Source organism: Antechinus flavipes, chromosome 2 (assembly GCF_016432865.1).
Source record: "Antechinus flavipes isolate AdamAnt ecotype Samford, QLD, Australia chromosome 2, AdamAnt_v2, whole genome shotgun sequence".
NCBI classification, from domain to species: Eukaryota; Metazoa; Chordata; class Mammalia; order Dasyuromorphia; family Dasyuridae; genus Antechinus; species Antechinus flavipes.
The window spans coordinates 85,702,318-85,990,675 of record NC_067399.1 but is presented as its reverse complement, the minus strand read 5'-3'; the positions used below and the strand labels follow the sequence as shown (position 1 = coordinate 85,990,675).

The 288,358-nt window shown below is 33.4% G+C and overlaps 1 pseudogene; it reads right to left on the bottom strand.

Moving 5' to 3' along the window:
* Nucleotides 1–64,701: 64,701 nt before the first annotated feature.
* On the bottom strand, nucleotides 64,702–65,064 carry LOC127548016 (tubulin beta chain-like; annotated as a pseudogene).
* Between the last annotated feature and the right edge of the window lie 223,294 nt (nucleotides 65,065–288,358).

The window sequence follows — 288,358 nt, the reverse complement described above, 5'->3', positions numbered from 1 at the left end:
AGATGAAGGGCCATCGCCATAACAATGTGAGCAGCTGTGTTAAGACGCCAGCCAGCAGTCTCTCCTTCTGCTTCCTTTCCCACTCCCCTGCCTCCACCCACCAAAAACGTCATTTCCTATACAACACATAAGGACTTGCACAAAGAGTGGGCAGGGCCATTCTTTCTCCAAGCATATATATTAATAGAGTATGGTCCAATTACTATTTAGCCTCACGTGCTTGGGAGCTCAGTGCATCAACTTAAGCTTCAGCCCATTATAGAGTGTGAATCACAACATAGCATTTTCACTCTTTTTATTGTTTTTTCCTTGGATTTAGTTTTCTTTCTCATTTTTTTTTTCCTTTTTGATCTGATTTTTCTGGTGCAGCATAATAATTGTGGAAATATTAATGGAAGAATTGCACATATTTAACATATATTGGATTACTTGCCAGGAGGTGGGGAGGGGGGGAAGGGAAAATTTTAGAACATTTTAGAATGCAAGGGTGAATACTGAAAATTATCCATGCATATATTTTGAAAATAAAAAGCTTTAATAAAAAGAAAAACAAAATAAAATATCATCTTGAATATTGCAGAACTTTCTGATCAAAAATAATATCTTTTCAATTTCCTTAATATAACCCAGGCCAATTTTTACTACTAGCAATGAGCATATCAGTTCAAAGAATAAATAGATAGTTAATTAAATACCAGAGCAAAATAAATGGCAAGGAAATCCTTCCTTATGCATGAAGGTTACTGTGATCCAAAGATTCCAATAGCAATGATAGGAGAGAAAACATGTATAAGAAGAAGACATGGTCAGGGAACCTATTCCTGAATAAGATTGAGTGCTGCTCTGGTCTGTCTTCCAAGGGATGGGAAGTCATGATAAATATGTTTAAGGTAAGAGATAGAAGAATAGGAGAAGATAGACTGTGCATAGTATTTCAAAATTTGAGAACTCAGGGATGCCATAATGCTGAGAAACTGTAAAATCTAGATTGTGGAAGGGCTAATTTATACTTGAAGCTAGGTGGGAAAAGCAATCCTTGAAGCAAAGAGGCATAGGCTGGATATTAAATGGGCTGTTATCATGTATTAACATACCCAAGATAAAGCATTGAAGGGATGAAGAGGAAGGTTATACATTAAATACTGAAGTGGTTGAAAACATTGTATGAATATCTTAAAGATTAATAGATGACAATAATAAAAAAAAAGGATTGTTGGGATGGGAAGAGGGTGATGCAGGATGGTATAGAAGATTTCTTTCCTCTCTTGGTTGGTAGAATGGTTTAATCTTGAATTAATTTCAGTCATCCATTCAGATGTTCATCATAAAAATCCTTTTTAGGAGGATTTTGCAAAGTAAAACTAATAATTTTACTGTCTCATTTACAATATGGTATTTATTAAAGAATTTCCTTCAAATTGTTGCTGAGTATCAATTAAGTTGAAACAAGTTTCTTCCACTAGTAGCCACTTGTTCATCTAATAACTAAAATGTACTTTATATATCAAGAGGCAAAATGACAAATTTAGACTATTATGATGTTATTTACCATGATATTAATGCAAATTTAAAATTTCATTAGAAAGCTTGGAAACTCTGTTCAATTTTTGACCTTTATAACAAATCAGGTAGTAAAGATAGAGTATGCAATCTATCTTTAAAATTAGACTAAAGTATTATGGTTAGCATTGACTATTGGATGGGTATATTTTTGCACAAGTAAACAAATTCACTAATGTGTCTAAAAGTAAAATGAAAATAATAGTCCCCTTCCTAATGCAGTGGACTTATTAGGAAAGCTTATCCTTTTTTCAAGAAATTAGATGTCTCAAATGCAAATTGAAAAAAAAGTCATTCATTCATCGAGATCTAATTTATTTAAACTTCTAATTCAGTTAAACAATTTTTTAAAAACACTTTCTCTTCTCCAAGGCATGTTTGGCACTAGGAATGCAAAAAGAAAAAGAAATTATGGCTTATGCTCAAATACTTAATCTGCTAGGGATATATAACATCTAAGAGACATAAATGATCCATGATAATTTGATGAAAATGTTGGGATATTTCCTTGGAAATCAAGAAACTAATTAACATGTAAAAATCTAATTTATTATCAGAATTAGTCAGACAAAGTAATACTACCAATTACAAATAGCTATCACCATTGCAACTGGAACTTTTCATGATTAATAGAAATGGATGGAGGCAAAAGAAGAGAAGACTAGGGTGACCAATGGCTAAGTTGGATGAAATAAAATGTGTGGCATTATATTAATGATCTATTTTCTAGGTCATTTATTTTTCCAATCACAAATATCATGTACTCCATTTATGTACTTTTAAAATTTTATTTTATCGTATTTGATGTCTCATAAAGTCATTAGCTTCTACTCGCTTAATTATAATTTTAAGGGATTATTATTTTTTTTTTTCAGTGAGCTCTTGCACATCCTTTTCTAGTTGGCTAATTCTATTTTCATGGAGTTATTTTCCTCAGTAAATTTTTTTGTATTTTTGTATATCTCTCCACATGTTATTGACTCTTTTTTCATGATTCTCTTGCATTAATTTTGGTTCTTTTCCCAATTTTTCTTTTACTTCTCTAAGCTGCATTTTAAAATTTTTCTTAAGCTCTTCCAGGAATTCTTTTTGGGCCTGAAACCAAGTTACATTTGTTTTTGAGGCTTCACATGTAGTCATTTTGACACAGTTATCATCTTCTAAGTATATGCTTTGATTCTGCTTACCACCATAATAACTTTCTATAGTCCAGTTGTTGTTCTTTTTTTCTTTTTTATGTTTTGTTTTGTGACTTGGTATTTTTATATGAGAGTTGGGCTCTGGTTCTTTACTGTCCCAAGCTTTTTGTGCTGGGAGATTAGAGTCTTACTGTTGGCTTTCACTAGGCTTCTTAATTGCTTTAACTGGAGGACAGACTTTCCTTTTGATTTGTACTGATGGAGTGGGCTTCCCTACTGATTTACCCTGAATGTGGGATTTAGTTTCTGGGTGTATTACCTTAAGCTTGGAGCCTTATTTTGGGGAGGGAAGACTCCTGCTGCTGCTGCTGCTTTTGGATTTCATTCCTCTCCCACCTATCCCAGTGAAACAGACCTTTCCTGATCTATTAGTAAAGATACTTCCTTGAGCAGTTTTCTAGTTGTTGAGAATGGCATTTGGGAGGATTTCAGAGGGTTCCTTCTTTACTCATTATTTTGGCAGTGGAAATCAATTCCCAAATTTATAACAGTTAATTTTATGCAGATGTTGTTGTTGACAAAAAAAAAAAATCAAAGGAATGCTGAAGTAAATTGGTTTATTCTGAAAAAAAAAATTGTTTCTTCAATAGAAAAAGTTGAATAGATTAGTAGGAGTTACCTTGAATTGTTCACAGTTTTAAACCATAGTTTTACTTGAACCACAGTACAGCAGATCTGGGACAGCTTAATAAACAGGGCCAATAAACAGTTTGGATAAGAATCCCACATAATAACTTTAAAAAATCATTTCCTAACTTAATAGATGTTATGCTTTCACACTATTTCAATTCTCTTCTCTTTTCTGAATGCTTATATCCTCATTGATATTTATGGTCTTAGGAAAGCCATATACTGATTCTCAATGATATAGTGCCATCATAACTAAGTAAATAAGTACCCAAATAATGAGGTAAAATACATATATAACCCTACTGCTCTGGCTTTGGTATGATCCTTTATTCCATGGAGTCCAATGAAAGCTTGTTATTTATTTATTTATTTTTTTCACTGAACAACTTACAGAATTATAGGGCTTCTTTGCACATGATTAGGCCTTGAAATTTGAAGAATTGTTAAATTTCATTGGGTTTCTGTAATAGGCTGAGGCTTGAGTTGATGCACTGTGGTCCCAAGCACGTGAGGCTAAATAGTAATTGGACCATAATCTATTAATATATTATCTTGGAGAAAGAATGGCTCCCGCCCACTCTTTGTGCAAGTTCTGATGTGTTGTATAGGAAATGACGATTTTGGTGGGTAGAGGCAGGGGAATGGAAAGGGAAGGGGAAGGAGAGACTGCTGGGTGGCGTCTTGACACAGCTACTCGCATTGTTATCACAACGGCCCTTCACCTCCAATCCCCCTCTGCTAGCTGGCTTCCTGTTGCAGCTGCCCATATTGCTATTGCAATCCTTCTTCACCTCTACTGAGAATAAAGATTGAAGACTTTTCCCTTAACCTGAATTCCTGACTCCGGCTGATTTTAAATACGTGGTCAATCATAGGTTTCAAAAAGTTTTTCTAGGAATTTTGCCTTGGCCCAACAAGACCATTTGATTCATTGTGTTTTCTTGCCAAGAGAAAAAAATCTTATTTTGAAGATCCCACTGGCACCATTAGTCATCTTTTTATCTCTCCCATAGAAGAAAATAATTAAATTATTGGTGTTTGTTGGCCCTCATGGACAACTGGTTTTTCATTGGACCAAAGGTCTGTGGACCAAAGGTAAATACTGTAGACTCCAAGTAAGTCAGTGACTGAGGATTGAAAATATATAGTCTTGTTAGCAATGCCAGCATTTTGATTCTCAAAGAAAAATCATATGAAGTGATTATGTTAACAGTATCATTCTCAGTGTGACAAAATTAGGAATATTAATCACTTAATTATCTTATGATAATTCAACTACTTATGAAAACTTGTGTTTATTGGACCACATTTTAGTCTTTTGATGAACATCAAGTGGTAACATTAAAAATTTAAATTTAAATAAAACTTTTCTTCCTTTAATTACTGAACCACCCATCTCTAAAGGACCAGCAAATGGGTTTAAGTGTCAGGACAAAAATATGATAAACTGAAAGAATAAAAAAGCATATTTTAAGTTTCTTGATCTGTGTATGGAAAATGGGAGTGGGGAGATGAAGGTCAGACTGATGTAGAAGGAAAGAGACAGGACAGAGTTTACTAAGAGTTTTTTCTTCCTATAATGTAACTTTGGACTTGACAGACTATACCTTATATTTACTCTGCATCCATGCAAAATTTTCAAGAGTATAAAATTGTCACTAATTCTAGAGAAAAATAGGTTGCTTTGGGAGGGAACAGGTTCCTCTCCCTTAGAAAGCTTACAACAAAGCCTGGATATTCACTTCTCAGGCATATTACAAAGATAATTTTGGGGAGATGAGGAGGAAATGGATTAATTGGTCAGTTGATGTCCTTTGTTCAAGAAGAGAAGCAAAATGAAATTACTGTATTGGGCTCATTAATCAGTCCATTATGATTTTATGGGGGTACAATGATTGTTAATAATTATTCATTAGTAATACTTATCTAGTCACTTATCTAATAGTAAGTTTAAGAATAAGTAATTCATATTTTTATAAGTCATATAGAAATATAGATTTTGAAAGCCTTTTTGCAGCCTCATGTTTATATAATAGAAATTACTTGTATACCAAACATGAGGCCTATTCACGAAACTATAGTATCATGAGAATGCTGACCAAAGCATTGCTATCCTGTTTCCTAATGGAAAGCCCCTAAGTTCCCTCCCTGAAATATTCTTGGGGATGTGCTTTTTCCACTTATGCAACCCAATGAATGGCACATCCATCTCATGATCAGCAAAATGTGCCATCTCCCTTTGCCCAATCCAAAGGGTAGATAATCCTTTTTATGACCATCTGGTCAGTGGAAATATTTCCTACAGAGCCCATCTTGAAACCTTGTGACCCTGATGGAATTCATATTTTAACTTATGTATTATATGGAAACCAATGAAATGTTCCATTTTTAGCGTAATTGTAATGCTGCATCTCTGAGGGAAAATGGCACCTTGGATTGAAAGGAAGGTCCGGGATCCACTTGTTTGGAGGGGAACTGGATTCAACTAATAAGGTGTGTTAGTGTTTCAGAACTCTGCTTCAGTTTCTCTTTTGGAATCTGGGGTGATTCCATCCTTCCCCAATTCTCATTTTTACCTAGACAGGTGATACAGGAATTAATGTCTCTAAGATTTGAGTGACACATGTCATGTATCCCAAGATAACCCACCTCCATCATTTGATTAACCAATCAGAGTTGAGAAGGCACCCCTTGGGAACATTTCTTAGACAGATATATCAATTAGGATATTACCCCAAACACCATTAAATGTTCTTTGTTGGAAGAGAGGCCATTAAATGTTAGAATTCTTACAAGGTGCTAAGTCAGTGGAATTGAGGAGACAATGGTTAAATCTAATTTAGCATTGATTTAATCCTACAACAAATAATGGTTTCCTAGTGATGTAATGGTTGGAGTATACTCAGTATGCAGCTTATAAGAAAGAAGCTCTCAGGGCCAAAAAGCACTCTGGGAGATTGAGAAGCCAGGATTCAGTTGGGCAGAATGCAGAAAGACAGAGAAGAGGTGGCAGGCTGTCCTGTGGAGGCACTGAAACCAAGCTCCAGAAGGCCTCCAGAAAGCTAACCGAGCTCCAAGTGAAGGAAAGGGAAAATAAAGGATCTGGACTTTAACAGCTGGCTGCATTTGAGGTGATTATTGAACTGAACTGAAACTAAGGCTGCCTCCAGAAGTCCCCCAAGAACAATTGCAATTGAATAACCATCATTTTATTAATAATTTGCTGGCCTTTTTAAGGAAATGATAAAAATACTCCAACTTTTTAAATATCATAAAGTGCTCTATTCATGGTGAGCCTGAGTGGTTGATGGTTTCATTAGTGGAGAGTAGAACAGTCCAGCCTGCTTTGGTCCATGGGATCATGAAAAGTCAGACTAGACTGAGGGATTTAACATATTCCTTTGAAGAAATAAACTTTTTTTTTTCTCTCTTAGATTTCTTTGCTTTGCTATTTCAATCTGGATTAGCTAAAACTGCTTTAAAAAGCCCAGCTATATAAATGAACAGGAAGAGCTCTTTGTAAAGGAAACTGCTAGCAATAGAAATTCAGGACTTTTGTATCTAACTGTTGAATATTTTCAGTAATTTCAAACAACCTTCAGAGATTTTACAATTTACCCACAAACTAGAGAAATGGGATCTACTGAATTAGTTTCTCCTGTAGATTTGATTCCTTAAACTGGCTTTATTTTTACCATCTGAAAAGAAATTTTGAAAAAATGTATCAATTTACAGTACTCCTGAAAAAAAAAAAATTTCTCAGTAGACATACTAGCTTATTATATTAAAATGCCAGCAGGTGGCAGCAAGATGAAAGCGTGGAGGACTGGGCAAGAAGAAGACTTCTCATAGAGCTGTGACATTGCCCAGCAGTCAGAAGAGGTGAGGGGCTCTGTAGAGAAGCATCAAGGATGGCATTAGTGGAAGAGAAAGGTTTTAGTTGGGGTACAGCTCTAGGAACATAAATCTTCCTGGCAATTTATATTCCCTGTGTGTATTTCTTCTCCCAAACGCATTTGTTGGTAACAAGTATCCTCATCCATTCTTCTTCTAAAAGTGTCATTGGAATCTATGGATAAGTATAAAGGTAGGGTTTTAATTGTCATTCTTGGTTCTTCTATTTAATTAAATGTCTTTTGTTTTGAATTAGTGAATCCCAACTATGGAGGCTCTTGAACTGATCTTTTCAATGGATGATGATTCAAAACTTTATCTTTTGATAAGGTCCATAATTTGGGATGGAGCACTATCTGCATCCAGAGAAAGAATTGATAAATAGAAATATGTATAAAATGATTTTATATACACACACATTTATGTCTAATGATAGCTCTTTCTAGGGTGCTGGAAGGGCCTTGGAGTGGGGAGAAAAAATAATTTAAATAAATTTATTTTATATTTCAAAGGAATAGCAAGTTGTACCCAATAGATTTGCTGTTTCATGAGTAATCTTTTGATTAGTTGATTGTTGTAGAAAGCTTGTTTTATTTCATAGATAAACAAAATAAATTTTAAAAAGCAACTAAAAATAATAATTTGGAGATAAGGTGAGAGAAGCTGTATATAGGTAAAAGCAAAGCCAGATTTTTGAGCTCTCCAAAAATAACTGGAGAAAATGAAATTTTTTTTATCTCAATTGTCTACTTATGTGAAATAACAAATTTGAGTTTGGATCAGCCCTAGATATTCATTCATTAGGAAATCACCATGTCAGTGAAATCATATGGCATGTTTCAAAACAGTGTATTCATCTAAAGAATCAAGGTTGGATTTCAGTCCTTTATCTTTTCTGTTATCTCAAGCACATTCACCTTCTTTCCTTTTAAAAACATATTTATTTTTAATCTTGAAGTTCTCTGAGGGAAACTTGGGCATTGAGGTTTAGTCAAAGGGCTTTAATATATCCCAGACTCAAACCTACTAGCATTGGTTCAGATTCTTTTCCCTATAAAATAAACATTCCAAGCCCTGAAACATCCTTAATATAGATTTAAAAACGATATTTGTGACTTTTTTTTTCCTTAGTACCAATTTGGCTCTAGATCTTAACATTTAAGTCTGAGCACAATGGAACAAATAGCTTTAGTTGGGCCTCAATCAATCAAAGGTTACATGAGGCAAAATGTGAACAATTTGCACAATTAGACGTTTTATAGAGCTGATCTCTATCTGATGTGAACGTTTATAAGGGTGGGAAGGAGAATTCATCTGTTCTCTAAAAAGTGCTACATAACTAAAAATGTAACACTTCATAAGGGAAGATCCTTGGATGCTCAGCTGGACTTTGAAGAACTTTGAGTGAAAAACATTAATCATTTTAGTACTTTATAAAATTTCAATAACTGAGACTGCAGGTTTCTATAGTTACACTTTATATTTACTAAATTGAACAAAAGCAAAGCTCTTTAGCAAGAAGTAGAATAAATGATTTTTATTAATATTCACATAATATTACCTCCCACTCACAATAAAGTATATTAAACTTTAATCAATTAGTTAACAAATCAAATGCACCTAATGGCAATTCCCCAATCGTGCTGTTCATATTTGGATATAGAATTTGACTGGAAAATGTTACCTTGGTTACATGGAGAGTAAAAGGCATTACATTGATAATTGAGTTGATGAGTCCTTTTCCAAAATCAAGATAGTAACAGATTAGGCCTTAGAGGTTTTGGGGAGATCATATTATAAAGTATCTCTCTAATATGCAAAATAACTTTCAGGAAATCTAACAACAACAATCTTATTGCCTTAAAGAAGAAGCAAACTTTTAGATGTTCAAATCTCTAGTCCATAGTTTCTTACTTATAAAGCTCTGTAAAATATATTGTAATTAATGAGCAAACAGATGCTAATTTAAAACGATGCTCATCAAACTGCATTTGCAGACGAGTTGGCACAAATTAGTTAAGCAACTTAAGTAGCTGAAGAGACATGTCAATTATTTCCCTGACTTTCAGAAATTGAAAAGTCTATTGCCCAGAGTATTAAAACATTAATTTAACATCTGCTTGAGGGTGGGGAGTGGGAATAAAAGGAGAACATTTGCGTGGAAGGAAAAATGAAGTAAAACAGCAAGAACATTGTAATTTCATTGTGAGGTTGAAATTTTTTTTTTTTAATAATTTGGCACATTTCTAGAACATTCTCCCCTGTTCCCAAACACATACCAAGGTCCTACCAGCTAGTTTGAAGAGATTGGGGAGAGAGAGGGAAAATGTCACTGTGATTATAAGTGACAAGCCTTCTTGAGATTCTTTAAGGGAAATAACTAGAAAATACATTGAGGTACCTTGTTGTACAGTGGGAGAACTTGTCAAGTCTGAAAAGGTTATTTGATTCAATTATATTAATTCCCAAACTATTTTCAAAGGCTTTTTCCTGCAATTGAATGGATGTACTCTTTTCTTTAGAGATTGTAAGAAAATGATATATTCTATTCAGCTTATTGACTTCTTCATTCATCAAAAGTGTCTGTTTAGAAATTGAAAATAGCACAATTAAAAGTTTTGTTCAATTATCAAACATTTATTATATAGCTAATATATGCCAGGTATTATGTTGAACACTGCAGATTCAAAGAAATAAAACACAGTCTCTGTTCTCAGAGAGATCACTTTCTAAAGGGGAGAAATAATTTGTAATTAATTATGTACAAGCAAGATGTTGGTTGGTTGTTATCTTTCATTCTTGAACAGGATTGAAAAGATACCACTATGTTGGAGTCAAGTTGATATATTCTCTACTTCAATCTGCCCAGTCCAAAACAATCTGCTTTGATTTCCCTCAAGTGTCTTTTTTCATTTGTTATAGCAAAGGAGCATTTCATTGCATTTACACATTTTAATTTGTTCAGCCATTCCCAAATAATGAGCATCCCCTTGATTTCTAGTACTTTGCCACCACAAAAAAAGTTATAAATAATTGTGTTCATATAGAATCTTCTTCTTTCTTTGTTTTCTTTGGAGTACAGGCCTATTAATAATATTACTGTTTGAAAGTCAATGCATAATTTAGTAATATTTTCTTAATAGCTCCAAATTTCTTTCCATTATGGCTAGATCTGTTCACAGTCGTATGAATGGTACATGAACTTGCTATTTTTTTTTTTTTTTTTTTTTTACAGCTTTGACTGCATTGGTTATTTTCCTTTTAGGGGTGTGTGGGATAATTGTTACCTATCATATATGAGGTCAAAACTCAAGAGTTTGTTTAATTTGCATTTTTCTAATTTTCACTTATTTGGAGAGTTTTTAAAATGTTACTATTGACATCTTGTATTTCTTCCCCTAAGAACTATCTTTTTAATACCCTCTTACCAATTATAAATTGAAGGATGACTTATTTTTGTAAATTTTTAATAAGTACCTTATGAATCTTAGAAATGAAACCTTTATCAAAAAAAGTTTACTAAAATGATTCCCCCTACCTCTTCATTTACCTACTTCTCTTCAAATGTTGACTACAAAGAATATGCATGCATCAAACTTCTTTAGGTTTCTGTAATCAAAATTGTCTATTTTATCTTCTTGTTTGGTGATGTCTTCTCTCCATAATCATGACTCTCAAAGATAATTTCTTGCTTGTTCCTTGAATTAGTTTATGATTTGACCTTTTATGTCTAGGTTATGATTCCATTTGGAATGTATCTTATTATAAGGTGTGAGGTATTTGTTTAAATCTAATTTCTGCCAGATTGCTGTTCATTTGTCCCAACATTTTTTGTCACAATGAGTAATAATAGATAGTTACTTTTGCATATTATATACTTTCCCACTGATCAAGGTCCTATTTTTATTTTTTTATTTTTTTTTTAATTTTATTTTATTTAATAATAACTTTGTATTGACAGAATCCATGCCAGGATAATTTTTACAACACGACATTATCCCTTGCAATCACTTATGTTTCGTTTTTTCCCCTCCCTCCCTCCCCCCCCCCCCCAAGATGGCAAGCAGTCCTATATATGTTAAATATGTTGCAGTATATCCTAGATACAATACATATTTGCAGAACTGAACAGTTCTCCCGCTGCACAGGGAGAATTGGATTCAGAAGGTAAAAATAACTCGGGAAGAAAATCAAAAATGCAAATAGTTCACATTCATTTCCCAGTATTCCTTCTTTGGGTGTAGCTGTTTCTGTCGATCATTTCTCCAATGAAACTCAGTTGAGTCTCTTTGTCAGAGAAATCCACTTCCATCAGAATACATCCTCATACAATATCGTTGTCGAAGTGTATAATGATCTCCTGGTTCTGCTCATCTCACTTAGCATCAGTCCATGTAGGTCTCTCCAAGCCTCTCTGTATTCATCCTGCTGGTCATTCCTTACAGAGCAATAATATTCCATAACATTCATATACCACAGTTTACCCAGCCATTCTCCAATTGATGGGCATCCATTCATTTTCCAGTTTCTAGCCACTACAAACAGATCGTTCTCCAGAATGGCTGGATTCGTTCACAACTCCACCAACAATGCATCAGTGTCCCCGTTTTCCCGCATCCCCTCCAACATTCATCATTATTTTTTCCTGTCATCTTAGCCAATCTGACAGGTGTGTAGTGATATCTCAGAGTTGTCTTAATTTGCATTTCTCTGATCAATAGTGATTTGGAACACTCTTTCATGTGAGTGGTAATAGTTTCAATTTCTTCATCTGAAAATTGTCTGTTCATATCCTTTGACCATTTATCAATTGGAGAATGGCTTGATTTTTTATAAATTTGAGTCAGTTCTCTATATATTTTGGAAATGAGGCCTTTATCAGAACCTTTAATTGTAAAGATGTTTTCCCAGTTTGTTACTTCCCTACTAATCTTGTTTGCATTCGTTCTGTTTGTACAAAGGCTTTTTAATTTGATATAATCAAAATTTTCTATTTTGTGATCGGTAATGGTCTCTAGTTCATCTTTGGTCACAAATTTCTTTCTCCTCCACAGGTCTGAGAGATAAACTATCCTATGTTCCTCTAATTTATTTATAATCTCGTTCTTTATGCCTAGGTCATGGACCCATTTTGATCTTATCTTGGTATGTGGTGTTAAGTGTGGGTCCTTGCCTAATTCAAGGTCCTATTTTTAAAACAAGTAATATGTTGGTTTAATGATTCCTGTTTTAGTAATACTTAAAGTCTGCTACTGGATCTATATTACTAGACTTACTTTCTCTTATAAGTTTTTTTTTTCATTATTTTCCTTGAGATGTTTGAGTTTTTGTTTATCTGAATACATTTCAGAGTTATTTTTCTTAAAAATATAAAGTAACCCTTCAATAGTTTGATTGGTAAGCATTGAATAAGTGGATGAATTTAGGTAGTATTGTAATGCCAGAGAAACTGAGGCAGCAGAGAGATTAGAGAGTTTTTAATATTTTATTAATGGGAGAGTAAGATTGACTGGACAGGACTCTTGTCTCAAATTATCCAGTCAGACAGAGATAAAGATATACTGGGACCAAGGAATCCATGTTGGTCCCAGGGCTGGAGGAGATTGTCATCCCAAAGAATCCAGTGTCCAGAATCCAGCATCCAGCCACCAGCCTCCAGCTGCCAGCCTCCCGCCATGAACGGAGGAATCCCAACTTCTTAAATACCTTTTCTCTAAACAAAGGAAGGGGTAAGAAGTGAGGGAAAACCTCTATCAGGATAGGGAGGCCATAAATCCTAGAAAACCCAGAGACAGGATGTCTGAATACAAAGAAGTAAAGATATCAGTGAGGTATCTTGGAATATTTTAGAGGGATATTGTAAATTCTTGAGGACACAAAAGAGTCAAGAGGTCTACTCTCTTGTTTATCTTGCTAATTTATAACCTTAGAGCAAATAATCCTCAGCCTTACTGGGTCAGAGGGAGATTTACAACTAAAGAGATTGAGACAGAACAGTTAAGGAAACTGAGACAAGGGAAACTCATACAGGGAAACTGAGTCAGGACAGTTAAAGAGGACCGTGGCATAACAGTATCATCATTTTATTATCTTGGTTTAGGCTATATTTCCTTGATCATTTAGGTTTATTTTCATTTCCATAACTAGGAGTTTATAATTATATTTATATTATTCTTATTTGAGTCTGGTAGGTAGACTCTCTTTTCATACACTCTATCCCTATTTTAAATAATTTTCTCTTTTTAGTTCTTCTTGTTGTATTTTGTTGATAATACACAGAAATGCTGAGGACTTATTTGGATCTACTTGTATACTACAACTTTCTCAACTAATGTTTCAATTATTTTTGGGGTTGATTTTGTGGAATTTTTGGAATAAGCCTTTATATTAGCTCTAAAAAGTAGTAATTGTGCTTCCTTTTGCAACTATTTCTCTATTTATTTTTATACTTAGCATATCTAACACTATATCTAATAGTAAGATGATAATGGATATTTCTGCTAAAATCCATTTCTTTTTGGAAAAGTCTCTAGTTTATCCCTCCCACACACTAGCTCTTTGTTTTAGATGTCTATTAATCATGTTGATGGAAGGTCAAGTTTTCCTTGGGTTTTCTAAAATGTTTAGCAGCAGAATTTTAGGCATAAATCTGCTAGAAACAATTTTATTTTAACTTAATATAATTCTAATAGCTAATCATTTCTAGGTTAGAAGGAGAAGTGGCTAAACTGGAATAGTGCCCCTTTCCTCTTGGACATTTCTCCTACAACAAGATGATTTGAGGAAGCATTTATAGGAATCTTGAACAAGGGAAAGAACATAGTATATTAAAATATGGTTTAGAGTTAAAATTCCAAATCATCTCTACTCAGTTATTTCCTTGATCATACTCCTCACAGAATGAAAAGAATTTCTTCCTTGTGATCAATATTAAAATCCCTTCTGCTCTGTTGTTTGGTTCTTAAGCATAGCCCATTTCCCTAAGGAAGAACTTTGTTTTTGTGCTGCTTTCCTAAGAAGAAAAATCTACAGATTTTTAGATTAGCAAAATAGTATTTTCAGTTGAACAAAAAGGAAAGATTTTTGATATGTTTCCAAAATGTTCACTAGAGTATATTGGTCTTTAGTTTTCTGCCTGTTTGGCTTTCCTCTGTTTAGGTAACATGATAGTGTTTGCATCATAAAAAAATGTTGGTAGGATCTTGTCTTTTGCATTTTTTTTTTTTGGTAAAATGTGTGATATTGGAATTATTTTTTCTTTGAATGGAAGAATTTGCTTATAAATCCATTTGATTCAGTCTTATTCCACTTTGGGAATTCACTTATATCTTGTTCATTTTTTTTTTTTTCTGAGAGTGATTTGTTTTAAAATTTTTATTCTGTTATTTCAGAATATTTTTATTTTTTACATTTCTCTTACATCTTATATTTCTATAAATGTTTATTTACTTCATTTAAGTTGCTGATTTCATTGGCATGCAACTGAGCAATATAACTTCTACTAATATCATTTATTTCTTCTTTACTAGTGAATTCTTTTTCATTTAATTCTGGTTAATTGATTTTCTTTCTTTTAAAACATCAGCTAATTTTTTTTTTTACATATTTTACTTTTTAAAACAACTCATCTTTATTTGTTAATCAATTTTATTTCAAATTTAGTACAATCTCAATTGAGTTTCAGGACTTCTAATTTGGTTATTAATTAGAATTTTCAAATTTTATTTTTTATTTTTTTGGTTTTTTAAATTGTATAGTAAAATTTATTGATTTATTTCTCTTTATTGTTTTATTGAAAGTGATTAGAGATACAAATTTTTCCCATTAATTTGCTTGTGTCTTCAAAATTTTGATGTATTGTCTTATTTTCATCATTTTGTTTAAATAAATTCTCAACAATTTTTATGGTTTTTTCTTTGACAAACAATTTTGGGGATTAAATTATTTAGTCTCCAGTTAATTTTAAGCTTTTTTAATGACTCTGTTTTGAATATAATTTTATTGCATCCTGATCAATAAAATGCAATATGCTAAATATGGATTAAATTAAATACAAACATGTGCCAGGAATTGTATTACTGGGGAAACAAATAAGAAAAAGAAAAACAGTCCTTACCCTAAGGGAGATTATAATCTAATGGAGGAAGACAAGACACATAAAGAAAGATGAAAAGATGAATGAAGGAGCACATGAATTGGTAGACTTAGATATATAATGATGATGATGATGGAATTAAATTCAAGGGGTGAATTGTTGGAAATAGAAGAGTGTGCTATGTTTCTGACTCCCTGATAAATGAAGACTGAGAGAAATTTTTCTTTGCCTTCCAGCAATCAATAAAGACTTATAAAGTACATACATAGTATGTACCAAGCATTGTGCTATGTGCTGGAAATTCAAATATGAAATAAAGACAATGCTAGGTATTTTATAGAAGTTAAAAGTAAGAAGAGCTGATTTCTCCTATGTATTTAGTAACTCAAATTTTGGCTACTTCCTATAAAAACAAACTAACAAAATTGTGCCTCTTCCATTTGCTCACTATACTTTTATATGTATTCTATTGCCCTCTAAATAAAGAGAATCTGGTTGTTGCTAATTCTTGTTGAATACTTTTTTTATTTAAAAAATTAAATTATCATCTTTCATTTTGATTTACTTACTCTTGCCAATATAATCACCTCCCATAGTGACATTCCCAATGAACACAAAAAAGAGAGAGGGAATATATATATATATGTGTGTGTGTATATATATGTATATATTTATATTTCTATATATTTATTTATTTTGTTTTTAGTTCCTAATTCTATCTTTCTCATCCCTCTTCCAGCACTACCTCCTGAATCACACACCACTATCCCCTACTCCATAGAGAAAGTAAGAAAAACAAAGCCTATTACAAATGTGTATAAAAATATTCCTGCATTAGTAATATATATATTAAAAAATCCTTCAGTAGTCTAAATTCATTTCATCTCTATCTTGAGGTGAGCAGGCTGCATCTTGAGTGCTTTGAAATTGTGATTGGTAATTTTGTTGATCAGAATTCCTAAGGCTTTCAGAATTGTTTATCTTTATAATATTGTTATTGTAAAAAAGTGTTCTAGTTTTATGCATGAATTAATACTTCTCAGATTTTTCTGAAACCATCCCATCACTTCCTAGAGTACAGTGGAATTCTACTTTCATATATTGTAACTTGTTAAGTCATTCACCAATTGTGGGTATTCCTTTAGTTTCTAGTTCTTTGCCAAGAGAGAAAGAGCTGCTTGCTATAAATAGTTAATACATATAGGACCATTCCTTTTTCTTTGATATCTTTTGGGTATAGACCCACTAATGTTATCACTGGGTCAAAGAGTATGTACAGCTTAATATCTTTGGCAACATAGTTCTAAATTGTTTCTGGAATGGCTGTATAACTTCATATTTCTACTGTACCAATGTATCTACTTTCCTACAATCCCTCCAATATTTGTGCTTTTCATTTCTTATAAATTTGTTCAAACTGAGAACTAAGATGGTAACTCAAAATTGATTTAATTTGAAATTCTCTAATTATTAGTGAGCAAGAGATAGAAAGAGAAATTCCATTTAAAATCACTGTGGACAAAATAAAATACTTGAGGGTCTGTCTGTCAAGATAAACCTGAGAACTTTGTGAATATAGTTACAAAACACTTTTCACACAAATAAAGTCAGATCTAAATAATTGGAAAAATATCAATTGTTCATGAGTAGGGCAAGCTAAATAATAAAAATGATAATTCTGCCTAAATTGGTCTACTTATTGCCATACCAATCAAAGTGCCAAAACATTACTTTTTAGAACTGTTAAGGACCATGCCTAAGTGAAGTTAAAGGTCAATTCTCCAAGAGCCTCCACAGCTATGAATCATAATACTAAAAGGAGTTGCAAAGCAGCCTTTGCAGATTTTTTTTTTTTTTTTTTTTGGTGGATTGAGAATGAAATAAATTGGAGGTAGAGGGAAGAGGAGAGAGATCAGAGAATGCAACTGCCTCTTAGTCTCCTTCTATTATTATCATCCTCTCACATGAAGAGATCCATTCTAAAGGTCTGAGTTAGACCTCCAGCAGCCATTGGCAGATGGCTCCCATATCACAACATAGAACTATTAAAAAAAATTACAAGCTTCATCTGGAAGAACAAAAAGTCAAGAATATCAAGGGAATTTATGAAAAAAAAAATACAAAGGATGGTAGCTTAGCAGTACCAAATCTAATATTATATTATAAAGCAGCAGTAATCAAAACCATTTGGTACAATGTAAGAAATTGAATGGTAGATCAGTGAAATAGATTAGATACACATGACCCAATAATCAAAGCCTATAATAATCTAGTGTTTGACAAACACCAAACTCCAGCTTCTGGAATAAGAACATACTCCTTGACAAAAATTCCTGGAAAAACTATCAAATAAAATGTAAGAAATTCAGTGTACATGTACATTTCACACCCCATACCAAACTAAGTTCAAAATGGATACATGATTTGAGCATAAAGGAGGATACCATAAACAAATCAGGAGAACCAAAGATAATTTACCTATCTGATCTTTGGAGAAGGGAGAAATTTATGACCCCAAAACTAGAGAACATTGTGAAAGGCAAAATGTACAACTCTAATTACCTTAAATCAAAAAGTCTTTACACAAACAAAATCAAGGTTTAAAGGAAACAAGATTAAAAGGAAAGCACAAAAGTGGGAAAAAATATATACAGGCAATATTTCTGATAAAGGTCTTATTTCTAAAATATATAAAGAACTGTGTCAAATTTATAAGAATACAACTCATTGCCCAATTGATAAATTGTCAAAGGATGTGAATGGACAATTTTCAGATGACAAAATTAAAATTATTTATAGTTATATGAAAAAATGTCTAAATTGCTATTAATTAGAGATATAGAAATTAAAATAATTCTGATATACTATAGGAAAAGATGATGATAAATGTTGGAGGGGATGTGGGAAAACTGGGACACTAAGGCATTGTTGGTGGAGTTGTGAAATGATCCAATCATTCTGGAGAGCAATAGGGAGCTATGCCCAAAGGGCTATAAAACTATGCATATCCTGTGACCCAGCAGTGCCATAACTGCTGTATCCCAAGGAACTTATAAAGGAGGGAAAAGGACGCACATGTACAAAAATAAGACCTTTGTAGCAGCTCTTTTTTTGATAGCAAAGATTTAGAAAATGAGTAGATGCCCCTCAATTGAGAAATAACTGAATAAGCTGTGGGATATGAAGTTAATGGAATATTATTGTTTTTTAAAACATGATGAACAAGCTGATTTTAGAAAGGCCTGGAAAGATTTACATGAATTGATGCTGAGGAAAACAGGCAGAACCAAGCAGGACCAGGTATACCAGGTATAACAACAAGAATGTAGGCTGTTCAACTATGAATGGCTTGATTCTTTTCACTAGTTCAGTGATAGAAAGTAATCCCAATAGACTTTGGACAGAAAATGACATCTGCATCCAGAAAAAGAACTAAGGAGACTGAATTTAAATCACCACATGCTATATTCACTTCTTTTCTCTGTTTTTTATCTTTCTCATAGTTTTTCCCCTTTGCTCTGATTTTTCTCTCCCAACATGATTGATAAAGCAATGTGTATTAAAAATAAATAAAATTACTACAATAAAAAGTAAAATGAAAAAAAAGTGCTCTAAATTCTGCCAATTAGAGAAATGCAAAGAAAAATAGCTGTGAGGTAGCACCTCACAACTATTAGATTAGCTAATATGACAAAAAAGTAAAATTATGGCTATTGGAGAGAATATGGGAAAGCTGAAACCTTAATCCATTGTTGTGAACCAATTGAACCATTCTGAAGAACAATTTGAAATTATGTCCAAAAGGCTACAAAACTTTGTATACCCTCTGATCCAGCAATATCAGTGCTAAGTATATATCCCAAAGACATTAAAAATAAAGGGGAGGGCAAGGCCTACATGGACAAAAATATTTTAGCAGCTGTTTTTGTTGTTGAGAATTAGAAATCAAAGGGATGCCCATCAGTTAAGGAATGGCTAAACAATACATGGTTTACGATGGTAATATAATACTATTGTGCTCTAAGAAATAGTGAGCAGGCAGATTTCAGAAAAACCTGAAAAGACTTATATGAACTGATGCAAACTTAGGAGAACAGAACCAAGAGAATGTTATACATATCAAAAACAATATTATTCCATTAAGAATTGTGGGTGACTTAGCTATTTTCAGCAATATAAAAGATCTAAGAAAATCTCGAAGGTAAAGCATACTATTCACCTCTAGAGAAATAACTTACATTGTTTAAATACTTAAACATGCGATTTTCTTTTTCAATCTTTTTCTTTTGAGTCTTATACAAAATTATTAAGATAGGAAAATTTTATAAGATTGCACATATATATCTCATTGTTTGCCTTCTCACAGAAGAGTAAGTGGAGGGAGTGATAAAATTTGAAAATCAAAACTTTTAAGAATATTAAAACTTGTTTTAATAAGCAATTGGGGACAATTAAATATACATATGTGTGTATATTTAATTATCCCGTTTACTTCCTATGACCTCTTGTTAGGTCATGAAATCTTACTCTATTCATATATATGAAAGATGCTTTCTTCCACATTCCTATATTTTTAAAAATGTTTTCACTATTTCTAAATTTTATACCTATTTAAAGTTTGCTTTGGTAAATGGTATGAGTTGCTTCTCTCTTATTGCATTTCTACTTTTCTTTCCAGTTTTTCCAACAGTTGTTGAGTATTAAGTTCTTGATCTAATAGCTGAAATCTTTGTTTTTTTCAAATGCTTGGCCTATTGAGTTTGTTTACTTTTGAGTATTGTAGATCTAATTCTTCTGCTAGTATTGCTCTCTTATCCAGAACCAAATTGTTTGGATGATTATGACTTTGCAGTATAGTCTGAGATCTGATACTTTGAGGCTCTCTTCCTTCCTACTTTATTCACTAATTTTCTCAATATTCTTGGCCCTTTATTATTTCAGTTGGATTTTTAAATTATTTTTTCTAATCTTATGAAGTAATTTTTGGTAGTTTGGTATAGTGTTAAATAAATAAATTTAGGTGGTATTGTAATTTGTACTATATAGGCTAATGTTTATATGAACAGTTACTATTTCTCCAATGATTAAGATATTTATTTGTATAAAGAGTGTTTTAATTTCATTAATTTCATTTCTGTCTTTGTCTTGACTGGTAGGTTCTCAAATATTTAATGCTATTTATGGTCATTTTATATGTAATTTCTTTTTCTATCTCTTCCTGTTCAATTTATTTGATAATATGCAGAAATGCTGATGTTTTTGTTTGTTTTATATTTTGCAGGTTTGCAGATGTTGATTGTTTTAATTGTTTTTTTGTTGATGCTCAGGATTTATAAATAAACCATATTATCTTCAAAAGGTACTTTTGTTTTCCCATTGTCTATATTTACATCTTCATTTTCTTACCATCTTATTAATACAGCTAGCATTTCTACCACTTTATTGAATAGTGACAATAATCATAGACATCCTTGTTTTATCTCTGATCTTTCTGAAAAGGCTTCTCATTTATCTCCATTAGAGATAATGTAGGTTAGGAAAGTTTTGTTTCTTTTTTTGTTTTCTAGTTTCCTTAACAAAAAGGATCACTTTATCTTGTCAAAGGCTTTTTATGCATGTGTTAGTTTAATTATGTGATTTTATCATTAGTGTTGTCATTTATTGTTAAGGATCATGCCTAGGTGAAGGGGCAGGTCAATACTCCAAGAGCCTCCACAGCTGTGAATCATAACATCTGAAGGAGTTGCAAAGCAGCCTTTACTGACATAGGTGTTCCTTGTGGACTGGGAATGAAATAAATTGGAGGCAGAGGGAAGAGGAGAGAGGTCAGATAACACTGCCTCTCAGGAGAGAGGTCAGAGAACAGCAGCTGCCTCTCAGTCTCTTTGTATCATCATCATCTATTTACATGAAGAGATCCATTCTATAGGTCTGAATTAAACCTCCACCAGCCACTGGCAGGTGCCTCCCATATCATTTATTCTTCTATTTTTTCTTATAATTTTCCTACTATTGAAGAAATCCAACATTTCTGGCATCAAATCAGCCTCATAGAATACATAATCTTTATGTGTTACTGTAGTTTCCTTTTTAACATTTCATCTAAAATTTTTGCATTAATATGTATTAGAATCATTGTTCTATAATTTTTTTTTCTCTTTGTTGCCTTTACTTTGTTTAGGCATCAAAATCATAGTTGCATCATAGAACAAATTTAACACGACCCTTTCTTTTTTATTTTTCTTTCTCATTACTCCTATCCAACAGCTTATATAGTATTGGAATTTATTGTTCTTTAAATGTTTGGTAGAATTTACTTATGTATGCTCATTCATCTTTTCTTGATGTTTTTTTTTTTTCCTTGTGAATTCATTTGACTTGTTTATTTTTTATTTTTTTCAAAGATAGGCTTATTTAAGTACTCTGTCTCTTGCTGGTCTGGACAATTTATGTATTTGCAAATATACATCAATTTCATTTTGAGTATCATTTTATTGCTAATATTTTAGGGTAAAATAACTCCTAAAATACAGGAGTATGGAAGAAATCATCTTTCATATATATGGATAGAGTGATAATTTTTTTTTTTTAATTTCTTCTTCCTTTGTTGTTAATTCATTTTTAACACTGGTACTATATATTTTTTTAAATCTTTAGCTAATACTTTATCTATTTTATTTTATTTTTTTTAATGTTTGTTGTTTCATTTCTTTCAGTGTGGGTTAGGTTTGTCTTTGTTTTTCAGGGTATTTCTTTATTTGTTAGTCTTTTTTAAATTTTAGTTCTATGCTCAATTTATTTATTTACTGTTTCTTTTATTGATGAAGGTGTTTAGTTATAAATTTTTACCCAAGTATCACTGTAACTGAAGTTCATGATTTTTGTACATTGTTGCATTGTTATCACTTTTTTTTGACTCTAGGCCCATTATTCTAAAAACAACTAGATGGTTCAGAGAATCATTCGGTTAGGAGTTAGGAATTCAAGTCAAGCTTCAAACACTTATTAACCACCTGCCCCTGGGAAAATGTTATCTCAGGTTCATTAACTATAAGATGAGGATAACAAAAATACCTACCTCCCAGTGTTAATGTAAGAATCAAATTATATGATAATGATAATGTTCTTGTTTCCTATCCATTGTACTATCTGGCATTTTGTGAGCCACAATAGTAATTAATTGTCCTTCCCATTCAGGTGATTTGTCCCAATTACTTTTTGTATTATTTTCACATCAAAAATTACAAAATTGACCTGAAGGTTTGTCTAGTCTTGCTGACTCCTGGCATACTGGAAATCTTTGCAAGTCCTATTGTTTGTCACTGTTGTCAAAACCATGCATTATGGCTTGAAATGGAGGAAACTCTTCAATACAATGCAAAGCTAAATCTCATTTAGGGGAAATCAAACCTAAATTTTGTGACCTCGCAATATTAACTTCTTCCTTAAACAATTTATGGATAAGAAAGTTGAATAAATTATCCTTATAAACCCAACATTTAGTTTAGGCTACTTCTAAGAATGTAAAACTAGTAGAAAGAAAGGAAGTATCTGAGTAATTCAAGTGTGAAAACAATTTTTTTCCTGAATCATTCAGATAATTACCTCAATTCTAGTTATGCTGTGGAAAATTTTAGAAGATATAGATTTGTAAGTAGAATGGTATTTTTGTAGAGTTTTGCCAATTTTGGGGTTGTTTTTAAGAAGCTGAAAAAAAAATGAAAATAGATGAACACAAATGGCAGCTAATGACCAATGAGAATTGTTTATTATGGCTGTGCTCACTCTATAGCCATTTCTAATTATGCCAGTCTGTGCTATGGGAAATGAAGCAATAATGACTGGGATACCAAAACACCATAACTAAGTGCCAGTTTCCTAAACACAATAAGTACATTTTTGCTTTTCATTTGGGAAAGCATAGTCAACTACTGAAATGTAGTTAAAGGAAATACAAATAAAATCAACATTCATATGAAGTGCTGGATATGAATCAAACATTATACTACATACTGGTGGTGATCTGAAGTTTAAAGCAAAATAGTGCTTGCTTTTAAAGAGTATACATTTAAAAACAAGAAAAATATGCACAAAATTGATATATGTTGATATTGATTCATATTGCTATATGAAAATACAATTTTGATGGAAGAAAAGACATTGGATTTTTTTTTTTTTTTTTTGGTATCCGGGAAAAGCCTCATATGGAAGATGCTGTCTTGAAGGAAAACAGGGATTAAATTCATGAGTTTGGAGCCAGAAGGGATCATAGAAGTCATTTGGCCAACTCCCTCATTTTACAAATGACTTTATGTTGGGAGATGAGAGAAGGTGCATGATGGGGGAAGAAAGGAGGATGTGATTCATCACAGATAAAAACAATAGTTAGTAAACAAGGATTTAAATTCTGATCCTGGTACTCTGAATTCACAGATGCTTTTATTACACTAGGGGAAAGACATGGAGTAAGACCATTAAGAAAAGGGACTTTACTTATGGCCACATATTCACATTTGTGAATGACAGCCACAAGAAAACCCCAGACCCTTAGGTATTAGTTGCAAAGGCACAAGAACCTATGTATGCATTCATAGTGGGCCATTTGTCTTATTAACAAATAAGAAATGACTCTATGTTCTCATTCATATGGATATTTCCTTAAATAATATAGCCTACCTATCCTAGGTCACTCTTGGGCATATACTCTTTAAATTTACCGAAGGGGTCTACCTTCATTATTTTCTTTTGAAAATATGATGTAGCAATAAAGCATATGAACTTCCCATAGATAATTCCTCACTTTCTTCCTCTGACCAGCCCGTTTTCTTTTTCAATTATATATATTTTTTGAATGTATTTTAACAGACAAGCAAGAAATGGCTCATTACTGATGAGGGAGTCATTTCTGAATCAGTTATCTGTGTACAGTTTGACAACCAATTAGTTAGAGAAATGATTTTAAAGAAAAGTAATATGAAAATCATAGAATAAGGGATTTGTAACTAGAAAATAAAACTTTAAAAAAGAGAAAAAGATAATGTGCAATTAAAGTTATTTCAACTTTATCTCTGAAATGGAATTTCTGATTTAAAAACTCATGTGAGGGAATAAGATTGATAGCAATTACAATAGACTTATAGAAATTTATCCAATATAAATTAATGAGCAATTGGCTTACTTGCCATTGTAGAGATACAATAGTCATTGACAACACAAATTTAAAATATAAACTAATTTGTAAAATCTTGTGGAGAAAAGTAGTGGGAAAACTATGGGTAGTATTTTTCATATAAAAGAGAATCAGTGGAAATAAGGCCAGTGAATCTTCCTGAAAGTCTTAAGTAAGCAAAATTCTTCTGATAAAAATTGCAAAAATTGTTTGTTAAAATATTTGCTACCAATACAGTACCAAAGAAAGCTAGGCTATCACAGTTGAAACCTAACATTGCAGTTTTGTGTAAGTCAACATAACACTAAAGAAAACAAATATGGGAATATTAGAAGGAATAAGCAAAGTATACACAATGTGGATATTTAAGGTGATACAATTATGAAGTAATTAAAGAATTATTTCTGAAGACATCTGAAAGAAGTGATGCTAAATGTGTGTGTGTGTGTGTGTGTCTAAGAGAGAGAGACATAGAGAGACAGAGATAAAGAGACAAAGTGAGAGAAAAGAGAGACAGAGAGAGAGAGTACCTTATTACTAATAATAAAAATGATGGAGAGAGATTTAGTAGCTATTTGCTTATATTCTTGTTTTCATAATTACATATTTATGTATAAATATTCATGCATATATGTACAATACACATGTATATTGTGTGCACACATTCAAATATATGCACACACATATATATATATATTTCAAAATAAACTTCAGAAATAGATTAGTTTATTAATAGGGTATAGGTAGGGGCTTAAAATTATAACCCATCTTTATCATTTATCTGATACCTTGTCTTAACTCCTTACAATGACCAGATTCCTGGATTGAATTCAAGTTAGCAAGCATTATTAAGCAGTTACTATGTTACAAGAGCTGTGCTAAGAGCAGGGTATGGAAATAAATAAAAAAAAAAAAGCAAAGGTCTCTGAAAAGCAAAAGAGTAAGGGAAAAAGAAAATCTTCATGGTGGAAAAATCAAAGAAAAGAAGTCAAAAATATGTGCTGCTAGAATAGTTGAAGAACTCTAAAATGAGCACACACAGATAACAAATAAAGTGATGTGTGAGTAGTTGTTTGTCCGGTTTCCCCTCTTTAAATGGAGGAGTTATATATGGTTCCTCTCTCTAATCAGAAGGGCACAGGGTTACTCAGTCTTGAATAACAAGGCTATTTGCATTTCACATGATGATGACATTTCCCAGGATTAACTTAAAAGGGGAGTAGAGTTAAAGAAGGCCAAAATAAATATAACTAGGTGGAGTAAATATATAGCTAAAAAAATATAGCTAGGTGGATAACTGAATTCATCCCATTAACATTAAAAGACATAATTACTATTTATGTGTTTTCCTCCATCTTATTTTTCCTTATTATTATCCTTCTCAGGCTCTCTTTTTACTGTATTCTTCCTCACTCATCTAGCTTATTTTTAGCCACTACCTCCCTAATCCACAACCTTTTAAAGAATCTTTTTTTTATACTCTTCTTATTCTCCATTTCCTAATTCTATCCATTTTTTATTCTTTCTCTGATCCTCCTAAATATCAATCTATTCACTCTTCTAAAAGTTCCTCTTTTATCTTGTCCCTTCCTCTTATTATTTCATTTTAAGGTTAGCAGATTTTCATACCTTTTTAGATATATATGTTGTTACCTCTTTACTGCAGATTCAATGAGAATAAGGTTCTAGTGCTATCAGCCCTCCATCCCAATCTACTTCCTGTGTGTGGTATTCTTTTTCTTCTTTTAAAATATAGTATGATGATTCTCTCTGGGAGAGAGCAGGTTTCTGGGGGAGGTTTTCTGATTGCAATCTTAGTATCAGTTCAGATCAGTAATCACTCCAAATGCAGCCAGATGATAAAAGTTGAGATCTTTTATTGTCTCCAATATAACCCGGTTAGCTGAGAGGCTTATCTCTCTGCTTGATTCCAAGAGCTACCTCCAAATGTCTCCAAATCCAAAGGTTTGTTTTTCAGTCCTTCAGCTAGCCAAGTGGAAAATGAAATGGATCTCTCTTGCCTCGGAGAGAGGGCTTCTGGCTCTTAATCTCCCAGAGTGCTCCTCTCTGACCTCAGTCAATATTCCACAGTAAAACCCCTCATTCAGAGAGGGCTTCTGGCTGAATTCACTTGACGCTCTGCTCTCAATCTAAATTCAATTCTACTCCCCGTGTAATTCAGCTCAATTCTCTTCTACCACTAGCCAGCCAGGTGGAAAATAGAATGAATCTCTCTCCGAGAGCCTCTGTCTGTTTCTTATATATGAGAGAGGGGAACTGTGGGATATGAGAGAGAGGGATTATGGGTTTCTTCCCAGAGTGCTCTCTGGCCCTAAGAGCTTCAAGGGAGGTATGAATTCGGATATCTCATACTAAATCCTGAAATCTCCCAAATGTGTGAACTCCAATGAGTAAAGGTGTGAACACAAGCATTCTATCAATTAGTTCTACTTAGTACCTTGTTTCAGGTTCTGGCCCAAAACATCTTCTTGTAAAATCAGATCAATAATCTATCAACTCTAATGAGTTAGCAGTTTGTAAAGATTCCAGTACCTGTGTATCAGTATTTCCTTTCATGCTCCATTTGAATGAGATAATTGCTCCTTTTTGTCTTTTCTTACTCAATTTTGTTTTTTAGAATTACTCTATGATACCAGTTAAGAAATGCTCTTTTTTTCTAGTGGGAAAATACTTATTTTAAATTACACAATTTATAACATTTCTCTGAACATTTCTTTCAAATTATCCAAGTAACAATGATAATATTAAGGATAATGATAACATTGTTATATAAAAAAAAAAAATCCCTATACTATTTTCTATGATTAGGAATTCAAGTTAATAATTTATATAGAAGGTATTTTTGTGTGTGCATATGCTATTCTTACTGGTGGTCTTTTAAAAGTTGTTCTGTGTTTAGTGCAGTTATATTTTAACATTTTTTTTTCTATAAAAAATGTGACTAAGTTGGCTTTAACAGAGGTATGTGTTTAACATAACACAGAAAGTCGGCCTGTATGTACTCAAAGATTGTTGTATAGAGAAAAAAAAAATGCCATAAAAATACATCAAAGCTGTCATGGTATCTTTAATTTTTTATTAGAAACTTAATTGAAGTTTTAAAGACTATAGTAGTGAGTCTTAAAAATTATCAATTATTACATGTTTGACACACAAATTTCATTTTCTCTCATCTATGCCAATGTTAAAATATGGAAGAAAACAAAAAGCATCAAAGCTGATTTTTTTTTTTTAGACAGCTATGACATTTCTTTAAACTGTTTTAGTGCAAAAATATTTCCCATAGAATAAAATAATTTCATGTGTTAATTGATTTTTAAAATAAAAATTAATTTTTATATAAAATAAATTATACGTCACGAATTCTGCTAAAATGTGTTCATGGAATGATCAATATTTTAGAAGAGAAGGATATAGCACAATAGAAAGAGAGAAATGGATAAGGAACATCAATAGAGAAAAACAGGCAATTCCTGTGGTGATACTGAAAGAGAGATAAATTGGGGTGTGCTTGGTGGTAGTAGAAAGCTTTCACTAGGTGATGAAAGAAGAAGGCAGTCAGGTCTATGGTGGTTTTGACATTATGGTCTTTTTTTTTTTTTTTTTTGTTTGTTTGTTTAATCCAATAAATTTTCTTACAACTGTCCCCAAGGTCAGAGAAAAATGCAAGTTATCCAGCCAAATTTCTCAAATTTCTAGCTCATTTTGTTAGAACCTAGGGGAAACTATACTTTTAATCAAAAAGCTAAAAACTTTCAAAGCTTTTTCTGAAGAATCCATCATCTCCAGTAACTGAACCCAATCTTATAACCAACTGAGTAAATATCAGATCATGATGGTAAGCATGAGAATTTTCATTTTTCAAATTTGTTAGCAGATTCACAATTTCTTCCTTATTTACAATGCTTGAAAAAATGGGAAAAAAAGAAAGGAAGGATGCAATGATGAAAAGAAGGAAAAAGGAAGGAAGATAAAAGAGAGGAAATGAGAAAACAAAAGAAATAAGAAAGAGAAAAAAAGAAAGAAAAAGAAAGGAATAAAGAAAGGAAGAAACAAAATGGTAATAATTTATCCAAGGCAATTGTTACAGAATTTTCTTCTTTATAATGTTTTAATTAAAGAGGGATTTGGGTGAAAGAAAGTTATTGTTGCCTTTCTAAGCTGGTTCAAATTAGTTTTGCAAATATTTTTCATTAGATTCACAAAATTTCACTACATCCATAGCAATACTGTTTTCTCTCATCTGTATTTGCCTCTTTACTGTTCCACCAGACTAAGAGAACACAGGGTCAATTAGCTCTCACTGCACAAATAGCACTGTATCATTTCTGAGGTTTCTAGAAGAAGCAAATAAAATCCTGTGTGGATTACCTTTATCAATGAAGGTAAACTTAATATTGTAAAAATTATACTCTCACAGACTTCAACATGCTCTCATCATCCTGCGAATGTGCCTGGTAAGGAGTCAGATAGAGATGATATTGTGGACATAAAAAGGACAGGATTTGTTACTGATTCCATATTTGATGAGAAAGAGTGGGGAGCAAAATGATAATATGCACATCATGAAACTAAGACTGGTGAAAATAAACTCAACAATTTATTCAGTGTTACAAGTCTATCAGTGATCAATCTGAAGCTTTAAACCAGATTAATGTTTACTATGCCATATTGTCTTCTACAGAGAAATATACTGAACGAGATGAGGTGAGATGTTTCAGGACAGTTGTGAAAATCGAGTAAGGCTTCATCTATTTCAAAGTTTGAGTAGGCCTGAAGGACTTAAGCATTAAGTCAAGGGCATACTCCCTTCTATTCTCCTAAGGGCATACTCAAGTCCCCTTGTTTTCCTCCTATGACATCAGTGTCTTTCTGTTTAGGTCAAATATGGGCAACTATGTACTTATTGGTCAAGTTCAATTTCTTGGATAGTTCCCCAGTTTACAATGTAAGATCCTCAGCCAATAAGGATGACGGTCAGTGGTGGGAGGGGGTATTTGCGTTAGGGATTAAAAGTGTTGACCCTGCCCCCTACTGTGTCTCCTCCCTTCCATTATCTGCTCGTTGGGTGGGATTTCCAATTCTCGGGAAAATGTATAATAAACTTTGCTTTGCTTTTAGAGATCTCTCCAGCTTTTTTTTATAAAATGTTGTCTGAACCACACAATACCAACCATAAGAGAATTGCTCTTTTTTTTCTAGTGGGAAAATACTTATTTTAAATTACATAATTCATTGACCTAATGAAACATTGTGTCTAATAAAACATAAGTACCCAATGAGATATTAAGCTTAAAATAATCATCTAAATAATAAAAATTCTTCTTCTTTTTTGGCTAATTATCAGAAAGTTGCCAAAATAATTGCTGCTTCTCTTTGTTCAGTCCAAAAGGGAAATTTTCATGTTAACAAGTAAAACATACATTTCTTCAGAAATTATTTCCCCCAATATTTTGTTTAAGAGCTAAGCATAAAATCATTCTCAGTACACAATTGATATATTTATTATTATTATTTGTAAAATGGTGGTCAATAAAAGTCCTTTTTTTTTTTTACTGTTTTGCTTTGGTGTTCTTTTTAAATTTTCACTGTGATTGTATATATGTCCCAGAAAGGGACAAAAGTGCTATGTTATGTATGGATTTCCTTGTGGTACATTGTTTCTTTGGTAGTATTGCTATGCTTCATTCAAATCTGGGCATATCATTTGTATATATTGTCTCTGGACAATTGGTTCATCATGAAAATATACCACAAAATCAGCAAAGACCTTGTTTTACAAGTCTGGAAAATGATATGATCCTTATGCCTCCTCAATTTAGAAATTCAAGATCCTTCTACCACTCAATGGATCATCTTTGAGGCTTACCATGGAAAAAAAATTGATCACTCTGCAGTTAACTTGATATTGTAACTTCATTGCTACTAAAGAAAATTTCCTAACTTTTGAACACTAGTTATTTTAGGTGGAATGCAATTCTTAATAAATTATTTTTGATTTTGTGGAAAGATGAGCTTTAAAGTTAATCACATTTGAAACTATGTTTTTTATAAATATAGGTATATAAAATGAGGTATATAATATACCTCAACAACGATACTGTTGAAGGATATATTCTGATGGAAGTGGATCTCTTCAATAAAGAGAGCTAATTCAGTTTCAGTTGATCAAGGATGGACAGAAGCAGCTACACTCAAAGAAAGAACACTGGGAAATGAATATAAACTGCTTGCATTTCTGTTTTTCTTCTGGGGTTATTTATACCTTCTCAATACAATTCTCCCTGTGCAACAAGAGAACTGTTCAGTTCTGCACATGTAAAGGACTGCTTGCCATCTGGGGGAGGAGGTAGAGGGAGGGAGGGGAAAAATGGGAACAGAAGTGAATGCAAGGGATAATGTTGTAAAAAAATTACCCTGACATGGGTTCTGTCAATAAAAAGTTTAAAAAATAAAAAAAAAATAAATATAGGGTATATCTAAAAGTCTACATGTATATTTGTACTCATAAGTGTATTGGCCATTTAGATTATATGTGTTATTATGGCTCTAATAGAGTTAGCTCACAGAAGTATGAATAGGCTGATGAATTAGGTCTTTTCTCAGAGAGAGGGGGTTTCTGACTAGAATTTGGCCTATATCTCCCACCCCCCAAATATTTGTATCCTATGGGAAATAATTTTCATGTTCATGCTATGCTCCTAATTTTTATCCTTTAATGGGGAAAGATTTTACTACTTTTATAGTCAAGATTTGACTTCCTGTTCACTGAATGACATTTGCCCAAAGACACTTCAGTGAATAGCAAATAAATCCATTTATTCAAATCAATAGCAAATGGAAATCAAATAACAGATATTAATATATTAAACAACATATAAAGTGAATCAACTCTCCTCAACTGGGAGAGACCTATCTTAAAGAAACAGAAAAGGAGAGGGAAAAAGTGAAGAGAGAGAGAGAGAAAGAGAAAGACAGAGAGAGAGAGAGACAGAGAGAGAAAGAGAGAGAGAGAGAGACACAGAGAGAGAGAAAGACAGAGAGAGACAGAGAGAGAGAAAGAGAAAGAGAGACAGAGACAGAGAGACAGAGACAGAGAGAGAGAGAGAGAGAGAGAGAGAGAGAGAAAGACAGAGAGAGAGAGAGAAAGACAGACAGAGAGAGAGAGAGAAAGAGAAGTATTCCCCAATGAAAAATTCCATGTAATTTATAGTGTAAGAAACTGGGGATGGGAACATGATCAAGGTATTGGCTACTCTACATGTCATCTTTTTCCTAGAGTTGTTCTCCCTTTTAGAGACTTCTCCTTGAAGAGAATCTAGACCATATATCAATTCTCTGGAAGCAGGAAGTCACAAGATCCAAGCTTTCACCAAGTCTGCTATTCACATAATCTTATTGTATTGAGTAATCTCTCTCCATTAATGAGAATGATTTTATACAAATACACTTTGAGCCCCTAGATAAGTGAGCCTAGATAAGTGTGTGTACAAGGGCAGCACACACCTGCACACACACACACACACACACACACACACACACACACAAAAGCATGGAGTAATTTTCATGCAAAGAAAATACATATATATGTCCATTTTCATCCATTATTTAAATAATCACTTAATAAGCATTTGCTATGTCCTAGACATTCATAGTTCTGATGATAGGTGAGCCACAAACTAGTAAAAAGAGATGAGTATAACTATCTGCAATTCAAAATGGAATTTGACAGTCTAAGTACAAAAAAATAAATTTTTTATGGTTTCAGAGGAAAGAAGGAACCCATCTGGCTGGGAGAATAAGGTGAATCATCTTATAAGAGATATAATTTGATCACCTCTGTCTCAAAAAGCAAGAAGTCTAGTTCTTGTCCTTCAGGAAACCTAAATTTAGATTGTTTCAATTCACTTTATATAAGCTACATTAACATATAAGCAAAACAACAACAACAACAACAACATATAATCCATTTTATATCATATTCAGTCTGTGGTGAGTTTTGCTAAATAGAGTTGGGCACACTCAAGCTAAGTGAGATCTGGAAAAAAAGGTAGCAGGTATGGAAAACTGGTACCATTTTCCCAACTGGAAAACTTCTGCCAGAAGGACATAAAAATCTCTTTTTGTACCTACACTGTAAAATTCTATCTATCTATAGATAAACATGTATAGATAAAATAAAATGATAGAGATATGTTAGTGAGAGTACCTGATAATGAAGGCCTAATTCTTAGAACAAGAATAGATAGATAGACATTCCAATTCAATCACAAGGAAACTTTAGTGTGCTTTTAAGACTTTGAGAAAGGAGAATTGCTTTGATGCAATAATGTAACTCATATGGATAAGTCTTAGTGAGGTTGAGGCTGTTTTAAATCTCACAGCTTGCTATATGGAAAACTTCTAACTTTAACTGGAACAATGTATTTGTATTCAAATTCCACCTCTTTAACTAGCTTTTTAACTCTGGACAGATCACTCTATCTTTGTACTAGAGTTTGAGAGTCCCTTCAAAATCCAAATTATATGATAGAAGGCCAAATTTAATTATTGTTCCATTAAAGTAACTTTCTCTGTCTCTCTGTTGAACTCTGTCTCTCTCTTTCTCTATCTCTGATTCTCTTCCCTCTCTCCTCATATTCCCTCTCACCCACATTTGCTGAGTGTGAAGAGGCTTGGGAGAATGTGAGTCAGTGTTTACAGAAGAAAGGAGTTTAGAGCCTCTAGAGAGCCTGCAATATTCTTAATTACTCCTATTTAATTCTCCCTGTGGTCTCCCAGATGTTTAAGTAGTCTCTCTGAAGACATTATGGGCAAATGATTGAAGATCCATTAATACTGTTAATTATTTAAATCAGCACATACATTTGATACTATGAAGGAATAGCCTTCATTATTTAAAAAAAATCACACTCCCTTCTATATAGGTTACTAAATTTGAATAGTATTATATTTCTCTCGAATGACCCATTTCCTGCCATTCTCCTTCCCCTCCTACAACAAGAAACACAATATACATGTAGATTAATTAGCCTGCCTCACAAATAAACAATAACAAAAGAAGTCATCTTTTTGAGTTAAAGAACCAATATGACCTTTTTAAACAAGGAAATTGAGGTGTATCATAATGGATTTATTTTGTTTATCCCCTTTAGAAGATCATTTTGTTAAGTTATTCTGCACTTATAGACTTATTTCAAAACACAAATACATTTTACAGAATTCTCATTTCCCTCTGTTAATAAAAGACTGGTTTGGATCTGTTGGTCATGGTCCATATTTTTTATAGATCCCTGACTCAGAAACTGGAAATTAAAAACCAAAACTTCTTTCTGGAAAACAAGAATCTTAAAGGCAGCAGGATTGGTGGTTTTCCATTTGCAAAACACTCAATGGTCTTTTTTGTTCATTATATCTCACACCTTTATTTTGAAGTGATGTAGTATCATTCCTATTTGGCAAATAGAATTTTAATGACTTTCTCAGAATTATTCTGCCAAATCAGTTGCAGAGATATCTTCAGGGCTATCATTTAGGCCACTAAAAAGAGATTTGAAGTGATCTCAGATTTTTCAACCCATCTAATAGACTTTGAAAGGTCTATTGTTTCATCGGTAAAATAAGGGAGGGGAGGAAAGGGGGCAGAGCTGGATTAGACAGGAAGGTGGTATGATGGACAGAGCCAGGAGGGTTGGAACCAAGAAGATCTGAGTTGGTATCTTGATTCAGATACTTACTCTGCAATACTGGGTAAATCAGTTAATTCCTTCATCCTGTTTTTTGGTTCTGTAAAATGGGGGAAATAGGATGTAATATAATAGGATTGTTATAAAGATCACATGAGTAAACAGATATAAAGTGCTTTTTGTATAGCTAACTATATAAATGCTAGCTGATGAAGTCTTTGGTCCTTGGTAGCCAGGTGGGGTTTGACAGAGAGAGCCTGAATTACTTTATATAATCTGGAAGCCAAACTACTCCCAGAGGCAAGCAAGGAGGAGCACTAATAGGATTAATCTGGCCTTTGTGGGTCTTTTGTTCTTTTTTTTTTATACTTTGTAAATTCCTTGCATAGACAAAATCTTTATGACTCCACAGTTTACTGTATCCAATAAGAAAGCCTAGTTATGTTGTGAATCTTAGAAGTTATTTTTCCCTTATAAAAGATCTATTCTACTATAATTCCTGCACTAAAGTTCTTTAGTCCACCAGTTAGGTTCATTAGGGACTTGCCATGCCTTAATGGCATCTTTCTTTCCTCCTGATTAATTAAAAGTTTCCTTAGGGAAGTTGGTTTTTTGCATTGTTATTTGCTAATAGTCCCATATGAATTTAGCCCACTGTTAGTAGCATGATAAAATCTTTGCCTCGAGCTGGAGAAGGTCTAAACCTACAAGCCTCTTTTGAAATAACCATGATATCATCTGAGATCCCAATATATTTTTGGGGTCCAGCACTTCCTCTACCTAACATTTGATGGCAAACCCCAATACTAGTTATTATTAGTAAGTCTAAAGCCCATTCCAGTTCTAAAATTTCTTACTTCTATGCTTTAGATAATTATAGGCTGGTTGCTAAACCTGTCCCTGCTCCAATCCCTATTCTTTTGTCTTAAATTCTATAGTTATAAAATTCAGTGGAAAATTTAAAGTGATATAAAAATACTGCTATGGCTATTATATATATTGCTGCATTTATTAACATAATTACCAATGTGTGATGACTAAATTTACTTTATCAGTTAAGGAAGTAAGAAGATGAAGTTACTAGTGTTGTGCCACAGTTCCCTTTTAATGTCCTGACCCAGTTTTTCCAATTGTCCTATTTAATTACTCTGCCTCAGGTTATAACCTTTCCCTCTTAATGTTCCATGAGATAAAGGTTTTATATCTTTAGACTATAATCATTCCTTCTTAATGTTTGACAGGATAAAGATCTATCCATTTTAGACATCATTAGAATATCAGTAACCTCTCTAGTACTTCCCTCCATTATGTCATCCTAGGTGCCTCCCCCCATTAGGTTATCCCCATCCAGATACCTCCCCCATTATGTCATTGTTCTTGTTATTCTATAAAAATCTTGCTGTGCGACATTCAGGGCTGAATTCTTTGAGACAATAGGCTCGTTCAGCCCTGGGACCAACCATGGATCATTTGGTCCCAGTGAATCTTTCCATTTAATAAACTATTAGATTGTTCTCTAATCTCTGTCTTGCTCAGTTTCTCCAGCATTACACTAGTATACACTTGGTTAACCATAAAATTCAGCAAATGATAATTCAAACTGATCTCCATGAGTGTTTTCCATTTAACACTGCTCATCCAACAGAATGATTTCAGAGAGGCCTGGAGACACTTACATGAACTGATGCTAAGTGAAATGAGCAGAACCAGGAGATCATTATACACAGCAAAAACAAGATTATATGATTAATTTTGATGGACCCATTGGCTCTCTTCAATAATGAGATTATTCAAACCAGTTCTAATTGTTCAGTGATGAAGAAAGCCATCTACATCCAGAGAGTGGACTATGGGAATGGAGTGTGGACCACAACATAGCATTTTCACTCTTTTTGTGGTTGTTTGCTTGCATTTTATGTTGCTTCTCTTATTTTTTTCTTGTGCTTCATGATAAGGGTATAAATATGTATTCAAATATTGGATTTAACATATATTTTTGCCATGTTTAACATATATTGGACTACTTGCCATTTAGGGGATGGCATGGGGGAAGGGCAGGAAAATTGTTACACAGGCTTTTGCAAGGACTTATGTTGAAGAATTGTCCATGCATATATTTTGAAAAATAAAAAAGCTTTAATAAAAAAAGAAAATATTAAGGAGAAATTAAGGACTTTGAGTCTTTCAGAACAGAGTTTCACATAAATCCCAGTTCATTTGTGCATCTCAAGACACTACTGGTATGTTATAAAGTAAGTACTATGGTATGTAGAGAAACTCTGACTAATTGTATCACCATTGATAAGTCTTTTACTTCATCTTAGTTTCCTCATCTGTGAAATGAAGGGACTGTACTAGATAATTTTTAGGGTCCTTTCTTACTTTAAATCTTCTGATCCTATGACTCCCAATAATAGTTTCTTCCCTTCATTATTGAAGAAATTGTGAATAATTATTTTAAGAAGAAATTCTTCACAGAACATAAGAAAGCCAAATATACATTAATGTTAATGAGATATTCAGAATTGTCACTCAGAAGCCCAATTGACACCTGGAAAACTAGCTCAGAAAGCTGACTAGGGCTAGAAATTTTCTAATTCTTATTGAACAAATGATATTCATGTTGTATATGCTGCTGAAGAAAGACAACAATATTTACAGTGTGCTAAGTGCAGAACTTGGTACATAGCATAGGCACTTAAGAAATTCTTGTTAACTGACTAACTTGTTGATGAGGAAATTGCAAATGTAACAGCTGTTACCAGATAACAGTACAGCTGTGCCCCATTTTCACAAAACCTGATATACAAAATCCAAGCTTATAAAAATAGATGAGAAATTATTTACATTTTTAATATGTTCCTTACTTCATTAAAGATTGACCGTGGAGTTTTTTAAGTGACTACCTTTGATGTTTTATTTAAGGTGTTGTAAGTAGTATAGTGACACAGTGTCGGGTCTGAGGTCAGAATGATTCATCTTTATGAATTCTAATTTGGCTTCAGATATTTACTAGGTAGGTGAACCTGGGCAAATCACTTAACCCTGTTTGCCTATACTTCATCATCTGTAAAATGAGCTAGAGAAGGAAATGGTACACCAATTCAGTATCTTTGCCAAGAAAGCCCCAAATTGTGTCATTGAAAATCAGACATGACTGAAAATGACTAAAAGCAAATAACTTTTCAGAAAAACCTATTTCTTAAAGTGAATTGTGTGTGTTCCTTAAAGATAAAAGGAAAAATGACTCTATATCCCACTGGTGTCTTTAGGGGAAAAGAACTTTTATTTTATTCCTGCTGGGACATCCTATTGATACTAGTTGTCACATAAATTAATAATTATGTGCTGGACTGGAACTTCAGTCTACTTTGCAGGGGTGAGTGATATCCATATGCTACAGTATTAGCCACTAGATCAGTCAAAGCTTCCACTTGTTTAGTTATTGGTGCCCACTATTCAACTAAAGAAATGTGAAAAAAAAAGTTTAGACAGAATAGTGAGTGTTGAATGAAATTTTAGGACTCCAGAGTCAACAAAATCTATTCCTACATCTGCCATAACCTTGCTGTACAGACCTTAAATTTTCTATTGGTCAAATGGGAATGACAATATTGCTACTTTGACTACTCAGAAGCCAGGAAATATTAAAACTATGTCTGAAACACTAGTGGTATTTGGCGTTCTAAAAGACATTTTGGCTAAGAGAGTTTCCATTATCCCGAATGTCAGCAATTTGGCTGATGTTCTAAGAGTGGTGTCCAATAGTGCTAAACCAGTGATGGGGCCTTGTCCATTCCACTGAATGATCAGCCAACTACAAGTGATGTCTTGGCATCTTTATTCTAAAAAAGCTGGCAAAATCATTATTTATAGGACTGTCACAGTAACTGGCCACTCACTTTGCTCCTGATAAGATGTTCTCAATTTGGACAGCCTTGACATCAACATATGTTGTAGTTTCCCTCATCAGCAAGCCTCCTCCTTTTCAGAAGTTGTGCATCAAACATATCCTTTATTGCTATTGAACCAGATTTGCTTTTATGCAGAAAGAGCAAGATTCCTATCAGTTCCATTTCTTTTTCTATATCAGGAAAACTATTGAATTGATGTACTGCAAAGTTTCTTAAACCGTGAGATACAACCCCATATAGTATCATGTAATTCAATGTAGGGGGTCATGAAATTATGATTTATTGTAGTATTTATTGTATATGTAGTATATACATAGCATATATATTAATTTACTATTAGTAAACTTTTAGTAAATTATATAGCAAATTTTGGGGCTGTATATCTATTTTATATATTTTTATACAGCATAAAAATTTATCAGGTGAAAGTGGGACCTGAGTGAAAAAAAGTTTAAGAAACCCTAATCTATTGAAGTCCTTAATTACAGAGTAACCTAGAACAGGTAGTTGATCATAACTTGTAACTTGATGACAAGAAGAAGAGCTGTTAACTCCATTGTGCTCCCCTGGGATACTATGATCTTCTTTTCCAAGTAGTGAACCATTTTGATTTGTCTTCAATTCTCCAAAGCTGACTTAAGGGAAGTTATTCTTTTTATTTTTTAAACCTTTTTATTTTCAAAACATATGCATGGAATAACTTGACAACATTGACCCTTGCATAGCCTTGTGTTTCACATTTTCTCCTCCTTTCCCCCACCCCTTCCCTTAGAAGGCAAGCAATCCAATATATGTTAAACATGGAAGATATCCTTTCCACCTCTTTTCTAGAAGTACAAACACAATTTCAATGTAATTGAGAGGTGAAATGTACTGGTACATTTGCCAGCTGATAGTATGGAATTAAGCTAAAAATGTAATGAACTCCACATCTCTTTTTAGATAAAGTTGATAACTATGTCAAGCAGATGGGCTGGATATGCAGAAATTAACCTTGAATTAGTTAGGAAGATGAGTGTATAATGCGAGTTGCATCTAGAATTTTAATTCTCTGCATTCTTGCTCTTTTCTCTTCTGAAATTTTCATGTCCAGTCCTACCCTAAATTGGTAAATCTACCAACTCAGAGGATTGTACCATGGTGTTTTTCCTATTCCTTAAGACTCATCTCTCAAGGCAATGACCTTGTTTTTATCATCCTAACACTGAACTCCTGTATTCCTAATTTGTTGGAATAACCTGATTTAGGCCTTCAGTATTTCTGATTTTTCAGTCCCCATTTGTTGTATCTGTCCTAGCCTCTACTGTTTTTTGAATTCCCAAACCTAATTCCATAGTCAAATGATTCTAACTGATCCCTTTGCTTGATAATTCAGCTAGATTTTTTCCTCCTTAATCCCTAATTGATTTGTACTACTGAACCAGCCTTTCTTGGAAGGTTCAGTTTTTTCCCTTGCTGGCAAGGCTTGAACAATACAAAAGCATTTAAATTTCTATTTTTGGAAGTAGAGTAAGAGTTATCTACAATAACAAAAATATATCCTAAAAGCATAGCATAATGAAAGCTTTTTTGTGTTTTGAAAAAAAAAGCATTTATTTCTCTCTCTCTCTCTCTCTCTCTCTCTCTCTCTCTCTCTTTCTCTCTCTTATTTTCATTTTAAGTTAAAGAAAACAGACAACCATTTTACTAATCAGAACTTATTGACAACAGTAAGTACTCTGGGATAAGAAGCAATGCTGGTTTTGAAAAGAATATTTTTCATTGTGAAGAAATTTAAATAAATCTCTTTTATGATGCAGATGAATATATTCGGTTTTATCACCTGCAGCTTTTTATTTTCCAAAATAATTCCAAGGAGGAATTTATTTCTATTTCCTTTGGTAGTGGAAGACATTGTAACAAAAATAGTTCAACTAAAATGCATTCGTCAGTGTTGGATAAGTTCTATTTTGAGAAAATAAAAATAAGGCAATTTGACAACCCCCAATACAGAAAATAAAGAATGTAAACATAAATAGGACACTGGGCACAACTTTTAAATATGGAGCACCTATCTCATTTTCCCAAAGACTTTTTTCTTCCTTTCTAAATATAATATAGGTGCAAGGTGGAAGAGAAAATAATGGTTGCTTCAAATGAAAAGTATGACATCCAGAGAAGAAAATCTGGAAAAGGATAATCAAAGCAATCAGGAAGATAGAGACAGTTGTACTAGCATGTCAAAATAGATTGATAAAATGAGATTCTCACCTGAGTAAAAGAAGAATGAAATGGAACACATTACAGTAGAAAGAACATTGACTCTGGAGGCAGAAAATATCCTGATTTAGATGTTTACTATTTGCTTGATCTTGGGTAAATCCACTTAACTCCCAGGGATTAGTTTTCTCATCTGTGAAATAATGGGGTTAGAGTAGGTTTCCTGTGAGGTCCCTCCCAATTCTAAATTATTTATCCTGAAATTAAAATTCATTATTGACATTACTAGGGTAAATAAGAAGGTCTTGTTCCCCAGATTAATAATTTTTTTTTGGTAGTGGGTTGGGGGAAGTAGTTAATAATATAATAATATAACTAGGATGGTTAAAATTAAATAATCACTTGGTAGTTTTGGAAAGCTTCTTAAATGGCATTTGTCTCTTGTGGGGTGACCATAACTATATTAAGTTCAGCTATGCAATTTCAAAAATTCTATCTCAATAAGTTTACTAAGCTAGATCAGTTTTCATCACATGAATCAAGTTTGCAATAGAATATTTTATAAACTAGAATGGAAATTTATTAATTCATATTAAGTGATATAGCTTTTGGTAAATGGAATTATCATACCTATAATACACAGGGCTCTATAAGTCATCCTATAATGCCATATACTAGTAGAGAGGTTACTACAAGAAAAGAGAATAAGCTCTGTCAGAGTCTTCTAAGCTGGAAAGAATGCATATAGGAACTTAATCATGGACTTTGTGCCTATTACACTGTTAGCAAACTGGCTTTCAGTTTTATATGTCTTATAACATATTAATCATCTCATTAAAGTTTTCAGTTTTGTTGAAGTATAATTAAAAATAATTTTCCTAATAATTTCATTTATTTACTTATTTGTTATAAATGTCGTTTTTTCTTTTTTTTTCTTTTTCTTTTCCTTTTTTTTTTTTTTTTTTTAAGCTGAGGCAATTGTAGTTAAGTGATTGGCCCAGGGTCATACAACTAGGAAGTGTTAATTATCTGAGACCAGATTTGAACTCAGGTCATCCTAATTTTAGGGCTGGTGCTCCATCTACTGCACCACCTAGTTGCTCTATGTCATCTTTTCATTTTTTTTTTTTTTTTGGTTGTTATTATAGTTTTTTTTTTTTTTTATTTGCAAGATATATGCATGGTTAATTTTTCAGCATTGACAGTTGCAAAACCTTTTGTTCCAACTTTTCCCCTCCTTCACCCCACCCTCTCCCCCAGATGGTAGATTGACCAATACGTGTTAAATATGTTAAAGTATAAGTTAAATACAATATACATATACATGTCCATACAATTATTTTGCTGTACAAAAAAAAAAATTGGACTTTGAAATAGTGTACTATTAGCCTGTGAAGGAAATCAAAAATGCAGGCAGACAAAAATAGAGGGATTGGGAATTCTATGTCGTGGTTCATAGTCATTTCCCAGAGTTCTTTTGCTGAGTATAGCTCATTCAATTCATTACTGCTCTGTTGGAACTGATTTGATTCATCTCATTGTTGAAGATGGCCAGGTCCATCAGAATTGATCATCTCATAGTATTGTTGTTGAAGTATATAATGATCTCCTCGTCCTGCTCATTTCACTCAGCATCAGTTCATGTAAGTCTCTCCAGGCCTTTGTGAAATCATCCTGCTGGTCATTTCTTACAGAACAATAATATTCCATAATATTCATATACCACAATTTATTCAGCCATTCTCCAACTGATGGGCATTTACTCAGTTTCCAGTTTCTGGCCACTACAAAGAGGGCTGCCACAAACATTCTTGCAATATACAGGTCCCTTTTCCTTCTTTAAAATCTCTTTGGGATATAAGCCCAGTAATAACACTGTGCATATATTGGGTATGCACAACTTGGTAACTTTTTGAGCATAGTTCCAAATCGCTCTCCAGAATGGCTGGATGCATTCACAATTCCACCAACAATGTATTAGTATCCCAGTTTTCCCACATCCCACTTAATATTCCATGTTATGTTTCCCTGTCATTCTTGCCAATATGACAGGTGTGTAGTGGTATCTCAGAATTGTCTTAATTTGCATTTCTCTGAACAATAGTGATTTGGAACATTCTTTCATATGAGTGGAAATAGTTTCAATTTCGTCATCTGAAAAGTGTTTGTTCATATTCTTTGACCATTTATCAATTGGAGAATGGCTTGATTTCTTATAAATTAGAGTCAATTCTCTATATATTTTGGAAATAAAGCCTTAATCAGAACCTTTGACTGTAAAAATGTTTTCCCAGTTTATTGCTTCCCTTCTAATTTTGTCTGTATTGGTTTTGTTTGTATAAAAACTTTTCAATTTGATATAATCAAAATTTTTTATTTTGTGATCAGTAATGATCTCTAGTTCTTCTTTAGTCATAAATTCCTTCCTCTTCCACAAGTCTGAGAGATAAACTATCCTATGTTCTTCTACCTTATTTATAATCTCATTCTTTATGCCTAGGTCATGAACCCATTTTGACCTTATCTTGGTGTACAGTGTTAATTGTGGGTCAATGCCTAGTTTCTGCCATACTAATTTCCAATTTTCCCAGCAATTTTTGTCAAACAGTAAGTTCTTATTGAAAAAGCTGGGGTCTTTGGGTGTGTCAAAAACTAGATTATTAAAGTTATTGACGATTTTGTCCTTTGAACCTAACTTATTCCATTGATCAACTAGTCTATTTCTTAGCCAATACCAAATGATTTTGGTAACTGCTGTTTTATCATATAATTTTAGATCTGGTACAGCTAGGCCACCTTCATTTTATTTTATTTTATATTAATTCCCTTGAAATTCTTGACCTTTTGTTTTTCCATATAAACTTTGTTGTTATTTTTTCTAGGTCAATAAAATAGTTTTTTGGGAGTCTGATTGGTATAGTGCTAAATAAATAGATTATTTTAGGTAGTATTGTCATCTTTATTATATTTGCTCACCCAATCCCTGAGCATTTAATATTTCTCCAATTGGTTAGATCTGACTTTATTTGTGTGGAAAGTGTTTTGTAGTTTTACTCATATAGTTCCTGATTTTCCCTTGGCAGATAGATTCCTAAATATTTTATACTATTGGTATTTACTTCATATGGAATTTCTCTTTGTAACTCTAAGTGTTGGATTTTTTTAGTGATATATAAGAATGCTGATTATTTATGTGGGTTTATTTTGTATTCTGCAACTTTGCTAAAGGTTTGGATTATTTCTAATAGCTTTTTAGTAGAATCTCTGGAGTTCTCTAAGTATACCATCATATCATCAGCAAAGAGTGATAATTTGATTTCCTCATTGCCTACTCTAATCCCTTTAATCTCTTTTTCAACTCTTATTGCTCAAGCTAGCATTTCTAATACAATATTGAATAATAATGGTGATAGTGGGCAACCTTGTTTCACTTCTGATCTTATTGGGAATGGTTCCAGTTTATCCACATTACAGATGAAGCTTACTGATAGTTTTAAATAGATGCTCCTGATTATTTTAAGGAAAAGTCCATTTATTCCTATACTCTCTAGTGTTTTTAATAGGAATGGGTGTTGGATTTTATCATGGGCTTTTTCTGCATCTATTGAGATGATAATATGGTTTTTGTTAATTTGATTCTTGACATGGTCAATTATACTAATAATTTTCCTAATATGGAACCAGCCTGGTATAAATCCTATTTGATCATAGTATGTTATCCAGGGGATGATTTTCTGTACTCTTTTTGCTAATATCTTAATTAAGATTTTAGCATCAATATTTATTAGAAGATTGGTCTCTAATTTTCTTTCTCTATTTTCAACCTATCTGGGTTAGGTATCAGTATGTTTGTGTCATAAAAGGAATTTGGTAAGACTCCTCCTTCATTCCCTATTTTTTCCAATAGTTTATATAGCATTGGGGCTAATTGATTTTTAAATGTTTAGTAGAATTCACACGTAAATCCATCTTGTCCTGGGGATTTTTTTCTTAGGGAGTTGATTAATAGCTTGTTCTATTTCTTTTTCTGAAATGGGAATATTTAAGCAATTTACTTCTCCTTTGTTAATCTGGTAAGCCTATATTTTTGGAGGGAGTTATCTTTTTCACTTAGGTTATCACATTTATTGGCATAAAGTTGGGCAAAGTTACTCCTTATCATTGCTCTGATTTCCTCTTCATTGGTCGAAAGTTCTCCCTTTTCATTTTTAAGACTAAGAATTTGATTTTCTTCTTTCCTTTTTCTAATCAGATTTACCAAAGGTTTATATATTTCATTGTTTTTTTTTTTTCATAAAACTCAGTCTTAGTTTTATTTATTAGTTATATATATATATATATATATATATAACTTTCAATATTATTAATTTCTCCTTTTAATTTTAGAATTTCAATATCTTGGATGAAATTATTGTGTCTATAATTTGCTGTTTCACCCAATCATTCATTAAGATGAGATTATTTAGTTTCCAATTACTTTTTGGTCTATTTACCCCTAACTTTTTGTTGAATGTAGTTTTTATTGTATCAAGATCTGAAAAGAGAGCATTTACTATTTTTGCCTTCCTGCATTTAATTTTGAGGTCTTTATATCTTAATATAAGGTCAATTTTTGTATAAGTTCCATGAACTGCTGAGAAGAAAGTATACTCCTTTCTGTCATTCAGTTTTCTCCAAAGATATATCATACCTAATTTTTCTAATATTTTATTTACCTCTTTAATTTCTTTCTTATTTGTTTTGTGGTTTGATTTATCTAATTCTGAGAGTGCAAGTTTGAGATCTCCCACTATTATAGTTTTGTTGTCTATTTCTTTTTGCAACTCTCTTAACTTCTCCTTTAGGAAGTTAGATGCTATACCACTTGGTGCATATATGCTACCCTTTAACAAGATAATTTCCTTCTGTATCTCTTATAATTTTTGCTTTTGCTTGATCTGAGGTAAGAATGGCTATCCCTGTTGTTTTGATTTCACCTGAAGCATAATAGATTCTGCTCCAGCCCTTTACCTTTACTCTGTATGTATCTTCCTGCTTTAAATGTGTTTCCTATAAACAGCATATTGTAGGGTTCTGACTTTTGATTCAATCTGCTATCTGCCTTCGCTTTATGGGAGAGTTTATCCCATTCACATTTGTGGTTAAAATGACTAATTCTGTATTTCATGCAATCTTATTATCCCCAGATTATGCTTTTCTTTTTCTTGCCTCCCTCCCCCCCACCCCTTTCCTGCTTTCACAGTATTTAACTTATGGGCACCACTTGTATCACGCAGCTCTCCCTCTTTAGTATCCTCCAACCCACTTTGAATCCCTTTTCCTTTCTTGCACCCTTCCCTTAGTACTCTTTTCCTTTTCCTTTTTCCTCTCCCACTTTTTAATGAGGTGAGAGAAGTTTCTCTGTTAACCAAATATGTCAATTATTTTCTCTTTGAGACAACTTTGATGAGAGTAAGATTCACACAATATTCCTCCCTCTCTCTAAATTGCCTCAGATATGATACGTTTCCTTTGCCTCATTGTGGGATGTAGTTTCCCTGTTTTTATATATCCTTTTCCCTTTTTCTGACATTATTCCCTTTCCATTTCTACTTCCCTTTCTTATGTCATATCAGTAAAATCAAATTATACATGCAGTCTTTATGTATATCCACAAGATAAATACAGTTCTCAAGAGTTCCTTTTACTTTTTTCTGCTTTTCTTGAGTCCTATGGTTGGAGATTAAATTTTTTTGTTTAGATTTGCTTTTTTCTTTAGAAACAAAAGGAATTCATCTGTTTCATTAAATGTCCATCTTCTTCCCTGGAAGAAAATGCTTAACTTAGCTGGGTAGTTTATTCTTGGCTGTATTCCCAGTTCTTTTGCTTTTTGGAATATCTGATTCCAGACCCTTTGATCCTTTAATGTGGAGGCAGCCAGATCTTGAGTGATCCTTATTATGGCACCTCAGTATTTGAATTTTTTTTCCTGGCTGCTTGTAATATTTTTTCCTTAGTCTGATAGTTTTGAAATTTGGTCACAATATTTCTTGGAGTTTTTATTTTAGGGTCTTTTTCAGAAGGGGTTTGATGAATTCTTTCAATGTCTATTTTACCTTCTGATTCTATTACATATGGGCAGTTTTCTTTGATGATTTCCTGTAAAATAGTATCTAGGATCTTTTTTTCATAATAATTTTTGGGAAGTCCAATAATCCTCAGATTATCATGCCTAAATCTATTTTCCAGGTCTATTGTTTTTCCAAGTAGGTATTTAACATTTTTTCCTAATTTTTCATATTTTTTTGGTTTTGCTTGACTGATTCTTGATGTCTCAATGAATCATTCATTTCCATTTGTTCAGTTCTGATTTTTAATGAGTTATTTTCTTCATTAGCTTTTTTTTAAACTTCTTTTTGTATATGTCCAATTGAGTTTTTAAATAAGTTGTTTTGTTCTATGAATTTTTTCCCATTTTATTATTATTATTATTTTTTTACTGAATTATTTTCTTTTCCCAATTCACAAATCCTACTTTCCTGGGAGTACTTTACCTTTTCCAATTTACAAATTCTGTTTCCCTGCACTTCCTGGGAGTTATTTACCTTTTCCAATTCACATTTCAGGAAGTTGTTACTCTCTTGCATATCTTCTCTTTCCTTTCCCCATTTTTCTTCTAGATCTCTTTTAAAATTTTTTATAGTTTTTTCTAGGAGAGCCTTGTGTGATGGTGACCACGTTACATCCCCTTTGCAGTTTTCTTTGGACACTGTCTACTATTAGTCTCCTCAGGGTTGAAAACCTGCTGTCTTTCTGTATAGAAGCTTTCAATTATCTTTTTGCTTTTTTTACTCATTTTTTAAAAAGCCTTTAGGATCTGCCTTTAGGGCAAGGAGGTTATTATCTCCTTCAAAGTCCTATCTCCTTCACTTGGAGCTCTGCTAGTTTTCTTAGAGGCCTACCTCTCTCCTTGGTTCCGAGAGCTTGATCTCCTGCTGCCAGTCGTTTGTCTTCTGAATCTCTCCAAATCCAAAGGTTTGTGCTTCAGCCTTCAGCCACTACAAAGGTGGATGATGGAATGAATTTGTCTCAGCCTCTGAGAGCATCTAGTGTGCTTGTCCTTTCTGCCCTGAGAGCTTCTAGCTTATATGCACCACATTGAATATAAACCAATCATTATATCAGTGCTGAACTAGATTTAACCATTGTCTCCTCAATTCCACTTAGTACCTTGTTTCAAGTTCTGGCCCATAACATATCCTGCTTTCTTTTGTTTTCAGAATGTAGGTGGTTATATCCTCCCTGATTTCTCAGGGAGGTGAGAATCCCAAAAATGATGTGATCATGCCTTCCCTGATTGCTCAAAAAAGGGGGTGAAAACCCCATAAAAGTAGGTCATCACACCCTCCCTGACATCTCAGGAAGGGAGATGAAAACCGAAGGAAAATGGGGAATCAAATCAGATTAGCAAGTCTCTGAAGGATCTCACTCTTAAAACAGGGATACATAAATCCATCATTATGGGAAGTATTACACATAATTACATAAGCACATAGTAACACAAGCTAGTAGTGATATGACAAATGACATTAATTAACATGAGGAATTATACATGTCCATAAGTCCTAGAAATATTCCAAAAGGAATCTATTGTCCATTACTTCATGTGTGTAGGGAATCCAATGATTCTTGCAAGTTTTGAAGTCCTGCAATAGTCTTATCAAAATTTTTTCATCTTAGGGAATCCTATGATTCCTGCTGGTTTTAAAATTCTTTAACAGTCTCATTATCAGCCATGCTCTTTCAGTGTCAGCTATTTCTTAGGTCTTCTCCTTTGTTTTGAGGTTTCTCTCTTTTTCTTTCTCTCTCCAGGTGCTCGTTGGCACCCATCTGATTCCTTATTCATCTGTAGAAATACAAGCAAACCCTTTCTCCTAAGCAGTTAATCTATCTAGTCCCTTCTATTTACCACTTTCTCTGGAATGTGGTACATAGATGTGGAATAATAATCCACATCACCTGGGGATTATATTGAAGCTGCTTGCACTGGACACTGCCCTTCTGTTAGGTTAAAAAAGCCTGTATTTTCCCCAATTGTAACCCCTTTCTGGTATCTGATTGCTTTTCTGCTGATTGATCATGTAATCCCTTTCTCCCATTTGATTGCTTTTTTGCTGATTGATCACATCAGAGTCCTGAACTTCTAAAGGTGTATCCTCAGCTGCCATCATGCCCCACTTTTCTTTTGTTGATATCTTGGGGCTGGGCCCTGCCTCTCATTTCCCTGGGTCAATCTACAATCTGAGGCCCAGTGGAAGCCTTTGTTGCATTTTGGATATAGGGGTTTGGGACTTATTCTCTCACCCTGTCTTCTCACTTTATCTTTATACCTACATTGGGCTCTCAAATGTCCTATTTTTCCACACTGAAAATATCGGTGAGTTTCTCTAGAATTCCCTTCCTAAGAGGGCCCCTGTCTTTCCATGTTCATTGTAGTCTGGATATAATAAGCACTTGTGCCCACTGTGGCACAGCATCTTTTGATCTCCTCTAAATGAGCATCTTTGTGCAGTCCCATATAATTTTTCTGCAAGTCTCATTAGCATTTTCCTTAGCCAGTTATCTTATCATAATTCTTATAGCTGCATTTTCTCTAATGGTTCTTGTAACAGCTGTTTGCAGATGTCCCACAAAATCAGCAAAAGGTTCATTGGGACCTTGATCTATTTTTGGGAAGGCTTTCCCTCAATCTTTTCCTGAAAAATAATTCCATGCTATTTTTTTTTAATAATTATAATTTTTTATTGACAGAACTCATGCCTGGATAATTTTTTACAACATCATACCTTGCACTCGTTTCTGTTCCGATTTTTCCCCTCCCTCCCTCCCTCCACCCCCTCCCATAGATGGCAAGCAGTCCTATACATGTTAAATATGTCACAGTATATCCTAGATACAATATATGTGTGCAGAGCTGAACAGTTCTCTTGTTGTACAGGAAGAGTTGGATTAAGAAACTAAAAATAACCTGTAATCCCATGCTTTTATGGCAGTAGTAGCAATTTGCTCATATGCTGCTATGGAGTAATTAATCTGTGCTGAAGTGTCTCCATTCTGATCTTCACCTGCTAGTTGGTCAAAGGTGATTGGGCTTAAATCCTACATAATTCACTATACTCTGAAAGCCACAACAAGTTTTGTCCAGGTTCTAAACATGTCCTTACTAAGGATTTCCAATCACTCGGGGTTAAGATTTCATAAGCCAAATTCTCTAGTAACATCTTAACATAAGACGATGTAGCCCCATAAAGAGTGCAACCCTTTTTCAAATCCTCATTTTTTTTCCAGATCAAAAGGAGTGTATCTTTTCCTTTGTTGACCTGAAGAGTCAAGCTCTTCAATCACAGGATATGCATTTATTAAATCAGATATATCATGTCCTTCTCTTTCAGCCTCAACTAGTGCCTTTTGTAATCTAGTCATAGGTTGCTTCATAGGTGGTACTGATTGTGTTACTGCCTCTCCCCCTCCTCCTTCTCCCTCCACCCATGAAGGGTTAATTGAGGGATGTAGGTCAGGGTATGGGGCCTGCCCTAATTTCTTCTGCTATGAAGCACCACACTCAGAATTGTACTTAACTCTATTCTGATCTGATTCTATATCCTTTTCACCTAGGTTATCTGGTTCCTCCCTCTCCTGCACTTTCTTCTTTTTCCTTATTCTATATAACTTATATAATTTCCTAAAGCCAATTTTATTAAGTTATATTATAAAGTGTTTGGAAGTTGAGTTAGGTCCATTATCATTATAATTGTATTATTCACATAGTTGTTCTCCTATTAATTTCCACTTGTCTGGATTTAATTCTTTTTCCTTAGAGAACCAAGGAGATGTGTGCTGCACTGTTTCTAAAAGTTCAAAGATCTGCTCCCAAGTTACAATCAAACCTTGGCTTTTAATGAATTTAACCAAGCTTTCAACACATTTTTCTTTTGGTGGAGAAATCTCCTTTCTAAACATTTATCCCATTTTACCTGGAATACTACTTTATCTCTTTACAAAGTTTCCTTTTTGTACTCCCCCTAATTTCTGGGTCAGGGAGACTTTTCCACTGAAATCAGGATCATGTCAGCCCCACATTTGGACACCAAAATGTAATATTCTCTGTTTCTGTTTCCTTGGGGTCTCTGGAAGCAGCCTTTGTTTCAATTCAGTAATCATGACAAGTGCAGCCAGGGGTTAAAGTCCAAATCCTTTATTATTTCCTTCAAAGTCCTGTCTCCTTCACTTGGGGCTCAGCTAGTTTTCTTAGCGGCTTATCTCTCTCCTTGGTTCTGAGAGCTTGAGCTTCTTCTGCCAGTTTTTTGTTTTCTGAATCTCTCCAAATCCAAAGGTTTGCTTCAGCCTTCAGCCACCACAAAAGTGGATGATGGAATGAATCTGTCTCAGCCTCCAAGAGCTTCTAGTGTTGTCTTTTTTGGCCCTGAGAGCTTCTAACTTATATGCTCTATACTGAGTATAAACCAATCATTATATCACTAGAAAACTATTATTTGTTGTAAGATTAAATCAATGCTAAACTAGATTGAACCATTGTTTCCTCAATCCACTTAGTACCTTGTTTCAAATTCTGGCCTATAGCATTAATATACTTGTCCAGGGATAGAAAATATCCTTTAAGAACTACTTCAGTGGCATCACACAAATATTTTATTTATTAGGTCAATTTTTTTTTTTTTTTTGTTTTGTTTGTTTGTTTTATTTTGTTTTGTTTTGTTTTTGTTTGTTTTTACTTTCAATTTTATTATTCTGTCCTTTGATTTTCAGAATTTCCAATTTGGCATTTAATTGATGATTTTAAGATTGATCTTTTAGCCAGTTTTTTTTTTTTAAGATGTATTCCTAATTCACTGATTTATTTTTCTTTATGTTATTGATATAAAAAATTCAGAGATATAACTTTCCCCCTAAATATTGCTCTGGCTGCATCCCAATGAATTTTATTATGTTTTCTCATTGCTGACATTCACTTTAATGAAATTAATGATTGTCTCTATGATTGTTTTTTAATCCACTCATTCTTTAGAATTAGATTATTTGGTTTCCAATTAATTTCAACCTATCTTGGTCCTTTTGTGAATAAAACTTTTATTGCATTAATACTTTCACTTTTGATTGTGAGGTTTTTGTATTCTAATACCTAACATATTTTTGTGTAGGTGCCATGTACAATTGAAAAAAAAATATTCCTTCTATTCCTCTTCAATTCTTTCAGAGGTCTATCATATTCAACTTTTTAAAACTTCTATTCACTTCCCTTATTTCTTTCTTGTTTATATTTTAGTTATATTTATCTAGTTCAGAGAAGGAAAAGTTGAGGTCCTCTACTAGTATAACAATAGTGTCTATTTTCTCCTATAACTCATTTAGTTTTTCCTTTAAGAATTTGGATATTAAACCATTTGGTAATATAATATATTATTTCATTGACTGGTATATTCTAGTAAAGTACACTTTTCTTGTTTCTCACATTAAATTAGATCTGATTTTGCTTTTACTTCATCTAAGAGCATGATTTCTCCATCTTTTCTTTTTTTTTTTTATTATATGTCAGCTGAAGCCTAATGAGATTTACTCCATCCTTCTTTACTCTGTTTCTCTCTGCTTGAAATGTACAATATATTATAGGATCTTGGTTTTTAATTCGCTTTGTTAAATATTTCATTTTTTGGGGAGAGTGAATTTATCTGTTTAACATTCATAATTATGGTTACTAACTCATATTTTTTTTCCTCTTCTTCATCTTCAATGATTCAATGTTGCCATCATCACTGTCTTCCTCCTTCCCATCTTCCTTCTGTTCCTCCTCCCCCCTCTTTTCCTTATTCATAAAATATGATTTACTTTTGAGTACCCTTTCTCCAATTTGTTGTTCCTTCTATTAGTGTCCTCTGCCCCTTTCCTTTCTTTTCCCCTTCTCTTTGTACTTCTTTGTAGAATGAATTAGATTTCTATGCCCGAGTTTATTTTATTCCTCTTTCAGCCATATGATAAAAATAAGATTCATGCATTTCCCATCTATCCCCTATCTTTTCCTTTATTCTAAAAGTTATTTTATACCTTTTTTATGTGAAATAGTTTATTCTATTATATCTCTCCATTCCTCCTCCCAGTGAATTCATGCATTTTCCTTTCTCATTCTTAAATTTAAAAAAATAAGATATCTCATCATAGTTAATACATATTCATGCCTTCTATTTATATTCCTTCTAACTACTCTAATAATGATAAGGTCTTAGGAATTAGAAATATAATTTTTTCCATGTTAGAATATAAACAGTTCAATCTTCTTGAAACTTTCTTTCCTTTTATCTTTTTGTATTTCTTTTAAGCCATATTTGAAAATAAAAATTTCTGTTTAGCTCTCATTTTTAAATCAGGAAAGCGTGAAAGTTCTCTATTTGATTAAATATATATCACCCCTCTCAAGAATTATCCTTACTATCACCTGTAGTATCAACCTGTTGTTGGGCTTGGGTCTAATGTTCTCTGTTGGTTCGGTTTCTTGGGGTTTCTGGGAGCAGCTTTCATGTCAGTTCAGTAATTACTACACAAGTAGTCAGGATTTAAAGTCTAAATCCTTTATTATCTCTTTCAAAGTCTTGTATCCTTTCCTGGGGCCCAGTTAGCTTTCTTAGAGGCCTATCTCTCTCCTTGGTCCTGAGAGCTTGAGCTCCTGCCATAAATCCTTTGCCTCTGCCAGCTTCTCTGAATTTCTCTCAATCTCCCTGACTGAGGCTTCTAATTTATATGACCCACACTGAGTACAAACCAATCATTATATCACTAGGAAATCATTATTTGTTGTAGGATTAAATCAATCATACTGAACCATGCTAAATTAGATACCCATTGTCTCTGTCAATTCCACTGACTTAGTACCTTGTAAGAATCCTTTGTTTCAAGTTCAGAATTCTGGCCCATAACACTTGGGAACTCTGGAATTTGATTACCATATTCCTGGGAATTCTCATTTAGGGATCTCTTTCAGGAAGTGCTTGATGGATTTTTAAATTTTTATTTTTTACCTGGTTCTAGGATATGAGAAAAGTTTTCCTTAATAATTTCTTGAATTATGATATCTGAACTGATTTATTTTTATTGTTTATGTGAATTGTTTTTAGGCAGTCCAGTAATTCTGAACTGCCTAATTTAATTACCTTTTCTTGATCTATTTTCCAAGTCAGTTATTTTTTGCAGTGAAATATTTCACATTTTCTTTTATCTTTTCATTCTCTTGATTTTGCTTTAAGGTGTTTCATGGAGTCATTAGCTTCCAATTTCTTAATTTAATTTTTGAGATATTTTCTTCAGTGAACTTTTTTTACCTGCTTTTCAATTTAGTCAATTCTGCTTTCTCTGGAGTTGCTTTCTTAATTGAGGTTTTGCATATCATTTTTTTATTTTTGTTCTTCCTTTATCATTCTCTTGACCATTTTTTCATTTTTCTCTCATGCCACTCTCATTTATTTTTCTATTTCCCCCCTCTACTTATCTTAATTAGTTTTTAAGATCTTTTTCCATTTATGTTGCTATTATCCTTGCATATATGCTTTATTTCTCTTGTTCCACTCATGTCATAATGTATCTGTTTCATAGAAATCGGCTCACTCTTAGTTTCCTAGGAATGATGTGGAGCCTTTACTTCATGAACTTTACATGAAGCAAACCTAAAAGATAAAATCAAACTGGAGTAGAAATAATGCTTCTTTACTTGCAAGTTAGTATTTTGTTTTTATAAGTTAAATATTTTCCTTCTTATAAGACTAACATTTCTTTCTTCTAAAACATGCAACTCATATTAATGACAATGAGGGGGCAACCATGTGGTATACTGAATAGAATACTGATCCTGGAGTCAGGATGATTTGAATTCTAATGTAGTTTAGACACTTACTGACTATGACCCTGACTAAGTCACTTAACTTTATTGCTACTCCTTATAATATAGGTAAAGAGAATAAATACATATATATCTATATATGTATATATACATATATACACATATATAAACACACACACACATATAAATATATATATATATATATATATATATGCATGCATCTTTTCTGGCTCACTGTTACCCCTGTCCCTCCTCCCCATTTCAATGACAATATTGAAATAACCTTGAAAATAATATTCTAAATTTTATTATATTGTTGAAGTTTAACACATGCATTTCCCACCCAAAGGAGCTAGCTGTGTAATAAGAACACAATCCTACAAAGTGTCTCCTAGGTTGGGTAGGGCTCAAAAAAAGAGGTGCTGAAAAAATATATAACATTAAAAAATTAAGAAGTAACTTAAACATCCTGGAAAACTAGTCCAAAAGTTTGTTTCATATTTTAGATCCCAATTTAGAAAATGTTGTTAACTCAAACCAAGACTTGGATTTATTAGGCTTTTTCTTACTCTTACTCATGTCTTGCTCCTGATGGAAAAGAGCCATCAGGCTTCACTGTAAGAGCAGATGGTAAAGTTGAACCAGGTAATGTACCATTCTTTTGTGCTAAGTGTTTGCCTTAGATTTGTTGTCAGGAGAGGTCCCAAATCTAATTGTCAGATCTAGGGAGAAAATGAAGTAGTTTGTTTGGAAATGAGGTTTAAGGAAAACAACTCACTGTTAGATTTGAGGGCAATAGCTTGTTTGGACAATTCTGTGTCAGCAAATTAATTGTGAATGAGTTTGAGGATTTCATCCCCTGAGAGAGGAAGCTTTCCCATCTCAGTAATATCCTTGTGAAATGAAATGAGTCAATAAAACTCTGTTGATTGTCATTGTGACTGTAAGTGAAAAGAAAATGGATTTCCTTCTAAAGCTTAAAGGGGAAGGGAAACATGGATATCAAATATTCAGACCCAATTTGTTTTTATTCTTCTTGTTGAGTTGTTTGAGTCAAGTCTCTTTCTATGAGACCCCATTTGAGGTTTACTATGGAAAGATAACGGAGTCATTTGCCAATTCCTTTGACAGCTCATTTTGTAGATGAGGAACAGAAAGTAAACTGGGCTAAGGGACTTGTTCAGTCACATAGGTATTATGTGTCTGAAGTCAGATTTGAAATCAGGACAATGAGCATTCTATTCATTATTTCAGCCAACTGCCCCTAACTCAAGTTATACAAAGTTACATTCAATTTCTAACAAAATTTTTCTTGGATCTTTTCTTTGCATTGGGTGAACTATTTTTGTAACATAATTAGGTGGACTGCAAACTCCTTAAAATTAGGGTCTGTGTCAGAACTAGCTTAGTCACTAGCTAATAGCACCATGAAATATACAACCTTATATAATTATAATTAATTTCATTTAATTGAATTTTAAATTTTATTCATCCTGCATCCTAGTTCCTTTGAAAACTATGAAGACAATTATGTGCATTGACAATTATGTGCAATTTGTATTTTATAAAGCTTCACTCTATTTTAATTCCATTCCCATGCCCTAAGAGCTATTTACACAAGTTAAGGATAGGAAGAACAATCTTCTTCTTAGAAGATGTTGCCACACTATTAGTTAGGTTGTGTCAGTAAGTCTATTGAAATTACCATCTGGCTTGAGGTGTATATTCTTGTCTAACATAAAAGCATTTAAAAAAGTTTGCAGCAATATAATGTGCATTGCTATAATGTTAAACTAACATAGTATTTTAACTACTACATACAAGGCACAAACTTTCTCATCATTGTCACTTTATTTTATTTTTATTTTTATTGAAGCTTTTCATTTTCAAAATATATGCAAAAATAATTTTTCAACATTGATCCTTGCAAAAGCTTGGGTTCAAATTTCCTTCCTTCCCCCCTACCCCCACTTCTCCTAGATGGCAAGTAATCCAATATTTGTTAAACATGGTAAAATATATGTAAATCTAATTATAGACATACATATTAATGCAATTATCGTATTGTACAAGAAAAATCAAATCACAAAGGAAAAAAAATTAAAAAGAAAATAAAATTCAAGCAAACAACAACAAAAGAAGTGAAAATTCTATGTTGAGAATCACATTCAGTTCCCACAGTCCTCTCTCTGCGTTTAGATGGCTCTCATCATCACAAGATCATTGGAACTGTTCTGAAACATCTCATCATTGAGAAGAACCACATCCATCAGAGTTGATCATTATAGAATATTGTTGTTGCCATGTACAATGATCTCCTGGTTCTGCTCATTTCACTTAGCATTAATTCATGTAAGTCTCTCCAGGCCTCTCTGAAAAAATCCTGTTGGTAATTTTTTACAGAACAATAATTTTCCATAACATTCATATACTATAATTTATTCAATTATTCTCCAATTGATGGGAATCCACTCAGTTTCCAATTTCTTATCACTCCAAAATGGGCTGCCATAAACATTTTTGCACATGTTGGTCCCTTCCCCTCCTTTAAGATCTCTTTGGGATATGAGACCAATAGAAACATTGCTGGATCAAAGGATGTGAACAGTTTGATAACCCTTTGAACATAGTTCCAAATTGCTCTTCAGAACTGTTGATTCTGATCACAATTTCACCAACAATGTATTAGTGTCCCAGTTTTCCCACATCCCCTCCAAAATTCACCATTATTTTTTCCTGTCATTTTAGCCAATCTGGGAAGTGTGTAGTGGTACCTTAGAGTTGTTTTAATTTGCATTTCTCTGATCAATACTAATATAGAGCTCCTTTCCATAAGACTAGAAATGGTTTCAATTTCTTCATCTGAAAACTGTCTGTTCATATCCTTTGACCATTAATCAATTGGAGAATGGCTTGAACTCTTATAAATTTGATTCAATTCTCTATGTATTTTAGAAATATTGTCTTTATCAGAAACTTTAATTGTAAAAATGTTTTCTCAATTTATTGCTTAGTCTTATCTGCATTGATTTTATTTGTACAAAAACTTTTAAACTTAATATAATCAAAATTATGTTTTGTGTTCAACAATGAGTTCCAGTTCTTCCTTGATCACAAATTCCTTCCTTCTCCAAAGATCTGAGAAGTAAAGTATCCCATGTTCTTTTAATTTGCTTATAATATTACTCTTTATGTATAAATCATGAACCAATTCTGACTTTACCTTGGTATTTGGTGTTAGGTGTGGGTCAATGCTAATTTCTGCCATTATAATTTCCAATTTTCCCAGCAGTTTTTATAAATAGTGAGTTCTTATCCCAAAAGCTGGGATCTTTGGGTTTGTCAAACTCTAGATTAGTATGGTCATTGATTATTTTGTTGTGAACCTAACCTGTTTCCCTGATTGATTACTTTATTTCTTAGTCAGTACCAAGTGGTTTTGATGACCACTGCTATATAATATAGTTTTAAGTCTTTTAGATTTAGGCCACTTTCTTCTTCTTTCTTTCTTTCTTTTTTTTTTTTAATCAACTCCCTTGATATTCTTGACCCTTTGTTCTTCCAGATAAGTTTTGTTATATTTTTTTCTAAAATTGTAAAATAAGTTCTTGAGAGTTTGATTAGTAAGGCACTAAATTAATAGAGTAATTTAGGTAGTATTTCATTTTTATTATATTCACTCAGCCTCCCGATAAGCACTTGGTATTTTTCCAATTAATTAGATCTGACTTTATTTGTGTAAAAAGTATTTTGTACTTGTATTATTATAGTTCTTGAATTTGCCTTGGCAGATAGATTTCCACATATTTTATATTGTCAACAACTATTTTATTTTCTGTTATTTTTTGCTGAGGCAATTGGAGTTAACTAACTTTTCCAGGGCCACACAACTAGGAAGTGGTTAAGTGTCTGAGATCAGATTTGAACTCAGATCCTCCTGACTTTGGGGCTGCTGGTCTATCTACTATACCACCAAGCTGGCCCTTGACAACTATTTTAAATAGAATTTCTCTTTCTGTCTCTTACTCCTGTACTTTGTTGTAATATATAAAAAATGCTGATGATTTGTGTGCATTTATATTGTATCCTACAACTTTGATAAAGTTGTGAATTATATCTAGTAGTTTTTTAGTTGATTCTCTAAGGTTCTCTAAGTATACCATCATATAATCTACAAAGAGTGATAATTTGGTTTCCTCAATTTCTACTCTAATTACTTTAATCTTTTTTCTTATCTTATTGTCAAAGCTAGCATTTCTAATACAATATTGAATAGTAATGGTGATAGTGGGTAACCTTGTTTTACCCCTGATGTTATTGGGAATTTTTCTAGCATGTCTCCATTACATGTGATGCTTGTGAATGGTTTTAAATAAATGCTACTGATCATTTTAAAGAAAACTTCACTTATTCCTATACTCTCTATTGTTTTTAATAGGAATGGGTGTTGGATTTTGTCAAATGCTTATTCTTCATCTATTGAGATAATCATATAATTTTTGTTAGTTTAGTTATTGATATAATCATTTATGCTAATAGTTTTCCCAATGTTGAACCAGCTATGCATTCCTGGTGTAAATTCTAATTGGTCATAGTGTATTACCCTGGAGAAGACTTTCGATAATTTCTTTGCTAATATTTTATTTTACATGTTTACATCAATATTCATTAGGGAAATTGGCCTATACCTTTCTTTCTCTGTTTTCACCCTAAATGGTTTATATATCAGCACCATATCTGTGTCATAAAAGGAATTCAGTAGGATTCCAGCTTTCCTTATTTTTCCAAATAATTTGCATAGTATTGTAATTAATCGTTCTTTAAATGTTTAGTAGAATCCACATGCAAATCCATCTGGCCCTGGAGATTTTTTCTTAGGGAGTTGATGAATAACTTTCTTTTCTAAGCTTTTTCTTTTTCTTTTTCTAAAATAGAATTTTTAAATAATTTATTTCCCCTTCTGTTAATATGGGCAATCTATATATTTTTTGGTATTCTTCCACTTCACTTAAACTATCATGTTTATTAACCTATAGTTGGACAAAATAACTTCTAATTATTGCTCTAATTTCCTCTTCATTTCTTTTCATTTTTGAGACTAACCATTTGCTTTTCTTTATTTTTTCTTTTTCTAATCAAATTATTTTTCATAAAATCAACTCAGTTTTATTAATTAATTAATAGTTTTCTTTAAATTTCACTAATCTCCCCTTTTATTTTCAGAATTTCAAATTTGGCATTTAATTGGGGGATTTAATTTGTTCTTTCCCTAGCTTTTTTAATTATAACCCCAATTTATTGATTTTCACTTTCTCTATTTTATGCAAGTTAGTATCTAGAGATATAAAATTTTTTACTTATTACCATTTTGGCTGCATTCCAAAAAAATCGGAATGTTGTCTCATTATTATTCTCTTGGATGAAAATTATTATTTGTGTCTATGATTTGTGTTTCACCCATTTATTCTTTAGGATTAGATTGTGTCCAATTAATTTTTGTTCTATTTTTCCCTAGCCTTTTATTCCCATGTAATTTTTATTGCATAATGATCTGAAAATATTTATCTATAAAATGGGATTAACAAATTTCCCTATCTCCTAAGGTCTCTGTAATTATAAAGTAAGATAACATAGGTAAAGCACTTGGCAAACCTTGTTACTGAGTCATTTCAGTTTAAACTAGTCCTATTTGGGGTTTTCTTGACAAAGATATTGACTTAATTTCCACTACTCATTTTACAGATGAGAAAATTGAGGCAAAAGGGGATTAAGTGACCTATTCATAGCTAACAAGTGTCTGAGGCCAAATTTGAACTCATGAGTCTTCTCGACTCCACAGCAGGTACTCTATCTACTGTATCACCTAGCTGCCCCAGAAGAGTTATATACATAATCATTCTAGTGAGCTCAAGGACTTTTTGGAAAGGCATGCCTATTCATGGTCTAGGCCATTTGATCCAATTTTTTTTGTGTATTGAAAACTCCTTTGGATTTAGAATCAGAGAATCTATTCTGATTCAGCTACTTCTTATTTGTTTAAGTTTCCTCATGTCTCTGGAACCTAGTTTCTTCATCTTTAAAATGAAGGTGTTTGACCATATGATCTCTAAGTTCCATCTAACACTAAATTCTTTAAACTCGAGGAGTCTTGAAATTGTTCTGTCTGCCCTGTGGCACTCAGGGATAAAGATTACTCAAAAAACAAACCACTTTCTGTGCCTTCATTAATTCAGGGCTGCATCCTCAGGGTTGGAGCTCAATTAAATTAACCTGTGTAGAAATGACTTCTGAAAATGCTTTTCTATGATGGCTTCCCTCTGGCCTTTTTTCTTGACTTCCTTATTTCTAATTCTTCAACTACTATTAACTTGTCTTTCAATCACCTTAAAATTATCCACAGTTTCCCATTATGATTCATTTAATATGATGACATACTTTTTTTTTGGCATTATCTTTGTAGCCTTTGTTGTTTACAAGTAACTCACAACACATGGTGGGAACTTATATATTTTATATAACTAAATTAATGTCTTTTTATTTACCTATTAGTAATCACCAAGAATCCACCAATTTTTTTGTTGGTAGTTGCAAGAGAGGAAGCACTTGTAAGCACATCCATCTTCATTCACTATTTGTAGGTTAAAGCATAAATGTTCAGCTAGCAAAGATTCAGTTTGGCACCAAGTCTTATTTGTGAAATTATTATACTATTAGATATCCATAAAAATTATTTCTCTCTCCTCCCCACTCTGAGGTCTTTTTAAAAACGTTATCTAGAACTTTCAAGCTGGAGTTTGGAAATGAATGCCATTAAGTACCAAGGAACCCTGAGCCAAATTCACAGGTACTTTCAAGTTCTAATTAAGGCTTTAAAGACAATAGTTCATTTCACAGCAATTACAGATTGACAATGTTCCTAACCCCTTTGCATCTGTTTATTGGAGCTTGGCCATACTTTTTAAAGACTTGTTTTCTCATTTAAATACCATACATGCCAATTAGAAGATATTCATCCAGGTATTCCCATTAGCAGCACACTGGATCTTTCACTGTAGTAGTCAATTAAATTACTATAGTGCCCATGTTTAAAAATATTAATGTTTCATTCAATGATCTTAAAAGTACAAATCCATAGACATCACAGGGTATGCAGAGGCTCCAGTGTCTCACTAGCTTTCCAGAGACAATGACTAACCTTTGAAATATGAATTAAATCCCTAATTATTTTTTTTTTAGGTTCTAACTTTATACAAAAATTACTTTTGTTGATTTTGAGACTGTCTGCTAAATCTGTTCACAGGACCAAAAAAAGTTTTTTTGTTTTTTTTTCTCAGAATTTAGCACTACATTTCTGGCACTCTCTTAATTCCATCTAGTTAATAAAAATTTTTTTGAAATGGAATGAGAGGCTTTTTTATAGGGGCAAGTGTTATGCCATGGTTTCCTTTAATTGTTTTGCCTCAGTTTCCCTAAATTATTCTACTTCAGTTTCCCTGAAGTGTTCTGCCTCAGTAGCAACCCCCCTTCTTGACCATTAGAACTGATATAAATTAGGAAAGAGATAACTAGTCCTGACTACTAGCATTCCATAGAGCCATAAAATGCAGATGGCAGGATCCTTTGAACCAGACATTCTGGCTCCTAGACTTCCAACTTATCAGGATTTATGATACTTACCCCCAAGCTGTCAGAAACAAATTATGGTCCTTTCCTGGAAGTTCCTGCTCACAAGAGCTCTAACCCCACCCTGCTTTGTTCCCCTGATTGCTGGAACCCTATAAGAATCATTGGAATTCTTCATTCAATGTTGGATGTTTTGAGACATGAGTCCAATCCATCCCTGGGGGCAACATGTATCCTGTTTTGTCCCCAGCACAATTTCTCTTTCTTAAATAAAATATTAAAAACTCTATAATTTCTATTTTGTCTCAGTTTCTCCAGCATTACACAAAGAATTGAGAAGTGAGTGGATGCCCATCATTTGGGGAATGGTTGAATAAGTTATGATATATGAATGTAATGGAATATTATTGTTCTGTAAGAAATGATAAACAGGCTGATTTCAGAAAAGTCTGAAAATATTGCTGAGTCAAGCAAGCAAGTTACACATTAACAGCAAGATTGTGTGGTGATTAACAATGATATACTTGGATTTTCTCAGCAATAAGGTGATTCAAGAAAATTCTAACAGATTTGAGATGGAAAATACTATTTACTTTCAGTGATTGAACAATGGAGACTGGATGCATATCAAAGTCTAGTATATTTCCATTTGCTTGCTTTTTCTTTCTGATGGTTTTTCTCTCTTGGTCTGATTTTTCTTGCACAACATGACAAATAGGAAAATATATTTTAAAGGATTGTATATCATTAACATATATTGGATTGCTTGCTGTCTTGGGCAGGGGAGAAATAAAGGAGAAAGAAAAATTTTGAATACAAAATCTAAAAAAAAAAACCTGTTTATTTGGAAAAATATAATATTTATTGGTAACATAAAAAAAGAAAGAGAATGAGATGGAGAGAAGCATTTTAAACTTACAAAAATTTCCAATGATTTATGTGATTTTCATGTAGAAATCAATAACAATTATTCACAAGTCTTAGAAAGAAAGATTAGAAAGAAGATTAATAAAGCATTTTACATTAAGAAAACAAAAGGAAGTCCTCTGGTAAGCTGTATAAAAGTGGATGAAATTTTTATAGAAAGATGTAAATAGACATGAAATTTGTAGGATAAGAAAATTTGTAGAGGTTCAATTCATATAAGTGGAGGAAATGTTTATTCTCAAGAAATCATCAAAGAATATGTTTTGGGTCTTTCCCCTTTCCCCCTCCTCCCAAAACTACAGCTGTGGGGATAAAGTAACGTATACTATCTTCTTGACAGAAGTGCTAGAAGAAAAACAAGATCAGATTACTTTTTTTACAGTAAAATCACTCACTTTAAATGTAAGTAGCTCCTTTCCTGGTACCCTAATCTGCAAACTAAGAAGGTTTATTAATATGGAAAAATAGCTAAACAAATCATGACATATGGTTGTGATGGAATATTATTGGGCTATAAGAAGTGATGAATGAATTATTTGAAAGGAAATTTGTGAGGAAACAGTCTTCATGAACAGACTCAGAGGAAAATAGATAGAACTAGGAGACAATGAATATTATAAGATCATCATAGAGAAAAATAATTTTGAAAGACTTTGGAACTTTGATCAATGAAACAATAAACAAGTCCAAAAGAATAAAGATAAAATATACCACCCTTCTCCTGAGAGAAAAGTAATGAACTTAAAATGAAGAAAGAGATATACATTTTCTGTCATGGCTAATGTGGGAATTTATTTTGCTAGACTATGTAGAAATGCATTGAAGAGTTTATTTTTGAAGTTTCTTTTTCTCCATTAAGGGAGGTAATTGGAAGGATAGATGTATTTAAAAATACTTGTACTTGAAAAATAAAAATAATTAAAAAACAAATAAAGAATAGAAAAAAGAAGGAAATGTGAAACCTAGAGAAGTTTGGAGAAATTTCTAGTTAAGGGCAAAATGCATCAATATTTAGAAATGATGCCCTAAGAGTATTTTTTTTTTCTTTTTTGAATCTCGACTGAACTTTCCTTTGGGGAATGATTCAGATCCTCAATAATGATTGTCCTCTCTCTGGATTTTCTTTTTTAGAGCAAGGAACAGGACAAATAATTATTTCATATTTCAACTGGTTTCTCTTTGCCTAAAGTCAAATGTCTTGTCAGCAGCATTTTCAAACCCACTAAACTACTTACTTTGGCACTCAAATGAAATTAGGACAAAATATCCTTAGAATTATTATACAGTTAGATACATGACAGTTAAAGAAAACATTCTCTCTATAAGAAATAATATTTCTAACCTTGTGTCAACTGAAAACCAATAGCTTTTTTTTGTGTGTGTGTTTGTGTTTTGTGTGTGTGTGTGTGTGTGTGTGTGTGATTGTGAGATAATAATTTTATTGTGTAAAGATGGATATTCATTGCCTTGCAGTTTCTAAAATTTCTTCTAGGTCTAAATTATTCTCTCTTATTCCCCTCCCCCTTTCAAGAGTAGTTTCAGAGAGATAGTAGGAAAACCACAGTTTGGATGGATAGAGAAGCTGAGGGAGAACTGGAATAAAATCAGGGGGAAAGTGTCAGGGAAATTGGGGTAACAGGATTGGGTGGGATCAGAGAAGCTGGATGTGGATGGCCTGCAGACAAATTATGGAGATCATATAATGGAATTAGAGAAAATAAAGGTTTAATACGGTCAGAAAACAATATGAAGTCAGGTGAAGAGCAGAAAAATTGAGGGATCTCAAGGTCATTGCTGAATTCAGGGGGAATAGTATCAAACAAGAAGGAGGGTGATGTCGGGTCAGAACTGGGCAGGATAATATGGAGGCCTGTGTGGTTGGCAGAGCCAGAGGAAGGCACTCTAAGCCACTTCTTCCTCTTCAGCTTCTTCAATTCCCCTCTTCTGCCGTGTCATCTTCATATGGTTGGTACTCGGAGCCTGCGTCATTTATATTGTTCTTAGTCTCATTGAGCTCCGTCTCATCCATGCCCTCATCTGTGTACCAGTGAAGGAAGGTCTTCTGGCAGAACATGGCCAAGAACTGCTCAGAGATGCCCTTGAAGAGCTCCTAGATAGTGGTGCCATTGCCCATGAAGGTGGCTGCCATGTTGACACCTAGAGTGGGATGACACACACTGCTGTCTTGATGTCGGGGATCCATTCCACAAAGTAGCTACTATTATTGTTCTGCACATTGAGCATCTGCTCATCTACCTTCTTCATTGGCACATGATCACAGAAGATGGTAGCCCATGGCACTCTCTTTCCCTCTCTCCCTCTTTCTCTCACTCTCTCTCTCTCTCTCTCTCTCGTTCTCTCCCTCCCTCTCTCTCTCTCTGTCTCTATCTTTCTCTGTCTCTGAGTGTCTCTCTCTCTGTCTCTCTGTTCCTTGCTGTGTCTGTCTCTCTCTTTGTCTCTGTCCCTCTCTGTTTCTCTCTGTCTCTGTCTCTGTCTCTCTCCATATCCAAAATGATATTATTCAGGCAGATTTCCATAGACTTAAGATGGAGAGAGCAGTCTATATCCAGAAAGAGAATAATGGGGACTGAATGTGGATTGCAACATAATATTTTCAACTTTTTTTATTTGTTACCTTGGTTTTTTTTCTTAGTTTTTTTTTTTTCTCTTTTTGATCTGGTTTTTCTTGTGCAGCATGATAAATGTGGAATATGTTTAGAAGAATTACACATTTAACCTACATTGCATTACTTACTGTCTAGGGCATGAGGGGTAAGGGGAAGTGAAGGAGAAAATTTTGGAACATGAAGTTTTGCAAGGATGAATGTTGAAAACTATTTTTGCATGTATTTTGAAAATAAAAAAATTATATATATTTTTAAAAAGCTATTTTTTCATTACTGAACCTTATCAAGGTTTCATTTTTGTTTTTGTTTTTTTCATTGCTGAACCCTATCAAGAGCCAGTTTATTGGCTAGATTTCTTTCTTAAGGACCATAATCTAAACCCAAATTTCTCTGACTCTCAATGATTGGCGAATTACCCAGGCCAACCCCTAACTGGTTGTTGCTTGGTCCTATTTGACTCAGAGTAAATATAAATAGCAATCATTTCTTTTTTTGAAGAGAAAACCTAGGAGTCTTTCCTTCCCAGATTTATTTATATTTATTATACCTTTTTTTCTTTATTAGTGGCCTCAGTCAATTTGAGACATGTTAAAGACTTTTGCTTACAAAGATCAAAGTCTCCCACTGCATCCAAGACCACCTTCAGTCATTCTGATCTATATCTGGCCACTGAACCCAGATGGCTCTGGAGGAGAAAGTGAGACAGGTAATTTTACATACTCTTCCATCATTTAAGTACAATTCTTGTGCATGTCTTGGTCCTCTGCAAGAATGAAGGATAAACAACAACTTCTTTGAGTAGAGTTGCATCACTGGATGTTATGTTCTGGTATTACAATTAAATCCATTCATCCAACTGAGTGAGTATAAGCCAACCATTATATCACTAGGGAACCATTATTTGTTATAATATTAATTCAATCATACTGAACTAGAGAACTATTAATCACCATGCTAAACTAGATAATCATTGTTTTTATCAATTTCACTGAGTTAACATCATGTTATAAGAATCTTTGTTTCAAGTACACTTCTCCAGAGTTCTGGCCCATTACAACTGGGAACTAATTGGAACTGGTAAATTGGGAAACTTTTTCCTTCTTTCTCTCCTTTCTTCCCTTCCTCTCTGTCATCTTCTCTCCCTTTCTCCTTCTCTCCCTTTCTCCTTCTCTCCCTCCCTCCCTTTTTCCTTCCTTCCTCCTTCCTTTCTTCCTTCATTCCTTTCTCCCTCCCCATTCTCTCTTTCATTTCCTCCCTCCCTCCCTCAATCCCTCCATTCTTTCTTTCTTTCCTTTCTTCTTTTCTTCCTTTCTTCCTTCTTTCCTTCCTTTCTTCCTTCCTTCCTTCCTTCCTTCCTTCCTTCCTTCCTTCCTTCCTTCCTTCCTTTACTTTCCTTCTTTTCACATAGGATTTCAACAATAACATCAATTTTTAGTATACCATTTTCAAAAAACTCCCAAATAAATTTATTTTATTTTTATAAGGGAAATAAGGATTGTGTAGAGATAATAGAGAAAATAATTTTAAAAATTAAATGTGTGGTACATAATTGAGTGAAAACTCAATAATGGGTGGTATCCCGTTCCTTCTAAGAAGATTTTAAAGGAGGAAAATTGAGATTTTAAGGGAGATGATCTTGAATGCTTCAAGTTGAAAAAATCTAAAAAGTTATCTCAAGAAATGAGAAAAAACATAGCAAGCAAATTTGCTTATAAATCCAGAATTAGTAAAGCCAAGCTATTCATTCATGGAAGAAGCCACAGGCAGATCAGAAAGCCTGATCCAGAACCAGAACTGCAATAGGCTGTGACCTCTAGTACCTAGTCAATGGAGAATTATGGGAGGAGCTTGCTTTTTGGCTGACAGGCTATAAAAAGACATATCTCTTCATTCTAAGAGTGCCTATTGGGTTGGGTTTGCTCTTGCAAAAACATAAAGTAAAATCTTTTCATCAATTCACTAGCAAGTCAGTGGAGTTCTTGGAAAGGTATTTTGTTTCTTATAGTAACAGAGTAGACTTTATTCTCAGAGCAACTTGTTTGTGTTATATAGTTGATAAACCAGTAACATTAGAAAAAAATACATCATTGTTATGTTGACTGTAAATAGAAATATAAATTCATTTTATGATCCAAGTAATTCAGAGAGGCCAATAACAGTGACTGACCATCATCACCAGACAAATAATAGTTCCATTCTCTGGGGTAGAAATACCTCAAGGAAGCTTACTATCCCTCTAGATACTCACCACTCCTTAAATAAGCCTTGATTTTTTTCCTTTATGTTTTTAAGGTTGCAGAATTTCTCCTTACCTTCAAAGTTCTTTTATTTAAAAAACAAAAACAAAAAACAGAGTCTTATTCCTCCTTTGAAATTAATTTGAAATAATCACCTCTTCCCTGATCACTCTAGTCCACTTTGCTCTTTCCTTCTACTCCACTTATATTTATTATCTCTATTACTCACTTGTCTTTTTGTTTCCTCTGAAGAAAATTGTCATAGTCCTTCAATTTTATGTATTCCTAAAAAGGGCTTTTAATGAAACTATTTTGATTTCAGATCTTAGCAATGTCATTGAATTAATCATAGCTTTATGACTGGGAAATTTAGGAGACTTTGCAATTCACAGATGATTTGCATAGTCAATGAGCTATAAGTGATAATCTATTTCTTTGTCAAGAGGTATTGAATGACACGTTCAATCTATTGCCATTCATTTGGCACTGTCTGGACTTTGTTGCCTGAGAGGATGACAAAATAATGTCATGTCATCTCAGGCAGTGAAATGCTCTTCTTCACTTCAATTAGGACAAGTTCTACTGTCACATTAAGTATTTCCTTTTTATTTTGTGTTTCTATTTAATGTATTTTTAAAATATTTAAGTTTGCATTTTAAGTCTGCATAATCAAAATGAATAAATTAATGAACTTTTAACAAAATGGTTCACCTATCTATCACAAACAGTGCACTCCTTAACCATTCCTTTATTTGAGGGTGTGCAAAATAAGTGTGGTTCTTATAGATAATTTACTTGGAAATTGGGATAATGCATCATCTATACCTTGGTTACACAGGTTGAGAGGAGTATCTGTGGCATAGCTGATTGTTTCTAATTCCTTCCTTCCTTAGGTAGAGTAGAGGCTAGAAATGTAAGGGATGGTAGGTTCAGGTGACCTTTGAGAAGAATGAGATGATGGTGGGATCCTCAGAGATAGTGGCCTAGGGGGAAAAAAAAAGAGTGGAGTGATAATTCTATAGTGCAAAAGACTGTGATGTGGAATCAGTGGAATATGCTGTGGATTATGGTTCCCTTCTCCCATATCTGCTTTCTAGGGCAAAGCTCCAATCTCACTGCCTTTGCTATAGCTCTCAAAGCTTGAATGAGCATGACTGTTCAAAGATGTCATACTCCAATCCTCTCAGGAGAAGAAATGAAAGTTTTGAAGATAATTGATCAAGACTATATTGTTGTCAATTCATGTTTATGCTTATGTTTTTTGTTTGTTTATTTTTTCAGTTGAACAAGTGGCGATGGTTACTGGGTTAAATCCATGTGACTTTAATCAAAATATCAGTAAAAAACACTTCCAAGACTTCCAAAGTTATGTATCTACATTACTAGCTAGGTAAAAGTAGTTCATAGTTAGAATCTGGCATATATCAAGTACACCATTGATAGGTTACAATAGTCTCTTTTTTTGTACTTCATGAACTTTCTATAGGATGCATTATAATAATCTAACTTTGGCTTTACTGAAATGTTACTATTACAATTTGGAAGACATCATCTAGATCTGATTGAAAAAGATGGTGTTTCTCCTCCTCCTCTCCTCCTTCTTCTCATCCCTTTCTTTTCCTGCTGTTCCTTGTCCTCCTCTTTCTTTTATTCCTCCTCCTTCTCCAAATATTAATTGATATACTCAGGGTCACATAGCTAGTAAATGACTGAAACCATTTTGAACTCAGGACTTCCTGATTTCTTGACTAAGTCAGGATTTTCTGACATAGTGTTCTATGCACTTTGCCAAGTAGCTGCATCCTCTCTTAATTCTGAGGACCCATGCCTTTATTCCACTTCTTGTTCTAAATCATGCCATGCTGTATTTCTATGCCTCTCTTTTCCTCCCCGTTCTAGTTTCCTATTATATATTATCTGTCCCTTTAGCATATAAACTGTTTATATTATCCCCAGCACTAACAAAGTGCCTGGTACATAGTAAGTACTTAATAATTTTTTTATTTATCAAACCAACTATTCATCACCTGTTTACTACTGCCCTTAAGCTTTATCAATCATTGAATGAATTTATATTTTTACCTAAATATGGTAGCAATAAATCTTCAAATTATTCTTTTTAAAGTGGTTTTGAGTGGTTGATGTTATGTAATAGCTTTTGTTGCCACCCTCTTGATTGAGAGCTCAAAGTATATGAGCCCTTTGATCTCAGAGGCAAGATGAATGAGGCAGGGGACTCATAGAGTGTGAAAAGAAGTCCAATTTATTATGCCTTTCAGCCTTGTTGATATACATTTTTGCAAGCTTGATCAGCCTGTGAACAGTAGACAATCCCCAATCATTATTCAGAAAAGCAACTCATGGACTTTGTGTATACCTGGTATCTGCCTATGGGAAGAAAGCCATTCCAGCAATTTAGCAACCCCCTCATAGGCAAGAGGCCCTGTTAAAACATCCCTGCTCACAACTATGCTGTGACCCTAAGACTGAACCCTTTCCCATGTCACACATTACTGCTCCTTGCTCAAAAAGAGCTTTTCTGCAACATGACAGAAAACTTATTGTGCACCAAAGGTTCAGGTGGCCTCTGTATTCCCTCTTGGTCCCATACCCTAGCAAATCATCTTTATGTCCAATTCAAATTTACCATATCATTTATTCTTTTTTAAAATTTGTATTATGTAGATTATGCCAAAGAATACTATTAATATTTTCATTATAAGCACATCAGTTTTTTTCTTGATCCTTTTCCTTCTCAAGAAGGACTGATCCTAAAATGGTAAAGAATTTATTGCATTTTATTGAAAAGTAAATTGCAATAATGATAACTCATTATCATTACTATATATAGTAACTTTCTATTTTGTGTCACTATAAATAGTGACAGTGTTTATTTTGTGTCAGAATAGAAGACTATTGTAAGACCAACCTGATCAATTTGATTGCCATACATAGTATACTTTTGCCATCTCAAGATGATATTCAGATTGAATATTTAGTGATATAATTAATTCAGATAGAGTATTTAGTGATATAATTAAGAGTGAGAATATCAAAATGTGCTGTTCCATCAGAACATCAATGAGCCACATATCAAGTTCACTAAAATCTTTTGCTTTAATAATGCATTAGGTATAGTGACATTTGGTATTGGAAAAATCATCTTTCTTCTCTGAGTCTCAGTTTTCTCACCTATTAAACAAGAGGATTAGGCTCCAGGATCTTAAGGTCCTCTAAGATAAGACAATCCATAATTCTATGACTTTCAAACAGTTTGAATCATGCCTTTCAAATGGACAGTCCAGATGTTATCTTCTATTTAGGAGGAAAATGAGCTACTTCCCAATTTTGTTGTATTTTCATGTCAATAGCTGAAAATACCTGAAAGGCATTATTGACAATGTAGTCTTCCTCTTTCACTCCTAAACCTAATTTGCCTGCAATTAAAGATGGTTCTTAGCTTGCTCCATATTAGTTCACTTATGAAAGAACCTAGACCTCTAACCTCCCACACAGACTTTTTAAACTGAGAGAAATAAAAAATTACTTGCAATTACACATCCAGCAGTTCAGACATTCTAAAGGTGCAGAAAAATAGGTACTAGATTTCTATTTCCACATTTTGGATGACCTCTGTATCTTAGTCTCATCCTTAAAATTTATGTCTGTGACAAGTATGTAAAAAATTTAATGGAATAGAGAAAAAGAAATTGCTAGGACTTAAGACCAGTTGGCAAGAAAAAGACTGATTGGTTAAGGTACTATTTATTGAATGCAATAATGGATACCATTATATAGAGAGACAATTGCTGTGCTTTTATGGAGGATACATTGCTAACTATGAATAAGTAATTAAGATGTGGAAAAGATGAATAAATGACTATACAAAAATGTTCCTTCAAATGATAAAATTATTTTGTTGGGTGAATGATATTTAAGGATTTCTCAACTGACTGCTGGTCTTGGAAACATAAAAATGTGACAAGTGCATTCTAAAGTTCTGAATAATCTTTCCTTACAATGTGTAATGAGGTATTTTCATTATGAATATAGAACAAAAGTGGCTCCCTTATTCTGATGCTGTTTTTCATCCTTCTTATCTCCTTGGCTGGTATAATGTTACAATACAATGTAATGGTGCTTTTGAAGTTGTACAGAAAGTTAGGTTGTTATGGCCAAAAAGTGTATGACTACGCGATCCACTATAAAGCTGTGTGAAACATCTCATGCCTCGCATTTAGGAAGAGGCTTAAAAACCATCCAGGAACCATGTCATTGACAAAAAAAAATAATGGGACAAACTTGTAGACAAATCAAGGATTAAGAGATAGCTTAAATATAGTTTTAGTCATTAACATTTTTAAAAAAGGGAATCAGGGGCAGTTGGTGGTGCAATGGACAGAGCACTAGCCCTGGAGTCAGGAGGACCTGAGTTCAAATCTGACCTCAGACACTTTAACCAATTGCCTCAGGAAAAAATAGAATCAAAGGAATGTCTTCATTCTATAGTACCCAAAATTATTCTTTGGTTTAACTGTGTTGAAACAAGCAAATCACAATGTAAAATTTAAAGCATGACACAAATGTCAATTATCACGATGGTGATCATCTGTAATTCTGTGAAATGTTGTCATTTTCATTGTTGAATTATCTCTTATACAAATTTCTTTTTCTGAACTGATGCAGCTACTACCCTGGTTCAGGCCCTCATCAGCTTAGGCCTATATTATTGGATTAATAACTTTGCTGTCCCCTCACTGCAATTCATACTTCACTCAGCTGCCAAAGTGATCTTCCTAAAGCACTGGTATGACAATCTGATTCTTCTCCAACTCAACTCAATAAATTAAAATGACTTTCCATTACCTTCAGCATCAGTCAGACAGTCACCTAGCTTTTACTATGTGTCAGGTATTTTCTAAAATACTGACACTGGGAGTAAAAATCAAGTATAGAATCCTCTCTTTGGCATTTAATTTAAAGCTCTTCACAATCTGATACTTTCCCAACTTTCCAAGATTCTTTGACTTTATCTCCCTTCCCATATCCTGAATCAACTATGTTGGTCTATATCCCACACAGATTTTGCCTCTAGACTTTGCACATTTTTACTGGCTATCTCTTATGTTTGGAATGTTCTCCATTGCCATTTCTACTTATCGGATTCATTGACTTGCTTTAAGGTTCAGCTTAAATCTCATATTCTTAAGGAAATCAGGGGTCTACCCTTTTGTGAATATACTCCTTCTAAGATTACCTTGGATTTCATATCTTGTAAGTGCATGGGTATTTGCTTATTATCTAACTTGCTAAAACATGAACTTTCTCCTTCCTTTGACTCTCCAATGCTTAACATGATGCCATACTTATTGACCAACTGCATATACTTTTTAGAGATAGGAGTAATAATGGCATTATTATTATTATATTGTGGCATATTCTAATAATAATAACCAAAATAAAAATAATTTATGTAACAAGATTATAAATAGGCTTAAGAAATGCTTTATACATGATATAAATATATAGCTAGTAAAAACTGATGTAAATATATAGATGATATATATGTATATATATATATATATTATTGACAAAAATATAAATATATAATTGAAATAAATGTTAGATGTTAGAAATACAAGCATATGTTGTTAGAATCCTAGTGATAACTCACTGGAATTGGTAGAAACAATGCTTGAGTTTGCACCTTTGAAAATTCGCACATTGGCTCACACATAGGAGTTCACAAGTATGGGAGATACACAAAACTCTGTATCTTTGTGAATTCACACCTCCCATAATCCCACTCTCAGAGGAGGAGTCAACCTTTGGGTTCATACCTTTAAGAGATCATATATAAGAAGCTCTTAGAGCTTCAGTCAGTCAGTCAGTCAGTTGAAAAGATTGAGAGGGGAACGTCAGTTGGAGATTGAGAAGCACGAGTTGGAGTTGAGCTAGAGACAGAAACTGGAAGAGCTAAAAGACAAACTGTAAGAGCTCTTGGAACCAAGGAGGAAGAGAGGCCTCTAAGAAAGCTAACTGGGCCCAAGGAAAGAGATAAGACTTGGAAGGGGAAAATAAAAGTTTGGATTTTATCAGCTGGCTGTATTTGAAGTGATTATTACTTGGAACTGAAACTAAGGCTGCCTCCAGAAAACCTCCCCAAGAAACCTGCTCCCACAGAGAACCATCATATATTATACAAAAGAAGAGAACACTATAATATATGATATAACACATCTGATCCTCAAAACAACCTTGTGAAGTAGTTTTTATTACCCCATTTTACAGATGAAGAAACTGAACCTGAAAGAGTCACAGAGCTAGTAAGTCTCTGAGGTGGGATTTGAACTCAAGATTTTCTTACTCGAAATCCAAGACTATCTCTATGGTTATAAATCTGTTAGGATAAAAGAGTTTGTACCTTGTAGTGACAGAAGTATATTTACATTGACTGATGAATTTAAGTTAAACTCAATCCACTGAATTTTTGAGTTTCATAGAAAATAAGGCTTATGAATATTTGTTTTGAACCACTGGCCATGGTGATAATAGGGGTAAATTTTCACCAAATCTGATTTTATCCATTCAGTTTGACCAAGAACTAATAATGTGGTTGGACTGACTTTGGTGGTTAAAGGCTCTTTAGGTGATCTCTCAATATAGACTCTGATGTTTTTCCCTCTTGAATATAAATACCAATTGAACTTCTAGCTTTGAGAGTAATTAGCTGCAAGATATTGGGCAAGTCACTTAACTTCTCTATCTGATATTTCCTCATCTGCAAGATGAGGGTACTTGGGTTCCCGAGAACCTCCCTCTAGCTCTAACATTCTGTAATTCTGTGATTTCTCCAAACATAATAAGTAGAAACTTTATCTCCAGATTAGATTGTTATAGATGAAGTCTCTGAAGGAAGAGTAGGAAGATTGGATGTGTATCAGCAGAGAATAATTTTTTAAACTTTTCATTCAGTCAACTATTTTGCTGATAATTTTAAATGAATCTGTGAATTTTAGGATATTCTCGACAGTGCAAAGTAATATGGATTTCTGCCTATGCTCAGCTGGACATAGTTATTCACAATTTTTAACAGAGAATCCTGTCAGAGCTCCAAGAAAACATCATAAAATGTGTTGTCAGCTGCTTGTTGAATGTAATAAATTTCACCAACATGTCGACTATGCTTCTGAATTCCATTTCAATGGACACAATTATGCTCCTGGTGGTTATAAATGATGCTGATAAACTGACAGCAGCTCACAGATTTGAGGAAATGCTACTGAGCTCAGTGAGTATTTCTAAAAAGCTGTTACCTTCCTTTCTTCTCTTAAATGTGTTGGCAAGATAATAAAGGAGTTTACCATAACCATCAAAAGCCTATCAGTATGTAAGCTGAGGTTTTACATTGTTTTCATGTGTAAACATACTCTTAACTGTTTTTAACAGTGATTCACCATTTTATATACAAATAATGGAACCCATAGGGATATGTCCATTGTTTGCCATTTACCAAGCTTCTTTCATCCCTCTGGTAATATTATTTGCTTTCAAAGTGGCTGCTGAAAATAGACATTCAGACTTAGTCTATTGAAATGCAATTTTTTCTTTCTGAACATTATTTCACTAGTCAATATAGTAATTGTCTTCCTATCAAAACTATATGAAAAAGGAAAGTAACAAAATCAATTTTTGCATTTTAAAATAAAAATGTATTTTATTATTTAATTTTTAAAAGTGAGGAAAATTTAAGTAAAAATATTCTAAAAACTGAGAGTAAATATTTGGTGCTTAAATAAGTAATATATTATGAATATAATGGTAATATTGTCTTTTCTTATAGTGGAAAATAATTTGCTCTTTATAAGAAAATCTATAAATATGAATTCCCTTCAACTAATTTTTCATTTGCTGTCCTTTCTTTGAACACATTAAAAAGGAATTTCTAGATATTGTACTCATTCACATTTTTCAGGTCGTCCCTATACTCCAACATGTCATCTCTGTTTTTAAGTTTTCAGAATCTGATCTGGGATATGCAAGCAGATTGTGTTGTTGTTGTTTTTTTTTCTTTGAATTTTTGAGATATCTCAATGGTCACAGTTTACAAACTTGTATATTTCCTGTCACATAATTATACATATCAATTTCCCAGTGCTCTCCAGTCCACTCAAATAACCTGGATCACCTACATAAATTATTCATCTTTCCTGTTCTCCTGAATCAGACTCCTTGGACTTTGACCATAGATTATCACTTCAACCTACCACTCTTTAATAGACCCTAAGACCCTAAAATCTAAACTTGGTCTTTAACCTTTTTACTCACCATAGCCAAATACTTCCTTTTATATTTGAATAATACACCATACCATAGCATGCCTGAGAATTTTACCTTTCCTTTAGTTTAGGTTCCTGCTGGTCTAACTTGTCTCACTGAAATTTAAAACATGATACTAGTGGCAATACTGTATTTTTCCATTATTTTCTTTACCTCAAAAAGCTCATCATTTTTATTGTTCTTTTTTTAAAAGGAAAGTAATAATTCACCCATATTTGCCCACTATATTTGACACTCATGCATGTTCTTTCAAAAGTTTTCTAAAGGGCCAAAGGTCAACTCAATGTATTACCATCCTTTCTTGCCTTTTTTTTTTTTTTTTTTTTTTGACAATGTGAGACTATGAGTACTGGTATCATCTATCTGCCATTCCTTGTCCATATTACATAATCAATTGATCTTGATCTTTTCTTGCACATTTACCTTATATTCTTATTCTTTGAAGATGCTCATTAGTTACACATTTTAGTGCATTTACATTCTCTTTTTCCTGTACTCCCAATAGAATTAACTCATGGCTAACCACTTTGATGAGATTATGACTTTCATCCAGCAGGTTTTGCCATTTGATTCAAGGAGCACAATGTCTTCTGCAAATAGGAGTTTGCAAGACCTAATCAGCTCTAGATAATTGCTTTTCATCTTGAACTCTGTATTAAATCTGCTCTACTACAGTGGCTAGTATTTTTGGCCAATGTATTTCCAAATTTTATGCTTTGTTTTGATATCCTCAAAAGGTAATTAAACAGGATTAATTTTGTTGTTACATATTTCAAGGAACATTGAATGATTGTCTCTTAAAATTAAAACAAAATCACAAAGGTAAATGAACAAAATATTTAAAAGGATATAAAATTTTAACGAGATTTAAAAGAACTCCAACACCAAAGAGCATTTAGGTATTTTAATATCTCTTAACTTTTGAAAATCAGTGTGTAATCATATCCAGGTTTGCCCAGAATTGAACAGAGGTAAGTTTCAGATAAATATTATAACTCATAAAGAAATGTCTATCAGGAATAAAGACCCATGAATTATTTTTATGCTTAAGGATTATAGATTACTTAATGTAACCATTATTTCATTATTATTTTTAATACCCCTAGTAAGAAAATTCTAACAATTTAGCATTACTCTTCCTCATTCCCTAATCTTAGCTTCAGAAAAGTTGAATTTTTTTCTTTTCTATAGCTAAATTTTGTTTCAAACATCACCCGTTTTCTGATTAATGGTTTGAATTTGCTTAGAATATAGAAGGTTGGTCACCAAATTTTCAAATGGATTTGTGATCTTGTCAATTTGTTAGTTCCCTCTAATAATGAAGATTGCTAACATTCATGCCTGCCCATCCCATGTTACTCTTGTCTATTTTCTCTTAAAAATAATCTCTGGTGGTTCAGTGAACATGCTTGTTTTCTTTTAACATAGAGAAGGTTTCATTGGATTTTTCTGGCCATCTTTTAGCTCTCATATCATATCAACTTATCTTCTCTTTCCATCATACAATTGTTTGACAATACACTTTATTCCTATTCTTATTTAGTTTCTATATTTTGCAGGTGAAACATGTCTGATATATTTCTTTCTACTGTTGCTTATATTTTACTTGATGCTTATATTTTGTCCTTCAGAGATATTGATATTCCCCTGAACCGGAAGGATCATTGTTTACTTTCCTTTAATAGTTATATCCTGGCTCCTGAAAGATTGTCTAATGTGAAAAGAATATTATACAACTTTACCAATAAGGTAACATTGTGTCAATCACTTTAATTAAAAGACAACAAGGTTTTTAAATATCTAATCACATAGGCACTCAGGTCTCCTTGTTCTTTTTCACTTATAATATCTATCTCTGCTCCAGTCATGTTTTGCTAGCTGTCCCCCATGGTTGAACTGTTTTTCTTCCTCTCTGCTTTCAGAGTTTCCTGAATGCCTTCAAGTCTCAGATAAATTATTATTTTTTTCAAGAAGACTTTCCCAATTTTCTTCCATCACAGTGTGCCTCTATGAGACCATCAGTCCTGTGTGTGTGTGTGTGTGTGTGTGTGTGTGTGTGTGTGTGTATTAACACCTTGTTTTTCAGTTATTTTCAGTCATGTCCAACTCTTTGTGTTTTTATCAGTAAGGATCCTGGAGGGGTTTTCCTTTTTTTCCCCCAAATATTTTGTAGCTAGGGAAATTGGGCAAGCAGGGTTAAATGACTTGTTCAGGGTTACACAACTTGTAAGTGTCTGAGGTCAGAAGCTGATCTCAGGAAGATGAGTTTTCCTGAATCCAACTTAGCATACTATCCACTGGATAGTCTAGTTGCTATATTTGGACCTAGTTATTTGCAATAACGTTTTTCCCATAAGATTATGAGTTCCTTGAAGGAAGGATTTTTTTTTTTGGTCTTTCTTTCTATCCTTAGCACTTAATGCAATGCCTGTTAGTTTAGTAGATGCTTTATAAATGTCTATTAACTAAATGAATATAGTTAACACCTAAGCTAGAAAGGCCTATATTTTAAGGGAGACAAAAACCAATGATTTATACCTGACTTTTATGAATATATGCTATTTCTTTTACTTCTTGAATGACCTGGGGTAAGCCATTTAATTTTTTGGGGGGGCCTTAATTTCATCATTTAGAAAATGGGCACTGGGTTAGAGGACCACTGAAATCCCTTTAAATGATCCCACAAAGCTATTGTGGCTGTGTATACTAATGCTTTCCCCAGTACCTCTTGGGTAGAAAAGCGGGGGGAAAACTTTTTTCAAGGACTTTGTTTTTATTAAATTCCAATGTGAAGAGGGTTATTTTCCCAGCTCCAGTGACCTGCTGAGAGAAATACTGTAGAAAGTGCCATTTAAAATAATCATTTCTTTTTTTTTTTTTAAAAAGCACTAGCTCAGCTATAAATCAGAACAAAACTTCAAAGCCAGCTATTGTTTTTAATATATTCTTCTAAATGATAGAAAATGATTCCTTTTGTATTTTATATAATAGAAGAAAAGTAGCATGGATTTCATATCTAAAGGATACATATTTATATATGTATATATTTTTTTTCTTTAATACATTGGCAATATATAGTGTCATGGAACAATTATCTACCCAGTGGTAGCTTTATGTTTCTGTATATTTATCCCTACCTATTTTTCACATTGCTCATATTAACAAAAAAAGGTAGCTATTATAGATTATTTCTGGTCTAAACTGTTATATGATTAAAATACATTATATATCCTTGAAGTATACTATTCAAACATATCAAACCTACATACAGTAATAAGTTGAGCTATTTTGGGCTTTTTTTTTTTTTTGCCATTTATAGCCTATGTGCAAAGAACAGGTTGGTGCTTTAATTGTAAGAGAGAGTTCATTTCTTCTTTTGTCTGGAACTAACTTTGATTAATTTGGGCATAATTTTTATTACTTATTAAATATGAACTCCTTCATTGACTAAGCTGCAAGAGTTCTTAACCTGGCATCTGTGAACATTTTTTAAATTGTCATTTAAAATCTGATTGATATCTGAATTTCAATTTAATTTGTTTCTTTGCAAGCCTATATATTTTATCTTAGGCATTAAAAGTTGTCCTGAGAAATCCATAGGTTTCATCAGACTATGAAACTAGAAGTACAACAATGACACAGCCCTTGATCTCTGCATATAGTCCAGTAGGGTAACATAAATCTGTTAAGCAGTCCACTTACCTTGTCTTTTTGAGTTGCCATAATTTACAGAAACCTTGTATCAGAGTATGCAGAAAGCCCTGAACATATCAAGCACGAGGTCCCTCCCCTTCTCCCCTCTAACATAATTTGTTATGTACACTTCAAGTTTGTGTCCTTGGCATTTGTTGCTCTGTAACAGGCTGAGAAGCAGGCTGAGGTACCTGGGATTATTGGAGACAAGTAATAACTTCATAATAGAGAAATTCCCAAGGGAAAAGAAAATGACTTTTTACAATTTTATAACGATGTCTCCTTCCCTTTTGGGAGGGAATATTCTTTCCCCACCTCTTTTGCTTTTTTTCTCTTCTGCAAAGCCACTTCTATTTAGAGGGGATTATTGTTTGTTTTTGCTTCTTTGTTGTAACCTCAGAAATATGCAAGTTTTGGTTTGGATTGTAACCTCTGTATATATTCACAGTGTGCCACATGTGTGTTCATTTCTCTTATAATAAATCCAGTTGTGATGCATATCTCATGAACTTGTGATTTTTTTTTTTGTTAACAAAATTTGGTTAAATCATTCATAAATAATCATAATATAAACAATGATTTGAAAAAGAGATAGTATGGAAGAGATAGTGTATGGAAGGCAGTCTTTGTCGTCAAGAAGACCTGCGCTCAAATCCTGATTTTTGACATAATAGTTTTGTTGTCATGGGCAAATCATTTAACTTTTTGTTGTTCCAGGTTGTTGGAATACACGGGAGCCACCTGGCAGTGGCTGCTGGAGATCCAACCCAGACCTGTGGAATGGATCTCCTTGTTTGAAAGGATGTTACAAGGAAGCAGTTGTTCTCTGACCTCTCTGATTGAAAGGCCATTGCATTGTCTGATCTCTCTTCTTAGCTCTGCCTCCAATTTATCTCATTCCCAGTCTGCAATACCTGAGTCAGCAAAGGCTGCCCTGCAACTCCTTCAGATGCTAAGATCCTCAGCTTTGGAGGCTCTTGGAGAATTGACCTGCCCCTTAATACCAGGTGATTCTCCAAACTGTGAAAGATTGACTACTTAGCAGTCTCCATCATATAGGGAGTTTCAATGTTGTAAATGATCCACAGTGAGAAACAATTCTGACCTCTCATTATTTTTCCATATTCCAAATCTTCTAATAGTTAAAGACTAATAGAAGATATTTTATATATATATATATATACATACATATATGTGTGTATATATATATATATATATATATACATATAACATAGTTAATTCAGAAAAATCAATTCTGGTTGAGGTTATTTTTGTTAAGGTGTAGTCCCATTTGTTTATAAAGCATTGGAAACATGAAGAGAAATAAAGGGAAATATATTGATGTAGTATTGTGGAGGGCTTTGTATCTCCATCTAAGTAGATTGCAACTTATTCAGCACTTGAAGGTTTCTGATCAAGAAGGCAACTTAACAGGAGCCATGCTTTAGGAAAATTAATATACCAACAAATATGTAAAAGTGAAATAATTTTGCATAAAATAGACTAAAAAAAACTAATCTAATTCAGACCAAACCAAAGTAATTATATGATATAGTGGATAGAATGGTAAGCCTGCAGTCAGGAAGGCTTATCTTCCAGAGTTTAACTTTGTCCTCAGACCTTTACTAGAGTCATGGCAGTAGGCAAGTCAATTAACCCTATTTACTTCAGCTTCTTATTTGCAAAATGATCTGAAGAAGAAAATGGGAAACTGTCTGAATATCTTTGCTAAGAAAATCCCAAATAAGGTCAAAAAGAGTCAGATGGAGTTGAAAATAATTAGACAATGGCAATAACAATATTTAGCCAGAATAAGTTCATGATGAATGAGCATTAAAAACTCAATTCCTCATGAACATATATGGGTGTGATATTAGATTATTTTGAAAAATATTAATTAAATACCAGGTAATATGATACATACTTTTGATTAAAAAAAAGATAAAAGTAAAATACTACCTTCTTTCAAGGAGTATCCATTCTCATTGGAGGTTGGAATAGCATTTATACAGTTAAGTCAAATATTTTTGAAGAATACAGTAATAATAATAATTAGAAAATCTAGGGAAAAAAACACTTCTAAGTAGAAGGTGATACTAGAGATGAGGTTTGAGAGGAGCTGGAGAAGATTGACAAGAGTAGAGAACAGGAACTGTATGGGAAAAGCAACAGGGTGACAGAATCAGCAAAACTTAAAGATTTGGGATATGAAGGATGGAAGAAAAGAGTTGAAGATATTAACTTGATAAGGTGGATATAATAGTGTCATTATGTTGCTAAAAAAGCAACATAATGAAATTAGCCAAAACAACACTTTCTAAGTGCTTGGGAGAAATCAGATTTGCTCAAATGAAAAAAAAATGTGAGAAATTACATATTATTATTTGTTTTTCTTCATATGATTGCCATGAGAAATGGGAAATGTAGGAAATGTGTAATGACAATTTCAATAGACTAAAAAAAATTCTAAAATCTTTGCAGAAAGGATGGTCCAATGCATAAATGATACTTTTATATTATACCCAAATTGAGGAAACAAAAATGGGAAGATAAAACAGTATCAGGCAAGCTCCTTTTGGATTTTTAAAAATCCAAAGCAAGGGCTAATTATTCAGGTTTTGGGCAATCCGGTGAAACTTAATTGATGTCTTCATAGAACAACATTTATAAATGGATAGAATGGAATGCATAGGAATACCAAAAACAATGTTAAATGCAGCTACCAAAATATTTTTAAAAATTATAGACCCCCACATTTAAACCCTTGATAAAGTTGCCTTTGTAAGAAAATTGTTTATAACTATTTATGTGCAAGGTACTTCCTCTCTCCTCATCCTCTCCAGGATATAATTCCTTTCAGGATAGGTTTCTTTTCTTTTCTTTTCTTTTTTTTTTTTTTTTTGCTTAGGTAATTGTGGTTAAGTGATTGCCTAGACTCACACAGCTAGGAAATGTTAAGTGTCTCAGACCAGTTTTGAATTCAGGTCTTTCTGACTTCAGGGCAGGTGTTCTATCCACTTTGTATTTTCAGTACTCACTACAGTGCCTAGTATCTAGTAGGTACTTAATAAATGAGTGTTAGTTAACTGACTGAAATTCTAGGTTAAAGGGGATTACATTCAACTTTGGCTCCTATTCTAGCTCTGCTACTTGAATAATCTTGGAGTAATGACTTAGCTAGTGCAATTCTCAGTTTCTAATATGTATAAGGTCATCTAAGTTGTACAATGGGTAGAGTTGGACTAAACTTAGATATTCAAGAAATTCTGAGTTCAAAATTGATCTCAGACATTACTGTGTAACTTTGGGCACATAGCTCTCAACCTCAGTTTTCTTTTTTAAAGTAGTGTTTTATTTTTTCAAATATATGCAAAGATAGTTTTCAGCAATCACCTTTTGCTGAACTTTGTGTTGCAAATTTTTCTTCCTCTCTCCCTGCCAACTTTCCTTCTCAAGATAGCAAGCAATCAGATACAGGTTAAACATGTGCAGTTCTAAACATATTTCCATATTCATCATGCCACACAAGAAAAATTAGATCAAAAGGGGAAAAAACACAAGAAAGAAAACAAAAGCAAACAAAAAATAACAACAAAGGTGAAAATACTATACTTTGATCCTCATTCAGTCTCCATAGTTTTCTCTCTAGATGTGGATGGCATTTTTACATCACAAGTCTATTGAAATAGCCTTGAATCATTTCATTGTTGAAACGAGCCAAGTCCATCACATCCTATAATCCTGTTGCTACTGTGTACAGTGTTCTGCTGATTGTTCTCTCTTCACTCAGCATCAGTTCATGTAAGTCTTCTCAGGTTTTTCTGAAATCAGCCTTCTCATCATTTCTTATAGAGCAATACTCTATTATATTCCTATACCATAACTTATCCAGTCATTCTCCAACTGATGGCCATCAGCTCAATTCCAATTCCTTGTCACTACAAGTTTTATAGTCATTTGGGCATAGTTCCAAATTGTTCTCCAGAATGGGAGAATGACTAGAGATATCACCCCTAATATTCTCAAATATAAAATGGAGATAACAGCATTTCTCTCTATGAGCTGTTAGGATGAAATCAAATAATATTTGTAAAATATTTTGCAAATCTTAAAAAGCTATATAAATGACTGTTATTTTTGTATAAACTAGGAGATTGAATTATGTATCTTCTCTGGTCAGTTGCAGTTCTAAATATATGATCCTATGATTTTAGGAGTAGAGGACTAAAAAAGTATAATAGAAAGGATTATTGCCCTTAAAGGCCTACTTTTGTATTTGAGTTTAAAAGGGAAAATACAAATAGATGAGACAGACTGTTTTTTTTTCTTTTGGCAAAGGAAAATTGACATTTTTTCCCCAAGCCAAAGTATAAAGTATGAGAAACTCAGTGGAAGGGCTTTGCTCACAATCACATGATGGTGGATACTGTTAAGTCTAGCAGTTTGAAAGCGTTCATTCCATTAGAGAATGCCATCTCCTCCATATTATCTGTGATCTGTCATGTATCAAAAGTAGCCTGTTTTATGTTCTCTGTATTTGACCTTTTATCTTTTTTTTTTTTTTTGTATACTTTTGCACAGGCTTTCCCAGAAGTATGCTAGTAAATATTCAATGACCAATATTTGCAGAACAACTTTTAAATTTAATATGCACTATAAACACTTTCTTCATCACTTTTTTAAACTTAGACAATCAATAAAACAATAAATCAAGTCTGATTTTTAGCATTTTACCTATTTCTGAAGTGTAAATGTTCATTGAAATTTTTAACAATTGTCTCAAATGGTTGGAGCTAGCTTCAGTCCTACTCTAAAATAAACTAATTAATTGTGTTAAGCTCTGTGGAATGGTAGACTTACTGGTATAGCTACTGAGGAATCTTTTAATCCAGATACATTGTATGGAGAAAAATATTGTATTTTAATTAAAAGTTATTGCCATGTTCCAATTTGCATGTTCAGGTTTGTTCATGATGGTCTAGCCCCTTTAGAAAGCAGTATGTGTCATAAAGTGTGACATGTCCTTGGGTTTTCCAAAATACAAAATGGAAAAAAAAATTACCACATGCACAGCAGAAATATAAATAATATAAGTAACCAATTTCAATTTCAAGAAGCCTATATAGTAAATACTACGCATTATGTTCAGAGTTTCCATTTTTCCTTTGCTTCCTTATAAATTTTCTTTTGTTCTCTTTTGGGTACTTTTTTATTCTTATTTTCCTCTTCCTCCCCTTTTCCCCCAAGAAGCATAGGTACACACATAAATATACATGTACACACATAAACATACATACATACACAGTATGTATAGTCTAGTATATGATGCAATCTCAGTGCTTAAAAATATTTCTTCTGGAATTGAGTTGGAAAGAGTTATGTCAATCTTTTCCACATTGAAGCTGCCTATAGTCAGAACATGAAATCTGTAAGAAGTTGAATTTGCATTTCTAGAATGTATAAACTAACCAATATGCTCTTATAATCACACAAAACACTTTGGAGGAGGGAAGAATATATATTTAAGGTATGGTAAAGTGGTGTGGATAGTCTGAGGACCTTCAGTGTTTCCTTCTTTTTTTCTTTGCATGTGTATACTCTTTTATGAGGGATATCTAAAAGCATGAGTGCTATTTATATCCCTTCAATTGTCCATTTAAATCTGTGATTATATGATTATGTAGTTCCAGAGTTCAGACACAAATTTTCCCATGAGAGAGGGAAAAGACTGGTTATCAGAGACCCAGATCCCAGTTTCATTTTAAGAATATTTCTGTGATGGTGCTTGATGAATGTAAAGAAGTAGGTATAGTATTTGTTATTCGGATAAAATTAAAAGATGTGGCAAGAGATTAAACAAGAGAGATTGAGGATAAATTGAAGTTATAAAATGGGTAGTATAAATATCCATTAAGAAGAATCAATATGATATTGTGGGAAGGATTTAGAGTTAGGGGAGTTGTGGTATAATCTTACCCTGGTTATTTAATATCTTCATAATCTTGGAAATAGTCCCTTACATCTCTGAGAATCAGCTTCCTTCTTTATAAAATAAAGGGCTTTGAATAAATGATCTCAAAAGTCAATGAAACTATTCATCTTTCTCTGTGTTATGGATTTTTGTGCAACATGCTGGTTATTTTTATTTTATTTTTCAATATTATTATGTGACTAGTTTGTTTCTTTCTGGTCACATGTGTCCAAATCTCTCTTATGCTTAAAGATCAGATTAAACAAAGGGAGACACTGGAGTAGCATTGTACTTTATGATATACTTATGTACAACCTATACTTGATCAAGTATTCTTTCTAGAAACATATTCAATAAGTTGTTATCCACCTTTTGTTAAAAAACAGTGAGGGCAGCAGTGAAGAGAACAGCCTATTGTGTTCTGTAATACACTTTTTGGAATTTTTTGTTTGTTTTTCTTTTATATTCATCCTTCAAATCTACCTTTAACATTTTTGATTGCTCCTAGGACTGACCTCTGGGACTAAGTAAAATCAATCAGTCAGTCAATCAATTGATCGAGGAGGAAGCATGTATTAATTGCTTATTATGTGTCAGGTGGGCATCTAGGTGGCACAGAAGATAGCGTGCATGCTATACGCAGAGTCAGGAAGATTCTTCCTGAGCTCAAATCTGGCTAATGGTACTTACTAGCCATTTGACTCCAAGAAAGTCACTTTACCTTGTTTGCTTTGGTTTCCTCATCTGTAAAATGAGCTTCAGAAGGAAATGACAAACAACCTTAATATCTTTGCTAAGAAAATCTCAAATGGAGCTATGTAAAGTTGAAAGTGATTGAATAACTGAACAACAACAACAGGTGGGTCAAGTACATATTCTGTCACCACTTTCAAATCCCTATAACTCTTCTCTTTTCATAATTAATATCCTTAGTTTCTTGACTTATTCTTCAAAGGGCATGGATTTGAGTCTATAAACCATCACCTTTATATCCTTTGAAAGGATTCTAGCTTATCAGTATTCTCCTTATAGTGGGCATTCATAATGTATAAAATGTTCTAGATGTACTTTGAACACGGGTAAGTACAGCCAAACTATTCAATGTCTAGTTCTGGAGGCTGTATTTTCTTATTTCAACATAAGATGCCATTTACTTTTCCACATTATCTCTTGCAAAACCTTGTGTTCTAATTTTCACCCTTTCCCTACTCCCTCCCCTAAATGGCAAATAATCCAATATATGTTAAACATGGTAAAAGTATACATTAAACCCAATGTATGCATACATAATATACATTTACCTTGCTGCACAAAAAAAAAACATCAAATCAAACAGGGAAAAATGAGAAAGAAAATAAAATACAAGGCCATTTACTTTTTTGGCTTCCATCTTACACTTTTTAACTTATATTAAATTTGTGGCTCTCCAAAATCCTTAGATTTCAATTTCTTCAGACCAAATTTTCTCCAATTCATACTTAAAGAGTATATTCCTTGAGACTTAGTATAAAATTTTACATTGTTTTCCATTAAATTCCTTCTGAATTTGATTTAGTCCATCAAAATTAGTCCATCAAAATATTTTTCTCTTTAATTCTAAGACCCAAACTAAAGCTGACTTCTAATAATCTTAATTCAAACCTTAACTCTTCTACTCACTATCTATATAAGTTTGTACCAGTTACTTAACATCTTTGGGTCTCAGCTCCTAAAGTGTAAAATGAAAGTTTAGAATAGATAATTTCAAAGATCCCTGCTAACTCTAGATATATGATTTTATACCTTCTTTGTTTTTCCCCTCAACATAATTTTAAAAAATCGTTTTTGTTGTTATTAGCTTTCTCCATTGGCCTTAGTTCATTTTGAGTTTTAGCTCTTGCTGGACTGTGCCTAATTTTGCCTTCATACTCTGTTACCTAGTTCTGTTTTTCTAGAAACACATACACACACATAATATAAATGATATTTATGTGTGCATATGTATATATGCACATGTGTGTGCATGTGTGTGTTTGTATGTATTTTGGTAGGTCAGTATCCTATGCTTTCCTATTGGTCTCTTAAAAGTTCCTCATTTTTTCCTTAGAGGGAGCATTTCTCTTTGTAAGTCTAAATTTTATTCTTGAGGACGTACCATCTGTCCTTGATTAATTTCACTTAAAGAATTCTAGTTTATGAGATTTTCTGTACCATATCTTACTATAGGTGAAACTCCTTTGAGAGTTACAAGACTGACAAAGAGTACTAGATTGGAAGAATAAAGAAATACATAAGTGTGGTGGCCTAGATATTAGCAAGGCATTTAAGCAAGCCTCTCACAGCATTTTTAGGCATCATTGACAGATGTAACTTAGATGATAGTACAGTTCAGTGATTCAGACTGGTGGAATGATTAGACACAAAGCATATTGGTTTGTTATTGGTGTCAGCTTTGAGGGAAGATTTTAGTGGGGTATTCCAGGAATCTGTCTTTGGGCCTACATTGTTAAATATTTCTATCAATGACTTGGGTTATGGTACAGATGGCATGATTATGAAATCTGATGATGCAAAGCTGGGGATGACAACTAACAGGTTGGGTAGCAAATTTTGTATCCTAAAATATCTGAAAAGGTCAGAATTATTGACACTATTTAATGATATGAAAATACTTTAATATACATAAATGCATATATTGAGATTTTAAAAGTCAATATAAAGAAAAAAGATATCTTTATATTAAAGTTTATGTGAAAAAAATCTGAGAGTATTAGTGAATTTTAAGATAAACATGTCATAATTCTCAGATAAAGAAATTGAAACTATTTCTAGCTATATGAAAAGATGATCCAAGTCATTATTAATCAGAGAAATCCAAATTAAGACAACTCTGAGATACCACTACACACCTGTCATATTGGCTAGAATGACAGGGAAAGATAATGTGGAATGTTGGAGGGGATGTGGGAAAACTGGAGTACTGATACATTGCTAGTGGAATTGTGAATACATCCAGCCTTTCTGGAGAACGATTTGGAACTATGCTTAAAAAGTTATCAAACTGTGCATGCCTTTTGATCCAGCAGTGTTACTACTGGGCTTATATACCAAAGAGATCTTAAAGAAGGGAAAGGGATATGTTTGTGCAAGAATGTTTGTGGCAGCCCTGTTTGTAGTGGCTAGAAACTGGAAACTGAGTGGATGCCCATCAGTTGGAGAATGACTGGATAAATTTTGGTATATGAATATTATGGAATATTATTGTTCTGTAAGAAATGACCAGCAGGATGATTTCAGAAAGGCCTAGAGAGACTTACATGAACTGATGCTGAGTGAAATGAGCAAGACCAGGAGATCATTATATCCTTCAACAACAATACTATATGATGATCAATTCTGATGGATGTGGCTCTCTTCAAAAATGAAATGAACCAAATCAGTTCCAAATAAAGCAGTAATGAATAGAACCATCTATACCCAGTGAAAGAACTCTGGGAGAAGACTATGAACCACTACATAGACTTTCTAATCCCTCTATTTTTGTCCACCTGCATTTTTGATTTCCTTCACAGGCTAATTGTACATTATTTCAAAGTCTGATTCTTTTTGTATAACAAAGTAACTGTATAGACATGTATACATATATTGTATTTAACTTATACTTTAATATATTTAACATGTATTGTCAACCTGCTATCTGGGGGAGAGGGTAGGAAGAAAGAGGGGAAAAGTTGGAACAAAAGGTTTTGCAGTTGCCAATGCTGAAAAATTACCTATGCATATATTTGTAAATAAAAAGCTATAATAATATATATAAAAAAAATAAATATGTCATTCAAATGCTATGTCAACCAAAAAGCTAGCACTGTCTTGGGCTACATTGAAATATGTAGTTCCTCAATTAATTAGTTAATCTTTCTATATTCTGTCCTGGTTAGAGTATATCTTTAATATTGTGCTTTATTCTAGCATTATGTTTTAAAGAAGAACATTAAGAAATTGTAAAGTACCCAGAGGAAAGGAAACAGGATCACAAAAGTGTTGGAGACTATGATATATAATGATGCGAATGTTAAATGTGTTAGAGAAAGTGTATGGCAAAAATGGGGAAGTGATATTTATATCAAAAAGACCAGTTCAATTATTGTCTCTGACACATCCTATTTTTGTGATTCTATACAAATCGCAACCTCTATGACCCACAAGTAACTCTTGAAGGCTATGAAGTTACACAGACATTGCCTCTACACGTTAGCAATGGATATTTATTTACTGAAAGTTCCCTATGCAATGAAATCACATGAGTTTTGAAAATGAGTTGGGTACTATTAGTAATGGCAAGATGGCTGGTCAATTAATAAAATAACATTATTACAGAATTCAATGATTTTTTTAAATTATTTGACAAGAATGGAGATGGTATATGACTACCTGGGCAGCATCACACAGAAAATGAATTATGAAATATGAATAACAAAGGAAATGCTAATAGTAAAGGTACAACTTACCTTTCAGATTTTATGTCAGTGATGATAAGAAAATTGAAAAACCTAGACATTAAAGAACTGTAAAGTCTGTGTGGCTTTATTATGGGAAGACAGTGCAGTGTGTGTGTTTGATATGGATGACAATGGTTATATTATCAGAACTTTCATTTGTGATGACCAACTTTGGGGAGAAGCTGACAAGTTAGCAAAAAGATCAAAGAAGTGGATATTGATGATGCTGTTAATCAAATAAACTATGAGGAGTTTTATAAATGATGACAGAAAAGTGAAGAAGTCATAACATTTTTGTTTCTTGTACAAAATTGTTTATTTGAATTTTTGGGGGTACAGCCAACATTTCAAACATCCAAAAAAGAACTTTCCCCATATTGTCCAAAAGATATGAATGTATAATAATTAGAACTTCATTTCTTCAAGTTTTTCTTCCCTTTATTTTATGGAGCATGAGAAATGTTTGTTTAATTAAATTAAAAATGTGAAACACTTCAAATTGTAGAAGTATCTAGAGCTGGAAGAAACCTGTTCCTGGAAGACCATCAAGTTCAATACCCTCATGATATAAATGATTAAGTTCAGGGAGAATAAATGATTTCCCAAGGTCATTATGTCAAGAAACTGTCAGATGGGAGAGAGGAACTCAGGTCTCTATCTCTTAAGGAAGTTGTATTTTCATTGACACACTACATCACCATAAACTACAAAGCCTAGCCAGCATTACTTATTTTTAAACTTATAACATTCTTTGTCTTCTTTTACCTAAATTACAAAGATATTTCACTGTGTCTAAAGCCCAGGGAATTCTCTGTAGATTGCTGTGTGCTTTTCTTTAACATAAATCTATCTCTTTTGGAAGAGTTGGGGAAATACAAAAAAGTATTTGTAACATTAGCATATAAATAGAATAATAATGAAAAATGATATATGGCATATAAGGATCAGAAAACATTGAAGGGAAGATCATTAAGTGAAGCAATTATTTGAGGACAGGTCATCCTTCCATTAATATAACATTTGACCCTAATTCTTTTGGAATGGTGATAGAAATAGAAAAACATCACTAATATAAAAACCTGGAGAACTTTAGTTTTACATTATGTAGTACTTTCTTGTTGGAAAAATGCAAGAGATGATCCAATTAATGTACATTTGTGCCAGAATCAATGTGTTGGCTCCCCCCAAAATTTTTAACCAAAGTTCGTATATTTATGAAATATCTTTAGCTTTAGTTGATGTAAGCTCATGTGAGGTCAGAATTACATAGCCACAACCATATTGGACTGTTTTAGAAATCTAATGGTCAAACTTCTTAGTCTCTCTGTCTCACTCTTTGCTTCTCATTCTGTCTCTATTATTCTCTCTCTCTCTCCCTATCTTTCCATATCTGCCTTTTTCTCTCTAGGTATGTGTGGCAGTCAAGAAACATTTATTAGGCAGTTATTGTGCTCCAGGCACTGTGCTATAAATACTGAGGATTGGAAGAAAAGAAAAAAGATAGTACTTGTCCTCAAAAAGATTATAATCTAATGGAGACAATATACCAAAAAACAAACAAATAGCTATGTATGAACAGATAATATACAGAATATATAAGAAATTATTATTATAGGGAAGACACCAGAATTGAGAGAGATTAACAAAGAACATGGAATTTTCAATGTCTTGAAATAAGTCAGGCAAACCAGGAGATGACAATGAGAAAAGAGGAAATACTAGACATGAGGCAGAGACAGAGAAAATGCTTAGAGCTGAGAGATGGAATATCTTATTTGTAGAAGAGTAAGGAGGCCAGTATAATTGTTCTGAAGAATATGTGGGAAGGTGTCAGGTATAAGAAGACTGGAGAGGTTTGAATGTGTATGGAAGGAGGCAGATGTTGAAGGATTTTGAACATTAAGAAATTTGTAATTAATCCTGGAAACAGGGGTAAAATAGGAATAGCTCAGAACCCACTAGAGTTTGAGTATGAGATAACATGTCCTGATTAGTGCTTCAGGAAAATTTACTTGGTTTTTAAATGGATGATAGACAGGACTGGAAACAAACTTGTGGCAGATAGGTTGTTTCAATAGTCAAGGCATAAGGTGATGAGAGCTATAGTAAGGTATCAGAGGAGAGAAGGGAAATTTAAAAACATTTTGATGGTGAATTAACAGAGTGGTGCAAAAGATTGGCTATGGGAAATGAGAGGTAGTGAGGAGCTGAGGAAGAAACCTAGGAAACAATTCTGGACCATTGAGAGGATGGGAGTGCAGAAAGAAATAGGTGATTGAAGGAAGAAGGATTTAAGGTGAAAGATAATGGAACATGTTGAATTTAAGATGTCTACTGAACACCTAATTAGAGAAGTTCAGTTCAACTTCTACCTCCAATACTTATTATCTATGTGACCTTGGACAAGTCAATCTCTTTGTTTTCCAGGTCTTTATAAAATAAAATCTGTTCAATTCCATAAACTCCAATTTCCCTTCCAGTTCTATTACCACTTTGTTGAAACATTTTCTATTATTAGTCAACTTGCTTAAGTAATTTAGTACTACATATTAAAAAAAATGAGAAAGAAAGGAAGTTATAGTCATTTTGGAGAATTCATTGGTGGACTTAGAAACAATGCTAGAGAGCTTGTAGAGCTTGTTGGAGATAAGTTTAGGAGGGATGGAGCTAATAAGTCATTGATAATCAACTATTCAGATAGTTCTGGAAGAGAGGAACAGATAGTACTCATAGACAGAGGTATGTCAAAGCCAGCTCTAACTGATTTCCAAAAGGGGATTTGACCTTTTTATTGTGAATATTTTTATCTTGAAATAGAGAAATGCTACAAATCAAAACTTGATTTGTTGATAGGCTGATTTTAAGAAAGTGATGAATAGAATGTTATTAATTCTTGTTAAACTTAAGTAAGTGCATGTATATACTTTTTTTGGAGAGCTGATTATTAAATATTGCCAGCACACAATTGCTTGCTGGTATATTACATTATCATTTAAAATAAAATAAAAATCAGGGCATTCACACTTCCAAATATACATGACTTTATTCAATAATAGTCAATATATGTTTATTAAGTGGGTGCCTGGCAATTTGCAATAGTTATGAGCAAATAAAGATGAGAGGAACTCTCTCAAGGAACTTACCATGGAATGGGGAAAGACAAAACACAGAAGGAAACCCAAAAGGGTACTCATTGAAGAAGACATAATGTTGATGAAAAAAAAAATAAGTAAAGCAGCTGTTGGAAAATGAAAAGATACCTGAAAAACTCTGAATCCTCTAAAAAGAGAGACACCATGCATATACTAATGGGAACAGTGTGATATAGTAGAAAGAATGTTAGACTCGGAGACCAAAGGTCCCAGTTTGAACACTTACTAGTTGTTCAGCCAGAGGCAATTCATTTATCTATTCTTAACTTGGATATGGACATTTTCCCTATTTCATCTGGTAGCTGGAAGGAAAGCAATCTGTAACCCTCATAACACAATAAATATGGGAACTATTATTAGATTTATTGAATTTAATTTGAATAATGAGTGACTTTGAATTGCAGATATATGATATTTAAAAATCCAGAAATGTCTTATAATTTTTTTCTTCATGGGTTAGAATATCTGATAATTATGAAGTGATAATAAAAGCATCAGGAATGATAAAGTGAAGTAGAAATATGAAATAGATTTGGGAGAATATAATAGTTTGATTGACCTGAAGAAATCAAGTCAGACATCCATCACAGGTAACAGAGGTTTGCCATTATTTTATGTGAATAGTACATGGGCTCAAATCAACCATAAGTAAGCAAGGCAGAGTCATAGGTGATTAGAGCGATTTGCTTTTGGGGATACAACTTTTTTATAGCTCTGGGGAGATGGAAAAGTGGGGGAGCAGGACCTAAAGAGTAAAGGAAGGAATTAGGAAGAATTGGGTAAGTCAGATGGAGGAGGGAGAAAACAAAGATAGGATCTAGGGAGTGATTAAGATGCATTGGGAGAGACTGTCTTAAGACAAACTACGAAAATTTGAGTTCCCATTAAAGTTGACATTCAGAACAGCAATTCTTGAGAATAAGCTCAGTTAGTATTCACATCAATTATATTCAATTAAATGTGCCTATTATTACATTTAAGGGTACTCCAGGCTTTTCTTTGAGTCTAGCAAGTTGATGACAACCTCTGATTATAGAGCTTCACGTATTAAGCATGAAATTAGTGAACTAGAAACATTCCCAGTAACATATGGGATCTTTATGACCAGAATGCATTTATTCATATTGTTGACTCATGACAACCATGTCTGATTCTTCATGACCCCATTTGGAGTTTTTTACAAGCTTACTGGAGTGATTTGCCATTTCCTTCTCCAGTTCATTTTACATATGTTTGCCCTGAGACAAGTGGGTCAAGTGATTTGCCTACGGTGGCACAGCTAATGTAAGGCCAGATTTGAACTCACAAAAGTAACTCTCTTTGATTCCAAACCCAGATTTCTTATTTTTTAAAGCTTTTTATTTTCAAAACATATGCACAGACAATTTTTCAACACTGACTCTTACATAGCCTTATGTTTCAGATTTTCCTAGCTTATCATCACCATCTCCCCTAGATGGCAAGCAATCTAATATATGTTATCACATTAAAATATATGTTAAATCCAATATGTGTAAACATATTTATACAAGTCTCTTGCTGCACAAGAAAAATCAGATCAAAAAGGAAAGTAACTTAGTAAGAAAACAAAATGCAAGTGAACAACAACAAAAAGAGTCAAATTGTTACATAGTAATCCACATTCAGTTCCCATGGTCCACTCTCTGGGTGTAGATGGCTCTTTTCATCACAAAATCATTGGAACTGGCATCAATCATCTCATTGTTGAGAAGAACCATGTCCATCAGAATTGATCATCGTATAATATTATTGTAGCCTTGTATAATGATCTCTTGGTTCTGCTCATTTCACTCAGCATCAGTTCATGTAACTCTCCCCAAGCCTCTCTGTATTCATCCTGCTGGTCATTTCTTACAGAACAATAATATCCATAATATTCACATACCATAACTTATTTAGCCATTCTCCAATTGATGGTTATCCATTCAGTTTCCAGTTACTACAAAAAGGACTGCTACAAACATTTTTGCACATGTCCCTTTTCTTCCTTTAAGATCTCTTTGGGATATAAGCCCAATATTAACACTGCTGGGTCAAAGGGTATGCACACAAATCCAGTTTTCTATTCACTCTATCACCATCTTAGCAGAATATCTGTTATATAGTAGATGCTTAATAAGCACTTGTTGACTGATTATCTTAGGATATTTTAGGGTAATGTAGGCATCTGGGGGGTGCACCAAAAATATGTTATAAAAGAAAGAACTATGGCATTGGAACTGACTTTTTTCTTGGTTCCAGTTATCCCATGAATAAAACAAAAGAGTTTATCTAAATGATCTCTAAAATCTGTTTCTAATGATATAATATATGAGTCATGAGCTATTTATAATCTGTACTTGATATCTCCCTCCACTTCCAAATATTCTTAGGTATTTACTCTTCTATTCTAATTTGACCACTTTATTGGAAGCACTTCCTATTCTCAATGAAAAATGCCAGCTGGGCAGGTACTAACAGAAAATCCCTAGGCTAAGAAGTCTTTCTGTAAAATTAGAAATTAATTATGAAATTCAATCTCTCGCTTTAGTAGCTGTTTATTCATACATACATGGATTAAAAAAAATCTACTTTATTCAACCATTATCTGTGTAGGAATCCCTTTCTTGAAAGCCTTAGAAAGTAGTCTTCTAGTCTCCACTTTGTACTTGTGATGATGAGGAGCTTGCTCTCTCATGGAACATAAAATTCCATTTCTGGTAAGTATATTAAAAGTTAAGTTTCACATTGTAAAGTACTAGAATCAGGAAGACCTGAGTTTAAATCCAACTTTAACTTCTCTCAGTCCCATTTCCTTCAAGCTGTAAAATAATAATAATAGCAGTCACAACTAAGCATTGTTGTGATGTTAAAAAGATATTAGCAAAGCACTTTGCAATCCTAAAGAACTGTATAATGCCAACTATTATTATCTATAGTAATATCTTATTTGATAGTCACTGTAGCATCTTTAATTGCTATTTTACAAAAAATTGAAATAATTGCTGACTTCGAATCCTTGAAGTACTGATATTATTTAATTCAACTGAATTGAGTTAAGAAAAGAGTAATTTTTTTTCAATTTATATATTTCTGTGTGAAGCATTACTTCATATGGGAACTACCTCCATCAAAGTAAATAACAATCCATCTATTTCTTAGCCTCATTAGTTTGCAAGTCTTTTGAGAGCAGGGATTGCCTCTGTTTTTATTTATATTTGTGTCCCTAGAACTTAGCATATTACCTGGCATGGGGAAGAGAACACAAAAAAGGAAAATGAAAAAAGAAGAGGGAGAAATATACCTTCTGGGAGAGGGAGAATTCTGTAGGTGTCCAGAAGTGTAGTTGGTGGTACACGGGGAAGAAAAGTGCTGAGTTCTTATCGAAGTAGAGGCCCTGGTCTTGCTTTTCGTTATAATGTCTAATCAGAGAGTCAGATTACTGATGAGATATATCAGATAGATATAATCTTTCAACATAATGAGATTTGAGATTTCCCAATTGTTAGTTTCCTATGGAAAGAGAGCATGATGGAGAGTTCCAATTTAGAGAGCTGTATCTTTTTAGAGATCTAGAAGTGTTTTCAGTTGACCTAAAAAGAGCTGGCTTAGAGACAAGAACTATATCACTTCAGATAAATAATGTATCTGAATTTTATTAATTTAGTTCAGGGAGTTCACTATTTATAAAAATTTTTGGTGAATCCTTTTGTAAAGAAAAAGTATGTTGTTTAGTAGTTTTTCAGTCGTGTCTGACTCTAGGTGATTCCATTTGGAGTTTTCTTGGAAAAGATAATAAAGTAGTTTGTCATTTCCTTCTCTAGCTAATTTTATAGATGAGGAATGGAAGCGAACAGGATTAAATGACTTATCCAGAGTCATACAATTAGTATGCATTTGAGACCACATTTGAACTCAGGTCTTCCTGATTTCAGGTTGGGTTTTCTATCCACTGTACCACTTAGTTGTTCCTACCACCAAAAGTATTAGCATATTGTAAATAATCACTCAAATCAAGAATCACTGATTTCTTTGATGGGTGAATATTCTCTAGGAAGACATATGATCTCTTAGGCACAGAACAATCACTTTTTAATTTACTGTGCTAAGTAAGTGCTTGAGGCTTAGAAGACCTAGGTAACTTGTTCTAGATTGTCCACATCTAATGTGTCTGAATCACACTTTGAATCAATCTTTTCAGACTCAAGTTAATCTATTTTTTTATCTGAAGTTGACTCATCACATAATCACCCTTGTTATTTTTTTTTTTATTCAGCTTGAATGTTTATATATTTATTTTAAAGAGGCTTAATCTGAGCACCCTAACATGGAGACATACTGCTATTCTTAAATTCCAATACCATGTGGAAAAAAGTAGTTTCCTTTGATTGGCAGAATAACAGAATGGGCTGAATCTCTAAAACTAGACTAATTGGACAGTCTCTCTTTCTTCATACTCTTTCCATGTGGTCTTTCCTGCTCTTTTCTAAGGATGAAGATCACATTTTGCCTACAGCTTTGGCAAAAGGGCCAGGTTTTTGTTTGTTTGTTATTGTTTCAATTCTCTTCGATTTGTATTGCTTCCTTTTAGATATTTGTATTGGACAGGATTTTTGAGTCATAATGGACAGGGACATAAGATTGCAGAGGGGATGCCGTATGTAAGATTGGGATGTTGTAGGCATTCAGTGTGACAGGGAGACCTTGAGAAATTAGAGTGCTTGAGATCTGAGCTCAAAGAGAATTTTTGCTTGGAAGTGGGACTGTGCTCTTTAAGAACTAAGGTAATTTTTTTTCTATACTGAAGGTGATATTCCTTTGTAAAAGCTAATCTGACTATTAAGGGACACAAGGCCTATATTCAAAGAAATACTATTAATGATCTTTGGAACCTTTGGGAAGAGTCTAGAAACAATGGTAAAGGCAGCAGCATCCTAAAGGAGGGTGAAATGTGATATACCTAGTCTTCAGTCAATAGGACCATGGTAGTCATTGTAACATTATATTAATGTTAAATATATATTTCCATATTTTGAACTTTTCCTCTATTATATTGAATGAAATAAATAATTATAGTAAGGAGCTAATAGTATTGGTATGAGGATAAGATGAAATATATTTTAGTTATAATAATAATGCTTATTGTTATTAATCTCTGAGCTTAAAGTTGGTTCTCACAGAGCAGTGTTTTATTCATAGTTTCAAAAATTTTCTAAAATAATGCAACACTGGTGGGGCCCCAGGAATATATTTTTTAAATTTTGCTCATATTTTTTCTGAAAAAATACATAATTTTCTGCTACTGCTCCTTATGAAAATAGGCAAAAAGTTAAGGTACCGATGGTAGATTATTTGTATTTTTTTCAACTTCAAAGATCCATAGTTTCCCAGTGTGGGTATCTCTTTTTTAAAAGAAAAAAAAATTATATTAATGTTCTCTTCTTTTAAAATTGTGAGTTCCAAATTCTCTCACTTTCTTTAATCATGCTAAAAGCACCAATAAAGCAAGCAATGTGGTGCTAATTATAAATGTGAAATTATGAAAATATTTCCATATTATAAAAAAGCAAGAAAAAGAAAGTGAGGAAATTATACTTCAATTTGCACTTAGGTTCAGTCATTTCTTTGGAGCCATATAAAACTATTTCATCTCCTCTGTTTCATTAAATATCATTTATTCCACTGAATAATTATATTCAATTTTGCTGAGTAGATTATTTTTTGTTATAATCTTAGTTTTTCTGGCCTTCTGGAATATCATATTTCAAGCCCTTCACTCTTAAATCTTATTTTATCTTGACTGTGGCTCCAAGGCATTTGAATAGTTTCTTTCTGGATATTTGAAGTATTTTCTCTTTGCCTGGGAATTCTATGATTTGGCTACAACATTCCTGGGAATTTTCATTTTGGGATCTCTTTTAAGAGGTGATCAATGAATTCTTTCAATTTTGACTTTAATCTCTAGATCTAAAATATCAGGGCAGTTTTCCTTTATAATTTTTTGAATGATGTCTAGGACCTTTTTTTGTACATGGCTTTCAGATAGTCTAACAATTCTTAAATTATCTCTCTTCTATCAATGATCCATCTTCTAGGTTAGTTGTTGTTCTGATAAGATATTTTCCTTTATTATTTCATCTTTTTATCTTTATTTTATTGTTTCTTGATGTCTCATAAAGTCATTAGCTTCTTATAAAAGTCATTATAACTTTGTCAAATTATAATTTTTAAAGCATTATTTTTAGTGAGATTTTCAATTTGGCCAATTTTGCTTTTTAAGGAGTCATCTTCAGTCAATTCTCTCTTTTTTAAATTGTAATTTTCTTTAGTATTTTTATGTTTATTTTATTAAGCTGTTAATTATCTTTTCATAATTTTTTGTACCTCTCTCATTTCTTTTCTTAATATTTCCTCTACCATTCACCTCTTTATTTAAATCTTCGAGTAATTCTTGTTGAGTTTGGATTGAATTGACATTTTTTTCTCTGAACTTTGGTACTTGGACTTCAAGAACTGAAAAGGTGAAAAAAATCTCATCTCCCTGAGCCCAATCTGGTTTGAATTCCTAAAGAGCAGCCACCAAGTCATAGATTAGTTGTGAAATATTCCAGTGAAGAGAATATCCAATATTCAGAAGATAACAATGTGAAAATGGATTTTTCTTTTTTTTTAATTAAAGCTTTTTATTTTTCACAACATATGCTTGGATAATTCTGCAACATTGGCCCTTGCAAAAGTCTGTATTCCAGTTCCCTACCCCTTTTCTCCCCTCCCCCCCCAGATGGCAAGTAGTCCAATATATGTTAAAGATAGTAGAAATATATGTTAAGTCCAATATATGCATACATAATTTATACATTTATCTTGTTGTACAAGAAAAATCAAATCAAACCAGAAAAAAAATGATGAAGAAAATGAAATGCAAGCAAACAACAACAAAAAGAGTGAAAATGCCATTTTGTGTTCCACATTTCAACTGTGTGTGAGATTGTGAGAGGACACAATCCTCTGTCTGTGTGTAGATGGCTCTTTTGATCACATGACCATTGGAACTGGTCTGAATCATCTCATTGTTGAAAAGAGCCATGCCCATCAGAATTGATCATCATATAATATTGTTGTTGCTATATATGATGATTTCCTGGTTCTGCTCATTTCACTCAGCGTCAGTTCATATAAGTCTCTTCAGACCTCTCTGACATCATCCTGCAGATCATTTCTTATAGAAAAATAATATTCTATTACATTCCTATACCATAACTTATTCAGCCATTCCCCAACTGATGGGGATCCACTCACTTCCCAGTTTCTTGTCAAACAAAAAGGGCTGCTATAAACATTTTTTCACATTTTTGTCCCATTCCCTCTTTAAGATCTCTTTGGGATATAAGCCCAGTAGGAACACAGTTGGATCAAAGGGTATGAACAGTTTGATAGCCCTTTGGACACAGTTCCAAATTGCTCTAAAGAATATTTGATTCAGTTCACAATTCCAGCAATGTATCAGTGTCGCAGTTTTCCCACATCCCCTCCAACATTCGTCATTATCTTTTCTTATCATCTTAGCCCATCTGAGAGTTGTATAATGGTATCTCAGAGTTGTCATAATTTGCATTTCTCTGATCAATAGTGATTTGGAGCACCTTTTCATATGATTAGAAATAGTTTCAAGTTCTTCATCTGAAAATTGTCTGTTCATATCATTTGACCATTTATCAATTGAAGAATGCCTTGACTTCTTATACATTTGGGCCAATTCTCCATATTTTACAAATAAGGCCTTTATCAGAATCCTTAAATGTAAAAATGTTTTCCCAGTTTATTGCTTCCCTTCTAATTTTGTCTGCATCAGTTTTTTTTTTCCCCTTTGGTCACAAATTCCTTCCTCCTCCACTAGTCTGAGAGGTAAACTGCCTTATTTTCTTCTAATTTGTTTGTAATATCATTCTTTATATCTAGCTCATGAACCCATTTTGACCTTATCTTGGTATATAGTGTTAGGTGTGGGTCAGTACCTAGTTTCTGCCATACTAGTTTCCAATTTTCTCAGTAAGAAAACAGATTTTTCAAAAAGGTTTAAACAAAGCAGTGTTAGTGCTCTCTAAATATCCCATATACCCAATCAACGTGGTAAGATTTAAGCAGAGTTCATGTTTTGATGGCATGGCCATGAACTATGCAGGATAATATATATTTGACAATACATTAAAATTCAAATGACAATGAAACTAATGGGGGGCACATCTTGTTAGATCATCACAGCTTTAGACACAGAATGGATCTGGGATATCATTAATTTATTTTCCTCATTTTATTCCTCATTTTATAGATGAGGAAACTGAGAACAATAGTCAGTTGAAGAGCTGAGCTATTTTTCCTTTGAAGGCATCTACATTTTATTCTTGTTTATCTTAGTTTTAAATTGTTTCTCAGAAACATAGCTTTTCATTAAGGCTGATTTAGAATCCTCCTCTGCCCCCCACCATGTTAGAATAAGGTGACTTATGGATTTTAATATCTATACAATTCATAACAACATGCCAAGGGCAATTAGTGTCTTTTACTTTTGATTTATCCTTTCACTCCAGCAGAGTTAGGAAACAATTTGGGCAGCCTGGGATGCCCATCTGCTCTTTTCTGGAAATATTGGACCAGACATTGCTGCTGCAGCTATGACTCCATCATAGTTAGAAGCCAAGTTTCTCAGAATACCAATTGAAATTTGTTTTCTGCAGTGCTTGGGGAAATTCTTTGTATGAACAGAACATATCTTATTTTCTATTTGTCCTCTCTTTGTCTCTCTCTCTCTCTTTCTCTGACTCTCTCCAACTCTCTGTCTCTTTCTCTGTCTCTCTGTCTCTCTCTGTCTCTGTCTCTCTGTCTTTCTGTCTGTCTGTCTTTCATCAACCCATTTAGAAAAGACAAAAACAAAAATTTCTTAAGTTCCTACTGTGTGTCAGGCTCTATATACTAAGTGCTTTATAAATATTATCTCATATGATACTGTTAAAAAACCAAACAAACCATAGGAGGGAGTTGCCATTATTATTTCCATTTGCTAGTTGAGAAACTGAAGCATATATAAGTTAAGTGATTCATCTAGAGTCACATATCTACTAAGTGAGGGTGACTTTGAACTCAAGTCTTCCTAACTTCTAGTTTGCTCCCTCTTTCTACTCTTCCACTTGTGCCTAACAATAAAGGTAATAGTAATAGCTACCTTTTATATAGTGCCTATGATAATATGGTCTGATTCGCTCCCCACAAATGCTATTATTAACTTTATTTTATAGATGAGGAAATTAAGGTAAACAAAAGTTAGGTGTACCAAGGTCATACAGCTCTTATTATTGCCTACATTAGTGTCCATTTACAAAGCATTACTTAAGATCCTGAAATTTAAACTTAGATTCACTATGCCTTAGAAAGGACACTTGGGGATAGTTGTACTCCCACTTTCCTTACCAATTTTCAGTGATGCAATATAATTTGTATGGGTAAAATATTTTAAAAGAGACGGAAATGCAATTTTAGAGCAGTTAGTTTCTAGGCCAACTATGGTGTCACATTTCTAGAAATTTTTCAAGTTAAAAGTATCTAAGAAATCTGCTTTTATTGATTTTCAAAGGACAATGCAAGAAGAGGTGAGGTGAAATTTGATAGCTATAAGAACTATGTACTACTGAAATGGGAAACTACATAGAGTTGGTTTAAAATCAGGCTAATTCACTACTAAAGTAGAAATGAATATAAAGTCATCCAGAAGGGGAAAAAATGTATAATTGCTAAGGAAAAAAGCCTTCTGTGTTAGAAGAAATACTGATTTCAAAGTGTTCTTTCCCTATTTACATATGCAAGAACCAGATCTATTGTGAAAAAAGAAATGTGTAGGATAATGGTTACAGGGCTCTTTTTGGATTCAGAAAGAGTTGTTTTTAATTCACCAACTATACAGTCATGTGTGAATCATTTAAAACCTCTCTGAACTTTAGTTTTCTTTTCTATACACTTGATAACCCAGAAAATCTGCTATATAAGAATATGAGGTTCAAATAAAATGTTATCTATATCTATTGCTTCATCAGTTTTAAGGAATTTTGTGAAGGTTCATTATTACCCCTTGTCATTTTGCCTGTGTTTTGGGGATAATGGTAATGAACATATAGACAACATAAAAAGGCAACCTCGAGTTAGAAAGACTAATTTTCTGAGTTCAAATCTGGACTCAGACATTTACTAGCTGTATGACCCTGGACAAGTCACTTAGCCTCATTGGTTTCAATTTCCTCATCTGTAAAATGAATTGGAGAAAGAAATGGAAAACCATTCGATATCTTTGGTAAGAAAACTCCAAGTGGGGTTATAAAGAATCAGACATGACTGAAATAACTGAAGAGAAACAACAATACAACATAAAAACAGTACAGAACAAGTAAACTTGGAAAAGGGATGGAAAACTCAATCTGATTTCAATAGAGCACTTTATGGGCTATAATATATTTGTATAAAACATGTGTGTGTGTGTCTGTGTCTGTGTATGTGCCATATTTGTAATTATTAATTTCCTTGATACTTTTACAGATTAGAAACTTTTATAAAAATGGCAGACCTCAAAGTCAATATCTTTTATTCCTCTTCATTTATTCTGTAAGATAACAAATATGGATTCATGTTACAACTTAATAGGGCAGTTAAACATTTTTAGAGAAAGCTTGGCTCAAGGAGGAATCTGACTAAGGTCAAGTCCAAAAGGATGGCAGCCAGGTCTCATTGGTTTTCAGACTCTAGAAGGCTATGAAATTCTTTGGTATTTTTCCCCCATGGCTTGAAAATAATATTATGTAGCAGACGAAGTTGGTGCTACAATCATTCCTCACTTTGTAGAGAAAAGGAGGGAAGGGAAGCAGAGATAGGAAAGTGTGTGTGTGTGTGTGTGTGTGTGTGTGTGTGTGTGTGTGTCCATGAGAGCGAAGAAAGAGAAAAAGACAGATGGACACATACAGAGAGACATAAAGAGACAAAGAATCTAAGGAAAACAGAATCTTGTCTGAAAGCTAGGAGTAGTTTTCAGTGGATTGGATTTAATGGAGAATTAAGGCTTCCAGTATATATATATATATATATATATATATAATCTTAATTCTAGCTCCAATAATGTCATCATTTTGGATTCTTTGATTATAACTGAGGAAAAAAAAACCCTAAAGCTTTCTTATTTGAACCAAATGCTCCTATTGTTATCTTCATATTTTGGTGATTTTTCTTTTACCCTGAGATATACTGAATTACCTTTGAGAAAACATACAGCTATAACACCCAACCTCCCCATCTCTACTACCACTAGATTTTCTTAATTTTCCATCTACTTAAAAGATCCTGATCCTTAAACCCTGATACTTAATCAGGAAATGTGATGTTTGATTAATGATCCCTCCCCTTACCTCTTAAATAGTAGATTTCTTTTTAATTTTTAAAAAAAATTATGTTTGTGATTATCCCTTTCATGTTGCAATTTTTCTAATCAGAGTTTCTATGTATCATGGATTGGCACAACAGTTTAAATGGTAATTTTGGGAGACTTTTGTGAAAGGTACAAATGGCATGCAATGTGTGGAAGATAATTCAGAACCTATGACCAAATTCTTAACCCAAAATTTACAATAAGCGACTGTGAACAGCCCTTAAAGAAAAATAAAAATATTCAGACTTCTTCTCTAGCAGGAAGGGGGAGCTAAAAAATTTTATATTGATTTTTTTCAGATTGCAAGGTTGTGGTATACCTAACCCCTCTTTTGACGGAGGGATAAGTATATGGAACTATAGAGAGGAATGATTTACCTTTAGCTCAATTGAAAAACTAGGAATAAGAACAAGATATCTATTTTATGTTTGCATACAAACATATGCACATATGTATGTGTAAAATGTTCTTATATCATGATCATGCATTTTAGAAATTATATTTAATTTCTATCAACTTTCTAAGATCCTGGAAGGATTATATTATGGTAATGCAAAACTTGTAGAAGCTCATATTATTTGAGATATCAGGACTGGGAGAGTCCTTGAGCTCAGTTACAGTAGACTAATGTTGGCTGAATGGCCACACTGAGTCCCTGAAACTCTGTATGTGTATGTGCTGAGTGGAGGGAGCGGAGAGAACAACAGACTACTTAAGGAGGTTTGAACCAGTATGTCTCATAGGCAGCAGGCCACACTTTTATGCCAATCAATAATGGAATTAAGCTCATAAGTGGCTATTACAATTTCAACCTAACCAAGATAGACTCAATTAAAAAAAAATAGAAAGTTTCACACTGGTGAAGTCATGATGTCATTTACATCTGAATGTGTGATGCTGTCCAGGTCACTTTCACATTTTGGTTCTGTTTCTTTATTCTGATCTAGGAACTCTATCATGCCCCACAGCTGGAAAGAATCAGTTCTTAGATGGGGTCATAGAATTCTGTACATAGCATTTTAGGGAGTTTTTTAGAAAAAAAAAGTATTGAAACAACAACTCTTGAATGTGGCAATAAAATATAATTCATCACCTACCGATTATCATTATATTATTACTATTAAGGGAAGATATGCTCCAAGCTATTTTTAAAAGTTATTTATTACCCAGGACACTTAGAGGAGAGGATCATGAGGAGGAAAGACAAACAGGTTGATATGACATACAGATCAGACCCTCTTTTATGTATCTGGAAGATTATTTAAGAACCAATAGAAAAGAACAAATAGACAATTTGGTGAATTCTATTGCAGAGTAAAAGAAATTTTCACAGAATATGCATGAAACTGCTCTTTCCTGCATCATTGGAAAGCAAGAAATCTATGGGTTAGCCTAACCCAGAAATAAAAGGAGTATGGTAGCATCCATTTGTATGTAAGGTCACTGAAAACTTGGGAATTATAAACTTGAAAACAATCTACATTCACTTTCCTGTTCTATGTATTTTCTCTTTGGGGGATAAGGGATTGGCTATTTTATTTAAACAACAGGTTATTTTGAAGGAAATAAAATAGTTTAGTCTCCTAGTCTCTACCAATCAAGCCACTAAATGGATTCTATATTTAAATAGCCAAGATAAGCAATGCATTCTGAACTATGCTTGATTCAAAGATGGAAGCTATTCGTGCTGGCAACTTGTTTCTACTTTTTAAAAATAAGAACATCAATGTGTTTTCACATTAGGAGAGCTCACCCAGCAGGCAAACCTGAAATGGTGCAGCCTTTGGAGACAAAGAACACAAGTCTGAAAATACCTTTTAAGTATATTTAGCCCAAAGGCTGGAAAGACTCCAAAGGAGATGATACAGTATGTTCAGAAAGAACTGGCAGGAGAAACACCAGACTTGTCAGTTTTACATGGAAAAAAAAATACAAGCCAAAACCAAAAAAAAAAAAAAAAAGCTTTCCCCCCCTTTCCTCAAGTATTTCTTTTTAAAATAATAAAATCCCAAAACAAAATGATCAAAATCATCTTAAGAACATTTCTTCCTGTTATTTTTCTTTGGAAAAGGTAATTATCAGACTCTTTAGGAAACTGACTAAAGCTAATAAAAAAAATCATTGAATTCTAATTCAGATCTTCACGAAGATAGATCTTGCATTGTCATATATAAATGATGCATTTAAACATTTAGGAAATAATGTATACATATACAAAAATATATATGTATATGCATGTACTTTATACATATGTGCAAATGTGTACATATCTACACATATGCAGTTAATTGATATAATTTTGCATTATATATTTATATGTACAGTATAATATATTCATGAATAATATCTGGCTAAATTATTTGAATAGCTACCCATGAGTAGCTACTCACATTTAAATACTGATTTATAAAGTTCATTTTTATAACAAACTGTGAAGGTAAATTTATAGAGAGAATTTATCAAGTACCTACTACATGCCAAGTATCATGCCAAGCACTGGAAAATTAAAATATACAAGCAAAGAGAATATTACCTCCCCTCAAGACTTATATTTTAATAAAAAAAAAAAAGACAATATATAAAGTAGAGATGAGCAGTGACATGGCTTTGACCAGGAAGTAGAATGAGATTGTGGTTCTGGGCAAGATAAGGCCATAAGATCACTTATGAAGATCCAGGGGCAGGGCATTGAATGAGCATGAATTGAAAAGAGTAGTTAGAATAGAAATAGCAGATAGGAAAATCAAGTAGGGGTGAGCAAATCAAGGCTCATAGAAGTTGAGTTATGTTTAGCTTGGTTACAAAACTGATAACTGTGAGGATTGGGACTTGAGTATAGGACTTCTGATTCTTGTCCAGTGGTTTTTTTCCCTCATTTTAAAACACCAACATAGTATTAGCCTATAAAAGAAGATTAAGATTCTCTGGAATTCAATTATGATTAGATGCATCTGCTCTTAAGGACAAGGATTGAAGAGAAATTAGTCCATCTGGGTAGGACTTGGGAAAGCCCTGCTGTAAATAATCCAATTTTAAGACTTTAATTTTGTGCTTTTTATTTTTTATAAGGTACTATCCTTATATTACTTATATTACATTACTATATCTCATATTGCTTACTTTTTGTTCGGTTGAATTTTTTGTTTTTGTTTTTCAGTTTGTGAAGCTCATATAACAGGAGGACTTGAATAATAGGACAAAGAAAAAAAAAGAGTAGAAATTTTTAAGGTACTTGGGGATTGTGAAGAAGGTTAGAGATTCAATATGAGAGTGACAGCATGTGAGAAGGTTTTAAAAGAGAAATAAGTCAAATATTTGAACTAAATGAGAACAGAGATTTTAAATAGGAAGATGATTCATGAAAAGGACCTGTGGAGCAAGGTGACACACAGAATGAGGTGAAAGAAAGATCCTGGAGGAAATAAGTATAGATAAAGGGGAAGGAGAAAAAGAAGGAGAAGGAGAAGAACTCAGAAAGAAGAATAAAGAGAAGAAAGATTCAAGGAAAAGGAATGGATAGGTTGTAAAAGACAATTAGTAAGTAAGTAAGATTAGTAAGATAAGGGAGTTTCATGTAGGCACTGAAGTACCACCGGTCAGATTGCAAAGCAGACTCAGATAAGGAAATTGACAATGCTATGTGAAAAAACAGGTACATTAAGGTATTGATGGTAAAACTATGAAATGATCTAGTCATTGTATAATGCAAATGGAAGTATGCTCAGAAAGTTATTAAACCATGTACACCATCTGGCCCAGTGATATCAATATTAAGTCTATACTGAAAAGAGATCAAAGAAATAGGAAAGTGACCTATATGTTCCAAAAATCTCTATAGCATTTCTTTTTCATTGTGGCAAAAAAATGATATCTGGAGGGAGTGCCAATCAATTAGGGATCAACTGAAAAAAATTTTGCTATATGAATGTGATAAAATATTTTTGTGTTGTAAGAAATGACGAAGGGGACAGTTTCTTTGGAACCTGGAGTAGAACCAAGAGAATAATTTGTATAATAGCAACAATACTACAAAGCTTTACAGACACACAGCTTTGAAAGACTAAAGAACTCTGATAAACATCATTTTCTAGGGGAATTATGAAGGAATATGCAATCTACTTACATATAAAGAAATGAATTAAGAGAATCAAATTGAAATGTATATACATATATATATCAGTATATATGTCTCTGTGTATGTGAATATATGTGTGTATACATGTATATAAATGCATATATATATACACACACATGCATACACAGACACACACACACACACACATATATATATATATAAGTAATAGCTACAACACAGAAGAGTATGAAAATATGAAAATAAGGAATATGAAACTACTACAAATACCAAATAATAGCTATATTTATTTAAAGATGGATAACAATTAAAAGCTGGGATTCTAAAAACTGCATACTTGTTGGAATTTTGCTGATGATATGGTGCTGGCTTCAGAGGAAACAGAACTCACAAAAATTAGTTATGAATTATGTGTCCTGCTTCTTTATTGACTGCCCATGGACTAGCTAACCATTGCAGCACTAAATGCTCCTGCTGACTTAAGAGACTGTAGCTACTAGAAATACAATAACCTTTATTTGGTGGGCATAAAATGAGGGGGGGTATTAAATAGTATAACTCAATCTATTAAATAACCCATTCAGGTTTATATCTTCTACTAGATTTCCATTTAGGCTAATTCAACAAACATTTCTTAAATAATTACGATGTGCATAACACTATGCTAGATACTAAACAAAGTACAAATTTGAGATACAACCTGGTCCCTAATATGATGTCTATTAATGTTTATTTTCAACATTATTGTAATAATGTTTATTTTAATGTGTTGAGATACAATTTAAAACAAATTTGATTCAGTAATACTTTAATGTACTTTATTGATTTATTGATACATAGATACAAGATATATTTACTCAAAGAGAAAATATAAATAAGTTTTGCATTTATATCAATTTGTTTCTCTTCTATTGTATATGGTGCCTATTGAAAAAATATACATCACCTCTCAATTAAGCTGTGTGTGATTGAAGTCTGACCGAATTATGTTATATTATTTATATTATGTATTTATTTATCTTTATTGTATTTGTTTTCTACCCCCAAATTCCATAATAATGCATTATTTGGGCACAACTTCCTCAGTGTCATACCAAGTATACTTTTTTTTTTCCAAGAAGCAAACTGAAATGGAAGGCAGAACAGGGGGAGTCGTGGAGTTAGAAAGGTTTGTTTTCAGGTTTTCTCTTATACATTCTGTTTTGTATGATTAAGGTCAAGTCAAATTAAGTTTTTCAAAGCTATAAACAATTTTCATAGAATTTAAGACCTGAAAGGGACCTCACAAACCAGCTGAATTTTTGTGAAAGAAGTAATCATTAAAATATTTATTCTACAGAATGATCATTTAGCCTTTGCAGAAAGATCTTCGAAAAGGACGAAATCACCATTTCTTGAGGTAGGCAATACTTTTTTTTAATTATTATCAATTTTTTGATAATTAAATCTTGAAGACTGACTTCCAGTGGAGTAAAGTCAGGAAACTGCTTGAGTTCTCCCAGTTTCCTTTGAAAATTATATAAAACTAAACCTCTGAACAGTGTCTGATGGAATGAAAGCACTCTCCAGCTCAAGATTAATGGAAAAAACTTCAAGAAAGGTCAGTCTCGGGGCAGTTAGGTGGTGCAGTGGATAGAGCGCCAGCCCTGAAGTCAGGAGGACCTGAGTTCAAATCTGGCCTCAGACACTTAACAGTTCCTAGCTGTGTGTCCCTGGGCAAGTCACTTAACTCCAATTGCCTCAGGGAAAAAAGAAAAAAAAATCTAGATCTACTTTTTATGTGGAAAGTTTTGTGATTGTGTTCATATACTTTATTTTTTAAATTTTTATTTTTTATTAAAGCTTTTTATTTATAAAACATATGCATGAATAATTTTTCAACACTGACCCTTGGAAAACTATCTGTTCCAATTTTTTTTCCCTTTCTTTTCCCCATCCCCTCCCCTAGATGATAGGTAGTCCAATACATGTTAAATGTGTTAAAATATATGTTAAATGCAATATATGTATAAATATTTATATAGTTATCTTGCTGCACAAGAAAAAATGGATCTAGAAAAGAACCTGAGAAGAAAAACAAAATGCAAGCAAACATCAACAAAAAGAGTAGAAAATGCTATGTTGTAGTCCACACTCAGTTTCCACAGTCTTCTCTCTGGGTGTATATGGCTTTCTTCATCACTGAACAATTGGAACTGGTTTAAATCATCTCATTGTCAAAGAGAGTCACGTCCATCAGAATTGATCCTTGTATAGTCTTGTCCTTGCCATTTACAAGGATCTCCTAGTTCTGCTAATTTCTCTCAGCATAAGTTCATGTAAGTCTCTCCAGGCCTCTCTGAAATCATCCTGCAGATCATTTCTTACAAAACAATATTATTCCATAATATTCATATGCCACAATTTATTCAGCCATTTTCCAATTGATGGATATCCATTCAGTTTCCAGTTTCTAGCCACTACAATAAAGACTGCCATAAACATTTTTGCACATGTGGGTCCCTTTCCCTTATTTAAAATCTATTTGGGATATAAGGCCAGTAGAAACACTGCTGGGTCAAAGCATATGCAGTTTGATAACTTTTTGCGCATAGTTCAAAACTGCTCTCCAGAATGGTTGGATCTTTTAACATAGTACCACCAATGACGTATGAGTGTCCCAGTTTTCCCACATCCCCTCCAACATTCCTCATTACCTTTTCCTGTCATCTTAGCCAATCTGACAAGTGTGTAGTGGTATCTCAGAGTTGTCTTAATGTGAATTTCTTTGATCAATAGTGATTTGGAGCACTTTTCCATATTACTACAAATACCACCAATTTCTTTGTCTGAAAATTCTCTGTTCATATACTTTGGCAATTGATCAATTGGAGAATGATTTGAATTCTTATAAATTTGAGTTAATTTTCTCTATATTTTAGAAATTAGGTCTTTATCAGATCTTTGAATATAAAAATGTTTTCCCAGTTTACTGCTTCCCTTCTAATCATGTATGCATTAGTTTTGTTTGTACAAGAACTTTTAAATTTAATATAATCAAAATTATTTATTTTGTGATCAATAATGATCTCTAGTTCTTCTTTAGTCAAAAATTCCTTCCTTCTCCAAAGATATGAGAAGTAAACTATCCTATGTTTTTCTAATTTTCTGTAATATCATTCTTTATGTCTAGAGCATGAACCCATTTCGACATTGGTATATGGTGTTAGGTGTCGGTCAGTGCCTAATTTCTGCAATACTAGTTTTCAATTATCCCAGCAGTTTTTGTCAAATAATGAATTCTTAACCCAAAAGCTTAACCCAAAATCTTTGGATTTGTCAAACAAAAGATTGCTATAGTTATTAACTATTTTGTCTTGTGAATTTAACCTATTCCCCTGATCAACTACTATGTTTCTTAGCCAGTACCAAATTGTTTTGATGACTGATGCTTTATAATATAGGTACAGCTAGGCTACCTTCATTTGATTTTTTTTTTTCATTAATTCCCTTGAAATTCTTGCCCTTTGTTCTTCCAGATGAATTTTGTTATTATTTTTTCAAGGTCAGTAAAATAGTTTCTTGGAAGTTTGATTGGTATAATACTAAATACATAGATTAGTTTAGGTTGTATTGTCATCTTTATTATATTTGCTCCATCTATCCAAGAGCACTTGGTATTTTTCCAGTTGTTTAGATCTGACTTTATTTGTATGTGAAGTGTTTTGTAATTTTGCTTATATAGTTGCTCACTTTCCCTTGCTAGATAGATTCCCAAATATTTTATAATAGTGAAGTTATTTTAAATGGAATTTATCTTTGTATCTCTTGCTGTTGGATTTTGCTAGTGAGGTATAATTTATGTTGATTTATCTTATATCCTGCAACTTTGCTAAAAGTTGTGGATTATTTCTAATAGTTTTTTAGTTGATTCTCCATTGTCCTCTAAGTATACCATCATGTCATCTGCAAAGAGTGATAATTTGGTTTCCTCATTACTTATTCTAATTCCTTTAATCTTTTTTTTTCTTTTCTTATTGCCAAAGCTAGCATTTCTAATACAATATTAAATAGTAATGATGTTAGTGGGCAACCTTGTTTCACCCCTGATCTTATTGGGAATAGTGCCAGTTTATCACCATTACATAGTTCGCTTGCTGATAGTATTAAATAGATGCTACTGACTATTTTAAGGAAAAGTCCATTTATTCCTATATTCTCTAGTATTTTTAATAGGAATTGATGTTGGATTTTATCAAATACTTTTTCTGCCTCTATTGAGATAATCATATGTTTTATGTTAATTTGGTTATTGTTAGAGTCAATTATGCTAACAATTTTCCTAATATTGAATTAGTCCTGCTTGGAAATGATTTTTTATCCTATAAATGAAAAACAAAAATAAAAATAAAAACTAAAATACCCCCCCTCAAAGTTTCCTATTTTAAGCTTTTGTTATAAACATATATATGTTATTTGCCTCCTAAGCACTTGCTTGAATCAAGGCCTTACTGTTTTCCAGTATCAAAAAGTGCCAATATTATATATACATATATATATATATACATCTATGTGCATACAAAATATACAAAATACAAATATCAATATTTGTAACATATGTGTACATATACATACACACATATGTTACAAATATTGATATTTGTATTTTGTATATTTTGTATGCACATAGATGTTTCCAGAGAATAAACAATACATATTTTTGCCTTTATATATCCAGTACTTAGCAGAATGGCTGACACATTGTAAGCACTCAATAAATACTCATCCTAGTTTCTTCCTTTTGTTGATTATTTAAAATTTATTCTGCATGTAGTTTGTATATGATTGTTTGCATGTTGTATCACTTAATTAGTTTGTGAGGTCTTTGGGAGTAGTCTATCTTTTAACATTTGTATGAGGGAGGTAGTGTCCTTGGAGCTAAACCGAATGTCTGGTACTTAGAAAATGCTTAATAAATATATCTTGCCTAGCTGACTAATTGTAGTTTTGCCTTCCAGATCATTTATAAGGGAAAGATATGAGTCAAATTCACACACAAACACACACACACCCAAACATACCTGAGACAGCTCAATTCTGATTTTTCCCTTTTGTTTCCTTGGAAGAGATTATATCCTCTATCCCAGATGTGGAGTAAGAAGCAGGGAGCTATAACCAAAGAAAGAATGCTAAGTGAAACGAGCAGAACCAGGAGATCATTATATACCTCAACAATGATACTGTTTGAGGATGTATTCTGATGGAAGTGGATCTCTTTGATAAAGAGAGCTTTAATTGATCAAAGATGGACAGAAGCAGCTACACCCAAAGAAAGAACACTGGGAAATGAATATAAACTGCTTGCATTTTTGTTTTTCTTCCCGGGTTATTTATATCTTCTGAATTCAATTCTCCCTGTGCAACAAGAAAACTGTTCGGTTCTGCACACATATATTGTATCTAGGATATACTGTAACCTATTCAACATGTAAAGGACTGCTTGCCATCTCGGGGAGGGGGTGGAGGGAGGGAGGGGAAAAATCGGAACAGAAGTGAATGCAAGGGATAATGCTGTAAAAAATTACCCTGGCATGGGTTCTATCAATAAAAAGTTACAAAATAAATAAATAAATAAATGGATGAATAAAAATAAATAAATAAAAAACTTTTAAAAAAAGAAAGAAGCATAGAGAGGGAGATGTTATTTGCTTCCTAAGCACTTACTTGAACCAAAGCCTTATTCGTTGCCAGTATCAAGAAGTGTCAAGCAAAGATATAATCCTGATTACCAAAAGGATATAAAAATGGATTTTAAAAGCAGGATATTCAAGTCACTCCTCATATCCATGAATTGTTAACTGAGACTAAAACTTTATAATTAAATCTGAAGGATGCTAAAAGCCAATACCAATATATCACACAACTGTTTCCCATACCACACATATAGACTTTGATTTCAATGACAACTGACATGTATATAATCTTTGAAAAAATTGAAAACCATTACGCATGTATGTGCACACATGTATGCACTCATGTATGTATATGGTATGGATACATTTTTTTTTGTTCCTCACCATAATATTTTATGATTGTGCAATTATTGTAATAAGACACTGAGTTAACATAGCTAATAAGTATCTAATGCAGCATCTAAAATCAGGTTTTCCTGAATTCAAATTTAGTACTTTAGTTACAAACCAAGCCCTCTTGTCTAATGGCCATTATTATTCTCAGACTTATGGGATATCAATGAGAGGTAGAGAGGTAGAAGGGGACTGAGGGACAATTTGTACAACAGCTTTATTTTACAGGTAAGAAGATTAAGACATCCCAATGTTAAGGGACCTTCATTAAGCAACATAGATAGTAGGTGGTACAATCAGAACCAGATATTTTTCCTCCCAAATTTTGTACTTTTATCACTCAACTGTCTTAGAAGCAGAAATGTAGTGCAATAGATAGAACTCAGGCAAACCTGAGTTAAAATGTGACCTTAGATGCTTATTATAACTAGATGGCCTTGGAGAAGCCACATATATTTACCTAAATTTCCTCAACTGTAAAATCAAGATAATAATGTCTACCTTTCAGAGTTGTTTCAAATATGAATAATGAAACATTAATTAAATATGTGGTATAGTGTCTGACACAGGCTGTTAATAAATGCTTGTTCTCTTCCCCTTTCCCCATTCAGGAGGAAAAGCCTCATGAACAGTCAGCTCTCTAATCAAAAAGCATTATATTCTCTATTGCCTTGGATATAAAATGGAAACTCCTATTTAGTATTTATACCCCTTCATATTCTTGCTCTGAATTATCCTTCATATTTCTTATCAATAATTTTGTATTCCAGCCAAATAAGCTTAATTTCTTTTTCCAGGATACAATATTCCATTTTTTTTTTGTTTGTTTCCATGTCTTTACAAAGATTATCCCCTTATGCTTGGAGCATTTTCTTTGCAATCTTCACTTTTTGAAATCCTTAGATGCTTTAAAAGCTCAATTTAAGGGTCAAATGCTATGTCAATGTCCTTTGATGATGAACTTCTTCAAATTTTAAGATTCTCCAACAATATGTACTTTTAATATATTTTTGTACTTAATTATTGGTATAGATGTTGTCTTTTCCAATAGAATATAAATTCCTTAATATTAGGGACTATTTCATTGCAGTCTCTAAACCCCTAGCATCTAGCACAGTGCCTGACAAAATGTAACTTAAAGGCTTATTGATTTCAAATAAATTATATAAACAATGACTCAGGATCAGTAAGACCCATAGTTCCATGGATCTTGGGTATTGCTTACAATGGCTCAAAATCCATTGAAGCTTTTCTATGTGTAATTCTTGTTCTTGTCCTCTTATAAGTTCATCACAGGCATACAACTGATATTTAAGGATCTTTCTGATGTTCTTTAGAAGCCATGAATATATTAGCAGACAGCAGACTGATTGATTATTGGATCCCTTTTGCTTTTGCCATACAACAAACTCATCTTTTTTGCTCACTATTTTTATGAAAGCCATTACTTGACAATCTAATTCACCCAAGGTTTTGCTACAGTCTGCTTGTACTAACAATGTGCATCTAACTTGCCCATTGTTGATTTCTATTTCACTTCTTTGGAAGTTATCATATTCCATGACTCAAATCCATGCAAAGTAGAAAATTTTGATATTAATGAATCAGTCAATTAGTATTTTTCTGAAGACTGATTTTCATTATTACATTTTATTTTTAATTTATGATATGAAATAAACATTTTCATAACAGAATATAGTAAAAAGATGATTGCACATGAAACTGCAAACCTACTATGTACTTAAAATGTACCAGGTTCTGTGCAATGTATTACAAATACAAAAAGATCTTAACATCAAACAAAAAAATAGAATTTGCTCTGAAGGAGCTCAAAGGAAGAGACAACATGCACAAAATATGTACAAATAAGTTATATTGTGGAGAACTGATGACAAGATAAAGTTAGAGAAAGAGTACCACAACTAAGAAGGACTGGGAAGGTCTTCATTCAGAAGGGGTACTTTAATAAACATTTAAAGAAAACCATGAAATCTAGAAGGTGTTGATGAAAAGGAAGGGAATTCCAGTCATGTAACAGTCAGTGAAAATAGTTGGGATCTGATGATAAAGTGTCTTTGTGAGGAAAGGCAAATAGGCTAGTGTTACTGGGTCAGTGAATAAATGGAAATAAGGATGATTTAAGGAGATTGAATGTTAGGAAGAGATCAAATTATAGAGGACTTTAAAAGTCAGACAGAAGGGGGCAGAGCCAAGATGACAGAGATGACACACATTCCTTTATAATCTTCTCCTACAACCTCTTGGAAGTTATAAAATATCCAACACAAACACAGAAGGTAAAGAGTGAACCCTAAAATGCCAGAATCTCAGGGGACCTGGCCATGTCCACCCAGCACCAGGAGTGAATCAGCACTGAACCAGCACAGGCAGAGCCACTTAGAAAACCTCCCCTGCCTTAAAAGCAGATGTTATTTTTTTTTTAATGGGTACACAAGTAAAGAGGACTCTGATGATATACAGCTTTTATGGTGAAAGAGAAGAGATTTCTAACTCTGAGGAGATTAAAGTCAGATTGTCTCCAGATGAAGCCCCAAAGGGTGATATAACCTAGACTCCATCACATAAGGCTCTCCTAGAAGAAATAAAAAGGGATCTTAAAAGAGAGTTAGAAGAAAAATGGGGAAAGAAAATGAAAAATTTGCAAAAGGCTTTAGAAAAGGCATATAACTCATTAAAAGAGATTTGATAAAGTGGAAAAAGAAAGCAAATCCCTGAAAAACAGAATTTGTGAAAAAGAAAAAGAAAATAACTCCTTAAAAAATAGAATTTGTGAAATGGAAAAAATTCCATAGAATAAAATAACTCATTTAAAAATTCAATTGAACAAATAAAAAAATAAGTTAAAAAAAGTAAATGAAAATAATTCACTAAAATTCAGAACTGAAAAAAATGGAAATGAACGACTCAATGACACAACAAAAATCAGCCAAGCAAAGCAAAAAAAAAAAAAAATGAAAAAGTAGAAAAAAAGGAAAATCCCTAATTGGGAAAACAACCGATCTGGAAAATAGATCTAGGAGAGACAATCTAAGGATTATCAGACTCCCTGAAACCCATCATGATAAAAAGAGACTAGACATTATCTTTCAGGAAATCATCAAAGAGAACTTCCCAGATGTCATAGAATCAGAAGGTAAAATGACCATTGAAAGAATTCACCAAACACCTCCTATAAGAGACCCCAAAATTAACACAAGGAATATTATGGCTAAATTTCAGAACTATTGGACCAAGGAAAAAATATTACAAGCAGCCAGAATGAAACAATTTAAATACTGAGGAGCCACAATAAAGATTACTCAGGATGTAGCAGCTTCCATCTTAAAGGATCAAAGTGCCTGGAATCTGATATTCCAGAAGGTGGAGAAACTTGGAATGCAGCCAAGAATAAATTACCCTGCTAAACTGAGCTTTTTTTTTTTTTCAGGGAAGAAGAAGGAAAGTGGTGAATTCCATTTATTTTTGATGAAAAGATCAGAGCTAAACAAAAAATTTGACCTCCAAATATAGAACTCAAGAGAAGCATAAAAAGGTAACTAGGAAAAAAAAAACCTCTTCAGAACTGTATTTCTATTATGGATTTATGTAGAGAGTAAATGTATAATCTTATTTTACTGTTATAATATAAAAAAGAAATTACAAGTGGAAAGAGGATTGTACCAGAAAAAAAGGGGAAAGTAAAGGTAAATTGAAGGAAATTACATTTCAGGAAGAAGCAAAGAAAACCTATTATAATTGAGGGAAAGAAAAGAGGGTGATGAATATTGTATGAATTTTACTCTCATCAGATTTGGCTCAAAGAAAAAATATTAGATATATTTGATTTCACCAAGAAACTTCTTTCACATTATAGAAAAGTGGGAGGGGAAAGAGGAAAAGGGAAGGGGTAGCCTAAATATAAGAGGAAACAGAAATAGTAGGGGAAAGGTATAAGAAAGGAGGAGGATATCTAAAAGGGGAGGATTGCTTGAGGTAAGTAGAGCTCATAAGTAAAATATTGGGGAGGAGGGAAAAGGGAAAAGGAAAGACAAAAGTATAATTTGGGATCAATAAGATGGCAAGAAACACAGAATTAGTAGTTTTAACTCTAAATGTGAATGGAATGAACTCTTCCATAAAACAGAAAAGAGATCAGATTAGATTAAAAGGCAGAATCCTACAATATATTGTTTACAAGAAACACAATTAAAGCAGAGTGAGAAATACAGAATAAAGGTAAAAGGCTGGCACAGAATTTATTATGCTTCTGGTGAAGTTAAAAAAAAAAAGCAGGGGTAGCCATCCTCATCTCAGATCAAGCAAAAGCAAAAATTGATCTAATTAAAAGAGATAAGGAAGGAGATTATATCTTGCTAAAGTGTACCATAGATAATGAAGCAATATCAATATTAAACATATATGCACCAAGTAGTATAGCATCAAAATTCCAAAAGGAGAAGTTAAAAGAGTTGCAAGAAGAAATAGACAGCAAAACTATAATAGTGGGAGATCTCAACCTTGCTCTCTCAGAACTACACAAATCAAACCACAAAATAAATAAGAAAGAAGTTAAAGAGGTAAATAGAATAATAAAAAAAAAAGTTACATATGATAGATCTTTGGAGAAAATTGAATGGAGACAGAAAGAAGTAGACTTTCTTCTTGGCAGTTCATGGAATCTATACAAAAAATGACCAACTATTAGGACATAAAAACCTCAAAATCAAATGCAGAAAAGCAGAAATAGTGAATGAATTTTTTTTTTAGATCATGAAGCAATAAAAATTACATTCAATAAAAGGCCATGGGAAAATAGACCAAAAAGTCATTGGAAACTAAATAATTTCATCCTGAAGAATGAATGGGTGAAACAGCAAATCATATACACAATCAATAATTTCATCCAAGAGAATGACAATAATGAGACAACATACCAAAATTTGTGGGATACAGCCAAAGCAGTAATAAGAGGAGAGAAAAAGATCAATGGATTGAACTTGCAACTAAAAAAGCTAGAAAAACAACAAACTACATATCCCCAATAAAATATCAGATTTGAAATTCTAAAAGTAAAAAGAGAGAGCAATAAAATTGAAACCAAAAAACTATTGAATAAATAAAACTGAGAGTTGGTTTTATGAAAAAATAGATAAACTTTTAGTTAATTTATTTAGAAAAAGAAAAGAGGAAAATCAAATTGTTTGTCTCAAGAATGAAAAGGGAGAAATATGCACCAATGAAGACAAAATTAGAGCAATAATTAGGAGTTATTTACTCAACTTTATGCCAATAAATTTGACAACCTAAGTGAAATGGAAGAATACCTACAAAAATATAGATTGACCAGATTAATATGAGAGGAAATAAATTACTTAAACAGTCCCATTTTAGAAAAAGAAATAGAACAAGCTGTTAATCAATTCCCCAAGAAAAACTCCCCAGGGCCAGATGGATTTACATGTAAATTCTACTAAATAGTTAAAGAACAATTAACTCCAATAATATATAAACTATTTGCAAAAATAGGGAATGAAGGACTCCTACCAAATTCCTTTTATGACACAGACATGGCAATGATACCTAAACCAGGTAGGACAAAAACAGAGAAAGAGAATTATAGACTGATGTCCCTAATAAATATTGATGCAAAAATCTTAAATAAGATATTAGCAAAGAGATTACAGAAAATCATCCCCAAGATAATACACCATGACCAAGTAGGATTTATATCAAAGATGCAAGACTGGTTCAATATTCGGAAAACTATTAACATAATTGACTATATCAATAACAAAATTAACAAAAACCATATGTTTATATCAATAGATGCAGAAAAAGCCTTTGATAAAATCCAACACCCTTTTTTTATTATTATAGATTTTTATTGACAGAAAATATGCATGGGTAATTTTTTAACATTGTCCCTTGCAATCACTTTTCTTCCAACTTTCGCGGTATGGAGTTAGAGATAGATTCCAGAGAAAAGAAACCAAGAAAAATTCCCAGTCTTGCTTAGCATTAAAACTACCTTTGATCCTCTTCAGTGTAAGTAGAAAAGATTTTACTTAAAAAATTCAGGTACCTTATTCATAATTCATGAAGTTATTGTTCATGAAAGGATTATGAAAACTTGTGTGATATGATTTCCATTATTTATTAAAATTGGTCACATTATTGCTAAATGTGCAATCAATCACTACACCTGTCACTTCTTTCCTGCTTACTAATTTACATATATGCACAGTTGATAGGTGCTATATAAAAATAATGTAAAAAATGTAATAATATAAAAGTTTATAAGGTATGTCATAGTCAATTCTAAGTATTATGGTATGTTTCATTATGGTTGCAGCACAAATATAATTTGAGTTTCTGTAGAACTCTGAAATCAGTGTTACTTAATTTTTTCTTTGTTTTCTTTTTCTATCTTTATTAATTATACCTCCCCTTTCTTTTATTATCTCAATTATCCTTTAGGTTATTTCAATATGTCAGTATCAATTGCATTTGATTTTTCTCTCTTTTCTTAATTTAATTTAAAAAGACATATCTATTTTTTTGGCTCAGATGTAGAATGATATAAATTGTGGGTCTAAGATAATTTACAAAACAAAACAAAACAAAAAAAATACACAGCCTATTGACTCTAATTTTTCATCCTATTTCTTAATTAGATAAAATACAAAAATTATGACATATCATCTCACAAATTTTTTTATTAACTTTCTATTTGTGAAGAGATTAAGCTACTTGCTGGGGAAGATGAAAAATTTAACTAATAGAGAGTTCATGGTATTAAGGACCTTGTATTCTAGAAGACAATATACAAGCATTGAAATCATACATGGTTTAATATACTGTGTATATTAGAGATAATATACTGTGTATATTAGTAAAAAAAAAAAAAAGTACCAAATTATATGTAAGCGCAAAAGACCTTACCGACTATTGGTAGTAAAGCATGATTTCATGGAAGAAGTATCATCTGAAATGTAATTACTAAGATTGATTGTTAGTCAATAAGTTAAAAGGGAAAAGAAGGAGGCACTCAGAGGATACAGGACAATCTGAGTGATGGAATGAAAAGTGTTAAAGTGAGTGTATTAAAATGTGGAAATAATATTCCACTTTCAATAAAGCTTACAGTGTGGTTGGAGGGGAGTTATCCAAGATAAGGAAAGCAACAAGTCAGCAAGCATTAATTAACCAATTTCTGTGTGCCAGGTACTGTGCTAAGCAGAGGGGACATCAAGAAAGCCAGGGAAAGCAGCAGGAAAGGAGGGAGAGAATTCTAGGGATGGGAGTCAGCTAGAGAAAATGCCTAGATCTAAGAGAAAGAGCATTTTGTTCATGTGACAGCTACTGTCTCAATAAATAGTAGAGGGATAAGCATTAGAATACTGGAAAGATAGGAGGAGGGTAAATTATGAGAGGTTTTAAATGCCAAACTGGATTTTTGTATTGATCCTAGAAACAATAAGGAACTATTGGAATTTATATACTATCTATCAAGGGTGTCACATTGTTAGACATAAACTTTAGGAAAATAATTTATTGAATGGCGGATGCATTTGATTGGAAAGTACTTTGGGGAAAGAGACCTCTTACAATAGTTCTGAAATGAGGTGCTAAGTATTTATATCAGAGTAGTGGCAGTATCACAGGAGAAAAGTGCTTGTAAAGGGGACTTTGAAAGATCTTAGCATCAGATTAGATATGGGGAGTGAGAAATAGTAGAGTTGGTCAAGGAAGTCACCTAGATTTCGAGCTTGAAGGTCGGGGAAGATAGTTTTACTCTCTATAATATCATGGAAGAGGCTGGTGAGGGGGAAGGTTTAGGGGTAAAAATAATGAGTTTGGTTTTGGACATGTAAAGTTTAAGATGTCTACTAGAATTCAGTTTAAGATGTTAGAAAGTGAATTGGATAATGTCAGGTTTGAATTCAATGGAGAGATTAGGACAAGATTCTGTACTTTGAGAATCATCCCAGGATGGTTAATTAAATTCATGGGAGCTGATGAGATCACCACTTGAAATAGTATAGAAGGAAGAAAGAAAGGAGCCCAGGATGGACCTTAAGTGCTACACAGAGAATTGGATATGATATGGATGATGGTTTAGTGAAGGAAATTGAGAAGCAGTGGTGACATAGATATGAGAAGAAATAGAAGTTTATGGTATCCTGAAATCTTACATAGAAGACAACATAAAGGAGGAGAGGGTGAACAAAGACTTCAGAAAATCAAAAAGAATAAGGGTAAAGAAAAAAGGTTATTATGTTTGGCAATTAAGAGATCATTGGTAGCTTTCAAGTGAGCAATCACAATGGAATAATTGGGTCAGAAGCTGGATTTTAAAGGACTAAGAAAAATGGAGGAGAGATGAAGGAGGCACTTATTGCAAATTACTAATTTAGGTATTCACTTTATCTATAATTTAGTATTAGAGAATTACATTGAGAAGTTAGGTATTTTGCATAGTTATGGAATCAAAAAGAAGTTAGCGTTAGGATGTGATCACCATCCTTCCAGGTCCCAAAGTCATGTCTTATTTCACTGTATCATTTTGCAAACTTTAAGGCATTACAGAAATATATTCCATTATCCTTGACGATATTGGACATAATAAATATAGTGTTAAATCAAAATTCTGATTTAAGTATCTATTAACTATGTGAATTGCTTAATGTTCTTTAGCATCAATTTCCTTATCTGTAAAATGGATATAATAGTAGGATCCATGTCTTAGGATTTTATCAAGATCAAATTATATGTGTGAATAAATATTTTTATATTTAAACATATACATTTATCCAATGGGTTTAAACATGCATTTATATTTATATATATATTGATATATGTATGCAAAGTCAATTTTTTAACTTCCATTTCTAATTTGGGAAAGCAATATGATACAATATATATATATATAGAGAGAGAGCTGGCCTCTTAGTTAGGGAGCCTTGAATCTACGTGCTCCTCCATGACCCTTAACAAGTCTCTTAACTTCCAGCATTCTAGGCCTGAGGTGTGAAATCAAAGCACTACCTGAAGCCCACTATCAATTCTGAGTATAGCCTGTACCGTATTAAAGTGTAATTGGGAAAATTCAACAAAATAAAAATACAATAAAATATAGAAAATCTTGCTATGTGGTTTTCTCAGTCAAAATGTGTATTTTCTAAACAACTCTGAGATTATCATTTCCAGAAAAGGTGTCAACCTGGATTAGTAGATAATGTTTCCTCACTTTTTGATTTCACCATCTCAGGAAATCATAGATCTAGTCTGTATCCTATTTATAATTTAAAAGCATATGATTTTCTAAACAACAGTTAGAAACATCATAATCCTTCTAGAAATTTCTCTTATAGTCTTTGTAAGGTTTGCTGGAAGTGCCTGGTACTAAACTGAAGTATAAAAAAATTTGCCTAAGTGCAGAAATTCAATCATAGATATAAAGATTGAATCTTTTGCCTAATAGACATATATACATATGTTTGCTTTCAGTTGATTTAAAAATAGAGATAATTACTAAGAAACATGTATTTACCAAGAAAAAAATTGAGTAGTCAAATTTGTAAATATAACAGAGCAATATTTTCACTGTAATCAATGGTCATCTGCTTTGAAATAATTAGAAATGGAAAATAGCTTTTTGGGGATGGCATTAATCCTTTTATTTCTTTTTTGCTGGAGTCAGCAATTGAAGGGTAGGCAGGTGGTACTTTTGTTTCAATTTGCTTTCATGCTCCTGTGGTCACAGGTGGATACTTGATGTACCTAGGTACTGAGTCATAGGTGTGAATGCCAAGTTAACAGTTATACACAGCTGTTTTTAGCATTTAAAAAACTGTCAAATGGTCTGTAGACAGTGTGTTCACATCTTGCTAGAGTTTTTTTCACATGTGTTTTACTCAGGCAAGTATTTTCTATTATCTGTATGAGAAGTTGCATAATTGTGAATTCCAAAACAAAAAAAAAAATGTGCATTTCAAAATCAGTGGCATTTTGAAAAGCTGCTAAAGGTACCTTAAAAACTGCTACTTTTGTCTAAAAGTAGTGTCTAAGTGTTGTGAGGCTTTGGGGGAACTGATTCCCAAGGCTTAACAGAGCTGTCTGGTACAAAACTGAGAAGGCAAAATTTTGCCTAAGTGTAGAAATTCATTAATAGACATAAAGATTGGTCAATTTGCTTTCAGTTAATTTAAAAAATAATATAATCATACATAATCACTAAGAAACAGGTATTTGAAAATTATCTTGGCCATCAAAATATTTATGGAATGAATACATAAATGAATAGCTTTTGGATACTCTTAGGCTCATTTTGTACAAATTTGTAAAACATGGCCTGTGTTTGTAATAATTCCACCCTTGGAAGTCTAATTGTGAAATGGTTTGTTTTTATGCTCCCAACTAGAGAGTATAACTTTCTAATAATGCACTGGGAGATGAATTCCCAATTTTATGTAAGGTAAGAGCATTCTCTTTTGTATTGTTCTTATTTCACCTTCATTCCCTCTAAAAAGAAGTCCTAGACATCATAAGTAGTCAACAGGTTTCTGTGGAAAATAAAATTAAATATGGCAAATGTGGCCTTTAACAAGATAAGTATGTAAAAACAACTAAATATATAGGAAGGTAAAAAAGTGTCTATTCCACACTCAGCTAGTTTCTCTCAGCAGGTCCTGAGTGTTCTTATTAAAATAATCATATATAACTACACTTGTCCATTTAGGATTCCTATAGCTCCTATGATCCTGAAGAAGGAAATTACAGATGTGACTAAAGTCTTGCTAGCTGACAATCACCACTTCTCCCTCCTCTATATTTTTGTTTTCTTTGTGTGTCATTCAAATTTTTACTTCAATCCAAACTGAAAACCTCCTTCATGCTTTTTGAGAGCTGAACTCTTCATTCATTTTCTCTTTTCCAAAAATGGAAAGAACCATAAATCCCAGGGTTTTCATGACCAACTAACCCCTTTCCAGACATTATTACTAATAACTAAGAAACATTTATTGGAAAGATAGAGTTTATCATTGAACTGTGTTCTAAAACTTATACAATTATAAGACTCCCTGTTTCTGAGAAGGTAATACTCTAGTTAGTAAGTTTAATCTAATATAGGTTAAATAATAAGTACATCAAGTCACCAAACAACAAAAAATACTACTACTACTATTACTAGTACTTTTCCTACTGTTACTGCTATTATGATTTACTACTGCCATGACCACCATCACCATCATCACCTAACATTTACATAATGCTTAAGGTTTACAAAATTCTTTACAAATGTTAATTCACTTATTCTTCATAACAACTTGGGAGGTAGAACTACTTATTATCTCTATGTTGCAGATGAAAAAAATGTGAGGCAAAGAGAGGCTAAGTGAATTATCCAGTTAGTAATTATCTGAGATAGGATTTGAACTCAGGTCTGATTATTTTGATATGCCTGTTTACCTTTGTACATTGAGCTGTATATGATTCACTATAAGAACAATAGAAGTTCAGTAAATGTTAATAAGAGATAGAATCAAAGTCAGCTTCATAGAAAATGAAGCTTATTAAGAATGTTTGAGGATTGTCAGGAAAAAAAAGGTGATAACATGCTCTGGAGCTGGACCTGGGCAAAAGCAAGGAGGCAGTTATATTAGTTTAGTGGATATAATGTTTTAATGTTTCTAAAAGATTTTATAGAAATTGTATTTCATTTTCATAACAACAATATGAAGTAGGTTCCACGGGTTTTATTATCCCTATTTTAAAGAAGATTAACTTTCAGGTCAGAGAAGATATATGATTTATTCCTTGTCACCTGATTAATGCATCTAGATCCATAGCCAGAACTTCCTGCATTCTATTTCATGTACCATGCTATGCTAATTATTAATAAACATGATGTCTATTCACTGGACCAGTGAGGTGATTTGTCTGATGAAATAGAGAATGCCTCTTAGGAAGCAGTGGATAGGGAAAAGTAAGACACAGAAGCACTAACTGGATGTAAAAGACAAAAGGGAATTCTCAGAGAATGCTTTAAAACATTAGGCATTTGATAAAGGAAGTGCCTTGAAGGGCAAGATAAATGCAGATGACATTCCAGAAGTCTGGTGCAGACATGACATGATTTGGGTTGGGACTATTGTGGTGGCTTTAAGAAAGGGAAAGGGAAAGGAAGGAAAGAGAAAGACAAGAGAAGGAAGATGTATTAAGCACTTATTCTGTGCTATGTTCTGTATCAAGGATTTTATAAATTTCTGAGGAAAAGGAAAATTTGAATAGGATTTGAAAGAAGAAATGGCAAATTTGGAGGTAGTATAGAACTTTGGATTAATAGAAGGTGGTTGAAGGTATGCACACATGATGCTTATTTAGGGGAAATTCAACACTGTTGCCACTATGTCTTTCCTTCTGCATAACTTTAAAAGTAAGCTCAACATTTAGGGATCTTTCTTGAGTATGAAAGAAAATGACTCTCATAAGCTCATTTTAAAGACATAGCCATTACCTGTTCACTTCATTGTGTTCCTAAACTGCATTTGTGTCTTTAGAGCTTTTTCCTCTTCTAAAATCCATTAAAATTTCCCTAAGTTGCAAAAAGAAGCATGAATGAGAGGGAAATAGCAAACTCACATTTTCTTTTTGGTTGATTTTTGTTGTTTAACTCATTCACAAGATGAAAACGTTAGTTTTTATACCACGGAAACACAAAAAAGCATACAGTTACTTAGGAGTAAAAGGAAGGAGTAAAAACCTAAAAAAACACTGCCAATAGTTGGAGCAATTAGTATCACTAATTGATGAGGATAGTTAAAGACTAATAATGTTCAGAAAAAAAATATGGCCTCACAGGAGACTCATGAGATCAGAGAACTAGAGTTGGAAGGGATTACCAAAGGTTATCATTGAATTGAGTGTTCTAAAACTTACACAATTATAAGACTCCCTGATTCTGAGAAGGTAACACTGTAGTTAGTAAGATTGATCTAACATAGATAAAATAATAAATGGATCAAATCACCAAGCAACAAAAAACATTAATATTCTTACTACTAGTAGTATTGTTATTATTAATACTACTATTATTGTTACTACTACTACTATTGCTACTACTACTACTATTGCTACTGCTACTACTACGTTACTGTTACTACTATTACTACTATTACTATTACTACTATTACACTACTACTATTGCGACTACTACTACTACTATTACTGTTACTACTACTACACTACTACTACTGCTACTGTTACTGTTACTACTACTACTATTACTACTATTGCTATTGCTACTGATACTATTACTACTATTACTGTTGCTACTACTACTAGTATTATTATTACTACTACTACTACAGTACTGCTATTGCTACTACTACTATTATTATACTACTACCACTGCTACTACAACTACTACACTACAATTGCTGCTGCTGCTACTACTACTACTACTATTACTCTTACTACTACCATTGCTACTGCTACTACTACTGCTGTTATTACTACTACTAAATTATTTACTGATAAAGAAATGGAGGCACAAGGGGATCAAGTGATTTTTTACTAAGTTGTGAAGACAATCTAGAGGCATCACAGCTTACTATTGAAAAGACAATGACCTCTAAGCCAGGAGAAAAAAAAATAAAAACAACTCAGGTCCTGATTCTGATACATACTGTCTGTGTTCACTTAGCAAGTCACTTTATTTGTCTCAGTTTCAGTTTTCTCATTGGGAGGTAAAACAATACTTACTTTAAGGTATTATTGTAAGGACAAAATGAGACAATGTCTGTAAAGTATTCTTTGAGAACTTACATGTAATAGAAATATTAGGTATTATTGTAGATGAAAAAGGACTCAGTGATTTATCCAAAGTTTCATAGGTAGTGAAAGATTATTCAGTGTAATGGATAGAGGGCTGATCTATCCAGCTAGAAAAATGGGGGTTCAAGCTCTAATTCTAAGATGTATTGATTAAGTGACACTAGGAAAAATCATTTAAGCACTTAGGGCTCTAAGCTGAAGGAGTCAAATAGAAATCAGTGCCAGTAAACTATATATTAAGATCTCTTTGGACCACTTATTGACTAAGAAAACCACATATTCTATTATATTTTTATTTATTTTTTCCTACATTCTCAAATCATATTTTTTATTATAGCTTTTTATTTACAAGATATATGCATGGGTAATTTTTTTAAGCTTTTGTTTCCCCTTCTCCCTCCCACTCCTTCCCCAGATGGCAGATAGATCAATACATGTTAAATTTGTTAAAGTATATGTTAAATACAATATATGTATACATATCTATACAGTTATTTTGTTGCCCAAGAAGAATCAGACTTTGAAATAATGTATAATTAACCTGTGAAGGAAATAAAAAATGCGAAACAGAGGGATTGGAAATGCTATGTAGTAGTTCATACTCATTTCCCAGAGTTCTTTTGCTGGGTGTAACTGGTTCTATTCATTATTGAACAAATGGAACTGATTTGGTTCATCTCATTGTTGAAGAGAGTCACATCCATCAGAATTGATCATCATATAGTATTGTTGTTTAAGTATATAATGATCTCTTGGTCCTGCTCATTTCACTCAGCATCAGTTAATGTAAGTCTCTCCAGGCCTTTCTGAAATCATCCTGCTGGTCCTGGTCCTTTTCTTCAGAACAATAATATTTCATAACATTCATATACCACAATTTATTTAGCCATTCTCCAATTGATGGGCATCCACTCAGTTTTGAGTTTCTAGCCATTACAAAGAGGGCTGCCACAAATATTTTTGCACATACAGGTCCCTTTCCCTTATTTAAAATCTCTTTGGGACATAAACCCTGTAGTAACCCTACTGGATCAAAAGGTATGCACAGTTTGATAATTTTCTTGAGCATAGTTCCAAATCACTCTCTGGAATGGCCAGATGCACTCACAATTCCACCAACAATGTATCAGTGCCCCAGTTTTCCCACATCCCCTCCAACATTCACCATTATCTTTTCCTGTTATTTTAGCCAATCTGACAAATGTGTAGTGTTATCTCAGAGTTGTCTTTATTTACATTTCTCTGATCAATAGTGATTTAGAGCACCTTTTCATATGACTAGAAATAGTTTTAATTTCTTCATCTGAAAACTGTTCATATCCTTTAACCATTTGTCAACTGGAGAATGGCTTTATTTCTTATAAATTAGAGTCAATTCTTTATACATTTTGGAAATGAGGCCTTTATCAGAACCTTTGACTGTAAAAAAAGTTTTCCCAGCTTATTGCTTCCCTTCTAATCTTGTTTGCATTAGTTATGTTTGCACAAAAACTTTTCAATTTGATATAATCAAAATTTCCTATTTTGTGATCAATAATGATCTCCAGTTCTTTTGTCACAAATTCCTTCTTCCTCCACAGATCAGAGAGGTAAACTATCCTATGTTCTTCTAATTTATTTATAATCTTGTTTTTTATGCCTGGATCATGAACCCATTTTGACCTTATCTTGGTGTATCATGTTAAATGTGGGTCCATGCCTAGTTTCTGTCACAGTAATTTCGAGTTTTCCCAGCAATTTTTCTCAAACAGTGAGTTTTTATCCCCAAAGATGAAGTCTTTGGGTTTGCCAAATACTAGATTATTAAAGTTATTGACTATTTTGTCCTTTGAACCTAACCTATTCCATTGATCAACTGGTGTATTTCTTAGCCAATACCAAATGGCTGGTAACCACTGCTTTATAATATAGTTTTAGATCTGGTACAACTAGGCCAGCTTCATTTGATTTTTTTTTTCATTGATTCCCTTGAAAGTTTTGACCTTTTGTTCTTACAGATGAATTTTGTTGTAATTTTTTCTAGGTCATTAAAATAGTTTTTTGGGAGGCTGATTGGTATAATGCTAAATAAATAGATTAGTTTAGGTAATATGGTCATCTTTATTATATTTGCTCACCCAATCCAAGAGCATTTAATATTTTTCCAGTTGGTTAGATCAGACTTAATTTGTGTGGAAAGTGTTTTGTAGTTTTGCTCATAAAGTTTCTGATTTTCCCTTGGCAGATAGAATCCTAAATATTTTATACAATCAGTAGTTACTTTAAATCTTTGGATTTGGAGACATTCAGAAGGAGCTCTTGGAACCAAGCAGAGAGATAGGCCTCTAAGCTAACCGGGCTATATTGGAGACAATAAAATATCTGAACTTTTATCACCTGGCTGCATTTGGGTGATTATTACCTTTGACTGAATCTAAGGCTGCCTCCAGAAAACCTCCCCGAGAAACCTGCTTTCTCCCAGAAAGAACCATCATATTATTATTTTATATTTTAAAGAACAAAAACACCACACTTATTCTCCTGCTTTCTTTTGTTTTAGAACATAATGTGGTCATGACCTCTCCGATTTCTCAAGAAGATGAGAACCCCCCCCCCCAAAAAAAAAAAAAAAAAAAAAAAAAAAAAAGGTGATCACGCCTTCCCTGACTACTCAAAAAAAAGGAGTGAAAACACCATAAAAAGAAGGTGGTCATGCTCTCCCTGACATCTCAGGAAGGGAGATAAAAACAGCAAAGGAAATAGGAAATCAAATCAGATTAGTGGCTTTCTGAAGGGGCTCATTTGAAACAGGTACACATAAATCCATCAATATGGGCCAGAACTTTGAAACAGATATACATGGTATACATAAATCCATCAATATGGGAGGCATTACACATAATTTACATAAGCACATAGCAATATAACACAGGCTAGTAGTAATGTAACAAATAACATGAATCAACCTGAAAATTTAAGTGCTGCAATAGTCTCATCAACAATTTCTCATCTCAAGAAATCCAATGATTCTTGCAATTCCATGATTCCTGAAGATTTTAAAAGTTCTTTTAACAATCTCATTGTCAGCCATGCTCTTTCAGTGTCAGATGTTTCTTAAATTTCCTTTGTTTTGAAGTTTTTTTCTCTTTTTCTGTTTCTTCTCAGGGAATCCAATGATTGTTGCTGGTTTTTCAGGAACTGAAAGCTGAAGATTTTAAAGTTTTTTTTTTTAACAGTCTCATTGGAAGCCATGCTCTTTCAGTGTCAAATGTTTCTTAAATCTTCTCCTTTGTTTTGAGGTTTTTCTCTTTTTCTGTTTCTCTTTGATGGACAAGGCGAATACAGCTCATTGGCATCCATCTGATTCCTTCTCCATCTGTATCCTTCTCTATAAAAATACATGCAAACCCTTTCTCCCAAGCAGTTAACCTATCTAAATCCCTTCTATTTGCCACTTTTGGGATGTCTCCTCATCATCTAGCAATTACATTGGAACTGTTTGCACTGGATACTCCCCTGTTAGTTTAAAAGGCCTGTATTCTCCCTAACTGTAATCCTGATTGCTTTTCTGTTAGTTCATGACATCAAAATCCTGAATTTCTAAAGACTCTTTGGGTATAAACTACTATCATGCCCCACCTATCTTTTGATTGATACCTTGGAGCTGGGCCCTACCTCTCATTTCTCTGGGTCAATCTATATTTGGAGGCCCAGTGAAAGCCTCGGTTGCATTTTGGACATGGGGTTTGGGGTTTTATTCTCTCACCCTGTCCTCTCACTCTATCTCTATATCTACAATGAACTCTCAAATGTCCAACTTTTCCACACTGAAAACATCTATGAGTTTCTCTAGATGTCCCTTGCCAAGAAGGACCTTGTCTTTCCATGTTCATCATAGTTTGGGCATAATAAGCATTTGTGCCCACTGTGGCACAGCATCTTACGATCTCCTCTAAAGGAGCATCTTTGTCTAGTCCCCATATAATTCTTTTGCAAACCTCATTGGCATTTTCCTTAGCCAAATGTCTAGTCATTATTTCTGTGGTAGCATTATTTCCAATGGTTCTTATTACAGCTGTTTGCAAACGTCCCACAAAATCTGCAAAAAGTTCATTGGGACCTTGCTCTATTTTTGTAAAAAGCTTTATTTTCATCTTTCTGTCCAGGGAGAGAATTCCAAGCTTTTATTGCAGCCTTAGAGATTTGCTCATACACTGTTATGGGATAATAAATCTGTTCTGAATTCTCTCTATACTGACCTTCACCAGCTAGTTGTTCAAAAGTGATTTGTCCAATAGCTCCTGTTTGCCTGTTGCATTGGGCTTGAATCCTACATAATTCATGATACTCTGAAAGCCACAATAAATTTTGTCTGGTTCTAGACATGTTCTAGCTATTGATTTCCAATCATTCGGGGTTAAGATTTCATAAGACAAATTATCTAGTAACATCTTAACATTAGAGGATGTAGCCCCATAAAGAGTGCAACCCTTTTTCAAATCTTTATTTTTTTTTCCAAATTAAAAGGAGTGTATTTTCTCTCTTTTTGACCTGAAGAGTCAAGCTTTTCAATCACAGGATATGCAGTTATAAAACCAGATATATCTTCTCCTTCATTTTTTGCTTTAATTAATGCCTCTTCTAATCTTGTCATATTTTGCTTTATAGGAGAAGCTGATTGTGTTTCTGCCTCTCTTCCTCCCCCTTCTTCCTCCACCTATGAAGGGTTAATTGAGAGGCGAGGGTCATGAGATGTGGAATGATCTAATTCCTCCTGCTGTTTAGTATCACACTCAGAATTGTAATTAACTCCATTATTATCTGATTCGTCCTCCTTTTCACCTAGTAAAGTTGGCACTTCTCCCTCCTGCTCTTTCTTTTTCTTCATTCTAATACTTAAATAACTTCTTATAGTCAGTTGTATTAAATTGTATGTATTAATTATGTCTTTGGAAATTGAGTCGGGACAATTTCTATTATAAAAAAAGATCCTCTCTTTCTAATGTTCATTGCATTGAGTTTGAATTAGATCTGTAGTAGTCACCTAGTTTTTCTCTTATTAATTTCCACTCATCTAAATCCAATTCTTTTTCTGTAGAGAACCAAGGACATATGTACTTAACAGTTTTTAAAAGTTCAGTGATCTGCTCCAAAATTATAATCAAACATTGGCTTTCCATAACTTTGACAATGCTTGCTAAATATTTTCTTTGAAAGGAACAGGCTGTTTTCTAAATATCTGTCCCATCTTAGATGAAATTCTACTTTAATTCTTTTAACAAAATTCCTTTGTTGTACTCACCCTAATTTCTGGATTGAGGAGACTTCTCCACTGGATCAGGATCACAGGCTTTTCTACTGGATCAGGATCTGAATCAGTCCCATGGTCAGGGTGCCAAAAGCCCCTTTTTTCATTTCTTTTTGAAATTTTTGATAATGGATTTTTACTTTGTATAAAACTGAATCCTCCTTTCGGGGAAGTTTATAAAAGGGAAAATGATACCAGGGAAAGAATAAAACCAGTTCCAAATGAATTCAACTTCCTGTCATCAGATTTTGAGTATCTCATTTCCTTGGATTTGAACTTGTAAGTTCTGGCCAATGTCTGGCACATTTAATTAAAGTTATCAGATTCAAATTAGACACATTAGCAATCCTTAAAACTAGCCAACATGACAGCTATTGGCAGTAATGCAATATATTAATAGAGGTTCAGGAAAATTTATGTGCAATCAGTGAAAATAAAGAACCATCTTTTGTGGAGTATAATTCTTTGTGCTGCTTAGCAAATCATAAATAAATATAATTAAACATCAAACCTAGAGAGAAGTTTTAATAATGATGTTAAGTTATGGGACCTTGAGTGGAAAACTAAATCTTCCAAAAAATATTATTGAGTGGAGATGGAGACCTGAATGCAAAAATGCAGTCCCATATTGGAATAAAATTATCTCAAATGAAGTAAAATTAAATATGCATCTGATATTTACTTTAAAGTAGAACAATTATGTTTTATAAGATTTTGTTATGCTGATATATATTATTTTTTACATCAAACTATTTTCATATATACATCCCTTGCTCCTTTATTCAACTAACCATTTCTTTGTAGTAAAAAAAAAAAATTCATCAGGACTTACAAAAATGAAACACATTAGGGGACACATGTAATATTCCATGTCTCTATCACCTATCTCTGTAAAGAAGAGGAGGCACATTAATTTTTCTTCTGAATTAAGATTAATCATTACCTTTTTCCAGAGCTTTGACATTCTTCCTTCTGTAACCTTGCACGTTATCTTGTTTTAGCATTATAGTACTGTTAGACCTTCTCAATTGCTTGGTCTTGAAGTTCCTTCTGAAACTGAATCCTAAAGGGCAGAACAAACCTGGCAGAAAAAGGCAGTGACTTGCTTGAGTTCTTCCCCAAATTCCTTCAAAACTCTTTTAATAATTCCATAAAAAATTCCTGGAGTGCTAGAGGGATTGGGTAAAATAATTTTCCTGCCAAAGACATTTTAAAAGGTCAGTAGGAAAAATCCATTGCACATGAATGAGAATGGAGCATTGTCTAGCACAGGTCAAACCAGTAGAAGAGGTGTAATTTACTTCATTTTAATTTCACTTTCCTCTTGTTCTAATAGAATCCCCTTTCCTCCTGGTTTCCTTTTTATATCATCACAATAAAATTAAATTATAGTTCCACCATCTAAAAGTATACCCATAATAAAGGTACAGTTCTCAAGTGTTAAACATATCATCTTCCCACATAGAGATATGTTTTTTTTAACTTTTAAAAGAAAGTAATTTTTTTCTTTCTTTTTTACCTTATTATGCTTTTCTTGAGTTCAATATTTGAAAATCAAATTTTCTGTAAAGCTCTGGTCTTTTCACCAAAAAAAAAAAAATGAAATTCACCTTTTTCATTGAAAGTTCATCTTTTCCCTTCAAGGATAATGCTCAATTTTGCTGGATAGTTGGTTCTTGGCTTTAATCCCAGTTCCTTTGCTTTTTGCAATATCAGATTACATGCCCTTCAATTGTATATAATGGAAACTGCAAGGTCCTATGCAATTCTGATTATGGCTCCACAATATTTGAATTGTTTCCTTCTGGCTGCTTGCAATATTTTGTCCTTGATTTGATAATACTGAAATTTAGCTATGACATTCCTTGGAGTTTTCATTTTGTAATCTCATTCAGGAGGTAAATGGTGAATTCTTTCAATAGCTATTCTACCCACTGATTGTAGAATATTAGGGCAGTTTTCCTTGATGATTTCCTGAAAGATGAAGTCTAGACTCCTTTTTTTTCCCATCATGGTTTTCAGGAAGTCCAATAATTGTTAATTTTTTTCTCCTACATTGATTTTCCAGGTTAGTTGTTTTTCCAATGAGATATTTTACATTTTCTTCTATTTTTTTCTTTTTTTCTTTTTGTTTTGAAGTCCCATTTAATCATTCACTTCCATTTGTTTAGTTCTAATTTTTAGTGAATTATTTTTTCAGCTAGCTTTTTTATCTTTTTATACATTTGGCCAATTAAACTTTTAACTGGAGTGTTTTATTTATTGAACTTTTTCCATATCACAAATTCTTTTTTTTCAATGAATTGGCTTCTTTTTCATATCTATTTTATAAGGAGTTATATGATTTTTTTCCATTTCATCAAATCTATTATTAAGTTTTCATCAGATAATTTCTGTTTTTCCTTTTCTGAACTCTCTTGCCAAGTTCTCACTTCCTTTTCCCAATTTTCTTCTAACTCTCTTTTTTTAAAAGATGCTTTTGAATTCTTCAAACAGAGACTTGTGAGATGGGGCTCAACTCATATCACCCTTTGGGACTTCATCTTCAGATCCTTTTAGGATTCTCAGGGTTTGAGGTCTGTTCTTCTCTTTCTCCATGAAAGCTACCTATGGTCAGAGTACTTTTTTTTTTTTTGCTCATTTTTTTAAAGATTGAGGTCTGCTCTTAGTCCAAAAGAGAGATCCTAAAGTTCCTCTACTGGCATGATTTTAGGGTCCTCTGGGGCTGGTGCTGTTGACTGACTTTAATGTGGATAGGTATGGCCAGGTTTCTCATTAATCTGGAGTTCAGAGGCTTACTATTTGCTTTTTTTATTTCCATTGGATGTCTAACATCTAATCTGCTCATCCCATGGCTTGTAACCAGGACAGAATAGCCAAAGCTGCTGCATTTTGATTAAGAGCTTCCCAGTAGATTTTCTGCAGCATGTGCTTGGCCTTCCTTCCCACCACTTCCCAATTGAATCAGACCTTTTCTGAAGTTCTTCCAAAATATCTTCTGCTGGAAATTTGTTTCATTCTAAATATTTATGAGTTCTGTCACTCCAAAATGAATTCAAACCTCTTAATTCATATATATTATATATCAGAGGTATCCTTATTTATCTAAAAAACTAATATTAAAAGGAGAGAAAGAGGAATGTACTGGAAGATAGGAAAGGGAAAGGTAGAACTGGATAAAATATCTCACATAAAAGACAATAGTCAGAAACTATTTTTGAGGAGAGACAGGATGAAAGGCAAGAAATAATAGAATAAATAGAAGGAAATAAAAATGGAAAGAAATATATTTGTTGAGCATAAATCTATGAGATTTGCCCAATTTATTTCTCTCTTTATCAGTGTTTTTCTCTTATTTTATCTATTTGTTAGGTGGATTTTATATAGTGACTTTGTTCTTGGTACTTTTGGTGTTTCACCTGCACTCATTCACAATTTCTTGTTTCTGGTTTTTCTCTTCCCTCTTTGTTCCATCTCCCATCTACTTATGTAGTGACATATCTTAGGACAGACATCCTCAGTTTCATTACAATGAAAATATTTTAAAGAACTCCAGTTACTTCATTTAGACAAGTAATATTGAAGTGGAATATAACATTTGTATTAAAATATTTAAAGAGACAGTTGGAAGTTAAACATTATGATATTCAGATTGCACAGGAGGAAAGTTGATTTTAGCTCAGTAAAATAAATTTTGAGAAATATTCTCAAATAGAAAAAAAATTGGTTTGTAAGTTCTCTGTCATCTGAAATATTTATTTAAAGGATATTGGACTTTTTAATTTTATAGGAGAGATTTCATCTGTGCTATATTGGGCTATCTTTTGAGTATACTTCCAAAGATTCTAGACTTCTACATGTAATCAGTTATGGCTTTCAAAGCCAGATATATGTGAAATTATCAATGATCAACCATATTTAAGGTAACTTGTTCAGGCATTTTTCAGTTGCATCCAATACTTCATGAACCACTGGAGCAGTTTGCCATTTCCTTCTCCAGCTCATTTTACAGGAAAATACAATTAAATGTTTGCAATTAAATAAATATCTGAGGCCAAATTTGAACTGAAGAAATGAAATCTTGACTCCAGACCTGGCATTCTAACTTCCACATGACTTAACTGTTCTGTTAAAGATTACCTAGTGGCTTAAAATAAATCAGTGATTCTTGATGTGAAAATCTATTTTTCATTTATCTAAAATTGAAAAAAAATTCCTAGAAAAGGGGAGTTAGTAGTACAAAACTAAAGTTTTGAGTATACTTTTCTTTTTTCTCTCTTCTTCTTGTATTAATTGCTATAGAAAAGGGAGAATTTCTGGTAACCACTGTTATCAACCACTAGCCCTTGGCTTATCAAAATTTTCATAAAAGACATGGGTAGTCACTGGACTTTTGATTTCATTTTATTCATTCACTGATTCATTCATAAGCAGCTCCTTAATAAGGGAAGTGCTATCAGAGTAAGGTAGATTTTTCCTGCAACTCATATTGTTAGAGAGGTTCTAGAGTAATGAGAGGCTATCTTTAGATTGGAGAAGCACAAGTACTGTGTTCCAGAAGCATGGCTTCCACATGTGTCTTTTTTTCCCCTCCCAAAACCATCTCTCTAGAAAACCCTGCTAGTCTTGTCCTTCTGTGAATTCTTCAAGGAAGAATCCAAATAAGCAAGTATAGAGCATATTTTTTTTTCTCCAACAGAAATAATGACTGATTAAGAAATTCTTGATTTACAATTGATATCTTTAGTTAAGATCAGTTGATTCATCAAGATTAACCAACATCAGATCCTAATGTTACAATGAAAGATATACCATTCTTTCATTTGATTAGTAGGTAGTCAATATTTTTAATGAGTAACTACTTAAGAAAACAAAAACAAAAAGGGAAAAAATTAAGATTAAAATGTATCCCATTACCCCACTGAGTGTATGATCTTACAGATTTGTATATTTCTTCTTGTGAGACAGAAAATAAGTTCATCCATATCTTTCCTTTGTTTGTTTCTGATTTGCCACAAAGAATCTGCCCAATTTATCAGTATACTTTTGTTTCTTAACATTATAAGCATATCAATGTAACACATGGCATAATCATCTGTCGCTCTGGAGCAATGTATATACAAACACACAAACACATAGGTACATATACACAAGCATATATATATATATATATATATATATATGTATATATATATATAATAGCAAAGATGTTCACTACTGTCAACATTATAATAAATGTTTAGAAATAGATTCAAAATTAAAATTATGTGGTTTTACCTAATATTTTAGCTGTCATTTTGACAGACCAGTGATTCATTAAATTCAACCCTGTGGGAAACCTAGCTCTTCAATGAAATCACAATGTTGGTGACATTAAATATTTGCTTTGCAAACAGATGTTTGCAAAAAAGATGAAACAGGGAGAAAATGATCTGTTATCACTGACATCTGTTTCCCTGTTTTGTCTGGTTTTATCATTCATAGAAGGAAAGTAAACAAAAGACAAAAAAGTTCATTGAATTCTTTACTCTAGCTGAACTATAGACATTAGACCAATGTCAAGCTCAACATCAAATATATTGAAAAAATTACTTTTTAGAGTCTACTGGATGTTGGCACTGCAATTTCTTCATCAACAAAGCTTAAACTCCATGTGCAATCTTCCTTCATGGTTACTTTCATTTATTTCTCTTTTATTTTCTCCCTGTAGAATTTGAATACACACATTTAAAAAGTATTCTTATAGTTCCCATCTAGATGAAAATACAGGTGCTGAATTTTGTGTATAGATTAGGATCTAAGGAAGGCTAGAAAGAGAACAATAGGAATAGCCTCTGGTTAGGAAAAAAATTAAAATATGGACTGAAGCATTATGAATTTAATATCAAGATAAAGCTGGAAGAATTCTGAAGTTCTTTCACTGAGAATTGCCTATAAAAAATCAACTGCAAAAAGTTATTCTTTGAAAGGTAATTTTATTTTCACTCTCCTCTTGAATAGAAATGAATTGCAATTAAGATGACAAATCAGCATCATGAAAAGAATATTGAATAAATAAGCTGAAAATATGGATCGATAGGCATTTTAAAATTTGTCTTACCAGGATAAAAGGGAAAAGCACGTAAAGTTAGATAATTTGGAATAGTTCAAGTATAGTATTATATTAGATCTGTCAATTTACTCCATCAAGAAAGTAAAAGAAGGGAAATTTAAATTACTTAAAAGCAAAAAATAATCATAACTAGTTGAAATGTTCTAGAAAAGAAATATATTAGAAAGATAGATAGTAGAAATGATTCAAAGAATATAAATTTAACATTTCACAAAATTGTGCTTGTTGCAAAGGTTTACAAGATAAGAAGTGCTTTGCACATTGCATGACACAAAGGATTGCAGGAATTTTAACTTGTATTATTCTTATTATTATACAGTGATTTGTCCAGTTATAGTAGAGCTATAATAACATCTTATTCTTAAAATACTTCAAGATATGATAAAAAGTAAAAGAGAACTTTCCCAAACTTTTCATTCTGGATTTTGCCCAAGATTATCTTTTTCAAATTTCTCTCCTGGCAAGTTTTAGCAACTAGAATTTCTTAGGATCTTGTCCAGTGCTATAAGTTTCCCATAAAAATGGAGTATTGTTCAAAAAATGCTTAATTAAAATTATCAGGTGAAAATCAGAAACCTGAGTTCATCTAACCTAATTTTTACTTCTATGGGAGAAATGTGGAGAATAAATTGTGTCAGACATCAGAGAATAAAGAAAGCTATTCTCATTTTTTCATGATTTCTTCCTGAAAGAGATTCTAAATATCAATTTTCCCCTTTGAAAGACTATATTGAGTTTTGCTCTGGAATTTATTCTTCGCTTTAAACTTAGCTTCTTTGTCATCTAGAATATCATCTTCCAAACACTCCAGTTCTTTAAGATAGAAACTGTTAAATCTTTTTTGATTTTAACTGTGGCTCTATGATATTTGAGTTGATTTTGTCTGTTTAAAATATTTTTCTCCTTGAACTGGGAGCTTTGGAATTTGGCTATAATATTCCTGGATTTTTATTTTAGAATCTCTTTCAGGAAAAAATCAGTGGGTTCTTTCATTTTCTATTTTATTTACTGCAGCTAAAATATCAGGGCAGTTTCCCTTCATAATTGATCTTGGTTTCTTTCTTTAATTGTGGCTTCCATATATTCCAATAATTCCAAATTATTTCTCCTCTATTTTCCAAGATAGTTGATTTTCCAATGAGATATTTCAAATTGTCTTCTATCTTTAATAGTATTTTGTTTTTTCAAATACATGCAAAGATAGTTTTCAAAATTCAACCTTTGCAAAACTTTGTGTTCCAAAATTTTCTCCATTTCTCCTTGCCTCCTTTGTTCCCAAGATAGCAAGCAATCTAAGTTAGATTTGTGCAATTTTTCTAACTATATTTCCATATTTGTCTTGTTGAACAAGAAAAAATCAGATCAAAAGGGAAAAAAACAAGCAAGCAAACAACAATAGCTATAACAACCAAAAAGATACTAATACTGTACTTTGATGCACATACAGATTCCATAGTTCTCTTTGGATGTGGATGGCACTTTCCATCACTATGCTTTGGGATTGCCTTGAATCACCTCATTGTTGAAAAAAGTAAAGACCAATACAATTGATCATTACACAATTTTCTTCTTATTAAGTACAATGTTCTTTTGATTTTGTTCACTTCACTTAGCATCAGTTTATGCAAGTCTTTCCAGATTTTTCTGAAATCAGCAAATTCATCATTCCTTATAGAACAATAATATTCGATTACATTCATATACATAATATCTTCAACCATTTCTCAAGAGATGAGCATCTATTCAATTTCTAGTTCCTTGACACTACAAAAAGAGCTACTACAACATTTTTATACATTTGGATTCTTTTCCCTTTTTTATAATTTCTTTGGAAAACAGACCTAGTAGAGATATTATTCGATCAAAGGGAATGCAACTTTATAGCCCCTTTGTCATAATTCCAAACTGTTATCCAGAATAGTTGGAACTTTTCACAATTCCACCAATAATACATTGGTGTCCTCCAATTTTCCCACATCCCCTCCAACATTTATCCTTATCTTTTTCTGTCATTTTAGCTAATCTGGGAAATATGAAGTGGTACCTCAGACTTGTCTTAATTTGCATTTCTGTAATAAATAGTGATTTAGAGCACTTTGTTTATGACTAGAAATGGCTTTAATTTCTTCACCTGATAATTATCTGTCTATATCTTCTGACAATTTGTCAATTCGGAAATAGCTTGCATTCTTATAAATTTAAGTTAGTTCTCGACATATATTAGAAACAAGGCCTTTATCAGAAAGAATGGGTATAAAGATTTCTCCTAATTTTCTGCTTCCTTTCTAATCTTGGCTGCATTGGTTTTGTTTGTGCAAAAGTTTTGCAATAGAATTTAATTAAATGTGTCCATTTTGCATTTCATAATGTTTTCTGATTTATATTTAGCCATAAGTTCTTCTTCTCTTCAGAGATCTAAGAAGTAGACTATTTCTTGTTCTCCTAATTTCTTTAAGGTATCACCCTTTGTTTAAACCATGCAGCCATTTTGATCTTGTCTTGGTATAGGGTGTTAGGTGTTGGTCAATGCCTTGTTTCTGCCCTATTATTTTCTCATTTTCTCAACAATTTTTGTTAAATAGTAAGTTTTTATCTTAGAGGCTTAAGTGTTTCAGTTTATCAAACTCTAGATTGCTATTGTCATTGACTATTGTGTCTTATAAACCTAACCTATTTTGATTCTCCTTTTCTATTTCTTAGCCAATACCAAATGATTTTGATGACTGCTGCTTAATAATTCAGTTTTAGGTATGAAATGAATAAGCCACATTTGATTGGATTTTTTTTTGGTCATTAATTTCTTTCAAATTCCTGATCTTATGTTCTTCCAGAAGAATTTTGTTATTTTTTTCTAGCTCTAGAAATTAATTTCTTGACAATTTGGTTGGTATGGTACTGAATAAGTAGGTTATTTTAGGTAGAATGTTATTTTTTATTGTATTAGCTAAGCTTATCCATGAGCACTTGATAAGCTTCCAATTGTGTAGATCTAACTTTATTTGTATAAAAATGTTTTGTAATTGTGTTCATAAAATTTCTGGCTTTTTTTTTTTTTTTTGCCAAGTAACTTACAAGCATTTTATCTTATAATGGAGTTATTTTAAGTGGAATTTCTATTTCTATCGACTTTATTGGAACATATAGAAATGCTGATAATTTATGTGGATTTATTTTATATTCTGCAACTTTCCTAGTAGTTTTTTAGTGGATCATTTAGGATTCTCTTAATAGTTGTCTTCCATTAAAAAAAAAAAAAAGATTATCTCTCACTCTGTTTTATTGTATCTTGAGGTTTCATGGAGTCATTTACTTCCTTTTGTGAAATCTAGTTTTTAAGAACTTATTTTCTTCAATGAATTTTTGCTACATTTGGCTAGTTCTACTTTTTCAATGAATCCTTTAGTGAATTTTTGTATACTTTTTTCTATTTAACTACTTTGTTCTGCTTTTAAAGACTTCTTCACTTCAATAGATTTTTGTCTCTCTCTCTCTCTCTCTCTCTCTCTCTCTTTTTTTTTTTTTTTTTTTTTAGTATTTTGGGTGCCTTTTTTAAAAATCAAGGTATTCACTCCATTTCCTTAAATTTTCTGTGTGACTCATTTCTTTTACCATTTTTTCTTTTGACTCTTCTGATTAAGTTTTAGAGCCTTTTTTTGGTATTTTTCCAAAAAATTTTGTAGAATTGGTATCTAATTCACCTTTTTTTTTCTTTGAGGTTCACATATAGCTATTGTGACATTGTTGTTTTCTTGTGAGTTTGTGTCTTCATCTTATCTGACATCCTGGTAACTTATTATGATTTGGTTCTCTGCTATTGGTTTTTGCACATTTTTCAGTCTGCCTGGAATTTTGAATATTTTGTTAAAATTGGACTCTGGTCACAGCATAAAATGGACACCATCTCAAGCTCAAGGTTTTTTTTCCCTTATATTTCCTGGGAGTCTGTAAGTTTTTGGTGCTTTTCAATGTGTGATTGAAGGAGAGGTATGGCCACTGTTCTCTTGGCCTGTACTCTGATCTTTATCCAGGAAGGGTACTTATTCCCCCAGAGCTTCAAATCTAGAATTTCTCTTGGCCCAGGAACTGGGAAAAGGCTCACTGTTCTTTTACAGTCATAAGTACTAATGCTCCTTTCTATCTTTGAAATAAGATTGAAGCTTGATGTCATCAGTTTTGGCTTTAAGATGGAATAATTTAATCATGGAAATTGGGCATGGAAATCTAATCCTATAAAGAAGTAGGAGGAGAATGAGGAAAGAAAAAGGAGAGACAAGATAAAAGGGAGGGCAGAAACACTAGGGGAAAAGGTAACAGAAGAGGAGAAGGGTTGATAGAAGAAAAGATACTGGGTAGAATGGATACCAAAAATACTACTAAGAGAAAGGATGGGTAGGAGATAAGGTAATGGATGGGGTAGGTAAGAAAAAAAACAACAGTAATATGGGAAGGGGGCGGTGATAAGGGATAAGGTGGTGGGTAGGGTAGATAAAAAACACATGACTAAAGACAGAGTAGAAAGCAATAACAAAAGTATATATAAGGGAGAAAATAAAATAGAGGAAAATACAGAGTTGGCAAACATTGCTGTTAATTTGAATGGGATGAACTCCCATATAAAAGGAAGGCAAATGGCAGAGTGGATTAAAAAAGAGAATCCTAAAGTATGTTGTTTACAAAAACTACATTTGACACAGAGAAATATGAACAGAGTAAAGATAAAAGACTAGAACTGAATTTATTATGCTTCAGCTAAAGTTTAAAAAAAAAAGATATCAGCAGTGGCAATTCTGTTCTCAATAAGGCAAAAATAAAAATCTTATTAAAAGAGATAAGGAGAAAGTAGATATCGGTAAAAGGTACCATAAATAATGAAATAGTAACAATACTAAATGTGTATGCATCAAGTGGTAAAGCACACACATTCCTATAGAAAATTTTAAACCAGTTACAGGAAGAAGTGGACAATAAAACTATTCTAGTGGGGCACCTCAAACTTCACCTCACAAAATCAGGCATATCTAATCACAAAATAAACAAGAAAGAAAATAAGGAAGTTAATAGGATCCTAGAAAACCTAGATATATTAGACCTCTGCAGAAAATTGAATAACAACAGAAAGGCTTCCACCTTTTTCTCAGTGGTACATGGCACTTACACAAAAATTAGGGCATAAAAATCTCACAATCAAATGCAAAAAGGCAGAAATAGTAAAAGCTTCCCTTTCAAACCACAATACAATAAATCTTATATTCAATAAAGGGCCAGGGAATGATAGACTGAAAGCCAATCAAAAATTAAATAGTCATTCTAAAGAATAAGGGGGTAAAGCAATAAATCACAGAAACAATCTATGATTTCATCCAAGAAAATGACAATAATGAGATGACATCCAAAAAACTTGTGAGATGCAGCCAAAGCAATTCTTAGGAGAAATTTATATCTTTAAATTTCTACCCAAATAAAATAGAGAAAGAGGAGATCAATGAATTAGGCATGCAGCTAAAAAGCTTAAAAAAGAACAAATCAAAACCCCCAATTAAATACCACATTAGATATTTTGAAATTCAAAGGAAAGATTAATAAAATCAAAACTAAGAAAACTATTGAAGTATTAAACAAAACTAAGAATTGGTTTTATGAAAAATATTAACAAAATAGATAAATATTTGGTTATTTTGATCAGAAAAAGAAAAGAAAAAATCCAAATCACTAACATCAAAGATAAAAGGCGTGAATTTACCACCAATGAAAAAGAAATTAAAGCAATAATTCAGAGCTATTTTGTCCAATTCTATGGCAGCAAGTCTGACAATCTAATTGAAATGGAAGAATTTTTACAAAAGCATAAATTGTGTAGGTTAACAGAAGAAGAAATAAATTACTTAAATAATTTCATTTTAGAAAAAGAATTGATGAGCATTAATGAGCTCTTTAAGAAAAAAATCTCCAGGAGCAAATGGATTCACAAGTGAATTCTACCAAACATTTAAAGAACAATTAATCCCAATACTATGTAAACTATTTGGAAAAAACAAATGAAGAAGGAATACTGTCAAATTCCTTTTATGGAAAAATATGGCACTGGTGCTTAAAACAGGAAGACCCAAAGTAGAGAAAGAAAATTACAGACCAAATCTTCCTAATGAATATTGATGCAAAAATTTTAAATAAAATATTAGCAAATAATACACAATAATCAAGTAGGCTATGTACCAGGAATGCAGGGCTGGTTCAATATCAGGAAAAAAAAAAAAAAAAAAAAACTATTACCATAATTGACCGTATCAAAATCAGATCCAACAGAAATCATATGATAATCTCAATAAATGCAGAAAAAGCTTTTGAGAAAATACAGCACCCATTCCTATTAAAAACACTAAAGAGGGGACAGCTGGGAGAAGCAATGGATAGAACACAAGCTATGAATGTGGAGGACCTGAGTTCAAATTAGGCCACAGGGGAAAAAAAAAAACTGCAATGATAAACTATGAAAGGTTTGATTCTTCTCAGTTATTCAATGATCCAAAGAAATTCCAATAGACTTTGGACAGAAAATGCCATCCATATTCTGAAAAAAAAACTAAGAAAACTGAATGTAAATCAAAACATGCTATGTTCACTTCATTTTTCTAAATTTTTTAAATCTCTCTGTCTCTTTTCCTTCCTTCTTCACTTAGTTATTTTTTGTTTTGTTTCCTCAAATTAATTATGCACATGTCTTCTAGCTGTATTTTTAGTAGTCCAATTTTTTTAAGAATTACAATAATTATTTTCCATTGTATGCATGTAAACAATATATCTTTATTGAATCCGTTGTTTTACTTTTCTTCTTTTTTAAACCTGTTAATGCTTCTCTTGGATCTTGATATCAGAGATCAAATTTTTAATTTAATTCTGGTCTCTTTATGAAAGCTTTAATTCCTTCTATTTCATTGAATGACTATTATTTTTCTTCATTTATTCTGTAACTTCACATAACTTCACAGGGTAAGTAATTCTTGGTTCTAGTCTTACTCTTTTTGCCTTCTGAAATATTATGGTTCATGACTTCTGATCATTTAACGTTATGGCTATTAAGTTTTGTTTAATTCTGATTGTTGCTTTCAGGATTTGGATTTTTTCTCTCTATTTGCAGTATATTTTCTTTTACCTTAATAGTTTTGGTATTTGGCTCCAATGTTCCTGGGAGTTTTCATTTTTGGATCTCTTTCCTTAGGTGATCAGTGCATTTTTTCTAATTCCCATTTTTGCCCTCCTAGGTCATCAAGACAGTTTTCCTTGATAATTTCTTGAAGGATGCTGCTATACAGGCTCTCCTTTTAATTATGATTTTCAGGTAGTCCAATGATTCTGATATTGTCTTTCCTGGATTTATTTTCTGGGTCAATTATTTTTCCCATGAGGTGTTTTATATCTTGTGTTTTTTTTTTTTTCTTTTGATTGGTTTTCCTCGATTAGCTATTGTATTTTATTTTCTATTTGCCTACTTGCACTATTTTTTAAAATAATAGCTTTTTATTTACAAGTTATATATATGGGTAATTTTACAGCATTGACAATTGCCAAATCTTTTGTTCCAATTTTCCCCCTGCTTTTCCCACCCTCTCTCCTAGATGGCAGGAGGACCAGTAGATGTTAAATATAGTAAAGTATCAAGTAGATACACAATAAGTATACATGACCAAACTGTTATTTTGCTGTACAAAGATAATCAGACTCTGAAATATTGTACAATTAGTCTGTGAAGGAAATCTAAAATGCAGACAGGCAAAAATATAGGGATTGGGAATTCAATGTAATAGTTCTTAGCCATCTCCCAGAGTTCTTTCACTGGGCGTAGCTGGTTCAGCTCATTACTGCTCCATTGGAACTGATTTGGTTCATCTCATTGCTGAAGATGGCTAGGTCCATCAGAATTGATCATCATATAGTACTGTTGTTGACTACTTGCACTTTTTAAGGAATTGTTTCTTTATTGAATTTTTGTATCTCCTCTTCCATTTGGCTAATTCTATTTTTTAAGTCACTGTTTTCCTATTCTAAATTATTCACTCTTTTCATAATTCTCTTGCATCTTTTCCCAATTTTTCTTTTACCTCTCACATGATTTTTAAGTTCCTTTTAAAACTCTACCATGAGGTTTTTTTTTTTTCTTTTTCCTGAATTAGAGACCACTTTCATGCCTAAAGGTGTTTGATATTGTTGTCCTCTTCTGAGTTGTATTTTGCTATTCCCTGTCTCCATAATCGGTTATGGTCAGATTCTTTTGTTGTTGTTGTTGTTGTTGCTGCTGCTGCTGCTGCTGCTGCACAACAGCAGCAATAAAAAACAGGTTTTTGTTCATCTTTTTGATTATTTTTCCTTTCTTTTAAATTTAAATTTTAAATTACTCCTGGAGTAGAAGGGATAATGTCTCAGATTTCTTGTGTCATTGGCTATACTGATATTGTCTTGAAGTCCAAGGAGGACTGTGCTGTACTTAAGAGTGTGGGACAGTGATTGGTGATGCTAGTGGTCATAGGGGTTAGGCAGCTTGCAGCTTGCCTGTTGGTAAGCCAGTGTCTTAGTGGTGGTCACTAGTATATACTGAGGTTTGTAGGAGTGTTTCTCCAGGAATGTACTGAAGTGTGTGGCAGTCTGGCCACTGGGCCTTACCTGTCTACTTAGGGATATGCAAATATGTGGTCGTTCTCAGAGCTAGAGTCTTCCCATTACCCTGAATGTGCTGAGGTAGGTAGGTAGGGGTGTGTGTGTGTGTGTGTGTGTGTGTGTGTGTGTGTGTGTGTGTGTGTGTGTGTGTGTGTGTGTGTGTGTGTGTTTGTGTGTGCGCACGCATGTGTGCTCTGGTGTTGAAGTTTGCCCATTCCACTCCACTGGGACTTGGTATCTACTTCTGGTTTGCTGATGTGGGACTGTTTTGCTGGGATGTTTCTGGTTCTCAACTGTACTGTTTTATCTAAATAAGACAAGCCTTTTTTGCCAAAGTTTTTTTTTTTTTTTTAATTTTCCTCTATCTTTTTGCTGGTTTTCTTGTTCCAGAATTTATTTGGGAGTGCTAGTTTTTGTTTGTTTGGAGGTGAATGTGGGAGAGTATGGTGATTTATCCTTACTCCATTATCTTGGCTTTCAGAAATGCCAATGGATAAATGCAAGAATCTTAATTTAACACTTACATCACGAGATTTCAAATTTTGCACCTTTAGCCGGTAAATGCACCTCTTAAAAATCTCTCTCCAGTTCTCCTTGGTATCAAAAAATAACAATAGCATTGTTAGCATGAGTTTATTCTAAAATGGGAGATTAAAGTTAAATCCAAAATCCATTGAGAGAGGGAACACATTGCCAGGAAATTTATTTGAATTAATTCACTATGTATTTCCTGTGTGCCCTTAAATAAATGGTGTCACTTCCCTGTCCTGGTCCATAATTCCTTTGCTAAATTGAGTATTGAGGAATAGCATGGTTCTAAGATTCTTTACCACATGATGCCAGAAAATGTTTTGAGAAAGGAGAATGAACCATAATTTATTTGGAGGATACTGAGTAAATTTCTTTTTATTTAAAATGTTGACTGTGGATTACATTGATATAAGGGGTATCCAACATTGTGAGACTGCATAATTTTATTCAATAATTTTAGGTTGATGCTGTTATAATTCAAAGTCCTTTGTGAAAACAAAAAAAAAATCTAATGTAGATCCAGATGAAGTAAAAGTTTCAGCATAATCAGTAAAACAACAAGAAACTATCAAGCACCAACTATGTGTCAGGTTCTGTGTGTAAGACACTGAGAATACAAGTACAAGAATGAAACAATCCCTATTTGTCTGCTTATTCCTTAAAGAGAGTATATGTTATTTTTCCTACAAAAAGATCATATCATTAATCACCCTCTTCACTTCTGATTAGAGAAAGGGATAATATGTGTAAAAGCTTTAGGAGTTAACCTTCCAAATGTGTCCTCTACTTTCATTGTCTTGATTAAAGTGGTTCCAGTTTCTCATTTTCTAACCCTTCCAAATGTCAAAAACTGTTCAAAGTCTTGCTATTATCAAGAATATGGGAGAAAAGAGAATCCTAAACATAGACACATCCGAGATGAAATTGCCTTCATCTGATTGGCATGACAGAGTGTCTCTACTTATCAGAAATACACCCAAGGAATATATTCTCTACCAATATGCATAACTGAACACTGAAATTGATTACTTTCACTTCACTGAAATTTTGGTACCTGCAAAAAAAAGTCCTGTCATCACAGAAGTTTCCATAAGTGATATTATGACCAGATGACAGTATTAATGCTGGAAATAAATCAGTTTCTTGCCAAAATGGGGGTAGGAGGTGGGATAACAGAGGATTCCACTAATCTCACAGCAAGTGATAGGTTTTCATTATTTTCTTTTCTTAAAGTGTTATGATACACAATTTGCACTTTGAAAAACTTAGAAGCCTTGAAAAAATGACAACCCATTGAAATTAATGCTGAATTAAATGTATAATAACATGCTAAAAAAGAATCACACAAAGGATCTGAGAATGTTTGACTTGGAGAAAAGAACACTTTAGTGAGATGATAACTGTATTCAAACATTTAATAGTCTGTCATGTACAATACAGTATAAATTTGTTCTCTTTGGTCTCAGAAAACTGAATTAAAAGCAAAGTCTGGAAGTTGTAAAGAGGGAAAAGTTGAGCTTGAATTACTAGAAAATTTCTAATAGTTACCTAAAAATAGATAGACATGATGAACTTTAAGGATATTGAGACTTCTCTCTCTGAAGATCTCAAAACAAAGTTTAGATGATGGGTTTTCCAGTGTGATAGAGAAAGTATTCTTATTCAGCAATATGTGGAACTTCAAAAATTTATGAATTTCAAATTTGGTTAATTAATGAAAATTGATTAATTAGAGAAAATTCAATTATTCAATTAATTATGAAAAATATAGAAAGTTTAAAAATTACCAAACAAGTGGTGATATATCCCTTTTTAGATATATATTGTGTATGCTCTTATTTGATTGAACATAAGTTATAGGTAAAATAGTTAAATAGTTTTGCATAATACTACTTTATCATTGCTCTACACTAGACTAAAATAAGACCAAAATGAAACAAAACCCAGAAAACAAACCAAAAAAAAAAAAAAGAAAGAAAATTTAAACAAACCAGAACAGAACAGATTTACTCAGAGAAGTAGAGAGGAAGAAGAGAAAATCATTTTAAGAATTAGGTGATGAATTTTGTTCTTTAAAAATGACTTGAGACAAATTTTAAGAATTATTAAAAAAAAACACATTTAAAAAGCCTTTTGGAAGACAAGCTCTGAATCCTAAATTCTGTGGAAGTGAATTCAACACTGGAATAATATATAGTCATATATATCATATATGTATTGATTGTTTGTATATAATTATATATTTGTTTTTAAAATATACTGATATGTAATTATTACCCAATTACTTTTAATTCTTTTTTCCCTGAGGCAATTGGGGTTAAGTGGCTTGTCCAGGATCACACAGTTAGGAAGTGCTAAGTGTCTGAGACCAGATTTAAACTCAGGTCCTCCTGACTTCAGGGCTGGTGCTCTACCCACTGTGCCACCTAGCTACTTCACTTTTAATTCTTAAAATTCATTTAAAAGCATTTACAATTACAAATTCTCTTTATCCTTCCCACCTTTAGCCTAATCTTTGAGAAAGCAAACAATAATATACCAATTATAGATGTAATTTTATACAAAAAATTCCACATTAATCACATAAGAAAAAGTACAGAAAACTTCAAAGAAAATAAAGTGAAAAGACTATGATCAATCTGTTTTTGGAGTTCATCAGGTCTCTTTTTATTGAGAACTCCTCAGATAACCTTTTTTTTTTTCATCATAGGTCCTTTGGATCATTGTTTTGATCTTAGAGGTGCTAAGTCTTTCACAACTGATCATCATTACATTTACATGATCGGGTTCTGTATGTTTGAGTCACTTCATATATGATTTCCAAGGTTTTTCTAAAAAAAAATCCTGCTCATCATTTCTTATAGACCAATAGTAGTCTACAATAATCTATATCATAACTTGTTAAACCAACCCAAGAAATTCTTCAATACCACAAAAAGAGTTTCTATAAATATTTTTGGGACAAATAGGTCCTTTTTTGTTTAATTGATATTTTTGGGATCCAGATCTTGTTGTAATATTTTTGGGTCAAAGGATTGGCATAGTTTTAGAACCCTTTGAATTTAGTTACAAATTATTCTCCAGAATGGTTGAACTAATTCAGAACTCCACTAACATTGTGTCCCAAATTTTTCAAAGCCAATGCATATTTGTAACATTCATTTTTGTAATGTTAGTTAGTGTGACAGGTATAAAGTCGTTTCTCAAAGTTGTTTTCGTTTTCCTTTCTTTAATCAGTAGTGATTTAGAGCATTTTTATATGACTATTAATAGATGTCATTTCTTCTTCTGTAAACTGCCTATCCATAATCTTTGGCCATTTATCAATTGAATAATGGCTCTTATTTTTAATAGATTTGGCTCAAGTCCCTATATGACTAAAATGTAAGGCCTTTATCAGAGAAATTTACTGCAACTTTTTCATTTCCTGATTTCCTATTAATTTTGGCTGCATTAGTTTTATTTGCTATTCCATGGCTTCAAACCCTAATTTTTATACCCCTGATTTCCCAAGGCACTCTAAAGTAACAGAAGAGTAGAGTTCAGGGACTGAACAAGATACCATAGGTTATTTTTTCCAATCTTTGCTTGGAAAAAAAAAAGAGTTTCTTATTCTCTCTCTCTCTCTCTCTCTCTACATATATATCTCCAATTCGTGGATTAACTCATATGGAAAGAAAATGATTTGCACTCTTATTTGCTGTCTTGTTGGCTTCTTCCATTTTGACAATATTCATTCTAAAATATGGTACCCAAAACTGTACTTCAGTTCTGATTTTAATTGACAAAATTCAATACAATTGTCAATTCCTTAATTCTATATATTGTGTTTTTCTTAATGTATCATTCATTAGCTTTCCAGTTTCTATAACACTTTGTTGACTCATATTGAGAATGCAATTCACAAGAATTATTTTTTTCAGATGAACTTTTACCTTTCTTGAAAGGAAAAACATGTTAAAAATTCAAATACAAGACCTTAAATTACATCTATTAAAAAAAACTTTATTAGATTTAGCCTAATGTTCTAGACTGCCATGATGTTTTTGAATTCTGAATATACCAAGTGTCAGTTTATATCTCCCCACTTTATAGTGTGGCTAACAATAATAATGAAAATAATAAGTAGTATTTATATAGTACATAGTATGTGGCAGGCATTTACCTAAGTACTTTATGAATATAATCTTACTTGATATAAACTTAAGGAAAATGAAGCAGGCAGAGTTTAAGTTACCTGCCCAATTATGTGTAAGTTCCTTGGAACTTGGGTCTTCCTGATTCCAGGTCCAGAACTCTATTCACTATGCCCCTTCTTGCCTTATAAATCTATTCCCCTAAACTATTGATAAAAATTTTACATAACAAAAAAGACATAAATTCCTAAGTACACCACAAGAGACCTTTTTTGAAATTTTATATTGAACTACTGAGAACTATTCTTGGGTGGTAGGCATCCAACCAGTTCCAAATCTATTAGATTTTTGTAATGGTGAGTTGCAATCACTTTATATTTTCTATAAGAATAGTAGTTTTTTTTTTTTAAATTAAATGCCTCTTTAAAATATGTCTCTCAGCTTCCTAATCTGTAAAATGAACTGGAGAAATAAATGACATGCCACTTTAATATGTTTATAAAGAAAACTCCAAATGGGGGCCATGAAGAGTCAGATTTAATCAACTCAGTTATCTTTGTTTTTATTTTATTTTTTTACTTTTTTGCTGAGGCAACTGGGGTTAAGTAACTTGTCCAGGGTCACACAGCCAGGAAGTGCTAAGTTTCTGAGACCAGATTTGAATTCAAAGCTGGTGCTTTATTCACTGTGCCACCTCGCTGCTTTTAGTCAGACTTAATTACAATGATAGAAAAAACAACTCTCTCTCCATCATTCCTGTTCTGACATTTAATCTGGTATGACTTGTTCTTCCTAGTCTTATTATCATCAATGATAATTTTTCAATTCTTCCTGAACTGCAGTTTTTTTTTTTTCTTGGACTCTTCTCTTTTCTAATACAATTAGAGCAAAAAGCTTCTCATAGTCCTTAGCTTTTTGCCAGCCTCTATCACCTTGTCTTCAGTACTCTTAGAATTTTTTTCTTATAGTATTATTCTTTCCTTTTTTACTATTTTGGCTTCCATTTTTGTATATATTTTTCTAAAAATAAGAATTGATCAATAAAGTTCATGTGTATTCTCATCTGTCTCTTATACAACTTAAAATATGGATCTTACTTAGTATTATATTTCTCGTTTCTTCAGCATTTCACTCTAAAAATCTTTATACCTTTCGAGCTTAATTTTGCTAAATATAGAATTTTAATTCTTATATTTCCTTCCAAGTTATTGGAAGCCTTTACATTTGAGGATGCATATTAACCTGATTTTCCTTTTCCTTTTTGTCAGATAGCCCAAGACCTTTACTTACCCATAAGATTTCCTTCATTTCCTCACTGACCCCACCCATTGCCCCATAATTATTTCCTCTACTTTCTTGAAAATCAGGTACCAAATAGAATTTCCCCTTGCTGGTTGTTTAACATATATAAAATACTGAAATTTTACAAGAGACAAGTCAAAAAATCATTATCTGTTTTCTTTTGAATAGAAATCTCTAATAGATGCCCAAATGATTTAAGCTCTTTAACATAACAAATCACATTTCTGTGCCTGACTGTAATCTGATTTCTAAGCTGCTCATGAATTTCTTTTTTCTGTCTGGGTAGCCTGCAATATATTATGATGAAAATAGAACATTTTTTATTTTCAATGACTTTCACCCTAATCAGTTAGCAAATATTTTTAATTGCCTATTCTATGCCAAAAATATGGTAAGTGCTGGAGATAAAAAGACCAACAAAAACATAACTCTTTTTCTCAAAGAGATTATATTCCAATGGTAAAAATATTATGCAATTACATATATATATACATATATATATACACACACACACATACACACACACACATACATGTCCATATATATGGAGTATGTATAAATATATGTATGTGTGTGTGTATATATATATATATATATATATAGTAAAATATAAATGAATCATTCACCCAAATGTTCTGTACCATGTTTTATACATTTTGTTTCTGAATTTTCTCATTTGAACATATATTTTTAATATATAAGATCACTTATTTGCTAACTTTTAGCTATTCTGTTTCTTTTGAATAGATTAGATATCCGTACAGAGCCATATTGAGATCACATATCTCATGCCACCAAATCTGTTTTTGGTTTCAAACTTTTCTCCTGGCCTTAGAAATTCTAGCTTATTTTGCTTATTTCTTATATTTTTAATTTGTTTTTAATCTTAGGAATGTCTTTATGGATTATACATTCAAAAAGGAAAAGTTGAGAAGAACAATAAGTATAAATAGGTACAATTTTCAGTAGTGGGACAAAAGATTTCAATGACAGAGATCATGAGCTGTATAATTACGAGTAACTAATGCAGGTTAAGTAATTAGAAATTTCAAGTACAACTAATAAAGTAGATTTTGTACTCTAAAATGGAAATCCATGAGTTGTGTGATTTAAATAAAACACAATGGAAAACAAATAACGTAGAATACAAAGAGATATGACTATGACTTTAAGGATATGGAGATATGGCAGGAGATAGTGCAGCATGGATCACAGGAAGCTTTCTGAGAATGCTCTAACTAGTTTTGGCATAACTATCAAAAAGGGTTTCTCTTCCTAAATTGCATAAATGCCAGATATGGTTCAAAGTAGGCATGAAGAATGCCTAGCCTGCCAGCCTTAGGCAGCTTGTGAAATTATTTGTTAAGAAAACCACAAGTGATGATATAATGAAAGCTAACTACAGCAAACTCCCACTGTTTGAGTTCTCTAAGTTGATACTTTTATATGGTCTGAGAATGATTCTAGGAATTCCAAAGGGTTCTTGGCAAAAAAAAAAAAAAAAGGTTCCTGTCCTTGGTTTAAGGAAATAACACTGGTTTTGGAGTAGGAAGATAAGTTTGTCTCAATATTTCCTAACTACATGATACTGGCTAAGTTGCTCAATGTTTCATGGTATTTTTATAGATAAAATGGAAAAAAAAAACAATACTTATTGAATGGTAAGTAAATTGAATTATTATTATAGTGTGTAATTTCATTGAAAATCTTTTAATGTAAGAAGAAATAAGGTCTCATTTTAAGGAACTTCCTTAACTCATTCCAAGTCAGAAGGAAAAGAAAAACTTTAAAACAATGACTACTATATATTGAAGAGGTATTTTATGATGAAGCAAAAACCACCAGTGAAAAAGAGAATGCTATGTAAACAGTATTCTCCAGAGATTACGAAACAATAGCAAAAACTTCCAGAATAGGTCAAAAGAGAAATGGAATTTCTAAAAGAAGATATGAATACATAGAAACTAAGTTCAAATCAGCTTTTAAGAAGCACAATAGAACAAAGGATGGGGAATAGGCTTTGAAAAAGATAATGTCAGAAATAGGACATATTAAAATACAGAATCAGAAGAAAACTTGGCAGAAGACAAAAAACAAGACAAACAATTTAAAACACACAGTAAATTTAAAAAGACCAAAATAGCTATCTGAAGATAACAGGCACAAAAATAACCTAAGAATCATAAGCCTCCCAGGGAAGGGGAAGAGCACGAAAAATTTATAGGTTTAAATAGTATGCTCTTGTAAATAATGAAAAAAATCAGCAAAACTTTTTAATACATATAATGATGAAGTATGGATTGATCCTGTCCAAAGATGACGAGAGAAAAACTTTAACCTTGAAATTGCAAAGATAATATTTAAATATCATAATTTCACTGTTAAACAAAAATTATATGAATCACCATGAAACAGGTCTGCAGCTAGAAAGGGACTTTCATCCCCACATGTGAATATTACTCCACAGTCATGAAAAATCACATAAAAGAAAAGAATTCCATAGAAAGAAAACAAAGATCACAAGGAAGATCAATTCTTAATCTAATGTAATAGTTTAAAATATGAAAAAAAGATGGTGTGTTAGTAACAGAGCAACGTTTGAGCCACACCTGAATAAATAAATAAAATTTTAACAGAACAGCAATAGAAATTGCAGATCTCTGACTGGCAAAAATCTCCAAATGAGTAACAAAAGAAAGAAAATTGGAATTCTAGAGACACATTAAGTGAAAAAAATAAGTTCTTTTATTTTATGAATTTTGCCCCAAATCAAGGAATGAGTAAAAGAACAAAGGAGGGCCATTTAACCAAAAAAACATATAGAGGCCAAAATATTTTTGAGGATCTTAAACACATAAATATTTAGAAGAAATTATAAAAGATAAGGAAAAAGAACTCTGAATATTGGTGAACAGAAACCCATCCAACTTTATTTGTGAATTAATATCTTTTGTAGGAGACAATACAATCCAGCTGAGTCAACTGATATAGAGGAGATAAGAGAAACGAATACTTAATATGTATTCTACTTAATCTTGTACCAGTCAGAGAAAGCAGAATAACTTTATGTATTGTACCTCTATATAAATACAAGTACACATACATACAGTGGAAATGCTTAGGAATAGAGGTTAGGTCTCAATTTAAAATGAGAAATATAAAGATACATTCAAATAACTACCCATGGGTGTGCATGTATTTTGTCTATAAGTATTCTTTTGGATACGTGTGTATTTGTGTATGGAGGTGTTGTTGGTAAGTCTGGATGTGGTGATAATTTCATCTGGAAAGAATGGCTTCAGCAGGAGAGCATTTCCTTGCAGAAATACATACACATACAAGCATGTACACAGGCCCAATGTATTTCACATATATTCATACACATGTATATGTATAATGTGTAAATGAAATATGTGTAGCATCTTGCTGCATAATGTATGTGTATTATAAATATTGAATGTGTTTTTTTATAAGTACACATGCATATATATATTTGTGCATGTATATCTATACATTTATATTTGTATATATATGTACATATGCATACGCATATACACATATATTATTTCTCAGATTAATGCAATACTTTTGATTCTGGTCTTTTTTATTCCAACCTGGCATTCACAGACTTGACTTTAAACCATTCTTTGGATAATATTTTGACTTTTTAAAAAGTCTCCAATGATTTCCTACTGCTTATAGAATAAAATTTTAATTCATTGTTCTGTCATTCAAGCCCCTCTAGAATTTGGACTTCATTTTCCTTTCCCAATGTTAGGTTATAAAAATCAGAAGCAGAAACTATCTCAAGTTGATGAGTTTATTGATATTATTTGCTGTCACCAGACTGCATACATTTTGGCGGAACATATGCATGAAGATAACTCATAAAGGAGATTACACAATTCCCCTAAATCACCCCAGTTTTATACCTTTAATCAAATAACTCTGGCTTCTCCTTTTTAACAAGTATTGTTCCTCAATTGATATACTAAGTGCAAGTCCTTTTACTTATCCTGAAGTCATTGTTTTTAAGAACAGAAGTCTCCTGTACACGTAACACTACAATTCATCCCCAACTTAACTGACACCTTTTTCTAAACTTGTGGATCAGCATGAATTACTTCCATTATTATAATTTTTTGTTTTGATAATACACAAAATTTAACCATTTGCAACTTTATTTTTCCCTACTCCCTTTTAAAGGAGTTTCCTACTTAGGTCAAATTGTTTTATTTTTATTTTCCTAAAATGCCTTGAACTTGTGTGCTTCTGCTTCTTGATTCACACTGCTTCATTGCTCTAGCATTCCCTCAACATCTAATTCATCCTAATAATTAACCCATTAACCCTCTAATAAAGATTTTAAATTACATGAGCTCAGACTCTATAGAGTCTGAGCTCATGTAATTTAAAATCTTTACTACATGCAGGTCCAGTTTCAGTATCTCCTTCATCAAGTGTTTTCCCAAACATTCCAAGTAGGAGAAGTATAGTTTTCTAGTTTTTAAGATATTGATTAGAATAGCATAAATATTATACCTTTATATCCAATTCATGAGCTAGAACTATGCTTTGTATACAAGAAATGGTCAGTAAATATTTATTAAAGATTGTTAATAAAGGTTGGAAAACAAGGCATGATTCCTTCTATAAGGAGCATAATGCTTTTTTTTGACTTTCAAGAGTTATGCTTTGTTGAATTCATTGAATACTTTGAAGGAAAATTTCTGTGGAAATGGATATCAATTTAAATTAGAATAATGAATATGTGCATGATCTGAAGAAAGGATAATGATCAATGAATATTTCTTCCATTTGCATAGTACATTGCCATTTATTCCATCCAATTCTCATGACACATAAAAGCATCATTACAGAAGCTTCTTAAGTACCTTATTAATGATTGCATATATTTAACAACTTGAAATAAAAGCCCAATTGTAGAAAAATTTTTGTTAATCTATGTTACATTTCCATTATTTATCTGAAATGGAATTCTTCATACCTGAAAAAGAAGACACATTTTTGAACAGTTCTGAATTTCATAAGATAATCTAATTTTATATGTAAGTACTATCATTTCCTGTACATGGGCAACATTTAAAATTTGACAAATAGTAAAAATACAATCTGGAGTCTCCTAATATGTTTCCAAATTTCCCATGTCAAAAAATAAAAATACCTTAAAAATAAGTATTATAGTCATAGCTTGAGGATGTTCATTAAAAAAAAAAAAAAAAGGATGGTTAAAATATCATTGAATAAAAAAAATGGGCTGACCCATATAGCAATCAATGGAAATGGCATGACAGGGAGTAGGGAGACTTGGCTTTCTGTCATAAAAATATGAAAATGAATTAGAAGATCCCTAAGGCCGTCTCTGGCTCTAAATCTCTATGATGTATTGACCATTAAAAAATAACTCTTGTTCTCTGTGTGAGCTGTCAACTCTTTCTGGAAACCATTCAGTCTTTTAGAGATCTAGGTATTTCAAAGAAAATATATCTGATTTTAGGGAAGCTTCTTACTGAGATTTAGAAGGACAGATTGTCAGTGACAAATTCTCCCTTGTGGAATTATTTACTGAAATTTGGAATATGTTATTTGGAAGCAGAGTTGGGACTATTTAAATTTTCTATAAGGACATTAACTTTAATTTTCTGAAATGAACAATTAACAAAAAATCATTTCTTCAATTTGAAAAATTAAATTATTTGTCATGAAAATGCACATTTAAGATGAGCTTTAAATATGGCAAACCACAAAAATAGAAATTAATAAGTTTCCTTTTTTAGTAGATATGAAATAAGAAATTTCAAACTTAGTAGAAATATGGTTATTGTTGCCTTGGACCTGGATATTTCATAATTTTGTTAGTTGAAAGATTTTGTGCCTTTATTTGGTTAATCAATTAGCAAGTTTTTACTCTGTTTCAGGAATTATACTACATTCTAGAAAAAGGGCAAAAATAGTTTCAAATCACAAGGAGATTAAACAACAACCTATCCATAACTTGATGCATACAAGATAAATATAGTGTAGAGGGAAGGTAACTTTAGAATGAAAGGCAATAAAAACTGGGAAACTAGAAAAGGCCAACTGCTAAAAGAAATAGCCAGTTGAATCAAGTCTTAAAGGAAGCTAGAGATTCTAACTCAGAAGATAAGACATCATATATTCCAGGTGTTAGAGCAAGTCAACTATAGAAAACAATAATGAATTAAAAGCTAGAAAACCTGGCTTTCAGTTCTATGATAGTGGGCAAGTCAAACTTTTCAGAGTTTCATTTCTCTCATTTGTAAAATGAAGGAATTGAACTAAGTAAGCTTGAGATTTCCTTCCATTTCTAACAGTTTATAAGAACTCTGCTATTCCATTGGACTACTGAATTACAGTAGTGATCCAGATGAAGCTATGGGAGTGGAATGAAAATGAATGTTCAGGATTTTTTTCTTTCCAATCCATGCCAGAAAGAGACTACCTGAAACTTTAACTGATCTCCATGACCTGTAGTATACATCTTGATTCTCTGGTATCTGTATTTCAGTGTGTCTGTGCCTATATATTTACATTTCCCTCTACTAGCTTACTCTAGGATTCCCTCATGTTATTATCTGACAAACTCAGTACCTTGTGATAGATATAATAGATGCCCATCTTTATGTTTTGCTATTTTATGCTGCAATATATGCACATGTCTATATTTGTGTGCTACATAATGATGCTATATGGCTATGAATCATAGAACACTACTATCTTAAGATTTTCAAAAGAAAAAAGTAAAGATGCATGGTGAGTGTAAGTAGGTCATTGTAGACTGTTCAAAAAGAAATTACTTACCAGAAATGACATAAAATGTAATACCAAATGCATGTATTCCAAAAAAGGTGGTGGTTCAAACATGAATGGAAAGCATTTAGGTAGGTAGTATTATATACTTGAAGATCTAAAGGAAAGGTCCTAGAATGTTGACCAGATCTTCTGTAGAGGGTTAATGAAAGAACATAGGAACTCAGAATGAGTCATTGTGATTACAGCTTGAGTGAAATATAGATAAAATATTAAATATAGATATATAAAGAGAGATATGTAGATGTAGATATAGTTAGATAAATATATAGATAATATGTTAAAATATTTCTTTAAAAGTCCTTTATTTAGGAATAAAGTTGAAAATAGGTAGAATTCTTTCTCTTTTTCTTACGTATAATTAAATAAGTTAATTTAAAAAAATAAAAAATCTCAAAGTAGCCTTCAGGATTCTTTTGTTTTGTTTTGTTTTGTTTTTATATCTTGTGATTTCCCAATCCATTGGACATTTTCAAGAATAATAGAGTCACTAAGACTGAGGATAAATGTTCTTCCATGAATAGAAAGAGTTTTGTCATTTTAATATATATCTGGTGAATTCTTTTTCTGCTTGGGAACATTTGCATGAAGATGCTTTATTTTTTGCTCTCACTTCCATTTTTTGTACTTAAACCATTAAATATTTCTGTAGCCTCATCGATATTAACATTCTCTTCAAATGATTAGATTCGTGATTCTTGTCCATGCCCTTTCATAAGTTTGCTTTAGGGGATTTATCTAGCATTCTGGGGGCCATCTTCATGTTCTCTTCACATCTCACTTATGCCAGTGGAATAACAGTTATCTATTAGTTACTCCTTGTTCTTGTAATGTGATTAGTACAGTTTTCTTTTATTACTTCCATTTCTTTTATGATTTCTGCTACCCTACTTTTTCTTTGTAGTTCCTTATGAAGTAGCCTGTTCACATACAACAAAAGTCTCTGGTTCCCTTTGAATTGTATTTATTAATTCTATACTGTAGTATTCTATAAGTAATGCTAAAACTGTTTGAATTGAGGACCTATTCTAACTCTATATCTAATGCATGAGTACCCTTTATCATATTCCTTCTTCTACTTAAACACCTGAGTTGTAGGGCATGTTCAAGAAAGACTAGTACCTCTGGCATGAGGGATGCTTTCCATCTTTGATGTCCACTTGATTCACCTAACTCATCTTTGGCTCCAAAAATCTGTACAGTGGCCATAATCTAATAAAATGTTTTTGACAAATAGGCTAAGCTAGCTTGAGGGTGATTGTAAAGTCTTGAACCCAGGAGAATTAGAAGGTGTCTATCCAAAGCATGTGAAGACTTCTCCTGTGGAATGGGAAGGTGAGAACAATTATTCCAATGAACATGAAGGCAGATGAAGCAGGATTGTATAGCATTAACAGTTTAGTTAGATACTCAAGCGAAAATCTAGTAGACCTGAAAAATGAACAATTCTTACCATGAGAGAACTCAGCAGTTATTGTATCCAAATATGAGCCTGAGTGAACCAAGACTAGCAAATGAGGACCAGATTATTGAAATTGGTGCTGGAAATATTTCTCTTTTTTTGAGTGGCTGCACTGAAGGAGAGTGCTGTGAAGCTGGTTTTGTAGTCAAAACTACTCTAATGAACAAACTCTGATGCCTACCAAAGGAATGAGCAATAGACTCATGGCAGTATGATTGTCTTTGCAGGGAAATGCCTCATTATCATCATCAGTACCTATGTACACAACTTGACAAACCTTGATAAGGGTAAAAAAAAAAAATATGAATTGAATATCTGGATACCCTTATCATCAATGTGCCAAAAAGGACAAACTTACAATTTGGGTGACTTTAATGCTAGAATAGGCTCAGATCAGACAAGGAGTTCTTGGGAAGAATGGAGTTGGAATCAACAACAGCAAAATGTTTAGTTACTACTAAAGATCTGTGTATCTAATGACCTCATCACTAACACTGTCTTCCATTTGCCTAAATGCAATAAAAGCTTGTAAATGCACCCTGGTAGCAGGCATTGGCATATAATGAATTATGTGATTATAAGGAGAAGAGAAAGAGAGGGTGAGAGAATGAAGAAAGAAATGTGTGATACAGAGTACTGGACTAGAAATAGACTCATCCTTTCCAACTTAAATATTAATTTTCAATAAAAATTGTAGCCCCAAGTCAAAATCAATAACAAAAGAATTAATGTCAATAAATTAGAGTGCTTCTTTAACTAACTTTGTGGGAACATTGAGCCAACACAGAGTAGGTGACAGTGGAGCAATAAAGGAGTGGGAAACCTTCAGAGATTTGGTGCAGAATTACAGTTGCTCATCTGAGTCACAACACTCACAAACACTAAGACTGGTTTGATAAAAATGATGGAGTGACATATAGGTTGCTTAATGCAAAGTAAGAACACTATAGGATGTCCAAAGAAGATAGTTTGTCCAGTCTAAGAAGACAGCATTTAATTCCATCAAAAGTAACATACAAGTGAAGCTTAGAAATATACAAGAGTCTTACCTCAGTAAAAAGGCAAATGAAATTCAGTTTTATGCTGGTAGTAACAATCCAAAGTGGTTTTTAATGTCTTGTAGACTATTTACAGGCAGAAGACCTATGGTACATCTCATTTACCCAGTGCTGATGGAGTTACATTGATTAATGACAAGGACATGATCCTAGAGAGATACGCTGAACATTTCCATAGTGTTCTCAACAGATGATGATCAATCAATACTGAAACCGTTGACTGTTTAACCTCAGGTTCAATTTCCAATAGAAGAAAAGGTTTTGGATGCCATTATCCTTCCATATATCAAAGCAGCTGTGACAATTCTATTCTAGATGAGATTTGCAAACTGGGGCAAAAACTGCTATTACACAAGCCAACAAATTTTCTATTTTATATGGAAAGAAGAAGTTATCTCATAGGAGTCCAAGGATGCCTCCATTGCTCATCTTTATAAAGGTAAAGGGAAGAGATTGTCCTGTCACAATCACAATATGAGCTCTCTATTCATTACTGCTTACAAAATTTTGTTCAGAGTCCTCTTTAATAGGCTGATACTTCATCTGGAAGGTGGTCATTAACCTGAAAACTTGTGTTGCTTCAGAAAGTGCTAAACAGTGATTGATGGGGTATTTGTTCTGCAACTTTAGGGAAAATGCCAGGAACATAACAATCTGTATACAATGTTTTTAGATCTGACCAAAACATTTGATTCTATCAGTTGTGAAGGGTTATGGAAAATTATGTCAAAATTTCTTTGCCAAGAAAAGTTCATAAGTATGATTTGTTTATTTCAAGAAACATGCTTGACCAGGTTTTGTATAACAGGTGATGTTCTTGTACTTCCCAAGTCACCAATATAATGAAAGAAGTTTAGGTACTTGCTCCCTAGTTTATTAATATGCTGTTTTCAAGCATGTTTTCAAATAGCTTCAATGAGGACAGATGCGGTGTTCTCTTCTTTTTTTTATAATATGTGATGATTCTCTCTGGGAGCAGGTTTCTTGGGGAGGTTTTCTGGAGGCAGCCTTAGTTTCAGGTAATAATCACTCCAAATGCAGCCATGTATTAAAAAGTTTAGATCATTTATTGCTTCCTCCAAAATAGCCCGGTTAGTTTTCTTGAGGCCTATCTCCTTCCTTGGTTCCGAGAGCTCTTGTTGCTAGTCTTTTGCTTCTGCCTCTGCCTCAACTCTGACTCGTGGCTTCTCAATTTCCAATTGAAACTCCCCTCTCTGTCAATCTTCTGAAGTAACTGAATTCACTGACTCAGCTCTTTTTTATACTCTCTCAAAGGTTAACTTCTCTTCTGAGAGTGGGATTATGGAAAGTGTGAATTCACAAAGTTACAAAGCTAACTTTGTATCTCCCATACTTGTGAACACTTGTGAATTTTTCAAACTTGTGAACTAACATGTGTGATCTAATGTGTGAATTCTCAAAGGTGCACACCCAAACACACAAGCATTGCTTTTATCAATGCCATTGAGTTATCACCTTGTTTCAAGCTCTGGCTCATAACATCTCCCTGTAGGATCAGATCAATCATACTGAACCATGCTAAATTAGATAATTATTGTCTCTATCAATTTTAATGACTTAACACTTTGTAAGGATTCCAACAGACAGACATGTTTAAGAAGTCAGTTACGGCACTGAGCCAACTTGAAAAGGCTTCAAGCCAAGACTAAAGTAAAGATAGTGTTAGTGCATGGTTTTTTGGTTTTGTTTTGTTTTTAGATGATTGTGAATTCAATGCAGCCTGACTCTGACTCTGAGATGCAAAATAAATATGATTGATTCTCTGCTGCTTGTGCTGAATTTGACCTAGCAATTAACCTCAAGAAAATACAGGTGCTCTATCAGCCAGCACCACACCATCCATATGTGGAACTATCAAATACATCAAAATAGAGAAGTTTTGAATACTATGAATAAGTTTACTTATTTTGGCAGTTTGCTTTCCATCAATGTACACATTGGTGATGGGGCTGACACATGCATTGCCAGTATTTAGGAGGCTCCAAAATGTGGAAGAAAAGAGATATTATATTGATCACCAAAATGAAGTCTATAGAGCCAGAGTGCTAACCTTACTGTTGAATGCCTGTGAAACCTGGACAATATAAAAGTGCCATGCCAGGAAATTGAATCACTTTTGTTTGAATTGACAGGAAGATTCTGAAGATCTCTGGGTAGGATAAGATAGGAAGATTCTGAAGATCACTGGGTAGGATAAGATACCAGATTCTAAGGTCCTTTCTCAAACTAAATTGCTAAGCATTCAGACTATATTGCAGAGAGCACAATTCCATTGGGCTGGCTATCCTATTTAAATGCTAAATGAACAGCTGCTACAAAGACTGTTTTATGGAGAACTCACATAGGGAACACTCACATGGTAATCAGAAAAAAAAAAAGATACAATGACATTTTCAAAGTATCTTTAAAGAACTTATATGGAAGACACTGGGCATAGGACCACCCAATATAATGCACAATCATCAGAGTAAGTGCTGTGCTCTATGAGCAAAGTAAAATTGAAGAGATTCAAAAGATGAGATGCACAAATTTAGACAATCCATAAATGTTTTTGTGAACTATTTGTTCCTGACCTGTGGTAGAGCATTCTGAGCTTATATTGGTCTGATCAAGTACAGTTGGACACCCTATATTTTGACTCTAACATAGTGATCTCATTTCCATTCTCTTCTAGAAGGAAGAACAACAACAGCCTAACTTAAAAATTTTAAGTTTTTGTCACAGGACAATCAATAAGAAGTCAGTTATATGTTAATGAACTATTGAATGAAAAATGCCAGGTATGTACTTAATAAAGCATTTTTTCATTCAATTATTCATTTCTTCAACTAATAGGTTCAATATGCAAAACTAACAAAAAGATAAAATATAAATATCATTATATATTAATATATCAAAAATATTGTGCAAATGATAAAATGTGTAAAAGTACAATATATAAAACTGGGTTTCACTCTTCCATCAATATGTTCTATAACTATGGTGAAGAATAGGAACAGCCAAAAACATGTCAGAATAGAACATGAGGCAGAAAAATACACGTGCTTAGAATAATTCAGAATTTTGGACCATATACTTGGATATTGTCAGCCCTTTAAGGATCATCAGCACCACAGATATCTGCTTTTATGTTTGTATGGACTTTTCATGCTCACTACTTTAGCTGGACAAATCTACTTCTCTTCTCTATTTGCATATGGAATTTACAAATTTTTTTCAATTTAAAATCATTCTTAAAAGGACATTTGGAAATTGTTACCCTAAACATGAATAACAATTCTCTCTGAGTCAGAGCACTGAAAAGCTCATCAAATTGGCACCCTTTAGTCTATATGGATAGAGAGCAAAGTGGTACAGTGGATGGAGTGCTGGGCCTGGATATAGGAAAACCTAAGTTCAAATATGATCTAAGTATTTATTATTAATTAATCCTATCTCAGGGGGCAGCTAGGTGGTGCAGTGGATAAAGCACCAGCCTTGAAGTCAGGAGGACCTGAGTTCAAATATGGTCTCAGACACTTAACACTTCCTGGCTGTGTGACCTTGGGCAAGTCACTTAACCCCAATTGCCTCGGGGGGGGGGGGAATCTGTAATTAATCCTATCTCAGTTTTTTTTTTTTTATCTGTAAAATGAACAGAAGAAGAAAATGGAAAACCATGTCAATATCTTCAATATTAATAAGAAAACTCCCCCAATGGTCATTAAAAGTGGGACATTATTGAAAGTGATGAAACAAGTCTATACAGATCAAAGTAGTAAGTTATTTATTTCCAGACGCTGAATTCACAAGCAGAACAGAACTTGTAGCAGCAGAGATTAGGTTGATTCCTTGAACCAAATGAACAAACCCATTCAGTACAACAAAATGCAACTGCAAAGTCTCTTCTAAGTATTTTTCCTCTAATTCTAGAGAGGTGCAAGAAGCAAGACCTTTCTCCAATACTTGACCAATGACATCAATTCTCTTTCCTAACAATCAAAAATCACTTAACTAAACATTTTCAGTTGGCTGCTTTTAATTCCCATAGATGAAACAAAGCAGTGTTTCAGTTCCTCTCATTCTATCAACATTTTTTTAAAGTTCTCATACTGGGCCTGCATATCTTTGCTTCCTATACACTTTCATGCTTGTGTGTATATATATATATATATATATATATATATATATATATATATGTATATCCTCCCACCCCAAATGATGCACATTTCCTTTTTTTTCTTCCTCTTTGAAATATTTTTTTATGACTGCATTTTAGATAACCCCAGACTAGAGTCATATAACAATGAGCAATATAGGAAGTACATCTCTATTAAAAAAAAAAAAGATCCTTTGTTTACCCAAGTACTATATGGAGCAGGACACTCTATTCTTTTTTTTTTTTTTTTAATTCTCAAGATCTTTATACACACACACACACACACACACACACACACACACACACACAGCTGTTTATTTACAAGATGTATACCTGAGTAATTTTTCAGCATTGACCCTTGCAAAACCTTTTGTTCCAACTTTTCCCCTCCTTCCTCCCACCCCCTCTCATAGCAGGTAATCCAATACATATTAAATAAAAGTATATGTTAAATACAATATATGTGCATATGTATATAGTTATTTTGCTGCACAAGAAGAATCGGACTTTGAAATAAGATAAAATTAACCTGAGAAGGAAAAATGCAAGCAGCTAAAAACAGAGGGACTGGAAATGCTATGTAGTGCTTTACACTCATTTCCCAGAGTTCTTTAGCTGAGTGTAGCTGGTTCTATTCATTATTGAACAAATGGAACTGATTTGGTTCATCTTTGTTGAAGAGAGTCACATCCATCAGAATTGATCATCATATGGTATTGTTGCTGAATGATTTCTTGGTCCTGCTCATTTTACTCAGCATCAGTTCATGTAAGTCTCTCCAAGCATCTCTGTAATCATCTTGCTGGTCATTTCTTACATAACAATAACATTCCATAACATCCATATACCACAATTTACCCAGCCATTCTCCAATTGATGGGCATCCATTTAATTTCCAGTTTCTAGCCACTACAAAAAGAGCTGTCACAAATATTTTTGCACATACAGGTCCCTTTCCCTTCTTTAAAATCTCTTTGGAATAAAAGCCCAGTAGTAACACTGCTGTATCAAAGGATATGCACAGTTTGATAACTTTTTGAGCATAGTTCCAAATTGTTCTCCATAATGGCTGGATGTATTCACAATTCCACCAACAATGTATCAATGTCCCAGTTTTCCCACATCCCTTCCAACATTCATCATTATCTTTTCCTGTCATCTTTGTCAATCTGACAAGAGTATAGTGGTATCTCAGAGTTTTCTTAATTTGCATTTCTCTGATTAATAATGACTTAGAGCATCTTTTCATATGGCTAGTAATAGTTTCAATTTCTTCATCTGAAAATTTTCTATTCATATCCTTTGACCATTTATCAATTGGAAAATGGCTTGATTTCTTATAAATTAGAGTCAATTCTTTATATATTTTGGAAATGAGGCCTTTATCAGAACTTTTGCTTGTAAAAATGTTTTTTTTAAGTTTATTGTTTCCCTTCTAATCTTGTCTGCATTAATTTTGTTTGTACAAAAGTTTTTTTAAATTTGATATAATCAAAATTTTCTATTTTGTGATCAATAATGATCTCTTGTTCTTCTGTGGTCACAAATTCCTTCCTCCTGCACAGATTGGAGAGGGAAACTATCCTATGTTCTTCTAATTTATTTATAATCTTATTCTTTATGCCTAGATCATGAACCCATTTTGACCTTATCTTGGTGTACAATGTTAAGTGTAGGTCCATGCCTAGTTTCTGCCATACTAATTTCCAATTTTCCCAGCATTTTTTGTCAAATAGTGAATTCTTATCCCCAAAGCTGGGGACTTTGGGTTTGACAAACCCTAGATTATTAAAGTTATTGACTATATTGTCCTGTGGACCAAACCTATTCCACTGGTCAACTAGTCCATTTCTTAGTCAATACAAAATTGTTTTGGTAACTGAGGTTTTGTAATATAGTTTTAGATCTGGTACAGCTAGACCACCTTTATTTGATTTTTCTTTCATTAGTTCCCTTGAAAGTCTTGACCTTTTGTTCTTCCAGATGAATTTTGTTATTTTTTCAAGGTCATTAAAATAGTTTTGGGGGGAGTCTGATTGGTATACCACTAAATAAATAGATTTGTTTAAGTAGTATTGTCATCTTTATTGTATTTGCTCCACTTATCCAAGAGCATTTGATATTTTTTCCAGTTGTTTAGATCTGACTTTTTTTTGTGTGGAAAGTGTTTTGTAGTTTTGCTCATATAATTCCTGACTTTTCCTTGGCGGATAGGTTCCCAAATATTTTATACTACCAGCAGTTACTTTAAATGGAATTTCTTTTTGTATCTCTAACTGTTAGATTTTCTTAATGATATATTAGAATGCTAATGATTTATGTGGGTTTATTTTGTATCCTGAAACTTTGCAAAATGTTGTGGATTATTTCTAATAGCTTTTTAGTAGAATCTCTGTTGTTCTTTAAGTATATGATCATATCATCTGCACAGAGTGATAATTTGGTTTCCTCATTACCTGCTCCAACTCCTTTAATCTTTTTCTCAACTCTTATTGCCAAAGCTAGCATTTCTAATACAATATTGAATAGTAGTGGCGAGAGTGGGCAACCTTATTTCACTCTTCATCTTATTGGGAATGATTCCAATTTATCCCCATTGCACACGAAGCTTACTGATGGTTTTAAATAGATGCTACTGATTATTTTAAGGAAAAGTTCATTTATTACTATACTCTCAAGTGTTCTTAATAGAAATGGATGTTGGATTTTATTAAATGCTTTTTCTGTATCTACTGAGATGATCATATGTAGTTAATTTGGTTATTGATATAGTCAATTATGCTAATAGTTTTCCCAATATTGAATCAGCTGTGCATTCCTGGTATAAATCCTACTTGGTCAGGGTGTATTATCCCGGGGATGATTTTCTGTAGTCTTGTGGCTAATTTTTTATTTAAGATTTTAGCATAAATATTCATTAGGGAGATTGGTTTATAATTTTCTTTCTCTGTTTTCAACCTACCTGGTTTAGGTATCAGTACCATGTCTGTGTCATAAAAGCATTTTGGTAGGAGTTCTTCATTCCCTATTTTTTTTTCAAATAGTTTATATAACATTGGAGTTAATTGTTCTTTAAATATTTGGTAAAATTCACATGTAAATCCATCTGGTCCTGGGGATTTTTTTCTTAGGGAGTTGATTAATAGCTTGTTCTATTTCTTTTTCTGAAAGGCACTATTTAAGCAATTTACTTTCTTCTCTGCTAATCTGGGAAGCCTACATTTTTGAAGGTAGTCATTCATTTTACTTAGATTATTAAATTCATTGGCATCAATTTGGGCAAAATAATTCCTAATTATTGCTCTAATTTCCTCTTCTTTGGTGAAAAGTTCTCCCCTTTCATTTTTAAGACTAACAATTTGATTTTCCTCTTTCCTTTTTCTAATCAGATTTACCAAAGGTTTGTCTATTTTGTTGTTTTTTTTTTTCAATAAAATCAACTCTTAGTTTTATTTATTAATTCAATAGTTTTTTACTTTCAATTTTATTAATTTCTCCTTTTAATTTTAGAATTTCAGGTTTAGCATTTGTTTTGGGGGGTGTTAATTTGTTCTTTTTTCTAGCTTTTTAAATTGTAAGCTCAATTCATTGATCTCCTTTTCTATTTTATTCACATAATCCTCTAAAGATATAAAATTCCCCCTTATTACTGCTTTCACTGCATCCCACAAATTTTGTTATGATGTCTCATTGTTGTCATTCTCTTGGATGAAATTATTTAATTGTGTCTATGATTTGCTGTTTCATCCATTCATTTTTTAGGATGAGATTATTTATTTTCCAATTACTTTTTGGTCTATTTACCCCTAGTTTTTTGTTGAATGTAGTTTTTATTGCATCATGATCTGAAAATGATGCATATACTATTTCTGCCTTTCTGCATTTAATTTTGAGATCTTTATGTTCTAATATATGGTTAATTTTTTGTATAGGTTCTATGAATGCTGAGAAGAAAGTGTACTCCTCCAAAGATCTATCATACCTAAATTTTCTAATATTCTATTTACCTCTTGAACGTCTTTCTTATTTGTTTTGTGTTTTGATTTATCTAATTCTGAGAGTGGAAGGTTGAGATTTCCTACTATTATAGTTTTGCTGTCTATTTCTTCTTGCAACTATCTTAACCTCTCCTTTAGGAAGTTAGATGCTATACCACTTGGTGTATGTATGTTTAGTATTGATATTGCTTCATTGTCTATGCTACCTTTTAGCAAGATATAGTTTCCTCTCTTATCTCTTTTAATTAGATCAATTTTTGCTTTTGCTTGATCTGAGATAAGGATGGCTACCCCTGCTTTTTTGACTTCTCCTGAAGCATAATAGGCTGCTCCAGCCTTTTACCTTTACTCTGTATGTATCTCCCTGCTTTAAATGTGCTTCTTGTAAATAACATATTGTAAAGTTCTGACTTTTGATCCAGTCTGTTATTTGCCTCTACTTCATGGGAGAGTTCATCCCATTCACATTTACAGTTAAAATGACTAATTCTGTATGTCCTGCCATCTTATTATCCCCAGATTATGATTTTCTTTTTTTATACCCTCTTCCCCCCTTCCCCAGTATTAAACTTATGAACATCACTTGCCTCATGCAGCTCTCCCTCTTTACAATCCCTCCCACCCCCTTTGAGTCCCTTCTCCTTTCTTTTACCTTTCCCTTATTACTCTTTTCCTTCAGTTGGTAATTTTGTTGTACTTCTGATGTTCGTGGATATTACCAATAAAGCACTATTTCAGAGGCTGATCTTGGTAATTAGTGGTAAAGGTAAAAGAGGAGCTTAGAATGAAGCATGTGTCCTCTCTGTATTCTTGGCTCCGCCTCCCTCCCCATTTTCTTTTTAAAGGTAAATATATATCCCAGATTTCTTTTATGAAATCAGTGGTTCTTTTTAATCATGATAACTTAAGTCTCCAAATATGTATAGGTCTCATTTTTGTGGTTTCACAATTCTTTTGGAACTGACATTTTTGACAAGTTATAAATACTTCTTTAATGCCTTTAAATCATTCTTCTTTGTATGTTTCTGCAATTTTCAATAAATGAATGAATTTTCTTTCTCTTAAACCTCAAATTGTGCACAATAAATGATATCAGTGTATATTGTTCACAAGAGAATTTGAGTATTTATATTTATTCCATAGTTTATTTTGTGGAAGCCTACTCACAACTCAGTTCAATGCCACACTTTTATGCATATATTTTAGTAATTTAAACAAAGTTTTTCATATTCTTATTAAATGTAAACATATGTAAAATATTTTACATTCTTTTATAATAGATATATATTTTTTCCATCACATACACGCAATTTTTCTTATCCTTTACATTATTAAATTGTTCCATGTAGAAAAGATTCTTACTTAAATGATTTATAGTATGCTCCTCTTTGATAATGAAGGACAAATAACAACCTGTGTGAGTAAAGCTTGTCTAGAACTGGTCGGTTGAAAGATATCTTCCTTTCTTCCTTTGTTCCTTCCCTGTTTTCTTCTCTTGATCCACATAAGGTATTATACCCTTACCTATAGATGCACTTAAAAGCATTTTTTTTTTCTTTTGCACCTCAGAACCCAACCAAAGATTTCTTGGAATTTATTGGATAGATTTATTTTTTTAAGGACCAGGTCTTAAATTAAAACCAATCTGATTCTAATTGGTCACCATTAGGTTCTAGATCAATCCCTATTTGGTCATTATTTGGTTCCTGATCAATTCAGATTGAATATAAATTGCAGTCATTATTATTTTGGTCAGAAACCCTGAGGGTCTTCCCCTCCCAGATTCATCCATTCATCCAGTGATTTATCATAACATCATCACCCTGATGTCATTATCTTCTTTGAGAATGAAGGACAAACAACAACAGCAACTACTCACAAATTACTTTGGAATTATTGATTTTTCCCCCTTTTTTTGGTTCAATATAAATTCCTTTAAATCTCATGTCATCAATATCAAAGTACACAGAGGCTGTTTGGGTTGCCTAGAGCTGGAGTAAACATTAATGAAAAGCACATGTTGAAAGGGAAGGAAAAAGAACTGGTTATTCAACAAAATAAGTCAAACTACATCCTTGATAATTCACACTAATTTCATGAAGGTTATATCTAAAAAAATGATAAAGGAAGTATTTCAGAAATATGTATAGAACTGAAGAAATAAAAGATTAACTTATTTATTGCCTACATGAAATGTGAAAATATGTATTGGTTTCATCAGTAAGTCTGTTCTCTCTTATTTCGTTTTGGCTCAGTATAGTTTCTGCAATCCGACTGGGAAATTTAAAAAAAAAATGATGATTATATTTAACAGGTATTGGTCAATCTGCCATCTGGGGGAGAATGTAGAAGGAAGAAGGGGAAAATTGGAACAAAAGATTTGGCAATTGTCAATTCTGTAAAATTATCCATGCATATAACTTGTAAATAAAAAGCTATAATAAAAATAATGATTAACAAATTTGCTTCTTTGGCCCATGCTGCTTATCCTTCACTGGAAAATTTTTTTATTTTTTTGGTAGTCCTCAAAAGAAATCTTCATTTAACATTGGAATTACAGGCTGAAGTTGTTGTGATCTTTTTCTTCTCAAAACACAGCCAGGTGATAAAAGTTCAGATCGTTTATTGTTTCCAATATAGCCCGGTTAGCTTAGAGGCCTATCTCTCTGCTTGGTTCCAAGAGCTCTCTCCAAATGTCTTTAAATCCAAAGGTCTGGTCCTTCAGCCTCTGATTCTGCTTTCTTCAGCCTCCCCAGCTCCAGTCTTCATGTCATTCCGGTGAAATCTCGACTTGTAGCGTCTTCCTCTCTCTAGAACTCTCCAACTGGCCCATTGGCCTATTTATGCTCCTTCCAGAGAGAGGGATTATGGGTAGTTCTACTTAGTACCTTGTTTCAGGTTCTGCCCAAAACATCTTTTTGTAAGATTAGATCAACTCTAACTACTTAGCAGTTAGTAAGGATTCCAACATCTCCCCCTTTCTTTTGTTTTAAAACATAGGGGGTTCCTGAGGGGGTACACATAAATCCATCAATATGGGCCAGAACTTTGTAACAGATATACATGGTATACATAAATCCATCAATATGGGAGGCATTATACATAATTTACAAAAGCACACAGCAATATAACACAGGCTAGTGGTAATGTAACAAATAACATGAATCAACATGAAAATTTAACTACTGCAAAAAGTCTCATCAACAATCTTTCATCTCAAGAAATCCAATGATTCTTGCAATTGCTTAAAATACATAAGCACATAGTAATATAACACAGGCTAGTAGTAATGTAACAACATAAATCGACCTGAAAATTTACAAATGTCCATAAGTCCTAGAAATAGTCCATAAGGAATCCATTGTTCATTAGTTCATGCGCCAGGAATCTAATAATTCCTGTAAGCTCTGAAGTACTGCAAAAAGTCTCATCAACAATTTTTCATCTCAGGGAATCCAGTGATTCTTGCTGGTTTTTCAGGAACTGAAAGCTGAAGATTTTAAAGTTCTTTTGACAGTCTCATTGTCAGCCATCTGATTCTTTCTTCATCTGTGGAAATATAAGCAGATCCTCTTCCCCAAGCAGTTAACCTATCTAATTCTCTTCTATTTACCACTTTTGGGATTTCTTCTCATCATCTGGTAATTACATTGGAGCTGTTTGCCTTGGATATTGTCTTGTTGTCTTAAAAGGCCTGTATTCTTCCCAACTGTAATCCTGATTGCTTTTCTGTTGGTTGATGACATCAGGGTTCTGAATTTCTAAAGTCTCTCTGGGTGTGACCTCAGCTGCTATCATGCCCCACCTGTCCTTTGATTGATACTTTAGAGCTGGCCCTGCCTCTCATTCCTCTGGGTCAATATACATTTAGAGGCCCAGTGAAAGCCTCGGTTACATTTTGGACATGGGGTTTTGGGTTTTCTCTCACCCTGTCTTCTCATTGTATCTCTGTATCTACATTGGGCTCTTAGATGTCCAATTTTTCCGCAATGAAAACATTGACGAGTTTCTCTAGAATTCCTCTGCCAAGAAGGACCTTGTCTTTCCATGTTCATCATAGTCTGGGCATAATAAGCATTTGTGCCCACTGTGGCACAGCGTCTTATGATTTCTTCTAAAGGAGCATCTTTGTCTAGCCCCATATAATTCTTTTGCAAACCTCATTGGCATTTTCCTTAGCCAAATGTTTAGTCATTATTTCTGTTGCTGCATTGTTTCCAATGGTTCTTATTACAGCTGTTTGTAAACGTCCCACAAAATCTGCAAAAGGTTCATTGGGACCTTGCTCTATTTTTGTGAAAGCATTATTTCCATCTTTCTGTCCAGGGAGAGAATTCCAAGCTTTTATTGCAGTCTTAGAAATTTGCTCATACACTGTTATGGGATAATAAATCTGTTCTGAACTCTCTGCATACTGACCTTCTCCAGTTAGTTGGTCAAAAGCAACTTGTACAATAGCTCCTGTTTGCCTATTGCGTTGGGCTTGAATCCTACATAATTCATGAAACTCTGAAAGCCACAATAAATTTTGTCCCGGTTCAAGACATGTTTTAGTGATGGATTTCCAGTCATTCGGGGTTAGGATTTCATAAGACAAATTATCCAGTAACATCTTCACATAAGATGATGTAGCCCCATAAAGAGTGCAACCCTTTTTCAAATCTTTAATTTTTTCCAAATTAAAAGGAGTGTATTTTCTCTCTTTTTGACCTGAAGAGTCAATCTTTTCAATCACAGGATATGCATTTATAAAATCAGATATATCTTCTCCTTCATTTTTTGCTTTAATTAATGCTTTTTCTAATCTTGTCAAATTCTGCTTTACAGGAGAAGCTGACTGTGTTTCTGCCTCTCTCCCTCCCCTTGTTCCACCCATGAAGGGTTAATTGCGGGGGGAGGGTCATGACATGTGGAATCACCTAATTCCTCCTGCTGTGAAGTATCATACTCAGAATTGTAATTAACTCCATTCTCATCTGATTCGTCCTCCTTTTCACCTAGTAAAGTTGGCATTTCTTCCTCCTGTACTTTCCTTTTCATCATTCTATCACTTAAATAACTTCTTATAGCCAATTGTATTACATTATATGTATTAATTATTGAGTTAGGCCCATTTTTATCATAGAATTGACAAAGATCCTCTCCAACCAATTTCCATTCATTTAGATCTAATTCCTTATCAAGAGAGAAACAAGGACATATGTCCTTTATAGTTTGTAAAAGTTCAGTGATTTGCTGTAAACTTATAATTAAACCTTGGCTTTCCATAACTTTGACAATGCTCTCTAAACATTTTCCTTGAACATAAACAGGCTGTTTTCTAAATATCTGTCCCATCTTAGATGAAATTCTACTTTAACTCTTCTAACAAAATTTCTTTGTTGCACTCACCCTAATTTCTGGGTTGAAGTCTTTTCCACTGGATCAGGATCAGAGGCTTTTCCACGTGAATCAGGATCGTAGCTTTTCCACTGAAATCCACTGAGGGGTCTGTCAGTCCCACGTTCAGGGCGCCAAAATGTGGTGAGCTTTTTCTTCTCAAAACGCAGCCAGGTGATAAAAGTTCAGATCTTTTATTATCCCAATATAGCCCGGTTAGCTTAGAGGCCTATCTCTCTGCTTGGTTCCAAGAGCTCTCTCCAAATGTCTTTAAATCCAAAGGTCTGGTCCTTCAGCCTCTGATTCTGCTTTCTTTAGCCTCCCCAGCTCCAGTCTTCATGTCATTCCGGTGAAATCTCGACTTGTAGCGTCTTCCTCTCTCAAGAACACTTCTGCCACCAGCCAGCCAAATGGAAAATATTCTGCCTTGCCTCGGAGAGAGGGCTTCTGGTGTAACTCTACTGAAATCTGACCGAGAGCTTCTGTCTGTTTCTTTTATCCAAGAGGGAGGAATTGTGGGATACGAGAGAGAGGGATTATGGGTTTTCTCCCATAGTGCTCTCTGGCCCAACGAGCTTCAAGGGAGGTGTGAACTCATTGAACTTAGTTCTACTTAGTACCTTGTTTCAGGTTCTGCCCAAAACATCTTCTTGTAAGATTAGATCAACTCTAATTAGTTAGCAGTTAGTAAGGATTCCAACATGAAGTAAGGTAAGGTTTTCTGGAGGAAGAGTGACAAAAGAGACAGTGCAAAGTCTGTGGTAGTTTTTAGAAGCTTTAAAATTTGCAATGAAAACTTTAACATGACAATAAATCTGATATTCTAATTATAAGTACAATTGTGAACAATTTCACTGAATTGAAATATGATTTTGGAATTTAAAATGTTTTACCATCCCTTGCTTTTCTAATAGAAAAAAGTATTTCAAATTTGTAATTTCACAGAACAAAACAAAACAAAATTCTCCCACAAGTTGGCTATGTGTCAAGAAAAGGATAAATATACACATAATATGTCATTTATTTAAAAAAATCATTTACTTATCTGCACTGTCTTAGTAATAAATGGGAATAGACAATATCTCTGTGTTTTTATGTGTGTGGCTTCCAATAATCAAACAAACAAACAAGTATTTATTAAGTGCATAAATGTGCCAGGCATTGTGCTATACACTGAGAACATAAGTAAAAACAAAACAGCACTATATAAGCATACTGGACAGTGATAAATATGTGCTTATATCTATGCATATATGTATGTATATATATATATTTACATATGTGTGTGTGTGCATGTGTGTACCCATGGAATATCCAATATAAATATAACACATACCTCTGTGTGTGTGTGTGTGTGTACCTATGGAATATACACATATACTATACTATCATATGTGACATTTCACCAATGAAAATATATATAGAGAATTAATGGGACCCCTGGTCAACCTTTTTTGATTTAATTAATCATTCAAGTATTCCATATTTTGAAGTGTCTATTATGTATGTTTCTAGGCACTGCACTAAGCATTAACTGGTCCCTTTTTTCTACATATAGGATGCATGAATGACCTACTACTTAAGATACCATGTAAGTCTTTGTTTTGAACTTCATGCACAATTTTGTATTATTAGTTTAATAAGGGCAAGGCCTATGGCTTAGTCAAACTTTATCTTTTTATTTTTCTTTACTTAAAAAAAAAAAAACTACATTGTAGCTCCTCCCATTGGAAAATTCTTCCCAGAACAAACCAAAACCAAAACTGAAAAAAATCAATTTCTGTCCTGTCTGATTGATCTAGCAGAATGCTTATTGCAAATAGAGTTTTGTATTATTTTAATTGACTTGAACTAAATTTCACTAATCTTGGTCTGAGGGTCAAATTATGAATGAATTCCTGCATGCATGAAGCCTTATTTAGCACTTACGTGCAAAGCCCTATGCTAAATATTCTGTACACTAATAGAAAAGTCAGACAGTCCCTGCTTCAATAAACTCCTATGGAAGGCTTCACCCACAACATAAATGGAAATACTCCATAGTTTCAGACTGTAGCAAAAAAAAGAGAAAATGCTAATGTATCTTCTCTATTGTTATGTCCATTAGTATAATCACACTATTAAAAATATATATTGAATCACTCCACAGTGCCAAGAAATGAGGTGTTAACTTTATTTTCTAGGTTTTCAATACTTATAGCTATAGTACTGATAGAAACAGTTGCAAGAAACATCTTCTCAGACTTTGTTTTCTAGGATGATGATTGTGGAAAATGTTTTTGAAATATTGCCATTCTTATAGCTTTGGGTTTCAAGGTTCTGGGAAGTCCTTAATAGGGAACTGGAGTTCAGATATAGATCAAGGGAGTAGTGGTATTTTGACTTGGCTGGCACACACTAAGTCCTTTATTTCCATTAGGACGCTTTGCAAATGAGCAAGTTGATTTGCTTGCCCTTCAAGTGACAGTTGGAAATAATTGACTGTTTTCCATAGATGATGTTTATCCAAATGATTCCTGAAAGGGTTGAGCTGCTACAAAATCAGTGTGTGTGTGTGTGTGTGTGTGTGTGTGTGTATGGTGGGTGCTGTTACTCCTAATACTATCAAGCCCATCTATCCATTCATGGTGTCAGGTGGATGGTACAGAGGAAAGGATGCTGGGTCTAGAGTCAGGAAGACTTATGTTCCTGAGTTCAATCTGACCTCAGAGACTAAATAGTTTTCTGACCCTGAACAGTTCATTTAACACTATTTGCCTCAGTTTCTTCTCCTGTAAATTGAGCTGGAGAAAGAAATGGCAAATCATTCCAGTATTTTTTTCCAAGAAAATACCCCAATAGGGTCATGAAAAATCAAACACTACTGAAAATAACTGAGCAACAAATCCTTTCATGGAAATTTGTCAGCAAACTGCTCTGTTAGTGAGAAGGAAAGCAGGTCCCTTGTTTTCAAGTGGCTCTAAGAAAATAATTTCTCTTCTAATGGTTTTAAATACTGAAAAAATGGAATATCTAATTTTTGAGTCACAGTTAAAATGTCAATATGAGATGATTATTTGTTTAACTTAAGAAACAGTGCCAAATATTTCCTTTAACTTTGCATCATGTTTTACAACTTATAATTTTTGATGACTTCATCTTTTCTGATCATTCTAAGTCTATGAATTTAACAGACAAGTATCAATATCATCATTATACTCATCATTATCATTGTTATTGAGAAAAAAAAGGTACAGGGAAAGGACACAGGATCTTGGATCAGGGGACTTGGGTTCAAGTATTACCTCTAAAATTTTCCTGTATATCCTTGAGCAAGGTACTTAAACTTGTGATTCTTATAAAATGAGAAACTTAGACTACATATATTCAAAAGTTCTTTCTGCTATATAACTATAGCCTTTTCTGCTTTTTTGATAAATGTAATTGAGCCACACAAGTCTAAAGTCAAAAAGCTAGTAACTGCTGAAAATCCTATCCATATATTTAGATTCTTGGTCTTATATTTGCTCTGTGTCAGAATATTGCTCACAGAATAATAATAATGCCTGAATCTTAATCATAATGATCATTTTTTCCTCTTAGTGGCTAGGTTATCTTGATTATGTCAACCAATAAATAAACCTTCAAATGAAACAATATTTTTCAATATGGACAAAAACAAATATATCACCATGTCATATCTGATCCATAATTAAAATTATTGAATTTGTCACATTTAATGGTTTCCAAAAAAAAATTGAATTGAATAAAATGAGATTTTAATTTGTGGGAGTCACAAAAGAAAATATGATGAGAAATGCAAAAACAAATTACAATCTGGCTTACTCTTTAATTATTTTCTTTTTATTTTTCACCCCTCACTTTTATATTCTTCAAGAAACAGTAGATGATGTTTATGCTGATTAAATAGTATCACTCTGACAATTAGTAGCATAAATTACAACTGCATTGGCATTTTAATGTTACTCCTTTCTTAAGTAAGATCAGAGAATTAAATATCTTTTGGAGGTTATAATGATCATAATAGTCAACTGTAGTACAATTCATCTAATCTACTAAGCTATAAAAAATTACTTAAAATCCCATTAGGCCAAGGACTTATTGGTATTTTATATAAAATAACACATGAAACATATTATCATCTGATTTAATTGTGGAAAATCATTGGATTCTTTATCATTTGTACTTGGAAAGTATCTCTTCCTGTTTCAGTAGGATTATAGCCAGGGCTTTTGTATGTCTCCCTGAGACATCATTTTTACAATGAAATTCACTTCAAATTGTATAACATTAGATCAAAGGAAAACTTTCACATTGACTATCTATTCTTTACTTCCAATATTTTTGGTCTCCTTTTTATCTCTGATTGATGAGAATCAATAATTTGTATTTGGTGAAACCAAAATAAATGATTTCCAGTAACATATTGCTCTGCCTTGGGATTGAGTGGATATAAAACTAGATTTTTTTTTTTTATGTCAGTCCTTATTATAATGGGATATTATTTAGATCTAAATATAGAGGATTGTGACAAAGCAACAGCTTCACACAATAGAGCAGACAAAATCTAATAGCTGATTTCTTATTACCCATGAAGAGAGACAAATTAAAGGGAGGGCTAAAAGTTTGATTGGAAGATAGACACCAGAAATCTTCTAGTAGAAAATAGCTTGGAAAAGTTAATATTTTCATTTAGACTTTATTAGAAGAAGAAAATCAATATTATAAATGAATAGAAAATTAGTGTGAGACTTAGGAAGAACTCAGTCAAAGTCCCTCCTTTGTAACATTCTAACTGCATAACCTTGGACAAATTCAAATTCATCTGGTATACTGTTAACGCAAAGTTATTTGAATGTTTTCTTCTCTATTGAAGTTTGCTATTACTTGAGAGCAGAAACTTGTCTTTGACTTTTCTTTTTATCTTCAGCACCTAGAACAGTGCCTGGCAAACAGAGATTGTTGTCTATCCTTTGTTCTCGAAAAACTTATCATCACAGGGTCATATCATTACATGCAAGTGAATTAGATTTAAGTAATGGCTGAGCTGTGCAAAGTTATTTGCTTTCACTTTCTCTATTGGAACCATCTGGTACCAGTGACCAGATATCCATTATATGTTAAGCATTTTAAAATACATATTAAATCGAATAAATGTATACATATTTATATAATAATCTTGCTGCACAAGAAAAATCAGGTCAAAAATAAAAAAAAAAATTAAAAAGAGAACAAAATGCAAGCAAACAACAACAAAAAGAGTGAAAGTGCTATGTTGTGACTTATACTCAGTTCCCACATTCCTCTGTCTGGGTGTAGATGGTTCTCTTCATCACAAGATCATGGGAACTGGCCTCAATCACCTCATTGTTGGAAAGAGTCACATCCATCAGAAATGAAATGAGCATTATATAATTTTGTGCTTTCACGTATAATGATCTCTTGGTTCTGTTCATTTCATTTAGCCTCAGTTCATGTAAATTTTTCTAAGCCCCTCTGAAACTATCCTGCTGATGAATTTTAGAGAACAATATTCCATTACACTCATGTACCATAACTTAAGTTAATTGGTCTATAATTTGCTTTCTCTGTTTTTACCTTATCTGATTTAGGTTATCAGTACCATATCTGTGTCATTAAAAAAAAATCATAGACTACTTCATTCCCTATTTTTTCAAATAGTTTATATAATATTGGAATTAATTGTTCTTTATATGTTTGGTAGAATTCACATGTAAATCCATCTTACCCTGGAAATTTTTTCTTAGGGAGCTGATTAAGAGGTTGTTCTATTTCTTTTTTTTTTTTTTAATGAAACTACTTAATTTAATTCTTATGTTAATCTGGGCAATCTATATTTTTGTAGATATTTCTCCATTTCATTTATAAAATTTCTTGATGTACAGTTGGGCAAAATAACTCCTAATTATTGCTCTAATTTCCTCTTCATTAGTGGAAAATTCTCCCTTTTTATTTTTGAAACCAAGAATTTGATTTTCTTCTTTTCTTTTTCTAATCAAATTAACTAAAGGTTTATCTATTTTGCTATTTTTTTTCACAAAACCAAGTCTTAGTTTTTTTTACTAATTCAATAGTTTTCTTACTTTCAATTTTATTACTCTCCCCTTTTATTTTCAAATTTTCAAATTTGATATTTAATTGGGGATTTTTAATGTGTTCCATTTCTAGCTTTTTAATTGTAAGTGCAATTCATTGATCTCTTTCCCTATTTTATGCAAGTAAGCATCTTGAGATATAAAATTTCCCCTAAAAACCCCTTTACCTGCATGCCACAAATTTTTGTATGTTGTCTCACTATTGTTAATCTCTTGGATGAAGTTGGTGATTTGTTGTTTCACTCCTTCATTCTTTAGGCTTAGATTAGTTTCCATTTAATTTTTGTTCTATTTTCCCCTAGCCTTTTATTGCATGTGATTTTTAATTGTAACATGATCTTAAAAATGCATTTACTATTTCTTCCTTTGTGCATTTGATTTGAAGGTTTTTATGCCCTAATTCATGGTCAATTTGTATAGTTTCCATGAACTGCTGAGCAAAACAAATATACTCCTTTCTGTTTCCATTCAATTTTCTCCAAAGATCTATCATACTTAATTTTTCTAAAATTCTGTTTACCTCCTTAATTTCTTCCTTATTTATTTAGTGGTTCATTTATCTAGTTCTGAGACAGCAAGGTTGAGATTCCCCACTGGTATAGTTTTGTTGTCTATTTCTTCTTACAGCCTTCTTACTTTCTCCTCTAGAAATTTGGATGCCACTTGGCATATATAGGTTTGGTATTGATATTGCTTAATTATTTTATGGTACCCTTTAGCAAGATCATAGTTTTCTTCCTTTATCGCTTTTAAGTAGATTTAGTATTGTTTCTGTCTGATCAGTATTACTACCCCTGTTTTTTTGTTTTGCTTTGTTTTGCTTTGTTTTGTTTTATTTTGTTTTGTTTTTACTTCACCTGAAGTATAATAAATTTTGCTCCAGCCTTTTACTTTTACTCTAAATATATCACTCTGTTTTAAATGTGTTTCTTGTAAACAACATATTGTAGTATTGTAGGATTCTGGCTTTTAATCCAGTCTGCTACCTACTTCTGTTTTATGGGAGAGTTCATCCCATTCACAATCACAGTTAAATCACTAATTCTGTATTTCCTGCCATCTTATTTACCCCAAGCTATGATTTTCTCTTTTCTTTCTCCTTTCCCTCCTTCCAAGTATTTTGCTTCTGACCACTACCTCCCTCAAATAGCCCTCCACCTTTAGAGCCTCTCCCACTTTCTTATACCTTTCCCCTACTACTTTTGTTTTCCCTTTTATTAACCTTCCTTTTTTTCCTCCTTTCCCCTTCTAGTTCCCTATGTGGTGTGACAAATTTCTCTGTAAAACCAAATATGTCTGATATTCTCTTTTTTGAGCCCAATCTAATGAGAGTAAGATTTACACAATATTTACCCCCCTCCCTTCTTTCTGTCAATTATAATAGGTCTTTGCCACTTTATGAGATGTAATTTCCCTCATTTTAACTCCATTTTCCTGTTTTTCCAGTACAATCCCCTTTCTACCTTTAGTTTCTTTTTTATATTATTAAAATAAAATCAAATTTTACCTGCACTCTCTAATTATACCCATAACAGAAATATAGTTCTCATGAGTTCTTTGGTTTTTATCTTTTTATACTTCTCTTGAGTTTTTATTTGGAGAACAATTTTTTGTTGTTGTTGTTCAGCTCTGGTCTTTTCATTAGAAATAAATGAAATTCACCTGTTTCATTGAATCTCCATCTTCTTCCCTGAAAGACAATGCTCAATATCTAGCAATGTTATGAGAACATAATCAGAAAATCAGAATATATTTGAAAGTTTTTTGCAAAATTTAAAGTGCTATGTAAATATTGGGTGTTATTATATCAGTGTGTACATATGGAATTAACTTTCTGGTAATGATTAAAAGTTTGAAATAATGTCTGTCTGCCTTTCACTGTATACAATATGTACGTAAAGAAAGGTGTAATATATATATATATATATATATATATATAATCTCAACAAGAATGTCAGCATAACTATTTGCAAATCTATCAGGACACTAGAATTGTTAAACTGTTCTAATGAAATAAAATTTAGTAGCATCAGGGAGAAGTAAAGTTTAAAACATCTGTAGTTTTGGTAGTCTACCTAAGTGCTTCATTTAGAAAAAATTTGGATATTTAGTGGACAGAAAGTACAATTTGCATCAATGTTATGGTATAACCATCAGAAAGGACTTTCATTACATATGTACCTAAGCATACATCAGCGTCTTTTTAACAGCTAATCAACTGAAGCTCAAAATAATTTTGTTTCCTTATTACTTACTCTAATTCCATCAATCTCTTTTTCTTCTCTTATTATTAAAGGTACCATTTCTAAAACTATGTAATATACTAATGATGACAGTGGTTTAACTTTGTTTCACTCCTGTTCTTATTGCGAATGGTTCAGTTTATCCTTATCACATATAAGATTTGCTGATGGTTTTAGATGGATATTACAAATCATTTTAAGGAAAACGCTATTCCAATGCTCGTTAATTTATTAAAAATAGAAATGGGTGTTGTATTTTTCAAATGTTTTTTTTTTCTAATTGTATTGATATAATTATATATTTTCCATTGGCGTGGTTATTGATATAATCAATTATGCAAATAGTTTTCCTGATATTGAATAAGCCCTACATTGCTAGAATAAATCATACCTGGTCATAGTATTTTATGTTGGTGATAAATGGTCGCAATCTTTTTGCTAATATTTTATATAAGATTTTTGCATTAATATTCATTAGGAAATTTGACCCAACCTGGTTTAGGTATCAGCACCATATCTGTATCATAAAATGAATTTGCTTATTATTGGAATTAATTGTTCTTTAATTATGTGGTTTAAAATTTATCTTGTCCTGTAGATTTTTACTTAGGGAGTTTATTAATAGCTTGTTCAATTTCTTTTTCTAAAATGTGAGTACATATGTAATTTATTTTCTCCTCTATTAATCTGGACAATATCTTTCGTATGCATTCATCAATTTAACTTTGCTTATCTGATTTATTAGCTCCTAATTTTTGCTTTAATTTCCTCTTCATTGGTGGTAAGTTCACCCTTTTCATTTTTGATATTGGTAATTTGGTTTTCTTTTTACCTTTTTCTATTCAAATTAACTATAAATTTATGTATTTTTTCATAAAACCAACTATTAATTTTGTTTATGAGTTGAATAGCTTTCTTACTTTATATTCATCAATCTCACCTTTTATTTTCAATATTTCAAATTTTGTATTTAATTAAGGTTTTTATTTTGTTCCTTTTCTAGGTTTTTTAGTTGCATGCCCAATTCATTGATCTTCTCTTTCTCTATTTTATTCAAGTAAGCATCTAAAAATATCACATTTCCCCTAAGAATTTCTTGGGCTTCATCTCATAAATTTTGATATGTTATTATTTTCATATTGTCATGCTCATGAATGAAATTATCAATTCTTTCAATGGTTTGTCATTTCTCACACATTCTTTGGGATAAAAATATTTATTTTCTGGTTGATTTTTGGTTTATTTTTCCTGTTTTTTTTTTTTTTATCAAACATTGAAAGTCCCATTTTTAATTGAATTTTCTTCTTGTCCATTGAAAGATAATGCTTAGTTTTGCTGGGTGGTTAATTCATGGGTACAGTCCAAGCTCCTTTGCCCATCAGAATATCATATTTAGGGACTTTTGATCCTTTAATGTGAAAGCTGCTTGATTTGAGGTAATACTGATTATAGCTCCTTGATATTTGAATTGATTCTTTCTGACTGTTTGCAGTATTTTTTCCTAGATGTAATAATTCAGGAATTTAGCTATAATGTTCCTTGGAATTTTCATTTTGGAGTCTCTTTCAGGGCTTCATTTTTGCAATGTCTATTTTATCCTCTGGTTCTAGGTTGTTGAGGCAATTTTCCTTTATTTCTTGAAAGATGTTGTCCAGACTCTTTTTTTCATTGTGACTTAGTCTCAGATTAATTAATTAATTAATTCTTAGATTGTGTCTGATGGATCTGTTTTTGAAATCAGTAATTTTTCTAATGAGATTTTTACATGTTCTTCATTTTTTTTTTCAATTTTTTGGTTTTATTTACAGATTCTTGATGTCCCATTGAGTCATTCATTTCCCTTTATCCAATTTTAATTTTTAGTGAATAATTTTCTTCAATTAGTATTTTTATCTCCTTTTGTTTTTGTACTTTTTTTTCCCTGAGGCAATTGGCGTTAAGTGGCTTGCCCAGAATCATACACATAGTAAGTGTTCTGTGACTGGGGCTCGATTTGAACTTAGACCCTCCTGAGTTCAGGGCTGGTGCTCTATCCACTGCACTACCCAGCTGCCCCCAACCAACTGTACTTTTAAAGGACTTGTTTGTTCATTTGATTTCCCCCCATTTTACCAATTCCATTTTTAGGAGTTGTTCTCTTTTTCTGTTTTATCAATTCTATTTTTCAAAGAGTTGTTTTCCTTTTCTATTTTACCAAATCTATTTCTTTAAGAAATAGTTTTCTTCAATCAATTTCTGTGACTTCTTTTCTAAACTCTCCTATAAAGCTCTCATTTCTTTTTCTCATTTTTCTTTTAACTATCTTTTAAGATACTTTTTGAATTATTCCAAGAGAGCTTTTTCAATTAGAGACGATTTCTTATCCCCCTTTGAGAATTCTTCTGGAAGCGTTTTGCCTTTGGTGTCTTAAGGGTTTGAACTCTGTTTTTCTCTATATCCACAATAGTTGTCTATGCTCAGAGCTCTTTTTCTTTTGTGCTCATTTTTAAAGGTTGAAGTCTGCTTTTAGGGCACAAGGGGAGCTTTCTTTATATGGTGGCAAGAACATCACACTGATGTTGTTCCTCCCTCTGCTGGGTGAAACTGAACAAGTCCTATCAGTTATGCTGGGATTCAGTGGCTTTCTATTTGCCTTTAGTAGTTGTGTTGGAGGTGTCACAGCTTTCTGCAGATATAATGGCCTTCTATATCAGGACAGAGTAGCCAACACTATTGTATGTTTGCTAAGAGTATCCTACTATATTTCTTTCATGGTTTGTCTCTGCCCTGGAATTCCCTGTGCTGTGCCTGCACTGGGTTACATATCCCCTGCCCAATTGAGACAGGCATTTCCTGAACTTCTTCCAAGAGATCTTCTGGCAGAAATTTTTTATACTCCAAATATTTGTGGATTTTGTCACTCCAAAATCTGTTCAGAGACTTGATCTAGTGTTAATTCTGAGGGAAGCTATCTCCCTGCAACTTTTTATGTAGTAAGAATAATTACCAAAAAAAAGTTTCACTATCTGTTTAGGTGGGTCTGCAGGTATAAAATACTTCTTTCATTTTGAAATGAGGACATTGTATTGTCAGTTTTATTTAATTGTTTTATTTTTTTTAGAAGCGTGTTGTCTTGTTTTGAGAGATGATCTGGAAATTAAAAAAAAAATCACTGAAATCTATTTTCTTTTCTTTCCACTGCCAACATCACTGAGAAAAAAAGAAAAAAAGCAATTCTTTATAGCATGTGTGCATATTTAAGCAAAACAAATTTCTCTAGGGGTTATATACAAAAAAATTTCATTTATTCTGCACATTTCATTTATTACCTGATTACAAGAAGATAGAAAATATGTTTTATCACTATCATTCCTTTAAAACCATTGATAGTCACTATATTGATCATTGTTCCCATAACTTTCAAAGTTATTTGCCTTTCAATTGTTGTCATTATATTAGCTGTTCTACTAATTCTGCTCACTTTACTGTTCATCAGTTAAAAAGTCATCATAATTGTTTATTTTTTTAGTATTGTTACTATAAGCTGATTGATCAAAGGGCTTGGCCTGATTCATAAACTTTTATGAACAAATTTATGTTACTTTCCAGAATAGTTATACCTATCCATAGATAGATCAAAAAGGAATCAAATTTCTTACAAACATTCTGACATTTATCTTTTTTTGTCCTTTTTATCAGTCTTATGAGTTGTGAGCTCAAATCTCACAAGCCCTTTAATTTATATTTCTCTAATTACTAATAATTTGGAACATTTTTTCCAATATGAGTATAGAAAGCCTGAGATTCATCCCTTAACATAATCTTTCTACTGCTTATACAGTAACACCAGAACCTTATACAGCTTATTCTCAGACATTTACTGCATTAAGGATGGATGTGGAAAATCCTACAGATTGTACCAGAAATAAGAATGAATCACTAGTTTTATAAAAATCTTCACCAATATGCAGATAAATAGATATACATCAATATTTATATTTTTGTTACATTGCATTAATTTTTGAATATATCATTTCCCTAAAAAATCTATAACTCTTAACAATAATTTTAAAAAGTAAGAAGAAAAGCAATTTAGCATATAAAATCAATACTTCAATCTTATCTGAAAAGACATTCCTGATCCTGTGTAGCTCCCTTTTCCTTCTTCCAGTTACTATAAATTGAGGAGATATATACACTTTCTCAAATACTTAGAGACCAAGAAAGGCAATTATAATTTTAAAGAATTCATTTTTATGCTTGGAGGGGTATTTCTTACTACTTACTTCATTTAATGAGATCCATGAGGATAAGATCACTATTAGAAGGAATACATGAATTCATCAAAGCAAACTGAGAAACAGGACTTGAATTGTAGATAGAGCAAAAGAGTGGGGTAATAAAAATCCCGCAGGATATAGGACGTTGGAGAAAAGTGTGATAAAGAGCATTAGTCTTGTTTATATGTACTTGTTTGTATGTTATTTCCCCCATTATTTAGAGAGCAGAAACTTTTTTTGTTGTTGTTGATTTTGTGCTTGTTTTTATTTTTGCTTATCAGCTTATCCCCTTACATAGTACAATGGCAGGCAAATGGTTAGTTCCTAATTTCTTTGGACTGAAAAGAGATTGACTCAATGGATCCTAAAGGGAGATCAAAAAGGGTGACAATGGAGAAAAGATTCTTACAATTGACAATTAACAAGTCATTGGTAAATTTGTAAAGAACAATTTCTGTTGAGTGATGAGGTTAGAAATCAGATGGTAAGTGTTTAAAAAGTTAGACTGGAAAGGAGGAAAAGTGAATGAGGATTATGTCAAAGTTTTATGAGACAAAGAAAAAGAAAGAACTGAGTTACTTCTGTGTGTGACCTTTTTTTTTTCATTAAAGTACAAAGTTATTGTCATAGTCAAAATGTTCAGAAAGTATTAGAAAGATAGACTTAAAAAGAAAAGATAAGAAACTTTTGGAAAATGGGGTAGAGTATAAATTTGGGAAGAAGAAAAAAAATATTTCTTTCCTGCACTGTCTGGTTGATATTAGAAAATACAAATTTGTAATAAACCAAACAAGTCAGTTGTGTGATTTCTGCCAAATAAATACAGTGAAATAAGTTTAAAATGGATATTTGACCAGAATATTAAAGGTGACAACAGGCAAAAAAATATATAATAATATCAAAGATCAAGCTCTTTTCTGTTTGTCTAAAAGGAAATTGTTTTAAAATTTTAAAGAATGCTTTCAATTACAGATAACAATTCCATTTTTTTCTAAACCTTTATACTAACTGTATCTATAACTAAAATTCACTTATTTTTACTTCTTCTTTGACATCTACTTGCCATCTAATATCTTTCCTGATAATGCCCGATCTATTAGCAAACCAATCATTTTGTGTCTCTTTGTATGTGCCTGTATATAAACAACTTTTCTCCCCCAGTGAAGGTTTAACATGTTGTCATTATTTTGAATGGGACTTTTCAGGATTTCCTCTTGTGTTTTATTTTTGCTATCAGAAATCTTGATGATTATCGTGGATGTACTTTGCATGCTACTCTTTTATCAGAGTTTCCATTATCTCCATTAATTTCTTCTACTCCCTGGTAACTTTCTAAATAAAATTTTTCCAACAAGAGGAACATTTTTACTTTCCTTATTCATAGTATTTGTGCTTTTAATTTCTTTCTTTCATCTTATTAACATTGCTACCATTTTTAGAACTTTGTCAGTAATGGAGAAAGGGAGGATCTTTATCCCATTCCAGTGACTATTGAGAAAGATTATAATTGTTCTTAAATCTAGAAATATTCTTAATTAAATCCATAATTCCTGACAACATTGCATAGGATGAATGTTCCCCAAAGAAAGAAGACTACTTCTCTCCTCAAGTTACATATGTTACCCTAAAGATTTTGGATTTCTAGTATTATTATGCAGCACTACATAACATGTACATTCTTGTATTGATTAGTTGGTGGCAGAGCCAGGATTAAAATGCAGATATCCTGATATCTAAGTCCCATTTCTTTCTTTTTTTTTTCCAGTATAAGACTGTCTCCATCAGTTATCATTCAGTGGCATCATTGGCATGAATTGCCCACTTATGCTCTAAACATAATATTGCCTTATTAAATTCATGCAATCTATTGGCTGCGTTTTCATCCTTTTATTCTGAGTTTAGTTCTGGTTGTCAGGTTGAATTATAATCTATTTCTGAATGGAGAAATGTCTGAATCATCTATCCAAGAAGATCGTGGTAACAATATTAACCAGTGAAATAAAAATAGAAATAGAATAGAATATATATACCATTAAAACCACTGTTGATAGGCAAAGGGAATAGATGATATATAGAAAGGAAGTCTGAAAGATAAATACATATGTTTATCTAATTTGGAAGTCATTTCAATTGGATCTAACACTTCTCTTAAACCAATGTCAACACAATCCTTTGAATGAATCTTTGAGGTCAAAAGGCAGCACATTCTTTTTTTTTTTTTTAATTTAAATTTTATTTTATTTAATAATAACTTTGTATTGACAGAATCCATGCCAGGGTAATTTTTTACAACATTATCCCTTTCACTCGCTTATGTTTCATTTTTTTTCCCCTCCCTCCCTCCACCCCCCCCCCCCAAGATGGCAAGCAGTCCTATATATGTTAAATATGTTGCAGTATATCCTAGATACAATACATATTTGCAGAACCGAACAGTTCTCCTGTTGCACAGGGAGAATTGGATTCAGAAGGTAAAAAATAACTCGGGAAGAAAATCAAAAATGCAAATACTTCACATTCATTTCCCAGTGTTCCTTCCCTGGGTGTAGCTGTCTCTGTCCATCATTTATCCATTGAAACTCAGTTAGGTCTCTTTGTCATAGAAATCCACTTCCATCAGAATACATCCTCATACAATATCGTTGTCGAAGTATATAATGGTCTCCTGGTTCTGCTCATCTCACTTAGCATCAGTCCATGTAGGTCTCTCCAAGCCTCTCTGTATTCATCCTGCTGGTCATTCCTTACAGAGCAATAATATTCCATAACATTCGTATACCACAATTTACCGAGCCATTCTCCAATTGATGGGCATCCATTCATTTTCCAGTTTCTAGCCACTACAAACAGGGCTGCTACAAACATTTTGGCACATACAGGTCCCTTTCCCTTCTTTAGTATTTCTTTGGGATATAAGCCCAATAGAAACACTGCTGGATCAAAGGGTATGCACAGTTTGATACTTTTTGGACATAATTCCAGATTGCTCTCCAGAATGGTTGGATTCGTTCACAACTCCACCAACAATGCATCAGTGTCCCCGTTTTCCCGCATCCCCTCCAACATTCATCATTATTTTTTCCTGTCATCTTAGCCAATCTGACAGGTGTGTAGTGATATCTCAGAGTTGTCTTAATTTGCATTTCTCTGATCAATAGTGATTTGGAACACTCTTTCATGTGAGTAGTAATAGTTTCAATTTCATCATCTGAAAATTGTCTGTTCATATCCTTTGACCATTTATCAATTGGAGAATGGCTTGATTTTTTTATAAATTTGAGTCAGTTCTCTATATATTTTAGAAATGAGGCCTTTATCAGAACCTTTAATTGTAAAGATGTTTTCCCAGTTTGTTGCTTCCCTACTAATCTTGTTTGCATTCGTTCTGTTTGTACAAAGGCTTTTTAATTTGATATAATCAAAATTTTCAATTTTGTGATCAGTAATGGTCTCTAGTTCATCTTTGGTCACAAATTTCTTTCTCCTCCACAAGTCTGAGAGATAAACTATCCTATGTTCCTCTAATTTATTTATAATCTCGTTCTTTATGCTTAGGTCATGGACCCATTTTGATCTTATCTTGGTATATGGTGTTAAGTGTGGGTCCTTGCCTAATTTCTGCCATACTGATTTCCAGTTATCCCAGCAGTTTTTATCAAATAATGAAATCTTATCCCAAAAGTTAGAATCTTTGGGTTTGTCAAACACTAGATTGCTATAGTTGACTATTCTGTCTTGTGAACCTAACCTTTTCCACTGATCAACTAATCTATTTCTTAGCCAATACCAAATGGTTTTGGTGACTGCTGCTTTATAATATAATTTTAGATCAGGTACAGCTAGATGAAAAAGGCAGCACATTCTTTCCCAAGTACTTTCATTATCTGCCAGTATGCAGAAACTTAAGGCTATGATTTTTCTTCCTTTTTTTTTTTAATTTTTTGGAAAGTTTCTTATTTTTAAAATATATGCATAGATAATTTTCTGTTGGGGGAAAGGTCAATTCTCTGAGAACTTCCACAGCTTTGGATCATAACATCTGAAGGAGTTGTGGGGCAGCCTTTGCTGACACAGATGTTGCAGACTGGGATGAGATAAATTGGAGGCAAAGGGAAGAGGAGAGAGGTCATACAATGCAACTGTCTCTCAGTCTCCTTGGATCATCCTCTCACAAGAGGAGATTCATTCTGGGTTGGGTCTCCAGCAGCCACTGTCAGGTGGCTCCCATGTATTTCAGCATCTCTCCCATGTATTCCAACAATTTTCAACTTTCATCCTTGTAAAACCTTGTGTTCCATTTTTTTCCTTCCTCTTTTCTTTCCATTCTCTCCTCCTGACGACAAGTAATCCAATATATATTAAACATGGCCAATTTTTCTTTACATATTTCCTCAATTATCATGCTGCACAAGAAAAATCACATCGAAAAGGAAAAAAAAATGAGAAAGAAAACAAAATGCAAGCAAACAACAACAAAAAAGTATTATAATGAAATCCACATTCAGTCCCCACAGTCCTCCCTTTAGGTGAAGATGACTCCATCACAAGATCACTGCAACAGATTTGAATCCCCTCATTGTTGAAAAGAACCACATCCATCAGAATTGATTATCATATAATTTTATTGTTGCTGTGCACAATGTCTCTTCTTTTTATTCACTTAGCATCAATCCATGCAAGTTTCTCCAGGCCTGTCTGAAATCATCCTATTGATTTTTTCTTTTAGAACAATAATATTCCATAACTTTCACGTACCATAATTTATTCATCTATTCCCCAGGTGGTGGGCATCCACTCAGTTTCCATTTCCTTGCCACTACAAATAGAGCTGCCAAAATATTTTTGCACATATGGGTTCCTTTCCCTCCTTTATGATCTCTCCAGGATAAGGCCCAAAAGAGGTGTGCACACTTTGATAGCTCTTTGGGCATAGATCCAAATTGCTCTACAGAATGGTTGGATCAGTTCACAACTCCTCCAACAAAGTGTTAGTGTCTCAGTTTTCCCACATACCCTTTAGCATTTATCATTATCTTTTCCTGTCATATGATTTTTCTTTTAACTTCATTTATATCAGAATTAACAATTATATGACTATGAAAATGGCATCTAGGTAATAGTATAAGAAATTAAACCAGTTTATTTCTTTTAATTCTGCCAAGCTTTAGACCAGGGGTCCTCAAACTTTTTAAATAGGGGGCCAGTTCATGGTCCCTCAGACTGCTGGAGGGCCGGACTATGGTAAAAACAAAAACTTTGTTTTATGGGCCTTTAAATAAAGAAACTTCATAGCCCTGAGTGAGGGCTATAAACATTCTCAGCTGCTGCATCTGGCCCGTGGGCTGTAGTTTGAGGACCCCTGCTTTAGACAGTCTTCATAATTGGTCTGAATGAACTTTGAAATCCAGAACAAGGTAAAAAAGTAACAAAAAAAAAAAAAACTGTCATCTTATCAAAAAGAATCATAGCTTTCATAAGACACCAAGTCAAGGTCATGAATTGGCCCAGACACATAACTTAAATGCTACAAGTACATGTAAGTTGGATTGAGGCCTAAGTAACTAACTGGATTTTTTTTTTTTTTTTAGTATTTTAAGAATTATTCCATCATGATATAGTAAATGTCCATCAGTTCTCATAAGGAATGTGCTTTACAAAAACATCTTTTCTCCCAGGTAACAGATTATTCTCAATATTGATGACAGCATGAACTTGGATTCTTCAGACATTCTATATTCAGTTTTATTTATGGTACTTATTGGCTTCAAAATTCACTTTGTAAAAAAAGAAAAAGTCTACTTTCGGAGACCTATTGTCATGGAGACCTTCATTTCCTTCCTGTCTCTATCAAGAGCCAAATTCAGTTTCCTGAAGATTTTCTCACTTGATCTCATTTGATGTTAGCATAAAAGTTTCTTCAAGCATTTAAATGGGAGAGCAAAACCATTAAAATTTTATTTCAAATTCATAGTCCTGTGATGATTGCCTTCTGATCAGACACCACTGGCTCTTTCAAAGCATCTTTAGGATTTCTATTTAAGACATAAGTGTTCTATTCAAGACGTCACCACATTCCTTGATTTGAATATTTGTATCTGATTGCAAGTTCAAAGAATTCATCCAAAGGTATTTGCTTTTTGGTGAAGTAATGCTGCCTATAAACTAATTTGCTTTGCCAACAATCTATGTGATTAGGGGAATTAATATATTACTCAAGTGAACACTTCTTTATTTTTTTTTATTATTGAACTCAATTAATTAATTTTACTTTGCATTATGATTAGATTTAGATTTTTAATTCTATATAGTACTCAAAAATAATAATCCTGGACTCTTATTAAGTGGTGCCTTTTTAAATTATCAGAATGAAGGAAGATGCAAAGAAACTTATGCCATTCAAGTATTATAACTATGCACATATATCAATGCACTTCTCCTGTTCAAAGTTAGGACCTCTTTAATACTGTCTGGTCCAAGGTGGGGAGGGGGAATCATTATTTTCTCCATTATAAAGATTATTTCTTGATAAAACTGTTTTTCTGTGAGATCTTTTTTTTTGTTTGAAAAAGTAAAATATTTGATTCATTTGCTTTAAAAATCATTAAATGAGTTTGTATTGCTAATCTTGAAACACTAATAACATTGGCAATAGTAAAATCAAGTTTCATTTTTGTGTTATAACCTATTAATGGAAAAAAAAATGGTCATCTATAGGATTCGTGTGAATGAAAATATGTGTATATATATATATATATTATATATATATACACACACACACACACACACACACACACACACATTTATCGTCACTAAACAAGAGTGGTACACAGAATGAGAAGCAGCTAGATAGTTAAGCAGATAGAGTTCTGAGCTTGATTAACAAGTCATTCTTGCTTTCATTCCATTCTAACCACATATTGTCATTCCAACATAGCAGTTGTTATCTTATTCTGCACATTTGTGTATCCTTTCAGCCATCACCACTGTCCAAAGGTGAACCACTAGTCCCTAATCTTCATGTTCTGTTTAATATATAGTTTTTCCAAGACTAAGATTTCATATTTCATTTCTCATATCTCTTTCCATTTTGCGATTCAATTCAGTAAGAATTTATTAAATGTCTACTATGTGAAATTCAAGAATTCAGGAAGTCAGGAGGACATGGTTTGAAATTATCCCTTTGCTATGTAGGAGGGATATGACCACAAGCTGGTCAATTCACCTTTCAGTGCCTAAAAATGGCAACTCTATAAACATCAATTGCCTACAAGTTGTTGAATTGATAATTTGCATTAGTTCAAACATCAGTGAAATCCTAGGACCAGACTAAATAAAAATGTTTAATATGCTATGTGAGACTTTGCAGATAGAAAATTGAATAATGACACAGATTGACATTAAAAAAGCAGTTTAACTCAGGGAAATATGGCATGGAAGCCAATAAGGTTACTTGGTTATTGTTCTTTGTTTTCAAAGACTATCAAAATGACAACATTATGTTAGAATCGATTTATACCATGTCTGACTGTAGCTAATCAAACCAATATGAATTCAGAATGCTCTGCCACAGATAGGCACAAATAGTCCATCTGAATATTTGGGGTAGCTTCTCTAATTTTGCATATTTTGTTTTTTCTTTGGGCTAATTCACTTCTGCTTTGCTCATATTTTTTCATAACTTACACTGATGGAAACATACCATGCTGTATAGTCCTTTGCTAGTTGATTCTAAAATTTTTAAGAGATACCTTGAGAGTTTTCTTGTATTGCACAATGTGAAGTGGCCAAAGGAGAAATCCAGGCAAGTCAAAATTTTGCTAAAACTTTATGACCTTGCTATCAACCAAACTTCTCATAAATGTGTCTATTAGTAGTATGTTAAACTAGAGATTCTCAAGATATTTCCTTGTGGAGAACTACTAAAGTTAGAATTCTAATGTTAAATATCTGGTTTCATGTTCTCTGTTCACTTTTCTTTTGTTTTTGTTTATTCTTTCAACCTGGTCTGTTCATGGTCAAGTTTAACTTGATTTCAACCAGTCTATGGTTATGCTAAGTATGGATGTCAAACAACTGAAGCAATGGAGGAAATAAGCTGCCTGAATTTAAAAAATCATTTAGCTGAGTACAAAGTTTGATAGAAGTTTCATAAATGTTTGTTGTATTTTTAACAACTCATTTTAAAAATAAAAAAACAATAGAAATAAAATCAAAAAAGGAAAACAAAACAAAAAAAGATTGTCATATGCCCAGAAGAACATCAGGGAGAATTCAGAATTTATAACAATAAATTAGCAAGGGTATATAAGGGATATATAATAATAGAAGAAATTATATTCATGGATATATATCTTTTCTTTGCTTCCTTGTAAGCTGTTCTTTTGTTTTCTATTGTGCACTTTTTAAATTTTTTTTACTCCCTTTTTATCCTCCCCACATCCCTTAAGCAGACTACAGTTAAGCACAGATACATTTATATATACATACCTAGATATATACATATACACACCTGACCCCATATATATGCATATATATACACACATACATATATGTGTATGTGTAATATACATACATATATACACATCTATATCCACACATAAATCCACACATTTAGCTATTGACACACATAGAAAGAACATCATGCATACATATCTACATATATTTAAACATATACCTGCATATATATATATAATCATATGCATTTACTAATACGCAAAAATGCATCTAAAATATTAGTATGGATGACATATAATGTAGATTTATTTCAATTAAATCTTTAAGTTTGACTTTGTCTAAGATTGATGATTACTGGCTGTATTTATTTTTCTAAAAAATTCTATTCCTTGTTGTAGTGTTTGTGTCTACCTCATTCTTCCTGTCCTTGGTAATTGTTCTGATTTAATTCAGTTCTTTAACCTGCTGATACTTAACCCTGCCCTCATCCATGGAGGCACAGACTAGCAGAGAAATTTCTGATGATTCTGCCATATAGAAAAGTTTCTTTTGTCCCCTCAGCCAAGGTCAAAGCAAGCCTTCATATACAATAAAGTAAATGTCATTGAATGGAGGCACTATCTCTGTGTCACAATGTGCTTTTCACTTCTATGTCTTTTTCCTCTACTTTATCATTCAAACTTTTTGGAGAAAGCTGGAAACTTTAATAAGTGAGTACCACACAGTGAAATTAATCCACTATGACCAGCACAGATCAGAAGGTTTTGTACCATGATGAAAGATTTTTAGCCTGAAGCAAAAATGACCTCAGGGGGCAGCTGAGGGAGGAATGAGAAGATATAGATAACTGTCTTCAAAACAATTAGACCTTATACGAATTTCCTTTGGCCTAAGAGCTGGAAAAGGAGATTTTCTTTTCCTCTTTAATTTGAGAGAGTAAGTAGAATTCTCTTTATATTATAGTATCAGAAAAGTTAAATATATTCAGAAATTTATTATTATAAGTTAAATGGTGGTTTGGTGCATGTTCAAACTCCATAAAGTGGAATCATTCACTGACATTCAGTGTAGGCTAACCACATGACTGAAATAGCTTTTTACCATGAGATGTGCAATCAAAACAGGTGATTTTAAAACAGCTTAGTTGAATCAGGCATCAGAATTGAATTTTCCAGTATTTGTATCTGAAAGAAGAAGTGAATATCTCATGCCCAGCTGAGGACATCATAAGATAAAGGTGTCAGGATCTAGTGTTTCTTCCTGCCATCTCAAGGGCATGTGATTTGGAGCAGCAGATCTGAGTCTTTGCCTTTTTGTTGCTGTTTTCTATTCTAGATTCAGGAAGAGGACCCTATTTGACCTATGAGATTTAGCCACAGACATCCAAGAATCCATGAGTATAAAATGGATATTGCAAACAACCTAGCATTAAACGTTGGGGAACTAGAGACACTAGCCCAACAAAAGTTGGAAGTGATGTTAACTTCATATGTGAACTCAGTGATTTTAATGTTACATAGAAACTAAGCTAAATTTTGAAGATAATTGCTAATCCATCACCTCCCCAGAGGCATGTGATTTTAGAATTCCTCCTGCCCCAAGATGTTGGGGAAATATTCATATTTTTATTCTTGCTATAATTTTGAAGTAAATATAATTTTGTAATTTAATGTAAAATGGCTACATGGAACTGGAGTATTGCTTTCTAGATCCCAGAAATAAGGGCTTGCTCTAATATTACAGAAAAGAGATTCATTAGTCCTGTGGGATGCTGCTAACCATGAGAAGGGTAAAACATAACAAAACTGGATGAAAAGGCAATTATGTCACATAAATATACATTTGTGTCTGTATGAATTATGAAATTATGGTTGAATTAGTAGGAAAGATTTTGTCTCAAGTGAGGGAAGGCAAATCAAAAGAAAAGGTTTCTCTGAGATAGATGGTTTGAAAAGCAACCAAGAAATTTTTACATGTAATAAATGAGTGGTGATATTTTCTATCTGCCCCCATTCTTCTCCAATTTAAATGAGAGGCGAATAAATCATATTGGCCTGAAAGAATGCATGATGATCTGTGAGGCTTATAATTATTGGTCACAAAAAAGAGGAAGAGTAATGAATCACAGGCAGAGCTGGAAGGCACTTCAGAACTTGAAAAAAACCACAAAACTGATAAGAAATTAAAGATAAAGATCATATCTCTTAAATCATCAAGAGAGCATGATTGAGATCAATTTTTGGGAGTGATATATATGTCAAAAGAACCCTCATATTTAGCAGAATATATATGCATCTTCAGATGTAATATTTGCTCATTCCATTTTTTAAAAAACATTCTCTTTATTTTAATCCAACCTTCTTCTCTAATTACAATCAGGTCATGATTAGTATGAGTAAAGAATTCTTTGAAGTGGTCACATTCAAATCAGAACTGTGTATTTCCATTGGTCTGTAACCAATGTCCATATTCTAAATAATTATCATTTGTTATAGTATGAATTCAGATGCACTCAACTATTTTTTGGAATTCATAATGGGAACTAATCAGGACCTTGCTGTATTGGCAACTGTAAATTTTAAGTATTCTAGATTATGTCAGAAACACTAACACCTTAGGCATCCTAATGGAAGTTATGAGCAAAGAAAAATGACAAAAGCCTTTTAAGTGAATTCAGTTCCTTTATGTTATAAAATCTTTATATAAAAGCAATGAAAAGTGTTTTTAAGTTAGAAGACCTAATTTCAAGTACCTCAGTACTTTACTATCCTTGTGATCTTGGGAAAGTATTTTGTCCCCTCTGGTAATTGCTTTCTTTAATTTTAAAATTAAGGAGTTATAGTTAATGACCAATGTTTCACATCTTTCATCCCCCTGGATTTAAAATATGATTGTAAGTCAATCAATAAATTCATTTATTATGTGATTACAATGTGCCAGAGTACTGTGTTAGAAGGCAGTACAAAATGTAATATTCAATTTCTGGGAGAGTTCATTCTATTCACATTTATAATTTTGATCACCAGCTCTGTATTTCCCTCCATCTTATTTTCTCCCCTGCATATACTTTTGTTCTCCCTTTCCATCCTGTCCTTAATAGTGTTTTTTTTTTAAATTGAATCTACTCACTACCTTATCTTCTATCACCATCCCCCCCTTTTTTAGTATTTTTTTTATTTACCCACCCAGCTCACTATGTCATCTCCTATCACCCATCCCCCTTCTCTTATCTGTTTTTTCTAGTGTTTCTGCCTTTCTTGTCTCCAGCCCTCTATTTTCTTTCCTTTCTCCTCTTACCACTTTATAAGGTTAGATAAATTTCTATACCCAATTGAAGGATTAAGTTATTTGCTCTTGCTGTCAAAACTGATGTGATCAAACTTCAGGCAATGCTTAACTCCTTCCCTTTTCCCCAAGATTTTAATAAGTCTTTTATGCCTCTTCATGTGAGTTAATCTGTACCATTATACCTTTCCTTTTCTCTTCTTCCAGTATAGACATTTTTCCATCCCTTAACATTTTTTCTTTGATATTACATTAGAGTCTGTTCACAACTATACTTTCCATTCATGTGATGACACCTTTTGTCTGCCCCAGTAACAGATACAGTTATCAAGAGTTAAAAATATCATTTTCCCATCTAGTGATGTCAACATTTTAACTTTTAAATTTACATATATATGTAACTTAAATTTTCTATTTAGTTTTTGTTTTCAATAGAAATGATTAAAATTCTTTTACTTCATAGAAGATCCATTGCCTCACCTAAAAGATAATGCTCAGTCTCACTGGATAGTTAATTCTTGTTTGTAACCCAAGGTTCTTTGATTTCCAGAATATGGCATTCCTGCTTTCCACTCCTTTATTGTTGAAGCTGCCAGATTCTAGGCAATCTTGACTATTGCTGAGAGACTTGCATGAACTGATGCTAAGTGAACATTGGAATAAAAGTGAATAGAAATGAATAGAAGCAAGTCAACATTGGACACAGCAGCAAAAAGATTATGTGATGGACACACACTGATGGACATGGCTCTTTTCAACAGTGAAGTGATTTAGGTAATTCAGACCAATTCTAGTAGAATTGTGATGGAGAGTATCATCTGCATGCAGAAAGAGGACTGTGGCAACTGAATGTGCATCACAATACAGTATTTTCCTCTTTTTTGTTCTTTGTCTGCTTTTTGTTTTCTTTTTCATTTTTTCCTTTTTGATTTGATTTTTTTCTGAAGCACAATAAATGTAGAAATATGTATAGAAGAATTGCAGAAGTTTAACATATATTGGATCACTTTCTCTCTAGGGAGAGGGAGTGAGGGAAAGATACAATAAAAAATGTGAAACATGTTTTTGCAAGAATGAATGTTGAAAACTATATTTATGTGCATTTTGAAAATAAAGAGCTATTATTAACTAAAGAAAGCTTTTGACACAACAAACTAAACAAAGTAATGGAAAAGATTAGAGCACATAGGAATAAATAGAGCTTTCCTTAAACTGATTGCTAATATCTATCTAATACCATTGCCAAGGATTATGTACAATGGAAATAAGATGAAATCTTTTTGATAAGGTCACAGGTTAAAAAAAGATATCAATATCACCATTATTATTCAATATTGTACTAGAAATGTTAGATACAGCAACAAGAAAAGAAAAAAAGAAATTTCAGGAATTAGAATAGTGAGGAAAAAAAATGTCACTTTTGGTAGAAGCTATGGTTGTATGCCTGAAGAATTCTAGAGGATCAATTGTAAAATTAATAGATATAATTAAATAAAGCCACAAAATCATCAGCATGTGTATGTATGTATGTATATATGTATGCATTTATCATTTATCTATCTATCTAATATGCAAGCAAAGCCAATAGAAAGAGATAGAAAGAAAATTTCTGTTCAAAATTAACATGGACAACAAAAAACACTTGGGGATTTACCTGCTAGTATTAATTTAGGAAGTATAAGAACATTTTCACTCAAATAAAATCACATCAAAACAATTGAAAAAATACCAATTGCTCATGGATATGCTGAGCCAGTATAATAAAAATGATGATTCTACCAAAATTTATTTTGTCCACATTAATTCAATTATTAAAGCTTATTTTATGGTACTTGAAAAAATCATAATGAAAATCATGCAAGAGAACAAAAGGTCAAGAATATAAAGGAATTAATGAAAAATAACATGATGAAAGATAGTCTACTTATACCAGATTCCAAACTGTATTATAAAGTGATGATCATCAAACAATTTGATAGTGGCCAAGAAATAGAGTGATGGATCAGTACACCATACATTGTATTAAATGACCATAGTAATCTCATGACTAATAGATTTAAAGACACAAACTTTGGAGGCAAGAACTTACCATTTGAGAAAAAACAGATTGGCCCATAATGAAAAATACTTCCACCTACTTCCAGAGTATAACTGATTAACTCTCTGAAGCATCACTTTTAAAAGTTATTTTTCATTTTTATCAGTGCTTTTGTGCAATATGACTAATATTGAAATACATTTCATGATATCACATATAATTAACATCAAATTACTTGCTTTCTCAAGAAGGATGGTAGAATGGGAGGGAAGGTGAGAATTTGGAACTTAAAATTAAAAATAAAATTGTTAACTGTTTATATTTTGGCAAATAGTGAAATAAGTAAAATTATTAAAATTATATATATATATATATACACATGTATGTAAACATATGCATACACACACATACACACACATATATGTATATATATATAGCACTGTATCAACAAGTTATATGGTTATAGATAAGAATCATGGCTTATATAGTTTCTATATCCTCTTATAGGATCACATATCTAGAGTTGCAAGAAGGCTCAACAGACATTTAGTCCAAAAATTTCCTTTATATATATAAGGAATCTGAAGCATAGAGAGTCTTAGGTATTTCTTTGAGGTCATATACATCTATACACATCATATTAGAGATTGAATTTAAGTGTAGTTCTTCTTGATTTATTTCCCTTTTTATGTCATACTATTTCCATGGTTACTTAGTTCAAAGCTAAACATATAATAAGTGCTCAACATATAAATGCTTGTTGATTAGTTGGCTGTATAATTTCTGGTTCTCTTTAGAAAGGTTGAAGTGACTGTGCAGAGGCACTTATGGAGTCTGGCCATCCTGGTCATTCCATATGAGAGTTTTCTAAATTAGCCTGCCAGTATTACAGATTAAATTGGCCAATGTATTCATTTGTAGATCTAAGTATTTCTTTAGAAATATCTTTTTAGTAGACTTTTTGTCAAACTTTAACTTAATTCTTTTGAATGCTTTCCGAATTTGAAATCATTTTTTTATTTTTTAGAATCTCTTCAAATCCCATTTTCTATATATTTTATTTCAATTCACATATTCCTATAGCAATTAGAACTTTGTTATTCTTGTTGATATCCTAGAGACAACTTCAAATTGGAGTGCTATAGAAAAGAGTATTTTTCTATACTCAATATGTGAAAACAATTTTCTGAGAACTTGTATTTATTTTCCTTTTGTAGAAAATTGAAAGAATTATTTTTTTTAAGGTCATATTAGAAATAGTTCCAAGCAACTGCAATAAAGAGCCTCTCCAGTGGGTTGGAATGGTTTCCACATCAATTCCATCACAAGGTGACACTGTTCAGATGTTTCGCCACAATCATCTTGGCCTTTTATATCTCCCCTAAGAGCAAAGAAGAACAAATTAAAGATGGAAAGGAGCCATAGAGACTCATTTTCTAAAGAATGAAACAACTCAGGATAGAGAACTGGAAAGAAATTATCATTTGTATCTGAAAAGTTTGTCTCAGTAGAAGTTTTCAGCTAGAGCCAAAGCTGATGCCAATGTAATTGGGAACAGAATGGGCATGGGGACAATGCAGGGAGAGGCAGTGAAACCGTTTAGTCAGTAAAACAAATTCTAGTGAATGATTAGGTAAATAATTCATTGCTCATGCTTGTTTGAGTAGGTGACAATTGTATTTTGAGTTACTTTGAGATGTCACTATACAGGCAGTGCTGAAAGGAAAGATGCTGATTTAACTTACTAAATTGACATAAATTATTCGACCCAATAAAGAGAAAGTATTTGTGTGTTTTTTTTTTTTTAAATCACAATATAAAATAAATTCTTCAAGGCCAATGTATATTTCTTACCACCATGTTGTAATTGATAAAGCAAATGATCTCATATTCTAAAGAGTGAGTGTTGCTGGGGGAAAAAATGTCGTTTGGTGCTTTTTTATTACCTGATTAAGAGGATAGTACAAAGAATGCTTGGCAGGTGTGCACATAGGAAAACAAGTATCCTTCCTTAACAAAGACAACATATTACAAAGTTAGGATAAAATAAAGAGGTGGCTATCACCACATGAAAATGACCCTATTTAAAGTCAGTGTTTGTTTTGTTTTGTTTCTCAACATACAACTTTATTTCTTAAATAAGTATTTGAAAGTATTTTTTTTTAATAATCTCTTCAGCAATATGGATTGTAGTTCCTCTATGATCATTCATTTTTTGTGAATTTTATACGTTACTTTTGGAAATCTTCCACAGGAATATCACAAAATAATTAAAGTTTTCTTCTCATTATCTTGATATTAATTAAGACCTTTCCAGCACTTGAGTTGTCTATCAGTTATTCTTTCCTCTGACTGGCTAGTTCCTATCCTTCCATTTGCCTCTTGCCATAGTTATGTGTATTTCTGGTAATACTTGAGTAATCATAAAATAAAAGGAAGTGAGTAGCCTTGATGACTGGAAGAGCTTGAAAACTTTACCCTTAGAGCAATTTGGAACTATGCTCAAAAAGTTATCAAACTGTGCATACCCTTTGATCCAGCAGGGTTTCTACTGGGCTTATATCCCAAAGAGATCTTAAAGAAGGGAAAGGGATCTATATGTGCACGAATGTTTGTAGCAGCCCTCTTTGTAGTGGCCAGAAACTGGAAACTGAGTAGATGTCCATCATTTGGAGAATGGCTGATTAAATTGTGGTATATGAATATTATGGAATATTATTGTTCGGTAAGAAATGACCAACAGGATGATTTCAGAAAGGCCTGGAGAGACTTGCACGAACTGATGCTTGTTATGCCACAGTTCTCTTTAACTGTCCTGACTCAGTTTCCCTGTCTCAGTTTCCTTAACTGTTCTTTCTCTGACCCAGTAAAACTAAGGATTATTGGCTCTCGGCTTATAAATTAGCAAGATAAAAGAGTAGATTCCTAACTATTTTGTATCCTCAAGAATTTACAATATCCCTTAAAATATTCCAAGATAACCCACGATATCTTTACTTCTTTGTCTCCGGATTTTTTAGGGTTTTATGGCTTCCCCTCCCTGATTAAAAACTCCCTCCCTTTCTCTTTCTCTGTGTCCAAAAAGGTATTTAAGAAGTTGGGGTTCTTTCATTCATTGCTGGAGTATGGCAGCTGTCAGTTGTGTGCTGGACTCCTCCAGCCCTGGGACCAATATGAATTCCTTGGTCCCAGTATATCTTTTATCTCTGTCTGACTGGATAATCTGAGACGAGAGTCCTGTCCAGTCAATCTTACTCTCCCATTAATAAAATATTAAAAACTCTCTAATCTCTCTCCTGCCTCAGTTTCTCTGGCATTACAGCTGAGTGAAACAAGCAGAGCCAGGAGATCATTAACAACAGTACTATATGATGATCAATTCTGATGGACCTGGCCATCTTCAGCAATGAGATGAACCAAATCAGTTCCAATGGAGCAGTAATGAACTGAACCAGCTACGCCAAGCAAAAGAATTCTGGGAGATAACTAAGAACCATTACATTGAATTCCCAACCCCTATATTCTTGCCTGCCTGCATTTTTTTTTAAATTTCCTTGACAGACTAATTGTACAATATTTCAGAGTCCAATTCTTTTTGTACAGCAAAATAACAGTTGGGTCATGTATACTTATTGTGTATCTAATTTATACTTTAATATATTTAGCATCTACTAGTCATCCTGCCATCAAAGGGAGAGGATGGGGGGGAGGAGGGGAAAAATTGGAACAAAACATTTGGCAATTGTCAATGCTGTAAAATTACCCATATATATAACTTGTAAATAAAAAGTATTAAAAAAAAAAAAAAAGAAAGAAAACTTTACCCTTGCTTCCAGTCAAGAAATAAAAGTGGATAAAGGGTTGGACAAGAGAAGAGATTCACGTGAGTCATGTTAGGTATTCTTTACAAATACAACTCTAATGTATCTAATGTTGTTGAAAAATAAAATGGGTAAAACTTTGAAGAAATTTAGGAGGAGAAATAAGTGGAGCCGTCCCAGTCCCTGTCATATTTGAGTAGATAAATTGGGAAGTGACAATGCTTATGCTATCACTAACTCTCACCAAAACAATACATTTTATGGTTTTTTCCTGCTTTGGGTGTGTGTATCATGCCTCACTTTTTGTAGTCATTGTTCTTCTCCTTTCTCTTTAATCTCATCTGAAACCATTTCAGGAAAGTATAAGAAATCAATCACCTTTACTTTAATGTGAACTTAACTCAATGTGGTGATCTTCCCAGAGACTTTTATATTTTAGATCTTAACTCTACATAGAATATTACAAGAATAAAAGTCATCATTAAACAAGTATATGGGTAGCTATTTTAGTGAAGAGAGGGAGTATATTTACTGTGCCTTTGAAATCATTCCTTATAAGAAGCTGTGATTCCCATTTATTTCACTGAACATATATATATTATAACAATGTCAAAAAAAAAAAAACAAACCCATGCTCCTTAAAGAATATGACTTTTGCCATAGCACTTATCTGTCTTCCTTTACCCTGAATTTCTTACTACAAATGTTCTATCTCCATGAAGCTGGCTTTTCTATTATCTACTCCCTAGTGAGGTGTTTATAATGACAGCTGGTACCTCTATAGTACTTTTATATGCATCACATTTAATATTAGTGATTTGAAAAAATGATATTATCCTCTCTTTATAGATAAGGAATCTGAGCTAAAGAGGATTCAACTGACTTAAAGCTAGTAAGTATCTGAGAACAATATTTACCCCAACTTAAATGGAAGTTTGGAGTGTTGTGCCACAGTTCCCTTTTGATGTCCTGACCTACTTTCCCCATTGTCCTATTTAGTTACTCTGCCTCAGGTTATAACCTTTCCCTCTTAATGTTTGAAGAGATAAAGGTCTACCTCAGTTGTTCTGCCTCAAAACCCCAGGCTATAATCTTTCCCTCTTAAATGGTTGATGAGATAAAGGTTTTATATCTTTAGGTTATAATCATTCCTTCTTAATGTTTAACAGGATAAAGGTCTATCCATTTTAGATGTCATTAGAATATCAGTAACCTCTCAAGTATCTCCCTCCATTGTGTCATCCCAGGTACCTCCCCCATTATGCCATTGTTCTTGTTATCCTATAAAAAAGCTTGCTCTCTGATACTTAGTGCTGGATTCTTTGAGATGATAGTGTCCCCCAGCCCTGGGACCAAAATCCACTTGGTCCCAGTATATCTCTCCATTTAATAAACTATTAAATTGGTCTCTAACCTCTGTCTTCAGTTTCTCTGCCATTACAGGAGTTTGCATGTTGTCTTACCCCATTAAAAATGAAACTGCTAAAAAAAAACAATAAACAAACCAAAAACACCCTATGAATACTCTATGTGGAGGGAAATGTGACATAGCTTGTAATGGACTGAGGCTTGAGTTGATGAACTGAGGTCCCAAGCACATGAGGCTAAATAGTAATTGGACCATACTCTATTAATGTATATGCTTGGAGAAAGAATGGCCCCTGCCCACTCTTTGTGCAAGTCCTGATGTGTTGTATAGGAAATGACGATTTTGATGGGTGGAGGCAGGGGAGTGGAAAGGGAAGCCGAAAGAGAGTCTGCTGGCTGGCGTCTTGATACAGCTGTTTGCACTGGACACTGCCCTTCCAATGGGTTATAAAACCTGTCTGCCAGATCCAGTACATTTTTGTCAAAAATGACTGAGGCTCGAGTTGATGCACTGAGGTCCCAAGCACATGAGGCTAAATAGTAATTGGACCATACTCTATTAATATATGTGCTTGGAGAAAGAATGGCCCCTGCCCACTCTTTGTGCAAGTCCTGATGTGTTGTATAGAAAATGACAATTTTGGTGGGTGGAGGCAGGGGAGTGGAAAGGGAAGGGGAAAGAGAGACTGCTGGCTGGTTTCTTGACACAGCTGTTCGTATTGCTATCGAGACCATCCTTCACCTCCAATCCCCCTCTGCTAGCTGGCTTCCTATCTGCCCATATTGCTATCGCAATCCCTCTTCACCTCTTCACTTCAATAAAAATTGAAGATTTTCCCTTTAACCAGAATTCCTGACTCCGGCTGATTTTAAATACACAGTCATCACAATAGCTGTTTGAAATTATATCATATGAAAGAGTGGGGTATGTTTTGGAAGAAATATAAAAATAGATAATTCTTCCTGCAACATAACATAAAGAGTAAAGAATCTACAAAGTGAAAATGACAATTCACAAAGGTCACTTGAGATTACATAAAGAGGCATCTTTTCACTAAATGTGCTTCCCTGTCATTGTGTTCAACAACCTGAGTCCTTTGGTTCCTGGCTGGGATGAGTTGAAAAATTAGACTATATTGGCTCTTTAATCCCCAGATCAAGAATCAAATACTGATACTGTAGACAAAGCACACAATAGGGATTAAGCAAGCACTAAGATTATAATTAGCTATTGAAAAGAGCACATTTTAAAGAATATCCTTTGAAATCTAGTTTCCTTTTATGCTTATCAAAATCTTTAAGTGAGATCAAAGAGCAAAGATTTTATTGAAGTGAAATGCAGTTCTTCCCATATATCGTTTAAGCTGATACCCTCCCAAGATGCCCCTTTTCCATTATGTTGTTGTAAGAAACTGAAGGAAAGCAAATTGCAGTCCTTGGCAATCTTTAATTCCTTGGCAGTCTTTAATTCCTCCTCAAATTTTTACCTACCTCTCTGCAAGAGTTTTGCTTAACAAAAGCAGATATTCTTATAACAGAAAATGGTGTCAACTTGAAGATGCCATGCTCTAAACAAAAAGGGTCAAACATTGAGCCCATAGCACTCCCAGTACAATCTGAACCAAATTTGATTTAATTTATTAAGTGTTTCTCAATTTTTCATCTGTGAAGCTAAGTGGTGCAGTGGATAAGATTGGGCTTGAAGTTAGAAAGACTCATCTTCCTGAGTTCAAATCTGATTCCAGACTCTTCTAGCTTTGGGACCATGGGCCAGTCACTGACCCATGTTTGCTTCAGTTTCCTCATCTGTAAAAATGAGCTGGAGAAAAAAATGACAAATTACTCCAATATCTTTATCAAAAAAAAAAAAAAAAACTAGATTCAATCACAAAAATTTATTCATGTTTAAAATGACTGAGCACTGAAAACAGTAACTAGAAAATATCATCTCTAGAACAGTATTCAACACATGCATTCTAAATAAATATGGGCCCCATAGGAATCCTCATCTATGTATTGCATTTGATAACAGTATCCCATACCACCAATTAATCCAATCCTCTAAGCCTAAATCTAGAAAAGAGGTCTCTGAAACTTGATATTTCAGCAAAAGTCAGCTTTAGTTGTAGAATTACCACACTGTGGCTTTATGAATATAATTAGCATGAAGCACGGACATGGGGTATTTGTGAAAGGAGGAAGTACCAATCTTTTTGTTATTATAATTTTAGGGCTTACATAAGGTTGATAGCCCCTCCAAATGCCTTTCTTACTAACACCATTGGGTCCTGAAAATTCTCCATCTATATTTTGCGCTTTATCTCTTTTACTCATGACTGATTCCTATTAAATATCAACATCTCTAAGAATAGTAGTCTTTTACTGTTATGAATAAACTGCATTAATTTTACTGTGCCTATACGAAGCAATGAAGAATGTAGACAAGTATAGGGAGATATAAAATATGATGTAAAATGAGGTATACAGAATATGTTCAATGGTTGTAACAATGGAAATGAAAAGAACAAAAAGAAAAAAAAATATATAAAACTCAGTATAGCATGATCATAATGATCAAACTTGGCCTTGAGGAAAGGAAAAATGTATTTCGATATAGATATGGGTGTGGAGGTTTAGAACACTATAAACTAGTTTTGGATGATGCATTGTTTGTTTGTTTTGCTGAACTGCTAATTGATTTATTTGTTATTGTTGTTCTTTATGATTTACAAAGCATATATGCATCCTATAGGATTTTATTTGAGGATGATTACTTTTTGAGGGAGATTAACAACTATCATCCTCATTTGACGAATGAAATCATATTGAGGTTTAGAACTACATAGTTTTATGACTCCTGATGCAATGGTTTTTATTCACTAAATTTATATACTGAAGTCTCTTCTGGGCTTCAGACAGAAGGAATTTCTAAATCATGTGGGAATGAGATAAGGCCAGTGATGTCTCAGTTTTTCTTAAACACCAAAAATATTATAATTCTGTTTGTGGCAACCCTTTTCATAGTGGCAAGAAATTGAAAATTCAATGGATACCCAACAGTTGAAAAATGGCTCAACCAGTTATGGTATATGAATGTTATGGAATATTATTGTTCTATAAGAAATGATCAGCAAGATGATTTCAGAGAGGAATTATCTTCTAATTCTGTGATTGTTTCTAGTCTGTTGTATGATAGTGTTCAAGTATCTTAACTTCTTCAACATGCAAACATAACTGACAAGCTAGATGAAGATTATAAAATTTAGACTTTGAAGTTTATTCCAAATTCACATTTTATATTAAGGATTTGATGACCAGGGAGATTCAGGAATTTTTTAAAAATTCATGCACATAGTAAGTAGAAAAATTGGAATGTGAGTCTTTATTTCTATTTTCAAATCCTACTATAAAACTATAATAACTAAGGAGAAACAGCATTATAAAATGGAAAGAATGTTAAGACTTACATTCAACCTTAGTACAAATCCTGTTCCTAACATTTACTACATAAATGACATGGGGCAAATTATTTAACCCCTCTAAGACTTACTTTTTTTATTCATATAATATAACTATAGAGTTATAATATAACTTTATAAATAACTATAGTGTCTGGCCCACCAAACTATGGCAAGACCTTGAGGAATTAATGTATATTAAATTATGCAAACATCAAATGACTATACAAATAGAAGTTATCAGTATTAGAAAATGTTTTGGAAATTTAAATTAAGAGCATCCCAATGCTAAATAACAATAAAAACAACAATAAAAACAACAACAACAACAGAATCGAGAATATATCAAGGTTAAGAATATTATATATTTTCACTTATTAGACTAGGGTGCTTTCTTGTAATGGAAGGCATTCAGTTGAACCTCAATGACTTTGTGTTTATTTACTGTTTGGGGGAAGGGTTAAAGAAGGTAAACTGATAAAATTTGATATATATTTTTCCCACCCACCTGCCCTAAAAGGAATTATATGCAAGGCTAAGTACTGAAGTTAGGAACAAACTGTTGGGGACATATACAAATCTGGTCTAAAGCAAAACCAAAGTGGGCCCTCAAAACTTACAGTTTGTGCAGAGAAAACAGAAGGTCTGAAACCAGCATATGATTTAATTTTAGAATAATTAATAATAATATACAGTCTCTCTTACTTGAGAGTATAAGATATTTTTACTTTTTTATCATTTCTACTTTCCCTTGTCCAACCTCAGAAAGAAATTTCTATCAATGGTGTCAGTGATGATTTCATTCTGCGTTCTACTTCTGATTGCTGATTATTTTGCTTAGGTACAGAATTCACAAGGGTCTTTCATGTTCTCTTGCCCTTATCTTCTCTACAATGCTCTCCCCCTTTGTTCCTCTCCATTTAAATTCTAGTCTTTGGGGAATGGGAGGAACAAAATAAAACATGAAAATAAACACAGCATTAACGAAAGGCTAATGGACAAAATAACTACAAAATGAATAGGAAAAAAGGCTCTAAAATTGTCAGTGAATAAAAATATACATTGTACTTGCATATACCCAAATTACCATATAAAATAGGCTCATTTAAATAATACAACAAAGATATGCTGTCTGGGAGCTAAAATCGTCCAGGAGACTTCTGGGACTTCATTTTGTTCTCCCAGTGCTGGGCATGTTACTCTCTCTGTGAAATATGCTAAAGCTGGATAGAAATGAATTCCATTAGTATTTAAATAAAAGTATTAATTTATGTTGTTATTTATTGGCCAATTATATTAGAAATTACAGTGTTTAGCTGAGGACAATCAGCTCCCCAAGAGCTATAATTTTGCCTGCAGTGGGTAGGAGACAGATACAATCAACTGGCACAGCAGCACTCAGGATTAGCATTTCCCCCCTGCCATACAGGAGGCTAAATATATCATTGGGTAAATAAGGAATCAGAAAGTGCAAACCTACAAATTTTCAAATTTTATAATTGAGTCTTGGTAAGTGAGACCATTATTGGATACTTGTCTCTTCTTATTTCCTCCCCCTTACTCCTTGGTCATATATTGTATGCTCTCCCTTGGAGCTTCCAAGATCTGGGTGGGGCTCTATTATCTAATCACTTCTTTGTTTTACAAACCATTTATCTGCATTTATTCTCTATTTAAAGAGACAAAACAGTATGAAACATCTACCTATTGCAAGGGGACATTCTTTATGTAATCCACTCTGGTTAGGACAATGCTTTTGATCTGGACTGAAGTCAAAATAAATATAATGATATGGCCATTCAGAAGAGGAAGAAAGTAGCCAGTATTTATTCCCAGATTTTTAATCTCATGTTATTCTTACAACTGCCAAGTAAGATAAATGCTGTTGTTATCCTCATTTTACAGTTGAGAAAACAAATTGAGCAAGTTTAAATTATCTGATGCATTATGTAGTATCTATTATATACCACGTTTCCCCGATAATAAGACACTGTCTTATTTTTTTGGACAGAAAAACACCAGAGGGCTTATTTTCAGGGGAGGGCTTATTTTAATGAACATTGACAGCAATTTTAATAAACACGTAAATGTGAATCAAAAAAAAGTACCTTTATTCAATAATGATCATGTCATCTTCTTCAACAACATCGTCATAAGTGTCCATACACTGAATTTCATCCTGGATGTCTTGTGCCTCTATTTTCTTCAGAAGAAGTGGACCCAATCTGTCATGTCCAGCAATATAGCTCTCTTTAAATGAACATGTCTTGTCTAGGTAACCTGCTGATAGTGCCTTGGCGACACAGCTGTCAGTAATTTTATCCCATGACTTTTTCACCCAAGTCACGACTTCTTGCAGACAGGGCTTCACAAAGTTTCCACGCTGATTTCTTTCCATTCTATTTTCAATGTAGTCATTGACTTCCATGCGCAAATGGTCCTTGAATGGCTTGTTTATTGCAATATCAAGGGTCTGGAGATAGGCAGTCATTCCTGCAGGAATCATTACTTGATCTATTCTTCTCTCTGCAAGGAGGTTCTTCATTTCTTTAGTGCGGTGAGTGCTGGCTGAGTTCTTCTTTTATCCTCCATCATGCCCCCTGAGTTCTTCTTTTATCCTCCATCATGCCCCTTTTATCCTCCATCATGCCCCCTCATTCCCACTTACATACCAGGTTTTTATGTTGTCCTGCCTCAGCTCTCCTCTGTGGCACTGCTCTCAATGGCACCAGAAAGCAAATCACTGGGAAAGAACAGGATGACGCACTCACTGCTGCAGCTCGGATTGGATGCAGCTCAGAGTGTGGCGTGCGTTTCATCTAGGGAAGAGGGGAGTGGGGGGGGGGGGGGACGGTGCATACAGAGGGTACCATAATGTAGCGTGTAGCGCAGGGGATCACCTTCACTACAGTAGCAATCTCAATAGGGCTTATTTTCAGGGGAGGGCTTATTTTAGAGGAATCTTACACAGTAAGGGGAGGGCTTATTTTCGGGATAGGTCTTATTATTGGAGAAACACGGTATGTAGCAAATGTTTGAGGCAGGATTTAAATCCAGATTTCCCTGACTCCAAATTTAGTATTCTAATATGAGTATTCCTTAGTTGTCTAAAGATGAAAGTAGACTGGGAATGATGATTGTTACTGTTTGTGCTTCATTTTGAAGGTGATCAAAGTCATCATAGAGTAATGACTTGTGCATGAATTAATTTTAAGTTATACAAAGTTTTCAGCCTTATTTTCTTTTCTAGGGTCCTCAAAACCCATAACAAGACAAATGTTAAGACTACTGGTGATGGTCTGGAATGCAATGCATAACCTTTACATCTTTAACAACTGATCAAGCTTAATCACTCCACAGAGTCTGCTTTAGTAAGTTTCATAGTCATTGTAACATTGTTTTCATCCACTCATTTCTCCAAGGGAAATCTTCACATGCTTGAGATAGATATCTCCCTAACTCAGGGATGAGTTTGAGGTTTGTCAATTATCCACAACAGAGTTTAGTTCATCTGCTGAGGGTAAGGAAGGAGGACCAAAATCATTTGCTGATGATAGATTAAATGGTTCTGCCAAGAAGGAAAGGAAGCATTTAGACTTCATTTTCCTCATCTGTCAGACAAAATATTGAACTGGGTGATCTCTAAGGTCCATGTTAACTTTAAAGATAAAAAGCCATAGGAAAAACCCTGAATATGGAATCTGGGGTTTAACATTTCATTCTGTAACTTACTACCTAAATGATGAGGGGCAAGAGATTAAAATGAAAAGTCTGACTTTTCTATGGTTCTTTGTAATTTGCAAATGTCTGTTCTACAGACATTATTTTATTTAATTCTAACCCAAACCAATCAGCTATAGCCGAAATATTATGTACACTTGATAGATGATAAAACTAAGGCTCATAAAGTTGAAGTAAAAATGACTATTAAATATCTAAGTTAGAGTTTGGACTCATTTTTAAAATAACTAAAAATATACTATAACATAACTCTATGAACTGCCAAATCCTTATCTACAAAATGAGAGTTGTGAGCTAAAAATGAAAAGGATTGGTAAAATGTTACATTTTAATTACATGGAAAACTCAAGTAATTTGCTGATAGTGCAGAATAATTAGAATGCTGTGCTAGATGAAACAAAGGAATATTGTGGAATTAAAAGAGAGATTTGAAAACTTAATGTTTGAGTGAGGGGGAATTAGATTGATAATATGACTCCAAGGATATCAATCTGAAAGATATGAAGATTGGTTTCATTACACAGTTAACAATTAAGTAGAAAAGTAGATATAGGGTGAAAGATGCTTTTTTCTTTATTTTTTTTTCTTTTCATTCTTTTTCTTTTTTGCAGGGGGAGAGAGGATATATTGAGTTTGAGATGCCTATGGCATGTTGAGGTGCAGATATTTAGCAGGCCCTTGCCTAGTGCTGCAATTCCACAAAGAGATGAAGACTGGATATGTAGATTGCAATAACACTTTATTATTGTTTTAAAATTTTTCTTTATTATAAATATGATAAATGTAACCAAACATAAATGTTTCCATATACAAAGAACAGAAAAAGTACATTTTATATGGCAAAATAGGCCTCCATTATTTATAGTATTTTTTTAATGTTTATTTTATACTAGGCTCAAAGGGTTATCAAACTGTGCATGCCCTTTGATCCAGCAGTGTTTCTATTGAGCTTGTATCCCAAAGAGATCTTAAAGGAAAGAAAGGGACCCACAAGTGCAAAAACATTTATGGCAGCCCTTTTTGTAGTGGCAAGAAACTGGAAACTGAGTGGATGCTCATCAGTTAGAGAATGGCTAAATAAGTTATGGTATATGAATGTTATGGAATATTATTGTTCTATAAGAAACGATCAGCAGAATGATTTCAGAGAGGCCTGGAGAGACTTATAGGTACTGATGCTAAATGAAATGAGCAGAATCAGGAGATCATTGTACATGGCAACATCAAGATTATAGATACAATGATTAATTCTGATGAATGTGGCTCTTTTCAACAATAAGATGATTCAGGCCAGTTCCAATGATCTTGTGATGAAGATCTATACCCAGAGAGAGGACTATGTGAACTCGGTTCAGGTTACAACATAGCATTTTCATTTCTTTTGTTGTTGGTTGCTTAAATTTTATTTTCTTTCTCATTTTTCTTCCTTTTTGATCTGATTTTTGTTGTGCAGCAATGTATGCCTATATTCCATTTACATACATTTTACCATGTTTAACGTATATTGGATTACTTGCAAGTGGGAGTAAGGGGAGGAAAATTGGAACACAATGTTTTTCAAGGGTTAGTGTTGAAAAAGTACCTTTGCATATGTTTTGAAAATAAATAGCATCAATAAAAAAATAAAAAAAATATATATGTTACATCTAATGTATTCCCAATGCTAATGATTGTCTGAATTCCCTTCTGAAAGATCTTCTGCTTTAGTATTTTTCATACTCCCCCTCCCCCTTTTTTTGATGTTACTTTAATTATTCCCACAGTCACTTATATTCCCTAAAATAAGAAAAAAAAGTTCCTTGTGGCAAATAAGACTAGTCAAGTAAAAGAACTGACTAATTTCAAAGATATATATTCAACATTTCTATTTTATTACCTTTCTTAGATTTTTCCACTAAGTAAATAAATGTCATGGAAATTAGAAAGGAAACAGATAACTGGAGAAAAATCTTTGCATCACATTTCTTTAATAATAATCTAATGAGCAAAGTATTCTTGATACAAATATCTAGAATAAAAAACATTTTCCAATAGAATAGATACATTAAAAGATCGAGAATGTTAATGAGCAAGTATCAAGAGAAAAAGGTGAGCTATCAGTAATCACATGAAAAAGAGGCTCAAAAATAGTCTATAATGTGAGAAATCCAAATAAAAATAATTTAAATTTTCTCCCTATATTCATCAAATTGGCAATTGTAACAAAAATGAAAATTATTAGATGGATTATGAAATGACAGGTACATAAAAGCTCTGTGTGTGGGCTGACAAGTGCACAAAATAATTTGATACTATAGCTCCAAAGTTCCTAATTGTGGAATTAGGACAATTAGGATAACAATATTACTATCAGTTATTTACATAGAAAGTTCAAAAAGAGAGGAAAGGATCTTTATATGTAAATTTGTGGATGCATATAAATAATTATATCTATACATGAAAAATAAATGCTTAGCAATTGAAAATAACAATACAATTTATGTTGTGTGAATATTGTCCCATGGGACATGATAAAATTTGTAAATTATCTTTATAAAGATGATCTATGAAAGTTGATGATGTCATCAAGACAAAGTAAAGAAATAATGGTATACCCACACATAGTTATTCTGATGTGAATGATGAACTTACAAAGAGATGTGGAAATAGCTACCAAATAGAAGGAGAATCACAATAGCATTGTCATAAAACTCAAAGAATAGAGAATAAATAGAGAAGAAGGGAATGGACAATAATTAATTGTCAAATATCAAAGTGGAGGTGGATTGAGAAAGGCTGTTGGATCTCATAACAAAGAAATGCTAATCTTAAAAAGAGCTGTTTCAGTCAAGTAAGAGGAATGGCAGCCTGTTTGAAAGGAGGTGAGAAGTGAGCAGGAGATAAAATAAATAATAATAAATATAGACTGTTTCCCTTCCACCTCTCAGGAAAGCTAATGAAAATAGAGGATGTTAACTTTAGTGCATGATAGAGTAAGTTGAAGATATATTTTTTAAAACAATGAAGAAAATCTAGTCACATTTTCAGAAAGCAGAGGAGAAATCTCTAATAAACAGGTAGTAGGAGTTAGATCAAAATGAATGAAAGATCAAAAGGGTACATTAAAGAGATGGAAAGATATAGGATTGAGGGCACACAACAGTTAGTTCAATAAACATCTAAAAGTGAGTCAACTTAAGAGCAAATAAAAAGTAATCAGGGGATTATAGTAATATCACTTATGAAAAAAGAAATTTATTTCTTATTAAATTAAATATTTATTAAGTTAAATTTATAATAATTTATCACATTATTGATGCATCTTCTAATCAAATTTATAAATTCAATTTATTTAACAAATATTATTAGTAGATAGTTTTATTTATCTAATGAGTTAATGAAAGCTGTGTCATTATTTTCAAGAAATTTGATTGTGTATATATGGAGAATTAGGGTAAACTGATTCACTTTAGCAAGTAAGTGTTTTACAGGGAGGAAGTTGAGTCTTCCTAACTTCAGGCATGCACTTTATCCACTCTGCCATGTGGGTGCTTTATCGTAGATTACACAATGATAAAGCAACACTAACATCTCAAAACATGAAGAAAAACAAATAAGAAAGAGAACCACAAACGAAGTTATGAACTTGTGTCATATAGGATGCTTTTTAAATGCATACTTATGTGAGCATATAAAATAAATAATATAGTGACAAATGGCACTATTTTCCCCCTTTTTATGCTCTCTGTACTTCTTTTTGTACTGAAATCTTAAAATGATTTATTGATCTCCTCTTTAGGTCTTCTTTAGACTGCATTCCTGACTTTAGGTTTTCCAACTCCATAGAAGTCTCTTCACCCTGAAAACACATTCAATGTGCAATCATATTGCAAGGATTCCTTTCAAATCTCCATTTTAGAAGATTCGTTAGTCATGTCTTTTTCCCCCTCTACTGGCTGAATTCTTGGTTCTCCAAGTCTTATCTGTAATGTGTCTATGTGGGAACCTTCATTTCTCATTGTTTCCTATATTTACCATCCCACTGGATAATTGAAATCTATCTGCTGACATTTTGACATCATTGCTGGATTCTGGCTTAGTTACTTCCTAGGGCAGATCTATTCAATATTAAAGAATTAAAACAATGATGCAATAAAAAAATAAAGGTTTTTTTCACCGTTTTTCAATCTTCTAAGTAGGATCCTACTTGGGATGAGAATAAAGTCAATAAAACAAAATAAAATTTGCTGTAGTATGAATGCTACCATAGATCTTGAAAGATGAATAGAACTTTAATGCATATAAAAATAAAAAAATACATATAGAACAGCATGAACAATGTCCTATAGGTATTCTATAGAGACTGAAATTAATAGGAAGGTTGGTTTAAACTTGAGGTCCTCCATTGTAGCTTTCCTTTTCAGCACCAAATCATACACATCTTGGTATTAACTAATATATCTCTTTTGCCAGATCAAACCAAATGACATATACATTGAAAATAAAAGTTATTTTGGGAGAAGAATAGAAAAGTAATGACAAGTGTTGGAATCCTTACTAACTGCTAAGTAATTAGAGTTGATCTAATCTTACAAGAAGTTGTTTTGGCCAGAACCTGAAACGAGGTACTAAGTAGAACTAATCAAGACAAGGCTTGTGTTCCTACCTTTACTCAAGGGAGTCCACACCTTAAAGCTCTTTGGGCCAGAGAGCACTATGGGAGAAAACCCATAATCCCATTCTCTCAGAAGGTTCACATATAAGGCGAGACAGCCATTCCAGAATACACTTTTTTCCTCTTGGCTGGCTGATCGCGCTGGACTCGAAAGGAACGACTCTTGTGCAGAGAACACTTTAACGGATTTCAGTGGAGCTACACCAGAAGCCCTCTCTCCGCGTCAAGTTGGTGGCTGGGCTCCCCAGAAGGAGATAAGAGAGACCTTCCATCTCTGTCTTGGTTGGAAGCAGAAGAAAGCAGAGTCAGAGGCTGAAGGACAGAACCTTTGGATTTGGAGACATCCGAAGGGCTCCAAGCCTCTAAACCGGCTGTGCTCTGAGAAGAACAAACTCCAACATTTGAACTCTTAACATTTTGGCGCCCGAACAGGGACCCTACTTTCATTGAAGAAGTCTCCAGTGACCAGGAACTGAGTGAGTACAACCTTTTTTGGCTGAAATGGGACAGATCCTAGGTAAAGATTCTCCATCCCCCACCCCAACCCCCCCAACCCCAGACCCACCCAGGAGTGGTGCTATAGAAAGCCTGCTTAAGCTGATAGAAGATCAAGGGCTACTTGTAACTTGGGGACAGGCAGCTAGACTTCTGGCTACATTAAAACGCACCTCCCCTTGGCTCTTAGAGGAAGAGAAAATCTCTCTAAAAAACTGGGCATTGGTTGGTCAACAGCTCTCCGCATATTACAATGAAAACGGTCCTCGTTCAGTTTCCATTGAAGTATTCTTTTTATATAATATGATACAGATGGCCTTAAAATACCGTACTTGTTCTAGGAGAAAAGGAAAAAACTCTAGGAATAGCCAAAGGGGGAAGCCTGAGATAAAGGAGGAAGACAAAGAACAGATTAATGGCCATATCCCCACAGGGCAGGGAGACTTAAGTAAGGCTCAAGGGTGGGGTGAATCTGAGGCAGCCTCAGCCCCACCTGAGGAGCAGGTAATTGACTTTCCTTCATCAACTCCACCCTCTGGGATAGAGGGAGGAGGGGTAGTGGGGGGGGCAGTGACAGCATCAGCACCTCCCCCCCAGGATCTAGCACCTCCCCCCCAGCATCCAGCACCTCCCCCCCAGTATCCAGCACCTCCCCCCCAGCATCCAGCACCTCCTCCTATGAGTAGATTGCAAAAGGGACTAATTAAGGCCAGAGAAGAAGGGAAAAATGTATCAGAATTTCAACAGCACATTTTTCCTGTAATTCAACAGTTTAATTCTTCAGGTCAAGAAGTAGAAGATACTCACCTTTTGATATAGAAATCCTCAAAGACCTGAAAAAAGCTTGCACTCTTTATGGGGCTACATCAGCTTATGTTAAGATGCTATTACAAAATTTGTCTTTTGAAATCTTGACCCCTAATGACTGGAAATCGATAGCAAAAATATGCCTAGAACCTGGACAGAACTACTTGTGGCTTTCTGAATATAGTGAGCTCTGTAGGATACAAGCCCAACAAAATATTCAAAGTGGAGTTCATACTGCAATCACCTGTGACCTACTAACAGGTACAGGTCCTTATGCAGATGTCACAGCACAAATTAGTTATTCTGTAGCAGCATATCAGCAAATTGCTGATAATGCTATCAAAGCGTGGGCTTCTCTTCACAATAAAGACGACAAGGGGGGGCCTTCACAAAAATAACACAAGGGCCAAATGAACCCTTCGCTGACTTTGTGGGACGCTTGCAGACAACTATCATAAGAACAAATGGAGAAAATGCAATAACAGACATTTTGATAAGGCAACTTGCTAAGGAAAATGCTAATGAGGTTTGCAGAAGAATTATACTAGGACTGCGCAAGGATGCTCCTTTAGAGGAACTCATAAGACGCTGTGCCACAGTGGGCACAGGTGCCTTTTATAGCCAGGCTATGATGCAGACTTCCCAAAATCCAAACATGAGAAGACAGAGTCCCTCTTGGCAAGGGACTTCCAGAGAGACTCGTAGATGCTTTCAGTGTGGAAAAGTAGGACATCTGAAAGCTCAATGTTGGTATAGAGATAGAATGGGAAGACAAGGTGGGAGAACAAGACCCCAAACCCCATGTCCAAAATGCAACAGAGGCTTCCATTGGGCCTCAGAATGCAGACAGATTCAGGGAAACGGGATGAGGGGCCCAGCCCCAGGGCCCAAGGCAAAATACACTTGGGGCATGATGGCAGCCAATGGTGCACCCAGAGAGTGCCTAGAAGTCCAGTACCCAGACATGACCAATCAGCCAGAAAGCCATATGATGGGAGAAGGGGATTACACAGTCAACCAGCCAGGAAGCAACCTGATGGCAGAAGGGAATTACAATTGGGGAGAATAGAGCTGTATGCAGCTGGGACAACTGAGATACCCCCTGGAGAGGTGAAATCTGTTCCTCTCCAGCCTATGGATCCCCTACCTCCAGGCACAGTAGGCTTGACCATTTCACCTCCTTGTATGTACAAAACAGTGTCCATCCACACACTGATGTGGGAAACTGGGGAATGTGTAGATAATATCCCAGTCACTAATACAGGTAGACAATGTGTGACTTATCACCCAGGAGACGTAGTAGCATCAGGTTTACTCATACAGAATCCTAATAAGCAGCCTCGTGATAGTCACCCAGGTTCTGACTCCAGACCACAAAAACCAGAAATATATTGGACAGCAGCAGTAACGGCTGACCGACCTATGCTCACTATCTATATAAATGGCCTACCATTGGAAGGATTGGTAGACACAGGTGCGGATCGTACAGTTATTAGAGGTGCCAGTTGGCCCAGTCACTGGCCAAAGATTAAAGCAGATACCTATATGTCTGGAGTAGGAGGATCAATAGCAGCTGAAGTTAGTGCTGCCCCTATGAGATGGACTTTTGAAGGCAAAACAGGAGTTTTTACTCCTTTTATAGTTGAAAAAATCCCCATCAATCTGTGGGGAAGAGACGTTTTACAACAATTGGGTTTAAAAATGAGTACTTCGGTTTTTTAATCAGGGCTGCTGTTGAAGGCCTGCCAACACTTTCACCTATTCCTATCCAATGGAAAACTGATACACCAGTGTGGATAGAACAGTGGCCCTTAAGTAGCGATAAAATTCAGGCCTTATTAGATATAGTACAGGAGCAGCTTGAACAAGGGCATTTACAACCTTCTCTAAGTCCTTGGAATTCCCCAGTGTTCGTTGTAAAAAAGAAATCCGGAAAATGGAGGATGCTCACTGATTTAAGAAAAGTGAACGAACAGATGGAAACTATGGGAACTCTTCAGCCTGGACTTCCATCTCCTACTCAGCTTCCTAGAGAATGGCCTCTTTGGGTTATAGACATCAAGGATTGTTTTTATTCCATTCCTCTGGATAAGGAGGATATGAAGAGATTTGCCTTTTCGGTGCCCAGTGTCAATTTAGCTGAGCCTTATAAAAGATATGAATGGACGGTTTTGCCACAGGGAATGAAGAACAGCCCCACTATGTGTCAAATGTATGTTGCTGCTGCTCTTGCTCCAATAAGAAAAGCATTTCCAAAAGTTATGCTATTACATTATATGGATGATATATTGGGTTGTGCACCTGAGGAACAAATTCTAGAAGCATGTCTACAAAAAACCATAGAAACACTAAGATACTACAAACTTCATATCGCTACAGAAAAAATTCAAAGGCATGCTCCTTTTCAATATTTAGGATATGAAATATATCCTAAGGCACTTACTCTACAAAAACTGTCTTTAAGAACAGAGAGGTTGAACACCTTAAATGATTTCCAAAAATTAATAGGAGATATCCAATGGATGCGTCCAGTATTAGGTTTAACTACCAATCAATTGCAACCCCTATATGACATTTTAAGGGGAGACACTGCTTTCAATTCACCACGCCGGCTTACAAAAGAAGCTCAAGAGACCTTGAGAGAAGTTGAACTGGCTTTATCCAATGTAGTTGAGAGAGTAACTCAAAAACCCTTGGAAATATCAGTTTTTGCTACGAAAGAAGCACCCACAGCAGTCCTTCATCAAGGAGACAGTGTGATAGAGTGGGTGAACCTCCCAGCACAACCAGAACAAAGCCTTACGCCTTACCTAGTGCTTGTGGCTAGAATTCTATTAAAAGCCATTAAGCGAGCAGTACAATTATCTGGGACAAGACCTGATAAGATATATACCTTCTATACAAATGCACAAATTAATGTATGCTGTGAAACCATCCCAGAGTGGCAGATTTTATTGGCCATGGCTCCAAATTTTGCACATGGATCTCCATTAAAGATAACCAGACTACTGCATAATTGGCAATGGATTTTTGAAGAGAAGGTTTCTAAGGTTCCTCTTGAAGGACCAACCATCTTTACAGACGCAGCCAAACAAAATATTTGTGCTGTATACTCTCATGATCTAACCGTAAAAAGAGTAGTCAGAACTCCTTTTCAGTCCACTCAGCAGAACGAATTATATGCGATCATGCTAGCTCTCACTTATTACCCAGGCGACATAAATATAATATCTGATTCAGCCTATTCAGTAGGTGTGGTACAAAGAATTGCCACAGCCCAAATAAAATTTGCAGCTTCTAATATATATCAGCTCTTTAAGGAACTTCAAGAGCAAGTGAGAAAGCATCCAGGAAAGATTTATATTCTGCATGTCCATTCACATAGTGGACTTCCAGGTCCTATTTTTGATGGAAATTCAAAGGCAGATAGCCTTTTAACTATGTTGGCCAGTACGCCTTTATTTCAGGAGGCCCAGGAATCCCATTCTAAATACCATCAGGCTGCTCGAGCTTTGCGTTTACAGTTTGGGATTACAAGAGAAGAAGCTAGGAGCATAGTGAAAAGCTGTACAGCTTGCCTTCCCTTCCACGCTCCTACACTGCCTCCAGGGAAGAACCCTCGTGGTTTGAGACCCAATGAAATCTGGCAAATGGATGTGACTCATTATAAATCTTTTGGTCGTCTGTCTTTTATCCACGTTGTGGTAGACACCTTTTCAGGATTCACTTTTGCCATACCAGCAGCAAAAGAGACAGCCCGAGTGGTCACTGAATTCCTCATTCAAGCATTCACAATTATGGGTGTGCCACAAGAAATAAAAACAGATAATGGACCGGCATATACCTCCAAACATTTTGAACACTTTTGTGCACAGTATAAGATTCTACACACTACTGGCATACCCTTTAATCCTCAAGGTCAAGCAATAGTAGAAAGAAGAAACAGAGACATTAAGACACTCCTCCAAAAACAAAAGAAAGGGGGAGCCACGGGTAACCCTAGAGAACTTCTAAATTTAGTTCTCTATACCATTAATTTTTTAATCTTTGATAAAGATGCACTGGCTCCAGCAGACAGGTTTTATAACCCACCAGAAGAGCAGTGTCCAGTGCGAGCAGCTCCACTATCTTTAGATAATCGCCAGGTGATGTGGAGAGACCCAGAAAGTGGTGAATGGAAGGGACCAGATAGGCTAACTGCTTGGGGGAGAGGATTTGCTTGCATCTCTACAGGTGGAGAAGGAATCAGATGGGTGCCTACGAGCCGCATTCGCCTTGTCCATTGCAGAAAGATGGAGCAGACCCTTGAAACAAAGGAGAAGACCCAAGAAATATCGGGTGGTTCTGTTGCTGATTGTGCTCACAAGAATTATTAGATTCCTGGCACATGAACTAATGGACAATGGAATCCTATTGGACTGTTTCTAGGACTTATGGACATGTGTAAATTTTCAGATTGATTCTTGTTATTTGTTACATTACTACTAGCCTGTGTTATATTGCTATGTGCTCATGTAAATTATGTATAATGCCTCCCATATCGATGGATTTATGTATACCATGTATATCTGTTACAAAGTTCTGGCCCATATTGATGGATTTATGTGTACCCCCTCAGAAACCCCCTATGTTTTAAAACAAAAGAAAGGGGGAGATGTTGGAATCCTTACTAACTGCTAAGTAATTAGAGTTGATCTAATCTTACAAGAAGTTGTTTTGGCCAGAACCTGAAACAAGGTACTAAGTAGAACTAATCAAGACAAGGCTTGTGTTCCTACCTTTACTCAAGGGAGTCCACACCTTAAAGCTCTTTGGGCCAGAGAGCACTATGGGAGAAAACCCATAATCCCATTCTCTCAGAAGGTTCACATATAAGGCGAGACAGCCATTCCAGAATACACTTTTTTCCTCTTGGCTGGCTGATCGCGCTGGACTCGAAAGGAACGACTCTTGTGCAGAGAACACTTTAATGGATTTCAGTGGAGCTACACCAGAAGCCCTCTCTCTGCGTCAAGTTGGTGGCTGGGCTCCCCAGAAGGAGATAAGAGAGACCTTCCATCTCTGTCTTGGTTGGAGGCAGAAGAAAGCAGAGTCAGAGGCTGAAGGACAGAACCTTTGGATTTGGAGACATCCGAAGGGCTCCAAGCCTCTAAACCGGCTGTGCTCTGAGAAGAACAAACTCCAACATTTGAACTCTTAACAGACAAGGAATTCCATTTTTTTATTTGGCACTGGTTGCCTCCTTTAACTTAGGGCTAGCACAAAACTAGTCTAGGCTCCCAATTAAGTCCCCTGTTTCCACAACAAAAGTGGGAAAAAAAAAGGAACCTGAAATGGCTCTAGAGAAATTTTAAAGTAGATTTTAGGATTGTTAACTATTCAACATAATAGGTGGAAAGTGTTGTTGAGATCACAGCTGATTATCTTCATGCAGAAGCTTCAATACACGTTTTGCTTGCCTTTCTCAGTGTTGTATCCACAATTTAGGATGAATCAACCTTTCTGCACTGTAATCTATTCCATCAGGTACAAAAGTGTTAGTATAGTCTAAATGTGTCTTATCATTTTCCTTTTATCTCTCCCATTCCAATTTTTGAGTCAACCTGCCTAATAATATGTCCAAGTCCTTCCAGGGGTACTCAAACTATGGCCGCAGGCCAGATGCAGCAGCTAAGGACATTTACCCCCCTCACCCAGGGGTATGAAGTTTCTTTATTTAAAGGCCCACAAAACAAAGTTTTTGTTTTTACTATAGTCCAGCCCTCCAATAGTCTGAGGGACAGTGAACTGGTCCCCTATTTAAAAAGTTTGAGGACCCCTGGAGCAGTCAGATTACATGCTGAGTGATATTATCATTTTATGTTGCTCATTCACAGATTTGGTGAAATCCAAAGATAATTTCCTATAGTGAATGAGGTTCTCTCTATTTTGTGCATTGTGGGGATATGGATTCACAGACATTTAATTTCTCTGTACAATACAATATAGGAAGAGACTCTTATAGATAGAAGACAGCTTTAAAAAAAACGGCATGAGGAAAGAAATAGCTCAGAGACATGAAATCAGAGGCAGAATAAGAAACAAGGGTCCCTGTTATTGAATTTTCTTTATGCTGACGAGGTTAAGCTGTTTACCTAAAAGAGCTTAATGAACATTTTTTTTCTTCATATTTTCTAATAGGATGAGATAAATTCAATCAGGTAGACATATAGAGCTTTTTAACACTAGAAAATAGTCTCATTTAAGAAGCTCAGTCCTTTTTCTAAATGCAACTGGAACCTTAAGGAGGGATTGAAATGGTTACCATAAAAAAGGGATATAGAAAGAAGAAAAGCACTAGGTAGCTTTCTATAATGGGCTGAGGCTCGAGTTGATTCACTGAGGTCCCAAGAACGTGAGACTAAATAGTAATTGGACTATACTCTATTAATATATATGCTTGGAGAAAGAATGGTCCCCACAAGTCCTGATGTGTTGTATAGGAAATGATGTAGGGATGATTTTGGTGGGTGGAGGCAGAGAGGCAGGAAGAGAGGGTAAAGAGATTGCTGGCTGGGTTCTTGTTGCAGCTGCTCACCTTGCTATCGCCATCCCTCTTCACCTTCACAAAGTATAAAGATTGAAGATTTTCCCTTAACTTGAATTCCTGACTCTGGCTGATTTTAAAATACGTGGTCATCACAATTGGCACCCAAGCATGGAAACCAAGGACACTACTTTCACTGAAGAGTCTCCAGTGACCAGGAACTTAGGTGAGTATTGTAATAGACAAACAGGGAACTTATTTTCTTAAAGACTAAACTAGTAACCTTTTTTGGCTGAAATGGGACAGATGGTAGCTAAAGATTCTCCATCCCCACCCCCACTGTCCCCATCCTCACGCAGGAGTGGCTCTATAGGAAGCATGCTTAAGCTGATAGAAGGACAAGAGCTACTTATAACTTGGGAACAGATAGCTAGACTTCTGGGTACATTAAAACGCACCTCCCCTTGGTTCTTAGAGGAAGAGCAAATCTCTCCAGATAATTGGACTTTAATTGGGCATTAGTTCTCTGAATATTATAATGAAAACGTTCCTCATTCAATTTCCATTGAGGCATTCTATGTATACAATATAATACAGTTGGCCTTAAAAAAGCCTATGATTTATAGAAAAAAAGAAAAAAAAAATCTAGGAATAGCCAAATGAGGAAGCCTGAGATAAAGGAGGAAGACAATGAACAGATTAATGACCATATCCCCACAGGGCATGGAGACTTAAGTGAGGTTCAAGGGTGTGGTGACTTTCCACCCCAAGAGGCAGCTTCAGCTCCACCTAAGGAGTGGATAATTGACTCTCCTCCAGGATGGAGGGAGAAGGGGTAATGGGGGATCAGTGACAGGACTAGCACCATCCCCACCCCCCCAGCATCCACTGGTCCTATGAGTAGATTGCAAAAGGGCCTAATGAAGGCCAAGGTGGAAGGGAGAGATGTAACTGAGCTCCAACCTCACATTTTTCCAGTTTAACTCTTCAGGTCAAGAAAGTAGAAAATATACTCTTTTTGATATAGAAATCCTCAAAGACCTGAAAAAGGCTTGCACTCTTTATGGGGTTACATCAGCTTATGTTAAGATGTTATTACAGAATTTGGCTTTTGAAATCTTAACCCTAATGACTGGAAATCTATAGCAAGGATATGCCTAGAACCTGGACAAAACTACTTGTGGCTTTCTGAACATAGTGAGCTCTATAGGATACAAGCCCAACAAAATAGTCAAAGTGGAGTTCAAGCTGCAATCACCTGTGACCTACTAACAGGTGTAGGTTCCTATGCAGATGTCACAGTACAGATTAATTATTCCATAGCAGCATATGAGTAAATTTGCTGCGAATGCTATCAAAGCGTGGGCTTCTCTCCACAATAAGATGACAAGGCTGAGGCCTTCACAAAAATAACACAAGGGCCAAATGAACCCTTTGCTGACTTTGTGGGACGTTTGCAGGCAGCTATCACAAGAACTAATGGGGGAAATGCAGTAACAGACATTTTGATAAGGCAACTTGCTAAGGAAAATGCTAATGAGGTTTGCAGAAGAATTATATTAGGACTGCATAAGGATACTCCTTTAGAGGAGCTCATAAGACACTGTGCCACAGTGGGCACAAATGCCTTTTATAGCCAGGCTATGATGCAGACTTCCCCAGATCCCAACATGGGAAGAAAGGGTCCCTTCTGGCAAGGGACTTCCAGAGAGACTCGTCAGTGCTTTCAGTGTGGTAAAGTAGGGCATTTGAAAGCTCAGTGTTGGCATAAAGACAGAGTGAGGAAACAGGGTGGGAGAAAAAGACCCAATATCCCATGTCCAAAATGCAACAGAGATTTCCATTGGGCCTCAGAATGTAGACTGATTCAGGGAAACGGGGAAACTGATTCAGCCCCAGGGCCCCAGGCAAAAAACATTTGGGGCATGATGGCAGCCAATGGTGCACCCAGAGAGTGCCTAGAAGTCCAGTACTCAGACATGACCAATCAGCTAGGAAGCCATATGATGGGAGAAAAGGATTACACAATCAATCAGCCAGGAAGCAACATGAAGGGACAAAGGGATTACAATTGGGGAGAATAGAATTGTATGCAGCTGAGACAACTGAGATACCTTCTGAAGAGGTGAAATCTGTTCTTCTCCAACCTGTGGATCCCTTGCCTCTAGGCACAGTAGGCTTGACTGTTTCACCTCCTTTTTGTACATACAAAACAGTGTCCATCCACACACTGATGTGGGAAACTGGGGAATGTGTAGATAATATCCCAGTCACTAATACAGGTAGACAATGTGTGACTTATCACCCAGGAGAAGTAGTAGCATCAAGTTTACTCATACAGAATTCTAATGAGAAACCTGGTGATAGTCACCTAGATTCTGATTCCAGGCCACAAAATCCGAAAATATACTTGACAGCAGCTGTAACAGCTGACCGACCTATGCTCATGATCTATATAAATGGCCTACCGTTAGAAAGATTGGTAGACACAGGTGCAGAGAAACAGGTGCAGATGATACAGTCATTTGAGGTGCCAATTGGGCCATTCAATGGCCAAAGATTAAAGCAGACACCTACATGTCTGGAGTAGGAGGATCAATAACAGTTGAAGTTAATGCTGCCCCTATGAGATAGACTTTTGAAGGCAAAACAGGAGTTTTTACTCCTTTTATAGTTGAAAAAATTCCCATCAGTCTGTGGGAAAGAGATGTTTTACAACAATTAGGTTGTCTGCCTTCAGTTTTTTAGGCAGGACTGCTGTTAAAGGCCTGCCAACACTTTCACCTGTTCCTATCCAATGGAAAACTGATACACCAGTGTGGATAGAACAGTGGCCCTTAGGTAGCGATAAAATTCAGGCCTTATTAGACATAGTACAGGAGCAACTTGACCAAGGACACTTACAATCTTCTCTAAATCCTTGGAATTCCCCAGTATTTGTTGTGAAAAAGAAATCTGGAAAATGGAGGATACAGACTGATTTAAGAAAGGTGAATGAACAGATAGAAACCATGGGAACTCCTCAGCCTGAACTTCTATCTCCTACTCAATTGCCTAGAGAATGGCCTCTTTGGGTTATAGACATTAAGGATTGTTTCCATTCTATCCCTCTGGATAAGGAGGATATGAAAAGATTTGCCTTTTCAGTGCCCAGCATTTACTTAGCTGAGCCTTATAAAAGATATGAATAGACAGTTTTGCCACAGGGAATGAAAAACAGCCCCATTATGTGTCAAATGTATGTTGCTGCTGTTCTTGCTCCAGTAAGAAAACCATTTCCAAAAGTTATGCTATTACATTATATGGATGATATATTGGGATGTGCAGCTGAGGAACAAATGTTAGAAGCATGTCTACAAAAGACCATAGAAACACTAAGAAATTACAAATTGTACATAGCTCCAGAAAAAAATTCAAAGACATGCTTTTTTTCAATATTTAGGATATGAAGTATACCCTAAGGTTCTTATAGTACAAAAACTGTCCTTAAGAACAGAGAATCTAAACACCTTAAATGATTTTCAGAAATTGAAAGGAGATACCCAATGGATACAACCAGTGTTAAGCTTGACTACCTATCAATTGCAACCATTATATGATATTTTAAGGAGACATTGCTTTAAGTTCACCATGACAGCTTACAAAAGAAGCTCAAGAGGCTTTGAGAGAAGTTGAACTGGCTTTATCCAATGTTGTTGAAAGAGTCACTCAAAAACCCTTGAAAATATTAGTTTTTGCTACACAAGAGGCACCCACAGTAGTCCTTCATCAAGGAGACAGTGTGATAGAGTGGGTGAACCTCCCGGCACAACCAGAACAAAGCCTTACTCCTTACCCAGTGCTTGTGGCTAGAATTTTGTTAAAGGCCATTAAGCGAGCAGTACAATTATCTGGGACAAGACCTGACAAGATATACACCTTTTATACTACACACAAATTAATGTCTGCTGTGAGACTATCTCAGAGTGGCAAATTTTATTAGCCATGGCTCCAAATTTTACACATGGGTCTCCATTAAAGATAACCAAACTATTACATAATTGGTGATGGATTCTTGAAGAAAAAGTTTCTAAAGTCCCTCTTAAAGGACCAACTATCTTTACAGATGCATCCAAACATAATATTTGTGCTTTATACTCTCATGACTTAACTATAAAAATAGTAGTCAGAACTCCTTTTCAGTCCACTCAGCAGAATGAATTGTATGTAATCATTCTAGCTCTTACACATTATCCAGGAAATATAAATATAATATCTGATTTGGTCTATTCAGTAGGTGTGGTACAAAGAATTGCCACCGCCCAAATAAAATTTTCATCCTCTAATATATATCAGCTCTTTAAGAAACTTCAAGAGCAAGTGAGAAAGCATCCAGGTAAGATTTATATTTTGCATGTCCACTCTCATAGTGGACTTCCAGATCCCATTTTTGATGATAATTCAAAAGCAGATAGCCTTCTAACTATGTTGGTCAATACTCCTTTATTCCAAGAAGCCCAGGAATCTCATTCTAAATATCATCAGGCTGCTCGAGCTTTATGTTTACCATTTGGAATAACAAGAGAGGAAGCTAGGAGCATAGTAAAAGCCTGTATGACTTGCCTTCCTTTCCATGTTCCTACACTGCCTCCAGGGAAGAACCCTCGTGGTTTGAGACCCAATGAAATCTGGCAAATGGATGTGACCCATTATAAATCTTTTGGTCTCCTGTCTTTTATCCACATTGTGGTAGACACCTTTTCAGGATTCACTTTTACAATACCAGCAGCAAAAGAGACAGCCTGAGTGGTCACTGAATTCCTCATACAAGCATTCACAATTATGGGTGTGCCACAAGCAATAAAAAACAGACAATGATCCTGCATATACCTCTAAACATTTTCTACACTTTTGTACACAGTATAAGATTTTACATACCACTGAAATACCTTTTAATCCCCAAGGACAAGCAATAGTAGAGAGGAGAAACAGAGACATTAAGATGCTCCTCCAAAAACAAAAGATAGGAGAAGCCACAGATAACTCTAGAGAACTTCAAATCTAACCCTTTATACTATTAACTTCTTGATTTTTGACAAAGATGCACTGGCTCCAGCAGACAGGTTTTATAACCCACTGGAAGGGCAGTGTCCAGTGCGAGCAGCTCCATTATCTTTAGATAATTGCCAGGTGATGTGGAGAGATGCAGAAAGTGGTGAATGGAAGGGACCAGATAGGCTAACTGCTTGGGGGAGAGGGTTTGCTTGTATCTCTACAGGTGGAGAAGGAATCAGATGGGTGCCAATGAGCTGTATTCGCCTTGTCCATCTCAGAGAGATGGAGTAGAACCTTGGAAAGAAGGAGAAGGCCCAAGAAATATTGGGTGGTTCTGTTGCTGATTGTGTTCACCATTGAAAGAGCATGGCAGTTATGGCATTTAACTCATGGATATCAAAAATTGTTGGACTTCCAAGAATTTCAAGGGAATTAATGAAAAAAAATCAAATGAAGGTGGTTTAGCTGTACCAGATCTAAAATTATATTATAAAGCAGCAGTTACTAAAACCATCTGGTATTGGCTAAGAAATAGACTAGTTGATCAATGGAATAGATTAGGTTCAAAGGACAAAACAGCCAATAACTTTAATAATGTAGTGTTTGACAAACCCAAAGATCCCTGTTTTGGGGATAAGAATGCAGTATTTGACAAAAATTGCTGGGAAAATTGAAAATTACTATGGGAGAAACTAGGTATTGACCCACACTTAACACTGTACACCAAGATAAGGTCAAAATGGGTTCATGACCTAGGCATAAAGAATGAGATGATAAATAAATTGGAAGAGCATGGGATAGTTTACCTCGCAGACCTGTGGAAGAGGGAGGAATTTATGACCAAAGAAGAACTAGAGATCACTATTGACCACAAAATAGAAAATTTTGATTATATCAAATTGAAAAGTTTTTGTACAAACAAAACAAATGCAGACAAAATTAGAAAGGAAACAATAAACTGGGAAAACATTTTTACAGTCAAAGGTTCTGATAAAGGCCTCATTTCCAAAATATATAGAGAATTGACTCTAAATTATAAGAAATCAAGCCATTATTGATAATTTGATAAATGGTCCAATTGATAAATGGTCAAAGGATACGAACAGACAATTCTCACCTGAAGAAATTGAAACTATTTATAGACATATGAAAATATGCTCCAAGTCATTATTAATCAGAGAAATGCAACTTAAGACAACTCTGAGATACCACTACACACCTGTCAGATTGGCTAGAATGACAGGGAAAGGTAATGCAGAATGTTGGAGGGGATGTGGGAAAACAGGGACACTGATAACATTGTTGGTGGAATTGTGAACACATCCAGCCATTTTGGAGAGCAATTTGGAACTATGCTCAAAAAGTTATCAAACTGTGCATACCTTTTGATCCAGCAGTGTTTCTATTGGGCTTATACCCCAAAGAGATACTAAAAAAGGGATAGGGGCCTGTATGTGCCAAAATGTTTGTGGCCACCCTGTTTGTAGTAGCTAGAAGCTGGAAAATGAATGGATGCCCATCAATTGGAGAAAGGTTGAGTAAATTGTGGTATATGAACATTATGGAATATTATTGTTCTGTAAGACTGTTACAGGACTTCAAAATCTGCTGGAATCATTGGATTCCCTAACACATAAAAAGACTTTTGCAGTTCTTCAAAAAACTTGGGGGGATCATTGGATTCCCTGACACGTGAAGCAATAGACTATCTCTTGGCTGCTGAAGAAGGCATATGTGTGACTGTTGTTTACATATATTCCTTCTAGGACTTCTGGAAATCTTTTACAGCACCATGTTGATTTATATTGTTGTTATACTGCTTCTTATATGTACAATTCATGTTTGTTACACCACATCAAGTCTGCACTGACTGTAGGGAGGGTCATCACTAATAGCCTCTGCATTATTGCTATGTGCTTGTGTAATACCTCCCATGCTAATGGGTTTATGCATAATAAGACCCTTCAGCCCAGAAACCTGCTAGCAACCCCCACTTCCCTTTGATGCTTTTCATCTCCCTTCCTGAGATATCAGGGAAGACATGATCATCTCCTTTTTAGTGCTTTCACCTCCTTTCCTGAGAAGTCAGGGAGAGTGTTATCACCTCCCCTTGGGGGTTCTGACCTCCCTGAGGAGTCAAGGTTGGCATGACCACCTGTGTTCTAAAACAAAAATGTGGGAGATGTAATGGTCTGAAGTTCGAGTTGATGCACTGAGGTCCCAAGAATGTGAGGCTAAATAGTATTTGGACCATACTCTATTAATATATATGCTTGGAGAAAGAAGCCCCCCACCCACTCTTTGTGCAAGTCCTGATGTGTTGTATAGGAAATGATGTAGGGATGATTTTGGTGGGTGGAGGCAGAGGGGAAGGAAGAGAGGGGAAAGAGAATGCTGGCTGGATTCTTGTCACAGCTGCTCACATTGTTATCGCCATCCCTCTTCACCTCCACAAAGAATAAAGATCGATGATTTTCCCTTAACCTGAATTCCTGACTCCAGCTGATTTTAAAATATGCAATCATCACAGCTTTTCTTCACCAGGGAATAAGGACAGGGTAGACAATAGTCACATAGAGAAACTATACTTAGAGTAGGGAATTAAGATTTCTTCTCAGGAAATGATCCTGAGATTAATCTATAAAAATGTTGTCAGCATGTACAGAAATCCAGGAAAATATAAAGGCTAAGATAACAAAAAATTCATCCTTATCCAAATTTCATAGAAAAAAATATGAATTTAATTTCATTGAACAGGACCATCTTGCAGCATATAAACAACTGCAAGTACATTGCATCATTATGTTCTAATAAAAAATAATTAAAACAAGAATGTCTCTAGTGACAAGTGCCAAAATGTATCAAAGGGCCGATAAAAAAAGTTGTTAATGAGGTGCTCTGGAGAGAAATGTGCTGACCAAGGTATTTCCCTAGCTGCTTCAGCTTGTCAAAGATTAAGAATGTCAATGAGAAATCAGCTTAAGATGCATTATATTCTAGAGCTTTCCCTTACATATGTTTATGTTTTTTAGCTGTTTCTTTTCTGTTATTAAAAAAAAAAAAATCACCTCTTTCTCACCAATTGTACTAGAATAAAAAGAAAGACCTGTTTGTTAAAGAGAACCAACTTTCACTAGATAAATGTACTGTCTTATACGGAGGAACATTTGGGGGTGATAAAGTAGAGAGACTTGTATTTATGTCATTCAATATAACTAGGAAAATAATGAAATCCTCCCTTACAGAATATGAGGAAGGTGTAATAAAACTGTTTCTAGTACTCTGAGGCAGTGACTAGTTTTAAGTATGGAACTTTGAAATTGTTGCTCTATAAGGCACTTTGGGTTCTATGAATAGGGTAATTGTAGATGGTTCTTGATAAGACCAGAGTGTAGGGGGAGAGAAAAATCAAGGAGTAAATCAAATCAGTAACCACAGTGCTTTGAGGTATGTCATATTGGGGGGTTGACAGGGGATAAGCATAAGGACTAAATATGTGATTTCATTGATAAAGGATAATTTATTTTTATCAGTGAAGGATAGTTCATTCTTTTGCCAAGAGCACTAAAAGGTCAAGTGATTTGACAAAAGTTACACAGCCAGTTTCACTTGCCATAACACATATTCTTATTACATTGTGTAAGTTTTCCATTCATTTAAATTATTTTAGTGATTTTTTTCAATTAACTTTTTTAAACCTACTTTTGCATTTGGCCAGTTGTACTTTTAAAATTGTTTAGATCAGTGGACTTCTCTCCTCTCATCTCACCACAATTTTGCCAATTCTATTTTTTAAGGAATTGTTCTTCCATTTTGCCAGATTTATTTTTTTAAGAAGTCATTTTCTTCTGTATTTCTTATCTATTTTGCCAAATTTATTTTATTAATAGTTCTTTTCTTTATTAAAGCAGTTGAGTTTTTTTTTTCTTATCTATCATAATTCTCCTACATAGCTCTCATTTTGTTTCCCCATTTTTTCCTACCTCTTTTTAAAAATATCTTTTTTGAACTCTTTCAAGACAGCTCTTTGAGCTGGAGACCAATTCATATCCCCTTTGAGACTTCAGCTGGAGGTATTTTCCTTTTGCTGTCCTCTTCTTGGTTTGTGTTCTGATCTTCCCTCTTCCTTAAGTAGTTCTCTATGGTCAGAGCTGTTTTTGCTTTTTTGCTCATTTTTGAAGGTTGAGTTCTGCTTCTAAAGCAGAGGAGCTTCCTATGCCGGATAACAGAGGCTTCTCACTGATTGCCTTGGAGTTTAGGGTTCCCTGCTGTACCGGGTGAGCTTTACCAAGTCCCACTTGCCATGATGAGGTTCAAAGGCTACAATGTGTCTTCTGCAGTTGTGTTGGGGATCTCTCAGCTGCCCTGCTGATACACTGGAATTATGAACAAGGATAGAGTAGCCTTCAATGCTGTATTTTGGTTAAGAACTTCCCCCTAGATTCCTTGCCATGGGCATCTGTGGGCCAGGCCTTTCCACACTGTACCTCCCTGAACCACACTTGTGATGGCCCTCTTTCCTCTCTGCCCAAACAAGACATATCTTTCCTAAAATCCTTCTAAGATACCTTAGGTTGAATAATTCTTACACTCCAAATAAATATGGAATGCACTCTGTCATTCCAAAAATCCATTTAAAGGCTTGATCTAGTTGGTTCTGAGGGAAAACTTGAAGAGCTCAGACAATGCTCTGTATAGTTCATCATCTTGACTTTGCCTCTCTATTTAAAAATTATAAGCTTATATAAAGCAATTTGTCTTGGCAGTAATATTCAAATAATTTTTCTTGACACAACTTTGTTGATATATTGCAAAATTATGCTTATATATATCCTCTTGAATATTTTAAAAATTATAGTAATAAAATTTCAGTGAACAAAGATGAACTATTGGTATTCAATATTTCATACTGTAATAAGAGTTGAAGTGAATATAGATTTTAGATGTCTGTTGTTATTCTTATTAACTCTCTTCGCGGAATTAAAGAACTGACTAACAGTTTCCTAATGACCATTCATTTTAAAAATCACAAATTCTCAGATTTTGTTAAAATCTCAGAAGTCACCTATTCCAAACCATACCTTAAAACAAATTCTCTCAGTTTTCCCATTAGACAAGTGGTTATTTTGTCTTTGTTTAAACTACTGTAGTAATGAGGAACTCAGCACATTTAAAGCAATATAGTCTAATTTTGAGGGACTTAAATTATTAGGAAACTTTCTTTATATAGAACCAAAATGTCTCATTTGCCTCCTTCATTACTTTTTGTTTTATAAGAACAGCTCATGGTTTTTTTTTTTTTTTTTTTTTTTTTTTTTCTGACTGCCTTATCCTCAGTGTGGCATATCTAAATGCATCAAGGGTCTAAGACTTCAAAGTAAAATAATTGCTATGCAAACTAAATTTAAATAAAAATCAAGCATTTAAGTACTGCTATGTTATGTACTTAAGATAAGTGCTGAGGACAAAAAGACAAATATCAAATAATGTCTACTTTTACAAAGTTTACATTTACTTGGAAATCTGTGATTTTTTTCTTTCCAGTATGGAAATATTTCACCCTTGGATGATGTTTGGCTTGGTAAATTTATCAAAATAATTCCTTATACATGGCTTAGTTGATGATGACCAAAATTAGCAATATTGGGGTTTAAAGACATATAGTGTGTTGTCAAATTCATCTTTGCAACATTTCGAGCTTACTGGACAATACCACATTTTACCCTCTATTGGTACATTTTTTTTTTTTTGAAAATCTAAAGGAACTTATATAAAATTAAAAACAAAGGAATAGCATAAGAAGAAACTCTGATGTTTAATTTCACATTCCACATTTCTGTTGCTATCATAAGTCATTTAAGAGAACTGTTTAAAAATGGTTAGTCAATTCACAACTTTAGCAAAGTTGCAAAGTAAATCCATATAAATCATCATCATTTTTATATATTACCAATAAAGTCCAGCAGTAAGAGATACAAAGAGAAAATTAAAATTTAAAATTTTAATCCATTAAATGAAGTAAAAATCCATTTAAAATAACTGTAGATAATATAAAATATTTGAGAGTTTACTTGCCAAGACAAAGTCAGGAACTATATGAACACAATTACAAAATTTGCCACACAAATAAAGTCAGAGATAATCAACACTGGAAGAATATCAAGTGCCTATGGATAGGCCAAGCTAATTATAAAAATGTTGACAAGTGGGAATAAGTTAAGTTTATAAGACACAATAGTCAATGAGTACAGTAATCTAGTGTTTGATAAACCCAAACACATCAGCTTATGGGATAAGAACTCACTATTTGACAAAAATTGCTGGAAAAATTTGAAATTAGTATGATAGAAACTAGGCACTGATCTACACTAAACAGCCTATATCAAGATAAGGTCAAATTGGCTGCAAGATTTAGATATAAAGAATGATACTATAAGCAACTAAGAAGAACAAAGGATAATCTAACTTTCAGATTTGTGGAGAAAGAAGAAATTTGTGGCCCAAGAACTACAATACATTTTGGAATTGAAAATGGGTAATTTTGATTATATTAAGTTAAAAACTTTTTTTGTACAAACAAAACCAATGCAGACAAGATTATAAGGGAAGCAGTAAACTGGAAAAAAAAAATTACAACCCATGGTTCTGATAAAGGCCTCATTTCTAAAATATATGGAGAATTGACTGAAACTTATAGGAATACACAAGCCATTCTCCAATTGATAAATGGTTGAAGGATATGAGCAGAAAACTTTTAGATGAATAAATAAGCATTTCTAGTTATATGAAAAAATGCTCTACAATGATATTGATGAGAGAAATGCAAATAAAGAAAACTTTGAGGTGCTACTACATACCTCTCAAATAGGATAAGATTTAAGGTATAGATAATGATGAATGTTAAAGGGGATGTAGAAAAACTGGGATACTAATACATTCTTAGTGTAGTTGTAAACTGATCCAGCCATTCTTGAGAACAATATGGAACTAACATCAAAGAGCTCTCAAGTTGTGCATACCCTTTGGTCTAGCAGTGTCTCTCCGGGGCTTGTATCCCAAAGAGATCATAAAAAAGGGAAATTTTACACATGTGTAAAAATATTTGTGGCAGCCCCTTTTGTAGTGGTAAAGAACTGAAAACTTTGTGGATACCCATGAGTTGGGAATGACTGAGTTGTTATATGAATGTTATGATAATACAAACATATCATTGTTCTATAAGAAACAATCAGCAAGATGATTTTAGAAAGGCCTGGAGACACATTCATGAACTGATGCTAATTGAAGTGAATAGAACCAGGAGTACATTGTACACAGCAAAAAGATTATATCAAGTGCAATCAAAATGGTGCTTTTCAACAGGTAGGTGATTCAGACTTGTTCCAGTTGTCATATAATGGAGAGTGAAGCCAGAGAGAGAACTGTGGTGACTGAATATGGGTCCACAACATAGTATTTTCATTTTGTTGTTGTTGTTTTTGTTTCCTTGCCTCTTGTTTTTTTTGTCATTTTTTCTTTATGATTTGATTTTTCTTGTGCAGCATGATAAATGTGTAAATATATATATAAAAGGATCGTACATGTTGGACTACTTGCCATCTATACAAGAAGATGATGGGGAAGGAGGAGGAAAAAATTTGTAACAAGAAGTTTTGCAATGGTGAATGTTGAAAACTATCTATGTATGTGTATGTCTCAGTATGGCATACATATGTCAAAAAGCTTTTTTAATAAAATAATTAATAATGACATTTTCACGGAATTTTATGTGTTCCTACTCCTAATTTCTTGCCTACTCTCAAATTAGAAGAGCTCTTTTTAAAAATATGGGATTAGAACAGAATTGCTCTGTCAATAAAGTCAATGGAGAATTTTATTTTTGGAAGAATCTGATGAGTTTGCCTTTGAAATTTACTTTTTATAAAGCATCCTACCTTGATCCTTGGCACAAAATAGCAGTTAACCATGTCTCCATAGTATACATGGACCTTTGTGTAATGAATATATCCAAATACTTTAGTAATTCTCTTTCATTAAATCTTAGGTTGAAACACACACACACACACACACACACACACACACACACCCAGATACTACAATGGTGTTCAGGTTTTTTGACTTGTCATGTTATTCTAGACACTGTATAATCCTTAAACTGCCCTTTGGTACCCTGTCTTAAAAATCATGTTTTTTTTTTTTTTTTTTTTTTTTAACATTTTAATTTTTTCCTTCTATTTTTCCAGACTGACTTACATTTTTTTTTGTATTTGCAATCTCAATAAGTTGCTCTTTCCTTTATTTCTTCACTTACATTTGCCACAATGAAATTGATTCTGATAACATAAATTTTGCTTTCATAATTTTTACTTTTCTTGTAAGTATTTGGCAATAGGCTGCTGTGATTCCATTATCTCTTGGTAATTCAGAAGGGAAGACATGTCATCAAGTGTCTATTGAATCTGGTTGTCTTATACTTGTTCAATTATAACAACAACAACAACAGCAACAGCATAATGACAGTAATATTTATGTTGTGCTTTAAGGTTTATAAAATACTTTTCAAATATTTAATTTTGTCCTTATGGCAATCTTTGGAATTCACTGCTACTATTACATTAATTATATTAAAACAAACAAATAAAGGTTATGTGACTTGTTTGGGGTTACACAGTTATTAAGTGTTTGAAATTAGATTTGAATTCAAGTTTTCTCAATGTAGTGATCTATCCATTATGCCATCTATTTATTTGGACTCATTTAGATTCACTTGAAACTATCTTTTCTTCTTTTGTTAACATCTTCACTATTGATTTAACTGCTTAATTTCAAGGTTTTTTAACTGAATATAATTATTATGGGATCTTTGATAAATCTAATCTACCTTATATTTCCGTATGGAAATACTTAACTTTTTGACTATTTCCCATTTGACAATGGTTCTTCCAGGGATACATCTCAAAGTGTTCTCTAATATTTCCTACTTTGAGTAATTAACTTTTCAACAGCTTCATTCTCCTTGGAGACTTCCTGTGGGTCAAAGTTGACCTTATCTGGATAACAGTTAAATTCACTTTCCTTTATGTATGATTTAACCCCACATACACTTTGATGACCTGCCTTAGTTTTTTTTTTTTTTTTTAAATTTATTGTGTTTTATCATTGCAGCAGGTGTCAGATGTATTTATATCCTAAGCAGAGCAAACTTCCTACATCCTTCTACATCTCTCTCTTCCTCCTAGTGTATGTGTGGTATGTATGTGTTTATTGAGAATAACTATTTTTAATTGTGATAGAATGGTAGAGTGAAAGTAGGGGGTTGTGTGACTTGGCAAAGAATGCATTGATGATAAGAAAATTTCTTTTTTTATTGTTATAATAGCTTTTTATTTACAAAACATACACATAGTAATTTTTCAACACTGACCTTTGCAAAACCTTCTGTTCTAAATTTTCCCATCCTTCCTCCCACCCCCTCCCATAGATGGCAGGTAGTCCAATACATATTAAATTTATTAAAACATATATTAAAGCAAATATATGTATACATATTTATACAGGTATCTTGCTATACAAGAAAAATTTGATTTAAAAAGAAAAAAAAAACCTGAAAAGGAAAACAAAAATGCAAGCAAACAATAACAGAAAGAGTGAAAATGCTATGTTGTGGTCCACACTTATTTCACATAGTCCTCTCTCTGGGTATAGATGACTCTCTTCATTACTGAACAATTGGAAATGGTTTGAATCATCTCATTGTTGAAGAGAGCCATGTCCATCAAAATCATTGTAAAGTCTTGTTGTTGCTGTGTATAATTATTTCCTGGTTCTGCTCATTTCACTTAGCATCAGTTCTTATAAGTCTCTCCAAGCCTTTCTGAAACCACCCTGTTGGTCATTTCTTACAAAACAATAATATTCCATATTCATATACCATAATTTATTCAGCCATTCTCCAACTGATGGGCATCCACTCAGTTTCCAGTTTCTAGCCACTACAAAAATGGCTGCCAAAACTTTTTGCACACATGGGCCCTTTTCCTCCTTTAAGATTTTTACATCCAAAGAATCTGATAAAGGCCTCATTTCCAAAATATATAGAGAATTGAATCAAATTTATAAGAATTCAATGCATTCTCCAATATGAACAGACAATTTTCAGATGAAGAAATTGAAACTATTTGTAGCTCTCAAAACCTTTGAATGTAAAAATGTTTTCCCAGTTTATTGCTTTCCTTTTACATTTTGTTTGCACAAAACCTTTTTAACTTAATATAATCAAAATTATCTATTTTGTGATCAATAATGATCTCTTGTTCGTCTTTTGTCACAAATTTCTTCCTCCTCCACAGGTCTGAGAGGTAAACTATCCTATGTTCTTCTAATTTATTTATAATTTCATTCTTTATGCCTAGATCATGAACCTATTTTGACCTTATCTTGGTATATAATGTTAAGTGTGGGTCAATGCCTAGTGTCTGCCATTCTAGTTTCCAGTTTTCAGAGTAGTTTTTGTCAAATAGCAAATTCTTATCCCAAAAGTTGGAGTCTTTGGGTTTGTCAACCACTAGATTGCTATAGCTTTGGATATTTTGTCCTGTGAACCTACCCTATTCCACTGGTCAAGTAGTCTATTTATAAGCCAGTATCAAATGGTTTTGATAACCACTGCTTTATAATATAGTTTTAGATTTGGTGCAGCTAGGCCACCTTCATTTGATTTTTTTTTCATTAATTTCCTTGAATTTCTTGAACTTTTGTTCTTCCAGATGATTTTTTTAAATTATAGCTCTTTATTTACGAATTATATTCATGGGTAATTTTACAGCATTAACAATTGCCAAACCTTTTGTTCCAATTTTTCCCCTCCTTCCCCCCATCCCCTCCCCTGGATGGCAGGTTGACCAATACATGTTAAGTATGTTAAAGTATAAATTAAATACAATATAAGCATACATAATAGTATTTTGCTGTACAAAAAGAACCAGAGTTTGAAATAGTGTATTATTAGCCTGTGAAGGAAATCAAAAATGAAGAAGGACAAAAATATAGGGATTGGGAATTCTATGTAATGGTTCATAGCCATCTCCCAGAGTTCTTTCCCTGGCTGTAGCTGGTTCAATTCATTACTGCTCTATTGGAGTTGTTCTGGTTCGTCTTGTTGTTGAAGATGGCCATGTCCATCAGAATTGATCATTATATAGTACTGTTGTTGAAGAATATAATGATCTCCTGGTCTTGCTCATTTCACTTAGCATCAGTTCATGTAAGTCTCTCCAGGCCTTTCTGAAATCCTCCTGCTGGTCATTTCTTATCGAACATTAATATTCCATAATGTTCATATACCACAATTTATTCAGCCATTCTCCAATTGATGGGCATCTACTCAGTTTCCAGTTTCTGGCCACTACAAAGAGGGCTGCCACAAACATTCGTGCACATACAGGTTCCTTTCCCTTCTTTAAGATTTCTTTGGGATATAAGCCCAATAGAAACACTGCTGGATCAAAGGATATGCACAGTTTGATAACTTTTTGAGCATAGTTCCAAATTCCTCTCCAGAATGGCTGGATGTATTCACAATTCCACCAACAATGTATTAGTGTCCCTGTCATCCCCTCCAACATTTGGCATTACCTTTCCCTGTCATTCTAGCCAATCTGACAGGTGTGTAGTGGTATCTCAGAGTTGTCTTAATTTGCATTTCTCTGATTAATAATGACTTGGAGCATCTTTCCATATGTCTGAGAATTGTTTGTTCATATCCTTTGATCATTTATCAAATGGAGAATGGCTTGATTTCTTATAAATTACAGTCAATTCTTTATATATTTTGGAAATGAAGCCTTTATCAGAATTTTGTTATTTTTTTCCTGGTCAGTAAGATAGTTTCTTGGGATTCTGATTGGGATAGTACTAAATAAATAGATTAATTTAGGTACTATAGTCATTTTTATTATATTCGCTCAACCTATCCAAGAGCACAAGATATTTTTTCATTTGTTTAGATCTGACTTTATTTGTATGGAAAGTATGTAGTTTTGCTTATATAGTTCCTGACTTTCCCTTAATAAATAGATTCCCAAATATTTTATATTATCTACAGTTACATAACTAACAAAATCCAACAACAAAAGATACAAAGAGAAATTCCATTTAAAATAACTGTAGATAATATAAAATATTTGGGAAACTTGGATTTATTTTGTATCCTGCACTTTTGGTAAAGTTGTGAATTTTTTCTAATAGCTTTTTAGTAGAATCTCTGGGGTTCTCTAAGTATATCATCATATCATCTGCAAAGAACGATAATTTGGATCCTCATTACCTATTCTAATTCCTTTAATGTTGGAATCCTTACTAACTGCTAACTAATTAGAGTTGATCTAATCTTACAAGAAGATGTTTTGGGCAGAACCTGAAACAAGGTACTAAGTAGAACTAATTAATACAAGGCTTGTGTTCACACCTTTACTCATTGGAGTTCAATTAGTTCACACCTCCCTTGAAGCTCTTTGGGCCAGAGAGCACTATGGGAGAAAACCCACAATCCCTCTCTTGAAGGAGCATAAATAGAGCTTCAATGGGCCAGTCAAAGAAGTTCTTAAGAGTGAAGAAGCTACAAGTCGAGATTTCACTGGAATGACATGAAGAGTGGAGCTGGCTGGAGGCTGAAGAAAGCAGAGGCAGAGGCTGAAGGACAGAAACCTTTGGATTTGGAGATATTTGGAGGGCCCTAAGCTAAACCGGCTGTGTTTTGAGAAGAACAAGAACTTCAAGATTTGAACTCATAACATTTGGCGCCCAACGTGGGGCAAACAACCCCCCCCCCCCCCCCAGTGGATTTCAGTGGAAAAGTACGATCCTGATCCAGTGGAAAAGACTCTTCAACCCAGAAATTAGGGTGAGTGCAACAAAGAAATTTTGTTAGAAGAGTTAAAGTAGAATTTCAGCTAAGATGGGACAGATATTTAGAAAACAGCCTGTTTCTGTTCAAGGAAAATGTTTAGAGAGCATTGTCAAAATTATGGAAAGCCAAGGTTTAAACTTATAATTAAACTTATAATTATAATTATAAGTTTACAGCAAATCACTGAATTTTTACAAACTGTAAAGGACATATGTCCTTGTTTCTCTCTTGATAAGGAATTAGATCTAAATGAATGGAAATTAGTTGGAGAGGATCTTTGTCAATTCTATGATAAAAATGGGCCTAACTCAATAATTAATACATATAATGTAATACAATTGGCTATAAGAAGTTATTTAAGTGATAGAATGATGAAAAGGAAAGTACAGGAGGAAGAAGTGCCAACTTTACTAGATGAAAAGGAGGATGAATCAGATGAGAATGGAGTTAAATTACAATTCTGAGTATGATACTTCACAGCAGGAGGAATTAGGTGATTCCACATCTCATGACCCTCCCCCCGCAATTAACCCTTCATGGGTGGAACAAGGGGGAGGGAGAGAGACAGAAACACAGTCAGCTTCTCCTGTAAAGCAGAAATTGACAAGATTAGAAAAAGCATTAATTAAAGCAAAAAAATGAAGGAGAAGATATATCTGATTTTATAAATGCATATCCTGTGATTGAAGAGCTCAACTCCTCAGGTCAAAAAGAAAGAAAATACACTCCTTTTAATTTGGGAAAAATTAAAGATTTGAAAAAGGATTGCACTCTTTATGGGGCTACATCATCTTATGTGAAGATGTTACTAGATAATTTGTCTTATGAAATCCTAACCCTGAATGACTGGAAATCCATAGTGAAAACTTGTCTAGAACCGGGACAAAATTTATTGTGGCTTTCAGAGTTTCATGAATTATGTAGGATTCAAGCCCAACGCAATAGGCAAACAGGAGCTGTTGTACAAATCACTTTTGACCAACTAGCTGGTGAAGGTCAGTATGCAGAGAGTTCAGAACAGATTTATTATCCCATAACAGTGTATGAGCAAATTTCTAAGGCTGCAATAAAAGCTTGGAATTCTCTCCCTGGACAGAAAGATGGAAATAATGCTTTCACAAAAATAGAGCAAGGTCCCAATGAACCTTTTGCAGATTTTGTGGGACGTTTACAAGCAGCTGTAATAAGAACCATTGGAGATAATGCAGCAACAGAAATAATGACTAGACATTTGGCTAAGGAAAATGCCAATGAGGTTTGCAAAATAATTATATGGGGTCTAGACAAAGATGCTCCTTTGGAGGAGATCATAAGACGCTGTGCCACAGTGGGCACAAATGCTTATTATACCCAAACTATGATGAATATGGGAAGACAAGGTCCTTCTTGGCAGAGGAATTCTAGAGAAATTCGTCAATGTTTTCAGTGTGGAAAAGTTGGACATCTAAGAGCCCAATGTAGAAATGGAGATAGAGTGAGAAGACAGGGTGAGAGAAAACCCAAAACCCCATGTCCAAAATGTAACCGAGGCTTTCATTGGGCCTCTAAATGTATATTGACCCAGAGGAAGGAGAGGCAAGGCCCAGCTCCAAAGTATCAATCAAAGGACAGGTGGGGCATGATAGCAGCTGAGGTTACACCCAGAGAGACTTTAGAAATTCAGAACTCTGATGTCATCAACCAACAGAAAAGCAATCAGGATTACAGTTGGGAAGAATACAGGCCTTTTAAGACAACAAGGCAATATCCAGTGCAAACAGCCCCAATGTAATTACCAGGTGATGAGGAGAAATCCCAAATTTGGTAAATAGAAGGGAATTAGATTAACTGCTTGGGGAAGAGGATCTGCTTATATTTCCACAGATGGAGAAAGAATCAAATGGCTGACAAGGAGACTGTTAAAAAGACTTTTAAAATCTTCAGGAGTCATTGGATTTCCTAACACAAGATGAAACTGTTTTAGTTCTTAAAAAACCAGCAAGAATCATTGGGTTCCCAGAGATGAAAAATTGTTGATGAGACCTTTTGCAGTACTTCAGAGCTTACAAGAATTATTAGATTCCTGGCACATGAACTAATGCACAATGGATTGCTTATGGACTATTTCTAGAACTTATGGACATGTGTAAATCTTCGTTGATTCATGTTGTTACATTACTACTAGCCTGTGTTATATTGCTATGTGCTTATGTAAATTATGTATAATGCCTCCCATATTGATGGATTTATGTATACCATGTATATCGGTTACAAAGTTCTGGCCCATATTGATGGATTTATGTGTACCCCTTCAGAAACCCACTAATCTGATTAGATTTCCTATTTCCTTTGGTGTTTTCATCTAACAAAAGAAAGGGGGAGATGTTGGAATCCTTACTAACTGCTAACTAATTAGAGTTGATCTAATCTTACAAGAAGATGTTTTGGGCAGAACCTGAAACAAGGTACTAAGTAGAACTAATTAATACAATGCTTGTGTTCACACCTTTACTCATTGGAGTTCAATTAGTTCACACCTCCCTTGAAGCTCTTTGGGCCAGAGAGCACTATGGGAGAAAACCCACAATCCCTCTCTTGAAGGAGCATAAATAGAGCTTCAATGGACCAGTCAAAGAAGTTCTTCAGAGTGAAGAAGCTACAAGTCGAGATTTCACTGGAATGACATGAAGAGTGGAGCTGGCTGGAGGCTGAAGAAAGCAGAGGCAGAGGCTGAAGGGCAGAACCTTTGGATTTGGAGATATTCGGAGGGCCCTAAGCTAAACCGGCTGTGTTTTGAGAAGAACAAGAACTCCAACATTTGAACTCATAACACTTTAATCTCTTTTTCATCTCTTATTGCCAAAGCTAGCAATATTAAGACAATATTAAATAGTAACAGTGATAGTGGGCAACCTTGTTTCACTCCTGATCTTATTGGGAATGGTTCCAGTTTATCTCCATTACATATGATATTTACGGATGGTTTTAAATAGTTGCTACCACTTTAAGGAAAAGTCCATTTATTCCTATATTTTAGTGTTTTTAATAGGAATGGGTGTTGAATTTTATCAAATGCTTTTTCTGTATTTATTAAGATGATCATATTATTTTTGTGAATTTGGTTATTGATATGGCCAATTATGCTAATAGTTTTCCTAATATTGAACCAGTCCTGCATTTCTGTTATAAATCCTACTTGATCATTGTATATTATCCAGGGGATGATTTTCTGTAATCTCTTTGCTAATATTTTATTTTAAGATTTTTGCATCAATATTCTTTAAGGAGATTGACTTATAATTTTCTTTCTCTGTTTTCATCCTATCTGGTTTAGATACCAGTACCATGTCTGTGTCTTAAAAGGAATTTGCTAGGAGTCCTTCATTCCCTTTTTTTTCAAAAAGTTTATTTAGTATTGGAGTTAATTGTTCTTTAAATGTCTCATAGAATTCACATGTAAATCCATCTGGTCCTGGAGATTTTTCTCTTAGGTAGTTAATTAATAGCTTATTCTATTTTTTTCTAAAATGGAACTATTTAAACAATTTACTTCCTCCTCTGTTAATCTCAGCAGACTATAGTTTTGTAGGTATTCATCATTTTCACTTAGGTTATCAAATTTATTGGCATAAAGTTGGACAAAGTAATTCCTAAGTATTGCTTTAATTTCCTCTTCATCAGTGAAAAGTTCTCCCTTTTCATTTTTAAGACTAACAATTTGATTTTACTCTTTTCTTTTTCTAATCAAATTTATTAAAATTTTATCTATTTCGTTGGCTTTTTCACAAAACCAACTCTTATTTATTAATTTAATAATTTTTTCTTTCAATTTTATCAATCTCTCCTTTTATTTTTTGAATTTCAAGTTTATTATTTGATTGGGGGGTTTTAATTTGGTCTCTTTCTAGCTTTTTGAATTGCAAGCCCAATTCATTGACCTTCTCTTTCTCTATCTTATGCAAGTAAGCCTCTAGAGATATAAAATTATCCCTTATTACCACTTCAGCTGCATCCCACAAATTTTGGTGTTGTCTCTTTGTTGTTGTTCTCCTGGATGAAATTATTAATTTTGTCTATCATTTCCTGTTTCATTCATTCATTCTTTAGGATGACATTATTTAGTTTCCGATTACTTTTTGTTCTAGTTTCCCCTGGCTTTTTATTGAATGTAATTTTTATTGTGTCATTATTTGAAAAAATGCATTTACTATTTCTGCCTTTCTGCATTTGATTTTGAGGTCTTTATGTCCTAATATATTGTCGGATTCTGGCTTTTGATCCAGTCTGCTATCAGCCTCTGCTTTATGGGAGAGTTCACCTCATTCACATTTAATGTTCAAACTACTATCTTTGCCATCTTATTATAATAAGCCAATGGTGCACCCAGAGAGTGCCTAGAAGTCTAGTACTCAGACACATACAATCAATCAGCCAGGAAACAACCTGATGGGAGAAAGGGATTACAGTTGGAGAGAATAGAGTTGTATGCAGCTGGGACAACTGAGATACCTCCTGGAGAGGTAAAATCTGTTCCTCTCCAGCCTATGGATCCCTTGCCTCCAGGCACAGTAGGCTTGACCATTTCACCTCCTGAGAGTACTTACACAGCAGTGTCCATCCATGTGGGAAACTGGGAAATGTGTAGATAATATCCCAGTCACTAATACAGGTAGACAGTGAGGTTTACTGATACAGACTCCTAATAAGCAATCTGGTGATAGTTGCCCAGATTCTGATTCACAGCAACAAAATCCAGGAACATACTAGACAGCAGCTGTGACAGTTGACCAACCTATGCTCTCTGTCTATATAAATGACATACTATTAGAAGGATTGGTAGACACTGGTGCAGATTGTACAGTCATTAGAGGTGCCAACTGGCCCAGTCACTGGCCAAAATTAAGGGAGACACCTACATGTCTGGTATGTGTATGTATATATATATAGTACAGGAGCAACTTGACCAAGGACACTTACAACCTTTGCCTTGTCCATCAGAGAGAGATGGAGCAGACCCTTGAAATGAAGGAGAAAACCCAAGAAACATTGGGTGGTTCCATCACTGACTGTGCCCACCACTGAAAAAGCATGGAAGTTATGGTGTTTGGACATCATAAATTGTTGGCCTTCAAAACCCTCAGGAATCATTGGAATCCCTGAGACATGAAAAAATTGTTGTTGGACTTGAAAACCCTCAGGAATCATTGGATTCTCTACGACATGATAAGACCGTTGTAGGACTTGAAAACCCTCAGGAACTATTGGGTTTTCTGAGAAATGATTAGACTGTTGCAGGACTCTCAAAATCTGCAGGAATCATTGGATTCCCTAACACATAAAAAGACTGTTGCAGGATTTCAAAAACTTGCTGGGATCATTGGATTCCCTGACACGTGAAGCAATGGACAATAGATTGGTTTTGGACTATCTCTTGGCTACTGAAGAAGGCGTATGCATGACTGTTGTTTATATACCCTCCTTCTAGGACTTCTGGAAATCTTTTACAACACCATGTTGATTCATATTGTTTGTTATATCACTACTTGCATGTACAATTCGTGTTTGTTGCACCACATTGAGCTTGCACTGACTGTGGGGTGAGTCATCACTAATAACCTCTGCGTTTTTGCTATGTGCTTGTGTAATACCTCCCAAGCTGATGGATTTGTGCATACCTGGTTCTAATAAGACCCTTCAGCCAGGAAACCCACTAGCAATACCCCCTTCCCGTTGGTGCTTTTCATCTCCTTGCCTGAAATGTCAGGGAGGGTGTGATCAGCTCCTTTTTAGTGCTTTCACCTCCCTTCCTGAGAAGTCAGGGTGGGGTGTGATCACCTCCTTTTTGGTGTTCTCACCTCCCTGAGAAGAATGATGTGACCACCTGTATTCTAAAACAAAAGAAAGCAGGAGATGTAAAGGGCTGAAACTCTGAGTTGATGCACTGAGGTCAGACAACTGAGCACTTAAAGCTAACTACCAATTGGGCAGTACTCTATTAGCATATGCTTAAAAAATGGCCCTTCCCACTATCCTATGCTGGTACAATCTTTTGGTGTATACAGAGAATTGTGGAAGTATTAGGGGGTGGAGTAAGACAAGCCAGAATCACTTTGGTGGTAGAGGAAGAGAAGGAAGGTCCTGTGTCCATCCTGTTCACTTCTACCCCTAAAGACCAAGAATAAAGACTAAGGACTTTTGCTTATCCTGATTCCGGCTGATTCTAAGGTACCCAGAGTGCTAACTGGGTCTTCCCAATTCTCTGCCTTTTTCTCATTTTTTTTTTTTTTAATTAGAATCTGCTCTTAGGGCAGGGGAGGTTTTCCAACCTTTCTCTACAAGCAATGGCTGCACTGGGATTGTGCTGAGTCACTCCTGGTGGTGGGTTAGAGTGACCTGGTTCTCACAAGATTCCTGTACTTTAGGGTTCTCTATTTACCTTTTGTGCTTGTGTTAGATGTTTTCTAACTTCTCTGCAGATCCAATGGCTTGCAATCAGGGTAGAGTGGCGAACATGTGGTAAAGTCCTCCCTGTAGCTTCTCCATCCCCAGTCTGCTCAGCTTGTGCTGGACCTCTGTGCTCTGCCTCCCTGCCTGAGCTGGCCTCCTCCCTTGCCTGATCAAAATAAACCTTTTTTGGAGATCTTCAACATTATCTTCTGTTGGTAATTTGCTACATTCCCAACATTCGTGGATTCTGCTGGTCCAGCACTAATTCAGAGGCTGAATTTCATTATAATTGTGAGGGTCCTGGGAGATCAGAAAGAAGTATGTGTCCTCTCCACCATCTTGGTTCCATCACCACCCCTCCCACCCCCCAAGGAAATTTCTAAATGGGTCCCATACATAAATCAATGGAAATACCCATTGTACTCTAAAATTACAAGTTTGTTGGGGAGGGAATAGTAAATGAACCTATTTGGGACTATGGTTCCACCTTCTTTACTGATTGTTTATCAGACTATTTCCTTATTAGGGTTGTTTGTCTGGGAACTTGGCTGTAATTAATCTATCTATTCTTTTCATTCTTTTTTAGACAGATTTGATAAGCTTTGTGCATCAGAAAATATGTTTAAACCTCCATCTTCTGGGTCACACCATCTAAAATTCAATAGTAGGTTGATATCTGCCTCCCTTCTCTACCGGGTCATATTCAGAAATAATATTTTTCTATCATATTCCACACATGAAACCCCAGAAGAAACAAATCATCTACTTGCCTGCTAGAATGACAGGAGGGAATGTAGCGATTACCTCATTTAAGTACCACTTTTCCATTTCTTGGTGGTTTAATTCTGAGCAAATCATTTAAATGCAATAAACCTTAATTTCTTCATCTAATTTCATGTATCTCATCCACTTTTCCTTATGCTAATGTTCTCAAAGCTCCCAGGTACAAATGTTTAATGATTAGGGATCACCAGATATTCTTATCCCTTGATATCCATTTAAGTGCCCTGGATATTTCATTGGTTTAGGGGACAATGCTTGGTTAGGGAGGGGGCTCAAAGAGGAAAAGATTGGTTTGTCAAGCTGTTTCTGTTCCTCTGGAAGAGAACCACAATACACATTACATTATAGGAGAGAAAAGTGTCAGGTTATGCTATTGCATGATGGGGATATTTATTTTGAAAGCTTGTTATTTTATGAGAGGATTTCATTTCTAAACCTAGATTTGTTCTTAAACCCCATTGAAGTTTGAGTTTCATAATGAGAGACAAAGAATGCTTCTAACATTGATGTGAAACATGGTGGGCAATAATAACTCTACATCTTCCTATGTATCCCTTTTTGTAAAAAGCAGTTAGGTAGTGGGCCTAAATGATGACTTCACTAATTATCCATCCTTTTGCATTTCTGCATAACTTTTTCTTCTGCATTTAGCTTTTAGATAGTTAATAAAGTTAGCTAATTATATATCACCCATGAGCCAGCTTAGCTCCCAATCTCCTCAGCAATTATTCACTGGAAACTGTTTTTAATCCTCTTTGATGACTTTTGCAAATACAACTTTGTATCTTGTTCCTGATGCTACCATCATTCCTTATTAGGAATGCTAATCTCTGAATCCTTTACTTTATAATTAGGCTGTTCTCTGTTATCATAATAGCAGCTAGGGCAGATGCTTCAACATTACAAATCCTGCCTTAACTTTGCTTACTTCCTAAGATAATTACCAAGAGAATAAACTTTTGGTGGGCCTCAAAAGTGTGAATTAACACCTTCCCTGCATTGAATGGGATTTGTCTCATGAATTTCTTGGATGTATATTCAAATTGCTTATTGGACAACTGATAAGCTGGTAATAACCAATATATAAATCCATCAATGTGTCAAATTGTTATTTTAAATTATCTGAGAATCAGAGGTATGTAAGAGCAAAGAGAATTAGGAGATCAGAAAATCTATATTTTAGTCTCAAGTCTTTCACTTAAGAGCTTTGGTATATTTACAAAGCCATCCAACTTTTCAAGGATTTAGATTCCATATCTTCAACATAAGATGTGAACTAGATTTGAAGTGATTCATTGTAATTTCATGATTCTATGAAATAACAGATAAGAGAAGCATCAGTACAACTATATAATGCAGTGAATAGAGAGATGGGAACAAAGTCGGAAAAACTGAGTTCAAATTCAGCCTCAAATATTTACTAGTTCTGTGATCCTGAGCAGGTCACTTAATCTGTTTTATTTTCTTCAATTTTAAAATAGCACCTGCCTTCCAGGGTTGTTGTATTAGATGAGATAGTATTTGTGAAGTGTTTACAGTGCTTAAGACAGAATAGGCACTTAATAAATACTTTTCTTCATTTTTTTCCCTTTGTTCCCTTGTTTCTTCCTTCCTTCACAGCTTTCTTTTTTCCTTCACTACTTCCTTACTTCCTTTGTTTCTTATTTTCCTTCCTTCTCCTCCCTCTTTTGCTTGTGATTTATTCTCATATACATTTGGCATGTATGAAAATTATACACCATAAAAATATATGGTCCAAATCTACCATTTCCTTGTATACAATTATGATAGCTAATAACAGCTAATATTTATATAATACTTACTATATATCAGGGACATTATTAGACATTTTTACAATAAATAAATCTCATTTGATCCTCACAACAACCCTATGTGATAGATTTATGCTCAGCACATTAATATCCCATTTGTTTGAAAACTTTGATTTAATTTTGCTTTTGTGAGTTTTTTATCTCAATTTTTTTGATCCTTCATTTACCTATTTGTCTTTTTCCTGCTTACCTTTTCTTATACATTATACATTCTTATACATATAAGAATTGAACATTCTTATACATACATTATGCATTCTGTATACATTATACATTCTTATACATTTCTTATACCTTCTTATACATTATATTCTGTATATATTATACAGGATCTAATCCTGGGTCCTTAATACCTGACTGTGCTTGTGCTCTTTGTGGTAACTACTCTTTGCTGTCTAGTTCTCTGGATTTAGACTCTTCTTCTATATATTTGAATACTTTCTTATCTCTCTTCCTAGGTCAGATGCCCAGGGTTATTTCCCTTATCTGAAAAGGTTATTCTCTATTCTGAGATAACAAATTTAGACTTACAAAATCTAACAAAAATTAGATTAGAATCCCAGCCCTGCTGCTTCATATTCCCTCTATGTTTCTGAATCTTACTTTCCTCATTTAAAGTCTCTAGTACTATCATTCTAGATCTGTAGTCTGGCCAATAATTCTGGTCTGTACCATGTTCATGTTAAATCATACCATTCTTTCAGGTGTTAGGAATTTGGAGACTATAAAACCATAGTTGTATAAGCTGAACTCTTGAATTTGCTCATTTTTAGTGTGGACTTCCAGTTTCTAATTTGGATATTTTTATTCATAGAAAAAGAAGGGGAAGAAGAAAAGACATTTATGTGAGAAAAACAAAGAAAAGCAGTCATTAGGTAATTTAACAGAATTTGATTATTCTTTTAAAGTCACTGAGAGAATAGAGAACCACAGAAAAAATACTTATAAACAGCAATGTGCTTTGATTCCCAGAAACTCATTTACATATAGTCATTTACAAATTTTAAAGTAGATGTGTTAGAAGTCCTATTAAATATGAAAACATATAAATTCATACTGATCCATAATGAATTCTTATATTGTCTACACCTAAACTTATATTTATTAGTACACTCGTTAAAAGACTCATACTTGTTTTGCTTTATTGTGGATTTTTTCATAAATATATTTACTATATTGCTGTACAAAAGCTTTTGCTCTCTTTCTCATTAAGAATAGACTGCCAAAAATGTTGGAGCTTTTATCTTTATTTTTTTGAGGCAATGACTTAATGTGAATGAAAAAACAGAGGTTGTAAATTCTTCCATGAGAAAATTATTCATAAGATACATTATCTCTTAAGGAATGATCATGATTGCTGCTTTATACTTTGTTGTTACTTTATGTTCCCTGGGGTGAAAAGTGACTAATGATCAGGTGAGCAAAATGTTCAATTGAGGAAGGAGAGAAAATGAAATTATTAACATATAGTAAAGAAAGCCAAGGTGAATAAGTGGACTCAGGGAATTTAATTCTTCTTGAAAGCTATTTTTGCCTCATTCTTTTGGGACTAATTATGCCAATCATTATACCACTGGGCTAGAAACAACAGATACCCATATTTTGATTTCCCAATGTACTTGGAGTCTTACGAATTATTCTACTTAATTCTAATAGACTACATTGAATAATGTTAATAGCTGAGTTGCAACATGATATAATAGGAAGAATACTATATTTAAAGCTACAGGACTAGGATTTAAATCTTGACTGACAACTTGGACAAGTAACATCATTTGGCTTTGATTTTTTTCATTTGTGATTTAAGGCATACACTTTTTGTTTATTGATATTTTTGTTTATTGATAGGGATAGAAAAAAATTGTTGGGAAAAATAACACTAAGAAAATCAGTGCCTTGATACTATAGCAGAAATGGGTAAAAAAGCAGTCCCACAAAGGATAAAGAGGATAGGATTTCCTAAATGCATGGGTAATTGAAGTGTCTTATTTCCCAGATGTGTGCTAACATATGACAGTTGTGTTAACTTTGAGGCTGATAAGTGGAAAATCCTATTAAAACGAACTTCTGGTAATTGTGCAACATTTGCACATTTTCAATCTGTGGTGTGCGACAGAAATGTAAATTTTTACTCTTAATCTAAGATAGACTTTACTTCAAACACTTCAGATAAGAAATTTAGATAGAAGTCAATACTAAGGAGGGAAGCAGTATCTGAAGAAACTTAGTCATGTTACTAGAGACAGAAATAAAGAAGCTTAAAAGAGTGACACAAGAAAGGGGGAGAAATAAAAAGATGGAAAAATTAGGATAGTACCCACTTTTATCTGAGGCTAGGCAAGACCAACTGAGCAGAGTCAACCCTCCTCCCTACCCCTTAATTTGTCTTCTTGAGTTGACATATTTTCCAGACATACTGGACCAGAAGTCTGTAGGAGGCTCTGAACATATCTAGGATGAAATTTCACTTGGGCTGACATAATTTGGATTTTGTACTCCACTCTGAACTGTGTTTCCTTGGGCATCAAGACTGACTCCAGTGAGTCTAGTCTTCACCAGACTGAGCAATTGTCTGTGTGGCTGGGAGCCTTACAGAAAAGCAGACCATCCTTTTTTTTTTTTTTTTTTTTTTTTTCTGATTTAGCACTTCACAAAGGAAAATAAAGCAACTTCTGCTATTACCTTTCTTCTTTTCTCAGGGAAAGTATTTGTCATTTTCTCCATTCCTAAGACTTTTTTTTGGTCAATTTTCTTTATAAATTAAATGTCCAGGTTTTTTCCCTGGACTGGTGGATTCCTGGGTTTGAGGAGTTCCCACATGCACATGTCTTTCTTTTGTAATAAATTCAATTGTAACACATCTCATGGACTTATGGTAGTGTTTTGGTTAATAGAAGATGAAGATAGTCTTTGCAACTAATACTGGCAACTGATATAACTAACAATAACAATAATAATAACATTATTTATGTAATGCTTTAAGGTTGTAAGACATTTTACAATATGATTTTATTTGATGCTCAATAATAATCATCTGATTTGGGTTCTATTATCCTCATTTTATGGATATGGAAATTTAGGAAGACAGAGGTAAATTATTGAAGGAAAGCTCTGCTACTTAAAATAGCTTAGTTGAAGAAATAATTTTTTTACTGTTTGAAGAGCAGGTTGAGGAAAGGAAAGGATGAAAGATGGTTAACTCTCAAGAAGTGGATCTTTCTCTTTACTGCCATCTATAGTTTGTAAAAGGAATTTACCTGAACACATTCCAATTCAGGGGACTTTTTTGCTGAAATAACAAATGCTGTCAGAGCCCAGACAACAGAGCAGAGCTGGAGAGCTGAATATAATCCAGACTTATTGTCTCTGAGTTCACATAACATTTCTTTACCAGACGTACAATAGCACCCAGAAAAGTTAGATATCTCTGAGTAGATAGACCTAGAAAAGGAATGGCCCCATCCAATAGATAAAATGTGGTTCATACTGTATTAAAAAGATCATCAAGGCAGTCTAGTTTTAATTTTTCTACCCATTACCTTCTTTACTAGGTTTCTGCAAGTATTAGCCCAATAATATTCTCATCTAACTATTTTGGGTGGATTGCTAGGATTATACTTATTTTTACTTATTAATAATTCATTTACACTTATTAATAATAATATTATTATTTTATTTTTTAACATTTACTTATTCTGGTTATACAGGTATATTAGTCTTTTAAACACAAATTTCTTTATGAGTCAAATTGAGAGAGAAAAATTAAAAAAAAAAAAAAAACTACAGGAGAGGAAAAAAAAACCAGAAAAAAGAAGTAAACATAGCATGTGTTGATTTACATTAAACCTCCATTGTTTTCTTTCTGTATATAGATAAGTTTTCTGTCCAAATTTTTTTGGGATTGTCTTGGATCACTGAATCACTGAGAAGAACCAAGTCTTTCATAGTTGATCAATGCACAATCTTGCTGTTACTGTATACACTATATTTCTGGTTCTGCTTGTTTCACTCAGTGTATGTTTAGATAAATCTTTGAAGGACTTTCTAAAATCACCTCATTCATTATTTGTTATAGAAAAATAATATTTCATTACCTCCATATACAATTAATTCAGCTGTTCCCCAATTGGTCTACCAATTTTCCAATTCTTTGCTATCACAAAAAGAGCTGCTATAAACATTTTTGCACATGTGGGTCCTTTCCCCTCCTTTATGATTTCTTTAGGATACAGACTTAGTAGCTGCACTGTTGAGTCAAAAATGTGACAATTTTATTACCTTTGGGCATAGTTCTAAATTGGTCTCCAGGATGGTTGGATCATTTCACAACTCCACCAACAGTGTATTAGTGTCTCATTTTTCCCACATCATTATCTTTTTTTTGTCATCTTAGCCAGTCTGAGAGATGTGAGATGCTACCTCAAAGTTTTAATTTTCATTTCTCTAATCAAGGGTGATTTAGAGCATTTTTTCATATGCCTATAGATGGCTTTAATTTCCTCATCTAAAAATTGTTCATATTCTTTGAGAACTATTTGGAAATCTATTTGGAAAACCTCTCTACATTTTGGCAGAGCCCACTCTCTTAAAATCAATGATTCTATGTTGACTCAGACAAGTATTAATGCTATAATCATCCCTAATATATGTGATAACTCTTAGGTTGTTTGATACCTCATACATTTTATGAGGCTCCTGTCTATATAAACTATTTGATTAAAATTTTATTACAAAATTTCAAGGGCCCATGTGGGCCCATTCATTTAATGATGAAAATTTAGAGTAATTAGCTTACAACATTCCTCTTTTCATAAAAAGCAATATGTCATTTATATACTAGAGTGCTTAGAGCCAGAATGATTACCTAAATTTGGATTATAGTTGTACTCTACATAACTCCTTCTATTACAATTCCATGCTTGGTCCAAGTCCTTATCACCACTTTTTATGATTATTGTGGTAATGATTTCCCTGCATTCAGCTTTTCTCTAGTTCATCTTCCATAAAGGTATTAACTTCACATCTCTAAAATGATGGCCTGACCATGTCATCCATTTTCTCACTTCTCAAGAAGTTTCAATGGCTCTCTATTTCCTCTATAATATAAATTCCTCCATTTATCATTCACAGCTCTTCAGTTTGGTTGTAGTCTGTCATTCCAAGCTGATTATATATTATATTTTGTCAAGCACAAAACACTCTGTCCAAATTAGATGCTCCCATTCATATTATCTCATCTCCTTTCTTTATATTTTTCATAAGCTGTGCCCCTTGCCTGAAAATCTCTTTCCTTACCTTTACCTTTTGATCCCTTAGTACAATTCAAGCCTAATTTTAAATCCCACTTCCTCCAAGTAACATTTCCAGATCGCATCAGTTATTAACCCCACTGTTGATTTACTTAGGACCTATATTAGCTCATCTGTGAACATACTCCCTTCAACCTACCTGTAAAATAAGCACTTTACAAATACTATCTCATTTGATCCTCATATTAACATTCGCAAGTAGGTGTTATTATTGTCATCTACATTTTATCACTGAGAGAGCTAAGAAATTGAGTGACTTGTTCAAGATCATACATCTAACAAGTGCTTAAGGTCTTTCTCATTCCAGCCCCAATGCTTTATCCATGCGCCATCTAACTGCCTCATAAATATAAGCTCCTTGGTGACAGGGACAATTTCACTTTTTTTTTTTTTTTTTAAATCAGTATTTCTGCCATCTAATATAGTACATGACACATAGAAAGCTTTTTATACATGTGTATTGATTAGCATTGACAATGCAAAGAAAAACACAATTCCTGTCTTCATGGAGCTTTCAAGTCATGACATTTACACAAATAGTGCAGGGCAGAGGATCAATAAGTGCAAAGTAAATAAACAAAGAGCTCAAGAAAGAAACAAGTTGGAGAGTACTAATAGCTAGGAAGATCAGAGAAAAGGGAGTACCTAATCTGAATTTTGAGGGGAAAACAGCCTTTTGAAAGGTTTGAAATGAAGTGCATTCCATGCATTCTGGGAGAGGTGGGGAGAGTAAAGAGACGGGCAACAGGCTATATATATAGTTACAGTTATAGAGGATAGCAAATAATATCTGGAGAATAGGTCCTAATGTATATATTAAGAAACCACACGAGAAATGGGGGAATTAAGAGAAGTTATATGGCATAGTAACTTGAAAGCTGGCTGGAGAGACAGAAGCAGTTTCAACTCTTATCTATGACATATACAGGCTGTGTGAGCCTGGATAATTCAAAATTTCTCAGTACTCTAGGTAACTAAATTTACAAATTATAGAACAGATATTGGCACAGGTTTAGTGGAAATTTAATTACATTTTACTTCCTCATAACAATGAACTCACAGCTTCAGACCCTTATTCTTTTTTTCCCTCTCAGTCCCCACAGGCCTCACTCTGGGTAAAAATGGCTCTCTTTATCACAAGTCAATTTAAACTGGCATGAATCACCTCCTTGTTGAAAAAAGCCACATCCATCATAAATGATAATGGATATAATCTTGCTATTGCCATGTACAATGTTCTCTTGGTTCTACTCACTCCACTTACCATCAGTTCATATAAGTCTCTTCAGGCCTCTCTGAAATCATCCTGCTGGTCATTTCTTATAGAACAATAATATTCATATACCATAACTTATCCAGCCATTTTCCAATTGATGGGCATCCACTCAGCTTCCAGTTTCTTGCCACTACAAAAAGCATTTGGGATATAGATGCAGGAGAAACGCTGCTACTGCTAGATCATACCCTTTAGTATGTGCCATCTAACTGCCTCATAAATATAAGCTCCTTGGTGACAGGGACAATTTGAGTATAGTTCCATACTGCTTTCCAGAATGGTTAGATCATTTCACAATCCCACCAACAATGTATTGGTGTCCCATTTTTCCCACATCCCCTCCAACATTTATTATTATCTTTTCCTGTTACCTTAGCCAAACTGAGAGGTATGTAGAAGTATCTCAGAATTACCTTAATTTGCATTTCTCTGATCAATAGGGATTTAGAGTATTTTTTTTTAATGTTTTTAATGTGATTAGAAATGGTTTTAATTTCATCATCTGAAAATTATCTGCTCATATCATTTGGCTATGTATCAAATGGAGAATGGCTTGATTTCTTATAAATTTGAGTCAATTTTTTTTTTTTTATATTTTAGAAATGAGGCCTTAATCAGAACCATTAAGTGTAATTTCCCCCCAGTTTATAGCTTCCCTTCTAATCTTGTCTTCATTGGTTTTGTTTGTACAAAAATTTTAACATAATATAATCAAACATAACCATTTTGCATTCCATAATTTACTCTAGTTCTTCTTTGACCACAGATTTCTTCCTTCACAGATCTGAGAAGTAAAATATCCTTTGTTCTCCTAATTTGCTTATAGTATCACTCTTTAGGTTTAAATCTTGAAGCCAATTTGTCCTTACCTTGGTATAGGCTGTTCAGTGTAGGTTAATGCCTAGTTTCTGTCACACTAATTTCCAATTTTTCCAGCATTTTTTTTTCAAATAGTGAGTTCTTATCCCAGAAGCTGGGATCTTTGGATTTATCCTACATTAGATTACTACAGTTATTGACTATTTTGTCTTGTGATCCTAATTTATTCCACTGATCACTACTATCTTTCTTAGCCAGTATTAAATGGTTTTGATGACTACTCCTTTGTAATATAATTTTACATCTAGTACAGACTCCTTTATTTTAAAAGTGTTTACTCTAATATTACTTAAACTTAGGGACTATTGTTCATCACTGTCTAAAATCCCTGCCAGGACAAACACAAGTTTTATTTTTTTAAATAATAAAGAAATATAATTGTTTTATTCCCATTAAAAATATTCCCATATTTTAACAAAAACAAACATTTTTTATACTACCTAAATAAAATAATTTTAATGTTGTTTATTTTATCTTTATTCCTTTTTTTTTACTTTTTTATTTTTGCATTTCATAATAAAATATTGGTATTTTAAAATATGCACATGATTTTATATAAACAAAGATAATATTTTTATGGATCAGAGTAAACTGTTGGACTATTCTTCCGTGAACCAGAGGTTATTGTCCTAGGGTACTGAGAGATTAACTGACTTGGTCCATAGTAACACAACTGGCACCTATCATGTGCCAAACTGTTACAAGCCAAACTGTCTCTTAATAGCTACTTATGTTGAATGGATTTATACACACTACATCTACACACCCTCTTCTGCAGTAACAGAGAATAAAAAATTATCCTGAATTCAAATTGATTGTTTCTGAGGTTCCAAAAATAGTGATTGAAACATCTAGTATAGTTGACAGAGTGATAAAGTGGTAAACGTGGAATCTAGAAGGCTTATATTAACATGCATACTAATTGTATAACTTTGCCCAATTAATTAACCTTTATCTTTAGTTTCTTTACTTGTAAAATGGGGATTTAAATTAACACCTACTTTCCTATGAGGATTAAATAAGATATAACATGTAAAGTGCTTTGCAAACCTTAAAGCATTTTACAAATTCTAGTTGCTGTTTTGTTGTTGCTATTACTATTGTTATATCGCTCCTATAGTTGGAGGTATTCTGTGACTTTTGCTGGTGGGAAGGAAAGTGTATTCAGAGTAGGAACATGGCATAAATGGGCCACTCCTATAATTATGCACCTCATTCTGTTGTTTGAGGGAAGATTGAATTTTGTCATTTTTCTATAGTATGGAAAAATTCTGAAAAGAGTCATATCCATGGTGTCCTAGGATAGGAAGATGCTTGAAAGCTAAGGTAGCTGTTGGATGGTATAGAGGGATCTTGGGAATGATTGAAAAAAGTTATATCAATTCAATGGCATAGAACCTCAACCCTGTAAATTAGTATGGTCTTTTGTCTGGACACCAAACCCAGGGACACTGACAGGGTCTAAGTCTGTTCTATCTTAACTAGAAGATTCTGAGGTAACATGAAGATTTCTTCTTCTTCTTCACTCCTTACCGACTTTAGGGTGAAGTTATTGGTAAGACATCATGATAGAGCTGTTCCATGACAGAACTGAGATTCTCACTAGAAAAGTTTCTTCTTGCTGTTCCCTCAAAATTGCCTTCTACCACTGGAAGACTCTCCATTTTTTTTTTTTTTTTGCTATCTTGAAACCACATAATACAGTATAATTGACTGGTTTAATTCAAGTATATTTAAACATCCCTATACTTCATGCAATATATTCCATATAAATAACATGCTATTCACTTGACTGTGCAAATCATTCAAAGTTCATTTTTTATTATGCATATCTTATTTTGTGCTGGTGGTGATCAAGATTCCTCCAAGCCAATTAGGGAAATGAAAATGGGTCTCATTTTCCTGAATCTAAGGATAGCATTGCTAACACACACCCTTAGGTTGCCAAGGGAAGGTGCTAGATAGTGTTTGATAAAATGGGGAAAAAAAAAAAAACTGGAAGGAAAACTTGTGCTTCCAAATCTTCTTTGTATAAAAAAAGATAGAATTTAAGGTAATAGAAGCTAACACAAATTTCTAACATAACTATAGATAGAAACATATAAGTGTTGCCAAGATAAGTAAAAAAAATGGAAAAAAAGGAGAATCGAAAACAAAAATAATGGGCAATGAAGTAATGAAGATCATTAAGAATAATATGCAGGCTGAATTTTGAGGACCCATACTGGGTTATAACAGAGATGTATTGAGAAATGTAGAATTTACCATATATTCATTAACCCTCAGGTTCTTTTAACATGGAGTAAGGAATAACAAAGAAAATATAAGAACACCGTATAGGGTGTGTGGAATTTTGGTGGACAGAAAGAAAAGATGTCCAACTTCGATCATATTTTTGCTGGATTTGCCAAGGTGAATAATATTTGTGCTATAAAAGAGGACAGATGTTGATGTAATTGCTAGCTAAACTTAATATGGGGATAGTAAGTGACCACTTAACTGCCCTTTATGATTTTAAGTTTTCAAGGCCAGAACAACTTAGCCCTACGATACTGAAGAAACCATGAGATGGGATTGCTTAATCACTCTTATTATTGGCACATTATGAAGAACAGGACAGATATTTAAGAACTAAAGGAGAAAAAGGAGAAAAAAATCTAAATTTGAGAAAAAAAAGAAGAGAATAGATATGGGAAGTTCAATTCAGAGAGCTTGACTTAAATTGCTGGTAAAATTTTTTTTATTTATTACCAAAGTATCATTAGCTGACATTTAGAAATAGAAACAATGATTACAAAGAGTCAACATGACTTCAATAATAATAGGCCATCACTGACTAAATTAATTTACCTTTACACCAAGTTTAATTAGACTGCTAGAACAGGGAAATTTTATAGACAAATATTGCATAACTTTTAGCAAGCATTTCAAACTCTCATATGCTGGTTTGTGGAAAAGTTAGATGTACATTACACACATGTACAATTAGGTGGATTTGAAAGTATTCATATGGTCAGTTTCAGCATCATTTAATGGTTCAACATTAATTTGTCTTTGGTTCTGTATTATTTGTGTTTTTATTTAAATGGATATTATTAATAATTTTATAACTAAGTTAATATTAATAACAACAATGATCTTAATAACAGTGGATAGAGTGCCAGACTTAGAGTCAGAAAGACTCATCTTCCTAATTCAAATGCCTTGAGACACTTAATAGTTGTGTGATTTTGGGTGAAGAAAACTTGTCTGAGTTTGTTTTCTTATCAGTAAAAAGACATGAAGAAGAATCTTTGCCAAGAAAATCCCAGATGGGGGCATGAAGAGTTGAGTACAACTTAAAGTGACAGAATAACATGAAAACCCAAAATTTGTAGCTTGTATAAAAGCATAAATTCCAAATTTATTAAGTTTGCCTTTGACTCAAAAGAGAAAGGGTAGCTAATACAATAGACAACAAAGCCATAGATCAAGAAGTATCATGAAAGCCTAGATCATTTACCTGAATCTGATATGGCTGATTTGAATAGGAATAAATTTAAAACCTCAGATTTTGATTCAACAGATCAATTTTCACATACAAGACATGGTTAGATAGCAGTTTCATAAAAGTTTTAAGTTGTTTAGGAACTGAAAACTCAATAAATCAGCAGGACTGATTTTTTCAATAAAAAATCTAAAATAATCTTTTTTTTTTCTTTCTCTCAGACACACACACATATACACAGACTAAAATAATCATAGACAGATTTCTGGATTACTGATGCAATAATTCTTCTGGACTATGACTTTTCATGCAATATTTAGTGTTGTACATAGAGTCAAGGAGATTTTGGTTCAATCCTGCTCTTGGCAGTTAATAACTCATGAACTTGGGTAAAACATTAAATTTCAATGAACCTATTTTCATCTGTAAAATATGAAGATTAGTATTAATAGGCTTGTTGTGAGGCTTAAATGAAATATATGAAAAAATATAAAAAACATATAGACATAATACATATTTACATGCATACATATATACATGTATAAAAACGTGATACATGTGGACATATACACATATATACATATGTAAATAGATATAAAAATGTATTAGCTAGAATTCTGGAATGAATCTAGTACATGTCTTTATGAAATTGCTACATCTGCTGTTGAGCTGCTAAGCATACCCCATATTTAAAGGGAAACTTTGCTCTTTGCTTTAAATATGTAAATGTAGAAGTTATTAATCTTAAATTCTAAGCTCATCAGAAAATTGAATCAATTATTGATGACAAGGATAACCTATCAATTCTAATTAAATATATACTTGTAAAACAAAGAACTTAAATGAACCACTAAGGATATACAAATGTGTTATTTTAAAAATTGGGGAATATTGAAGAACAAAATATATATTTCTAATTTGATTATATTAATAATTAATAAATAAATGAGATCATCATAGAACTGATGACTAGTTTTCCCTAAACTACATGATAAAAATCTTATGAAAAAAACAAAAAACATAAAACCATCTGGCCCATACTGAGAACTCAAGATAATATGGAGTTGTTGTGTAGGAGTGTAAAGCAATTATCAGAACTACTTTAAAAGATTCATCAATTGGATAATTATGATTACATAATTATATAGGCTTTTAATGGCACAAGGTCTTAGTTATTTTAAATTTATTCCTTAATTAATCAAATAACAAGTATTTATTAAGAACTTACTGTGTGTCCAGACACTCTTCTAGGCTTTGCGGTTGAAAATATACTGATCTTATCGCTTCTCTCCAGCAACTTACTTTTAATAGGTGGGGAGATAGAATAAAAATACAGAAAATATAATTAAATCTGAAGTTGTTAAATACATAGTAGTTGAGAAGGGAGGGAACTACCAATTAGAGGACAAGTATTTGCTTCATGCAGAAGTGGTTGCTTTATTTGCATCTTGAAGAAAGAGAGAGACACTGTTAGAAATGTGGAGGAGTCCATTTCAAAACTGCAGGATGGTCACTATAAAGATATGGCAATAGGAAATAGAGTTAAGTTTGAAGAATAGAGAGAAATTCAGTTTTGTGAAATAGCACAGTATAGGAAGGCGAGTATTTTAATAAAAGGGAGAGAAAGAGAGGTTGAAATCAAGACAGGAAGAGCTTTAAAAGCTAAATAGAGTAGTTTACATTTTATACTAGAAGCAATAGAAAGTGACTAAACCATTCATTCATTTTAAATTCTTCATGGTTACTACTCTTAGATGCATTATACTAGTATGAAGGTGTCTATGAATTCAGTTTTTATACTAAGTTTATTTTGTAAAACACATTGCTTTATGAATCATGTTGGGAGAGAAAAAAAAAAAACAGAGCAAAAGGAAAAAAAAATCATGAAAGAGTTAAAAAAAAAAAAAGCAGAAAAAGAAATAAACATAGCATGTGTTGATTTACATTTAGTCTCCACTGTTCTCTTTCTGGATGCAAATGGCATTTTCTATCCAAAGTCTATTGGGATTGCTTTGGATCACTGAAACACTGAGTAGAACCAAATCTTTCATAATGGATCATTGCACATTCTTTCTGTTATTGTGTATAATGTATTCCTGGTTCTGTCTGCTTTGCCCAATATCATTTCATGTAAATCTTTCTAGGCCTTTCTAAAATCATCTTGTTCAGCTACTAATCAGCTCCCTAAGAAAAATATACAGGGACAGATGGATTTACCAAACATTTAAAGAGCAATTAATTACAATATTATGCAAATTACTTGGAAAAATAAGAAAAGAAGAAGTCCTATCAAATTCCTTTTATGATACAGTTATGGTGCTGACACCTAAATGATGTAGGGTCAAAACAGAGAAAGAAAATTATAGCAATTTCCCTAATGAATTTTGATGCAAAAATCTTAAATAAGATATTAGCAAAGAGATTACAGCAAGTTTTTCCCAGGACAAAAACCATGATCAAGTAGGATTTATACTAGAAATGCAAGGATAAATCAATATTAGGAAAACTATTAGCATAATTGAATATTAATAACCAAACTAACAAAAATGATGTTATTATTTCAATAGATGCAGAAAAAGCATTTGAAAAAATTCAAAACCTATTCCTATTAAAAACACTAGAGAGTATAGGAATAAATGGAGTTCCTTAAAATGATTAGTAGCATCTATTTAAAACCATCAGCAAGCATCAGATGTAATGAAGATAAACTAGAACCATTCCCAATAATATCAGCAGTGAAACAAAGTTGTTCACTATCACAATAACTATTCAATATTGTATTAGAAATGTTAGTTTTGGTAATAAGAGAAGAAAATTATATTAAAGCAATTAGGCAAGGAGGAAATCAAATTATCACTTTTTGCAGATTACATGATGGTATACTTAGAGAACCCTAGAGAATCAACTAAAAAAGCTACTAGAAAAAATTTACAACTTTAGCAAAATTTCAGTAAACAAAATAAATTCACATAAATCATCAGCATTTTTATATATTACCAACAAAGTTCATCAACAAGAGATACAAAGAGAAATTCCATTTAAAATAACTAGCTAATTTAAAATATTTTGGAGTCTATTTGCCAAGGCAAACTCAGGAACTATATGGAAATAACTAAAAAAAAAACACTTTCCACAGAAATAGTCAAATCTAAATCAATTGGAAAAATATCAAGCTCATGGGTAGATCAAGATAATATAATAAACATGACAATATGACCTAAATTAATCTACTTATTCAGTGCCATACCAATCAAACTCCTAAAAATGATTTTACAAAGCTAGAAAAAAATAACACCAAAGTTCATATGGAAGCTTAAGGGAATTCTTGACAAAAAAGGCGAATGTATGCCCTATCTGTACCAGACCTAAAACCATATTATAAAACAGTGGTCATCAAAACCATTTGGTACTGGCTAAGAAATAGTATTTCAGTGGAACAGGTTAGGTTCACAGGACAAAATAGGCAATGATTATAGTAATGTAATGTTTTATAAATTCAAAGACCCAAGCTTTGGGGATAAGAACTCAATATTTTACTAAAACTCTTAGGAAATTTGGAAATTAGTATGACAGAAACTAGACATTGATCTCCACCTATAATCCTATACCAAAATAAGATTCATTTGGCTTCATGATTTAGACATAAAGAGTGATATTATATGCAAATTATAAGAACAAAGTATAGTTGCCTTTCAGATCTGTGGAGAATGAAGAAATTTGTGAATAAAGAAGAACTTGAACTCATTATTGATCAACAAATAGATAATTTTGATTATATTAAGTTAAAAAAAATTTGTACAAACAAAACTAAATCAGATAAGATTGGAAAGGAAACAATAAATTGGGAAACATTTTTACATTTAAGGGTTTTGATAAAGGTCTCACTCCTAAAACATGTAGGAAATTGACTCAAATTTATAAGAATTCAAACCATTCTCCAATTGATAAATGGTCAAAGGATATGAATAGACAATTTTCAGATGAAAAAATTAAAATCATTTCAACTCATGAAAACGTGCTCTAAATCATTATTAATCAGAGAAATACAAATTAAGAAAACTCTGAGATACCACTACACACCTCTCAGGTTGGCTAATGTGAAAAGAAAAGATAAAAAAAAAAAAATTGAAAGGGGATGTGGGAAAACTAGTAAACTAATAAATTGTTGGTGGGATTGTGAATTTATCCAACCATTCTGGAGAACAATATGAAACTCTGTCCAAAGAGCTATCAAAATGTGCAAACTCTTTGATTCAGCAGTGTCTCTTCTGCATCTGTATCCCAAACAGATCATAAAAAAGGGGGAAAAGACCTATGTGTGCAAAAATTTTATGGCAGCCATTTTTTTGTTGTCAGAATAATCTGAAAGCTAAGTGGCTGCCCACCAGTTGGAGAATGGCTGAATAAGTTATGGTTTATAAATATCGGGGAATATTATTGTTCTATAACAAACAACCAGCAAGATAATTTCAGAGAAGCCTGGAGAGACTTATATGAACTGACACCAAGTGAAGTGAATTGAATTAGAAGATCATTGTACACAGAAATAGCAAGATTATGCAATGATCAGTTTTTGATGGACATGGCTCTCTTCAACAATGGGGTGATTCAAGCTAGTTCCAAAAATCTTATGATGAAAAGAGACATTTACACCCCAAAGAGAGGATTGTGGGGATTGTATGTAGATCCCAACATAATATTTTCACCTTTTTAATTGTTGTTTGCTTACATTTTGTTTTCTTTCTCATTTTTCCCTTTTTGATCTGCTTTTTCTTGTGTGCCATGATAATTATTGATATATGTTTGGAAGAACTGTATATGCTTAACATATTGGTTTATTTGCCCTCGAGAGGAAGAGAAGGAAAAAAAAAATTGGAACACAAGGTTATGTAAAGATAAATGCAGGAGATTGTTTATGGGCATGCTTTGAAAACAAACAATTTTAACCAAAATTGGCTCTGAGGTACAGAGACTCCTTATTTTTGCAGGGGATAATTTTACCTGTTTTTTTTTTCAGGAAACAGCCTGATTTCCAAGAGTTTGCCTTCTGAGCTGGGAGTGAAAGCTGCCCCACTAATTTCCTCCTTTACTAAGCCAGGACTGAGGCTTTAATTGATTATCTGATGTGATTAAGTCCTTCTAATCAGCTTTCCCAGAGTCTATTTAACCTGGACTGAACACACTTTTAACCCCAGTGAGATTGACCTTTTTGAAGTCCTTCCAATCTATCTTGAGCTGGAGAAGGGTTTCATTCCATTAGACTCTGTTTAGAGGCTTAGTTTCATGTGTTTTTGAGGGAAACTTGGAGAGCTCAAGCAGCTTCCTGGCTTTCCTCTGCTATCTTAGCTCCACCTCCAGAATGACTATGAAGTCTTGAAGTTTTTACCAGCTTATCCTACCTATTTGTGAAAATTGTAAAAATGAATGGTATATTTATCACCTGACTACACTCCTAGGAAATTTGAGTAAAGGTAATCATCATAAAGTTGAGTTCTAGGCTCTGAATATTATTGATGACAATAACTCACAACATCTGGTCCCAAGGGGAAGTTGTGTCATCTGTGCTGGTATGTTCATAAGCAAAATTGAAGGTCTTTGATTTATTTATGTAGTTATTTTAGGGTTTTAATTATTTGCACATCATAATTCATTTAGGTATGATGACATTAAACAACAGACTCTATTTTCTTGAGAAACTCTTTTAATAACAAGAGGGTCAAAACAGAGAAAGAAAGTTCCAATATACACTAAATGCCATCAGTCTTTTTTGGTGGAATCAATGAACTAGAGACAAAGTGAATGACTTTCAATTGGGAGAATGGCTGAAGAAAGTGTGATATACTAATGCAATAGAATATTGTGCAATAAGAACTAACAAATATAAGGATTTTAGAGAAACTAGGGAAGATGTGTATGATCTGATATTGTACAAAATATTCAAAATTAATATGTAAAATAAATACAATGAAGTAACTGGGAAAAAAAAACTATCAAAATTCATAGTTTCAAGGAACCTCTGCAAATAGCTTCTTCAATTCATATCCTGTTAAGAGAATACCTAATAAGCCATAATCCAGCCTTGAAGTAACTTCAGTGAAGGAGAACCCACAATTTCTCAAGGTACCACATCCCACTTGTGGATACTTCTAATTGATAGGAAGTTTTCCCTTGACATCACACCCAAGTGAGTGTTGTTGCAACTTCTAGATTGTACTCCCAGTTTTATTGTCTATGGACAAAAAGAACAAGTCTATGATTTGATACTGACTTTTTATTTTATTGTTTTCTTTTGTTATAAGGGAAAGTTTACTTCCATCAAAGAAGGCCTAATATATTGTTAGAAAATGCTGATGTAAAAAGAAATGGTAATAAATTAATCCAATGAGAGAAATACAGAATTATAGAGGCTGATATCACATTAGCAAGAACAGATCAATATGAGAGCATTTCAACTATTTTAAACTGCCTGAAAACTAGGATTTCATCAGATGTAGAATCCAGATATCTCATAGTACCATGGAGCAAATCCCTTAAGAACTGAGAGTGACAGATGTGAATGATATCTACAAAGCTGGCAGGATCAGTTCCTATAAAGACAGGCTAGGAGACAGTGTTGCAAAACATCAATTTTAGTTGATATAGTAGTGAGGAATACCTGAGTTTTAATAGTTCTTTAGATATTTATTAGCTTTGTGACCTTGAGCTAATATTTAACATCACAATCTTGATTTCTTCATCTGTATATAGGGATAATAATATCATCTATCTTTCAGTGTTGTGGTGATCATTAAATAGATAATTTTGATTATATTAAGTTAAAAAAAATTTGTACAAACAAAACTAAATCAGATAAGATTGGAAAGGAAACAATAAATTGGGAAACATTTTTACATTTAAGGGTTTTGATAAAGGTCTCACTCCTAAAACATGTAGGAAATTGACTCAAATTTATAAGAATTCAAACCATTCTCCAATTGATAAATGGTCAAAGGATATGAATAGACAATTTTCAGATGAAAAAATTAAAATCATTTCAACTCATGAAAACGTGCTCTAAATCATTATTAATCAGAGAAATACAAATTAAGAAAACTCTGAGATACCACTACACACCTCTCAGGTTGGCTAATGTGAAAAGAAAAGATAAAAAAAAAAAATTGAAAGGGATGTGGGAAAACTAGTAAACTAATAAATTGTTGGTGGGATTGTGAATTTATCCAACCATTCTGGAGAACAATATGAAACTCTGTCCAAAGAGCTATCAAAATGTGCAAACTCTTTGATTCAGCAGTGTCTCTTCTGCATCTGTATCCCAAACAGATCATAAAAAAGGGGGAAAAGACCTATGTGTGCAAAAATTTTATGGCAGCCATTTTTTTGTTGTCAGAATAATCTGAAAGCTAAGTGGCTGCCCACCAGTTGGAGAATGGCTGAATAAGTTATGGTTTATAAATATCGGGGAATATTATTGTTCTATAACAAACAACCAGCAAGATAATTTCAGAGAAGCCTGGAGAGACTTATATGAACTGACACCAAGTGAAGTGAATTGAATTAGAAGATCATTGTACACAGAAATAGCAAGATTATGCAATGATCAGTTTTTGATGGACATGGCTCTCTTCAACAATGGGGTGATTCAAGCTAGTTCCAAAAATCTTATGATGAAAAGAGACATTTACACCCCAAAGAGAGGATTGTGGGGATTGTATGTAGATCCCAACATAATATTTTCACCTTTTTAATTGTTGTTTGCTTACATTTTGTTTTCTTTCTCATTTTTCCCTTTTTGATCTGCTTTTTCTTGTGTGCCATGATAATTATTGATATATGTTTGGAAGAACTGTATATGCTTAACATATTGGTTTATTTGCCCTCGAGAGGAAGAGAAGGAAAAAAAAAATTGGAACACAAGGTTATGTAAAGATAAATGCAGGAGATTGTTTATGGGCATGCTTTGAAAACAAACAATTTTAACCAAAATTGGCTCTGAGGTACAGAGACTCCTTATTTTTGCAGGGGATAATTTTACCTGTTTTTTTTTTCAGGAAACAGCCTGATTTCCAAGAGTTTGCCTTCTGAGCTGGGAGTGAAAGCTGCCCCACTAATTTCCTCCTTTACTAAGCCAGGACTGAGGCTTTAATTGATTATCTGATGTGATTAAGTCCTTCTAATCAGCTTTCCCAGAGTCTATTTAACCTGGACTGAACACACTTTTAACCCCAGTGAGATTGACCTTTTTGAAGTCCTTCCAATCTATCTTGAGCTGGAGAAGGGTTTCATTCCATTAGACTCTGTTTAGAGGCTTAGTTTCATGTGTTTTTGAGGGAAACTTGGAGAGCTCAAGCAGCTTCCTGGCTTTCCTCTGCTATCTTAGCTCCACCTCCAGAATGACTATGAAGTCTTGAAGTTTTTACCAGCTTATCCTACCTATTTGTGAAAATTGTAAAAATGAATGGTATATTTATCACCTGACTACACTCCTAGGAAATTTGAGTAAAGGTAATCATCATAAAGTTGAGTTCTAGGCTCTGAATATTATTGATGACAATAACTCACAACATCTGGTCCCAAGGGGGAAGTTGTGTCATCTGTGCTGGTATGTTCATAAGCAAAATTGAAGGTCTTTGATTTATTTATGTAGTTATTTTAGGGTTTTAATTATTTGCACATCATAATTCATTTAGGTATGATGACATTAAACAACAGACTCTATTTTCTTGAGAAACTCTTTTAATAACAAGAGGGTCAAACAGAGAAAGAAAGTTCCAATATACACTAAATGCCATCAGTCTTTTTTGGTGGAATCAATGAACTAGAGACAAAGTGAATGACTTTCAATTGGGAGAATGGCTGAAGAAAGTGTGATATACTAATGCAATAGAATATTGTGCAATAAGAACTAACAAATATAAGGATTTTAGAGAAACTAGGGAAGATGTGTATGATCTGATATTGTACAAAATATTCAAAATTAATATGTAAAATAAATACAATGAAGTAACTGGGAAAAAAAAACTATCAAAATTCATAGTTTCAAGGAACCTCTGCAAATAGCTTCTTCAATTCATATCCTGTTAAGAGAATACCTAATAAGCCATAATCCAGCCTTGAAGTAACTTCAGTGAAGGAGAACCCACAATTTCTCAAGGTACCACATCCCACTTGTGGATACTTCTAATTGATAGGAAGTTTTCCCTTGACATCACACCCAAGTGAGTGTTGTTGCAACTTCTAGATTGTACTCCCAGTTTTATTGTCTATGGACAAAAAGAACAAGTCTATGATTTGATACTGACTTTTTATTTTATTGTTTTCTTTTGTTATAAGGGAAAGTTTATTTCCATCAAAGAAGGCCTAATATATTGTTAGAAAATGCTGATGTAAAAAGAAATGGTAATAAATTAATCCAATGAGAGAAATACAGAATTATAGAGGCTGACATCACATTAGCAAGAACAGATCAATATGAGAGCATTTCAACTATTTTAAACTGCCTGAAAACTAGGATTTCATCAGATGTAGAATTCAGATATCTCATAGTACCATGGGGCAAATCCCTTAAGAACTGAGAGTGACAGATGTGAATGATATCTACAAAGCTGGCAGGATCAGTTCCTATAAAGACAGGCTAGGAGACAGTGTTGCAAAACATCAATTTTAGTTGATATAGTAGTGAGGAATACCTGAGTTTTAATAGTTCTTTAGATATTTATTAGCTTTGTGACCTTGAGCTAATATTTAACATCACAATCTTGATTTCTTCATCTGTATATAGGGATAATAATATCATCTATCTTTCAGTGTTGTGGTGATCATTAAATAAGATAATATATAAAAATGATTTATAAACTTTAAAACACTACATAAACATCATGGCTATCAATCATCATCAGCAGTAGCAACAACAGAAGCAATAGAAGTGGCAGCAGAAGGAAGAGATTAGTGAAAAAGTAAAGCCTGAGCTTGGAGTCAAAAAAATAAGTTCAAATCTAGCTTTAGAAACTTAATAGTTGCGTGACTATGGCTAATTTTTTAAAGCTCTGTTTATCTCAGTTCCCCCAACTGTAAAATGAAGATAATAATAATACTTACTTCTTAAGATTGTTGTAAAGGTAAAATGAGATAATAATTCTTTACTGCTTAGCATAGTGCTTGGGATATATTAAGTTCTATAAAAATCATCATCATCATCATCACCATTGTTTCTCCATTTACCTCAAAAAAAAAAAGCTGAAAAGTTGAATTACCCCCAAGAACCCCAGTTTGAAATATATTGTTTGATAATTCAACTCTAGGGTATGAGAATCTATCCAAATATACAGGGAAGTATTTAAGAGAAACCACGCTGGAGCAAGTTATTGAACTTCAAAGATCAAGTATGTTTCTGTCACTTCCTTCAGATAAGACACTTAATTTTACTGATCATTTTTTTCCATAGGTAAAACAACAATAATAATAGCAATATCTTTCTTGCCCATTTGAACCCATTTGTTTCAGGGATCAAATGAGATATTGTATGGCAAAATACTTTGTAGACTCTAAGGACTTATACATATATATTTATTAAAATATAATTAAAAACACGAAGATGAAAGAATCTTACAGTATCAGATAAAAGTGACTTTGAAGAACAGCCACTTAATTTTATAGATGAAAAACTGAAATAAAAGAGCATGCCCTTTGTTGAAGTTCCCATGAGTAAAATAGTTGGTATCAAAGTCCTCACTTAGTACTTTTATTCCCATTGAGCTATTCATGTATAAATGAATTCAAAGAACCAGATTCTTTAAGTAGCATTCCCTGCAGATCTGTGATTATATAAGGAAGTAGACAAGCTTTAGATTGATAAATAGGTTTTATTGGTTTGTTAGAAAATAATGGTAACAACTAAGTTTTTCTTTAAACTCCATACATTCATTTTCTCTTCTAGTTAGGAAATCAAGTGCAAAGTGAAAGATGCAACTCATCACAGAGTGAAAAAAAAAAAAAGATGAGAATATACTGGGGACACCAGTCAGGGATTGCTACCACTAACCTTCAAGAAAACTTGAAGGTTAGGTCATTGTGTAGAATGTAACCTGATCTTTAAAAGGCCTAAATAAGAAAAAGTTCTATTAAAGCTTGACCCGGTCCACTAAGCAGTGCAAGTTGTAAATGTTCTGAAAAGGAATAGAAAACCTTTTTCATGTTCACTTTCAAAGATGGTTCTTGATGTCTATTGAATCATTTTCATTTAACTTGTCATCCATGCTAAACGCAATTTAGAAATAAATTTCACTAGATAGTGTAGTTTTGTCCTAATAGATTTTTCAGCATAATTTCCCATGCAAAATCTAGTTATGAGTAATCAATCAGTGATTCTACTTTGTGGATGATATCTTGTGACCCACAAAATTGTTTTACTTTGAGGATGTTTAACTCCCCCCTCCCCCAGGCTAGGCTTATTCCTTTCTGTCCTTGATTCAACTTGGCTTAATTCCGTAAACATGTATTAACCATCAACTAAGTATCATATATTTTAAATTTTCTATTTATCACTAACAAAATCATACAAAAAGAGATAATAAAACATACTACATTTTAAAAAATTGTTCTCTACAGTAAAAAATACTTGGGAGTATAATAGCTCCATTTTGTCTTTGTCCTTCTAACCCAACCACCTTTTGTCTCTTTAAAAAAATTTTTTTTTTTGCTCCTATCATCATTGATAAGATATGTGAATGGTATTTATTCCCATTTGTTACCCTTACAACAAAAGAAAAAAATAGATTTTAACCTTGCAAAAGGATATCTTTTGTCTCCCTAATTCACTGGAAATCAATTCAGTTCACATATATTTATAAAGTAACTATAAAGTACAGTATGATGTAGATAGAAGGGAAAAAAAGTACTCCTGAATTCAATAAGTTTACCTTCTATGAAGGGGTAAAATATGCACCCAAATAATTAGTGTATGTCCCTAGATAGATTACAATTACAGAGATTACATAGGGCTCATCGAGGGTTATTTCCTGACTATGGACTTAAATGTGAGTCCTTTCTGTGACCTATACTATGTAGATGAAACAATTTCATATTTTAAATCTTCTGATCCTGTGTTCTTATAAAGGCAGCATGTGGCTGCCCTTGGGAATGTACACATTCCCCACAGTGCAACTGATTGAGAGTTTGTCCTTGGAAAAAAGTTAATTAGAACACATTATAATTAAGCTTACAGGACTCAAAATGTAGAATAATTTTATTTTCACATTTTTAATATACAGAAAAGAATTACATATAAGGTCCATTAATGCTCAAGAAACTACTTCTTTATTTCTTTGTTGTGGACAGAATCAGAATGAGATCAAGTAAGACATTGTTTGCAAATAACCTTAGAGTTTTATACAAATGCTTGATATGACTGTTGTTAGGTGCTTAGGTGATACAATGGATAATGTGCTAGATGTAGTGTTAGGAACATGTTAAATTCATGCTCACCCTCAGACTCTTATTAACTCTATAACTCTGAACAAGATATTTAACATTTCTTTGCTTCAGGTGTTTCAACTGTAAAATGGAGATTTAACAAAAGAGAGAGAAAAAACCAACCTCAAGGAAGGTAGTAAGGATCAAGTGAAATAGTATTTGTAAAACACCTACCACAAAGCATGGAACATAGTAGAGCTATATAAATGCTTATTCTTTGCCCTTTTACTTCCTTTGTTTCTTCATCTATAAAATGGCATTGTCTACCCTGTAGGAGATTTGTGTGAGGAAAAGCACTTCCTAACAGGATAGTAATGTCCCTGTCAATATTTAAGGCTTTACTCTATGATTATAAGATTCAGAATGGCACTGGGAGTTTCCTAACTGAGGGTAAGTAACCAATAAAATAATCAGAACACGAATAACAAAAAATACAGGAGGATAAAAATTCTTCTGACAATTTCCTAGGATTATTATAAGAAATTAATGACTTAAGAGATATGAAAGCTGGGTATCAATTATAAAGTACATTATAACAAAAAAGAAAGAAAATAATTGTTTCAACAGGAGTCTTCCATCTTTTTCAGTACATTCACATTCTGAAAGATCTCTGAATTCTTGATCAACAATAACTTTCCCATTATGAAAATAAGACAAAATCAATGCATCTGAGGACTCCTTATGGTAATGATGATGATGATGATAAAGATAATAACCAAACAATAATGATAATAATAACATCAAATATCTTGACTTAAACAAACAGAGATAGAACTTATAAACACTGGTTCCACTATGACAAATTTTTGGAAACATTTGAATAAATGCTAATGATCATGGACAAATGGTTATAAAATGAGAATGAGAAGAACTATAAATATCAACTTAAATTAAGAAAGACAAGACAGCTTTTAATATTAAGGAATTGAGAACATATGGTCTGCTTGAAGATTCTGAAAATATACTAGTGGGACTATACAGCAAGACACTAAGAATAGTCAGCTGAAAAGGACATATTTTGTTCTCTCTCTGCCCTTGTGTTTGTGCCCCATTTATTTTTTAATGCAATAATTGAAATTCCTATTAACAATCTACTTTTCTCATAAAATTTCTTCAGGGCAAATAATACAAATATTCTCATCACTATTTTACAGGTAAAAAGCAAAAGAGGAACAGAGATGTAAAGTAAACTACTTAGGCTTATATAGTAAATGTTAGAAGATAGACTTGAAATTCCGTCATCTGCTTCCAAAATCAGTTCTCATTCTATTGTACTATACTGATCTTTCAATTTGAAGTGAATGAGAGAATGAAAAAAAAAAATCCCAAAGTAATTCAATAGCTTCAGAACAAATACCTTCAAATAGCAACATCATAATACTTTAATAGGCAGATGAAGAAATAGTAAAATTGCAGCAGCATTACAAAGAAATAACGCTTTTGGCCATTAGATGTTATCTAGTACACAATGCTTTTTTAAGGAATTATAATTATTCTCATTTTTTATTTGAGATATATTATCTCATTTAGGTTTATTTTATTCATTTCTTTTTAAAATGTTAAACATGGTAAAATATATGTAAATCAAACATAAGCATACATATTTATACAACTTTCTTGCTGCACAAGAAAAATCAGATCAAAAAGGAAAAAAAATGAGAAAGAAAATAAAATTCAAGCAAACAACAATAACAAAAAATGAAAATACTATATTGTGATCCACATTCAGTTCCCACAATCTTCTCTCTGGGTGTAGATGTCTGTCATTATCACAAGATCATTGGAAATGGCCTGAATCATCTCATTGTTGAGAAGAGCCACATCCATCAGAATAATCTTGCTGTTGCCATGTACAATGGTTTCCTGATTCTGCTCATTTTACTTAGCATCAGTTTACATAAGTCTCTCCAGGCTTCTCTAAAATCATCCTGCTGATTGTTTCTTACAGAACAATAATATTCCATAGCATTCATATACCATAATTTATTCAACCATTCTCTAATTAATAGGCATCCAGTTTCTTGTTACTACAAAAAGGGCTGTACATTTGTGTACATTTTCCCTCCTTTAAGATCTCTTTAGGATATAAGCCCAGTAGGAACACTGCTGAATCACAGGAAATGCATAGTTTGATAACCCTTTAAGCATTGTTCCAAATTGCTCTCCAGAATGGTTGGATTCATTACAATTCTACCAATAATGTATGAGTGTCCCAGTTTTCCCATATCCCCTCCAACATTCATCATTATCTTCTCCTGTCACCTTAGCCAACCTGACAGATATGTAGTGGTGTCTCAGAGTTGTCTTAATTTGCATTTCTCTGATCAATAGTGATTTAGAGCACCTTCTCATATGATTAGACATCGTTTCTTCATCTGAAAATTGTCTGTTTATATCCTTGGCCAAAATTTATCAATTGGAGAATGGATTGAATTCTTATAAATTTGAGTCAATTCTCTAAATATTGTAGGAAACAAAAGCCTTTATCAGAGCCCTTGAATGTAAAAGTGTTTTCCCAATTTGTTTCCCTTCTAATCTTATCTATATAAGTTTTGTTTGCACAAATTTTTTTAATTTAACATAATCAAAATTACCTATTTTGTGTTCAATAATGTGCTTCAGTTTTTCTTTGTTCACAAATTCTTTCCTTCTCCACAGATCTTAGAGGTATAGTATCCTATGTTCTTCTAACTTGCTTATAATAGTACCTTTTATGTCTAATTCATGAACTCATTTCAACTTTATCTTGGTATATGATGTTATGTGTAGACCAATGCATAGTTTCTGCCATACTAATTTGCAATTTTCCTAGAAGTTTTTGTCAAATAGTCAGTTCTTATCGCCAAAGCTGGGGTCTTTAGGCTGGCCAAACACTTGTTTACTTTGGTCATTGACTATTTTGTCCTATGAATTTAACTTGTTCCACTGATTAAGCATTCTATTTCTTAGCCAGTACCAGATGGTTTTGATGATTGCTGCTTTATGATATAGTTTTAGATCTGTCAAAACCAGGTACCTTCATTGGCTTTTTCTTTCCTTAATTCCTTTGAAATTCTTGAAATTCTTTCAAATGAACTTTTTTATTATTTTTTTTTCTAATTTTATAAAATAATTTCTGGGAAATTTGGTAGGGCACTGAATATGTAGATTAATTTATGTAGTATTGTCATTATTATTATATTCACTCTGCCTACCTGGAGCACTTGTTATTTTTCCAACTGATTAGATCTGACTTTTTGTGGAAAGTGTTTTGTAGTTATGTTCATGCAGTTCCTGACTTTTCCTTGGCAGAAAGACTCTCAAGTATTTTATGTTATTGACAGCAATTTTAAATGGCATTTCTCTTTGTATCTTTTGCTGTTGGACTTTGTTGGTAATATATGAAAATGCTGATGATTATATGGGTTTGTTTTGTATCTTGCAACTTTGGTGAAGTTGTGAATTATTTCTAGTAATTCTTTAGTTGATTCTCTACACTTCTCTAAATATATCATCATATCATATGCAAAGAGTGATAATTTGGTTTTCTTTTACTCTAATTCCTTTTATCTTTTCTTCTCTTATTGCCAAAACTAACATTTCTAACACAATATTGAATACTAATGGTGATAGTGGACAATCTTGTTTCTCCCTTAATCTTATTGGGAATGGTTCTAGTTTGTTCCCATTACTTATAGTGCTTGCTGATGGTTTTAAATGAATGCTATTGATCATTTTAAGAAAAACTTAATCTATTCCTACACTCTCTAGTGCTTTTAATAGGAATGAATGTTGGGTTTTATCAAATGATTTTTTCTGCCTTTATTGAGATAATCATATGAATTTTGTTAGTTTGGTTATTGATATAGTCAATTATGCTAATAGTTTTCCTAATATTGAAACAGCCTTGCATTCCTGGTAAAAATCCTACTTGGTCATGGTGTATTATCCTGGAGATGATTTTCTGTAATCTCTTTGCTAAAATTTTATGTAAGATTTTGCATCACTTTTCATTTGGGAAATTGCTCTATAATTTTCTTTCTCTGTTTTAAACTTACTTCATTTAAGTATCAGCACCATATCTTTGTCATAAAAGCAATTTTGTAGGACTCTTTTTTTTTCCTTTTAAAAAAAATAGTTTGCATAGTATTGGAATTAATTATCCTTTAAATGTTTGGTAGAATTCACATGTAAATCCATCTGTCTCTCATTTCCTTTCCCCATGTTTCTTCTGTCTTTTAAGATCCTTTTTGAATTCTTCCAAGAGAACTTTGTGAAATGGGGACAAATTCATATCATCCTTTGGGGCTTCATCTGGAGAAGATCTGCTTTTATTTTCCTCAGTGTTTGAAATCTGTTCTTTGTCTCTATAAAAACTATTTGTGGTCAAAGTTGTTTTTGCTGTGTTTTTTTTTTTTTTTTTCATTTTTTTAAGTTTTAGGTCTGCTTTTAGGGCAAAGTGGAGGTTGGCCAAGCTTCTTCTACAGGGAATGGTGGCTATGCTGGGTCAGTGCTGACTAATTTCTGTGCTGGGTTGGTTGGCCATGTCCCGATATTATAGGGTTTAGTGACTCAACATTTGCCATTTTTATTTTGTTGGATGTCTTACAGCTAATCTGCTATCTACTGACTTGCAATCAGCATAGAACAGCCAATATTGCTGTAGATTACTCACAGTAGATTCCCCACTGTCCAGGATTCTATACTAATATGGGTTTCTGCACTGCCTGCACTCAGATTTCTGTGTAGCTGCCTTTGCTGGGCCTGCCTCCCTCTGTTCATGATTGAAACAAACCTTTTTTGAAGATCTTCCAAATTATTGTCTGCTGGAAATTTGTAGATATTTGTGGGTTCTGTCACTCCAAAACAACTTCAGAGGCTTGATTTTGATAATTTGGGGGGCACTGAGGAGAATTCAGAAAAAGACATGTATCTTCTCTGCCATCTTGTCTCCACTCCCATTGTTCTCCTAGTATATGATTTGAGTCAATTCTCTATATATTTTAGAAATGAGGCCTTTAACAGGTACTTTGAATGTAAAAATGTTTTCCCAGTTTATTGCTTCCCTTCTAATCTTGTCTGCATTAGTTTTGTTTGTACAAAAACTTTTTAACTTAATATAATCAAAATTTTTATTTTGTGATCAATAATGATTTTGAGTTCTTCTTTGGTCACAAATTCCTTTCTCCTCCACAAGTCTCAGAGGTAAACTATCCTATCTTCTTCTAATTTATTTATAATCTCCTTCTTTAGGTCTAAATCATGGACCCATTTTGATCTTGGTTTACAGTCTTGTGTGGGTCCATGCCTAATTTCTGCCATATTAATTCCCAATTTTTCCATAAGTTTCTGTCAAATAATGAATTCTTATCCCCAAAGTTGGGGTCTTTGGCTTTGTCAAACACTAGATTGCTATAGTTATTGACTATTTTGTCCTATTAACCTAACCTATTCCACTGATCAACTAATCTATTTCTTAGCCAATACTAAATGGTTTTGGTGACCATTGCTTTTTAATATAGTTTTAGATCCGGTACAGCTAGGCCAGCTTCATTTGATTTTTTTTTTAAATTAATTCCCTTGAACTTCTTGATCTTTTGTTCTTCCATATGAATTTTGTTGTTATTTCTTCTAGGTCATTAAAATAGTTTCTTGGGAGTCTTATTGGTATAGCACTAAATAAATAGATTAGTTTAGGGAGTATTGTCATCTTTGCTATATTCGCTTGGCCTATTCAAGAGCACTTAATATTTTTGCAATTATTTAAATCTGACTTTATTTGTGTGGAAAGTATTTTGTAATTTTGCTCATATAATTCTTGACTTTCCTTTGGTAGATAGATTCCCAAATATTTTATGCTATCGACATTATTTTGAATGGAAATTCTCTTGAATGGAATTTATTTCTTGCTGTTGGATTTTGTTGGTGATGTATAAAAGTTTTGAGGATTTATGGGGATTTATTTTGTATCCTGCAACTTTGCTAAAGTTGTGAATTATTTCTAAGAGCTTTTTAATAGAATCTGTAGAATTCTCTAAGTATACCATCATATCATCTGCAAAGAGTGATAATTTGGTTTCCTCATTACCTACTCTAATTCCTTTAATCTCTCTCTCAACTCTTATTGTCAAGGCTTGCATTTCTAATACAATATTGAATAATAATGATGATAGTGGGCAATCTTGTTTCACTCCTTATTTACTGGGAGTGATTCCAGTTTATCCCCATTACATATGATCCTTACTGACCATTTTAAATATATGGTCCTAACTATTTTAAGGAAAAGTCCATTTATTCCTATACTCTAGTGTTTTTAATAGAAATGGGTGTTGAATTTTATCAAATGCTTTTTCTGCATCTATTGAGATGATCATATTGTTTTTGTGAATTTGGTTATTGATATAGTCAATTATGCTAATAGTTTTCCTAATATTGAACCAGCATTGCATTCTTGGTATAAATCCTACTTGGTCATAGTATATTATGCTGGGGATGATTGTCTGTAACCTTTTTGCTAATATTTTATTTAAGATTTTAGCATCAATATTCATTAGGGAGATTGGTCTATAATTTTCTTTTTCTGTTTTCAACCTACCTGGTTTAGGTATCAGTACCATGTCTGTGTCATAAAAAGAACTTGGAAGGAGTCCTTCAATCCCTAGTTTTTCAAATAGTTTATATAGCTTTGGAATTAATTGTTCTTTTAATGTTTGGTAGAATTCACATTTAAATCCATTTGACCTAGGGGATTTTTTTTCTTAGGGAATTGTTCTATTTGGTTTTCTAAGATGGGACTGTTTAAAAAATTTACTTCTTCCTCTGTTAATCTGGGCAAGCTATATTTTTGAAGGTATTCTTCCATTTCATTTAAGTTATCAAATTTATTGCCATAAAGTTGGGCAAAGTAACTCCTAATTATTGCTCTAATTTTTTTATTTTTTTTTCATTTTTAAGACTAACAATTTGATTTTCCTCTTTCATTTTTAAAATCAGATTTACTAAGGGTTTATCTATTTTGTTGGTTTTTTCATAGAACCAACTTTTAATTTTATTACCTAATTCAATAGTTTTTGTTTTTGTTTTTGTTTTTTTGTTTTTTTACTTTCAATTTTATTAATCTCTCTTTTTATTTTTAGAATTTCAAGTTTAGTGTTTAACTGGGAATTTTTCTTTTGTTCCTTTACTAGCATTTTTAGTTGCAAGCCCAATTCATTGACCTTCTCTTTCTCTATTTTATGCAAGTAGGCCTCTAAAGATATAAAATTTCCCCTTAATACCACTTTGGCTGCATCCTACACATTTTGGTATGACATCTCATTATTGTTATTTTCCTGGGTAAAGTTATTATGTCTATGATTTGCTGTGTCACCCAATTATTCTTTAGTATTAGATTATTTATTTTCCAATTATTTTTTTGGTCTATTTTCCCCTGGATTTTTGTTGAATGTAATTTTCATTGCATTGTGGTCTGAAAAGGATGCATTTACTATTTCTGCCTTACTGCATTTGAATTTGAGGTTTTTATGTCCTAATATATGGTCAATTTTTTTTTGTAGGTTCCATGAACTGCTGAGAAGAAAAGAATCAGTTGGACTCAGAAGAAGCAAAAGTCTTTGGTCTTTATGTCTGGTCTTTAGATGGAGGCTCTCCATGACCTTCCTTCTCTTTGTCTACTGCCAAAGTGACTCTTGCTTATCTTACTCCACCCCCTAATCCTTTCCACAATTCTCTGTATACACCAAAAGATTGAACTGCACAAAATAGTGAGAAAGGCTATTTCCCAAGTATATACTAATAGAGTATTGTCCAATCAGTAATTAGCCTTAAGTGCTTGGTTGTCCGACCTCAGTGCATCTCAGATTTTCAGTCCTTTACATACTCCTTTCTGTCTCCATTTAGTTTTCTCCAAAGATCTATCATATCTAACTTTTCTAGTATTCTATTTACCTCTTTGACTTCTTTCTTATTTGTTTTGCTATTTGATTTATCTAATTCTGAGAGTGCAAGGTTGATATCTCCCACTATTATAGTTTTGCTGTCTATTTCTTCTTGCAGCTCTCTTAATTTCTCTTTTAAGAATTTAGATGCTATACCACTTGGTGCATATTTGTTCAATATTGATATTGCTTCATTATCTATGCTACCCTTTGGCATTTTTTTTTTTTTTTTGCTTTTGCTTGATCTGAGATCAGGATGGTTTCTCCTGCTTTCTGACTTCACTTGTAGCATAGTAGGTTCTGCTCCAAACTTTTCCCTTTATTCTTTATGTATCAACCTGCTTCAAGTGTGCTTCCTGTAAACAACATATTGTAGGATTCTGGCTTTTAATTTGGTCTGCTGTGTTTTCTCTTTATGGGGGAGTTTACCCTATTCACATTTATGGTTATAATTACTAATTCTATATTACTTGCTTTCTTGTTAACCCCTGCTTATGCTTTTCTCCTTTCCTTCCCCCTCCCCCCCCCCCAGTATTAAACTTGTGAGCACCACTTGCTTCTCACAGCCCTTCCTTTTAGTATCCCTCCCCCAACCTTAGAGTTCCTCTCCCTATCTTACCCTTTTTCCTCACAATTTCTGTTTTTCATCTTTAAGCCAATTCTGATGAGAGTCTGATACATACTATGTTCATCCCCTTCATTCTTTTTCTTAGACATAATAGGTTTCCTTTGCTTCTTTGTGAGATGTAATACCCCCTTTTACCTTTTTTTCTAGACAATTTCCTTTTCACCTCTAGTTTCTAGAATAAATTATATACATGTTCTTTATATATCTTTATAACAGAAATATAGTTTCCAAGATTTCTTTTTACCTCTTTAGCTTTCTTTTGAGTCCTATATTTGGAGATTAAACTTTTTGTTTAGTTCCATTTTTTTATCAGAAATAGATGAAATTCACCTATTTTATTGAATGTCCATCTTCTTCCCTGGAAAAAATGCTCATTTTGGCTGGGTAAGATATTTTTGGCTGCATATCAAGTTCCTTAGACTTTCAGAATATCAGATTCCAGGACCTTTAATCCTTTCAGGTGGATGC